This window comes from Nesoenas mayeri, assembly GCF_963082525.1.
Source record: "Nesoenas mayeri genome assembly, chromosome: 3".
NCBI classification, from domain to species: Eukaryota; Metazoa; Chordata; class Aves; order Columbiformes; family Columbidae; genus Nesoenas; species Nesoenas mayeri.
In genome coordinates this window covers 891147-1124894 of record NC_137544.1, presented here as the reverse complement: position 1 = coordinate 1124894, position 233748 = coordinate 891147, and the positions used below count along the sequence as shown (strand labels likewise).

At 57.0% G+C, this 233748-nt stretch overlaps 8 protein-coding genes across 16 annotated transcripts; 5 read left to right on the top strand and 3 right to left on the bottom strand.

Annotated features, from left to right (window-relative positions):
• Positions 1-25211: 25211 nt before the first annotated feature.
• Positions 25212-144121, bottom strand: OTOF (otoferlin; the record flags this gene model as incomplete). Of its 2 annotated transcripts, XM_080342690.1 has the most annotated exons (52): positions 25212-25392; positions 25539-25639; positions 25813-25991; positions 26333-26574; positions 28242-28340; positions 30742-30830; positions 31316-31458; positions 32125-32285; positions 33546-33716; positions 34304-34431; positions 34761-34898; positions 37356-37490; positions 38129-38283; positions 41363-41429; positions 41768-41914; positions 43010-43039; positions 45471-45601; positions 46495-46657; positions 46950-47111; positions 49233-49352; positions 50314-50475; positions 50959-51093; positions 51611-51735; positions 52505-52694; positions 53173-53325; positions 54670-54786; positions 56048-56138; positions 57062-57162; positions 58396-58516; positions 61899-62082; positions 62555-62663; positions 63779-64002; positions 64623-64809; positions 65668-65854; positions 68212-68371; positions 69836-69920; positions 70952-71014; positions 71480-71611; positions 74651-74705; positions 75003-75129; positions 78021-78094; positions 83784-83813; positions 85768-85815; positions 87056-87076; positions 87953-87988; positions 89857-89892; positions 94908-94994; positions 98171-98382; positions 104553-104652; positions 123887-123975; positions 136632-136690; positions 144043-144121. In XM_080342690.1, 52 exons carry the CDS (start codon positions 144119-144121, stop codon positions 25212-25214), a joined length of 6321 nt encoding a protein of 2106 aa, XP_080198816.1. The 2 variants fall into 2 exon arrangements, with proteins under 2 accessions (XP_080198816.1, XP_080198817.1); XM_080342691.1 differs by lacking the exons at positions 83784-83813; positions 89857-89892; positions 94908-94994.
• Positions 144122-156278: 12157 nt separating this feature from the next.
• On the top strand, positions 156279-162037 carry CIMIP2C (ciliary microtubule inner protein 2C; the record flags this gene model as incomplete). Its single annotated transcript, XM_080342873.1, has 3 exons — positions 156279-156383; positions 157860-157972; positions 161893-162037. The coding sequence occupies 3 exons, from the start codon at positions 156279-156281 to the stop codon at positions 162035-162037; spliced, it is 363 nt and encodes a 120-aa protein (XP_080198999.1).
• Positions 162038-179579: 17542 nt separating this feature from the next.
• LOC308039501 (interferon-induced very large GTPase 1-like) lies at positions 179580-186857 on the bottom strand (the record flags this gene model as incomplete). Its single annotated transcript, XM_080342872.1, has 1 exon — positions 179580-186857. The coding sequence occupies one exon, from the start codon at positions 186855-186857 to the stop codon at positions 179580-179582; it is 7278 nt and encodes a 2425-aa protein (XP_080198998.1).
• A 5673-nt stretch (positions 186858-192530) lies between these two features.
• On the top strand, positions 192531-204409 carry GTF3C2 (general transcription factor IIIC subunit 2). Of its 8 annotated transcripts, XM_080340841.1 has the most exons (18): positions 192531-192706; positions 193230-193611; positions 194543-194852; positions 195376-195470; positions 196660-196737; positions 197057-197155; positions 197320-197547; positions 198130-198241; positions 198354-198471; positions 200226-200257; positions 200455-200584; positions 201114-201258; positions 201497-201658; positions 202094-202181; positions 202412-202540; positions 202741-202872; positions 203533-203640; positions 203742-204061. In XM_080340841.1, the coding sequence occupies exons 1-18, from the start codon at positions 192574-192576 to the stop codon at positions 203946-203948; spliced, it is 2688 nt and encodes an 895-aa protein (XP_080196967.1). In that variant the 5' UTR covers positions 192531-192573; the 3' UTR covers positions 203949-204061. The 8 variants fall into 8 exon arrangements, with proteins under 8 accessions (XP_080196967.1, XP_080196961.1, XP_080196962.1 ...); XM_080340835.1 differs by having other exon boundaries at positions 195385-195470; positions 202412-202872; positions 203742-204409; XM_080340836.1 differs by having other exon boundaries at positions 198354-198464; positions 201158-201258; positions 202412-202872; positions 203742-204409.
• Positions 204410-205332: 923 nt separating this feature from the next.
• On the bottom strand, positions 205333-209608 carry SLC30A3 (solute carrier family 30 member 3; the record flags this gene model as incomplete). The annotated part of the gene is made up of 8 exons (XM_080340908.1): positions 205333-205478; positions 205577-205711; positions 206025-206130; positions 206274-206478; positions 207019-207172; positions 207244-207390; positions 207461-207627; positions 209526-209608. The coding sequence occupies 8 exons, from the start codon at positions 209606-209608 to the stop codon at positions 205333-205335; spliced, it is 1143 nt and encodes a 380-aa protein (XP_080197034.1).
• A 2006-nt stretch (positions 209609-211614) lies between these two features.
• LOC308039384 (uridine-cytidine kinase-like 1) lies at positions 211615-221703 on the top strand (the record flags this gene model as incomplete). The annotated part of the gene is made up of 14 exons (XM_080342693.1): positions 211615-211864; positions 212440-212546; positions 212670-212840; positions 213383-213454; positions 213743-213932; positions 214041-214102; positions 214571-214587; positions 215313-215411; positions 220439-220532; positions 220628-220690; positions 220897-221019; positions 221096-221203; positions 221290-221446; positions 221575-221703. 14 exons carry the CDS (start codon positions 211615-211617, stop codon positions 221646-221648), a joined length of 1587 nt encoding a protein of 528 aa, XP_080198819.1. The 3' UTR covers positions 221649-221703.
• Positions 221704-223424: 1721 nt separating this feature from the next.
• On the top strand, positions 223425-225760 carry LOC308039605 (dnaJ homolog subfamily C member 5-like). Its single transcript, XM_080343026.1, has 4 exons — positions 223425-223602; positions 223700-223913; positions 224024-224177; positions 225055-225760. Exons 1-4 carry the CDS (start codon positions 223490-223492, stop codon positions 225129-225131), a joined length of 558 nt encoding a protein of 185 aa, XP_080199152.1. The 5' UTR covers positions 223425-223489; the 3' UTR covers positions 225132-225760.
• A 1968-nt stretch (positions 225761-227728) lies between these two features.
• Positions 227729-232367, top strand: TRIM54 (tripartite motif containing 54; the record flags this gene model as incomplete). Its single annotated transcript, XM_080342871.1, has 10 exons — positions 227729-227896; positions 228243-228415; positions 228849-229020; positions 229104-229199; positions 229305-229538; positions 229851-229873; positions 229987-230111; positions 230404-230505; positions 232130-232168; positions 232357-232367. 10 exons carry the CDS (start codon positions 227729-227731, stop codon positions 232365-232367), a joined length of 1143 nt encoding a protein of 380 aa, XP_080198997.1.
• Between the last annotated feature and the right edge of the window lie 1381 nt (positions 232368-233748).

The window sequence follows — 233748 nt, the reverse complement described above, 5'->3', positions numbered from 1 at the left end:
GGAAAGCAGGGTTGTCTGCAGCATCAGAGCAGAACCGGTGTCAGCACAACCGACTGTTCTCCGCTGGTGCTGTGGAGCTGGGGGTTTGGTTGCTTTGGGCTGTGAGAAATCAAGCGATTTCTGCTCCCAGAATTGGGGGGGGATGGAAAAACTGGATTGAAAGCCCAAATTGTCTTGAGGCATGCTGAGGAACAAACTCTTTGTTAATAAGTAGGGTTTGAAGTCTTAAGAATGAATGTGTTCCTCGCTAGCAGTGCCGGAGGGTGATGGATTACGGTGGCTGCCTTGCTGGTGGGACTCTGTCCTGCAGTGGGACGAGGTTGTGGACAGGCCGGGCAGGATGTGTCCCCTGTCTGTGTGTGAGGCCTGATCTGCTCTGTCTCTTCCTCCAGGGACAGCGTTAATCATATTTCCTTAATTACTGTTGGACCCGCTGAGTTGATAATAAGACTGTCTTACGCTTTCCTAAATCCGTTTTGCACGTTTTATCTCAATACAGAGCGTGACCAGGACAGAACCAGCGTGGGGGCTGCGGCGCTGCAGACCCGCTGGGACGGAGAGGTGACAGCGCTGCCAGCTCCGCGTCCGCTGCCCCTGCTCTGGACCAGGGTTTGGGGCTTTGGGACACCCCAGCGCGTCAGCGTGGGCCGCAGGGGCAGCCGCGCTCGCAGCCTTCACCATCTGGCTCTCGTGGTTCGTGTCACAGCTCCGGCCTCTGTGCCAGCGCAGGGACCCAGCTCAGGGATTCACAAGCGGAGCTGGGGCTGATGATCGAGCGCAGGTTTTGCGACCTCCTGGGGTTTGGGTAAGAGCGGCCGTCACCCTGAAAACGTTTTACAATGTTGGTGAACAATAATTGAAAGGCTGAGGGAGCTGGGGCTCTGGAGCTGGACAAGAGGACACTGAGGGGGGACTCATTGCTGGGGATCAATATGGAAAGGGGCAGTGTCAGGAGGATGGAGCCAGGCTCTGCTGGTGACAACCAGGGACAGGACAAGGGGCAATGGGTGCAAACTGGAACACAAGAGGTTCCACTTGAATATGAGAAGCAACTTGTTGGGGTGAGGGTGTCAGAGCCTGGCCCAGGCTGCCCAGGGGGTTGTGGAGTCTCCTTCTGTGCAGACATTCCAACCCGCCTGGACACCTTCCTGTGTAACCTCATCTGGGTGTTCCTGCTCCATGGGGGGATTGCACTGGGTGAGCTTTCCAGGGCCCTCCAACCCCTGACACTCTGGGGTTCTGTCCAAACACTGCAGCCGACCCGTGGCTGCGCAAACACGGTGCAAACTGTGGTTTTAGCTTCTTCCTTGCCCTGGCGTGTCTGTGCCACCATGAACTCTTCTCTCCCTCGTCCGTCCCCAGCAGCGGGTTCTCCGCTCACAAACATCGGCCACGTGGCGCAGGCGGCTCTGCCGGGGCCAGGGCGCAGCGTGGGGTGAGCGGGAGCTCCTGAGCCTCTGAAACAGATCGTTCAGCTCCTTAAATAGCGCTGGCCTGGCGTTACCTCCCGGCTGCGCCGCGCTCTGCACTTTGTGCTCCCGGAGCCGTTCTGAGCTCAGGTCAGTTCTGGCAAAGCCCCTGGGAGCGTCTGCGCCCGCCCGTGACAGACCTGGCGACTCTGAGAAGCAGCTGCGTGGAAAGCAGCTCAGAACTTTCTCCTTCCATACCCAGATCCAAGGGAGCGGTTGATTTGGTGCAAACACAAGCTGTAGCTGAGCTCTGGTCACCTCCTTTCCCAGCAAAGCTCTGCAGGGGGTTTCTGTGCCCTGAAACCCGCGGGAACCTCCCTGAGGTGGAGGGTTTTTCCCCGTTGTCCCTTTTTGCTTGTGGTGCATCGCTCGCTTGACAAGTGGGAGGCTCAGCAGCCTCCCCATGTGCAACCGTAATCCCCAAACCAGTGCTGTGTGTCGGCCTCGCCTTGGGGGTGTCAGAGCTGGGTCCCCTAAGAGCTCCGTTATTCTGTGCTGAACGCGGATCCGCAGCCCTGGGCTGGCGTTGCCAGCTCGGCCCGTTCTGCTTTTGTCCCCCTCGCTGTGCCGTGTCGCGGTGTCGCGGAGGCTGCTGGCGGTGGGACGCGGTGACGGCGGGCGCTGCGCTGACCTCTGTGCTGCCTAACTCTGTTAGTTCCCAGAAGAGCCTTTGGCGCGGTCAGAGGGCTCCAGGCTGGTCTTGGAGGAGGCAGTTGGGACATCAGTGCCCCCGGAGCGGAGCTTCTCGGTGAAATTCGCCGCTTGCCCTCCAAGGCGCCGTTCAGCTCAGCCAGCGGTGTCTGCCCCGGGCCTTTGGTAGGAGCTGGTGCTGCGCTTCAGGTTTGGAGACCTTGTTAACCAGGATCTCCTCCTTCCCTCCCTCCCGGGACATGACCTGCTCCATCCTCGAGCTTTCAGATGGAGCGGACGCTGGTTTGGGTCAGGGTCCCACTGCCCTGGTTGGGGTTGGGGTCCCACCACCCTGGTTTGGGTCGGGGTCCCGCCGCCCTGGTTTGGGTCGGGGTCCCACCGCCCTGGTTTGGGTCGGGGTCCCTGCCACCCTGGGTGGGATCGGGGTCTGTGCTGCGCTGGTTTGGGCCGGGGTCCCACCACCCTGGTTTGGGCCGGGGTCCCACCACCCTGGTTGGGGTCAGGGTCCCACCACCCTGGTTGGGGTCAGGGTCTGTGCTGCGCTGGTTTGGGTCGGGGTCCCACTGCCCTGGCTGGGATTGGGGTCCCGCTTCCCTGGTTTGGGTCGGGGTCCCGCTGTGCTAGTTTGGGCCGGGGTCCCCCCGCGCTGGTTTGGGCCGGGGTCCCGCCGCCCTGGTTTGGGCCGGGGTCCCGCCGCGCTGGCTCCAGCCCCCCGGGAAGGGAGAAGGGAGGGTGGTGGGTCCCAGCTTGGTTTTGACTCTGGGCTTCTGCCCGAGTCCTGAGTCGCCTGTTCTCCAGCTCTGCCCCAGCCCGTGAGGCAGCAGCACCAACCGCAGACGCGGGGTGAGCCGCAGCATTTCACACCCCGGCCTTGCACCAGGTGGATTTGCAAACAGTCCCTGCGCTCTGGGCTCCTACCACTATTAACGCAAGACGGGGAGATTCTCTGCAACCCTTCGGGGCATCTTCAGCGATCTGTGTCCGTGTGCTGTTCGGTTTTCATGGGGAAGGAGTTGCTGATGCTGCCTCGTCCTTCTAGAGCCGCGTTTTGGGGCACTAAGGGGACTCTGCAGCTCGGTCCCCACCGCCCCCGGCACAGTGGGGCTGCGGAGCCGGCGCTGCCGCTGCCCTCAGCTTCCCGGGGCCGGGAAATGATGCGCTTGCTGCTGTGGTTCAGTTCTGTCCTTCCCGGCGGGGGGACCTGGCTCCGCTGGGGCTGGGGGGCTCTGCTGGGCTCCCCACCGCAGCCACGGTCCCTCTGCACAGGGTTGTCCCCAAAGACACCAGGTGAAGCCGCCCGGCCGTGAGCAGCAGCCCCGGGACCCCCCCGGCTTCCCCAGGGTGCCGGCGCTGGGAGTTTCGGTACTGCAGGGGGTTTGAAATGCTATTACTGAAATATTTATTGTGTTTAAACCAAACAAGAAGTTATTAAAGTTCAGTAAGGAATAAAATTTTCCAAGTCTTTTAATGGTGTTTCTCCTTGTTTCCTGCAGAGCGGGCAGCCCAGCACCAGGGGCAGGGTTGGGCCGTGAGACCTGCCCTGGAACTCCAGCCCCTCTGTGAGCACCTTCTTTCCTTGGCACGGGTGGAGAAGCGCCCTGGGCTGTCCCCGCAGCCATGGGGGTTGTTCGGCCGCTGCCCGGCTGCGGTTGTGCCGTGGGGAGGGGAAGACGTGGCGGGGAATGGGCAGCGCTGGCCCAGGGACCCCTTCTGGGGCTAACGGGACCCTGGCCCGGGGTGCACAGGGGGTGCAGCATCGTCCTTTAGCTGAACCGCCGCCATCCCAACAGCTCTGCTCTCACACGTGGGCTTCTCCCCTTCCCTCTGCCGCTTCTGCAGCCAGCGCTGCCCCCCGGCTCCCTGGAGTCATCCTGCACCCCGGCAGCAGGACTGGGGGGCACATGGAGGGGGAAGGAGGGGGCGGGGGGCAGGTCAGCCGGGGCCGGCGGGCAGAGAGCTGCTCTTGCGCTTGCCAGCTGCTCCTTGGCAGCGAGATGGATGGAGCAGCCGGGAGCACCGAGGGGTCGGGCACAGCTGGAGGGGGCAGCTGTGGGGAAGCAGCAGGACGTGGGTGTGAAAGGTGAAGAGGAGACTGAGGGGGGACTCATTCCTGGGGATCAAGATGGAAAGGGGCAGTGTCAGGAGGATGGAGCCAGGCTCTGCTGGTGACAACCAGGGACAGGACAAGGGGCAATGGGTGCAAACTGGAACACAGGAGGTTCCACTTGATTATGAGAAGCAACTTGGGGTGAGGGTGTCAAAGCCTGGCCCAGGCTGCCCAGGGGGTTGTGGAGTCTCCTTCTGTGCAGACATTCCAACCCGCCTGGACACCTTCCTGTGTAACCTCAGCTGGGTGTTCCTGCTCCATGGGGGGATTGCACTGGGTGAGCTTTCCAGGGCCCTTCAACCCCTGACACTCTGGGATTCTGTGATACAAGGTGGTTGTGACAGGACAAGGGGTGATGGTTTTAAACTAAAGGAGGGAGATTCAGGATGGATATAATGAAATCGTTTGTGCTGAGGGTGGTGAGAGCCTGGCCCAGGTTGGCCAGAGAGGTGGTGGCTGAACCATCCCTGGAGACATCCCAGGCCAGGCTGGACGGGCTCTGAGCAACCTGAGCTGGTGCAGATGTCCCTGTCATGGCAGGGGGCACTGGGGGAGCTTCAACGGTCCCTTCAACCCAAACCACCATGTGGTTCTATAAGGGGGCAGCAGCTCCTGCCCCGTCCCTGCCTGTGCCCGGCTGGGCTCTGGGGAAAGAGGTGACACCTCTGACCTGCCCAGGGCAGGAATTGGGGCTCCTTGGAGGAGACCAGAGTCCCTGTCCCCAACCAGCCTCTTCTCAGGGCTTTGGCTGCTGCTCGGCCCCCCAGACCCTGCAGTGAAGCTGCTCCCTGGGCAGCTCCATCCTCGGGCAGCGGGGCTGGATCCGTCCTTGCTGCGGGTCCTGCTCTGCATCACACGCTGGGGTCAGCCCGAAGCCCCACACGGGGATTAAATTTCTAAAGCACCCTTAGAGTCGGTGCTGTGTTCCCACAGGCAGAGCTGGGGCCGTGGCCACAATGTGCTGAGGATGATCTGCCCCAAAATGTGGGGCTTCAAACACGGAGCGGGCAGCGATGCTGCGTTTCACTGGGTGACGCCGACCCTCTCCTGCATCCGTGAAGCCGGGATCATGTTCTGCTTCAACCGCAGCTCATCTGATGTGATGCTGGGGAAGGTGCCCCAAGAAACGTCACTGGACATGATGTTTCCTGGCGGCAGCGTGGCCGCTCTGACAAGCCCGGACTCGACTCTGCCCCAGCAAATCTGCCCCACATCACAGCAGCTCCCAGCGCTGTCGGCTCGGGCGCTAATCGGGGTGATCCCCGTCTTATCCCCGCGGCCGGGGCTGCGCACGGGGAATAAGCTGCTCTGGGTGGTGCGGGACACCACACGTACCTGATTTAGCCCGGCAGGCTGAGCTCAGGAATTAGGAAGAACAGCCTGGTGAGCCCCAGACTGGATTTTTGCGGAGGGCAAGTGGAGTCCCGGCCCTCCTGGGGCAGCCGGCTCGGTCAGGGCTGCGCGGGGACGGGAGGTGGCTGGGACACGGCCCTTGCAGTGGCGGGTGGCCCAGCCTGGGGGGGAAGGTTTGTGGCCACCAAATTGTGTTACATTTCAGCCAGACACAGGGATGCGCGTCGCTGCTCCGCGTGTGCGGCTCCAGCGCCCGGGGAGGCACACGGGGGTGCAGAGACAGTTTGGTGGCACCCGTGGCCGCCTCCAGGTAGGTGTCCTGGGGCAGAAAGCAATGCTGCCGCTCCAGGAGGTCCTGGGGGTCTTGAAACAGAGAAATACACTTAACAGCAGGGTTGGTTATACTGTTAAGCGGCATTCTTGATGTTATCAACACTGGGGATCGTCCTCCATAAGTGCTGCAAAGTCTGGATGCTCTTGCGTTGCTTATATTCACATCATTGTTACATATGCATTACAATTTCTGAAAATGTTGACATGCATCTATACTAAGAAATAATTGATGGTGTTAGTTATAATGGCTTCGTTTCTTACTTACAATACATATATTAATTATTAGTTAAATATAAGCTAAACACTCTGCTTCTAAATAATGTATCACTTAATCTTCTCTCTCCCTCTTATCACACAGAAGGATCTAAAACTTGAAGGATATCCCCTTGTTTTGCAGGTGGTCAGAAAGCACTGATCACGTCGATTGGTTAATGATGAGGACACCTTTTGTAACTTCATCAGTCTACATTAATGTAGCAGCTTGTTCCGTCTCAGCAGAGCGGCTGAGAGCTGCAGGATTTATGTCCCATGCCCCAATTCCCCCTTTGTGCCCTTTGCTTGGCTGAAGGGAGAACAGGGCTGGCGTGGGGGGGGCTCAGCCCCAGCGTCACTCTCTTGCAGGTCACCCCTGTCCCTGCCCTTCAGACCGATGCCGTCGTGCCTGAGACCTTTGAGCACTGGGCAAGCTCTGCCTCCCTGCACCGGGACACGGGGGCTGCAGTGACCCCCGGTGCCTGCAGTGACCCGTGGTGCCTGCAGTGACCCGCAGTGCCTGCAGTGACCCCCGGTGCCTGCAGTGACCCGCGGTGCCTGCCGGTGACAGCCCACGCGCTGTCATTTCCATGGAAAACACCTAAATGAAGGTGTGCGATGGATGGTGCTGCTGGGGCAGGAACGCGCTTCTCCCAGCTGTGAAACTGTGAGTGTGGAACAGCCCCAGGAGCCGTTTTACCCCAAAGGGAAGGGGTCGCTCTGTGTCCCAGCACCTGGGTTGAGACAACCCTGTGTCCAGGCTGGGGATGCAGGGATGGGGAGCAGCCCCAGGAGAAGGACTTGGGGTGCTGGGGTGGGACATTGGCCATGGCCCGGCCATGTGCGCTGGCAGCCCAGAAACCACCCGTGTCCTGGGCTGCGTCCCCAGCTCCGTGAGCAGCAGGTTTGGGGGGATTCTGCCCCTCTGCTCCGCTCTGGTGAGACCCCCCTGCAGTGCTGGTCCAGCTCTGGGTCCTCAGCACAGGACACACATGGAGCTGCTGGAGAGGGGCCAGAGGAGCCCCAGGAATGACCCGAGGCTGGAACAGCTCTGCTGGGGACAGGTGAGAGAGTTGGGGTGTTCAGCTGGAGGAGAGAAGCTCCGGGGAGACCTTAGTGCGGCCTTTCCAGACTTAAAAGAGGCCGAGAAGAAAGATGGGGACAGACTTTTGAGCAGGGCCTGTTGTGACAGGACAAGGGGTGATGGTTTTAAACTAAAGGAGGGAGATTCAGGCCGGACATGATGCAGAAATTGTTTGTGCTGAGGGTGGTGAGAGCCTGGCCCAGGTTGGCCAGAGAGGTGGTGGCTGAACCATCCCTGGAGACATCCCAGGCCAGGCTGGACGGACTCTGAGCAGCCAGAGCTGGTGCAGATGTCCCTGCTCATGTCCCTTCAAACCACCCTGTGATTCTGTGATCCCCCAGCTCCCTGGGACACAACCATCCCTCCAGCCAGTGGGACATGGCAGCGGTCACGGGCTCTGCCCCACCACACACCTCCCTGAGCTTCTGCAGAGGGTCTGAAACCCTTGGGCTGTGGCACCCCAGCTTTGGGGGACCTCATCTCTGTCCAGGTCAAAGAGCAGCACGGGGGACACAGGGTGACAGCAGGGACAGGGAGCTCAGGGCTCAGCTGTCCTGGGAGCGTGCAGGAGGCTGCAGGCTGGTGGCAAAGCCTTGGGCAGAACCAGAAGCCCTGTGGCCTCGTCCCGGGTGCTGCACTAAAGCCTCGGTGTATTTAAACGATGCCTCGTCCTTTATCAGCGTCTCAACAGCTTCCCCTAAGAGGATTGTTGTGGTAGGTGTAATATACTTAAGGGAGTGTTAATAACAATAGCATTTGGGGAGCACGCCCTGTGCCGGCGCGCGGGCTGCTGCCACACGCCCTTTGCATCTCAGATTGACAGGACAACACCGTCTGTAAATTAAACTTTATTTTATATGCTTATTAGGAAAGAAAAAAAACAAGGGCTCGAGTCCCTTTGTACAGACTGGGCTAAGATTAGAATTCACTTAATTGGAGGGGAAGGTCTGTACCTGCCCCTGGCACCGCAGCCGCCTGCCCACCTGTATTACAGAACCACAGAATCCCAGAGTGTCAGAGGTTGAAGGGCCCTGGAAAGCTCATCCAGTGCAATCCCCCCATGGAGCAGGAACACCCAGATGAGGTTACACAGGAAGGTGTCCAGGCGGGTTGGAATGTCTGCACAGAAGGAGACTCCACAACCCCCTGGGCAGCCTGGGCCAGGCTCTGACACCCTCACCCCAACAAGTTGCTTCTCATAGTCAAGTGGAACCTCCTGTGTTCCAGTTTGCACCCATTGCCCCTTGTCCTGTCCCTGGTTGTCACCAGCAGAGCCTGGCTCCATCCTCCTGACACTGCCCCTTTCCATATTGATCCCCAGGAACGAGTCCCCCCTCAGTGTCCTCTTGTCCAGCTCCAGAGCCCCAGCTCCCTCAGCCTTTCCTCACACGGGAGATGCTCCACTCCCTGCAGCATCTTGGTGGCTGCGCTGGACTCTCTGCAGCAGTTCCCTGTCCTGCTGGAACTGAGGGGCCACAACTGGACATAAGATTCCAGGTGTGGTCTCCCCAGGGCAGAGCAGAGGGGCAGGAGAACCTCTCTTGACCCCGCCATGGTCTCCTCCGGCCCCTGATGCCATGGGGATGGGCACAGCCCTGCCTGGCAGCTGCTCTCACATCCCTCCACTCACTCCCCATCAGTGGGGATCAGCCTCCCAAAACAGGGGGGACACCCTTGCCCCCTGCCCCAAGAGCACCAAAATCTGGTTGGGCTGCCTGTGGCGCATTCACCCACCTTTGGGCTCACGGGTGAGTGTCCAGGACAGCGGGTCCAAGCACTGCGGAGACCTGGGGCTGCAGGAACGTCCCGGGTGGGTGACGGGGGAGGTGGAGTTCGGTCCTGTCCGTGCAGAGACGTTGGCAGCTCTGGGAGAGGCAGAAAGCAAATCCTGCGTCCTCCCGGCACGCTGGTGAGGACAAACCTCTCTGTGATAACAGACTGAAGCACGGGAGGGTCCATCTAAACTTGAGGAGAAAGTCTTTGCTGGGAGGTGCCAGAGCCTGGCCCAGGCTGCCCAGAGCGGGTGCGGAGTCTCCTGCTCTGAGACATTCAAACCCACCTGGACCCACCTGCGTGATCTGCTCTGGTGACCCTGTGTGATCTGCTCTGGTGACCCTGCGTGAGCAGGGCTGGGCTGGGGATCTCCAGAGGTCCCTTCAACCCCAACCAGCCTGGCGTTCTGCAGCTGCTCAATGTTAGTCCATAAAACAGGGTGAAATGCGCAGCCCCCTGCCCTGTCCCTCTGTGGCACGTGGGTGACGTTCAGGTGCTGGAGAGGGACCTGTCTGCAGCCCAGACCCGAATTTGCCCCATTTTGGTTGTTATTCGGTGCGCAGGTGAACCAGGCGCAGGGTCCCACAGGCGGGAGCTGGGTGAGGCTGGGCTGATGTGAACAGCTGTAAAAGTGACCTGGTTGGAAGGGGAAAACACTGATGAGAAGAAATTGCCTGTGGAAGTACGAGGAGATGAAGTACGAGGAAGTACGAGGAAGTACGAGGAAGTCTAAGGAAGTATGAGGAAGTACGAGGAAGTACAAGGAAGTACGAGGAAGCACAAAGTCCCGGGTGCTGCCAGCCTGGAACGGGCCCAGGGGATCCTGGAGAGGTGCAGCCAGGGCCAAGCAAACAGAGATCCTGAGACAGCACCGGTAAGAACAAAACTTAAGGGACTTAAGGCCTGAAAAGGTGAAAAATGGTCTGGAAAAACAGGGAAACATCCTGAGAAAGTAAGAATCAGTAAGTGCGACCGGCTGTTCCAATGGCTGGAATGGGAAAACGGTCTGGATAAATAAAATTGGTCAGAGAGAACAGAAAACATCGTCTATTGGCTGTTGCAGGTGAGAAGTAGAAATGAACAGCGTGTATTAGCTGCTCGGAGCGGTGGTTTCCTGCGCCCTCTCTTGTCACTGTTACAAAAATGACTGAATTCTTACCCAAACGGAGCTGCAGTTCCCGCTGGGCCCCGCGCTGGGGCCGGGTCAGTGTGTTCCGTCCCTTCTGGGACAGGCAGGTCCCCTTCTGGGCTCTAGGGCACCTGATATGGCAAACATACATATATTTATATGCATTTAAGTCACCCATCCTCAGTATATCTACTGCTATACTATTGACAATTTTGCTTCTTCAGTGCTAAGATTGTAGTAATCTTTTGTAATATTGTAATATTATCTATATTTGATTGCTGCTGGGTTTGGCTGCTGCTATTATTCTTGCTATTAATTGATCGTTGCTATAAATAATTGCTGCTACACTATTGATCGCTGACAATACTTGGCAATAGCTTGATGCACATATATTGACTTTCTTAATGACAGGATACTTGCCAGAAGTGATTATTTTTGTGGAATTTGTGGCTACGTGTAAAAAAGCGGCAAAATTTAGAGATGGAGCTTCCGACAGGGCCTCCCAGCCACGATTTCCACACAGCATGGAGGCGTCAGGCTGCCTTGGGTCCGGTGGCAGGACATGGAATCATGGAACTGAAACAAAGGAAGAAAACAAACAGCAGAGTCAGTTCTATTGTTCAGCAGCATTCTTCATTTTATCAGCACTGGGGAATGCTGGAGATCATCCTCTATAAATGCTCCAACGACTCGGTGCTCTTGCATTGCTTATATTCACATCATTATTACATATTCATTACAATTTTTAGAAATTTTTACCATACCTCTATACTAAGAAATAACTGATGAAGTTAGTTATAATTGATCAGTTTTCTTATTTAAAATACATCTATTAATTGTTAAACATAAGCTAAGCACTCTGCTTCTAAACAATGTGTCACAATCTTCTGTCTCTCCCTTGTCATGCAGAAGGATCTAAAACTTGAAAAACATCCCCTCGTTTTGCAGAAAGCATCGATCGTGTCAATTGGTTAACGATGGGTATGTCTTTTATAACTTCATCACAGAGTACATTAATTGAGCAGCTTCTCTTCAGAATCATTTTGGCTGGAAAAGACGTTTAAGATCATTGAGTCTGCCTATGGGCGGCTGGATCGTGTCGCGTGTCTCTCTGGGGACGTGGTCCCGTGCAACAGCTCCTGGGAGCGCGTTGAGATGCGTCCTGGGCGCAGGAGCAGCGAGGGGCTGCGGAGCGGCCCCCGGGCCCCGCCTGGCACCTTGTCCTTCCAAAACTTGTTCCTTGGTTCCGTTTCTCCTGCTCCCACCGGCCACCGAGGCACAGAATGACCTTACAACCCTTGAGGTTATAAGGAAGGTATGTATTTATTTACGATGCCGGACACACGGAGAATCATTTCACCTCATACGTGTGTAAAATTACAGTAGCTGTGAGCTTGGTTAAATGCTGTAAAGTGTTACATATTCATGAAAGCTCTAGGAACGCCTGTACATATTCATAACCTGTCCCCAAGAAGGCGGTTCTTATTACAATGAGTTCAGGAGACCATTTCCATGGTCTCCAACTCTGGCTCCTCCAGGTTGCAGCTGCGCAGTGATCATGACCCCAGGTCCTCTGCTCTGTACACGGTCACCTTTGGTCCAGTGTGATGAGTTGGTTGGGTCTCAGACTGCTGAGTTGGTTAAAACTGGCGTATCTCCTGTCCTGTGCCCAAGTTTTTGTAATCTAGTTCAGCCAAGGATGCACCAAGGATTATTATCCTTGCAAGGCGTCAGTGAAGTCCTGTTTCTCGTACAATAAGTTACACAGAGCTAAGCAAGCAGGGCAATAGTGATGTGGGTTAAAGGGTTGGCTCTCTAAGTGTCTTTAGTGATGTGGGGTAGGGTTAGTTCTTTAAGTGTTAAATTAGTTAATTGTCAATTCCCTGTATCACCACAGTTGCCCAGCCTCGTCCCACGTTGCTGCGTCCACCATGACCCGTGCACATCCATGGGTGACAGGCAGGGACAAAGAGCAAGGCCTGGCTCACGGTGATGGGCACACTTGTTCTGTCCCCTCCAAAATCACGTGGCAGCAGCAGAGGAGGGAGTGGAGGTGCTGGAGACCACCATGGAGTTGGTGTCCTCAGAGCAGCAGGTCTGCAGTGCAAGGTTCTCCTCCTCAGACTGGAATGGCATCTAAGGAACGTTCCTTGAGGATTCGGCAGTCTCGCTGACCTGGGGATCCCTGAGAGTTCTCTCTTTGTACACGTGGGAAAAACGCACATTTGGAACCATCATCCCAGAGTTTTGGGATCACTTGAGTCTCAACCAGCTGTGTAGTAATTAAACTCTCAACCAGTACCTGAATCTGTGTTGTTTAATGTTGTCAGTGTTGAGTTCTTTTGCATAAACCCTGTTTCTATTTGGTTCAGCTGGGGATACAGAGACTCACACCCGCTGGCACCACTGGAGGGGACCGGTCACCCCGGTCAAGGGGCTCTTCCACACCCAGGCCAGGGTAGTGTAGGGAGCGCTGGCCAGAAAAGTCACCCTGACAGCTCCTGTGGATGGACGGGAATTGCCCTGAGGAGCCCTGAGGGGATCTGGCCCAACTCGTCCCCATCCTTCCCCCTCGGGCCTCCCTGCGGCCACAACAGGCTGTCCCAGGGCCTGGCCAGGATCCCTGGGGCAGGAGAGGGGCTGAGAGACCAGCACAGGGTCCCTGGCTGCTCAGAACCCCCTGCCCCTGGGGATGGCTGCTCTGGCTCCCCGTGGGGCTGCTCCCCGCAGGCCCTGGGCTGTGTCCCCCAAACCTGACGCAGGGGCTCTCTGGGGCGGCTGCACCATCCCCTGCGCCAGCGCAGCCCTGGGGCACTGGGGCAGCCCTTGTGTGTCAATGTGATGTCACCGTTGCATCACAAACGTGGCCCTTATTTAAGTGGGTTTCGAGGAGGCTCAGGTGTCACTTTGACTGCACGCGAGCCAGTGAGCAAGCGAGCAAGCGAGATGGGCAAGTGTGTGGAAAACACATCAGAGATGGAGGGAGAAGCAAAGGCACAGGTAGGAGCGGGTGCTTCGGTGTCACCCCAACCTCTCCTCACCCCGGGGATCCGGCCGGGTTTCTCGGCCTCCCCAGCTGATCCTTTGCACATCCCCTTGTTCTGCAGAGACCCCAGAGGAGATTCTGGCACTGCGTCAGGAACATGGGGGAATGGTTGCTGACCTTCATCGTAACCCTGCCTGTCGTGGTCCTCTGCAATATCCTGCTGCCCTGCATCTTGTTTGGCATCCTGGGTGTGGACACCTACAAGGCCCGTTGGGCCAACACCACCAAGGCCAAGGTTGGCGTCTGTCCTGGGCCCCGTTCTGGGAGGGAACAGTGAGCAGTGGCCATTGCCCACCCAGCCGGGCCCCTGCCCTGCAGCCACCGAGCCACCTCCGCTGGGCACCAGGCTTGGGGCTGGGCCACTCCTGTCCCTGGCACTCCAGCCACCCTTCCCAGGGTCCTTGTTTCCTGGCCGAGAGGGGACACCCTGCACTAACCCGGGCTTTGCTTCCTGCGGACAGGGCACCTGTGTGAGGAAGAGCCCGCAGAGCAGCAGTGGGACGGGCCCCATGGGGAAGCAGCCCTGTCCCAGAGCTGCCTGTGCTGACAGCAGCTCCAAGCTCCCCAGCAACCGACGCTCCATCGGCAACACGGAGGAGCTCGCCAGATCCCTGATGCGGTCCCTGGACATGACCGAAGTCTGCCTTAACCTGCTGGAGAAGCTGAAGGGATCTTGGGATGGCGAGTCTCATGTCCCACCTGAAGACAGGATGAGCAAATATCCCGTATGCCTGGAGTGCCGTCGATGTGTCACCAGCCGCTGTCCACACTGCAGCGAGCCTGAGGGACAACAGGGCCTGCCCGTGCTGGTTGTTGTTCTCCAGAAAATGGTCCTGGTGTCTTACATCGGTGGCCTGGAGCCGGAACTGGATGTGACAATAAGGCTGATCTTTGCACTCATCATCACTGGAGAGCCGATCTACACATGGGCGAAAATACAGATGCTCCCAGAAAGAGCCCCCGAGACGAGCTGCAAGGACTGTGACGGGTCTCTGCCCGCGAGCCTTTGGGGCAGCAAGTGCTCGAAGGCCCCACAGTCCATCCTCAGGGCCCAGGGGACACCAGAAGCACAGACAGGACTGGCCGAGGACACAAGAGCTGCTCCAGACCTGCAGCCGGCTGGGCAGGGGGAGCCTCTCCCCAGCGCAGTCTCCATGTATCCCCGGCCCCCATGGGCACAGCCCCCCTCCCCTGCGGCCCTGGAGCGGCTGCACGGAGCTGGGCTGGAGCCGCTGCCCCTGGTGCAGTTCAAGGTCCTGGGGCCGGGGCTCCGTCTGCAGTGCATCCAGCACTCCTGGGGCACTGTGATGAGGAGCGTTGGGGCTGCACTGGGCTGTCAGTGCACCACAGGGAGCTCGGAACCCACCGATGCCGTGGAGCGGGACCAGATAGTGCATCTGGATCTCCAGTGCAGGGCTGACTTGCCCTTGCACACCATGGAGGAGGTGGTGTGAAGAGCTCCAGCAGGACAAGGTGAGACCGCGAGGAGCGTGGGCAGGGGCAGCGCAGCGTGGGAGGCCGGGGCCGGGCTGTCCCGTGCGGCTGTTGGAGCCGGGTTGGTGGGGAGGTGTTTCTGCAGGACGAGGTCCTGTGGAGTGTTGGGACGGCGCTGGCAGACGGGGTGGCCTCTGCTGGTGCTGCTTTGGATGGGGCGGACACAAAGTGCTGACTCCCCGCTGGCTGGGCCCCCTTGGCCCATGGAGACGCTGCAGCAGATGGCAGCTGGTTCCCGTGTGTTCCCATGCTGCTGCTCACACCCCGACTCGTTTGCTCCCTGTGCAGCTGCGGGACCAAGGACAGGAGGAGCCTCCGAGCGCCTGGAGCTCTGCCGGGATGGAGCAAAGATCCGCCTGTCGCCCCTGGAGGCCTCGAGCAGCAGAGCCCCGAGGAGCAGCTGTGAGCGGAGAGCTCAGCGCTGACACCACGCTTCTGTCCGCATAAAACTCCACGATCCTTGAAACAGCCTCGAGAGCTCTTCATTTCTGGACTAAACCGGGGGAACGAGCTCCGGGCTCCGCGGGGCTGGCGGGCGCTGGGCACAGCGGGATCCTGCACAGGCCCCGCGCTGCCTCACAGGCTCTGCTGACCCAGCCAGGATCCGCAGCGCAGAGCACACGGCACCCAGCGAGCTCTCGCAGGGCCCCTGAGGCCGTTTCTCAGCACCAATAACTCCGCCCTGACCCCATTTATCGCCCCTTCCCCTCGGCTCGGGCCCGCGGAGGTTACTCGTCCCCAACGGTCGCTGGAAAGAGGCGGGAAAGCGCCGCGCATGCGCACTGCGACGTTGCCGGGCGGTTGCGGACTGCGATCGCACATGCGCAGTGTTGGCGTTGCTAAGCAACGCGGGGACGCCGCAGCCATCGTGCTCATGCGCAGCAGCCGCCGCTCCGGGCGGGCCGGGGCTCCATGAGCCGGGCAGCGGGCGCGGGTGCGGGATGGCGGGCACCGGGCCCGGCCCCCAGCGACCCCGGGCCCCAGGAGCGCATCGCCGCCCGCCGCCGCCGCATCTCTGTCCGCCTTGATGCCAAGCGCCGGTGAGAAACGGGGCTCATGTTTCCCCCCCCCCGCCTAGACACCCATGGGCCTAACCAGAGCGGGGCCCAGGCCGCTCCCTGCCCCACGCCGGCACCAGGTCCCGCTCCTTCTCCCCAGACTCTGTCTGGTCGCAGGTGATCTCCTCTTCCCCAAACTGTCACTGGAGTTCATGCCCCCACCCCCAAACTCGTCCCCGTTCCCTCACCCCAAAGTGGCACCCAGTGCCGAGCTGCCCCCAGGACCGTCCCAGGCTGGGAGACCGTCCCCAGGGCTCAGAGCAGCCCCGCCCCACACCAGCCCTGGGTCAGGACCCTGCCACAAACTGGCGGGGGGCAGGGAGCCAACGTGGCCTTTCCAGCCTTCCTGGCACCCACGACCTCCCCCCAAACTGGCCTTGGGCCGGGGACCACCCTGGATCCTGAGCCAGGCAGAGACCTCCCCACTCCCTGCTGAACGGCAGCGGGTCAGGGACCACCCCCGCAATCCCAGCTCAGCCCAAAGCCAAGGACATCCCTGTCCTGTCCCCGGCCCAGCGCTGGGGCAGCAATACCCTCTTCCCCAAGATACTGCCCTGCCACGGACCCGCTGCCTCCCGCACAGACTCAGCACCAGGCCAGTGCTCTCCTGGGTCAGGCTGATGTTCTCAAAGCTGGGACTCCCCATCCCCGGGGACACCTTTCTCCAAACCAGGACGGAGCTGGGGTCCTTGCCCAAGCCCTCGCTGTCCCTCCAGGCTGGGTGACGTGGGACCATGAAGTGGCAGCACCTGCCACCCCCTCCTCAGCTGGGGCTGGCTCAGGGTCTTCCCCAGCCTGCGGAAACCCAGGGCAACAACCACCATCTCCTGCCCAAACCGAGAGTGACCCTCAACAAGGTGCCTGTGAACCCCATTACCAACCCATGGAACCAAACCGTCCCTGTGTCACTAATGTCCCCTCCCGCCCAAACAGGCTTGTGTTCTCCTTCCTGACCCCAGAGCTTCCTGACCCCTTTCGCTTAGACTGATCCCAATCCATGAGCGTGGGATCGGTGCCAGCCCTCCAGCAGCTCTAGACAAGCTGGTGTCTTCATGGCCGAGCAAGTGTCCCCCCAGCCACCGAAGGGCTCTGTCCCCTGCCCTCCTCCCCTGGGACGCGCAGAGGGGCTGAGCCCCCCAGCTGTGCCGCACGAGTAACCAGCCCTGGGCTGCACTCCCAGCTCCCCACAGAGAAGCCTGGACCCCGTTTTCCCCCGGAGAGGCCGTCCCAGCCTGTCCTGCTCCTTCCTGCGGCTGTGGGGACGTCCTGGCTGCTGCCGGGGAGTCACTGAGGGCTCTGCTCACTGCAGAACAATGTGCAGATCTGCCTCTGATTCCACGTGGCCCTTTGCTTTGTTCCACTGTAGATGTTGCTTGCGGTCCATGGCCCTGCAGGTGTTTTGTCTGAATCAATCCTTTTCTTCCCAGCAAAGTACAAAATAGGCCCCGCTTTGCACTTGTCTGTGATGTCCCCGAATTAGCCTTGGATTGTTGTTCTTCCCAGTCAGTTCTGTTCTTCCCAGCAAAGTGCAAACTTGACCTTATCTTGCAAGTGTTCAGTGGAGTTTGTAGTTGCTTTTGGTAAATATGAGCAGAACTTTACAGCGGAAAATGTTACCAAATCCAGCTTTCCAAGTAACATGAAGCAGAGAGTATATTAAAAATCATACAACCCTATATATCTAAATAATTCATTATATTTGGTGTGCATCTACTTAAGCTAAATGATTAGTATTAGACTTAAATCAGGCTCATCCACTGAGCTGTGAGCAGTAAAACCATGGCCACCCAGCTCACTTACTGAGCAGGGAGAGCTCACAGTAGCTCATCCAGGCTGTTGTGTTTAGAGAGTAAAGGGGTTGACTCGTAGTCAAATTGCACACGTTAGGAAAAGTCTGCACGGGACTCCCTGAGCCCACAAGTTACTGGGGTTCGATTCCCGCTCTGCTTCCCGTGGGTCTCCTGGCAGTTGTTGGCCTGGCTGCGGCTCGGGCCGCTCCCTCCTCTGGAGCCTGGACCAAACTGCTCTGCTTTGGCTGGGGGTCGAGTGAACCCGCCACACCTGGGACTGAACCCAGCGAGGGGACAGAGAGCGAATTGTGCTGTGCTGGACGTGCCGTCCGGCTGGGATCCCAGATCCAAGGGCATCCCCGAGCGTCAGGGTGCAAATGTTCTGTGTTTTCCCCTTTTCTGCCCAGGGCGGCCCTTGGAGAAGATGCAGAGCCCCAGGCGGTTGAGGAGGAAGAGCAGAGACAGAGCCATAAGGAGATGGAGGAGAGCGGGCAGGTGCGGCAGGAGGACGGGAAGGTCCTCTCGTGTCCCTGACCTCTAGACGTTTGGCTTTACCGTCCATTTAGCCCCATGCGGTGCTCAGTGTCACACAGCAGCGCTTATGGGAGAAGAAGCAGGGACAGAAACTCCTCAGGACTGGGTGGGGGGTGATTCTTGGGCTGGATCCTGGGAGCTGAGTCCCCTGGGACAAACAGCCCTTGGGCTGGAAGGATCTGGGACTGTCGCTGTGCATCCAAACCCCAGCTCAAACCCCGAGCCCCATCTGCACACGCAGGGGAAGCAAAATAAGCAGGTGCTCTCAGCGCATTCCTCTTGGTGCTGCCGCCCTGCAGGGTTTGACAGGACAGGGACGAGCCCGGAGGGCATGGAGGTCCTTGCAGTGCCCATCGAACCCCATCATAGCATGGAAACACGAGGGGTTTGGGTCTGCACAGGCACCTCAGTGTGGGGATACGAATTCACGCAGCTTCTGGAAAAGAACCAGCTCATCAGTGACCTGCAGCAGGTGGAGTGGGGAACAGGCAGAGACAACCTGCAACCGCAGAGTCACAGGATGGTTTGGGTGGGAAGGGGCCGTTAAATCTCCCCCAGTTCCCCCTGCCATGAGCAGGGACATCTGCACCAGCTCAGGCTGCTCAGAGCCCCGTCCAGCCTGGGATGTCTGAGAGAAATTTCTGGACAACTGCCGTAAGTGACAACAGCCTGGGTTGGACTGAGGGTATAAATGGAGCTGCCAGATGGAGACTTTGCTGTGAGTTGGTGACCTTGGAGCGGTGGATTTGTGATGGAAGGTTGTGCTTAGAGCGGGACGGCATCTGGAGAACAGTCCTTGAGGATTCAGCCGTCTCGCTGACCTGGTGAGTGATCTCCTGGGGATCCTTGAGATTCCTCACCTTTAGTAATTAAACTCCCAACCAGTACCCGAATCTGTGTTGTTTAGTGTTGTCAGAGTGTTGAGTACTTTTGCATAAACCCGTTTCTCGTTGGTTCTCCACTAAGCAGTTCTGATCAGAATGAAGTCTGGAGCTTGTTGCAGCCTGGGTAGCTTGTCTGTGTTACTGTGCACAGAGTGCTGGGGAGCGTCGGGGGGCTGGGGACACACAGAGCCCGGTGTCTCCTGGCCCAGGTGACTGTCACACTGGCCCGTCGTGCCCGGGGTGCAGGTGGTGGCCCAGGGGGACCTTCCCTTCGTGTTCCCCGCAGGCCCTGGGACGAGGTGTCACAGTGTTCACATGCAAATAGAAATGAGAACCTAAATGGGACGGGCTGTATCCTGTCCGACTGTGATCTCATTCTGCTGTTAAAGCTCTAGGCAAAGAAAATGGGCTATGCCAAGTGAATAGTGAAGAGCCAACCAGCTAACCAATGGCTATAGGTAAAGAAAATAAAAAGGGGGGACAAGTCCATTTTCAGTGTCTGTTTATTATCTCTTACAGCACCCCATGGAATGGCAAACCAGAAACAACAAGTTGCCGGTCCAGCTCCTCCCAGCCCATGGATGGAGAACTCTGAAGTGGCCGCGGGCTCGAGCTCCAGCTGGGGAGGAATTAGGAATTCCCCCCAATGAGCCAGGTATGAATCTGCCGCTGCACTCATGCACGGAAATGAGATCTACTTAAATAATGAGTGGAGGTGGGCAGTGGGAGACAGACAGGGATTTAATGAGGCTGCTATTGAAGTGCTGGGGTTTGGGGAGGAGCAGGATGCAAAGTTAAAATAGGATGTGGGAGGATCCCTGGATCCATCATGAGAAGGCATTTCGGATAGCTGTCCATAGTTACGTTCCAAACGAACGGGAGGCCGAATGTGAAAACGGTTTTGTCTTTCCAAGTGAGCTGCACCATTGGTGCAGTTTCACTGTAATGAAACCTACGGTTGCAGCTTGTGAAGAGAATCCCAGTGGTAGAGGGTGATGAGAAGAGTCAGAGGTAGAACAGATGTCAGTAAGCTGAGCACAACCATCCCAAGTACAACCACAACGGGAACAACACCTGCTAAGTTTATAAAGGAAAACAAACTGCCTCTAGAAATATTTAAAACTAGATCATATGTGGTCAAAAATACAGGTCAGCAACAACTATTGTTCAATAGCACACAGCCTCTAAAATGAATAGAGCTGTTGATGCAAATCAACACCTCTACAGTCAAAACAGTTACAGTCAGTTTGAGCTTTGGCTTCATGTCCAGGCTTGCTTTTCCTCCCCGGGATTCACCAGACTGGGAGCAGTGGTGACACTGGGAGCTGTGCTGCCATCAGAGACCTGGACAGGCTGGAGAGCTGGGCGGAGAAAATTGAATGAAATAGAACAAGGGCAAGTGCAGAGTCTTGAATCTGGGCAGGAACAGCCCCAGGTTCAGTGTAAGTTGGGGAATGACCTATTAGAGAGCAGTGTAGGGGAAAGGGACCTGGGGGTCCTGGGGACAGCAGGGTGACCATGAGCCAGCACTGGGCCCTTGTGGCCAGGAAGCCAATGGTACCTGGGGTGGGTTAGAAGGGGGTGGTCAGTAGGTCAGAGAGGTTCTCCTGCCCCTCTGCTCTGCCCTGGGGAGACCACACCTGGAATCTTGTGTCCAGCTGTGGCCCCTCAGTTCCAGCAGGACAGGGAACTGCTGCAGAGAGTCCAGCGCAGCCACCAAGATGCTGCAGGGAGTGGAGCATCTCCCGTGTGAGGAAAGGCTGAGGGAGCTGGGGCTCTGGAGCTGGACAAGAGGACACTGAGGGGGGACTCATTGCTGGGGATCAATATGGAAAGGGGCAGTGTCAGGAGGATGGAGCCAGGCTCTGCTGGTGACAACCAGGGACAGGACAAGGGGCAATGGGTGCAAACTGCAACACAGGAGGTTCCACTTGACTATGAGAAGCAACTTGTTGGGGTGAGGGTGTCAGAGCCTGGCCCAGGCTGCCCAGGGGGTTGTGGAGTCTCCTTCTGTGCAGACATTCCAACCCGCCTGGACACCTTCCTGTGTAACCTCATCTGGGTGTTCCTGCTCCATGGGGGGATTGCACTGGATGAGCTTTCCAGGGCCCTTCTAACCCCTGACATTGTGTGATTCTGTGAAACCACTTTCTCCCATCTCAGGTACAACAGATGTCTGGACGCTGTTCTACGGGAAAACAAGAGTGAAATAATCCCCTTCAGAAGCGGATGATGCGAGATGCCCCCTGTGCAAGGTACCTTTGCAGAAGCCTCCGTGCTCTCCTGCGAAACCTGTCCCATTGGCTCGGTTGCTGTTCATCCAGCCTTATCCCGACATATCTGATCACGCGTCTGTCGCAGCCCCAGCAGCGCTGCCTGGGGGGAAACGAGGGATCAGCTCGTTTGTCTCCCAATTGCAGACCAGCTCCCCACCTATGGCCAGCTCAAGCTCCACCTACATTTCCACGTCCAGTTGCTCTTCGTCATCCTCCTCCATGTCCGGGGTGTTGAGGACGACGGCCAGCGCGGGCAGGTCCTGTTGTTCTCGGGCTCGCTGCAGGGCGGACGCTGCTGGGGAGGCATCGACAGCACCGCAGGCAGACGGGATGTTCTCTCCCCGTGGTGTCTCGTGGGGTTTGAGGGTTGACACACTGTGCCCAGCGCCCCCCAGCCCCGCGGAGCCCGGGGCTCGTTCCCCCGGTTTAGTCCAGAGATGAAGAGCTCACGAAGCCTCCAGGCCCATGTCACAGTGGCTCATTGTGCCAGGAGTGGAGGTGGGGGCTCTCTGGGGCGGCTGCACCATCCCCTGCGCCAGCTCAGCGCTGGGTCCCTGGGCAGCCCTTGTGTGTCAATGTGATGTCACCGTTGCATCACAAACGTGGCCCTTATTTAAGTGGGTTTCGGGGAGGCTCAGGTGTCACTTCGACTGCGCGCGAGCCAGTGAGCAAGCGAGCAAGCGAGATGGGCAAGTGTGTGGAAAACACATCAGAGATGGAAGGAGAAGCAAAGGCGCAGGTAGGAGCGGGTGCTTCGGTGTCACCCCAACCTCTCCTCACCCCGGGGATCCGGCCGGGTTTCTCGGCCTCCCCAGCTGATCCTTTGCACATCCCCTCGTCCTGCAGAGACCCCAGAGGAGACTCTGGCACTGCGTCAGGAACATGGGGGAATGGCAGCTGACCCTGCTCACCTTCATCTTATTCCTGACTGTCTGGGTCCTGTGCAACATCCTGCTGCCCCGCACCATCACCTCGTTGGGCAGCATGGGTGTGAGCATCTACATGGTCCGTTGGGCCAACAACACCAAGGTCAGGGTCAGTGTCTGTCCTGGGCCCCGTTCTGGGAGGGAACAGTGAGCAGTGGCCATTGCCCACCCAGCCGGGCCCCTGCCCTGCAGCCACCGAGCCACCTCCGCTGGGCACCAGGCTTGGGGCTAGGCCACTCCTGTCCCTGGCACTCCAGCCACCCTTCCCAGGGTCCTTGTTTCCTGGCCGAGGGGGGACACCCTGCACTAACCCGGGCTTTGCTTCCTGCGGACAGGGCACCTGTGTGAGGAAGAGCCCGCAGAGCAGCCGCGGGACGGACCCCATGGGGGAGCAGCCCTGTCCCAGAGCTGCCCCGGGCTCCGCTGCGGCTCCTGGCCAAGGGAGCCCATGGCAGCCGGAGCCCTGTGAAGGCGAGGAGGGGTCTGCAGAGAGCTCCAGGTCTGGTTACGGAGAGCCCTTCCCTGCAGGGGCAGCCCCTCGGGAGTCCCTGCCTTGGGCTGAAGGTGCCCAGCCCCTCGTTCTGCCCTCGCGCTGCTGAGCTGGGCTTGGCCCATGTCCCCAGGTCCCCAGCTCAGCCAGCAACCCCAGAGCTGGCAGGGCTGGCACCGGGGAGCTGGGAGATCTCCCATGGGACGGGAGAAGGCAGAGAGAGGGTGCTGGGTCTGTCCTGCCCCACAGCAGCCCCTGCAGTCCAGCCGCTATTTCCCCCACAGCCAGTGCATTCCCCAGCAAGGAGAATTGTGGAGAAGCAGCTGCAATGGGGAAGCAGCCTCTGCAACGGAGCTCCCCCAGGACACACAAGACAAGAGGCCAGGTGGACGTTCCTGTGCCAACAGCAGCTCCGAGCTCCCCAGGAACTGGCACTCCATCGGCAACATGGAGGAGCTCAGCAGATCCCTCATGGACTCCCTGGACATCATCTCAATCTGCTATGACCTGATGGAGGAGCTGAAGGAAACATCTCGGAATAGGAGGACTCCAGTCTCGCACAAATCCAAGAGTAGAGAGTATCTGGTCTGCCTGCAGTGCCGTCGATGCCTCACGAGCAGCTGCCCGCACTGCGGTGAACCCGAGGACCTGCCCGTGCTGGTCGTCATCCTCCACAGACTGGACATGATGATGATTGAGGGGAAACTGGTAGAGATGGATTTGGAGCTGAAATTTGAGCTGCTCTTCTGTGGGGAGCTGGTCTACACGTGGGAAAGAATGCAGGTGCTCCCTGAAGCTGCCCCCGAGATGAGCTGCAAGGACTGTGACCGTTCTCTGCCCACGAGCCTTTGGGGCAGCAAGTGCTCGAAGGTCCCACATCCTGTCCTCAGGACACCACAGGGACAGATGGGACCGGCTGGGCAGGACGCAAGGGCTGCTCCTGGGCAGCAGCTTTGGACAAAACGCAGCGATGCCGGCAGCGCGGACCTGCAGCGGGCTGGGCAGGGGCGGTCTCTCCACAGTGCGGTGCCCATGCGGCCCAGGAGCCCTGGGGACGGTGACACCTCGCAGGTGTCGTGTCCCATCCTCAGCACCCAGGGGACACCAGAGGGACAGATAGGACTGGGCAAGAAGGACACAAGGGCTGCTCCAGACCTGCAACCGGCTGCGCAGGGGAAGTCTCTCCCCAGTGGAGTCACCAAATATCCCTGGCCCCCCTGGGCACAGCCCGTCTCCCGTGCAGCCCTGGAGCGGCTGCGCAGGGCTGGGCTGGAGCCGCTGCCCGCGGTGTGGTTCAAGGACCTGGGGCCGGCGCTCAGTGTGCAGCAGCGCATCCAGCACTCCTGGGATGCCGCGGAGTGGGAGCAGATGGTGCGGCTGGATCTCGAGCGCAGGGCTGGCACGCTCGCACACACCACGGAGGCGATGGTGTGAGGACATCGCTGCCCACCTGCCCCCACCTGCATGGGGAACTGGGGAGAGGCAGGAGGAGAACAGACTGGGACTGGGAAGCAGTGGGGCAGAGTGGAGGAGGAAAGGACTTGTCTGGAAAAGCAGGCAGCAGTGAAACATCTCCCCACTAGTGCGAGGCCTCAGCAGAGAACCCGGAAGTGAAAGCCGATTTTTATTGACTCATTAAAACTGTAGTATCTTAAAACCATTCCCGAGACGTCCTCAGTTTTTCTAAGAGGATCTTGCAGACTTGAAGCTGAGAAAGGTGGCTTTTCGACAGCTGTATACTGCAGCGAGCTGAGAAAAGAGCCCTTCTCTCATATACGTGGCAAGGAAGACTCCAGCCACAATATACATCAAACAAAAACAAATAAACCGAGAATCAGAAAGGCCACGGGGAGCTCCTGCTGCCAGAGAACGTGGCTCCCCGTAGGCCCTCTGGCTAACCAGCTGCCACCACGGCTTGGGCAGTGACTTTAGGAAGGTGTTTTAGCTGCTGGACGCTGCTCCACCTGTGCCAGAGTCACAGGAGGGAAGCACAGGGCCTTGGTGGCTGCCAGGACATGATACCTCGTGTCCCTGTAGTGGGATGGGCACCCATACGGGGGGACAGTGACCTCCAGAGCTATTAGTGGAGCAGGGACGGTGCTGGCAGAGGGGACAGGCGTTGCGGGGGCTGGCATGTCCCCAGCTGTCCCAGGTCCCTGCTCCATCCTTGTTTCTGAATGTCCCTCCAAGGAGGAGCCATTCGGGAGCACCCCCACCGCCCCAGCGATGCAGCCCCAGCTCTCGCTCCCCTTCCCCCGGCGCTGGGGGTTGATTTTCCCAGGGGGACGCTGGCCATGGCTCTGGTGGGCAAAGGGCTCCGAGCCTCCCAGGCTGGTTGCCCCGCAGTAGCCAGCTGGGCACCTCCACAAGCCCCAGATCGATACCGTTCTCCAGCCTCGGTTCTCTGGGACTAAAGCCATAAATGGAGCCCACAGAGGAGGAAGAGAAAAGGGGGGGCCCAGCAGCAGGGAGGAGGTGTCCCCCAAAGCTGTGGGGAGGAGAAGGGCACAGAACTGGGGAAGGTGCTGGCGCAGCACTGGGGACACGGGAGGCTCCTGTGCTTCATGCTCCCAGCAGCTTCTTGACCATGTAGCCTGGCATGCTGTAGAGGAAGAGGGCGATCATGATGAGGAGCAAGAGGGCCAGGACAATTTTGATGATGAGCCACTTGTAGCGCGTGCAGATGAGGTATTTGATGGACTTGAGCGGGTTCAGGAACCAGATGAAGGACGTGTCTGGGCGGCTGCAGAGGAAACAAATATCCATTGTTAATGCCAAGGCGATGGTGCCCCCTCCTCACCTCCCCATGCCTTGCTGTCCCCCCAGGGACCACCCCACAGCACGTCCCAGGACCCCGGTGTCCTCTGGGGAGTGGGGTTTCCTACTCACTTGGGTTTCTCCAGTGGGTCAGGCTCGTTGCGAGCCAGCCCGGCAGGGGATTTCTCCGCCTCCTCTGCCGTCAGAAGGTGCAGTTCAGCCTCGACTTTCCCCTGCAAGGAGCAGAGAGTTGTGCTGAGACCCAGGCAGTGCTTCCCGCCTCAGCCCCTCCTGACGTGGTGACAAGAGGGGACCTGAGGGAGCACAGGCAAGTGCAGGGAGTGGGGGTGTCTGCAAAGAGCGCAAGCCCCAGGATGCAAAATCCCTGCTTTTTCCCCATCCTTACAGTGACCTCCAGCTCATCGTTCTCATCTCTGGCCACGAACGGCCACCAGCCCTTCACCCGCTTCTGCTTGAAGATGGAGACCATGGGCAGCTCTGCCTCGTTCGTCACCATCTCCAGGCTGCACTGTTTCGATGTCTTTGCTCCCCGGGGGAAACGGTTCAGGTCCAGCTCAATGGCCCCTGGCAGGAGAAAGAGGAGGACAGATGTTGGCACCCCCAAAATGCTGAGTCCTTGGCTGGAGACAGGCTGGACCAGCATGTCCTGCCCTGGAGCACAACTTTGAGCTAGTTCTGGGAATTAACAAGCTGACATCTTTGCTTCAGGAGCAGCTTTTGAACAGTGGCAGTGGAGACAAGGGCTCTCATCCTACCTGCAGCATCTAAAGGGGTTTGTAGGACATTGTGGACTTGAAGAGCAGAGCTGCCCTTCTGGGTTCTTCTCTCATATAGGCTTTGTCTCATCCCACACTGCTCCCCACTTGTCCAGCCCATTGCCCCAGCTCGCTGGACCCCCCACTCACCGAGGAAATCGTCGGCCGAGAAGTGATCAGCGTCCCAGACCTGCAGGGTGAGGCGGGCTGGGATCTTGTACTCGGTCTCATCCCAGGAGAACATGGACTCCTTCTTGGAGATGACGATCTTCTCCTCCGCCATCAGGTAGTCAAAGGGGAAGATGTAGCGCCAGTTGAAGTTGCCTTCACCAGTGAGTGAGTGGTAATGGACGTCCGTGTCTTGCTTGTCCTCCTGCTGACCCTTCAGCCACCTGCAGAGCCCAGAGGGACGAGAGAGGTGGCACATGTTACAGGAGGGAGGAGAAAGGCACAAAGGCACAGGACCATCCTGCCCGTGCAGCCAGGATGTCTCCAGGATGGACTGCAAGCACCTGAGAGACGTCAGCAACAGGCTGGGGCTGCTCAAATCACTGCAGCAGCATCTCTGAGGGGTGACATGGGGACAGAAGGGACCTAGAGGGAACAGGGCGGGTTGGACAGCAAGAAACGCAAGCGGGTTGTCGGAGGTCTTTCTTTGGACAGGGAGGTGTTAAAGAGGTGGACAGGAGCAAGGAACATGGCTGGGGAGTCTGGAGCGGAGTGTACTGGAAGGATGTCCCCATCCCGCGCCTGCGGAGCCGACAGGCCCAGGGAGGCTGTAGAGACCTCACTCCACCATGGCATGGGTTGGGCTGTCCTGATGGCAGCTCGGTCTGTGCTGGTCACCGCAGGCTCCCTGTGCCAGGGCACGTCTATCCGACCTGTCTCAAGTCTTTAGGACCTGCCAGCTCTGCTCGAGGGGGGGGTTGGCTCTGCTGACCCCGTCTGAAGGGACCGGCAGTGCCCAGCTCAGGCACCGTGTCACTGGATCCCAGCCCTGCCACAGGGGGTGCCATGGGACTTGCCATCATGTGGGCTTGTGCTCCTAATTTTCTGGCTCCAGTAAGCAGGATTCCCAGGGCAAAAGGGACACAGAGAATGGTCCCTAAGAGCAAGTCTGGGCCCCAGGGGAACACAGCTTTGTTTTACAGACTGTGGGTACCGCCAGCCCCTTTCTCTGATGAGCCAAGGCACCTCCGTTCCCCAGGTTTCTGTGTGTCTGTCCTGCAGCCAGCAGGACACGACTCCATGCTCGGGCACCCAATGCAGGGTCATTCTCTCAGCCTCTGATCCTCTGCTCTGCTCCACAAAACACCAAGATCAAGTGATTCCCCCGTCACGCTGATGGGGAAGGGCTGAAGCATTTCAGATTCGGAACCACTGCAGAAAATCTGCTGTGCTGGCAGGACCCAAGGTGCCGAAACAGACCCGGTTTTCTGAGAGGTGCACATGGAGGAGACCTGGCCTGAGCTGGCGCGGCTGCAGAGGAAGCACCGAGCAGTTTAACCACGGCTGGGAAGTCACCACACCAGCCTGAGGTGCTGTTGCATTGATTTGAGGTCCTGTAAAGAACTGGGTGAGTTTTGGAAGGGGTTTCCCCCTAGGGCTGGGTGACAGGGAAGCGGAGATGGGAACTAACCCCTTTGGCTCCAGATGCTGGAATTGGAAGTTGCGGGGCTGAAAAGCCAAGTCAGGACATCAAGACAAACATGACAAGGCAAACAGGCAGACAGGACCCAGCGGCAAGGCCGTGGCCATCACCCCTGACATAGATGTCAGACTTCTCTCCTGCCAGAAAAGCATCATCTTCCAAAAGCACCTCATCAGTGTTCCAGGTTATAACCCACAGCTCAAAGCTGGGCAGCCAGGCGAGAGAGAGACGGAGAGGCACGAAACAGCACAGAAAACAGCAGCGTTGGCGCTATCTGACCCTGCAGCCTGGTCCATGCTGTAACCCCCCTTCCCACCCCAAAACCACCCCGGGGACCCCAGCAAGCACGAGCATCCCCCCAAAAGGAGCAGCGGAGGGGGCGGTGCTGGCACGCCACACTGTACCTACCCCCTGACAAAGATGTCACTGGATTTCTCGCCAGTGAAGTAGTCATCGTCCTCCAGGATGACCTCGTCTGTGTTCCACACTATCACTCTAAGCTCATATCTGGCAGGAGGAAGGGAGACAAGGACGTGAGGCATGGGGGCAGGCGAAGGGACAGGAGGGAATGGGGGTGACGCTGCCAGGAACTGCTCATAGGGACAATATCTGAGGGAACAGGAGCGCAGGAGCAGGGGGGATCTCCACGTGAGCTCAGAGCAGCACAGGGATCTTCACCTCCCTCTGCTGTGCACCTCTGCAAGGCCCAAGCCAAAGGCTTGAGGGCACAGCCCAGGCTTGGCCTTGGGTACATTTCTGGCTAAAATGGGTCTGCAGAACAATCTGAGTCCAACTTTCTTCCTGGTTTACCCCCTGGCAGGGCTGTCCCCTGCTAGGAACGGGCATCACTGTCCTTCTTGGGACTCCAGCACGTTCAGAGACTCAGAGATATTCCCAGCACTGCCTTTTGTGTGCAGCTTGGCTGGGAAACTTGGTGCTGGATTCCTCGCAGGGTGCAGCTGCCATGTGGAAAGGCTGGAGGAGCACGGGGGGACGGTGACGGAGAAAGGCAGCAACACAACACGTGGCTGCGGGTACCAGGGTGTCCTACAGGTGAGGAGAAGGGGATTAACAGCTTCCTCAGCAGGGACATCTGCACCAGCTCAGGCTGCTCAGACCCCGTCCAGCCTGGCCTGGGATGTCTCCAGGGATGGTTCAGCCACCACCTCTCTGGCCAACCTGGGCCAGGCTCTCACCACCCTCAGGGCAACAATTTCTGCATCGTGTCCAGCCTGAATCTCCCTCCTTTAGTTTAAAACCATCACTCCTTGTCCTGTCACAACAGGCCCTGCTCAAAAGTCTGTCCCCATCTTTCTTATGGCCCCTTTTAAGTCCGGAAAGGCTGCACTAAGGTCTCCTCGGAGCTTCTCTTCTCCAGGCTAAAACTTTGATAACCAGGCATAACCTTGCTTGAAACAGGCTATCAACCTGCAAACCCTCTCTTCAGCCCATCAGTAGGAACATCCCGGCTCCGGCTCATGGGTCAGCACTGAGCAGGGCTGTCCCAGGCTGCACTGGTGACAGCCCTCTGCTTTTCCTTGCCCCTGGCCTCAGCTTTCCAGCAGCTGCCCGCGCTGCTGTCCAGACCCCATGTGCAGCACACTGCCATCAAGGGACGTTCTCTTCAGCCACGGCATCGTCTACTGGCCATGGGAGTGCAAGAGATGCATAGAATCACAGAATCATTTCAGTTGGAAGAGATCACAGTATCACAGTATGTTTGGGATGGGAAGGGACCTCAAAAGATCATCTAGTCCAATCCCCCTGCTGGAGCAGGAACACCTGGGTGAGGTCGCACAGGAACATGTCCAGGTGGGTTTTGAATGTCTTCAGGGAAGGAGACTCCACAACCCCCCTGGGCAGCCTGGTCAGTGCTCTGTCACCCTCACTGAGAAGAAGTTTTTTCTCAAATTTAAGTGGAACCTCTTGTGTTCCAGCTTGATCCCATTACCCCTTGTCCTATCATTGTTTGCCACCGAGAAGAGCCTGGCTCCATCCTCGTGGCACTCACCCTTTATATATTTATAAACATTAATAAGGTCACCTCTCAGTCTCCTCTTCTCCAAACTAAAGAGCCCCAGCTCCCTCAGCCTTTCCTCACACGGGAGATGCTCCACTCCCTTCAGCATCTTTGTTGCCCTACGCTGGACCCTCTCCAGCAGTTCCCTGTCCTGCTGGAACTGAGGGGCCACAACTGGACACAATATTCCAGATGATCCTCAGATGATCCATCGAGTCCAACCATCACCTAACCAACTCCAGCACTAACCCGTGGCCCTAAGAACCTCATCTAAACGCCTTTTAAACCCCTCCAGGGCTGGTGACTCCAGCACTGCCCCGGGCAGCCTGTTCCAATGCCCCACAGCCCTTTCCAGGAAACCATTCCCAGCAGGATGCCCAGTGCTGTCGCTGTGTCCCAGCCTTGGGGGTGGGAAAAGGGGCCCATGGACACAGTGGAGCAGGGTAAGGCAGGGCTGGGAGGGATAGTGAGAAATGAAATGTCTTTCTTCTCTCTAAATGAGTCGGGAGAGGGCAGGGTGGGGTGGCAAGAACTCTACTACGCTGCTTGTCCACTCTGTCCCACTTGGGTTGACCACTCTGTCCCAGTAACCTCCCCTGCCCCGAGGTGTCTTGCCATGGGCTGAACTGGAGAACAATTTAAATTCCTAGTTTGCACAGAGAGCTCGGGAGCTGCAGGGGATGGAATGGGCAAGATACCACCCTCCAGGAGCAGCTCTGGAAGGGGAAGGCACCACTCGATGCTTCCAATCTCTGGATGCACCAGTGTGGTTGGGGTACCCAGGCAGAGGGCCGGGCCATGGAGGAGCAGGGCTGGGAGAAGCGGGTCTCCATCGCCCCATCCCGCCTGGACCTTTCCCCGGGGCTGCTGGGCTGGGAGGTTTCTTACTTCTTTGGTTTCCTGGGGGAAATATCAATGGCAGGGCCGGGCGCTGGCATGTCCATGGGGAACATGTCCACCCACATCTCCAGGCGACCCTGCAAGGTTGGAGAGGTGCAGTCAGCTCCCCTTGTCCCTCCCGTCCCCCTACCCACCTGGCAATGTCCCCCTCCCCAGCTCCTCTTGCCCTTCAATATCAGTCTGGCCATGCCAAATGTGGGGCAGGGCCCGCAGCACTGAACCCCGCCAGATGTGTCACGAGTCCTTCCCCACCCCCTGCAGAAGCGTCCCTTTGCACAGTGTGGGGTCGGGGTGCACAGGCTCATCCAGAGGACCAGGGGCCATTGGGGTATGAAACAGATGCAGGCTGGAGCAGGAGAGGCACTGAAAATCCAGCCTGCTGGGGTCACCAGGTGATTCTTAAGCTGGTTGACACCCAAGTGCCACCCTTTGCAGGTTCTGCTGCCCACAACAAGGTGGGTTATGGCCGGCCTGCCCAGCAGATATCTCTGCTCCCAGCTGGGAGGCTCTGGATGGTTTGCAGCGTGAGTTGCCTCCACGTCTGCTCGGGGACTTTGGGGACCTGCTCGATGCCCGGCTTGTCAGGGTTCAGCAGCGGCCGCGTCTCCACGTGCTCGGGGACCAGCTTGCAGCCTGCCCGCGGGATGTCCTCCCAGTGCCGCAGCACCGTCAGGGCCAGGTGCTCGTCCGTCTGCTTCTTCTGACCTGCGTGGGCAAAGGGAGGGCAGAGCTTGGAGAGCGGGGCAGAGAGACACCAGCGACAGCAAACAGCCTGCTAGCTACTGCTCTCCATTTCCTTGTGCACACCTTGTCCTTCAGCCAACACCTCCTGACTGCTCTCATCCTCCTCTCTCCAACCCCAGTCGTTTACAGAAGACCCAGATCTCCCGCCCCTCTGCATGTCCCCAGTCTGAACATGCTCCATATCCATCGACCGTGTTCTCCTCTTCCTTACCCTTCCTGTTCTGCCTTCATCTTTCCTGAGCACAAGCGAGTGTGTTGGGACACAACCATTGATTTGGGATGCAGTTACATGGAGAATGGCTTCTGAAACCCCCCAAGGGCCAAGGGGAGCTCCTTTCCTTGCTCTTGGGCAAACACTTCCAGGAGGAAGTTCTCAAGGCAGCTTTGGTGGCGCTGAGCCACAGACGCCCATGGGTGATTCCGAGAGCGACCCACTGGCCTGGGTGTCTAGAAGACACTGTTTCACTGGTCACATACTGGAAGGTCCATTTCAGGTGACAAACAGAGAGTGCTTGCACTGCTGCTTTATGGTGACGAGGCCACTACATCTGTCTCCAACCCTGCATGACGAGGGGAAACCCCAGACCCCGCTCCCCTCCACAGCTTCCATCCCATGGGGACAGGTACCATTTTCATCCTCAATCTCTGTGGGGCCGGTGAAGACCCTGTTGGCAACTTTGACTCTTCCTCCTGGCCCGAAGTGCGGCCCGTCCACCTTGCCCTCTTTGCACAGCTTGGACAGGATCTGCGACGGCTTCATGGGGTCACGCCAGGTGTTATAACCGTGTCTGTGAACGGGAGGGGCAAGGTCAGTGAAGCAGTAAAACAATTTGGAGGAAAAAGCGATTTCTGCCAGCAAAGTAGATATTGCTGCCATGAAGGACCCAGGATTGGCAGGGAAAGGATCTGAGACAGCAACTGTGAAATATCAGAGCAGACTTGGCCCCTCTGTGCCCCCTCTCTGCACGTTGCTGACGCCCATCCCTTTGCTCTGTGCTCACTCACACCTGAAATTCCCAGTGCACCCCATTTTTTGAATCATTTTGGTTGGAAAAGACCTTTAAGATCATCAGGTCCAACCATATCCCAGCCCTGTCCCTGCCCCATGTCCTGAGAACCTCATGTCCGTCTGTCCAGCCCTCCAGGGCTGGTGACTCCAGCACTGCCCTGGGCAGCCTGTTCCAATGCCCCACAGCCCTTTGGGGAAGAAATTGTTCCCACATCCAACCTCAACCTCCCCTGGGCAACTTGAGGCCGTTTCCTCTGCTCCTGGCGCTTGTTCCTGGGGAGCAGAGCCCGACCCCCCTGGCTCCAAGCTCCTTTCAGGCAGGTCAGAGATCAGAAGGTCTCCCCTCAGCTCCTGTTCTCCAGCTGAACCCCCAGGTCCCTCAGCCGCTCCATCACACTTGTGCTCCAGCCCCTCACCAGCTCCGTTCCCTTCTCTCCACTCGCTCCAGCACCTCAAGGCCTTTCTTGGCGTGAGGGGCCCAGAACTGCCCCAGGGTTGGCGGTTTGTCCTCCCCAGTCCCAGCACAGGGACGGTCACTGCCCTGGGCCTGCTGGCCACACCAGTGCTGGTACCAGCCAGGATGCTGGTGGCCTCTTGGCCACCTGGGCACACGCTGGCTCATGTTCAGCCGCTGTCACCAACACCCCCAGGTCCTTTTCTGCCAGGCACTTCCCAGCCACTCTTCCCTGAGCCTGCAGTGATCATGGGGTTGTTGTACCCCCAGTGCAGGACCCGGCCCTTGGCCTTGGCGAGCCTCACTTGCTCAGCATTGCTCCTTTGGTCCTGCTGTTATAATTCAGCTTCAGCCTCACCCGTCTCCCCAGTCCTATCAGTGCCCCTTAGTCCTTTCCTCCCTGCCCTGGGCTCCTTACAACCCACTCCACTGCTGCCCTGCTGTGCTGCTCATAAAAGCAGTGAGGGTACAGCACCGACCCCCCATTAGCAGGCAATAATTAGCAGGCATCCAGACTTGGGGTGGCAGATGAGACAGGCACAGGGGTCCAGGCAGAAGGCTGGGCAGGGAAATCTTTGCTCGTACATGGAGTAGGTGTGGGACACCCCGCAGGTGGCTCGGTGCTTGCTGTAGTAGCGGTTCTCCAGGTCAATCTTGGTCTCTCCAATGAGGTCGTCAGTCCCCACCAAGTCCCAGTCGTAGATGGCCACTGTCAGCATGGACTCCATGGGGAAGGTGGCCTCGATGTCGAAGGATCTAGGGCAGGGAGAGCAGGGGAGGGGAAAGACAAAAGCTGTTGAAGGGTTTGGCTGCTGCTCAGGACACAAACATGGGTGAGGTGGGTCTGCTCCGTCGGTGGACAGGGTTTAATTTGCATGTCCCACCACAGGACGTTCAAGGGAGGGGTTTTAACTAAACCTCTGCTTGGGCTGTTTCAGATCAGCAGCTCCAGACAGGAGGTGGCACAGAGCAAGTGCTTGACCTGGATGTCAATAACCCTGAAACTAAGTCTGTGTGTCACTGGAGAGCCGGGCCATAATCTCACTCAACTCTAGGCCTAATGGTTGCTAAACTAAGTACTTAATCAGATATGGGCCTCTGTTAAACACTCTTTACAATATTGCCCATGCAGCTGGCAAGGAAGGACAGATGGCTGAAAGGAGGGTGCCCACACTGCTTGCACGGGAAGTTCTGTGTGCTGAGTCTCATCTTTTGAGCCCAAGCAGCAGCTGTGGGACAGGGGGGGTGCAGGTCCAAGGGCTGGCAAGCTTAGCTCAGGCTTAGCTCAGGCTTAGCTCACCCTGGAAAAGGTGCAGACAGGTAACCGGGCTGGGGCAACTCACTTCCCAAAGACAGGGTTCAGCTGCTTGGAGATGTAGTTCTCTTTGTCTTTGATGTCCGTCTTCCCCAGTTTGATGGCAATGTAGGGGTCAGCTTTCCCATTGATGTCAGCTGGGTGAAGGTCTGTGGCCTGCAGAGAACAGACGAGACAGTAGCAAGATTTGGAGGCTGATCTAAACTATTCACTTGAGCTCAGCACTAGGACAGACACGCCTGCCTGTCCTACATGCCAGAAGAAAAGCTTGGATCTGGCTTGCTCCCAGTGTTTGGAGCACATGGCTGTGGGGACACCATTCAAGTCCCCATCAAAGAGCTGCTTCAATCCTCGTGCTGCGTCCTCAGCCCTGATGCACTGATCCCTAAAATCCAACGTCCCCACAGCTTTGGGAGCAGCTCCTGGGTCGAGCCGTGGGAGGGGGCGCAGGATGGCACCTTCCCACACCACGCAGTTCCACTCACCCGCACGATATAGACTCGGACCAGCACGTTGATGGGGTCATTGCTGGGGATCCCCTGGAACATGCCGAAGGTGGGGTCGTATCCTGCCTCCTTGCTGATATCATCAGGGAGCGGCACTTTGTAGACGCACATGGAGCCCTGGGGAGAGGGAGCACAGGGCCCGATGAGCATCCTGCTGCCCAGGGGCTCAACAGACCCATCCCAAACCGCCCTTATGAGCCATAAGGGGTCCATATGCTCATTTCTAGCCACGTGCCAGATCTGGAAAACTTCTCCAGTGCACTGATACAGGGAACTAACTGACTGACACTTAAAGAACTAAGGAACTAACACTTGGAGAGCTAACCCTTAACCCACATAGGATTGCCTAGCTTGGAGTTTTGTGTAACTTATGGTATGAGAAACAGGAGTTTGCTGACGGCTTCACAGGCCTTGCAAAGATAAAAACCCCCTGGCTGCATCCTTGGGTGGGCTAGAGAACAGAATCTTGGGCACAGCATGGGAGATAAGCCAGTTCTAAGCAGCTCAGCACAGCAGGTAACAGTGTACAGCCAAGAAGATCCCGGTTCACAATCACTGCGCAGGCGCAACCAGGAGGGGCGGGAGGTGCAGACTATGGAAATGGTCTCCTGAACTCATTGTAATAAGAACCGCCTTCTTGGGGACAGGTTATGAATATGTACAGGCGTTCCTAGAACTTTCATGAATATGTAACACTTTACAGCATTTAACCAAGCTCACAGCTACAGGAAATCTACACACACCTTAGGCAGAGTTATCCCCGGTGTGTCCAGCGCTGTAAATAAACACACCTCTTTACAGTCTCACAAGTTGTAAAGTAATTGCTGCTCTGCAGTACAAGCGCCTCTTCAGGGCTTGTAACCACGAACAGGGAAACTGGAGATACGGAAGGAGATCTGCAGAGGAATCAACCAGCAGGGTGCTCGTGGACAGGGATTTCCATGAGTAAAACTGGCAGGAGGACAAATCAGAGAGTCCCAGAGTGTCAGGGGTTGAAGGGCCCTGGAAAGCCCATCCAGTGCAATCCCCCCATGGAGCAGGAACACCCAGATGAGGTTACACAGGAAGGTGTCCAGGCGGGTTGGAATGTCTGCACAGAAGGAGACTCCACAACCCCCTGGGCAGCCTGGGCCAGGCTCTGACACCCTCACCCCAACAAGTTGCTTCTCAAATTTAAGCTGAACCTCCTGTGTTCCAGTTTGCACCCATTGCCCCTTGTCCTGTCCCTGGTTGTCACCAGCAGAGCCTGGCTCCATCCTCCTGACACTGCCCCTTTCCATCTTGATCCCCAGCAATGAGTCCCCCCTCAGTGTCCTCTTGTCCAGCTCCAGAGCCCCAGCTCCCTCAGCCTTTCCTCACACGGGAGATGCTCCACTCCCTGCAGCATCTTGGTGGCTGCGCTGGACTCTCTGCAGCAGTTCCCTGTCCTGCTGGAACTGAGGGGCCACAACTGGACACAAGATTCCAGGTGTGGTCTCCCCAGGGCAGAGCAGAGGGGCAGGAGAACCTCTCTGACCTACTGACCACCCCCTTCTAACCCACCCCAGGTCCCATTGGCTTCCTGGCCACAAGGGCCAGTGCTGGCTCATGGTCACCCTGCTGTCCCCAGGACCCCCCAGGTCCCTTTCCCCTGTGCTGCTCTCCAACAGGCCATTCCCAACTTACACTGGAACCTGGGGTTGTTCCTGCCCAGATTCAAGACTCTACACTTGCCCTTGTTCTAGTTCATTAAATTTTTCCCGCCCAGCTCTCCAGCCTGTCCAGGTCTCTGATGGCAGCACAGCTTCCAGTGTCACCACTGCTCCCAGCTTGGTGTCATCAGCAAACTTGCTGACAGTCACTCTATTCCCTTGTCTAAATCATTGATGAGTATATTGAATAATACAGGCCCCAGCACTGCCCCTGAGGCACTGCACTAGATCCAGGCCTCAACTGGACTCTGCCGCATTGACCATTCAATGGGAATAAAAGAGGTGACAAGGGATGGGATGGAAAATCTGGGATCTACCACACGAAATGCTGCTGGTTTCTATGCTCTCTAAGCATTGGATCCCAGCTAAGGTGGGAACTGCCCGCTCAGCTCCTCTGCTTCGCAAACCAAGGGCAAAACTGGCACCAATGTGCTTCAGCTGGCCAGGATCACACCCTCAGAAAGGTCCTTGCCCAAGAATCTTCCAGCTGGTGGATGTGGGGACTGGCAATGTGCAACTGGACCCTCAGCCCAGGTGACTGGTATTGGTAACGAATGGTTCACAGAGATAACCCCGGGCATGATTTATTGCCACAGTGGGCACGAAAGAGGAGCTGCTTATCCCTCGGCATTCTGTAAGAATCATCAAGCATCTCTTTGCCTGCAGATGAGCACCTCTGTGGACATGTTCTTTGAAGCCACCTGATTTCTGGGACTAACCCTGGAGGCTTTTCCTCCTCGCAAGGTGCCTGCGGCTGGGACAACGTAAATTCGTTTCTATTCCATCCATCCCCTTCCTGCTAAACCAGCTTCTGCAGAGAAACCTGTTGGCAAGTTCTCCCCAAGCTGCCTCCGCCCTGACCCGACTCAGCAACCAAACTCACTTTGAACCTCCCCACTATCCGCTCTTCTTCGGTGGCGTTGTCGTCGTTGTCCCCGATCTTCCCGCGGAGCAGGTTGAAGGTGTGCAGCCAGTCCTCAAAGTTATCGAACTCGGTTTCCAGCTCTCTATTGAAGACCTGAGACCACAGAAAGTTGAAGGAGGACAATTAGTTTAAAAAAATAAGTGAGGAAAAGAAATGGTGACCATGTGCGACAACTCAGAGGGACCATGGACACCAGTGCCCAGTTCTCTAGGAAGGGAAAAGATCTCCAGGGTCATTGGGTTGGACCTTGATGCCACAAGCACCTCCCCAAAGTGTTAACACACAAGAGGGAAGCTCAGCTGAATGGGAGAGGTGACTGTTCCCCCAGGTTCAAACCCCCTCTGAGCCCCAGAACCACAGACGACGTTCATCCTCATGAACACCATGGGCCAGTACGTTGACCCAGAGCCCATCCCTGCCCCGGGTCCTGCTGGACCAGCCATGGCCAGGCTGGAAGCCTCTCCCCCCCAGCCAGGGCACGTCCAAGCTGCCCCAAGGATGATCCTACCCCAGGGCAAACCCTTTTCTCTAATGTTTGTTACCTCTGGCTCCTCCAAACTATGGAGAGAAGGTGGCAGCCCAAGGCACATCTCACCCAGGGTGAGACACCCATCAGGTGCCTCGATGGGGTTGATCCATCCTGCTCTGATCTCCAGTTGACCGGGACTGTCGTCCTGCCAGCCCTCCAGCCCACCCGAGCAGGGTCTCCTCCTCCCCGCCAACACATGCACCTTCAGCTCGTCAATCTTCTGCTTGTTCTTCTTCTCGGGAAGCTCAGGGGCCGCCTGTTGCTTCTTTTTCTTATCGTCTTTGGGCGCCTTGGACTTCTCCTTGTTCTTCGCCTGACCCTTGGAGCCTTTCATGGGAAAGTCATCGAGTTTGATTTCTGAGTCCAAGGGGAAGCGGTGGGGAGGGAGGAGATGGAAATGAGGGTGAGGAGGGGTGGAGGACACAGGGAGCGGGGACTGGATCCAAGTCCTTCAAACAGGAGGAGCATGAAAGCTGCCGTGGCGTGCAGCTCCCACCCCAGCCCTCTCCTGTCTTTCACTGACTGGCCATGTTGTCATCACTCAAAAGAATGAATCCTGTCTGCAGTCGCTAACCTATAGATACATAAATCCTTCCAGTTTTAGGTCAGTCTGACAAAGATAAGAGTGACTTGCAAAACACCTGATCACGAACTACAGACAATACTGACCTTGCAGCTTTAGACATTTTGAGGCCACACAAGCAGTTGAGTCACTTTAACACACATCTTGAGACTGTTGGATAAAGTGTCCTTTAGCTGAACGTTGCCCACTATAAGGATTATGTGATGCTATATGCAAATGTTTACCCAATCAGCTCTTCAGGGTTTGAACACAGTGATAAGATTTTGTATATAATGCCTTTTACTTTTCTTGCTGGCGTGCTGGCTTTGTTCCAGCTTCCAGGCTTGCATAACTCTGTCATAAACAATATCTCATCTCTGTGTGCTAAATTTGACTCATTTGTATGCAAAATGAGTAAAGAACCGTGGGTTTGGGACAACAGCCACTGTTGCCCAGGTCATAGCATCTCCAGGAGCCCAGAGGTCTCTGTGCAGGGAACTTCCAGAGATGACCCGAGCAGAAGTCACTTGGAGGACCACAAAACGGACTGAGAGTGCTGGCTCGGGCTGGCTCCAACAGCAGCGATGGTCACACACCCCCAGGCTGGCTGGGGCTGAAGGGACCTCTGGAGACCCTCCAGTCCAACCCAGCTGCTCACGCGGGGTCACAGAGCAGATCACACAGGTGGGTCCAGGCGGTTTGAATGTCTCAGAGCAGGAGACTCCACACCCGCTCTGGGCAGCCTGGGCCAGGCTCTGGCATCTCCCAGCAAACAAGTTTCTGCTCATGTTCACATGGAGCCTCCTGTGTTTCAGTCTGTGCCCGTTGCCCCTCACCCTGGCGTTGGGCACCACTGAACAGAGTCTGGTCCATCCTCTGACACCCACCCTGAGATATTGATCCATTGGTCACATCCCTCTCAGCTTCTCTTCTCCAGCTCAACAGCCCCAGCTCTCTCAGTCTCCTCATCACAAAGATGCTCCAGACCCCTCAGCATCTTTGTGTCCCTCCGCTGGACTCTCTCCAGTAATTCCTTGTCCTTCTTCACCTGGGGAGCCCAGCACTGGACCCACAACTGCAGATGGGGCCTCCCCAGGGCAGAGCAGACAGGGAGGATTCATCTCCCTCGACCTGCTGCTCACACTCCTCCTCATGCACCTGATCCTGCCCACAGCATCTCCTTTTCTTCCTTCTGCTGGAGACTTTTGCTGCTGAATTCAGCCTGGAGAGCAAAACCCCGGCCTAGGTAGCGCAAACAGGACTGTGCTTGATGCTCAGCACCAGAGCACAGGCTGCTGCCCTTGGAGGTGTTGCCCATGACCGGCTGCAATGATGGGTTGTTAAGGTCTCTGTTCAGAGCAACCACCAGCCATGGACATGGACTGCACTGGGAACAGGCTGCCGGGAAAGGCGCGGCCAAAGAAAACTTATAGAATAATAGCATTGCTTTAGCTGGAAAATACCTTTGAGATCATCGAGTCCAACTGTTAACCTCACATTGCCAAGTCCGCCTCTAAACCACATGCCTGAGAACTTCTTCCACCCTTCTACACTCTCTATCCTTGCTGTCCTGCCGGCTTTCATGAGTGCTGGGCAATGCAGATGGGGACAGACAGGGGACAACAGACAAAGACAACATGGAAGAGGAAAGGGGGAAGGAATGGGAGGGCCAAGGGGAAACGGACCTTTCTCAGAAGACAGAAAACAACGAGGGACACAAGACCCCCCCAGCAGCCCTGGGGCAGCAAGCCCAGGGAGAAGCTGCTCAGAGCTGTCTCCAAGCTCAGCAAGACCCAAACTCATCTTTCTTGTCGTATAAAGACCAGTCTTCCCAAAGAAACCACGATCTGTATTGTTCTCAGCTAATGGTGTTTGCATTGCCTGGGCACAAGAGCAACTGGCTGTCATGGGGACATGGGGCACATGGAGAGCATGGGGGCAAGTCCTCAGGGAAACCCCCCCAAAACCCACTGGTGGGACTGGTGAGGACCCTCCAGGCTTCAATCAGACAACAGGTCCCAATTCACCATTGTTCTCGGCCCACATCATTTGTGGTACAGAATTTGTCTCACACAACGTTAGACCTGAGCAACATCCCGCTGAGTACAGACCCTCTGACTTCCTTCAGAGAAAACACATTTAGGGCACAATTCATCTTAGCACAGTATTGAAAATAGCTCAGAAAACTTGTCCTACAAGTGCATGTTTTTCTTTGCTGCCTGTGCTGGAACAGCAGACAAGGAAGCCTGTACATGCACGTTCAAGCAGTCAGATTAGATGAATCCCAGACCTTCTGCCTGGTTTAATCTTCCCTTGCAAAACTGGAGCAAAACGAGGATGGAAAACCCCATGAAGGTGATCTAGAAGTATCTATTACTTGGCGTGCTCAACAGACTTCAAGCACACAGTCCTACAGCTAAAACATCTGCACGGCCAAGGCGACAGGACTTCTAATGACACACTGACTTGTGACTGCACAAAAATGTCCTCGGACATGCTCCCGGTCACTAGTCTGCAGTCATAGCATCGTTGTGGTTGGAAAAGACCTTTAAGATCATCAAGTCCAAGCGTCAACTCAACACTGTCACTATATCTCGTCCCTAAGAACCTCAGCTACGCACTTTAATTGCACACGACCTTCCTCGCAGCGCGGGTGGGTCGGAGGCTGCCACACCACCACGCTCGGATTTGGGTTCACGTGGCATTAGCACGTTAGCCCACCACAGCCTTGCATTCTCAAAAACGGCTCCTACATGGGGAAATGCAACATGCCCTGAGCACCTGGTTTGGCAGAAGAGCCACAATATGCTCCAAAAGGAGTCCTGGCCCCACCTTTCCGTGCCGCGCTCCCTCTCCTGCCCGCAGCGTGCTCACCCTCCATGATCTCCATCTCTTCCTTCTCCTCCGCTTCTGCCGCGGCTGCCTCCTGCTGCCGGAGTTGCTGGGGGAGAAATGAAGCAAACAGGGAGTGGGTGCTCGTGCCAAGGTCCCTGTGCCCCGTGGAAGTGCCTAATTCAGGGTCATGGTTCGCTCTTTCCACCTGACCGAGGTTCTGGCGGTGCTGGACAAATCAAGGTTGCTCAGTGCAGCCTTGAGCACTGATGCTGTTAAATACCTGGGTCTGAGTACAAACATGTCCAGTCAGGAAAGAGGAATCCTGCTCAGCTCTGCCAGGTCAGAAAAAGCCTTTGGATATAGCTGGGAACATGTGAGACCTCACAGGCAGGGAATATTTTCCTCCCTCCCGCTATGTGCACCCCTCCTCTGCTCTGCACCCACCTCCTTCATAGTCTCAATGGAAGCGAAATACTTGGACCACCAGTCCAACATGCTCTCATCTGGCTCCTCCTCTTCTGCGTCCTCCCCTCCTCCTCCTCCTCCTCCTCCTTTCTTCTTCTTTTTCTTTTTCTCCTTCTCTTCTTCAGTCTGCAGGGACCAGGGGAGCAAAGACAGAGAAGAAGAGGGGTCAGATGAAAGCGAAACGGCTCTCGAAGTGCAAAGGTGGTGGGTGAAGCACCTGAGAAGGCAGAACCCTCCAGGCTGGGTGGCCTCGTTAGCGCTTTTCCCCATTGACAGCCGCAGGCACTGAGGCACAGAGCAGCAAAGGAAGATGCCCCAGGGTCCAGAGTCCCGAGACATCCCCTCCTCTCCATCATCCCTTTCATCCACGCATTTTCCAGGCTACAGCACCCGAATCTCACACGGTAGCAGCCTCCCCTCTGCCCGGCAAAGTACCCTGGGCCCTCAGTGCTGCAGTAAAGCCTTTTGCAGCCCATGTGTGGCTGTGGTGGGAAGAACCAGCGTGTCTCCCACAGGCCAGGCTGGACGGGGCTCTGAGCAGCCTGAGCTGGTGCAGATGTCCCTGCTCATGGCAGGGGGACTGGGGGAGATTTAATGGTTCCTTCTCACCCAAACTATTCTGTAAGGTGCTGCCTGCCCTGCTCCTCCTGGCACAGCACTGTTGGCCCAGAAGAGCTTCTCCATCTGCAAGGACCAGGTCACTGTTGTAACTATGGATATAGATATAGGGGAGACCTTATTGTGGCCTTTCTGTACTTAAAAGGAGCTGATAAGAGAGAAGGGGACAGACCTTTCAGCAGGGCCTGTTGCGACATGACAAGGAGTGATGGTTTTAAACTAAAGGAGGGAGATTCAGGCTGGACATGATGCAGAAATAGTTTGTGCTGAGGGTGGTGAGAGCCTGGCCCAGGTTGGCCAGAGAGGTGGTGGCTGAACCATCCCTGGAGACATCCCAGGCCAGACTGGACGGGGCTCTGAGCAGCCGGAGCTGGTGCAGATGTCCCTGCTCATGGGGGAGCTGGGAAGGTCCTTTCCAACCCAAACTGTTCTGTGATTTTATGATTCTATGAGACAAAGCTGCTCTGCCTCGGGACAAACGGATGCTGGTCCTGACCCACCTCAGGGCTGGTGGGGCCGCACGGTGCGTTGAAAGCTGCGCAGAAGAGCAGGACGGGGTGTGGGAGGTTCAGAGCAGGGACACAGAGCAGATCCATCACTTACCACGTCCACCTTGACCACCGCATCGGAGTTCTGCCGCCCGGGGAGAAGGGAACAGGGAGAGCAGGTTAGCGCAGCCCCAGCCCGTACGAATACACGCCAGCACACACACGCATTAGAAGTCACAAGCAGCTCCCAAGGGATGGAGGAACCTAACGCCTTGAATGAAGAGCCCTGCCTGGCACAGCCCTGCATGCAGGGGGGATGTTTCTGTGACACACCAAACCCATCTCCACGTGGGAGATGTCGCTTTGCTAGGGGAGAACCCCAGCCCAGACAGCAAGGGATTGGGTCTGGAAAGACACTTTGGCCTTCAGCGCAGACAGCACCTCTCTGCTCTCTTGGAGCTTCTCTTGTCTATATGTGAAGAAAGCCAACAGGGTGCTGGGCTGCATCAGCGAGGGCATCACCAGCACAGACAGAGAAGTCATTATCCTGCTCTGCTCAGCACTGGTCAGGCCACACCTGCAACACTGTGGTCTGTTCTGGTACCCACTGTACAGAAAAAACCTGTGGACAGGCTGGAGAGGGTCCAGAGAAGGACCCAAAGACAATCCAAGGACTGGGAAAGGCTGAGAGAACTGGGCTTGTTTAGCCTTGAGAAAAGAAGGCTTAGGGGACTTCATCACCATGTTCCAGTATTGAAAGGTTTGGATTCGATAATCCTTGTGGGTCCCTTCCAACTCAGGACATTCTGTGTTTCTGTGAATTAAAAAAGGTGGCTACAAAGCAGATGGAGACTCCCTTTGTACAAGGAGTCGTGTGGAAAAGCCGAGGGGTGATGGGTACAAGTTACTCTGGGGAGATGACAATTGGACACTAGAGGGGTGTTTTTCATGCTGAGAACAATCAGGCGTTGCAATAATCTCTGCAGGGAAGTGATGGATTCCCCAACATTGGACACTTTGAAGATGCAGCTGGATGGGGTGCTGGGCCAGCTTGGCTAGATCAGGCTTTGCCAAGAAAGGTTGGATCAGGTGGTCATTGTGGTCCCTTCCACCCTAGTGTTCTATGATTCTATCTTGGAAGCTACTGTGGTAGAGTCCAAGAAGGGTATGGGTGCTGGGGGGTTCTAGACATACCCACTTACAGCTCCTTTTGCACGATGCAGAGATGAGGTTCTCAGGACACGGCTCAGCGCCAGGGTTGGGGTAACAGTTGGACTCTGTGATCTTGAGGGTCTTTTCCCACCAAAATGATTTAGTGAAGCTGTGCGAGCAGATACAGCTTCTTGTGCACAGAGGAGGAACTCTGCATCCAGGTGCACATGTGAATGCAGCAGGGACCTTGTTGGGGGCTGTGTGGATCTTCACATGTGTGCTTCTGAGGGTCTGTGTGTGCTGCAGCCTTTCTGTAAACGCACGTGTGAGGGGTCGTGTGTATTTGGAGCCCACACGATACCTATAGGCACATGTGAAGGGACTTGAACATAAGACCTATGGGGAGAGGCTGAGGGAGCTGGGCTTGTTTAGTCTGGAGAAGAGGAGGCTCAGAGCTGAGCTCAGCATTCTCTAGAACTACCTGAAGGGCAGTTCTGGCCAGGTGGGGATTGGGCTCTTCTCCAGGCATCAGCAATAGGACAAGGGGCCATGGGCTTCAACTCTGCCAGGGGAAATTGAGGCTGGCTATTAGAAAGCAATTCTGTGCAGAGGGAGTGGTCAGGCATTGGAATGGCTGCCCAGGGAGGTGCTGGACTTGCTGTCCCTGAAGGTTTTTAAACTCAGATTGGACATGGCACTTAGTGCCATGATCTAATCAACGGACTAGAGTTGGACCAAGGGTTGGACTCAATGATCTCTGAGGTCTTTTCCAGCCCAGTCGATTCTGTGATTCTGTGATGTGTGCACATGCACTGCTGCTCTGGGGGTGTGAGCACATGTTGCTGCAAAAGGCCTCCTGCAAAAACAAATCTATTTCTTTGTGTGGAGGAAGCTGTGGAGCAGAAGGGTATGAGGAGGAGCTGAAAGTCCTGTTCTAAGCAAGAAAACGGGCATGGGCACATTTGGCGTTTGAAGAAAGCCCGATGCCTCTGGAACACATCGCCTGTCCAGCACATCCAGTGCCAAATTTTCAGGGTGAGCACAACAGGTGTAAAGAGCTTTGGCTGCTTCAGATTGTGCGTGTGAATCAGCCCTGTGCCACGAGCATGGGCCATGGGCCGCGTGTGGCTCAGACTTGTACAGCGGCCGCCCATCCGGACTGCTGAACGGGCACTTCAAATTGCTGATGTGGCCATCTGAATGTCTCAAAACTGTTGTAAAAAGGAAAAAAGTACCAGCTCATCTCAGCCAGGACAGAGAACAATTTATAGGACTGACGATGACCCACGGTGCTTCATTCCAGGCATCAGCCCAACCTCATGTTCAACAGGACAAGGCAGATCCCGTTCAGGTGGAATCCCTCAGAGACTGGCAGTTCAGTGAGGAAAGAGACACTAAAGTGGTGCTGACACACAGATACTCACAGCTTCCAGCTTCACCATCGTCTCCATCTTCTTGATGGGAACCTCGGGTTCCATATTGACAACGATCTCCCCTGTGGGGCGAGAGCGATGGGCCCCGTTGGCCATTGCCAGACAGCCGTTGAGGTGTTTAGCTGGACAGAGGACAGAGAAGAGAAAGAAGAAGAGAGAAGGACAGTGTAGAGGAGAAACCGAGAGCTCAGGTGAGATGCTACAGGATTCGTGCAGGAGTGATGTGTGACCACCTTGGCCAGAGAAGAGGTGGAAATGAGCACAGACCCTTCCAGCGTGATTAAAACCCCCTTCCCTAGCAAAGGAAAGCAGAGGATGAGAAAGGAGTATTTTTTTCACCAGCACCAGTATCCAGAGGAGAAGAGGCAGAGAAGAGGATTGTCCTGAAATTATCTGCTGGCTTGGACACAACCACAGGTCCAGACCTGTGGCTGGAACCACGGGTGGCCCTTGGCCATCCCCCTAGACCAAGGCTGCCTCCAGTTCCACCAAGGACTGGGAGGAGATGAGCAGCTCCTGTGGTTCCACGAGCCCTTGCCTGTTGTGTTGGGTGCAAGGAAGGTGGGTTTGTGGTGGGTTTTGCTGTGGGTGCTGATCGATGGGGCTGGGATTGGGACTGAGGAGGTGGCCTCAGTCTGTGGCTTTTTAGTCTTTACTCAAATAATAGCAGCAGCAGGCATGGACCACGGCAAATTCACCTCTCGGTCTGGAGGAACATCTGGGGAGCACAGAGCCATGGAGGCGCAGAGGTGTTGAAGGTGAACCAGCCTTTCTTGTCTTACAGGCTTCAGGGGGAGCACACGGATATCACAGTGAGACCCACAGGTCAACAAATCAAAGGGGAATCAGCTTCACAGCCTGTGCCTTCTCAGCCCCTTGATCCAAAACCTGCATCACCGCTTGCTTCACCAACGAGCAGGCAATAACCAATAACCCTTACAACACTCCACCCACCTCTGCATGGGTGATGCCCCATGGATGCCCCACACCAGCCAGGTCCCCGTGGCCCAAGTACCTGTCATATTCCAGTGCTGGGCTTTCTTATCCGGGGGGCGGTAGATGAATTTTCGGAGGGAGCTGACGGTGTGGGACCCCACCAGCGTGTAACGCCCGAAAGCCCGGCAGTCCACCACGCGGATGTTGAGTGGGGGGTGGAGAAGTTCATTCTCCGGCAGGTCCTGCGAAGCAAAGGTGTGCTGGTTATCACGGGTTGGATGTGGGCTGTGGGATGTCTACTGCGGTGGTTGGAAAGGCCAGTAGGGACTAAAAGAGGGATCATGTTGGAGGAAGAGAGCTGGAGCAGCTCCAGCGTGGCTTGGGAGCCCTCAGAGAAAGGCCATTGCCAACTGGGATGGAGCTCATATCTTCCATTGCTGTGGGGAAACTGAGGCAAGGGGCTGGGAGCCATTGTCTGGGCTCCAGAAGATCTGGGTTTCGGTTGAGGGCTCAGGGGGAGGAGGAGACACTCACCACTTCGAACCACTTGACCAAAGTGCTGAAGTTGGGGTTTTTCTTGTAGTTCTGGATGAGGGCTGACTGGACCCCCTTCCCAGCACACTCGATGTCCACGCGGGGCCGGTCCACCTGCGCCAGGTTCACTCTCTTCAGATCCCTCAGCCCCCAAAACAAGATCTAGGGCAGGAGGAGGAGAAGGGAGAACATGAATGTGAGATGGATTGACCTTGGCTGGTTCTCCATATCCCCCAGGGGCAGGGACCTACTGCAGATGTCATCACCCAGGCAGTGGTGGATCTGAGGTACCTCCACCTCCTCCCTCTGGCTCAGAACCTCTCTGACACGCCACATAACCCATCCTACACCTGATCCGCAGCAGCCTGAGGTCTGCAACCTGCTGCCCCCTGACTCCTTTTCTGCCTTTCTCCCTTTCGAGACATTTTCTGCCATGGGAATCCATAGAGAAGGACCAGACAACCTGTGTCCACCCACAGTGGCTCTTGATTCAGTGCTGGCATAATTGTATCAAAATGATACCAGCATCACTGGGGAGACTTGTCTCTCCCTTCTTGGGATAACAGATGGTCACCATGACCAACAGTTCCCCTAATCACAGAGTCACAGACTGGCTGGGGTTGAAGAGACCTCTGGAGATCATCCAGTCCAACCCATCCACTAACGCAGGGTCACCAAAGCAGGTCACGCAGGGTCACCAGAGCAGATCACGCAGGGTCACCAGAGCAGATCACGCAGGGTCACCAGAGCAGATCACACAGGGTCACAGAGCAGATCACACAGGTGGTCCAGGCGGGTTTGAATGTCTCAGAGCAGGAGACTCCACACCCGCTCTGGGCAGCCTGGGCCAGGCTCTGGCACCTCCCAGCAAACAAGTTTCTCCTCAAGTTCAGATGGAGCCTCCTGTGTTTCAGTCTGTGCCCGTTGCCCCTCACCCTGGCATTGGGCACCACAGAAAAAACCCTAAACTGAGATATTTCCACGCTCTGACCCCCGTGGCTGTATTCACCTTGCACATCAGAGAAATATATTTAACCAGCTGCAAAGGTGTGCAAGACCGGGAGCCAGGATGCTTTCAGAGAGCTGGAGATCTGGTCAGGACCATCTCACCTGAGCAGAGATACCTACAGCCATGGGTGAATGGTGCACAGAACGTCACTGCTGTATCGCCTGCATCACCACGAAGGCAACTACGGGAGAGGGACCCTGATCGGATACATCAACCTTTAGATGCCTACAGATAGACGAGAGGGATTCTGCCCTTGATGCCTGAGACCGGTGGGATGCAGCTCACGCGACTGCTGTGGGTGGGGACGTGCGACACATACATCCCTAATGTGCCCTGCGGTGCACCTCAGCCCAAATGCATCAGAACCACAGGGTGGTTTGGGTTGAAGGGACCTTAAAGCTCCCCCAGTTCCCCCTGCCATGAGCAGGGACATCTGCACCAGCTCAGGCTGCTCAGACCCCGTCCAGCCTGGCCTGGGATGTCTCCAGGGATGGTTCAGCCACCACCTCTCTGGCCAACCTGGGCCAGGCTCTCACCACCCTCAGCACAAACTATTTCTTCCTTCTTTAGTTTAAAACCATCATCCCTTGTCCTGTCGCAACAGGCCCTGCTAAAAAAATCTGTCCCATCTTTCTTCTTGGCCCCTTTTAAGTCCCGAAAGGCCACACTAAGGTCTCCCCGGAGCTTCTCTTCTCCAGCTGAACAGCCCAACTCTCTCAGCCTGTCCCTCAGCAGAGCTGTTCCAGCCTCGGATCATTTCTCTGGTCTCTCACATTTAAGAGATCCAGGAGCAACCCAGTTCCCTGTTCCTTTAGAGCTGCTGCAGCCCAGGTCCTCGTGCAACCAGCGCAGACAGATCCTGGCAGTGTAGACATGTGGTCTCAGTGCCCAACCAGTCATCAGAGCCTCAAAGTTCACAGAATCATGGAATCGTTTTGGTGGGAAAAGACCCTAAAGATCACCCAGTCCAACCATAACCCAGCCCTGTCCCTGCCCCGTGTCCTGAGAACCTCATGTCCATCTGTCCAGTCCTCCAGGGCTGGTGACTCCAGCACTGCCCTGGGCAGCCTGTTCCAATGCCCCACAGCCCTTTGGGGAAGAAATTGTTCCCCAGATCCAACCTCATCCTCCCCTGGTGCAACTTGAGGCCATTTCTTCTTATCCTATCACTTCTTACTCAGGGGAAGACCCTCCTGGCCTTCAGACCCCCACGGACAGGCTCTCCTGCCCCACACAATACTGAACAGTAACATTTGGTGCTTCAAGGCAATTACCTCCACTCTATATTTACTCAGCACCGGCCGAATCCCCAGTGGCACCGGCAGGATGGGGCCTCGGTCCACGTCTGTGGGTCCATCGATTGGGGGCAGGTCTGACTTGCCCCCAGGGCCAATCTAGAAGAGACACAGCATGGATTAGGATTCTCTCTTTTGAGCTGGTGCTCAGCTGCTGAGAAGCAGGTTTTTCTTAGTCTTGGCTGTAACTGGCACAGCCTGGCCTTGGGCATTAGGCCTGGGTTGTCTCAGAGGGTGCAGGAGCAACAAGGGTTGCTGAGCATCCAGCTGACTTAACCCTGCAGGTGCTTTGGGAAAAGGCAAATGCGTGAGCAGAAGGTGCTGGGCAGTGCTCTGTGTCCATGCAGGACACAACCAGCACCAAAGAGAAATTCTTAGCCCATCAACCCACCCCAGCCCAGGGTTTTCCCTTTATTCCTGCAAGGAGTTTCATCTCCCTGGGCTGAGTGTGAAGAGATGCAGAAATGGCCCAAGAGCTGAGCCCAGGAGCAGGTTTCAGGTCCTGTTACCAAACCAGGGCATGAAGAATATCAATTATCCCACATAAGCCAGTCCTAGAGAAACCAGCCCACTGCAAGGCAGGTTAGAGAAAAAAAGGGCTTGGATGAGCACCTGCCCTGGCAGGCAGCGGAGATCACAGAATCATGGAGTCATTTTGGTTGGAAGAGACTCTCAAGACGATCAAGTTCAACCATTCCCCCACCCCTGGCACTGCCCCATGTCCTGAGAACCTCATGTCCATCTGTCCAGCCCTCCAGGGCTGGTGACTCCAGCACTGCCCTGGGCAGCCTGTTCCAATGCCCCACAGCCCTTTGGGGAAGAAATTGTTCCTAAATCCAACCTCAACCTCCCCTGGGCAACTTGAGGCCGTTTCCTCTGCTCCTGGCGCTTGTTCCTGGGGAGCAGAGCCCGACCCCCCTGGCTCCAAGCTCCTTTCAGGCAGTTCAGAGATCAGAAGGTCTCCCCTCAGCTCCTGTTCTCCAGCTGAACCACCTTGCAACCCTGCACCCCACGCATCCTCTCCCTCCCTGGGTGTGGGGTGGCTTTGGCCAGCAGGCACCTGGAGCAGCTCGAAGGCAGCCAGCAGGTCCCCGGCGGTGGAGTTGCCCCGGTAGATCTGGTAGTACTCCAGCTGCGGGGGGAAGCGCGGGGGGCAATAGTGCTCATCTGACATCTTCACCACCGGCTTGGCAAAGGTGCGGCCCATGAAGTCAGCTTTGCCCTGGAGAAGCAAAGGGAGCACTTGGGTTTGCTGACCCAACGTGAGGTCTCCTAAGTTCATCCCACAGCTCTCCCCATCATGGTCAGACTGGGACCAGCCCAGTGGACCTGGGACACCAAAGCTCAGTGCCAGCTTTTGCTCCTGGCTTCTTCAAATAAGGTGAAGGAGATGGCCCAGGGCTGGGACAGCAAGGAGGCCAGGGCTGAGCAGCTTTTCTAAAGGGAAAGACTTGGGTAATGTCTCCTTGCCTCAAGCCTCACAAAAGCTCTTGCTTCACTCTCCAAAAATAAGGTATCATTGAGGCTGAGATCTAATGAGCAGCAGAGGCTGCTCATGCCATGGGAGATGTCAGGGGGACCATCTTCCAAGGGTCAGGAGAAAAGCTTCTTCTCACGCCCTCTGCACCATCTGTCTGGACTCCAACTCAGGAGTGGCTGCAGCATCTCAATAACGAACATTTCCCTTTGCTGGCACTCATCTTACCACTGTGTCCTGGTCATAGATCTCAATGACAATGATGGGAGGGTCATCCCGCATCTCATGGGCTTCTCCATACAGCTCCACATTGTCAAAGACCAGCAGCTGGTCCCAGGTCGGGCAAAGGGTCTCATTGAGAACCTGGAAGAATGGGAGAGAGATTTACTGCTTCAGATCAGGTCAAAGGCCTTTGCAAGGGCAGCAGAGCAGGTGTTGGACTCAGCTGCCTGGCACCACTGGTGGGCTGCTGCCTCTCTGCTGCACGGGGTGTCTCCCAAGGACTCTTCTGAGACAAAAACCCAACAGCACAAGGAGATACCAATTATTCCCAACATCCACGAGGCTTGCTAAAGCTTGGCAGCCCTCAGCTCAGAAGGGAAGACACAAAATCCACTTCAACACGCTCATAACCAGGCAGATGAACCACAGTCACAGGGACACAGGACAGCTGTGTGCTGGTGTGGGGGGACATGTCGTGAAGGTGCTCCTGGAGAAGGGGGTCCTGGTCACAGTCGAGCCCCGGTGCCATGACTGTTTTCCCACCCCAGGACACCATGACCAACCTAATCCATGACTCACGAGCAGTCAGGAGACCTTTGGACCTGATGGGACACACAACGCCAGGGCGCAGCCCCGCAGGTGAGGAGATGGTGTTTACCTCGGTGCATTGGCTCTGGGAGATGAAGAAGACTCGTGCAAAGGGGTCCGAAAGGCCGCTGCTGTCGGCTGCAAAGAGACTCCTGGCTTGGTACATGTGGGCTCGTAGCTGGAAAACCTGCTTCTCTGCAGGAGAGAGGAGAGGTGAGGCAGGTTGGTACGAGGTCCCCGGGGCACATTTTTGCTCAGGGCCAGCACTGATGCAGGACACAGGCTCAAAACATGAGTCCTGAATGGATACAGACCTCCTCGGCATCCTGCTGTGCAGAATGACAGCTATGAACAGGGTACGGGGGGGTTCACCATTCCCACACCCCAGCTCCCCATGGGAGCAGTGGGGGACCTCAGACTGGGACAACTGGAATGATTTAGGGCAGCAAGGCTGAGGGGCTGGAGCACAATGTGATGGAGCGGCTGAGGGACCTGGGGGGTTCAGCTGGAGAACAGGAGCTGAGGGGAGACCTTCTGATCTCTGACCTGCCTGAAAGGAGCTTGGAGCCAGGGGGGTCGGGCTCTGCTCCCCAGGAACAAGCGCCAGGAGCAGAGGAAACGGCCTCAAGTTGCCCAGGGGAGGTTGAGGTTGGATGTGGGAACAATTTCTTCCCCAAAGGGCTGTGGGGCATTGGAACAGGCTGCCCAGGGCAGTGCTGGAGTCACCAGCCCTGCAGAGGTTTAAAAGGTGTTTAGATGAGGTTCTCAGGACATGGGGCAGTGCCAGGGCTGGGTAATGGTTGGACTTGATGATCCTGAGGGTCTCTTCCAACCAAATGATTCTATGATTCTGTGATTTTCCCCTTAGCTCCTAGAAGCCCTTGGTCCATGTGGTGTCAGGCCAGGCTCCCCCTGCCCTCTCCATGCCCTGTCCCCAGACCCACAGCAGGCAGGACACTCTTACTGGTGTAAAGGAGGCTGATGGGTGGGAAGGATGGCAGGTTTTGGCCCCTGGCGGTCTTCTTCTCCTCAAAGCCGCAGGGCAGGCCGCTCAGGAAGTCTTTGCGCTGCTTGTTGAGGCCCAGCCACAAGTACATCTCCATCTTGGCCTGAACCGTCCAGCCAGCAGGTCCAAAGCCCCTCTTCCCAGGTAGCTGGGGACAAAGTGACAGAAGAGTTTACATGGACATAGGGAAGGATTTCGAGATGGCCAGACCACCTCTTGCAGCATTCAACTCCTCCTGGTGCATCCCTTGTGCAACTGCCCCTTAAAAGAAGGAACCCAGCCCTCGTTGTTTGGGATGGTGACACTAGTCTGGCTCATATATTATCATCCCACCATGATGGCTTGCTCTTTTCTAAGACAGCATTCTCTTTCGTGGCCAGTTGGATTTAACATCTCCTTCATGGTCAGCTGGATCAAACATCTCTCTTCTTCCAGACATTGCTCACTTACCAGACTGGGTATGACCAGTGGTTCACACTTCCTAGCAGCAGAATTCCACCCCTACCAGCAGAGCATGTTTGGCCTGGTATTCAAGCCCTAGCAAAACTAGACACCCAGCTCTCTCATCTCCACCCTCCACCTCCCTCCTCTTGGCTGCCGGTCCCCCAGAGAAGCCAGACCAGCACCTTGAGGAAGATGGTCTTCACTTTGGCGCAGTCCTTGCCCATCTCCTCGTCCACGATGGAGTAGAGGATGTCCTTGGACGGGACGCGGGCGTAGGCGATGCGCTTGTTGTTGCTCATCATCCAGATGAAGACGTCGGGAATGGTGTGCTGGGGCTGTGGACACCACCAGAGCCCCGTTAGCGCCTCAGTTCTTTCCGACCACTGAGGCACCAGCAGGGCTGGAGACCTGAAGGCAAATCCAGCAGATGCCACAGGAGATGGATGTACCTGTTGCCATATCGGGCCACTGAAATGGTTTTGAGCCTCCCACTGTGGAAGACTTTGTGCCTAAGAAAAGCTGCACAGAGCTAAACTCAGTGGGGTGATGCCTGGCAGGAAAGAAACTGGGATTTACATTGGTCCTAGTTTAGAAAAATAATCATTTTAGATGAGAAGACTAAAGATTTTCCTTTTCATTCAGTGGCCACAGGGAGTGCAGAGCAGGGCCCACACCTTCATTCCTTACTACAGAAGATGCTCCCTGTCTGGACAGGTCCCATCACACCTTATAGTCTGGTTTATGTTCTGCTGTGGTGATTAAAGCCAAGGAAAGCACTGCTGTAACGAGGGATGTGCAGTTGAGGCTGGAGCCTGTGCGGGCAATGAGAACGGGAGGGGCAACTACAGCTCCCACAGGGCCAGTAACCCCCAGCAGTAGGGCCAGTAACCCCCAGCGGCAGGGCCAGGAACCCCCAGCGGCAGGGCCAGGAACCCCCAGCGGCAGGGCCAGGAACCCCCAGCGGCAGGGCCAGGAACCCCCAGCGGCAGGGCCAGGAACCCCCAGCGGCAGGGCCAGGAACCCCCAGCGGCAGGGCCAGGAACCCCCAGCGGCAGGGCCAGGACTCAGAGGTAAAAACACCAGAGTCATGGTTCTAAAGGAAGGAAAAGATAGTTTGCAGAAAAAGGGCATCCCTTTGTAAGCGCTGTGAGCAACTCTAACGTATTGGACTGTTACCTCTTAGCCATGAGCTGGAGTGAAGCAGGAACACGGTGTGTTGATAGAAATTAGATGGTTTGAGTTCTGCAAGAGGCCAGGACTTTGTCCCACAGCCCTCTGAAAACGGCTTTAACAATTCCCCCCCTAGGATCAGGAAGGGCTCCCTGCTGCCGGATTTAACGCTGTGGACACGTGTCACCTTCTGATAACCAATGCCCCAGGGAACCATGTGGCCTTGCCATGGCTGAGGCTGCCAGAGGTGGCTCCAGCTGTGCCGCAGCAGGACCCGGCTCTGTCACCGGCTGCGAAAAGCTCTTTCATTTGCTTTAGTCCTGACTCGTTCCAGCCCAGCCGTGCGTGGGCAAGGCTCGGGGGCACAGGGCGGCGTGCAGGGTTGGATGGCTCCTTGCACACCACGGACACCCACTAACAGGGTCTGCAGAGAGGTCTCCATCCACCCCAGGCTGATGTCGCCATGCTCTGAGCCCAACAACGCCCGCTCTCTGTGCAGAGGGACTCACCTCGTCCGCCAGGAACCGGAGTTTCTGCAGGAAGTTTTGCACCAGCTTCAGCTTGTCTTTCACCGTGTTTTTCTTCACCTGCGACCGCAGGGTCGTGGCTTGCTGGCCCATGTTCTCCTGCGGTTAAAGGGGAGCCCAGGATGCCACGTTAGCAAGAGCAGAAAGGAACACGGAGAAGGGAGCAGCACCAGGGAGGTCCCTGACATTTGGGAAGGGGTGGTGAGGAGGCAGATGCCTTAATCCCACCATGTGCATCCTGGTGATGGTACTTCTGACACCGTTCATCAACCTTGGAAGGATGCAGGGAAGGCCCTGACAGGGCAGAGACGTCTGTCCCAGCGGAAGATACGCAGGACAGAAAGGTGTCATAGAGCCACAGAATCATTTTGGTTGGAAAGCCCCTCAAGATCATCCAGTCCAACCGTTCCTCACCTGTGGCACTGCCCCTTGTCCTGAGAACCTCATGTCCGTCTGTCCAGCCCTCCAGGGCTGGTGACTCCAGCACTGCCCTGGGCAGCCTGTTCCAATGCCCCACAGCTCTTTGGGGAAGAAATTGTTCCTAATATCCAATCTAAAGCTCAGCGTCAGCTGTGCTTAGGACATTTTGGGGTGGCTTCAAGCCTGCTGTTAAGAATTGTCTCTCCCTTTCTGCTGACCCTGCTGTAATTCAGCACCCAACAGTTCAGAAGAGGGGATGTGGAGGCTTCCACATGTTAAATTCATCGCTCTCTAGTACGTAGCTGCAGCTGAAGCCGGTGTCCTTGGCTGTGCCAGCTGGATAAGCCACCTGCTCTTTGTACAATTGTAATTCCTTTGCAAAGAACTGGGCCATCAGTCCCAAACATCTGGTCTCTCTGTACCCCTGTGTTCTGCAGGGTTCCCCCAAATTACTCCTTCCCAGCTCCATCAGCTGTTTGACAGCAATATTCCCCTGCACTCCTGGATCTCCTGCCAAGGCAAAGCAGAGTGTGGTGATGGGGAGGCAGCGGCGTGGACCCAAGTGCCACCTGGAACCTGTGCAAGACGTCTGCATGAAAGGGCTGTGGGGCATTGGAACAGGCTGCCCAGGGCAGTGCTGCAGTCACCAGCCCTGGAGGGTTGACAGATGGACATGAGGTTCTCAGGGACATGGGACAGTGGTGGACTTGGCAGTATGAGGTCAATGGTTGAACAAAATGATCTTCAGGGTCTTTTCCAACCAATTCTATGATTCTAAGACCCAAATGCTCCTGGGCTCCTCATTTCAGAAATAAACCCCAAACCTTCAGTCCACAGAGACTGGAAGTCAGCTCGCCCAAGGGCCAAATTCCCCATTGCAGTGACAAGGTCCAGCCCCCGTCCATGAATCCTCCTCCCTGCCCGGCCAGATCCCACTCACCAGCTCCCTCATGCAGGACTTGAGCCTCTCCCGGTCCAGCCTGGTGCGGGACGAGTGGTGCTGGTCCTTGTCAGCCAACGTCACGAAGCGCCTGGTGGGAAAGGTCAGCAGCATGAATCCCATGGTGGCCCGTGGGCTCTCCCCAAGGAGCCACTGCATCTGCATCTCTGCCATCAGAGGAAATGTCCCTGTTCCCTCCAGTCTACAATGCAATCGTGCCCAAGTGGCCTGTTTGAACCCACAGGTGAGTGTCATGCGTGGGAGTAGCTGCTGATCAGGTACCAGCCTGTGGAGGCCACAAGATCAAGATTTTCACCACTGGGTTGGGGTCTTTGGGGTGCGGATGTGAGCGCCATCTCTCCCATGCTCTGAGCCAGAAAGCCGCTGATGTGACATCCAGCTCTGGGTCCTCAGCACAGGACACACATGGAGCTGCTGGAGAGGGGCCAGAGCAGCCCCAGGAATGACCCGAGGCTGGAACAGCTCTGCTGGGACAGGTGAGAGAGCTGGGGTGTTCAGCTGGAGAAGAGAAGCTCTGGGGAGACCTTAGTGCGGCCTTTCGGTGCTTAAAAGGGGCCGAGAAGAAAGATGGGGACAGACTTTTGAGCAGGGCCTGTTGTGACAGGACAAGAGGTGATGGTTTAAACTAAAGGAGGGAGATTCAGGCTGGACACAATGCAGAAATTGTTTGTGCTGAGGGTGGTGAGAGCCTGGCCCAGGTTGGCCAGAGAGGTGGTGGCTGAACCATCCCTGGAGACATCCCAGGCCAGGCTGGACGGGGTCTGAGCAGCCTGAGCTGGTGCAGATGTCCCTGCTCATGGCAGGGGGGACTGGGGGAGCTTTAAGGTCCCTTCAACACAAACCATTTTTTGAGTCTGTGATTCTATGTTGTGCCAATGTGATGAAATGCTTTCCCATCATCCAGAGGAAACAGCAAGGTGACCTCAAAACCTTGCCCGTAGCCCAAGGGGTGCAGGCTCTGCAGTGTGCCACCTTTGCCCATCTGTTACTTACAAGCACCCACTGCTCAGCTCCTCCAGGACCCCTCGGAGCCGGCGCTCAGGATGCGGCTTTTCTGTCTTGATCATTTCCTGCACATCATTGAGCCCTTCCTCCTGCAACAGCGATGGAGGGGTGCTGGGACAGAGCCCTGCGGGGAGGCAAGGCCCCCTGAGGTCCAGCCCCACAGAGAGCAGCCCTGGGGGGCTGCCAGAGGGAAACATGGGCTGCTTCTCCAGACCTGTCAGCCTCAGGGCTCAGGTCTGGCACACAGGACAAGGTGGCCACCAGCATCCTGGCTGGTCCCAGCACTGGTGTGGCCAGCAGGCCCAGGGCAGCGACCGTCCCTGTGCTGGGACCTGGGGAGGCCAAACCGCCAATCCTGGGGGCAGTTCTGGGCCCCTCACACCAAGAAAGGCCTTGAGGTGCTGGAGCGAGTGCAGAGAAGGGAACGGAGCTGGTGAGGGGCTGGAGCACAAGTGTGATGGAGCGGCTGAGGGACCTGGGGGTTCAGCTGGAGAACAGGAGCTGAGGGGAGACCTTCTGATCTCTGACCTGCCTGAAAGGAGCTTGGAGCCAGGGGGGTCGGGCTCTGCTCCCCAGGAACAAGCGCCAGGAGCAGAGGAAACGGCCTCAAGTTGCGCCAGGGGAGGTTGAGGTTGGATTTAGGAACAATTTCTTCCCCAAAGGGCTGTGGGGCATTGGAACAGGCTGCCCAGGGCAGTGCTGGAGTCACCAGCCCTGGAGGGGTGGACAGACGGACTTGAGGTTCTCAGGACATGAGGCAGTGCCAGGGGTGGGGTAACAGTTGGACCCAATGATCTTGAGAGGCTTTTCCAACCAAAACAATTCCATGTTTCTATATTTGGCTGCGGGGAACCAGCTCGGGGTGATGGAAAACTCTCCACCGCTCCCCATGACACTTGCTGGCCAATGTCCACACTGCCCTGGCTGGACTTGCCAGGCTCTCCCTTTGCTCCTGCTGTGACCCCACCAACGTGGAGCTGTCACAAAAGCTCCTTGGGAATGAGCTGAGACTATAAAGGAGACTCTGCCACACAAGTGGTTCAGTCCCAGGAGTCCAGGGGGACAAAGCGTCCCTGCTCCTGCTCCCTGTGCTGGGGACACCTGGGTCCAACCCCCAGAAAACTCAATGAGCTCTTAGGATTTGGACATTCAAATCATGGACCGTTTAGCACTAGGAAACTTCCCCCATTCTGGCACAACTTTGCTAGTGGGTCCTTGCACCGTTTGTCCCCATTTTGTGACACACTGCAGAGAGGCACAAGGACTCTGGATGTGCCTCATGCCAGCCCCATGCCCCATCCCATCTCCCAGCACGTACTGACCAGCTTGTCCGCAATCTTGTCCATGATGTTGGCGTTATACAATCTGCGGCGCTGGTCCTGCCACCAGCTCTTGATATAGATGCAGGGCTTCTTCTCAAAGTACGGCAGGTGGAAGTAGTTCCTGCAAGAGGAGGCAGAAGACACTCCGTGGTGGTATCGCTCGTGTCCCACACGGCATTCCACACAGGGGAATACAGGAGGCCAGGGGTGGGAGAGAGGGGGCTGATGTAATTGCACCCTGAAGAACAGAGGCCCCTCCCAACCCAGACCCAGAGTGGACGTGTGCGGTGCCCAGGGACTGCAAATTTACCATCTCAGACCTGGTGGTGCGGGGATGAATTAGGGAAGATCTCATGGTCTCACCCATAGCCCAGCAGAGAGGAAACATCCCCAGCGCGAGCAGGGGCACTAGAGAAACCGAAGCCTGGTGGGCATCTCCTGTGTCCCCTGGCAGAGCTCTCTGCCCTTTGCAGAGGTGACAGGTTTTCATGCGCTGGTGGGATGAAGGGGTAACAGTCATGGGACACTTAAAGGGAGGATGAGGCTAAATAACAGGTTCATGCTGCTTGGAACAGGCTGCCCAGGGTGGTGGTGGAGTCACCATCCCCAGAGGGCTGGACAGACGGAGATGAGGTTCTCAGGACATGGGGGCAGTGCCAGAGGGGGTTAATGATTGGACTCCATGATCTTGAGCGGCTTTTCCAACCAAAACGATGCTCTGATTCTATGCTAAGATTCCAAAGCACTGCCCGTGAGCTGGGAACCCCCCCACTGCAGATCCTGCTGCACCCGGGATCACCCTTAGTTAAAAACAGCCTCAGCTCATCCTTCCGAAGCCACGGGGACACTTCCAGCCAGGAGGTGTCAGCAGAACCCCACACTGAGCATGAGGCTCCAGGCACCCAGGGGCTGGAGACATCTGTGTGAACAGCAGGAGAGTCAGAAACACAGTATCACACAGTATCACAGTATGTTTGAGATTGGAAGGGACCTCAAAAGATCATCCAGTCCAATCCCCCCATGGAGCAGGAACGCCCAGGTGAGGTCGCACAGGAACATGTCCAGGCGGGTTGGAATGTCTGCAGAGAAGGAGACTCCACAACCCCCTGGGCAGCCTGGGCCAGTGTCTGTCACGCTTACTGAGAAGAAGTTTTTTCTCAAATTTAAGTGGAACCTCTTGTGCTCCAGCTTGATCCCATTACCCCTTGTCCCATCATTGTTTGCCACCGAGAAGAGCCTGGCTCCATCCTCATGGCACTCATCGTTTAGATATTTATAAGCATTAATAAGGTCACCCCTCAGTCTCCTCTTCTCCAAACTAAAGAGCCCCAGCTCCCTCAGCCTTTCTTCATAAGGGAGATGCTCCACTCCCTTCAGCATCTTTGTTGCCCTACGCTGGACCCTCTCCAGCAGTTCCCTGTCCTGCTGGAGCTGAGGGGCCACAACTGGACACAATATTCCAGATGTGGTCTCACCAGGGCGGAGTAGAGGTGAAGGAGAACCTCTCTCAATCTACTAACCACCCCCCTTGTAATACACCCCAGGTACCATTGGCTTCCTGGCCACAAGGGCCCAGTGCTGGCTCATGGTCATCCTGTTGTCCACCAGGACCCCCAAGTCCCTTTCCCCTACACTGCTCTCTAATATGTCATTTCCCAACCTACACTGGAACCTGGGGTTGTTCCTGCCCAGATGCAGGACTCTACACTTGCCCTTGTTAAATTTAATTCCATTCCATTCCGTGCTTCTCATCTCCACTGACATTCTCTTGAGAAGGAGCTGCTGAACAAGGGAAGGAACCCAGGCACACACTTCTGTCTGGAGCACAAACACCTTCAATTCATTGCCCAGTTGAATTAAGTCAGCCAGTTAACTCTACTAACATCTATCTACTCATATAACGCTTAAAATCCACTTGAAGTGTATCTCATCAGGTTCAATCCAATTAGCTTTCTTTAGTACTAGTCCTTTGTATTCAAATCCCGGCTGTGGTGGCAGCCCAGACATCCCAAGACATGTTGAGCTGATCCTGTTCAGTTTAGGGCTTTCTGATCCAGCTGCCTGGGGGGCAACGCACCCACCAGAAGAGCGAGCAGCTCTCTGGGTCCTGTCTGTGCTTTAGGGTGGGGGGTCCCTGCACGTCAAAGCAATTTGTAAAGAGGATGAAAAAAAGTTCTCAGAATTTTACAGCTGGAGAAATTGAGGCAGAGAAAACAGAAGCAGTTTGTCCACTGACCACCAGCTGTGCACCAATAGATCCGGTGTAAAACCAGTTTCTGCAGTCCTGGCTCTATTCAACACCAGTGCGGCTGTTGGTGACTGTAAGCAATGGGGATGGACAGACTGACCGAAAGAGGGACACTGCAACTTAGGGAGCCTGAAAGGCCTTAAGTCTTGTACCCCAGTCTCCTGCCTAACACTTTCTCAAGACCTTTTTCCAGCAGTTTTTTGCATCCTTTCCTCTCTGGGTGTCTGTGACCTTGTCTGGCTTTAAGATCCAAAGTGACGAAGAAATTGCACCTCGTCTCAGCACAAATTACCTTTCCCGCTGAAAGCTGTTTTATCTCTAGATGGACTTTGCCTCCCTCCACATGGTGCCCATGAGATCTCTATATGTCAAGCAGCTGGAGAAAGCGCAGAGGCAAAGCCCAGACCTCACCTTCCCAATGACAAAGTGGCCTCAAGTTGCGCCAGGGGATGTTAAAGTTGGATTTTGGGAACCATTTCTTCCCCAAAGGGCTGTGGGGCATTGGAACAGGCTGCCCAGGGCAGTGCTGGAGTCACCAGCCCTGGAGGGCTGGACAGACGGACATGAGGTTCTCAGGACATGGGGCAGTGACAGAGGTGAGGAAACGGTTGGACTCAATGATCCTGAGGGTCTCTTCCACCCAAAATGATTGTATGTGCAGGACTGGGTTGTGCCACCAAGGCCGGCAGCGATCCTAAGGACCTGCTTGTAGACTGGTTTCCTAAATGTATCAAACTTGTATGTACAGGAGTGAGACTGTTTTTTATTCAGTGCTCAACAATGATTTTTTTAATCCGCTGATTATCTTCATCCCTGTTTGCCATAGGAGAAGAACACTAAAGGAATCGGATAGCCTTGAGTTTTGGGTGCACACCTGGCCGGGTGGATGAAGGATGATGTCCTTCGTAGGGTGGCCCAGGAGGTGAATTCAGCCCTTGCTGGACATCACAGAACACAGAGGAGTGCTCAGAACTGTAGGGAATGGGGTGGGGGTTCCGGTGGCAGACTGCAGCATCTGAGGTGAGGTATCTACACGTGGTATCTAATCCCCCTTTACAGGGCACAGAGATCTGGTCCCCACTGCTGCTCCCACGTCTGGTTTGGCCAAATGACTCCAGGCCCCGTGACGGCTCCAACTTCTCCTCTGGCTTCACCTCAGCTTGGATACCCAGTGCATGTGAGAACCAGAGCACGTCTGAATGGAGAGCCACGGCTCTGCCCAGTGACACTTCGGTGGCCAGAGGGACACACGTACCTGTCTGTGACCAGGGGCTTCACAGGTTGAGATGAGGAAACGGAGACCAGTTCTTCATCCTCATCACCTTCATCCTCACTTGAGTTCTGGAGCAGCTCAGACTCCTCCTCCTCCCCATCCCCTCCATCTTTCTTCCTCCGCAGGACAGGTTTGCTCATGCCATCGAGCTGGTTCCCATAGTTACCTCAAGGAAAGAGAAGAAGGAATTAAGTCACAGTTATAACTCCAATTGGACTCAACCTCAGCTTTAATTCAGGTTGGGGAGAAGTTTTCTCTGCAGGAACCATGTGGGATAGTTGAGTTCAAATCTCTGCAACCATGCCCAGGAACCATAAATTAGTGATGGGTGTTTGTCCTCTGCTCATGTCCCCACTTGAGCTCGTAGGAACACCCCCTTCATCCCTTGGTGCTCAGCCTCAGGAGGCACAAAGCCAGGGTGGATGAGGGAGCAGCTCCACCGGCCACCGCACGAACACAGTAGATGATTTAGGGCCTCACGTAGCGTGTGCCAGCCAAGTAGCCACCACCTCCTCCCTCAGCTGAGAGCCCTGCATGTGTTAGCATGGGAAATGGGGAAGAAACCCAGGGCTTGGCCTCATACCCTGAATCCCCTGCCAAATATGCTTCCAAACCACCTTCCCCGAAACACAACCAACCTATCGTGACCTCGAAGTTGATGGGTTTGTCACCAATCTTCCTGTCGATCATGGTAGCTTCCAGGAAGGCTCCAAAGAGAAAGAACTCCTCCATCTTCCCGGTGCAGTTCTGCGGGAGGAATCCCGGGGAGCAGGTTGAGGTTGGCCAGAGGGACCGGCACATCACCTGGCACCTCTGAGCACCCTCCTGGGCTTTTTGAAGATGAGAAGTCACTGCTCAAGCTTTCAGGAGGACCATGAGGGTTTTCTCTCCCTGAGCCATCTCTGGGTTCATTGCAAAAAGCATTGAATTAAATATTTTAGCCTAACTTTTAAATGTGTTGAGCTCAGTCATCGCTTGCATGCAAGAGACTGTCCAAGGGACATTCAGGAATATGAGCCTGAGTTCATTCACCAGTTGAACTAATCAAACCAAACCAAACCAAACCATCTGCTTGGATGCTCTTGGGATGGCTTTATTTCTGGGTTGCTTCTGCCCAGGGAAGCGGTGGAGTCACCATCCCTGAAGGTGTTTAAAATACCTATAGATGAGGCTTTTATGGACATGGTTTAATGCTAGAATTAAGTTATGGTTGGACTTGATGATCATAATGGTGTCTTCCAAGCAAAATGACTCTATGAATGAAGGTGATTTACTTCGGAAGGAGAGCTTTCAAACCAAGGGTCCACTGCCAGCAGATTTCTCCATTTCAGCCTCACACCCGTGGCTCATATGGACCGACTTGGGTGGGCAGCCCCAGGTAGGACAAGCCTAGGTGGGCCTGTTGATGGGGAGCACTAGCAACACCCTTATGGGCTCTGCACATCAGGACTAAAGCTGTGGGGCTTCCTCTGCCACGACACAGCCGCTCAGCCCCTCTGGCCACTTCCACCCACCAGGACTGGTTGGGAAATGGATTGGATTCTTGGCTTCTGTTTGAAACCCATCTTCAGGATAGGAAACAGCTGGCATTAGGAGATGGCTCTCTGTCTTTTGTATCTCCCAACTGGAGAAACATCTCAATGTTCAGGGTCCTCCCTCACTTGGATATTCCTTCCTAAGAGAGGTGAGCATTTGAACCATCATAAAACCTGAAATCCTTGCAAAATTTGCTTTCACTGTGCTGAGGAATCCCGAGCACTTAGGACAACACTAAACGAAATCCTCAGTTTGTGAGACCAAAGATAATTAACCAAGAGGCCCGAGACCCAAGACTGAAAGCTGTGAGGTCAGGGGTGACTTACATCAGCGACCGACGTGGCCTGCTCGACTTGCACCTCGGTGGAGCTGTTGATCTCCGGGTTGGTGGTGTCCAAGATCTCCACAGCAAGACTCATCAGAAGCCGGGCCCGGAAGGAGACGCCTTCACCCAGCCCCTCGTTCAGCTCTTGGTGCTCGTCCATCAGGGTGTAGTTGCGAGTGGAGCCGTACATGTTCACCCACGCAGGGCCGAAGGTGGGCAGGAAACCTGCAGGAGATCGGACATGCACGTAGGGAAGGGGATATGCAAGGAGAAAGGCACTTCTTTGCCCCAGGGTACAAACTCACTTATGGGTCGGCATCACTTTCCTGGGCTGTGGAAGGTGATGCAGGTGTGAATGCACACATGTGCATGGAAATACGTGTGCAATCATACATGGAGACCATTTCGCAGAGATGGGGAGGTGCAGTCCGCCAGCCCAAAGCTGGAGGTGAGTCTCCCATTGCGTGAGTCTCCCAATGTGAGAGTCAAGAAAAAAGAACCTCCCGTTAGTCCCTTTTCTAGAACCATCTTTGGTTTCATGTTGGTCCTGTCTATGTTTGCTGGTGTGTTCATGTGCATGTGAACAGGAAAACCTGTCAGATATTAATCCATTCATGGCAACGAACATCTTGAAAGGGTAAATTGTTCTTGGGTGTCTTTGCTTTTGGTATTGGACTGGAGGCTTGTGATGAGGCTTGGTTTGCAAAGAGAGCGTGTCCAGTGACCTCCCTGCAGCTGGGCACCAAGGAGCAGTGATCTCCAGGTGTGGGGAAGGAGCCCGGGCTATTTCGCTAGCTCTGTGCCACAGGGATGGTGGCTCAGCCTGCCTCCTGCCTTTGCTTTACCTTTGTCTCCTTCGTTAGAGATCTTCCGCAAGTCAATGAAATGGGTACCAATGGCCACATCATTGACTTTGTCCGAGTCTCGGATCTGGATCTTGATCCGCTTGCACAACGGGGGGAACATTTCCGTGAAGATGATTTGCTCGTTCCAGAGAGGCTCATAGCTGCTTTTCTGTATGGACGTCTTCCCCTGCGAGTGGGAGGAAAGGGATGTTCAACATGGCTTTGAGCTCCCAAGCCACCCTGCACAACCTGAACTTGCTAATGACCACTGAAGCATGAATTCCATCTTGTGACCCTCCTCTCCCAAATACTAAGCTCCTTTCTTCAACTGGAAGAGTGCTGCAAACCTGTAATTGTCTGCACAAAAGGGTGGACACACAGCAAACAAGGTGGCTTTGCCATGCATCTCAGCATCTACGTGCTGGACAACCGAGGTCATAGAATCACTGGATAGTTTGGATTGGAAGGGACCTTCAAAGGTCATCCAGACTCTTCAGTGGTGCCCAACGCCAGGGTGAGGGGCAACGGGCACAGACTGAAACACAGGAGGCTCCATCTGAACATGAGCAGAAACTTGTTTGCTAGGAGGTGCCAGAGCCTGGCCCAGGCTGCCCAGAGCGGGTGTGGAGTCTCCTGCTCTGAGACATTCAAACCCCCTGGACCCACCTGTGTGATCTGCTCTGGTGACCCCATGTGAGCAGCTGGGTTGGACGGGGTGGTCTCCGGAGGTCCCTTCAACCCCAGCCAGCCTGGGATTCTATGACCTAATCCAACCACCTGCCATGAGCAGGGACATCTGCACCAGCTCAGGCTGCTCAGAGCCCCGTCCAGCCTGGCCTGGGACGTCTCCAGGGATGGTTCATCCACCACCTCTCTGGCCAACCTGGGCCAGGCTCTCACCACCCTCAGTGTCAAAAATTTCTTCTTTAAATCTATTCTGACTCTCTGAATCATATTCTGAATCATCTCTGGCCACCTATACAACAGCTGGTCCCGCTCATGTTACCTCCTAGGGTCACCCTGGTACCGCACACAACTTGCTCACCTTCTGCCCGGCAAAGACCACCTGCACGTAGGGATCTACCAAGTCCTTGTTCTCCCCAATGAGAGCCTTCTTCACGTTGGCCATGATGCTGGTGTTCATACGGGGGAGCCCCTCCGCTCGGTAGATCTTGATGTAGAATCGAGCCCACTGCCTCTCTGGAGGGACCCCGTCCGGGAGGAGGAGGTTCCTGCAATGTCAACAGACAGAGCTGCAAAGAGCTGCTGGGGCTGGTAGGATTGTCAGGAGTGATTTGCCAAAAAGGGAGAAGCTGCCCCACTTTCGGTGGTTCTGTGGACGTAGAAAGATGGTAATTTCTGCAGTTGTATGATTTACTGCTGTTCTGTTTCTGCCCATCCTGTTTTGGGGTGGGGAGAGGTGTTTTCATAAGCAAAGTCTTAGAGGAGTCCCTTGTGATGCCTCTGGGACAAAGCACATCCCACTAAAGGGATATAATTATTATTGTCAGTGGAGTCTGGGGAACAATTAAACTTGGCCTAATTCAGACATCTAAAGCAGGTTAGATGAACAAGATGTTAGAAGAGCCTTTTATCTTTATCAGGGTACAAGGGCAGCTCCACCAAATTGGTTTTCTTGGCATATTTGGCTTTTGTCTTCTGGGGGAAGAAACAAGAGCCACAGGAATTGCCGTGAACAGAACAATTTCTAGAGGAATTGCTGGAGTTGTCAGTGAAAAAGTGGGATAATATCACCACTACAGCGTGGAACACTGACCCAAAATAGCTCAGCTGCTGCCTCGAGCTCACTGGTCCCCAGGAAGAAAAGAAAGCCACACGGGTGTTTTGCTGCTAGTTTGTGTTTGTGACTGTGTGGAGAGAGGCCGGAGGTAGCATGGTTCTACTTAGAGATATTTAATTAGTCTGAAGCCTTTGGAGGCTGGAACTGAGTTTTAAACTTTCCTGATTTTTCCTCCACAGGCTTTGAGATGCTCTGGGGAGCCAAAGAGCCCTGCTCACCCCCACAGCCTGGGGAACCCCATCCTGACAGCCCTGCTCACCCCCACAGCCTGGGGAACCCCATCCTGACAGCCCTGCTCACCCCCACAGCCTGGGGAACCCCATCCTGACAGCCCTGCTCACCCCCACAGCCTGGGGAACCTCATCCTGACAGCCCTGCTCACCCCCACAGCCTGGGGAACCCCATCCTGACAGCCCTGCTCACCCCCACAGCCTGGGGAACCTCATCCTGACAGCCCTGCTCACCCCCACAGCCTGGGGAACCCCATCCTGACAGCCCTGCTCTCCCCCACAGCCTGGGGAACCTCATCCTGACAGCCCTGCTCACCCCCACAGCCTGGGGAACCCCATCCTGACAGCCCTGCTCACCCCCACAGCCTGGGGAACCTCATCCTGACAGCCCTGCTCACCCCCACAGCCTGGGGAACCCCATCCTGACAGCCCTGCTCACCCCCACAGCCTGGGGAACCCCATCCTGACAGCCCTGCTCACCCCCACAGCCTGGGGAACCCCATCCTGACAGCCCTGCTCACCCCCACAGCCTGGGGAACCTCATCCTGACAGCCCTGCTCACCCCCACAGCCTGGGGAACCCCATCCTGACAGCCCTGCTCACCCCCACAGCCTGGGGAACCCCATCCTGACAGCCCTGCTCACCCCCACAGCCTGGGGAACCCCATCCTGACAGCCCTGCTCACCCCCACAGCCTGGGGAACCCCATCCTGACAGCCCTGCTCACCCCCACAGCCTGGGGAACCCCATCCTGACAGCCCTGCTCACCCCCACAGCCTGGGGAACCCCATCCTGACAGCCCTGCTCACCCCCACAGCCTGGGGAACCTCATCCTGACAGCCCTGCTCACCCCCACAGCCTGGGGAACCTCATCCTGACAGCCCTGCTCACCCCCACAGCCTGGGGAACCCCATCCTGACAGCCCTGCTCACCCCCACAGCCTGGGGAACCTCATCCTGACAGCCCTGCTCACCCCCACAGCCTGGGGAACCTCATCCTGACAGCCCTGCTCACCCCCACAGCCTGGGGAACCCCATCCTGACAGCCCTGCTCACCCCCACAGCCTGGGGAACCGCATCCTGACAGCCCTGCTCACCCCCACAGCCTGGGGAACCCCATCCTGACAGCCCTGCTCCATCCTGGCAGCAGGTGATGAGACCTGACTCCATCCCATCCCATCCCATCCCATCCCATCCCATCCCATCCCATCCCATCCCATCCCAATCACCAACAGGAGCAGTAGGTAAACACGGGGGACATCAGGCTGGTTGTCCTCAGGCTGGTGCTGGTATAGAGAGCTCAGCAACCAGCAGATGGTCTGACCTGGTAGAAATGACTGGTCTGTGCTGAGATGACGCAAATTTGCACCAGTGATCTGCTGCCAGTTCAGCAGCCTCTCTAGTCCCTCTGTTTGCATTGCAGATGGTAAGTATGGCTACCAGAAGGGCTACCAGCCCCATCCAGGAGGGATGTTGCCCTCATTGCTCCATTGACAGTGAGGAGACATGGAAAGTCATTCCCAAGCAAGGCTGTGCGAGGTTGCCTCTGCAGACCCTTACCCTTCAATATCATCCTCCTCCGTCTCGTTGGCTTTGTGCGGTGTCTTGATGTTGTCCCCTTTCCCTACCACAGCGATGTCACACTTCAAGTAGCCTTTGAGCCCGGCGGTGAGGTCCTCGGGGTCGGAAAGGATGGCCCATTTGTGGTAGAACTGGTGCTCTGGAAGCCAAGGGACAGGACAATCACTTATCAGAATGAGACACAGCAATTACCATGAGGACTGGAAACGTCCTTCCACTCGAGTGGGGGGACCTGCACATATGTGTAAGAGACACATATTTAGGTGTGAGGAATTTCAGGTGTGAAAAATTCATTAGGAGGATGTGTCTCATGTTGAAGATCAAGAAGCAGTGGGATGAAGTGCCTGAAGGGTGGTGGAGCCTCCATCACTGCAAGTCACCAGCTCTGGAGATATTCACCATCCCTGGAGGTATTTAAAAGATGTATAGACATGGCGCTTAGGGACATGGTTCAGTGGTGGAGTTCTGTGTCCAGCTCTGGGTCCTCAGCACAGGACACACATGGAGCTGCTGGAGAGGGGCCAGAGGAGCCCCAGGAATGACCTGAGGCTGGAACAGCTCTGCTGGGGACAGGTGAGAGAGTTGGGGTGTTCAGCTGGAGGAGAGAAGCTCTGGGGAGATCTCATTGTGGCCTTTCCAGACTTAAAAGGGGCTGAGAAGAAAAATGGGATGGAGTTTTGAGCAGGGCCTGTTGTGATAGGACAAGGGGTGATGGTTTTAAACTAAAGGAGGGAGATTCAGGCCGGACATGATGCAGAAATTGTTTGTGCTGAGGGTGGTGAGAGCCTGGCCCAGGTTGGCCAGAGAGGTGGTGGCTGAACCATCCCTGAGACATCCCAGGCCAGGTTGGATGGGGCTCTGAGCAGCCTGAGCTGGTGCAGATGTCCCTGCTCATGGCAGGGGGAATGGGGGACATTTAACGGTCCCTTCAACCCAAACCATCCTGTGATCCTATGACTTGGTAAAGTGAGGTTATCAGTTGGACTCGGTGATCTTAAAGGTCTTTTCCAATGAAAATGATTCTATGGTTTTAAGTCGTTAAGGCCTTCTGTGCCTTTTGGATGGTGTTAGAAAGGCTTCATCCTCCCGTAGAGCAGAGAACCAGACTAGTCGCTCCCTTAAGTTCCCCCCAGCATCATCTGCTGAGCAGCCCTGAAGGGCAAACTCTGGAGCCTTTATTTACATCTTAGCTCTTGGGGTTATGTATGGCGGCAGAGCACAGCATCGGGTGCGACATGGGGGCAAGGCAAACAAGAATCGCCGTGATTTTGGAGGTGTCTTGTCTGAAGGGGGTTGTGTGTTTGGCTCCAGCATGGTTCCAGCTCTTCTGTTTGTCATCAGCGAGCAACACACCAGCAGCTCCAACCAACCTCACCCTTTGGCTGGACACCTTATTTTAGGATGGGACACACAACCTTCTCCAGAATGCTCTTTCCTGGCTGCAGAGGGTGTAGCCCAGGCGACTGACTTACTAAAGTTACTAAAGCCACTAAAATTATGTTAGATAAGCATCACCCAAGGACCTGCCCGGCTGCCTTGCAAGGACATTCATTCAATGGCGCAGGTGGGCACACAGGACCGGTTGCAAACAGCGTTTACGTACCAGGTTGAGTATAAACAGTTCCAACGTCCATCTTGAAGGAGCCCACCAAAGTCCCGCTGCGCAAGAGGTTTTTTGAGTGGATCACCTGGAAATTGAGAGGGGGAAACAGGTCAGATTTGGGGTTTTTTCCATGCCCTGGAAGCAATTTCCAGGTGTTCGGTGTCAGATGGGAAAGGAGCTGATGCATTTCCCTTGGTCTGTGTAGGACCTTGGTTTGTATAAGGTCACTAAGAGGCACAGTGGGGTTGGCAGCTCTTGCTTAGCAGTATTACAAGCAAGTGCAGGCTTGGACTGAATAGAAAAATAGTACAAACAAATTAATATTTGAAACTTCATTAAGTTTTCCAGCCACTGTGGCAACAGCCATTGGGACATCCCCCTGAAGGAAGGGTCTTTAGGATGCTTGAAATCTACAGTCTAATGCCCTTTGTGGGAGAAATTGTACAGCTGTTCTGTGCATGGGAGAGATATGGATGCTCCTAATTAGTGTGGTTTGGTCAGTTAATCTGCAAATCCTGATCCTCGCCCGCCTCTGTGGCCACAAGGAGGGCTGCAGGCCCTGCTTTGCTCTCCACATCTGCAGGTGCCACCACGGGAGATGCTCTGGCAGGTTTGGGAAGGTCTGGCTTCTGCCCAGCCTAAACACATCCCGAGACAGGCTGAGTTCTGCCTGGCTCTGGAATACCAGAGATCAGCCACCGAGGGAGGTGGGGAATGCAGGAGTAGAGCTGCATGGACCCAGACATGAAGGTCAGCGACAGAAAGAGGGACCGGGGATCTTCATAAGAGGCGATGCCTGTAGGACAGAACATCTGGGCTGCTGTTGGGTCTCACATCAAGGAACTTTAAGCCATGCCCAGTGCATATGCAAAATGGGCTGGTTTCTTCCAAAGCCCCGTGGTAAGTACAGGTGAAACACTGGCCCAGGTTGGCCAGAGGGGTGGTGGCTGAACCATCCCTGGAGACATCCCAGGCCAGGCTGGACGGGCTCTGAGCAGCCTGAGCTGGTGCAGATGTCACTGCTCATGGCAGGGGAACTGGGGGAGATTTAACGGTCCCTTCAACCCAAACCATCCTGTGATTTTACAAGAGGACAACACAACCAGGCTCACTTACCGACAGCTTGATGATCTTGTCGAACATGACATCTGGGGGGACGTGGAAATCGAAGACAAAGTACTGAAAGGGAAAGAACAGTCGTGAAGGCAGGAGAGCCGGGGTGGGCTCCTTTGGGGTTGAAAGGCAACACTGCAGCGCACGCTCCAGCTGGAGGAGCTGTGAGAGCCCAGAGGAGCATCCTGGAGCACACGGCACAGTGGGGACGGATCCGCGTGAGCCCCAGCACCAACAACCTCTGCAGTCCGAGGAGCGAGAAAGCAGCGCTAACTTCTTGGGAAAATGTAGAAGAATTTAGCACAGATCAAGCGAGTGCACTTTTTAGCATTTTGCAAAATAGCAGAGGGCAAAGGCCTCATTTCTCTGCCTGCGTGGTTTGAGATTTCATCGTGTTCCGACAAGAGGCAACAGAAGAAAAACATCATTTAAAAAAAACCCCAAGTGACAAGAAATTACATTTAATTGATCAACGGCAGTGCAGACCCCGCGGAGCGCGTAACCGTGAGCGTCACCGCAGGACAGACCCACCTCATTGTAGTACGGGCAATTGGTCGATTCCTTCATGGACGTGTATTTCTTTTCTTCTCCGACCTCCACGCAGACCACGGGGTCCATGTTGAGCCCAACCAGCTGCCGGGCCTCGATGATGGTGATGCTGACCTGGGGAGAGGGATTCGCACACCTTCACCCCTGAGAGCTGCACCAGGTGCTGCCTCAACCCCTGGCTCCACAGCTCTGGGTGTTTGGGGCTTTTTCAGTGCAATGGTGGCAGCTCCGGGGTCTGCTGGTCACACCAGAGACATCAGGATGCTCGGACAAGCCTGAGCAAGATGCAACGCGGTGTGGAGACCCCGGGCATCCCTGGTGCTTCTGCTAGAAAACACATCATAGGCCCCTTTCAACTAAAATATTGTTCTATTCTATTCTATTCTATTCTATTCTGTTCTATTCTATTCTATTCTATTCTATTCTATTCTATCCCATTCTATTCTATCCCATTCTATTCTATCCCATTCTATCCTATCCCATTCTATCCTATCCCATTCTATCCTATCCCATTCTATCCTATCCCATTCTATCCTATCCCATTCTATCCTATCCCATTCTATCCTATCCTATCCTATCCTATCCCATTCTATTCTATTCTATTCTATTCTATTCTATTCTATTCTATTCTATTCTATTCTATTCTATTCTATTCTATTCTATCCTATCCCATTCTATCCTATCCCATTCTATCCTATCCCATTCTATTCTATTCTATTCTATTCTATTCTATTCTATTCTATTCTATTCTATCCCATTCTATTCTATCCCATTCTATTCCATTCCATTCCATTCTGTGCTATGCCATTCCATTCCATTCCATTCCATTCCATTCCATTCCATTCCATTCCATTCCATTCTTTGCTATTTACAGAGCATTCTCCACCATTTCATGGTTCGAAGCTCCTATTTGCATCCTTACACACATCCCATTTTATTTGAAGGAAGTCCTCCTGTATGTGGCCTATGAAAACTCACCTGCTTTCAACAGAGCATGAGCAATTCATTCAGATGCAACATTTGTATGTATTTATGACACAGAAGCTTGGCATTCACAATTCAATCCACCTTGCAACATTAAATTCATAGTAGGGATTTAGATCATATCTAAACTCCTTCCTTGCAATATTAAATTCCTATTAGGAATTTGCGCTTGGATTACATCAACATTTCTTAATGTAACTAAAAACTACAAGGTGTCATTTCATGTAGATACCAAATCTTTTCAATTCCCAGCAGCCATTTTTCCAGACTCATCTCTTTAAAATCCGCCCTGGGCTGGTGGTGGGACGGGTAACCTGCAGGTTTCAAAGCACAGTGAACTGGGGTATCCTTTCAAACTCTTGTTGTTTCAAATAAGCTGAGCTCTCAGTCCTGGCTGCCTTGAAGCCCAACAGATGACTTAATTTACACACGTCTTCTCCAGCTATCATTAATTATTTTTGTAACTTGAACTCAGCTTTATCTTAAATCACATCATAATGGAAAAGAGAACCCAGCTCAGGCTTATTCCTCACATACAGCACAGAATCACAGAATCCTTTTGGTTGGAAAAGCCCCTCAAGATCATTGAGTTCAACCATAACCCACCCCTCTCCCTGCCCCATGTCCTGAGAACCTCATGTCCGTCTGTCCAACCCTCCAGGGCTGGTGACTCCAGCACTGCCCTGGGCAGCCTGTTCCAATGCCCCACAGCCCTTTGTGGGGAGAAATTTTTGGTAAAGAGCATGGAAACACCCCAAAGAACTTCTGGACACATTTCTCTGCACTGAGACCTCTCCTCTGCACCTCCTCAGCCCCTGGAGATGACTTTGCTGGGCACCACCTTCGTTAACACTTTGTCCCTCCCGTCCCCTCTGCTGCCGCAGAGCCGGGCACTGTCTTGAGGTTTCCCAGGGATGGAAGATCAAGTACTTTCCTCTGATTCTTCCCCAAAGGGCTGTGGGGCATTGGAACAGGCTGCCCAGGGCAGTGCTGGAGTCACCAGCCCTGGAGGGCTGGACAGACAGACATGAGGTTCTCAGGACATGGGGCAGTGCCAGGGGTGGGTTATGGTTGGACTTGATGATCTTGAGGGTCTCTTCAACCAAAACGATTCTATGATTCTCAGATGTCCCCCAAGAGCCAATTGCCAAAGAAAAGCAGATGTATGGAGGTCAGCAAGGCACGTACGTCACTCGTGAACCAGCCTAGCGCTGCAAATCCTGTTATACTCCAGAAATCAGCCATTCCCCATCAACACTGGCCTTGGGATCCTCCTCTTTGCAGTGGCCAAATAACTGGACCTTGTGTTCCTTCTGCCCCTTGGTTGTCATTTGTTCTGCGTCTTCCCCCTTCTCATTATGTTCTTTATGTTCTCCCTCCTGAACCAAGCTGACTCCTTCCCTGTAATCCTCACAATTTGGTCTGTACTGGATATTGTAAATGTTCTGCAATAAATCTCTAACCAAAAAAAAATCATTATTTGCATTGTTCCGAGATATCCCCAGGAACGTTTTGCTGTGCTGAGAGATGAGGATATAAAGCTCAATCTCTGCTGAACCAGCACGACCTGTTGAAAATGAGAAAAGGACCCAATTTATGAAACGCTGGCACCGACTAGTAAGGGAGAAAGGAGCAGCACGGAGTGCCTGAGCCTTGGGAAACTACATGTGCAGTTCTTCTGACTCAATATGAAGGGGCAGGAATGAAGCATCACTCACATTGAAGATGACCTTGCTCGTGGCAGGGGTTGGACTAGATGAGCTTTGAAGGTCCCTTCCAACCCAAACTGTTCTGTGACTCAATGATTGTATGAGCAGCCACGTACCAGCCTGATGAAAGCCAGTGAGCAACCTACTGCCAGCCAGGGCTCACCCGTCTTGAACGCTAAACAGCATCCTTGGGAGGCAAGAGAAATGCCTTGGAGACAGCCTGGTTCAACCGCAGGTCCATTTGTGCCTTCTGGGCTTCCCACCATGGAGAGCAAAACCAGCTCATTACTTAATCTCAAACTTGTTGCTCCATCATTTAAATGCCAGCTCTCGGGAAGTTGAGCTTTGTAAACACAGCGCCTTAAAACTCAGTGTGAACATGTTCCCTGCAAAACGGTCCCCCCACCCCTGGGTTGTGACCCCTGTGAGCTGAAGTTGAGGACACCACGTTGTCACCTACCTGGTAATCCATTGGCCTCCCAGCACTCGGCTCCATTTTGATATCAGGCTTGGACCTTTGGAGGGGCAGAAGAAACCCCAGTCAAACCAGAGATCTGGGACGGAGCATTTGCAAGGTTACCCCCTGAAGCTCCTGCCCTCTTTGAGCCTGAGGAACATAAACCCTGAGGGCTGCAAAATACTGAACATCGGTGCTTTTTGCAGCACGTCAGGTATTTCCAAAAAGGCACCTCTGGCACGGGGCAATGTGATTTCCAACATACCCCATCTTGGGGGACACACGGTTGTGGGGTCAGGGTTAGGAGAAGGTGCCCTCACCTCCTGGCTCGCACAAGGTCACATCTGGAGCTCACCTCTTATTGGAGACATTGGTGGTGACAGCGGTGACGGAGGCCAAGGAGATGGTGTCTGATTCCAGTCTGCCTCCCAGCCTCATGGCTTTTCGGTCCAGGTCTTCTGCTTCCAAAACAGCAGGTTCATCTGCACAAAGGAGACAAAAGAAACGTCTCTTATGGTTTCCACTCGGTGAATAATTAAAGGCGAAGAGAAAGGTAACCAATACATCCTATCAGCCTCACCTGATAATACAAAGAACAATGGTCACCAGGTCAGGTCACAGGCAACCTGGTCTAAAAAGGGATTAAAAGAAGAGCTTTGCTTCATGGGACACATTATTCCTCAGGGCAGCGTGCCTGGATACGGCTTTGTGAAGGCAGAAACAAAATGGAAAATAATACCCCAGACGTCAAGGGGTGAAAGAGCATCTGAGCAAGTGTTGCGGCTCTAACTACCAGAGGAGCAGCTGCAAAGCCAACCAGCCACCTAGGCCTGAGAAAAACAAGACAAAGGGGTCATTTCCCATGATGAAAAATTGCTACAGGAAGGGTCGAGACCTCAGATCCCACCGGCACTGAGACACAACTGAGCTGCCCTTTCATCTGTGTTTCTCCCAGAAGAAGTTGCGGAGATGCTGCCGTTCCCATGTGCACATCACGCAAAGCAGCAATGGTTTGATTCTGTTGGGCCAAATACGCCAGTATAGCTGTTGGGTCACTGGTTTGCTCAGGTGGCACAGCAGGGTAGCAACAAATCCATTCATATGGCACAGATGTGGCACCTGGGAGACACATTCCTCGTCTCTTCACTAAGCTGGGGAAGCTCATGGCGTGCTCCAGGGGACTGATGTGCTCCAGGAGACCAGAAACCAGGTTTTTCACCATAGTCTGGCCTGGTTTTCTAAGAGAACATGGGCTTCAGCTGAAGCGAGGGAGATCTAGGCTGGGTTTTAGGAAAAGCTTTCCACCAGGCTGGAGATAGCCAGGGCTGCAGGCTGGGTGGGGAAAGGGTGTCATTGACTCAACTGGGAGTTCTGGGGATTGAGTTAGAGCCAAACCAGCCGGAAAGGACCCACTCGGCCCCTCCCAGCTTGGGTTTTGGGCATTCAGTGTGTCTGTCTGACCTGGCGGGACCAGCAGCCTGCACGGCGGGGCAGACTAGGGCACAAAAAGATGGTGGCTTGGCCAACAGGCAGAGGGTCAACACATCCACCACATCCCATCACCAGCTGCCAGAACACGGGTAGGAATCATAGAAGGATTTTGATTGGGAAAGACCGTCAAGATCATGGTGTCTGTTACCCCAGCCCTGGCCCTGCCCCATGTCCTGAGAACCTCATGTCCGTCTGTCCAGCCCTCCAGGGCTGGTGACTCCAGCACTGCCCTAGGCAGCCTGTTCCAATGCCCCACAGCCCTTTGGGGAAGAAATTGTTCCCACATCCAACCTCAACCTCCCCTGGTGCAACTTGAGGCCGTTTCCTCTGCTCCTGGCGCTTGTTCCTGGGGAGCAGAGCCCGACCCCCTGGCTCCAAGCTCCTTTCAGGCAGGTCAGAGATCAGAAGGTCTCCCCTCAGCTCCTGTTCTCCAGCTGAACCCCCAGGTCCCTCAGCCGCTCCATCACACTTGTGCTCCAGCCCCTCACCAGCTCCGTTCCCTTCTCTCCACTCGCTCCAGCACCTCAAGGCCTTTCTTGGCGTGAGGGGCCCAGAACTGCCCCAGGGTTGGCGGTTTGGCCTCCCCAGGTCCCAGCACAGGGACGGTCACTGTCAGTGCCTCTACCCACACCAGCGCCCCAAGCCAAATTCCCCTTTTCCCATCCTCAAAGCTGGCTTAAAAGCAGTGGAGATTCGCCCAGAGACACCGCCTAAAGCAACGCTCTGTCCTCATCTGCAAACATCCATTCCCCCATTTCTTTGCCATTGAAACCCAATCTTTTGGTCCGAATGGAAACAACAGCAAATTTCCGATCACTGACCCTTTTGTGCGTTTCCAGAACGGCGTCTGGTTTCAGCGCGGTGCCGGGCGCAGGGACACGCAGCCCCGCCGCAGCGAGTCCTTCCTCCCGCCGAGCTGCTGCACCGCACGCCCCGCGAGGGCAAGCGCCACGTCCCGCTTTGCATCGTCACATTTGCACATCTTCCCTCAAACTAAGCCAGGCGCTGCCTGTGTGACTCCCTGCTTTTGCCACCCTTGCTCAAGGTGGGTGATATCTGGTCCAGCTTTTGGCTTGAGACTCTCCATCTGTTCCTATTGCCCACTTCCCTGTGCAGCCCCAGCTCTCCTGCCCAGCTCCCAGTGCTCCCCGTCTAATCCCCGAGTCACAGCAGCAATAAGAGAAAGGGTGATGGGTTTAAACTAAAGGAGAGAGATTCAGGCCGGACATGATGCAGAAATGTTTGCTCTGAGGGTGGTGAGAGCCTGGCCCAGGTTGGCCAGAGAGGTTTGGACCTGGGATGTGCCGGAGTTTCTGCAGTGCTGGAGAGCCCAGCCGAGGGGTGTTGGGTAGGCAGGACACCTGCAAGTGGAGGAATCCCAGACCTGATTCTTAAGCGCCAAACTGAGATCATCTGCTCTGGATTCTGTCCTGAACAGCTCAGCTAAATCAGGGCACCTGCAGCAGAATTCAGATCTGAGCCCCTTTCTAAAGCTGATAAGAAAGATGGGGACAGACTTTTGAGCAGGGTCTGTTGTGATAGGACAAGGGGTGATGGTTTTAAACCAAAGGAAGGAGATTCAGGCTGGATAGAATGAAATTGTTGGGCTGAGGGTGGTGAGAGCCTGGCCCAGGTTGGCCAGAGAGGTGGTGGCTGAACCATCCCTGGAGACATCCCAGGCCAGGCTGGACGGGCTCTGAGCAGCCTGAGCTGGTGCAGATGTCCCTGCTCATGGCAGGGGGGACTGGGGGAGATTTAATGGTTCCTTCAACCCAAACCATCCTGTGACTCTGTGTATCATTCCTGTGCTTCCCTGTGATGTTCTGGGCAGCCAGAAAGCAGCACCAGGGCAGGGAACGACGTCCCCCCAGGAACATGATACCTTGTTTCCGATGGTCATCCTTTGACGGACGCGTCTTGCCGAGCTTCATGGCTGAAAACACTCCTTTCCCAGCCCTGGAAGAAGAGAAGGAGAAAAAAACCCAACCATTAATCACTGTATTTTTAGTGTTGTTCTCTGGGACTTGGAGTGGGATCAAGAGGAACCTTTTCACAGCTCAAAAGCGAGAGAGGAAATATCAGCGGAAAGACGAAGCCAGGGCTGCTGCAAAGATGCCCCGCGCAGGGCAAGATCGCAGCCGCGGGAGCCCTGGGTCTCGGCTTTATCCTCAGGGAATGCCCCAACTTGGGATAAAACGCAGGGCTGGAGGATAACATTAGCAGCCAACAAACTTCCCCCAGCCTGTGCCTCTGCTGCGAACAGCCACCCCATCTCTCCCGACCCATTTGTGCGATTGCTCCCCAGCTACCTAAAACCATTAACTAAAAATGAAAGCATCCGACCGCTTTCCCCACCACCTTGCTGTGACAAATCAATAAGCTCTTTGGCTAGACCAGCAGCAAGCCTGTGCAGATCCTACGGTCTTTCTGCAGCCCGTTGCAGAAACATCTTTCCCCTTCCAGCACAGTAAAACAACACGATTTTTCCAGTTCCAGTGTGGTAAATACCAGTATCAGGTCAGCTTTAGCTCCCCGCCTGCAATCTAGGCTGGGATCAAATGTACTCAGGGCAGTTTGGGCTTGATCGGCTGATAAAATAAGTTTGCAAATGGCTTGCTGGTTGCTTTCTAAAAATACCCATCATTTCAAGGTGAGTTTAAGCAGTTTAGATTGTAGCTCCAAATGCTGCAGAAATCAGCCCATGCAACCACAAGAGCTTCAACAGTCTGAGCTCCTGAGTTACTTGGTGTTTGTCACATCCATAATATATAGAAGTAAAGCATTCAGTAAGTGAGAGGATTTCTGCACTGCAAACAGGGTTGCTCTCCAATGCAGCTCCAGCAAACGGGCAGAGATTGTTAAAGTCAATGAGAACCCTGAGACTATTCCCTGTGTTTTGGAGGTTACGTCCAAGCTGCAGGAGGCGGGAGGTCTTGTTACCCCAGCAAAAGCTGTGGAGACTGCACATAATGTGGATTTTTAGCCCAAAGACCGAGCTGAAAACCTCAGTAGCAAAAAACCTCCATAGTATGTAAAGCTTCACAGTATCTAAGATTCCATAGCATTTAAAACTCCGTAGCATCTGTAAAACTGAAACCAGCGTGAAGTACAAGCCAGAGCGTGCAATAACTAAAGATAATTAAAGAGCAAACAGCTGGGGAGCAACATGAAGGCAATGCGCTGTGACTGTGCCCAGAGATGGAGCATAAAGGGGGAATTTTTAATGGGAAAATTCCCATGACCTGCAAGTTTTGCTCTTTGCAGAAACACAACTGGGATGTGCTGCCTGTGAGCCAAGCGAAGGCGCCAGGACTTCAGATCCCTCGGCTCTGAGCACATCTGGCTGGGGCCAATGGATTGAGTTGCACCTTTTATCATTATCATTATTATTATTATTATTATTATTATTATTATTATTATATTTTTTTGCAAAGCCAATAAATCCCAGCATCACAGCCAGCCTGATGCTTGTGTTGCCTTGTAACAACTGGGAGTTTGCAGGCTGACAATAGATCCGGAGCAAACGAGAAGAAAATTAAGGAGAATAGGAGGATAATGTGCTCACCAAGGGATGGGGAATTCAATTGGGGCATGAAGCCAGCGTAAGGTATAGAAACTATTTATAGGTGAGGTTTAATTGGGACTAAGTGATGTCTGGGTCTCCAGGTAGCTGTGATTAATTCACGGGATCCTCGGGGAAAGGGCAGTTTCTCAATGGATAGGAGAAGGAAAGACAAGGGCCGGGTTTCCTGCTATGGGGAGAGTAACACTTTTAAGCTATTTGCAAACTCATTTTTGTATGAGTAAATGCTGTAATAACAGCTCAGGCTGTGAAACTCTGCTCTGAGCCCACTGTCCAGCTCTGAGTTTCCTTCTAGGAGCTGTGGGAAACCCAGCAGACACAGTCCCTCCGCACAAAGAAACACAGTTCCATCACATTCCCTTCTTCCCAATTAATTTCTTAAAATTGGAGAAAAATAAATAACAATCCCAGCAGCCCCAGAGTCGGCAATTTACTGACACGTGGTTGGGGATAAAATTGCTGTATCTGTCCCAGGAATTACTGAGGTTCCTTGGGAAGTCGCTGCCGAGCCAGTGGGACTCTGCGGGGAACATACTGGCTGTGCTGGTCCTCAAGCAGGACCCAAAATAACAAGGGTCCTGTTATTATCCTGAGCATGCGTTGGGTCTGGGTTAGCACAGCAAGTGATGCCCCTAGCATAAAACAGCAAAGCTGGTTTGGGGCCATGTTGAACAAGACCGGGATTAAGCGCTTGGTCCAAGCAACGCGCACAGAGACCCATCCCAGCAGCACCGGTCCCACCCAGCTCCTTCCAGAGGGTGCGCGCGGGAGCTGTGTCACCCCTGTCCCTTCCCAGAGCTCAGCCTTGGTCAACGTGCTATGGGGGCATGGGCTGCATGAGCCTCTTGCGTGTCCCCAAAGGCAGATTTACTGCAGAAGAGGCCCCAGCAATGGGAGGCAGCCCAACAGCCTCCAGCACATCCCTGAGACGAGCTGCAGTTTGGAGAGCAGAGTCTCTCGGTCACATAAAACCCCCGGTGATGTCCCCATGCCACATGTCCCTGATGCTCTTCCCAGCCCCAGTTTCAACACCTGGTACCCCCTCCTTCCTTTAGTGCTGCCCTTACTGGTGTTACTGCAGAGGGAGGCAAAGACCCAGGAAACAATGGAGTGGAGAGGTCACTGAGAAAAAATAAATAAAAATAAAAATAAAAAATAAAAAAGCAGATTTTGGCAGCATACTTGGTAAATGCTGAAAAGAAGGGAAGAAGCAAACGCAGGCTGAGGAACGAGCAGCTGCAGATGCTTCAGAGACAGATGCCCAGTGACCCACCCTCACCCCCCAGCCCCTTCCCAAGCCCCACAGTCACGTTTTCCAAGCCAGGTGAGCACCAACACACCCCGTACAACCCCCCTTCCCATCCTCGGGGTGGTACCTTCACCCGCCGGCCATCCAGGACCCGGCTTCCCCAGGAGCAGATGCTGGAAGAGCTGAGCCGAGGCAGGAGAGCGGCCAGTGGCGGGTCTAGGATGGGGGGACCATCCTGGTGGGGACCGAGCAGGGACGGGGACCCCGGCCAAACCTCCTCTCCGAGCACAGTGGGGTCTTTGCAGCATTAAGCAAAGGTGGTGCCGACCCCTGCGCTGCTCCCGCCAGGCACCCCACAGCGCGGATGGGGAGACAGAGCCAGTGGAGAGATGACACCGGCCCCACATGAATTTTACATGAGGACCTGCGAACCTGAGATGCTGACACAGGCTGTGGCAGCACCGAGAGCCCCCCCTTTGCCAAAGCCTGGTTTCCTAAAGAACTGAGGTGATGGTCAAGAGAGGTTCTCCTGCCCCTCTGCTCTGCCCTGGGGAGACCACACCTGGAATCTTGTGTCCAGTTGTGGCCCCTCAGTTCCAGCAGGACAGGGAACTGCTGCAGAGAGTCCAGCGCAGCCACCAAGATGCTGCAGGGAGTGGAGCATCTCCCGTGTGAGGAAAGGCTGAGGGAGCTGGGGCTCTGGAGCTGGACAAGAGGACACTGAGGGGGGACTCATTGCTGGGGATCAATACGGAAAGGGGCAGTGTCAGGAGGATGGAGCCAGGCTCTGCTGGTGACAACCAGGGACAGGACAAGGGGCAATGGGTGCAAACTGGAACACAGGAGGTTCCACTTAAATTTGAGAAGCAACTTGTTGGGGTGAGGGTGGCAGAGCCTGGCCCAGGCTGCCCAGGGGGTTGTGGAGTCTCCTTCTGTGCAGACATTCCAACCCCCTGGACACCTTCCTGTGTAACCTCATCTGGGTGTTCCTGCTCCATGGGGGGATTGCACTGGATGAGCTTTCCAGGGCCCTTCAACCCCTGACACTCTGTGATCTGCTCCCCTCCAAACACTGCAAGGTGCTGGCCCACCGCAAACCAGTTTGGCAGCAGGGGGCTGAAGACGTCACCTGTGTTCCCAAAATAGGGACAGGCCACCAAGCAAGCTCAAATCTGTCTTAGACAACAGAGCATCCACCCAGCCTCCCATAGTGCTCCCCACTTGGACTTTCTGGTGTCTAAGGTGGGATTAAGCAGATTAATTATCTGCGGTTGATGGTGAAGCACATCTCTGCTTAGTTCACTGCTCCCAGAAGGACTTGGCTTTGTCCTTTAGGGTTCCCCCATGCGGTTCTCCAGGAGGGGAGCACGGACAGACAGACAGGTTTGAGACCTGGGCTGGGAGGTGGAAGCAGTCTCTCTCCTGGCCAGCTCCTAGTTAAAGATACGGTTGCAGGTTATTGGTTAATTATTCATGGCTAAAGAGAACATTTTAATCATTGCTGTTTACTGGGGAGCGGGGAACAGGTTTCCATGGCTCATTTCTTCACAGGAATTATTCCCATCAGGTGGGTGCTGCCTCTGTCACCCCTGTGCTAATGACACTTCCAGTTCTGCCACCCGTACTGGGGACAGACCCCACGGGTCACCCTGCACACAAACCCGCAGAGCAGTCTGGCTCTTCCCCTTCCCACACAGCCACACTGGGGAGGGAACCAGCAAGGACCAGGCTGAAGAGTGCAGGGACATCTCTCCCCATCTGGATGCTGCTCTCTCCTCACTGATGGCTTGAAGACATTTAGAATCATAAAATCACAGAACAGTTGAGGTTAGAGGGACCTTCCCAGCTCCCCCAGTCCCCTGCCATGAGCAGGGACATCTGCACCAGCTCAGGCTGCTCAGACCCCGTCCAGCCTGGCCTGGGATGTCTCCAGGGATGGTTCAGCCACCACCTCTCTGGCCAACCTGGGCCAGGCTCTCACCACCCTCAGCACAAACAATTTCTGCATCATGTCCGGCCTGAATCTCCCTCCTTTAGTTCAAACCATCACCCCTTGTCCTGTCACAACAGGCCCTGCTCAAAAAATCTGTCCCCATTTTTCTCCTTTCCCCACTTCATCATTTCCTCCTCGCTTTACACCATTAATTAGGAGTGTCTATCAGTCAGATACCGCCATAAACTGGTCCTTCGGCTGCAATGCAATAAATACGAGGCAGAAAAAACCTCACGGATTGGGAATTGTCCCCTGGGCAGTGGGGCATTAGCCTGTGCTCGCAGGAGGCTCGAGCTTAACTTTGAGCAGCTTTGTTAAGCCAGAGGGCCGGAGGATGCTGCTGTTGGGAGAGAGCTCAGACACAGCCTGGGCTGGTACTAATGCAAGCAGCTGGGGATAAAAGGAAGGCAGGAGCTGAAGAAACTGGTCTACATGGATGATGTGGCAGCAGGAGCTGTAAAGCTGGTGCTAAGTCCCATTTGCTCGGCCCTGAGCTGAGATCTGCACCCAGAGCTGCTCCTGCTCTGCAACCCACCCTGCCAGCAGCCAGGCTTCTCTCAGGACCTCATTGCTCCTTCCCACTTGTACCGAGGACTAGCCCAAGCCCCTCTTTAACATTTGGCTTTTGCTGTAAATAAATATTCTCTGCAGGCTCCGAGGTCTCAGGCCACACATCCGAGAGAGCCGAGCTCCTCCAGGGCTGATAGGCTCAGCTTTAGAGAAAGGGAGGGCACACCAGGTACCGGATCAGATGCGACACAAGCACGGAAAGCTGGAAATAAGGCAGAGGAAGGAGAAGCAGCAAGGAGAGCAAACCTACTTGTGCTCCTTCGTCTTCTCTTTGCCTTTGCTGGAGCCGGTGGCCACGCGTCAAGGGAACAAAAGGCAAAGAAGCTTCAGTGCACACCGAGTGTTTCAAATCAGACCATCAAATCCAAAGCTGCTCTTCCCTTTGCAGCTCCCTGCTCCTCCCCAGAGCTCCAAGTGCCCCATCCCCAGGCTGTGCTCACGGCATCTCCCCTCAGCGGGGCTGGTCCCAAACAGCCCTGTCCTGCCCACAGCTGTGATTTGGGTGGGTGACATCTCTGTGGGACCCTCTGGAGGTGATGGGTGACCCCTGGGTGCAGGTCTGGGGCCAGGAAAGCAGCTGCACAGGCACACGAGTGAGTGGACACAGATCAGAGATGCTCCTGGTGCAGGAGACAAGGCTTCTTCTTAACAGAGGTGAGCAGTCTTGTCCTCCCACAAAGATGCATTCACATCTTCTCTCCCAAAAGGGCTCAGCTGGAGGTGGGTTGGGGCTGGGGCTCCTCCTGCCCTGACACCACCCAGGAGGCACCAGCTCCTCACCTCCTTGTTTTGCTTTGCAGACTTCTGCTCTGTCTCTGGCATTTCAAACCCATTTTCCTTCTCTCATGGCTCCTAAACCTCTCCACTTGGCTCATGCCTCCCTGTTTTCCTCCCCAGTCACTCCTTTTTTTTTTTCCTGGCTAATCTCCCCCATTGTGCATCAGCAAAGTGGGGAGGAGAAAGCAATTAACCACCTCTAGAAAGTAATTAGGAGGTGTGGTTTTTAATTGTGGCTGTTACTCCACCCCACGGCCGTGCCTGTGCTGGGGACGTGAGGCTGCAGAGCGTGGACCCCGGTGGGAAAACCACCCAGAAAATAAAAAGTGTAATGTATTGCTGGATGGGTTTTTGGGGAGGTGAAGCCCAGAAAAGCAGCTCCAGCAGAAGACAGAGACAGGAACCAGCACGGGCGGGAGTCTGGGAAGAGCTGGTTTTAGCCCAGCACGGGCAGCGATCAGCTCAGAGCCTGGGCTGGAAAACCCATCCAGAAGCTGCTTTGAAAGCAGCAGCCCTGCTCTCTCCCTGCACCCACACTTGCTCTGAAAGCAAAGCAGGAGGAATGATCCCCTTGCCAGCTGAGCTTGGCAGGGGAGAGCAAACACCGAGGCTCAGCTGGTTCATCTGCATTGTAAAAGTTGCCCTAGTGCCCCTGCCCAGCGCAGGGAGAGGATTTAAATCACTCCCCGCTGTCTCCTGCAGCTGGTGAACATGGCCAGAGCTCCCCGCAAAGCTGCAGCTCATCACCTCGCAATGTGGCTGGTTCACCTCTCTGGACACGCAAGCCCTTTGCATCCCTGGGGGGTTGAGCAGCTGCATCTCCCCAACTGTGTTGCTGGTGCAAGACCCTTCCCTGCCACAGCTGGGAAATTCTCCCGTCCACACCAAACTGTGCAAAACCAAACTGCTCTGAGGATGCTGGAGTGTCTGGTTCCCCCCATGGCAGGATGGGGAGCAGCATCCCCAGGGGGTGGGACGGGGCAGTGCCTGAGCCTGCATCCCCCTGCACATCTGCCCAGGGTCCATGGGGCTGGGGGAGGGATGCAGGGATGCATCTGCAGCTGCCCCCTTGCTCTGAGCATCCCCCTCCTCCTGCGACTCCGCTCTGCTGCGTGCAGCAACACATGGTGCTGCTGGTCCTGGGCACTGGGATCTAACACCAGATGACTCTTTCTCCCTCCCCTCCTTTATCCCTGGCCCCTTCCACTCCAACCCTCCCTGCAAAAGGTGCCTCTGTGACTGCAAACAGCTGCGGGCTGGGCTCTGGGTGCCCGAAAAGGGCACAGATTCCCCACACCCCCAGAGAATTCTCATTTTATGCCTTCAAGCAACATGGGTTTAGACACCCCGCCTGGCACAGAGGAACGTGTGGTCCTGCAGCAGTGCCAGGGGGATGCAGCAAAGCAGGGATGGAGGCTGGGGCTGGGAAGTGAGCCCAGGGATGGGGGCCAGGGTACCTGAACGGTAACGCCAGGTGTCTTTTCTCTTTCCCCTTGGCCTTAGCTCTGTAATCACAAAGAGCAATTCGTTCAGACAGGATTCATGCGGCTGTGGTGACAAAGACCATTTTTGCCCACCTTCTCTCCCCCAAGCCCCCATCACCAACATGCATCAAGCAGCCACCCAAACCCAACTCGCAAACATGCCCGAGTGAGATCTTGCTGCAACACGACTTGCTAACCCACCAGCACCCAGGGAACTGGGCACAGAGACAGCGGCAGTACTGGTGGTGCTGGGATGAGCAGGGAGAAGAGAAGGTGCGTGAACAAGATACAACAGACAGGAAAAGAGAATTGCTTTGGGATGGGTGGATGGATGGATGGATGGATGGATGGATGGATGGATGGATGGATAAATGGTAGGGCATTAGGCTGGCTGGTGTTAGGGATGGGCGGATGGACAGAGAGTATCACAGCAGGATGGATGGATGGATGGATGGATGGATGGATGGATGGATGGAATATCACTGGGTTGAACAGACAGTGAGATAGATCTGTACTGCAATGCATGGATGGATGGATGGTGAGAATGGCAGTGATGGATGGATGGATGGACGGACGGATGGATGGATGGATGGATGGAAGGAATAGCACTGAGTTGAACAGACAGTGAGATAGATCTGTACTGCAATGCATGGATGGATGGATGGTGAGAATGGCAGTGATGGATGGATGGATGGATGGATGGATGGATGGATGGAAACGCAGTGAGATGGGTGGATGCATAGAATTGTATTGAGATGGACTGATGGACAGACGGACAGATTAGTGGATGGTGAGAACTGCATTGGGATGAATGGATGGGTGGGTGGATAGCGAGAATGGGAGTGATAGATAGGTGGATGGAAATGCAATGAGATGGGTGGATGCACAGGATTGTATTGAGATGGACTGATGGACAGACAGATTGGTGGATAGTGAGAACTGCACTGGGATGAATGGGTGGATGGGTGGGTAGCTAAGCAGGCAAACAAATATTATCCTCAAAACTCCTTTGGTAGACCTCTGAGTAGAAGGAAATGTGTCTTGCTGAGCACAGGGGAGAACAGACTGAATTCAAGGAAGCCCTGCTCTTTGGGGACAAGGGGAACAAAGGAAAGCTCTACCCCCCAACAAGAAGAGGACAGGAAGCTGTTAGGACCTTCTCCTGGGTCCAAATGCCATGCAGGGCTCGGTACCCAATGCCACACGCATGCACACACCATGCCCAAAGGGCTGAGCCAAGCGGGGACACCATGCCCAGTACCTGAGATCTTCAGGATCTTCGCTGTTTGGAAGAGACACGGCCAGGAGGATGAATGTGAGGAAGAAACAAACCCACCCAGACATACCCCCCAAAATGGCACATGGGGACCAGCCAGGATGGGGAAGGGGCTCACAGCTGCCACCACCCCCTGGGAGGATCCTCCTGGGCTGGTGCTGAGAAGGTTCATTCAGTGCAATGCACATCAGAGCCTTGGCCAACACTGCGTGGCCAGGTACTGAGGGGACATTGTCCCACAGCTCTGCCACCACCCAGGTCCCACAGTGCTCTTCTGGGGGTTTCTGCTCCATCCCCTCCACCTCCCCTCAAATACTGGGCAGCAGCAACGAAAATCAGACTTACTGGGACGGGTTGGGACTGGCACCATTGTCCTGGACTCACCCATGCCAGATAAATGTATTTATACAGATGTATTCTTAATCATGGTGCCCTTGGGAGTCCACTAGCCCTATAGACAGCGTGATCATCACCCTGGTTTGTGGGATTTGGCTGTAGAGGATGCACAGGACCTGCCTCCCCTTTGCGACGTGACCCGCAGGAGGTTTGCACATGTGGATGGTCCCACAGAAGGCTCCCGGAGACCAGGGCTCATGTGCTCACGTCTGTTGTCCTGCACCTGCAGGGATGCTGGTGCGTGAAGCGTTGGCTTCATCCAGCTCTGGACCACACACCCTGCTCTCCTGCCTTAAGAACTGGGAATTAATTTGAATTAAGGAAGATTTGGAGCGTAAATCAGACTGGCCTGTATCCCAAATCCTGAGCTGGTTTATGCCTGGACAGTCACGTATTCACAGGACATGGGTGACGGGGATGGGCTGGGATGAGAGCAACCCCCACCTCCAAAAAAACCGAGATCCCACCAGTGATGACATTTAGTACCTTGCTACTGACTTGTATCCATCGTTAAACTTAATCCTGAGAGAGGCACCGGAGAGAGAAAAGAAATAACGTAAAATACCATAGTGTCAGGCTACTCACAGCAGCAAGGGACACAGGGACCCGGTGGGTGCAGGGACATCCCTGCCAAGGAGGGGTGGTGGTACCAGGGTGCTGTGACAGATGAGGGTGGTGACTTCAGCCGTGTGCACCCAGCAATTGAATGGTACATTGAAAGGGTTGCAAGAAGGATGGGAGAAAATTGACAGGGGCTGGTTGTCTTCAGGAGATAATTTCACTTTGCTCAGGATGAAAAGGACCCCAGACTTGCCCAGTTGTGCTGATGGAGGCACTGGTCCGGTGTGGGACATCCCTAAGATGTGTGCCCAAATGCCACACTTGAGGTAGCAATTTCAGACCCTCCTTATCTACTTGGCCATGGAGGTTCTGAACCTGTCTACACCGGTCTCCCGTGCCAGCCAAGGATGGAGACACACAGTCCTGTGTGGGTAACCATCCCTTGGGAGATCCCTCTTTCCTTTGACTATAGAGACAACCTGGGAACATCAGGATCATCACGAGAGCCTTGCTGAGCTTCCCAGGGCCGTGGAGGATGGTGCTGGGATGCACCTCACTCATTCTTATAGACACAGCAGCTCTGGAAAGCCACTGTGAGCAGCAATAGTGTCAAGCAAACATGTTTGCGCCATTGACCAGCCCAGTTGACCAGCCAAGAGCCCAGGACTGACAGAAGAAGGGAGTTCTGCCGCTCCCAGCCTCCTGTCAGGGGTATTTCCATCACCACGTTCAAATCCAGTGCTTGGCAACGACCCCATCGGGAGCCAGTGACCCGTGGGGATCCTCAGTGGCAGGCGGAGGGTTGAACCCAGTCAGATACATTTTGGATCCACCGGGTCCCCACAAGAAAAGACGCCATCAATAATTCACCGTGACCAGATTGCTTTCGGCTGCGGAGCTCTGTCCTGCCCATGAATATTTCACGGTCAACAGCTATCGGGTGATGCTTCCCAGGATCTCGGTTTCGCGTTGGTCAGGAGCCATGACATGCACAGCCATGTCCCACACAAATTGTGGCCATCCCATGGGGTCCCCGTTCTCTATATTGGCCATAGAGGGGATGTAAAGAGACATCTATGTTGGTAAATAAATGGACCAAGGCCCATTCTCTGGCCATAACAAGCCTTGTGTCCCCCAGGTGAAGTCCCTTCTCCCAACAAACTGCATCCAGGCAACTTGTTGGGGGTGGTCCCTGCTCTATCGTAGAATCGTTTTGGTTGGAAGAGATGCTGAAGATCATCGAGTCCAACCATAACCTACATCTAGCACTACCCCATGTCCTGAGAACCTCATGTCCATCTGTCCAGCCCTCCAGGGCTGGTGACTCCAGCACTGCCCTGGGCAGCCTGTTCCAATGCCCCACAGCCCTTTGGGGAAGAAATTGTTCCCACATCCAACCTCAACCTCCCCTGGGCAACTTGAGGCCGTTTCCTCTGCTCCTGTCACCTGTTCCTTGGGAGAAAAGACCAACACCCTCCATGCTATGACCTTCTCTCAGGTAGTTGTAGACATCATCATAGTCCCTGGTCTATCATAAACCATCCCAGGCATCTATTGAGCCAAAGCCTCATCAGGGACCATGCTAACGAGCCAACAGATGGGAAGGTGCCACCCCGTGTCCAGGCTTCCTTCCTCACATGGATGCTCCACAGGGTGAGCAGGTTCTTACACCAGCCCCAGTGAAATGCATAAACCTAGACCTGACAGATCTGGGCCTCCAAGTGTTGACATTTAAGCCTGGCTTTGAGGAAGCGCCCTCTGGAGAGCAAGGCTTGGAAGGTGTCTCAGCACTGCAGGAACAGGACTTCAGGGCTGAGGTGGGTATTTACCTAACGTGCTGATCTTCTTCTGCATCGTCTCCAAGGCTGGGGCGTTTACAGAGAGAGAGGAAAAAAACCTCTGTGATATAAAAATAAAGGGCTCTTCTACTGTGTCAGTATTTAAACACACCAGGATGATTTGCTTCAGTATGGGGAGAACATCAGAACACACCAGCACAGCAAAGCACTCCATGCACATCTGCAAACCCACCACCACCCCACACGGGCCTGATCCTGCTCCGCCACCCCCCGCTGTGCCTGCAGGCTCCACCATGGCCCAGCCTGGTTTGCTGTGGTTATCTGGGTGCCTGGGGACCAATCTACTATGGAAGGGACTGGTCCCCTTCGCCCCAACCTCCCGACTCTCCTCCTGCCTTCTGCTGGGGGTGAGTTTGCTCAGAAAGCAGTTTAGGCTGGAAAGGCTCACAGGGTGGGTGCTGTACCCTGTGCCAGGCTGCCTGGAAGGACATAAGACAAATTATCAGCTCTTTTTCCCTCAGAACGTCCTGCCCTCACCCCATCCTGGCTGATTTTATATGAAAAACAAGTATTTTTTTCTGAATTAAGAGGACAGTTCACATCAAAGTGCTCTTCAGTTCTTTCCAAAAACCTGAATATGAAACATCATCTCTTTTTTTTCCCTTTTTCCCCATTTGATTCATGTTAAACTGCAGCACAGGTTTGCTGCAGCCCAAGCCAGGCTCAGCTTTGCTCAATTCCTCCGACATTTCTCGGGCATCGTGTCCTCCTGTGCAAAACCCTCCTGGCACCAGGGGAGCTCAGCTGAAACGCAGACAGTGCTAAAATGCCATTAATGCCTCCAGAGCTGCTGCAATCCGGCTGGGGATTGATTCCAGAGAAGATATGGTGGGGGGGTTTGGCCCTGGGAGGTGTTGCGCCAATATCTTCTGCATCTTCCCCTTCCTGCGCAAGCTCGTGTGGATGGATCCAGCCCCATCATCCCTGAAAAATCCGCCTCAACTGCTGCAATCTCCCTCTCTCTAACCTTTTCTTCACATCCTCACTAGTTGTCCAGCCAGACCAAGCAGGGGTGGCCCTGCCCAGGCGTCCTGGAGCAGGTCATGAAGGTCCAGCTCTCATCCTGCTCTGCAGACAGAGCCCTTGGTCCCAGGCAGGCAAAGGCAGAATGGAATCATGGAATCATAGAATCATTTTGGTTGGAAGAGCCCCTCAAGATCATCGAGTCCAACCATAACCCAGCCCTGTCCCTGCCCCATGTCCTGAGAACCTCATGTCCGTCTGTCCAGCCCTCCAGGGCTGGTGACTCCAGCACTGCCCTGGGCAGCCTGTTCCAATGCCCCACAGCCCTTTGGGGAAGAAATTGTTCCCACATCCAACCTCAACCTCCCCTGGGCAACTTGAGGCCGTTTCCTCTGCTCCTGGCGCTTGTTCCTGGGGAGCAGAGCCCGACCCCCCCAGCTCCAAGCTCCTTTCAAGCAGCTGTAGAATAGAACAGAATGGAATGGAAAGCAATATAACAGAATATAGAATATTTCAGTTGGGAGGGACCTAAAACAATCAACTATTACAACCATCTGACCACTTCAGGGCTGACCAAAAGCTGAATCGTTGTTAAGGGCATCATGCAAACGCGTCTTAAGCACTGACAGCCATGGAGCATCAACCACTTCTACGGGAGCCTGTTCAAGGGTTCGACCACCCTCTCAAGTGAAGAGATGCTTCCTAATGTCCTTCCTAACCTCCCTTGGTGCAGCTTTGAGTCATTCCCACATGTCACAGACTGGTTGGAGATCACCCCGTCCAACCCTCCTTCTCACGCAGGGTCACCAGAGCAGATCACGCAGGGTCACCAGAGCAGATCACACAGGGTCACCAGAGCAGATCACACAGGGTCACAGAGCAGATCACACAGGTGGGTCCAGGTGGGTTTGAATGTCTCAGAGCAGGAGACTCCACACCACTCTGGGCAGCCCAATCCAGTATGGCTGCTTTAGGAAGAGTATTCCCAGCGAGGCAGCAGCCTCCACCGCGCTGCCTCCCGCAGCTCTGTCGACTGCAGCCTTATTTCTCAACGTGCTCTTTCTCTCTGCCTCAGCCATTAGCAAGGAGGGACACTTTTCCTTGTCATGGAGGAAAAAATAGCAAAAGGAGCTTCGCATCTGCACTTTCTTGCCAGGAATCCTGCATGGGGAGTGAATTACCATCCCTTAGGGATCTGTTCCTGCTGCCGAGTGCAGGCTGAGCTCAGGGCTTGTTGGTCTCACTTTGCTAAGGGAGATAAAGCCCAGAGTGACAAAGAGAAGGGAAATGAAGTATCCCTTGCCCACAGCTCAGTGCTGTGACATCCCAAATACCTTCTACAAGAAAGGCCTTGAGGTGCTGGAGCGAGTGGAGAGAAGGGAACGGAGCTGGTGAGGGGCTGGAGCACAAGTGTGATGGAGCGGCTGAGGGACCTGGGGGGTTCAGCTGGAGAACAGGAGCTGAGGGGAGACCTTCTGATCTCTGACCTGCCTGAAAGGAGCTTGGAGCCAGGGGGGTCGGGCTCTGCTCCCCAGGAACAAGCGCCAGGAGCAGAGGAAACGGCCTCAAGTTGCCCAGGGGAGGTAGGAGGTTGGATCTTGGAACACGGGGACTCATCCTGGCTGCAAATAATTCTGCTATAACCCCGCTGCCAGCACAGGTTTCCAACACACGTCTCGCCAGCATCACCGGCATCTCGATCAGGCTGCAAGCGAATGGCTGAGAAGGGCTTGGCAAGCCCAGCGCTCTTTATATATTATTCCTTGTCGTTGCTGCTGCTTTTCCCATTTCAAGGTCTGTTTGTTTCTCCCTCCCCTTTTCCATCCCCTCAGGAAAGGGAATAACACAATAACATCCCTAATGAGCCAGGGGAGGGGGTAAACAGCTTTGTGATGGAGAGGACAATGACAGAGAGCCTGTGGAAATCCGGGGGTGACCTTTCTACTACCTTCATTCAGACTCAAAGCCCCCACAGGGGGACACAGGGGATGGGAACAAACACACAGGATTACAGGCAAAGGAGCTGCCAAGAAGATTTCAAGTCCAATTTCTCTCCCAAGGGGAATCAGCTCACCCCAAGCCCTTCCTCAGATATGTATCCAGCTTGTATGTAAGCATTTCCAGGGCTGGGACCTGAACCCCCTCCCAGTCTGACCTGGGGTTTCTCTCCCCTTGTCCTTACAGCTCATCTCACTGTCCCTCACAGACACTGGCTTTGTGGCTGTCCTGTGCCAAAATGATGAGCAGTTCATTCCCAACTTGACCCAAACCTTGAAGGCGAGGCCGGAGCTAGACTTGGCTTTGAACTGGGCTTGCACAGCATGGCCAGGCCCAAAGGCTGGTGTGGCACAGCAGGGCCGTCCCATCTCAGTCCCCAAACTGAGCAGTGGTACCACGGGGAGCTGAAGGCATTGCGCAGCAATCATAGAATCACAGAATCACAGATGGTTTGGGTTGAAGGGACTGTTAAAGCCCATCCAGTCCCCCCCAGCCATGAGCAGGGACATCTGCACCAGCTCAGGTTGCTCAGAGCCCGTCCAGCCTGGCCTGGGATGTCTCCAGGGATGGTTCAGCCACCACCTCTCTGGCCAACCTGGGCCAGGCTCTCACCACCCTCAGCACAAACAATTTCTGCATCATGTCCGGCCTGAATCTCCCTCCTTTAGTTTAAAACCATCACCCCCTGTCCTTTCACCACAGGATCAGAGGGGCAGGATCCCCCCCAAACCTGCTGCTCACGCTACTGGGGATGCAGCCCAGGACATGGGTGGTTTTTTGGCCAGGTCATAGCCAATCTCTCGCCCCCAGCACCCCAAGTCCTTCTCCTGGGCGCTGCTCTCTCAATGCCCCATCCAACGCATGGTGTGTCATCTCCCACATCTGGGCTTGGCCCAAGTGGCATCTGAGCATTTGGGGACCCCCAGGCATCCAGCAGCCTTGTCAGGACTCTTTGACTGTCCCTCCATCTCCAGGCACCCAGACACCCCAGATGCAGCTACCGCCTGGGGCATGTGCAGGAACAGCCGTTGTTCTGGGGTGTCCTGCTCACGGGGTGTGTGCTACAGCCTCCTGTGCGCTATGAAATTACAATTTCAGTGCCACACACCCTGCCTTTGAAGCCAAACTGCCTGGCATGCATCACACCCATTGCTAATGCTTCCAACCCAAAGAAAGGGTTTGGATGGGCAACCCCTAATGTGCTCTTTGGGACTGTTGTACCCCCCAACCCCGAGCGGGGATCATTTGGGTCAGGGACAGGCAGTCAAAACCTTCTCAGAGACTGTCCTAATAATTTACTAATGTTGTGGGCACTTCAGGTGCTTGGCCTGGCACTGTCTGATTAATGAGACTCAACAGAGGTGTTCACCAGTACAGATGTGGCCATCAATTCCCATGACACAGAGTCAATATCTTCATGCTAGTGAAGCTTGAGGCACCCGGCAACAGGCTTTGTGGGGAGATGCTGTGAGAAATGAGCTTCCCAGAAGAGTCGTGTGTAGGAAAAACCATCCTCATGAGCTTCCTGCCATCACTGGACCCACACGAGTTGAGAATCCCCTCCAAAAATGCTCCTTCCTTTGGCTGAGCTGCTCCTAACTCATCGGGTTGGTCCCTGGGTTTTGCCTGAACTCTTTTGTGCAGCTGCTCCCAAACTCTTCCTGGCACAGGGTGGGAAGGACTCGCAGCCCCACACCGCAAGATCAGCCACCGCAAACAGCACCGGGATCCCCAGCACATTGACAGGAGCTGGACACGGCCGAGCTGGCGCTGGGACAACTGTGCCTGGTGTGTGGTGGGACCTGGAGAAGCTTGGGGACCTCAAAGGTGAGGTGGCAGCCCAGCTCCTCCTCCATCCTGGATCCCAGCACCCCTCCTGAGCATCCTTTCCAAGGATGCTTTGCCAGCCGCTCCATTTCTTCTCCCCACCAGCTCTCCTGCGGCAGAGAAATGGAAATCCAGGAGTGACGCTTGTGGGACATCCAAAGGGACAGGGCAGGAGCAACACAGCACTGCAAACCCCGCAGGCACAGCACGAGTGGGTGCTGACGACTTCCTACCTTGTGTTGAGGGATCCCTGGCTAAGGGTGTCCCCCTCTCCCAAAAGTTCGTCTTCACTGTGGTAATACATCTCGTCCTCTTCCATCCTGCCAGGGCGGTGACACAGAAAACATCAGCCCTTTCCATCAGTGTTTGGAACAGACGCGGTGGTGACATTAATGAGCAGGTCCCTTGGGGCTGGCAGGGCAGCAAGATCCAGCCAAGCCCGACAGCCCCTGAGCTCAAATGACCTCCGGGGGGACAAGGCTCCAAACCAGAGGACCTGGGGAAGCTCCTTGGGACAAAAGCAGCAGGTGAAACCTGTTTTAGTGCAGTTCACAGAATCACGGGGTCATTTTGGTTGGAAAAGACCTTTAAGGTCACCAAATCCAACTGTTAACCTCACACCAGCAAGTTCACCACTGCCCCATGTCCTGAGAACCTCATGTCCGTCTGTCCAACCCTCCAGGGCTGGTGACTCCAGCACTGCCCTGGGCAGCCTGTTCCAATGCCCCACAGCCCTTTGGGGAAGAAATTGTTCCCCAGACCCAACCTCAACCACTCCTGGTGCAACTTGAGGCCATTGTCCACATGCAAACTTAAGCTTGGGACAGTAGGACTTGCATGCCTGTTTTTTTGGCTAAAAATCTCCTCCTCCTTTGAAACAGTGGTGGAAAAGTCCTGTGTACAAAGGGATTTTATTTTTTAAAGCATCACGGATCTGAAGGAGAAACTGAAGGCAAATATCAAGGGACTTTCACCCAACTGTGACCAGCAGGAACCACTCACCCACCTGCCAAGAGCTGCTGACCTGTGGAAAAATGCAAGGATCACAGTAACATGCAGACACCACAGTGGTATTGAACCTCCCCACGGCCCCACTGCCTGCTTATAAACTGTTGCATTATTCCAGGTCTCCAACAGGAAGGATTTTTCACCAATGATGTACAAACTAACTCAAACAGACCTTCTGCTCCAGCACAGCTCAGCAGCCACAACACGCACCCGGGCAGGAGAGCTCAGCAAACTGCACACCCAGCTGAGATCTTCCAGGCTAAACACGTCTGTGCTCAACCTCCAGCTGAGCTGAGCTTTATAGATTTACTTTACATCGCTGCAAACCTCATTTGGAGCCTCCATTCATCCGCCCGCCTGCTGCAAGCGCTGCATCAGCCACGCGCCGTTAACGGCATCGCCAGCGACGGCAAAGCCACGTGCACATCGTGCTGCCCGCGTCTCCAAACGATTTCCCAGCATATGGGGTGGGCAGACAGACTGACAGCCACTCTGCAAGCCGGGCTGTGCTGGGCTCTGCTCCTCCTTAAATCCTTCAGCATCTTCCCTGCTCAGCAGCATCACGGTCCGCTGAGCCAGGAAACCAAACTGCACTTGCAACTGGAAAATTCACAGGTTTCAGCCCAATTCACACAGTTAATGGACTGCCTAAGAGCAATGCGAGGGGCTGGAAATATCTTCCCTCAATTCCACACCACGGGGAAAGAGAAATTTTGCCCTTATATGGCCACAATGAAGTGCTAGACCCAGGCAGAGAGCAAACGCTGCTGAAGAACACAGTTGCATAACCCCGTGGTGGGATGTACGGCTGCGGCAGTGCCTGCCCTGTAAATGCTGCGTGAAAAGCAGCTGGTTCCGAGAAGCGTGTTTGGATTCACAGCTCCGGGTGGGCTCCCCTGTGGATTTGGGGACACCTTTGGGACCGTAGCCCTTGAACAAGGGCTGTGCTCACCCCAGGAGAGCGGGGGTGACCTGGGGACTCTGCCTGTCCCACTCACAGTCACTCTCCTCCACCAGTTTATCTCTTTCCACGAGACTTTTAGCAACTTCAGGACTTTGACGTTTCCACTCTGCCAACTGAAAGAGGCCAATGAGTTGAAGAACTGCTGGAGTGGAAACAAAAAAAGTCACTATTGTGGACAACACAACTGCATAAACTATGTAAACCTGCTTGAAAATCTGGCTTAGCAGCCCAGGAGCCCAATATATTTACAGACGAGTGGTTTTACACTTGCAAAACTCTATTGTCTGGTGAGCTGGGTGGGGATTTGAGCACGGGGTTGAGAGTATCCATGATGGGCTGGGCTGGATCTGGCCCAGCATCACTCAGTGCCCATGCACACCTTGGCCTCATGGTTATATATGAGGTGGTGAAGGGGTCATTCCTCCCACCGAGGACTCGAAAGCCACAGCTTGTGTCAGAACTGGTCCCAGCTTGCATGCCATCCCATGGACAGCCAACTGCAGCATCCCCAGTTCTGAGCCCTCTCCACCCATCCCAGTCACCAGGAGGGTTTGCAACTGGTTACAGCAGCTCTGGGGCAGAGAACAGCAGGATACGGTCCCTGAGCTTGTTTTCATCCAGTGTCAGGTCCCGTGAGCTTAGGAAGACACAAAGGTGATGCTAAGGACTGTTAAATGAATATAAAGCTGGTAGCAGCATCCCTGAGAAGAACTGGAGGTGTCCCCACCTGCCACCACAGGGTGACAGGTCCCTCAGATAACCCAAACAGGGCTCTGGCCCAGGCGCTGCCTTCGGGGTGGGATTTCAGTCAAGACTGGTGAGGTGCAGAGGTCCTGACATGCTGCCATGGAAATATCTCAGAGAAGCCTCGTGCTTGTCTGTCTGAGGGTTAATGCTGCAAGGGAGGAGCAAGGGTTCGTCCCCTCCTCCTGCCATGGCGTCCCTGCCTTCTCCTCCTGCCTCTGCCATGTCAACATGAGATGTGCGCACTCGTAATGTCCCCAGCACAGGGACACAGGTCAGTGGCACTGTCCCCTTCCACCCCAGAAGCACCACACTGGTGTGGTTCTTTGGCCAACATGCACTCGCCCCTCAGCACGTCTGCAGCTCAGTGCTGGGGTCACCACAAGCTCCATCTAGATGCAAGACCCCACACGTGGCTCTACACCCCACACATGGCTCTACTCCCCATGTGGCTCCAATCCCATCCAGTATGAGTCCTGACCAAAAACCAGACCCTTAATCCTCTCCGAATCTATAGTTAATTACATTTGCATCATGCTACAAACCTCAGCGCTTGCTGGGAGGTCCAGCTGAGTGCTGGGCAGGTGTGGAGGACCTGCTGGCACCGGGGTTGGACATTGACAGCCCAGCCTCACCTCCAGCTGTGGTAACAGCTCTTCTGACAGCCAGATGTGACGCACCTCAGAAGAGCCCTGGGGCAATGATGTCCTTTTGTGACAAGCCAAGCCCTCCCCAAGCCCGCTGCCCTCACACATCTCCAAATGCTCAGCCCCACATTACCTTCTGAAGCTCCTCTCCGTGGCCTGCTGGTTGGATTTACCCGGAGAGATGTCCGAGCCTTGTCGGTGGCCAGAGAGGAGGCTGTCTGTCTCTAAGGGGTACCTGCCGTTCCCCTCCGAGTGGACGCTGGGGGTCTCCAGGAACTCCTTGTCATTCCACGCGCCCACGGTCCCGTCCAGAGCCTGGTACCTGATCTCTATGGAGATGCTGGTCTGCAACACACAAGGAAGACACAATCAGCCCCCAAAGGAGGAAGGAAGGTCCTGCAAAATCTGGAAGGCAGGAAGAGCTGGTTGATCTCTGAGCTTTACTGACCCCAAAGTCTCTTCTTTCCTTATGCAAGAGACAGTTGGAGAGCAGGTCTTTGGCTTCAGGAGGTGCCCAACGCCAGGGTGAGGGACAACGGGCACAGACTGAAACACAGGAGGCTCCATCTGAATATGAGCAGAAACTCGTTTGCTGGGAGGTGCCAGAGCCTGGCCCAGGCTGCCCAGAGCGGGTGTGGAGTCTCCTGCTCTGAGACATTCAAACCCCCTGGACCCACCTGTGTGATCTATTCTGTGACCCTGCGTGATCTGCTCTGTGGCCCTGTGTGAGCAGGTGGGTTGGATTGGGGGATCTCCAGAGGTCCCTTCAACCCCAGCCAGGCTGGGATTCTGTGATTGTGTCTGACCTGGCACGGTGCTGCAGCCTTTCTCCTGCTCAGGGATTCACTTGGAGTTGCTGGTGCATCCCAGACCAGCTACATCACACACGACAATCCCAGAGTGCCAGGGTTGAAGGGCCCTGGAAAGCTCATCCAGTGCAATCCCCCCATGGAGCAGGAACACCCAGATGAGGTTACACAGGAAGGTGTCCAGGCGGGTTGGAATGTCTGCACAGAAGGAGACTCCACAACCCCCTGGGCAGCCTGGGCCAGGCTCTGACACCCTCACCCCAACAAGTTGCTTCTTCTTTTTCAGTGGAACCTCCCGTGTTCCAGTTTGCACCCATTGCCCCTTGTCCTGTCCCTGGTTGTCACCAGCAGAGCCTGGCTCCATCCTCCTGACACTGCCCCTTTCCATATTGATCCCCAGGAATGAGTCCCCCCTCAGTGTCCTCTTGTCCAGCTCCAGAGCCCCAGCTCCCTCAGCCTTTCCTCACACGGGAGATGCTCCACTCCCTGCAGCATCTTGGTGGCTGCGCTGGACTCTCTGCAGCAGTTCCCTGTCCTGCTGGAACTGAGGGGCCACAGCTGGACACAAGATTCCAGGTGTGGTCTCCCCAGGGCAGAGCAGAGGGGCAGGAGAACCTCTCTGACCTACAGACACCAAAAAGAGACACCAAAAGCCTCAACCAGCAGACAAACCCTTCAAGCAGCTGAAGGCACCATGAGGAGATGAAGCCGCATCATGTTGGTGGGTTTTTCTCTGCAGTGCATCACCTTGTGAAGAATTTGTGCCCTGCTGTGAAGTGCTGGGCTGCTAAACCCCACTGATGGATGAGGTTCTTAGGGATGGGGTTCAGAGGTGGACTCAGCAATGTGGGGTTAACAATCAGATTCAATGATCTTAAAGGTCTTTTCCAATCAAAATGATTCTACGGCCTCAAGTTGTGCCAGGGGAGGTTGAGGTTGTATGTGGGAACAATTTCTTCCCCAAAGGGCTGTGGGGCATTGGAACAGGCTGCCCAGGGCAGTGCTGGAGTCACCATCCCTGGAGGACTGGACAGACGGACATGAGGTTCTCAGGACATGGGGCAGTGCTGGGGTTGGGGTAACGGTTCAACTCAATGATCTTGAGGGTCTTTTCCAACCAAAATGATTCTGTGATTCTATACTTGGTGCCTTGCTCCTACCTGGCCCAACCCCAGGCAGGGTTTGCCCAGCAATGGGCGTCCCTGGGGAGGTTGGGGTAGACCCTGGTTTGGGGAGGGGTGTCCCTGCCTGGCCATGACCAGCCTGGCTGGGTCATGGGGACAGGAGGGACCTGCCACTGGGTCTGGCCAAGCTTCATCTCAAGCCTCTTCTGGACGAACCAAGAGAAGGTCCTCTCACTCTTCTATCTGGTCGTGCTCCACTTACCCACCCAAGATTGTACCAGGGTACTGCATCAAATTCCCTGAAAAATCATTCTCTGTATCTAATTAGAAATTAAAGCTGTGAGTTCATCTTGCTGCAAAAAGCCACTGGCCCTACCTCAGCCCTGAAGTCCAAAGCCCTTCTAAAACCACCGCTTTGGGCAAAACAGCCAGAAAAATACCTCTGCTAAGAAACTATTTTGAAAGGCAAACAGCTGCTACAAAGATCAAAGCAGAACCAAAAACCAGATCAAAGCAAAACAGAAACAGCCTCCACTTGGCTTCCACTGAGAAATTATAAGTTATTTAATATGCAAAGGCAATTGTTTCTGGACACGAGGACAGAACAAAAAGGTTGTCAAAGAGTGAGTGGGGAGGTTTATCACCAAATCTTCCTTTTGTTCACATATATGTGTAGAGGGGAGCAGCATCCTGACCTGCTCCAACCGCAGCTTGTCAGCGGGACCACATGAGGCTGGAAAACACAAGACGTGGCCTGGAAAGGTGCTGTTTACGTAGCAAATACCAGCCACGGGCTGACTCAAACCCAGCGCTTTGTGGAAGGTTTAGACTGTTTCTTCTCTTTGTGCAGCAACATACAAATTGGAGTCAATCAGAACGATTTGCCACGCTGTGCTGACCCCACCAAGCTGGTTCGGGTCGTTTAAAAAGGCAAACGCAGAGGACAGACAGAGGTCCGTGGTGAAACAGCAAGTTTTCACATTTTTCTCAAACCGCCCCAACTCTGTCGTGAAACATTTGATCTTGAAATCTCACCTTTAAACTATATTTAAAGGTTTAAATATCCTTCAAAATAAATGAAGCATTATGGCTGTAATGAACTGAAAGAGTTCGTTTTGGGCTGAATAAAATCACGACTTGTGCGAAGGGAAATTAGTAGGTGTGAGCTGAAACCAAGAGAAATTCACTCTGGAAACAAACCCCTTGTTTTTCAAAGCAAAGCAAATGAAGGGGTGGAATGGTTCAACGCAGGGCTGGCGGATTGTGCCGTCAAAATCATTTAACTGGGTTTTTTGCTGGTGGGGGTGTTGGGGGTATTTTTGTTTGTTTGTTTTTTCACAAACAACAAATTCTGAGATGTCCCAGCCCCTTTCTTGTAGGAGCCCAGTGACATGATTGCAATGTCCCTCCTGGCTTTACAATTCCTGGCTCTTTTAATCCTTTTGCTGAGGCAGGTCAAGAGATCAGGGCTGGCTGGAGCTGCTGGTGATGTTCTACAGCCAGCCCAGAAAACCATTTCCAACCCTTCCTTTGTGTTTGATTACAGAAAGATCAAATTATGCTTGGAAACGTTCATTGACCACAGCTGAACATGAGGCAGCGTGTGCCCAGGTGGCCAAGAGGCCACCAGCATCCTGGCTGGTGCCAGCACTGGTGTGGCCAGCAGGCCCAGGGCAGCGACCGTCCCTGTGCTGGGACTGGGGAGGACAAACCGCCAACCCTGGGGCAGTTCTGGGCCCCTCACGCCAAGAAAGGCCTTGAGGTGCTGGAGCGAGTGCAGAGAAGGGAACGGAGCTGGTGAGGGGCTGGAGCACAAGTGTGATGGAGACTGAGGGACCTGGGGGTTCAGCTGGAGAACAGGAGCTGAGGGGAGACCTTCTGATCTCTGACCTGCCTGAAAGGAGCTTGGAGCCAGGGGGGTCGGGCTCTGCTCCCCAGGAACAAGCGCCAGGAGCAGAGGAAACGGCCTCAAGTTGCCCAGGGGAGGTTGAGGTTGGATGTGGGGAACAATTTCTTCCCCAAAGGGCTGTGGGGCATCGGAACAGGCTGCCCAGGGCAGTGCTGGAGTCACCAGCCCTGCAGGGTTGGACAGACAGACATGAGGTTCTCAGGACATGGGGCAGGGACAGGGCTGGGGGAACGGTTCAACTCAATGATCTTGAGGGTCTTTTCCAGCCAAAATGAATTGATGATTCTAAGCACAACCTTTTTCTTTGCAGCTCAAAGGACGAGCAGTGCAGTTGGCCGGTTGTCCCACCTTATCTGCTGGGCAGTGGTTTCCCTGCCCGCCCACCTCTGCCTCCTCCACATGTTTGATCATTTTTCAGCCTCTTTCTCCTCCTCACTGGCCATGGCCCGCTCCTGTGCCCACTAAACAATCAGCATCTTTCGAGTCCAGGAGAAAGCGGGTCACATCTCCAGGAGGGTTGAGGCTGCTGCCCATCAGGAGATAGCCCACAATTATATTTCCACTAACATTGCTCCATGCAAAATGTCCCAGATGTCACCATCTGGATTCTCTTTTCTCAAGGCTCCTTCGGTCCAAATTTATCCTCGTGCTGGAGCAAAGGCAGCGAGTGAGTGGTTTGGAGATAGAATTTATGAAGTAGAGTTGTCGCTGTGCCCGTGAAGTTGCGGTGGATGGTGCATGGGGGAAGGGATACGAAACCTTTCTGAAAGCCCAAAATGCAAACACGTACCCTCACCTTCCAGCTCCGCTTTGAACATGGGTGACCTGGGGCTAAGATGATGCCCCAGAAATGCGGAGAAATTGAGGGATTTGGCATTTCTGCCCACAGCAAGCACTAGAAATGCAGGATTTGTGCATGTGATCCATATGGCTCACAGCGTGCAGAACACAGAGGGATTTATGGTCTTATGGGAGATCCAAACCCCTGTAACACCTGCCTTGCCCAGGCTGCCCCAACAGACAGCGCTCAGTAATTCTGTTTGCCAGAGCACTCTGTGGATACCAACTAAAGCAACTCCAGCAGAGCTGCCGTGACACAGAGGAGACGGGGACATGAGGTCCTCAGGGGGACGGTGATGAGCACAGCTTGTCCACCACGTTGGACATGGGCTGGGGAAGGTCATTTCTCCTCCAGGTTCCTCCAGATAGGAACAAATGGCTTATAAAGAGATGACAGGTAGCAAAACATTTGCCTGGACTTACTACATGGCTACTGCGAGCTCCCGGGCAGGCTGCAAGGCGCCAGGCAGGGCAGGTACCTCCTCAGTCCTGCGTTAGGTCCTTCTAAAAATTTCATCATTCTCACCATCAAGAAGTTGCATGTATTTCATTTCCATCCATTGATTTTCCTGTCCCACCTTGTGACACTGAAGGGTCTTAATAATAGGGGATCTTCCTCCTTTGGAGGGTCCCAGGGACTTTAATCAGGCACCTTCTCAGTCCGATAACCCAAGAGAACAGCAAGAGCTATTTTCCCCAACCCTGATAATATTGTTGCACCCCAGGTCTGCATCCCCTCCATCTCTTTTCTCCCTCCTCAGGACTGTATTCCTTGTGCTTTTACTGCTTTCATTCCCTCACAGAAGTCCCCTCCTGTCTCCTCCTAATGAAACCACTCGTCTTTTCACTGCTAATTGCTCCTTGTCAGCACAGAGGGTCACACACAATTGCATTTTTCCTTTATGCTGAGTGCAGGAAGCCGTTTACAAAGGAATAAATAGCAGCGGCAGGGGAGAGCCTGAGTTTTTGTTTTTTCAGTGAAAACACCAGTGTTTTGACAGCCGGAAGGATCAGAAGGAGATGTATGTCCACGTGCGTTACAAACTCAGTCTCCACGGACGCGGCTCCCTGGGGTGCGTTAAGCAGATGGAAACGCAGTGGGTTGCACAGCAGCTGCTCCGCGGACAACGAGCCTCTTCCTCAGCATCAGGGGCTCTGTTTGGGGGTGCAGACCCCCACCCGCTGCCAGTTGTTATCCTGATTTACCCAGAGCGGTATGAAGAGCAGGACGCTGGGCGAGCTGCTGCACCAGGTATTGTTGTGTGCTCCAGGGCTCAGATAAAAGCAGCGTTGAGATCAAATGCTGTAAATGTCGAGCATTTCAAACACCCAGCACTACCGGTGCAGATTAAATCCAACACACCAATGGTGGGGAGGAGCCAGCATAGGGTTGCTCAGGTGCAGGAGAGCACTGGGAGCACTGGGAGCCAAGCCCAGCATGGGACTGTGGTCCAAGCAGCTGCTCAGCATCCTTGCCAGGAGCTGAGGACCACGCTGGGCTCTGAGCTGCCACAGGACATTCTCAGGCTATTTCTGAGCTGTGCACGAGCGTTTGCACCCTGTCCGTGTGCGGATTAAACCTGATCCCTCCCTGCTCTGCCCCATCCCACGCTGGTCACAGTGTGGGGAACAACCGGCCTTTGCTCTGCGCCGTCAGGACAACCCTTGTCCTTCAGAGCAAGATGGATGGGCCAAGGGATGAAGGAAAGGTTGAGGATTTGGGGATTCAGGTATGTAACAGGGAATTCTGTGTTCCCACAGCAGCAGCAGAAATACGGATGGATGGACCAGCGACCAAAGGGCAGCAGCAGCTGCTTGTTCCTTGTGACCCACCTGAATGGCTGAATTGTTGTCGTCTATGAGCGTGTCCGTCACCTCTACCTGCCCTTCCTCCACCACCTTCTGCAGGACCATCCGGAAAGTGCCAATGAGCCTACAGAGCAAAGAGAAGAAACATCAGGCGAGCTGTGCTGAGCGCCCATCACCGCTCACTTTTAACGGGAAAGGGCTTTCTTTGCTGGCCAAGTCACCAGAGCTTGGGTTTGCTTTCCATTTGCCACAGGAGGAGACGACAGACATGAGATGCAGGATCAGAGCGTGGCCAGGAGCTCCACTAGTTGAGATGGTGGGCAAAGGAGAAGCCAGGAGAGAAGCCACTTCAAGGTAACGCTGCTGGGACAAGGAGGGAAAGAGACTTTGGGACGGCACCCTTGAATTACTGCGATGCAACTAACGGACCCCAGACTGGTCTTCTCCACCATGAATGTCTGCAGTTCCGTCTGCACTAGTAAATCCAACAAGGCACGAACCAGGGGAATGTCCCTCACCCACCTGCACCAGGACATGGTCACGGCCATGGATGGGGAGGTCCTGCTGTCATCAGCACTGAAAAGAATGGATCCTTTCAGCGGGGCCTGTTGTGATAGGACAAGGGGTGATGGTTTTAAACTAAAGGAGGGAGATTCAGGCCGGACATGATGCAGAAATTGTTTGTGCTGAGGGTGGTGAGAGCCTGGCCCAGGTTGGCCAGAGAGGTGGTGGCTGAACCATCCCTGAGACATCCCAGGCCAGGCTGGATGGGGCTCTGAGCAGCCTGAGCTGGTGCAGATGTCCCTGCTCGTGATCTTGAGGGTCTCTTCCAACTCAAATGATTCTATGATTCTATGATCTAACTGGTTTTAGTGGCTCTTGCCTGAGCTCTCTGCAGCCTGCTGCTCTCCCAGCCAGAGAGTGCAGCCCCGCGTGCACTAAAATCAGCCACGTTTGTTAAATTACAGGTCCAAATAGTTACCACAGATTGTGCAGAAGCCTGGCGCTCTCTAATAAAAGTCATTACTTATTTGCCAGCCTGTCAAGGAGCTGTGGCTTTATGTTCTTCATGTTCTGCTGTTGCTCCAGAGGGACCTTCCCAGCCTGAGAACAGCCTGAGCAAAAGCCCTGAAACAGTGAATGCAGAGCTGCCTTACAACATCTGCCTTGGATGTCACCTCTAGCGCTGTGACCCCAGGTGACAGAGAAGACATTACACGGCACTCCAGGACCACGTCAGCACTGCTCTGCCAGCTGGGCCAGCGAAAAGCTGCTGCTGATCAAACTCGTTCCGCGCAAACATTAAGGCATCGCTTACTGTGATGCTGATTTATAGAGACATGATTTCAGAGAGGGAGACAAGAACTCCCCGTGCTGTGAGGTGGGATATTGGAATGCGAGAATCATTTTGGTTGGAAAAACCCCTTGAGATCTTCAAGTCCAACCATAACCCAGCCCAGCACTACCTCATGTCCTGAGAACCTCATGTTCGTCGGTCCAGCCCTCCAGGGCTGGTGACTCCAGCACTGCCCTGGGCAGCCTGTTCCAATGCCCCACAGCCCTTTGGGGAAGAAATTGTTCCCCACATCCAACCTCAACCTCCCCTGGCGCAACTTGAGGCCGTTTCCTCTGCTCCTGGCGCTTGTTCCTGGGGAGCAGAGCCCGACCCCCCTGGCTCCAAGCTCCTTTCAGGCAGGTCAGAGATCAGAAGGTCTCCCCTCAGCTCCTGTTCTCCAGCTGAACCCCCCAGCACCAGCACCTCAAGACCTTTCTTGGTGTGAGGGGCCCAGAACTGCCCCAGGATTCGAGGTGCTTCAAGATGGACTCAGGGACCTTTGGCTCACCAGATTGCCCCAGAGTGACCTCAGGAAGGCACAGAAAGTTTCCTGCATGCACACAGCGATGGCAGATGTGTCTGTAGGTGGAAACACCTCTTAGACATAAAGCGAGTCCCCACTGCTGTGATGGGAAATGCAAACTGAGCTGGAACCAGCTGGATCTCCAGAGAACTTGCCCCGGGCTCAGGCTCCCTGCCAGCAACTCTGGTTTCCAGAGTGACCCTCAGGAAGAGCCATGGTTGCCAGGCCAGGCACATTGCTGAAGGACACGGTGTGACATCTGTGGGACCCAGGAACAGCCAGGTTTTCACCTGGCTTTGCGGTGGGCTATGAGTATACAGAGAGTCTTCAAAGCTCAGCCCCTATAAACCAAGCTTGTGTCTGACACCAGGAGTGTGTGCACCAGGTTCACACGGATAACTGGACTTTACTGACCAATTTAATGCTCTAGAAAACCTGATTTACATGAGACTTCAGCCCTCCTTCCACTTCAGTACCTCAGGCTGATGGAGGATGAGCTTTGAAGGTCCCTTCCAACCCAACATGTTCTATGATTCTCCCTGAGAGCATCTGGATCTGGTCCTGTCACAGCAAATAGCAAAAAGAGTGGGGAAAAACAAACGAACAAACAAACAAACAAACAAAAACCAAACAGGAATGAGAGTGCAAACATCTCCAAGAGGCATTTCACGCACAGCCCTCCTGTGCTTGCTCTGGAGCGGGGCCGTGGGATGGGGGAGCTGGGGCTGATGGAGAACCCCCCGAGTCAGGCGACATCTCCGCATGAGATGGGATGTCCCAGGCAGAGGGACCCGTCAGGAGAGCACGTGTCCCAGCTGCAGCAGAGCCGGGAGCCCCTCCTGACCCCCTAAAAGGACTTGCCGGACACCTCCTGCTCCTGTGACCTGCTGTGGTGCTGCCTCTGTCCGGGACAGGGCCACCCGAGAGAAGCCCAGAGCTTGGAGCAGCATCACGTCCATGTCCAGCACGGTGATGCTCTCCCCAGCTGAGCTCCAGTCGAAAGCCCACGCTGCCCGTGAGGGCTCGCAATCGCAGGCTGTTGCTCCATGGGAACAGACAGAAGCTGGGATGTCAGAGCCAGTCCCACCCTGTGGCAGATTTCCCCAGCTGCAGTATCTGGAAGGTGACAGGCGAAGAGCAGATGTTCCTGCCTCCTGGAGATGGTGAGATGGAGGTCCTTTCACCATCCTCTTAGCACATCTTTGCAACACTTTCAGCCTGATTTGGGTGCTTGTGCAGAATCTCAGTCTGGCTGGGGTTTCAGGGACCTTGGTAGATCCCCCAGCCCTGCTAACACAGGGTCACAGAGCAGATCACACAGGGTCACAGAGCAGATCACACAGGTGGGTCCAGGGGGTTTGAATGTCTCAGAGCAGGAGACTCCACACCCGCTCTGGGCAGCCTGGGCCAGGCTCTGGCACCTCCCAGCAAACAAGTTTCTGCTCATGTTCACATGGAGCCTCCTGTGTTTCAGTCTGTGCCCGTTGCCCCTCACCCTGGCGTTGGGCACCACTGAACAGAGTCTGGTCCATCCTCTGACACCCACCCTGAGCTATTGATCCATTGATCCCATCCCTCTAAGCTTCTCTTCTCCAGCCCAACAGCCCCAGCTCTCTCAGTCTCCTCAGCACAAAGATGCTCCAGACCCCCAGTCCCCTCAGCTCTGCTCACAGACCTCAGCCCAGCTCATCTGCAAGAGTGTGGATTTTTTGGGAAGATGGATCAGTGTTGGGCTTGGATCACCCGCTCTTTACTCAGACCCATTGAACACACTTGCCCTGGCAGGCAAGAGCCAAGCAAGAGGGAATGAAATATTCAGCACTTGTCTACACGGCCTTTCATTTCCAAGTGTTCCATAATTCATCGAGCACCCTGCTCTCCTCCCCGGCATTTCTGCTGATGGAAAGAGCGGGACTTTTTCTGGGTCACTCGTAATTTTATCAGACTGTAGGAATATCTCTTATTTCCAGCCCAGCCTGGCTGGTTCGGTGCTTAGAGCTTGTTGAAAGCCTCGGATCAGGGCAGACTGGAGCTGCCACCCCACCGTGACATGCCACGCTTTGCTCTTTGCTCGTGTGGCACGTGCCATTTTTCAATCGATCCGTGTCCCTGGTGCGGTTCAGGAGGGACGGTGGCCATGGGGACAGTGACCCCCCAGGCACGGCCAGCACTGAAGTGCCTGTTCCCTCTGAGCAAGGGTTCCGCGGACAAGATGTGCATCTGCCTTTGCTAAGAGCATCCTCCAGCCCATGGAGTCCCGTCCCCTCTTCTCTGCTTAGTGTCCCTACTGTAGCCAGGGAGAGCCTATGGTGTGGGGGTGGCATCTCCATCCATCCATCCATCCATCCATCCATCCATCCATCCGTCCATCTGTCATCAGATCCAGGGAAGTAACAAAAGGCAAATTGTGGCATCTCTGGTCGCCACCTCCAGCAACCCCTCACAAGGTAGGTGGGAAAGCAGAAGGGACGCCACTGCTTTTAACTCATCGCCACTGCTTTTAACCCACTGCCAGGCCTGCAAGAGCCCAGGAGATTGGAATGAAGGCTCAGATGCTCAAGGAAAGATCCAACTTGCACTTAAAGACCCCGTAGAATCATTTCAGTTGGAAGAGACCCTCAGGATCATTGAGTCCAACCATAACCCAAGCCCAGCACTAACCCCTGTGCCTGAGAACCTCGTCTAAATGCCTTTTAAACCCCCTCAAGGGCTGGTGACTCCAGCACTGCCTGGGCAGCCTGTTCCAATGCCCCACAGCCCTTTCCATGAAGAATTTTTTCCTAATAGCCAATCTAAACCTCCCCTTGTGCAACTCAAGACCTTTCCCTCTTGCCCTATGACTTGCTCCTTGGGAGAAGAGACCCACACTCTCCATGCTCCAACCTCCTTCCAAGCAGTGGTAGACAGCAAGGAGAGCCAGGCTCCTGCTCCTCAGCCCCCTGGAGTTGTTGGCTCCATTTAAATCACTGAATTAAGTGCTGCCTGGGCACCGTCCCTCACCCATCCACAGCGGGGCGCTGCCTGCCAGGGCTGGCCAAGCCAATGCCCAGGGGGGTGTGGAGTCTCCTTCTGTGCAGACATTCCAACCCGCCTGGACACCTTCCTGTGTAACCTCAGCTGGGTGTTCCTGCTCCATGGGGGGATTGCACTGGATGAGCTTTCCAGGGCCCTTCAACCCCTGACATTCTGGGTTCTGTGATTCTGTGACTACCAGGGACGGTCCCTCAGCCGCTCCATCACACTTGTGCTCCAGCCCCTCACCAGCTCCGTTCCCTTCTCTGCACTCGCTCCAGCACCTCAAGGCCTTTCTTGGCTTGAGGGGCCCAGAACTGCCCCAGGGTTGGCAGTTGGGCCTCCCCAGGTCCCAGCATAGGGACGGTCGCTGCCCTGGGCTTGCTGGCCACACCAGTGCTGGCACCAGCCAGGATGCTGGTGGCCTCTTGGCCACCTGGGCACAGGCTGGTGGGCTCTGAAACTGGTCCTCATAGGACTCCACCAGCATCCACAGTCACAAACCCCTCCCTGAGCGCTGCTCACGTGTGTAACACCTTCAGCACTCATCATGTCAAATATCCGCAGAACTTTCATTTCTGAATCAAAATATTGCGTGACACCGGTTCAAACACCGCGCAAATGTCTACCCCAATTACCACTTTAGCAACCAGATCTGTAATTTCATCCCAAATTAGTTACCTGACAGGATATATTTCAATACACCAGGGCTGACTGGCACTCATTATGCTATTCCACTTGTCTTCCAGGGTGAAAAGAAAATCCATTTACATTTAATGAGAATTTTTGCAAGAGTTTGCTGGAAAAAAGAAAGTCAATCCATTGAAGCAACTTTTAATATCTAGAGGCTGCTGAGCTGGCTCCGCTGTTGTGTCCTACATTACACCATCTTATCCACACAGTAACAAAACAATAATAGCTATGTAGGCTTGCAGCGTAAGGCTTGACTTGCCTACCGCACAGGATCGGTGCTAAGGGGGTAATTAGGAGGGAAGAGATTTAGGAAGCTTTCACTTAAAGACTCAGATGATTACAGACGAAGCTGCGATTTGTCTAAGCAGTGAAAAAGGCTCTTGGTTTTTGTTGGAGCTCCAGGGCACCCATCAGGAGCCGCGAGAGGAAGCGCTTTGTGTTTATTAGTATTGCCCAAATGCTGCTTCGTACATAAACACAAGTGCTGCAGCTTCCAAACACACCATCAGAAACCAACGAACCAACAGCAACCAGCAGAACACGCATCCTCACGTTCTGGGAGACAGAGGAATGACAACGCTAAAAAGTGCCACATTGATTAGAAAAATAAAGCGTTCTTTTCAACTTTTCAGCTCACTTTTGGTGATGGAGGGCTTGGGGCTTCGGTTGCATCCATCTAGAATCATGGAATCATTTTGCTTGGAAGAGACCCAAGAGATCACAGAACGACAGAATGGACTGGGTTGGAAAAGCCCTCAGAGCTCATCACGTCCAACCCTTGGTCCAGCTCCAGTCCATTGACTAGATCATGGCGCTAAGTGCCATGTCCAGTCTCAGTTTAAAAACCTCCAGGGCCGGTGAGTCCAGCACCTCCCTGGGCAGCCATTCCAATGCCTGACCACTCTCTCTGCACAGAATTGCTTTCTCATCTCCAGCCTCAATTTCCCCTGGCAGAGTTGAAGCCCATGGCCCCTTGTCCTATTGCTGATGCCTGGGAGAAGAGCCCAATCCCCCCCTGGCTAGAACTGCCCTTCTAGAACCAACTTCTAGAGAGTGCTGAGCTCAGCTCTAAGCCTCCTCTTCTAAACAAGCCCAGCTCCCTCAGCCTCTCCCCATAGGGCTTGTGTTCAAGTCCCTTCCCCAGTCTCGCTGCTCTTCTCTGGATCATCAAGTCCAACTGTAACCCAAATCCAGCACTAACCCATGTCCCTAAGAGCCTCATCTACATGTCTTTTAAACACCTAGAAGCTCTATGGAAATGACTGCAACCTGTGAAGGGCCATTTTACCAACCCAGCTCTGAAGAAGCAGGGAAGGATTTGAGGCACAACACCCATCACACGTGAACTGTGCACGGTGAGAGGGTTGGGACGTGACAGGAACCGCAGAGCCACCTCCAAGTGACCAACCACACCGCCCTCGGGCTGGGACCAGGGCTGGACCACTTGGTGTGGCTCTGCTGCACAAGCCTTCTCCATGGAGATCCCACCAACACGTCATTTTAAAGCTACCCTAGATGCAAAAAAAAAAGGTGTCAGGTCAGGTATATTTGTGTCTTTGCATAAAGAATAACAGGAATGTTCTCTTCCTTTTTTATTTTTCCTTTTGCAGACACCCAGGTTGTTCAGAGGTGTAAGATCTGGTCCTTGATGTGGTTTGGGGAAGCCCACCAATGCTCTGCCTGCTTTTAAAACTTCAATATAAAGCTGATGGATCTTCAGATACTCCTTTTCTCCAAAATAGAATTCGCTCAACAACCAAAAACCTGTTAAACGAAACCTCAAAAAGCAAAAATCCCTGACTCAGCTCAAAATCATCAGGGTTTAAAATGCACAGGGTTTTTTTTGCTCATTTTCCCCTCTCCCCAGGGAAGGGTCCATCCCACCCACTGCTACATGTCCTGCAGGTCACCGTCAGTCCCCGAGCTCAGACACAGCTTCTGTCCCAGCCCAAGAGAAACCAGCCCCAGATGCCTGAGATGGATCCACGCTGGGGAGAAAATGCTCATGGAAGGTTCTGGTCTTTCTCTGCTGACCCAAAGCCAATGCCCTGGTTAGAGGCGGGCAAAGCTGGGCAGGGGGATTGTCCTGTTGCTGCCAGAGATCTCCATGAAATGGGTTTTTCTGGTGATGCAAAATGAGTTTGGTGGGGACCGGTGTGAAGAAAGAAGCTCTGCTCCTGAAAGCACCAAATACAAACCCCTCCAGACCTGCAGGCAGAGGATCTGAACTTTCAGCAGCACAAAAGCAAGCAGATTGCAAGCCAGCAAAGGATTTTATCATTTCCCTTAGGGCCTAAACATCCAGCCTGCCTCAGGAGGTCATAAATTAAAGAAAAGGGTCAGACCTGCTCCTCCACACCACACAAGCCCCGTCATTGCTTGTTGGCCGTGCCCAACGTGAGTTGAGCCGCCCAGCCCAGCTGCTTTCTCCCCTCCTTGCTTTGCTCTGGTCATCGAATCATTGAATCATTTTGGTTGGAAGAGACCGTCAAGATCATCGTGGCCAAGCACTAACCCAACCGGATGATTTACAGCGCCTGCTGCACTCTGCTCGCCTGTCTCTGCGTCCTCCCTCCTCCACGGGGCTCAGCGTTTCAGCTCCTTTTTCACGTGCCGGCCTTGCCCGCACAACCGGACAAGTTGTACGACACGGTATCACTCTCGGAAAGGCTGAGCTGATACCTCTGTAGACTTCTCGGCTGATTAGCTTGCATCTCCGACATGGTATGGAAACTTCTACCTTTCCAGGTTCCTGCCCCTGGTGACATCAGGCCCCTCAGGTCAGAACCACGCACGCCGTGTCCATCTCTCTTTCACCTTCCACAGAAGCTGATGTTGGAAATTCTTAATGAGATTTCAGACTAGCTTGGTGCAGCCATCCCATTGCAAGGGGCTTTGTGGAGGAGAAAGGTTTCAGGTAGATGACACATCTCAGACACCTCGTGTGAATTTTGGGGTTGTCCTGTGCAGGGACAGGAGCTGGACTTGATGATCCTTGTGGGTCCCTTCCAACTCAGGGCATTCTATGATCTGCCTGTGCACCAGCAGCTGTATGTGTAACCACAGACACCAGTCATGAATCATCTAATAGTTTGGGTCAGAAAGGACCTTCCCAGCTCCCCCAGCCCCCTGTCATGAGCAGGGACATCTGCACCAGCTCAGGGTGCTCAGAGCCCCGTCCAGCCTGGCCTGGGATGTCTCAGGGATGGTTCAGCCACCACCTCTCTGGCCAACCTGGGCCAGGCTCTCACCACCCTCAGCACAAACAATTTCTGCATCATGTCCGGCCTGAATCTCCCTCCTTTAGTTTAAAACCATCACCCCTTGTCCTATCACAACAGACCCTGCTCAAAAGTCTGTCCCCATCTTTCTTCTCAACCCCTTTTAAGTCTGGAAAGGCCACAATGAGGTCTCCCCGGAGCTTCTCTTCTCCAGCTGAACACCCCAACTCTCTCAGCCTGTCCCTAGAACCGGGAAGCTAAGCTGGGCTTTATGAACCTCAAGCTCTGGAGGACCTGCCACAAACCCTACTCTGTGGAGAGGTATGTGAGAGGAGATGCTGCCTGCTGGACTGATCCCCACCATACCCAGTCTGTATCAACTGGAAAATAAACTGGACTAGGAACTTCTTCTGAGGTGGATAATCCCAGAGCTCAAGAAGTGCAATGGACACTGGAGAGGAAAAGAAGGGTTGCTTTAAGAAAAAACATGAAGAGTGCAGCCCATGATCAAGAGGACTGTCTTTGTTTTCATGTCCTCCAGGTCTTCCTACTGAAATAGATGATGAGTAACTGCTTCCTCCCCACTCTAACCTTGTGACTATTGATCATGAATTGAAGAGGACTAATTTAATTTATAGTTCCTCATATAAAAGTTGTTCCAGTGTTTTCGTCTCTTCTATTGGATCCTTTTTGCTCCTGCACAGTTAACAACACAAAACCAAAGGACCCTTATGAGCAATAGCGTGTTGCACAGCCAGCCTACAACACCACCAAAAAGCAGCTTTCTGTCTTCTCACCGCTGAAAGGATCAGTGGAAAAACTTGTTTTAATGCTGTTTGGATAACCAGGGTTACTGGATTGCTCCCAGCTACTAAGGTGTAAAATACCCTCCAGGAGATCTGCCCAGGCTGGATTTCATCTAATAAAGTTTGGGGACTCAAATCACACAAGAAAATGACAAACTTAAACCTTAAATTGTGCAGAAGGCCCCCAAATCCTGCTAAAATATTCTCATATTATTTTTTTGCTTACGGTTGAAATTAGAAAGGGACTTTAAAAAATTGGTTTGGACCGAGACAGAAGCGATCCAAGCATGAGGCTGGCATGGCACAATCTTTCATAAGTGTTTTGTCTGAGTTACAGGCATATTCCATTTCTTTCAAAGATATTTTATTGCTTTCTGCCTTCTCCCAGTTCTCTAGGCTAAAAGGCCATCTTTACGCATGCACAAGAGGCATCACTCATGCAGTGGCCTGGTGAGAGGGACACAGAGCCCTGGGTACCACCGCGGGGTATCCCTGGGATCTTCCACACAGGGAGGGGAGAAACTGGGGAGAACTGAACCTCCTGCATCCCCGATGATGCTCCAGGGAACTGAACCTCCTGCATCCCTGGTGATGCTCCAGGGAACTGAACCTCCTGCATCCCTGATGATGCTCCAGGGAACTGAACCTCCTGCATCCCTGATGATGCTCCAGGGAACTGAACCTCCTGCACACCTGATGATGCTCCAAGGAACTGAACCTCCTGCATCCCTGATGGTGCTCCAGGGAACTGAACCTCCTGCATCCCTGGTGATGCTCCAAGGAACTGAACCTCCTGCATCCCTGATGATGCTCTAGGGAACTGAATCTCCTGCATCCCTGATGATGCTCTAGGGAACTGAACCTCCTGCATCCCTGATGATGCTCCAAGGAACTGAACCTCCTGCATCCCTGGTGATGCTCCAAGGAACTGAACCTCCTGCATCCCTGGTGATGCTCTAGGGAACTGAACCTCCTGCATCCCCGATGATGCTCCAGGGAACAGAATCTCCTGCATCCCTGATGGTGCTCCAGGGAACTGAACCTCTGGGCTTGCCCCACTGTGATCCAAGCACCATCGCAAGGAAACCCAGGCACCTTCTGGTTTGTAAAATGCAGCTCTTGCAACATCCTACCTACCCAGAATCTTCTCTGCTTGGGGAGGGCACTCAGACAAGAGAGGAAACCTACTGCGCCCAAGTCAATAATTTTTCCATTATACTCTTTCCACAGCAGTTCTGCAGCGGATTATTTTCTGTGGATGAAATGCTGAGCACCCTGGTCCCTGCAGGTTGGAGGCACTTTCATACAAAAGACATGAATTCTGCCAAGATCTTAATTGCTGGAGAAGCCGGGGTACAAAGGACAAAACAAAGCTCTATTTTTATCCCGGAGAGCACAGTGCGGTATGAGAAGCCTTTAGTATTGGTCTCTTTGTCTGTGTCAGGTAAGAGGAGCCAGCTCCTGCCTCCTCCCCGTGGGGATCGGTTTTCGGGGGGGATGTTATCTGTGCCCCCACCCCTGCATCGCCCATCAGGCCAGCGGGGAGACGACGGGTTTGGAACGTGACTTTTGGCCTCTGGCCAGATCCAGTTACTGCTGCTCACCCTGGAGAGGAAAACAGTGACACGGAGGAAAACAAACCACCCTGAAGTAAAAGCTCTCGGGTTTTTGTGCAGCCTTCCTCATCCTCCAGCGATGTGGCCACTGGCTGGTGGTGACCTTGTTTTATGCACAGGGAAAACATGGCCCAGAAGAGGCTTCTCCAGGCTGTCCCAGCAGAATGGGAGCAGCAGAAGGATCAGAGCTCCTGCCTCAGGGATGATGCTGGACCACACAACCATCCTCACTGGTGTCCCACCAGCATGTCGTGCTGCCCTGGCGGCTGCCTCCACCCGTTTCTTGTATCTCCATCCCACATCTCTCATACATGTCCCACAGTGTCTTCTCCTGCTCAGACACACTCAAATCTGCATTTGGGACCTCACAAAGAATCACAGAATGGTTGAGATTGGAAGGGACAAAGTGGATATCTCGACCTCTTGGACTAAGACCAATCCAACCCCTGCCATGAGCAGGGACATCTGCACCAGCTCAGGCTGCTCAGAGCCCGTCCAGCCTGGCCTGGGATGTCTCCAGGGATGGTTCAGCCACCACCTCTCTGGGTACCTGGGCCAGGCTCTCACCACCCTCTGTGTAAATCGCCACGCACCCAAATCCTGCTCATGTCTTGTCCCAGGGCCCTTCACTGTGGAACCACATGCTACGACTTTTCACCCATCTTGAAGGTATTTTGTAGGTCTCCTCAGGGGATCAGAAGAGAAAGGACAGAGATGAACTGAGTTCCAGTAGAAACTCCGTCTTTCCACTCAGGTCATCCCACCATGCAGCAGTTAATTGGCTTCACCACCTGCTTTCCAGGATGGGATATGTAGCATTAGATGAAGCATCTCACATCTGCAGGATGGGTGCACAAGACCCATCATTATTGGTCCTTCTCGTGTGTGGAGCATTTTCAGTCTGCATCTACACCAGTAAATGAGCCATGGGCTGGATGTTCATGTGTCACTGCCCCTCGTCCACCCACACCAGGACAGGGCAGCCCTGGGGTGGTTTGGATGGGTCTTGTCTGGCGGGGAGACTTTCCCAGCCTGGGCACGTCTGCTCAGGGGCTGGAGAAGAGTTTCTGGGCTGGAGGAACCACTGGTCTGGCCCATTGGAGTTGTTCTCATGAACTATCTCCCCACCTCCATGCTCCACTCCTTTCTTTAGGCACTCAGACATGCAGAGCCTCACGGAACAGCCACCGACCCAAAGCCAAGACCTATGGAACCCCAGAATCACAGAATGCCAGCCTGGCTGGGGCTGAAGGGACCTCTGGAGATCACCCAGTCCAGCCCCCCTGCTAACACAAGGTCACCAAAGCAGATCACACAGGATCGCATCCCGGTGGGTTTTGAATGTGAATTTCTAACATAAATAAGATCTCTCTCAGCTTCTCTTCTCCAATTCAACAGCCCCAGCTCTCTCAGTCTCCTCATCACAAAGATGCTCCAGACCCCTCAGCATCCTCGACCCACCAGAGCCCCCAGCTCAGAGGAGGAGCCAACACCCACCCGGCTGCTGTAAGGAGGCTGAGACACCTGGCTGGGCCACAAAAGGATTATCTTACCTGCTAATTAGCTGCACGCTGATGGCCACTGAGGCAGGAAACAAAAGCAAGTCAACGAGCCACAGAACCACCTTCCTGCACCAGCCCCTCCATTATTCAGGGTGGACCTGCATCAGGTGTCCTGCCTTTATCTGGGGCTTTGATAAACAGCACTAATCAGCTGCACGTCAATTATTCACAGAGCCTGTGGCTCAGCTTTCCAACCCCAGACCAGGGCTCTGCTGCTCCTCACTCCTCTCCGAGGTTTCTGTCTGTCTGTCCATCCTCCTCTTCCAACTCATTTCTGTACAAGAGGGATGAGCTGTATTTACAGCTGTATTTACAGCACTGCCTTGTAACCCTGGCCTTTGATTTTATTTACTTTTTACCACGGATCCCCCGCTTTCCCTCGAGGGAGGATCAGCTGCGGGGGTGGGATGTGGCCATTGCCGGTGTCTTGGCACTGATACTCCGGTGTGCACATTTCTCATCCAGCAGGAGAAATGCCATGAGTCCAAACAGAAATCCCTGGATAATCCCTTTATATTTATGACTTGGAGCGGTCTATTCTGCAGGCTGACTCCTGCCATCGATGATCTGAAATGTACTCTTTCCTCCATCCATAGGCAGCTTATAGGGTTGACCTAAGGCTCTCCTGTTGTTGCCTCCTTTGGGTTCCTGGTTCTCTTTTGCTTCAGGGAACTTCATCCTCTCCAGCCCATCCTCAGCCACAGCCAGTTCTCAGATCCTTGTGCCCAAAACCCACTGCCCTGGGCCAGGTCACATTTGGGTGTTGCCAGCTCCCCCAGACCCCTCTCCAGCACTGGGGGCTCATTTCCATCACCTAAACACGAGAACCTGCTGCTGCACAGACGTCACAGAATCCCAGAGTGTCAGGGTTGAAGGGCCCTGGAAAGCTCATCCAGTGCAATCCCCCCATGGAGCAGGAACACCCAGATGAGGTTACACAGGAAGGTGTCCAGGCGGGTTGGAATGTCTGCACAGAAGGAGACTCCACAACCCCCTGGGCAGCCTGGGCCAGGCTCTGACACCCTCACCCCAACAAGTTGCTTCTCCTCTTTCACTGGAACCTCCTGTGTTCCAGTTTGCACCCATTGCCCCTTGTCCTGTCACTGGTTGTCAATGGGATGTCTGAGACAAACACAGGGCTGGAAGATACACCTTGGGATGTACAGGAGACATGGATCCTTCCAGAAGCTGGACACTCAAATGGCTGGAAGATCGGGGGAAGCTGGTCCCTGGACAGAAGTAAAGGGACAGAACTGCCTCGAACAGAAGAATGTTTTGGCTGTTGCTTAGAACCGATTTTCTTCAGCTGCAGGTGCAAAATAGCAGCTGAAGGTCATGACTTTGATTGACAGCCCAGCTGATGAAAATGAAGAGATACAATGAAGAATGGGGGGACCCCAGACTCTAATTTTGCAGTTGGCCTGAAGGGATGCCCAGGGGTGGCGGCTGAAGTTGGAGTGTGGGGGTACAATTGTCCAAGTGTTGTTGCACTGAGGGTCCCTCTTCAGGAGGCACCAGCTTAAGGCTGTACCTTGCACATAAATGATTTATTTCAAAGGATTTCTGGAACCCAGGCCTGGGTCCCCGCTGCAGGAAACCCAGGGAAAAGGAACTTCCCACCAAGAGCACTGTGCCGGGTCTCTTATTTGCCGAGGGCCAGGCTGGATGTGCACTGCCAGGGACACGTTCCACCACTGCCTGGAAATGCCAGCGGGAGGAAATCGTTTCTAACCTGAAGGGCTGTTTAATTTAGCAGAGAGAGGTGGAACAGGTAATTAAACTGTGGGAAGCCTCTGCAGGGAGCTGCCGGAGGCTCCAGCGCTGATGCTGCTCGGAAGTGCGGCTGGTCCAGCTGTGTCCCGCATCTGGGCGAGAGGATCCCAGACCAGGGTCTGGCTGCTGGGCAGGATGAGCTCTGCAATCAGTGCTTAAAAGGGGCCCGTCAGAAAGATGGGGACAGACTTTTGAGCAGCGCCTGTTGTGACAGGACAAGGGGTGATGGTTTTAAACTAAAGGAGGGAGATTCAGGCTGGACATGATGCAGAAATAGTTTGTGCTGAGGGTGGTGAGAGCCTGGCCCAGGTTGGCCAGAGAGGTGGTGGCTGAACCATCCCTGGAGACATCCCAGGCCAGGCTGGATGGGGTCTGAGCAGCCTGAGCTGGTGCAGATGTCCCTGCTCATGGCAGGGGGCTGGACAAGATTTAACTGTCTCTTCCAACTCAAACCATTCTCTGATTAGATTATTCTACGATTTCAGGGCAAACGCACCCCAGCAAGAGGAGCAGCAGCTCCTGTTCCAGCCCGTAACGATGCAAACAACATACTGGATAAATGTTTCTGTTGGTAGTTTGTGGGTAATCATTGAAAGTGAACCAGCAGCCTCTGGGCCACTAATATCAATATTTAACGAAGCTGGAATAACAGAGAAACCCCAGCACACCCCCGGGTTCATCCAGGTGAGCAGAGGGAGCCAGGCTGACCCGGCGGGAGCTTGGGGAAATAGCACAGGAGATTGTACAGGATTCAATGAATGAGCAATTAAAACAGGTGTGTAATCAATGACATCCCAGGCGGGTTTATGAGGAGGTAAAGCCTGTCAAAAGAAACTCAGTTTGCTTCTTTGGAGTCAGTTTGTTTGGCGACTGCACAAAAGGAGCGGGTTTGCCGCAGTGTTTGGCTGAGCGCTGCCTGCTGCCAGCTCGGCACGCTAACGAGCGCACGTTAATGGAGAAACTCTGAAAACAGGTCATCGGCTGGGAATCAGCTCTGAATGACACGGTGCAGCTCTCCTGTTAAGCCCATGACTGCTACATGAGTGACTGGGACGTAAAAATAACTTACGACCAGTTTTAAATTGATGTTAAAGCTGACAGAGCTGTCAAGGGGGGGAGTCGGCTACGGAGAGCGGGGCCCTTGGGATGCGAATGGGGCAAACAGAAAGGGCGCTCAGGGGCCAAAAACAATGCCAAAAAGCAGCATCCACACCTCGGGTTGGGAGAACGTGGAGCAGATTCCAATGGACACAAGAGCTCCAGAGCGTTCGGTGCGCTGGCCACCCAGCCCGGTGAATAAACAACCAGATAATTCATAACTGGAGGAAAGGAGGAGGTTGGGGAGAAGGGAGATGTGTTTCACCCTCAGTGTGAAGAGAAGCTGCTAAATTAATGTGTACTGTGATTAACTTACAAAAGACAACCCCATCATTAACTAATTGATGTGATCTGTGCTTTCTGACCACCTGCAAAACAAGGGGATATTTTTCAAGCTTTAGATCCTTCTGCATGACAAGAGGAGACAGAAGATTGAGTGAGACATGTTTAGGAGTAGAGTGCTTAGCTTATATTTAACTAATAATTAATAGATATATTGTAAGTAAGAAACTAAATAATTATAACGAACATCATCAATTAGTTCTTAATATAGATATATGCCAAAATTTTCAAAATGTATAATGCATATGTAATAATGATGTGAATATAAGCAATGCAAGAGCATCCAGTGGTTGGAGCACTTATGGAGGATGATCCCCAGTGTTCCCAGCGCTGATAAAATAAATGCCACTTAAGAGTAGAATTGACTCTGCCGTTAGGTTTATTTCTCTGTTTCAAGCGTGCAGACCTGGGGAGATGTGGGGTGGAAAGTTGAATATTAGGGGGATAAAGATCTGCAAAGGCAATTTGAGATGCTAAAAACCACTGTGCAATGAGAGGCGCCAAGAACGGCCTTCTCAGAAACAAGACTGGGAGGTGCTGTGACTACAGATGTGCAAGAGCTCTGGAGGGCAGAGAACAGCTGGGCAGGGATGCTCTGGGGTTCGTGTGCTGTGGACACCACGGTGGGGGAGCCCAACTGGCCCAGCTCGGGCTCCTGAGCCCCTGGGACAAAACCTCAACATGTGGGGGTTTCTTTGTGCCAAGGGGGAAATAAATTGGTGGAAGAAGCCAGTTCTCATGGGGAGCTGGAACTAGAGTCCTGCTCACTGCAGGTCATTGATTCATGGGATGGTTTGGGTTGAAGGGACCGTTAAAGCCCATCCAGTCCCCCTGCCATGACAGGGACATCTGCACCAGCTCAGGCTGCTCAGAGCCCCGTCCAGCCTGGCCTGGGATGTCTCCAGGGATGGTTCAGCCACCACCTCTCTGGCCAACCTGGGCCAGGCTCTCACCACCCTCAGCACAAACAATTTCTGCATCATGTCCGGCCCGAATCTCCCTCCTTTAGTTTAAAACCATCACCCCTTGTCCTATCACAACAGGCGCTGCTCAAAAGTCTGTCCCCATCCTTCTTATTGACCCTTTTTATTATGTATATAAACACATATTGCTATATATATATATAAACTTTGATTTGCTGGTTTTTTTGCTTCCCAAGGCAAGTCTACAAGGCAAAACCACCTGAGCTGCCTTCAGCAATTCAGCACAATTTTGTGTTGGGTATTTGGAAATTTCTAAGAGACTCTGGTCACCTGGAAAGTGAGAAGAACTACCCAAGCGACCCCTTCTGAGCCTCGAACCGCAGCCTGCTGCTCTGTCCTGGCCTTTCCAGTTCCCAGTGCAAACAGTGACGGTTCTTCATTTCCAGACACAGAAACACCACTTTCTGCACTTCATTGCATCTTTCAAGTGGATTTTTTTCAGATTTTAAGACAGAGAGAGACGTGATTGTTTCTTTGCATGCAGAGCATGTGGGATTGCTGTCCAGGAGGTAAATTGGTATGTCGTGATGCACTGTTTCTAGAGCAAAATCTTCTGATTTGGCTGGCACGTTTGTGTTCCCTTCTGCTGGGTAATGCAGACCTGGAGCTCTGAGCCGTGGTGGATGGAGGGACGGTCTGTCCCTTCACGTTGTCTGTCTGACAGGTGCATTCAGCCTGTGCACACGGCGGGCAGCTCCGGGGCAGCACAACATGAAGGGGAGCGTGGAAGGGGCGTCCAGACAAGGAGAACCACCGCTGCCATGGATGCAGCAGGAGGATGGAAGGTTCAGATCTTCAGATTGCATATGAGGAAAAATTAGGAAGAATTTCTTCCCCAAAGGGCTGTGGGGCATTGGGACAGGCTGCCCAGGGCAGTGCTGGAGTCACCAGCCCTGGAGGGTTGGACAGACAGACATGAGGTTCTCAGGACATGGGGCAGTGCCAGGGGTGGGGGAAATGGTTCAACTCAATGATCTTGAGGGGCTTTTCCAACCAACACGATTATATGATTCTAAGAGGAGATTTCAAGGGTGGGATCTGGCGCTGGCAGGGGATGGTGCTGCATCTCCAGGTCTCCATCTGTCCATCTCGGGCTCCCATCGCCCATCTGCTGCCCGCAGCCCCCAGGGGCCCCTTCTCACACAGACCCTGGGACACTTCAGGGATGCAGAAACTATTCAGATCTCCTACTCCATGGGCACATCACTCGTGAACTTATTGACCACCACAACCGCACCATCTCAACGCAGGTGCCCGTAGGAGGTGTCTGAACACAACCCAAGTGGCTTGTACGACGTACGGACCCCGCGGCAGAGCTGAGATGTCCCCATGAGCCCCGGACCTCTCCTGCCTGGACCTGCCACCCCTTCCCACCCAACACACCCACCCAGGCCGGGACCCTCGTGGGGCTCCTGGCCTTTCTCCTCCCAAACAACAACCAAATCAAGCAGCTTTTTTCACCTCTCCTCTACTCAAGCTCCTACTTCAAAGCAAGACAAAGGTCAGGATTGCTTTTTCCTCAGTTTGTTTTGGGTTTTTTGTTTGTGATTTGGGTTTTGTTGGTTGTTTTATTTTCTCCAACGTGTGTATTTAGCATGCCTGTCCCGCGTGCCCTCTGTCGCCTCATTTTTGGGGTTCTGAAGCAAGTTTTTCCACCAACACGTGCCTGGGAGATGCTCAGGAGACCCTGCTGAGCTCCAGAGTCTGGATTTCTGGAGAAAACGTCAGTGCGAAGTCCAACCTCAAGCAATAGCCCTTTCTTGGCTCTTTTTCTCCTTTCCCCTCTTTAGTGTCAGTATAAATGTTCTATAGGACAAGTCACATATGTCACTCAAGTCTTTCGTGAAGTGCTCCCATGTTTTTGCAAGTACAGCGTGGAGAAATGATGGAAGGGACAGACACATTTTCCTTCTTTCATGTTCATTATTAATGTGGGGGCAGAAGTTAGACTGTAGTAAGCCTCTAAATATGTTCATAACAACGTACATAATTCCTGGCAACCACCACAGTATCTATGTGAGAAAAAACTCCAAGAATAAGAAATAAACACTTGCAGAACGTGCAGAAGCTGTGGACTACATTTAGGGATCAAATTCCACCTTGATAATTAGCCAAAATATTTCAGTTTCTCTGAGTCACGCGCAAATGGTGTTGAACCAAGGAAAAGCACGGTGTGGACATGGTGCTGAGCACCATCCCACTGCTGAGCTGAGCTGAGCTGTCCCATTGCACCCCAGCTTCTCCACCTTTCCCAGGAGACACCACCAACCTCCTCCTCACCCCCCACTCTCCAAACCCAACCAACACGTGGATCCTGCACAAGCAGGAGCTCCTGCTTCCCATGGGACAGGACCTGAGGGTCGGTGGGAGGGAAGGACAGACCACGGGCTCACCTGTTGGTGAAGACTTTGCTGTAGTTGAAGACCTGGATCTCCAGGATCTCATTGCCATCGATGTTGCTCGCCACCGGCCAGCGGAAAGTCTGCGGAGGAAGGATGGGAGGGAGAGGTCAGGCTGGGTCAGGGAGCTGCTGCAGAGGTGGTGAGGATGGAGCTGAGATCACCATAGAAAAAAGGCTAATTATGCCTCTTCCCCAGGAAAATGGTGGGCAGGACCGTTTTACAGGGGTCTCACTAAGATTCTGACTCAGTGCCAAATATTTTCTAGATAGTTAGATAGTATACATCATAGAATAGTTTGGGTTGAAGGGACCTTCCCAGCTCCCCCAGTCCCCCCTGCCATGAGCAGGGACATCTGCACCAGCTCAGGCTGCTCAGAGCCCGTCCAGCCTGGCCTGGGATGTCTCCAGGGATGGTTCAGCCACCACCTCTCTGGCCAACCTGGGCCAGGCTCTCACCACCCTCAGCACAAACAATTTCTGCATCATGTCTGGCCTGAATCTCCCTCCTTTAGTGTAAAACCATCACCCCTTGATTTGTCACTACAGACCCTGCTCAAAACTCTGTCCCATCTTTCTTATCAGCCCCTTTCAAGTCCGGAAAGGCCGCACTAAGGTCTCCCCGGAGCTTCTCTTCTGCAGCTGAACACCCCAACTCTCTCACCTGTCCCCAGCAGAGCTGTTCCAGCCTCGGGTCATTCCTGGGGCTCCTCTGGCCCCTCTCCAGCAGCTCCATGTGTGTCCTGTGCTGAGGACCCAGAGCTGGATGCAGAACTCCACCACTAAACCCTATCACAACAGGCTCTGCTCAAAAGTTTGTCCCCATCTTTCTTCTCAGCCCCTTTTAGTGTATGTATAAACACATTATATACATAAAAACCTCCGTTTGTGTTTATTTTTCTTCCCAAGGTAAGGAATCAGTCCACCGGGCTAAACCACCTGAGCTGCCTCCAGTTTCCCAAGCCGCGGGTCACCGCTTGTGCCCCGAAGCCAAGCGCAGCCCTGGCGGCGCTGCGCCGGTGCACAGCGCCGGGCCGGGTGCCCCAGCTGCGGAGCAGGGCCGAGCCCACGGCGCTGCCCGGAGACGCAGGACCGCGTGCAAGCTCTGGAAAGGAAAGCGCTTATCAAGCACCTTCACAGGAAGAAATTAGTGACTCTTCAGAAAGATGCCAACGCTCATTTTTAAGCTATTTTTTCCCACTTTGAAGTTTTCTGCAGTGAGTCAAGGAAGCAAATGACTAAAATCCCGAAATATAGAAGAAAATTAGAAATGGCTCCGTGGTCGTGGCAGCATTTTGCTTATGGTCCAGCCTCACTCCCCGTGCTGCAGCTGCATTTATTTGGTTACATCCCCACCATGGAAAGCCCACAGTGTAAGCAATTTCTTCCTCATGTCCGGCCTGAATCTCCCTCCTTTAGTTTAAAACCATCACCCCTCATCCTGTCACAACAGGCCCTGCTCAAAAGTCTGTCCCCATCTTTCTTATAATCCCCCTTTCATCCCTGTTCAAGCACTGAAAGGATCCTCCTGGTCCCTCCTGATCCCTGGTGTCTCTGCACCTCAGCACCCAGCTCAGCTCCAGCTTTGACCCCTCCGGCCACAGGCTTGGCCAGCACCAAACCAACACAAACCCCTCCCCTACCCCCATAGAAACCTAAACCACGGTCCAGGTCCAGGCTCTTTTCTGCTCACACACATCAGACATGGACCAACAAGTTCCAACAAGTCTGCAGCACCTCCTGGAACCCCAGCAGAGCTCATCTCTGGACACAGCCAGGGCCTGGCTTGGTTTGTTTCTTTCTCCCTTCCTCAGAAATACCATTCTCCATTTGTGCACACACCGAATTTGGGGGAGAAACTGGAATGAGCGGTCAGAAAGGCATTGGGGGGAGTCCCTGTTGCCCACCCTGGGGCTGTGGGTGGAGGGCAGAGGCCACCTCTTGCTCTCCAGGTACACACCGAGCACTGGGACGTCCTGCCCTACGATTCCATCCTCTCCAAAGGGCAGATCCCAATGGTCAGGTGTGGCTAGCAAGATAAGGTATAGAAATGACAATGTGTAGCGCCCCCACCTTGGTTAAAGCTTTGTCAGGAAGCAACATAACAGACAAACACCTGGAGGTGTTTAAAAGATGTATAGATGAGGATCTTAGGGACACGGTTTAGTGTTGGATTTAGGTTATGGTTGGACTTGATGATCTTAAGGGTCTCTGCCAACTAAAATGATTCTATCACAGTATCACAGTATGTTTGGGATTGGAAGGGACCTCAAAAGATCATCCAGTCCAATCCCCCTGCTGGAGCAAATATTCTATAAAGTCATTTGGAAAGTGTGCTGGCCTAGAAAGGCTCCCAGGACCCCCTGAACAGCCTTGCTGACAGATTTCTGCACCGAGAAGCTCGCCTGGGGATGTTGACACCGCAGCCCATCCGCTGCAGCCGCAGCAAACCCCGGGGGCCGAGACGGGATGAAGGGTGGAGGAGCACGGCCCCATCTGCTGTGCTCTGTGCCCACCCTCATCCCCCAGCATCCCCACACACCTGTTCATACACCCCCAGTGCCACAGGGACCCTCCTGGCGAGAGCCACTAATGCGATTTGCTTAAAGCACTTGGAGTTTTGCCTAAAATTCTGGGGAATGAAACACAGGGAGACATTTTCACCTTTGTGGTGTAGTCCTGGTTTCTCAGGGCTGGGCTTATAGCATCATAGGATGGTTTGGGATGAAGGGACCTTCCCAGCCCCCCAGTTCCCCTGCCATGACAGGGACATCTGCACAGCTCAGGCTGCTCAGACCCCGTCCAGCCTGGCCTGGGATGTCTCAGGGATGGTTCAGCCACCACCTCTCTGGCCAACCTGGGCCAGGCTCTCACCACCCTCAGCACAAACAATTTCTGCATCATGTCCACCCTGAACCTCCCTCCTTTAGTTTAAAACCATCACCCCTTGTCCTGTCACAACAGACCCTGCTCAAAAGTCTGTCCCCATCTTTCTTATCAGCTTCAGAAAGGGGCTCAGATCTGAATTCTGCTGCAGGTGCCCTGATTTAGCTGAGCTGTTCAGGACAGAATCCAGAGCAGATGATCTCAGTTTGGCGCTTAAGAATCAGGGCTGGGATTCCTCCACTTGCAGGTGTCCTGCCTACCCAACACCCCTCGGCTGGGCTCTCCAGCACTGCAGAAACTCCGGCACGTCCCGGATCCAAAATAAGCCATGGCTCATGTTTGGAGGGGGTCACACTCTGCCCTTGTGGCACCCAGCTGTGAGTTTTACTAACTTATTTTTCCCTCTTTTCATTTTACAAACATGCTGTCCCATGCACTAGTGAATCCCTGGGCATTGCTCCTCTGAGTGCCACATGATTCTGAGTATTTTGGAGAGGCAGGTGGTGGATCCAGAGCACCCAGAGCACCCTGAGCACCCTGCATGTGCAGGTCTGACTGTGGCAGGCCAGCCCAGCTGCAAAAGGAAAACACGTGTTTCTGTGTTTCTCTCTCTGAGTTGCAGCCACCTCAGCCTCAGCAAAAAATAAACAGCTCAAAGGAACCAGGTGATACCAGGTGATAAGGGGGGTGCTCAGTAGGTCAGAGAGGTTCTCCTGCCCCTCTGCTCTGCCCTGGGGAGACCACACCTGGAATCTTGTGTCCAGCTGTGGCCCCTCAGTTCCAGCAGGACAGGGAACTGCTGCAGAGAGTCCAGCGCAGCCACCAAGATGCTGCAGGGAGTGGAGCATCTCCCGTGTGAGGAAAGGCTGAGGGAGCTGGGGCTCTGGAGCTGGACAAGAGGACACTGAGGGGGGACTCATTGCTGGGGATCAATATGGAAAGGGGCAGTGTCAGGAGGATGGAGCCAGGCTCTGCTGGTGACAACCAGGGACAGGACAAGGGGCAATGGGTGCAAACTGGAACACAGGAGGTTCCAGTGAAAGAGGAGAAGCAACTTGTTGGGGTGAGGGTGTCAGAGCCTGGCCCAGGCTGCCCAGGGGGTTGTGGAGTCTCCTTCTGTGCAGACATTCCAACCCGCCTGGACACCTTCCTGTGTAACCTCATCTGGGTGTTCCTGCTCCATGGGGGGATTGCACTGGATGGGCTTTCCAGGGCCCTTCAACCCCTGACACTCTGGGATTCTGTGATACCATTTCTCTCCGAATACAGATTTTTTTATCAGTAGTCTTATTTTTTAAGCCCAGGAAGGTTTATCACAGTTGCTCAGCCTGACTTCTTAAACAACCCAGTCCATGGATTTTTGCATTTCGCTCAAAGGCTCCTAAATTAAACACAGATGTGTGTTGCAGCTCAGTCAGAATATATTTTTAACAGGGCAAAAGGAAAAAAAGACCTTCCAGAATTCAAGCAACAACATTTAACAACACTCTCAGAGAAGTGCCTTCCACGGCTGACTGCCCTGAGCGATAAACATTTGCACTCTATTTCTGCTTTGCATTTATGGCCTTCAGCTCCCTGCCCTCTGCCTTGGGTTCTCCCACCAAGCTCAGGCGCTCTCTGAATTGTTTTATTTGCTTTTTTAGAGGTTGTTCCTTGCTGCCGGTGGAGATGCACCGAGGGAACTGCCCTTTGCAACACAGAGGGCAAAGCAACGTCCCAGCCTGAGCTGTGAACCTCCCGAAAGGTGGTGAGAGACCCCGATGGAATCTCCGCCAGGGCATCTTCTCTCTGCAGGTTCCCGCCCGGCACCAAAGCCACAGGTACCCGGGAGCTGCTTTGCGTTGGCAATTCTGTGCGGGCAGGTTCTCCTTCCCTTGGCAACCTCGCAGGGACCGGTGCTGCATGGAAAAAGGGGTTTGCAGCTCAAGTTTGCTTGGTTAATTTATAACTGGCCCTGAGGGACTACTGGTTGTTACCAATGCAGAGTGCTGGGCTGAAGGGCAATACCGTGTGGTACGGAATCATGGAATCAAGAGATTTGGTTGGAAAAGACCTTTGAGAACATGGAATCCAACTGTTAAACTCTGTCCCTGCCCCATGTCCTGAGAACCTCATGTCCGTCTGTCCAGCCCTCCAGGGCTGGTGACTCCAGCACTGCCCTGGGCAGCCTGTTCCAATGCCCCACAGCCCTTTGGGGAAGAAACTGTTCCCACATCCAACCTCAACCTCCCCTAGGCAACTTGAGGCCGTTTCCTCTGCTCCTGGCGCTTGTTCCTGGGGAGCAGAGCCCGACCCCCCTGGCTCCAAGCTCCTTTCAGGTAGGTCAGAGATCAGAAGGTCTCCCCTCAGCTCCTGTTCTCCAGCTGAACCCCCAGGTCCCTCAGCCGCTCCATCACACTTGTGCTCCAGTGTGGAGCTGGGAAGCCAACACAAATGTGCCACGGAGTAATTCAGTGCCTGCAGGGACTCCCACACTGCTTTCCACCCAAGCACTATAACCAGCAGCATCAGGGGCAGGGGTGCACCCCCGGCCCTAAAGTGCTCCCAGATGTGACACACACAGAGGTGACCCCTTCATCCTTGCAGGCTCGCCTTGGAGAATCCCACCTTGGGGCTGCACTTCACCATCTTCCTCCATGACCGTGACCATGGCAGAGGGCTCCTGCAGCTGGAGGTGGCTGCTAAAATGTGGCTTGTGTCCACAGAAAAGCTTGTGATGGCCACTCAGCTTCAGCACGAGCACCCGAGTTGGATTGCAGGGCGAAAGCCACAGACTTTGCATTGACCCGATGCCATGACGCGGTCCGATGGCCCAGGGTGTGGAAGAAGCCGAGGGAGTGAGGCTGGAAGGTCTCTGAGAGGACATCTGAGAGCACGATTCTGTGATCCATCTGTCCCTCCTCCCCTGGCAGCAGCTCCACTCAACCTTTCAGCCCATTTTTACAGAGAGATCAACATCCAAGCACTTTGCAAACCATCCCTGCAATGTCACAGCGGGTGCCAGCTGAGAAACAAGGCAAATAATGGTAAACCCTGACTACACATCTACCCAGGGATGCATTCAAGGGATGCTGCGTGGGGACAGTGGTTTATCCCCAGTGTGCCACCTGTGAGGTTTTCCATCTCCTTCCAAGTCAGATGGTCACTCATGCAGCACTGTGGTGGACAAGGACCCTCACGTTTTCCCACCCTCCCGGCTCTCCACAGCTGATCCCATGGGATTCATGATCTTACATCCATCGGGAAATCCTCCAGCTGTGCACAATCCCAGTCCTACATCACTATTAAAGTGACAGTATGAGCCACAAGCCCATCTTATTCACAGAATCCCGGAGTGCCAGGGGTTGAAGGGCCCTGGAAAGCTCATCCAGTGCAATCCCCCCATGGAGCAGGAACACCCAGATGAGGTTACACAGGAAGGTGTCCAGGCGGGTTGGAATGTCTGCACAGAAGGAGACTCCACAACCCCCTGGGCAGCCTGGGCCAGGCTCTGCCACCCTCACCCCAACAAGTTGCTTCTCAAATTTCCGTGGAACCTCTTGTGTTCCAAGTTGAACCCATTACTCCTTGTCCTACTGTTGGTTGTCACCGAGAAGAGTCTGGCTTCATCCTCCTGACACTCACCCTTTATATATTTGTTCCTTCTCTACGAACTGCTTAGAAACTTGGGGACAGACTTTTCAATAGGATCCATAGCGACAGATCAAGGCGTGATGGTGTTAAACTAAAGGAGGGAGATTCTGGCCGGACATGATGCAGAAATTGTTTGTGCTGAGGGTGGTGAGAGCCTGGCCCAGGTTGGCCAGAGAGGTGGTGGCTGAACCATCCCTGAGACATCCCAGGCCAGGCTGGACGGGCTCTGAGCAGCCTGAGCTGGTGCAGATGTCCCTGCTCATGGCAGGGGGGGACTGGGGGAGATTTAACGGTCCCTTCAACCCAAACCATCTGTGATTCTGTAACTCTATGAAATCGTGGTTCTCATTTTTGTAGAGAAAGGTATGGGCAACATGGTTGTGAGAGAAAAAACAAGCATGAAACACCAAACAAAGAGGTGAAAACAGGCAACCAGATGACATTGAAGGCTGAAGGAAACAACAGGAACATAAGAACAAAATCCTGAGCTACCATCCACTGGTGTGAAGGGGGTTTGTGTTCCAGTGGGAGGGCTGGAGGAGCCCCTGCCACCCCCTCCTGCCCCGGGACACACCAGGAGAAAACCAGCCCTGGGGGACAACTTCTCTGCTCCCATCACCCTCCTCATCCTCTGGCTGATTGTCTGTTTATTCTCCTTACTGCTTTTATTCTTAAAAACCATTTAAAAGCCCCGTGCAGAGCTAAGCAAGTGATAGCTGCTGGGTCAATTGGATCTGTTTTTACTAATAGAGGGGAAAAAAGAAAATATAGAGGCAGAGAAAAGGCTCAGCAGAATGTGAAAGGCAGATGATCCCAGTGAGACTGCTTTGTGGGACCTGGGAAAGGGCAGCTTTGCAAGCTATGTCACCCCTTTTTAAGCCATGTCATCCCTCTTTCATAGAATCATAGAATAGTTTGGGATGGAAGGGATGATTAAAACTTGTCTGGTTCAACCCCTGCCATGAGCAGGGACATCTGCACCAGCTCAGGCTGCTCAGAGCCCCGTCCAGCCTGGCCTGGGATGTCTCCAGGGATGGTTCAGCCACCACCTCTCTGCCCAACCTGGGCCAATGTCCGTGTCACCCCTTTTTAAGCCATGTCACCCCGTTTTAAGCCACATTACCGCTTTTCCCGCAGCGCCTGGCAGCCTTGGCTGGATGCTCATCCTGCCTCTCATCTCCAAGCCTGAGGGATCAGGGGCATTTCCAGATGTTTGGGTCAAGGCTGCAGCTCTGGGTCTCCGCTCTCTTGACAGCAGCATTTCAGCCTGTCCTGGTCCCTTTGGGAGGGACTAAATGCGGGCAAGGAAGATCACACAGGAGCCACCCACAGCTCTTTGTGCCCAGCACCATCACAGGAGAGCCGCAGGACAAGGCCCCCCAAGAAGAAACCCTTCGGGGTGCAGGCAGGACACCATCCAGCCCTTGCTGGCTAAATAAAACCCAGCCGCAGAGCTGCACCGCCCCTCCGGAATAGCCAGCAGCTCTTCCCCAGGCTCAGGAGAAGCAGAGCTTTTGCATAATTCATTAAGCAATGAATAAAAATAATTGCAAATGAAATAGAGTGCAACCAAACAAATGGAAATCACTGGGGCAGCTCAAATTCGGGTCTGCGTGCATGTTAAGCTGTGGTGGGGAAGGCTGATGTCCTCCTTAGCGCTGTCAGAAAACCCCACCGTTTGGCTTTCTGTGAAGCTAACATGAATGTTCTGCTTGTCCCCAGCTCTGAGATGAGGCAGGGAGCATCCTCAGCATCCTCAGCACCCTCAGCACCCTCAGCCCGTTTCATCTCCTCTCATAGAGATGAGAGATCAGCCTCAAAAACCTGCCCCACATGGGGGATGAGACCACTATTTTACCCCATTTTGAGGGGAAAGTAGAGTGAAATGGGGTCATTTCTGAAGCTTCTGCTCTGTAAATGATTGGTGCAAGCAGCCAGCTGAGCAGCAGGAGGGTGCCCAGGTAACCAGACAGTAACATGAAATAAACCCCCACCTCTCCCAGCTGGTGATAAATTCATCACAAAATGCAAGGAGAGCAAGGAAGCTGGAGAGGGAATAAAGCTGCCTCAGATGGACTCACTGGAGGGCAGACAGAGCCTCCTGCTCCTCTCCAACCATCCCAAACGCAGTGTCCCCAGGGAGACCTTCATCTGGAAGACACTTGAATGTTGTGCCTGACAAGCATTACAGAGCACACGCACCCCTCGGAGCTCCCCCGGGACAGCCCCGTGCGGCGGAACAGCTGGGGAAGAGTTCGACGATGCATTAGGACAATTTTATTCAATAAAACGCATCGGCAGGGCTCGTCATCAATGGCAGGATGACTTGCCTTGTATCACAGTATCACAGTATGTTTGGGATTGGAAGGAACCTCAAAAAAAATCATCCAGTGCAATCCCCCTGCTGGAGCAGGAACGCCCAGGTGAGGTCACACAGGAACATGTCCAGGTGGGTTTTGAATGTCTGCAGAGAAGGAGACTCCACAACCCCCCTGGGCAGCCTGGGCCAGGCTCTGACACCCTCACTGAGAAGAAGTTTCTTCTCAAATTTAAGTGGAACCTCTTGTGTTCCAGCTTGATCCCATTACCCCTTGTCCTATCATTGTTTGCCACCGAGAAGAGCCTGGCTCCATCCTCGTGGCACTCACCCTTTATATATTTATAAACATTAATAAGGTCACCCCTCAGTCTCCTCTTCTCCAAACTAAAGAGCCCCAGCTCCCTCAGCCTTTCCTCACACGGGAGATGCTCCACTCCCTGCAGCATCTTGGTGGCTGCGCTGGACTCTCTGCAGCAGTTCCCTGTCCTGCTGGAACTGAGGGGCCACAGCTGGACACAATATTCCAGGTGTGGTCTCACCAGGGCGGAGTAGAGGGGCAGGAGAACCTCTCTGGATCTACTAACCACCCGCCTTGTAATCCACCCCAGGTACCATTGGCTTCCTGGCCACAAGGGCCCAGTGCTGGCTCATGGTTCGTGCGTGCGCTCAAAGGGAAACGTCTGCTTTCCTGGACAGACTCATCAGCTGGTGAGTCCAGGCAGCACCAGCCACGTTCTCTAGCTCAGCACAGGTGTCCTGTCTGTGACCATTGCATCAGGGAGCCCTTCAGCAACGTGAGACAACGAGATTGGATAAGGGAAGAGCAAACAGGACAGCACCTTTGCCACCTCTTGCTGTGGCTCGTCCCCTGCCCAGCGAGTCCACAGCAGAGCTGGAAAGCTGAACCCAAAATTCTCGCTTTGCCTACATGTTTTCTGCATTGTTCATTACCCCCAGAACACATCAGACTACCATGTTTTGGACCAGTTGGGACAGTATCACGTCACGGATGCCACAGCAGGAGCCGTGTCTGTCACGTCCAGGTAACCAAACGCCTCGTGCAGCGGCTGCGCACACCTGGGCTCAGCTCTTAGATGCTCTGAAGACCTTGCATGACCCAGAAGATATAAACCTGGCTGATGAGGCATCGCTCACAGTACAAACACTTTCCTACCGGCACAGGAAAGACTTAGGAATGTGCTTAACTTACAGCCCACTGGGGTTACTCGTTTTGGGCAGGTCTCAAGCCCCGGAGCAGCCGGCATTGCACACTCTCATGTCATCTCTGCCAGGGCTCCGTGCCAAAGGAACCTCCGATTCGCACTGGGGTTTCCTCTGGCTGGAACCAAGTGGTTGATGAGAAAAATCAGAGTATTTGCGGTGCGGGGGAGCAGGGCCCATCACCCAGCAGCACCCATCGCCCAGCACGAGGAGATGAGCAGAGCCCACAGCTTGGTCCAGGCATGCCAGGTTCCTCCAAATCACCTTGCCTCACTCTGCTGCAATTCGCTGTGTAGATCCTACCAGGCTGATTTTAAACCAGGTTTATATGAGGTTTTCACAGCAGGTACTGTAATAAACGTGGTCTAAACAGAGAGACGAGGATGGCCAGCGGCTCAGCCCCACAGATGCAGTAAGAGGCACTAGAAGGAGCTATGATGCTCACCAGTATACACCTGTGGCTCAAGGCTCTCCTCTACCTGCTGCCTTTGAAGCTCTATAGTCCTTGTCCTGACATGCACTAGTGCTCCTCCTCTCCTGCACGCTGCCTGCGACTGCAGGGGGCTCAGAGCTCGGCTGGGATGCTCAGAGCTCCATTGGGATGCTTAGAGCTCAGTTGCTATGCTCGGAGCTCTGTTGGGATGCCCAGAGCTCACCTGGGATGCTCAGAGTTCAGTTGGGACACTGAGAGGTCAGCTGGGATGCTCAGAGCTTGGTTGAGATGCTCAGAGCTCTGTTGGGATGCTCAGAGCTCACCTGGGATGCCCAGAGCTCAGTTGGGACACTGAGAGGTCAGCTGGGATGCTCAGAGCTCGGCTGGAGCGCTCAGAGCTCTGTTGGGATGCCCAGAGCTCACCTGGGATGCCTAGAGTTCAGTTGGGACACTGAGAGGTCAGCTGGGATGCTCAGAGCTCAGTTGGGATGCCCAGAGCTCACCTGGGACGCCCAGAGCTCACCTGGGATGCTCAGAGCTTGGTTGGGATGCCCAGAGCTCACATGGGATGCCCAGAGCTCACCTGGGATGCTCAGAGTTCAGTTGGGACACTGAGAGGTCAGCTGGGATGCTCAGAGCTTGGTTGGGATGCCCAGAGTTCAGCTGGGATGCCCAGAGCTCGGTTGGGATGCCCAGAGTTCAGCTGGGATGCCCAGAGCTTGGTTGGGATGCCCAAAGCTCAGTTGGGATGCCCAGAGCTCAGCTGGGATGCCCAGAGCTCAGCTGGGATGCCCAGAGATCACATGGGATGCCCAAAGCTTGGTTAAGATGCTCAGAGCTCAGCTGGGATGCTCAGAGCTTGGTTGGTATGCCCAGAGCTCACCTGGGATGCTCCAAGATCTCCGTGCAGCACCAAGCACCCAGAGCAACTGGCACCTGATACCCACCAAGGCTGAGGCAGCGAGCGGAGCCCCCAGCCCCCAGCCCCGGCAGGAAAGGATCTCACCCTTGATATCACAGAGGTTTGAGACGCAGGCAGCTCCAGCAGCGCACACCTCCGCCGTTGTCATTCAAATCAGAGATCAGACTAACAAATTGCTGTGGGCAGATCTATAGAGACCTGCATCCCACTAACAGCAGCAGCTTCCCCTGCTGCCTCCTGCTTGGAGCCACATCTCGAACAACCGGCTCGGTGTCCTCACTGACCCAGGCAGCCCTGGGGTACCGGTGGCAGATCCCTCCCTGCCCACGCCAGGGGGTCCCCTGCCCCTTACACTTATTTAGGGGAGCCTGAGACTAAGTTTTTCCTCTAAAACTTGGAGCAAGAACAAAGCCACGTAAGGGACACAGAGGAGCCAGGTGAGCAGGAACACCACGCGATTTATCACCCCACAAACACATCCCATCCCACAACCTTATTTTCTAAAGGTAGAAAAAGCTTTAGAAAGCAATAAACAATTCAAAGATCTTAATATTCCTCCTAGCTTCTTTTATTCTCCAGCCCATGGGAATGGTTTATCTTTTAGGAGGAACAGAAAGCAACCAGAGGAAACATCCGTTCCCTTCTGAACGCGTATTTCCATTTCTAATGTGACTTCTTAGCAGCACCTCTGTTCCCTGCTTGTGTGGGTGACCTTATTTCAATCATCTCAGCATATTTTCTTGGTAACTGCTTAAGAAAAGGCTGTATTTTAAAACCACACAGAGCCTGGGTTTTGTTTCCTTCTCTCTCCCTTTCCAACCCAAAGCTGAGCGCTAAAGGCCGATACACCATCCGATCGGCACCCAAAGCAGATCAATCGCCTTGGTACCCGCCAGGAGCCAAGGGATGCAGAAGGATGGAGCAGCATCACCTGAAGCACCAGGGATGTGAAACACAGAGCTTTTCCCCCTGGCGTGAGGAAAAGGAAAGCCAAGAGCCCAGTGGGGTTTCCCCAGGGGAGATGAGCAATTTCTCCTGAAATTTCAGTGCAAACAACATGGATTTTTAATTTTTTTGTAATTAATTACCCCACGGGGAAATGCTGTTGGGCTGCTCCCGTGGCACAGCACACTCCGTGTCCTCAGCCCCAGCCAGACCGTGGCCAAGAGACACATTTGGTACCTGCCGGGAGAAACCCTGGAGCAGACACTGAAGATGCCGACACACTTAAATTGGGGAAGGGGGATATTCATGCCGACAGGGAGTCGCAGCAAAACAAACGCGATGTGGGGGACAGACCAGGAGGAAAACACGTCGTCTCTTACCTCGTCAAACCTGGCTTCGTCCTCGCAGTTCTCAAGCACTCGAGTGTAGAAGGAGAGACCTGGAGAGGGGAGAGGAGAAACGGGTTGGTTGGAGCAAGGGGCAGCTGGGGAGGGGGACACAGGGCGGCTGCACAGCCCCGCTGGCTGCGACACCTGGGGTTGGGCTCTGCAAGGGGTGGCTGGGTGTGCAAAGGGGGTGCCGGGGGAACACAGCCCAGGCGAGAGGGTGAACCCAGTTTCAGCTCTGCTAAACTCCACATTAACCTGCCTGAAGAGCTAATTAAGAGGGTTTTTCCAAATGCATTTAATTGGAGCATTTAAATAGTGTTCCATCATTTCACGTCCAACGATGGACAATGGAGCTGGTGAGGGGCTGGAGCACAAGTGTGATGGAGTGGCTGAGGGACCTGGGGGTTCAGCTGGAGAACAGGAGCTGAGGGGAGACCTTCTGATCTCTGACCTGCCTGAAAGGAGCTTGGAGCCAGGGGGGTCGGGCTCTGCTCCCCAGGAACAAGCGCCAGGAGCAGAGGAAACGGCCTCAAGTTGCCCAGGGGAGGTTGAGGTTGGATTTACGAACAATTTCTTCCCCAAAGGGCTGTGGGGCATTGGAACAGGCTGCCCAGGGCAGTGCTGGAGTCACCAGCCCTGGAGGGCTGGACAGACGGACATGAGGTTCTCAGGACATGGGGCAGTGCCGGGGCTGCGGAACAGTTGGACTCAATGGTCTTAAAGGTCTTTTCCAACCAAAACAATTCTGTGATTCTCTTGCAAAGCAGGTGAAACAGAGCAAGGGGATGGGAATCACAGCTGTTTCCTTTACATTGGCTGTAGAGAGGATCGTCCAGTTTCAGATTATTGGATTGCAGGTCTCCACACCCCAGGAGCGTGTCTGAACCCCAGGGATGAGATTTAGGACCAGCTACCCCAAGAAAACCACCCCAGAAAGCAGAGGATCACAGAGTCATTTTGGCTGGAAAAGCCCCTCAAGCTCATCGAGTCCAACCGTTCCCCAGCCCTGTCCCTGCCCCATGTCCTGAGAACCTCATGTCCGTCTGTCCAGCCCTCCAGGGCTGGTGACTCCAGCACTGCCCTGGGCAGCCTGTTCCAATGCCCCACAGCCCTTTGGGGCAGAAGTTGTTCCCAGCTGGAGGAGGATGAGGAGCCCAGGGTGCTCAGCGGGGAGCAGGATGGGGTAACAGGAGGAGCTGCCGTGCAGGGGAAGCCCAGGGAGAGCAGCCAAGCACGTGCACTAGTTATTGAAACAATCAGGTTTTCCGAGGAGCCCCAGGCTGCTCTCGGCAGGGTAACCTTCCCCACCCACGCCCGCCGAATCAATATTTCTAGTTAATATCCACTTCATAACGCTGAAGGAAGAAACCTTATAAAAATGCTAATATTTAATCACTGAATCACAGTGAGACTTGCCCTTCCAGAAAGGAAAACTGTCTCCTGGGTAATTAAAAACATCTCCGTGTGTGACGCTCCCAGCACCGCACAGGCAAGCTGTGGTGGGGAACGGGGATGCCAGGGGCACCCCTTACTGCTGCGGGGTCAGCTTTTACTCCATTTTACCAAACACTGAGATATCTCAATGACACAGCTCTTGCAAGTGAATGCCACATCCCTTTCTAATTTAACTATTACACCAGGAGAGCCAGAAAATCATTTTGCCGGACTTTCTGCTGTCTGCAGCATCCGACCTGGGTAAAGGAAGCGCAGAAGGTGAGCCCTGTGTCCCCAGCCACCCTTCTGGTTCCCTGCCATGAATCACTTCACCAATGGGGACACAAATTTCTTGGGGATATGTGTAAGTAACTGTACTTATCTCACACCAGGTGACCCCCAAACCTCACTGGCTGCCTCCCAGTGCAACTGCTGGTTCCCTCCTTGCTTTAAATAGGGTGGATGGGAGCTGGCCCAGGTTGGCCAGAGAGGTGGTGGCTGAACCATCCCTGGAGACATCCCAGGCCAGGCTGGACGGGCTCTGAGCAGCCTGAGCTGGTGCAGATGTCCCTGCTCATGGCAGGGGGGACTGGGGCAGATTTAATGGTCCGTTCCCACCCAAACCATTCCATGATTCGATGATTCCAGGACCCCCAGCCCCTGAGGTGACGGGACAGACCCCATGTGCCAGAGGCACAACCAGCATCTCAGCCTGGCTGTGGCTCAAGGGACACGGCAGAGCATCCTCACGTAGATATGGGACCAAACTAACAAGGAGATGTGCACAGGTCAGGGGGTGAATCAGCTCTAACCAAACATATGTAGGAAGCAATATCTGGAGAAGACACTCCAAGGAGGACAATCTGCCACCCAAAATATTTCACAGAATCACAGAATCAACTGGGTTGGAAAAGACCTCAGAGATCATCAAGTCCAACCCTTGGTCCAACTCCAGTCTGTTTACTAGATCATGGCACTAAGTGCCGTGTCCAACCTCACTTTAAAAACCTCCAGGGACGGCGAGTCCAGCACCGCCCTGGGCAGCCATTCCAATGCCTGACCACTCTCTCTGTAAAGAATTTCTTCCTAATATCCAGTCTAAATTTCCCCTGGCAGAGTTGAAGCCCATGGCCCCTTGTCCTATTGCTGATGCCTGGGAGAAGAGCCCAATCCCCACCTGGCTATAACTTCCCTTCAGGTAGTTCTAGAGAGTGATGAGGTCACCTCTGAGCCTCCTCTTCTCCAGACTAAACAAGCCCAGCTCCCTCAGCCTCTCCCCATAGGGCTTGTGTTCAGGTCCCTTCACCAGTCTTGTTGCTCTTCTCTGGACCCTCCAGCACTTCAATCTCTTTCCTGAACTGAGGGGCCCAGAACTGAACACAATACTCCAGGTGTGGCCTCACCAATGCAGAGCACAGGGGAAGGGTCACTGCCCTTGTCCTGCTGACCATGCTATTTTTGATACAGGACAGGACACCACTGGCCTTCTTGGCCACCTTGGCACACTGTTGGCTCATGTTGAGCTTCCTGTCAATTAGTACCCCCAGGTCCCTTTCTGCCTGGCTGCTCTCCAGCCACTCTGTGCCCAGCCTGGAGCTGCAGGGGGTTGTTGTGACCGAAGTGCAGCACCCGGCACTTGGCCTTATTGAACTTCATCCCATTGGAATCAGCCCACTTTTCCAGTCTATCCAGATCCCTCTGCAGAGCCCTCCTGCCTTTCTAAGAGTATGACTTAAGACAAGCCAACCTGGTGGGCCCCCCTGCTCCGTCCTCTCCCAGCCCAGCGAGCATCACAGCAATGTTTCATTCCAGCGGTACCATTATCCCCCGGTGCCTAGAGATGCTCCAGGAGGCATCTGTGAATGATCTCCCTCATTTACACACACTAATCCAGAGAGGGAGCCTCGCCAACAAGCTCTTTCTAACTCCATCTGTGATCAATTAGCTGACAAGCTCTCTAATTGCACTGGGACACAAGTCACCTCCTTCCCAAACACAGTTCAGCTGGGCTAAGGGTGGAAAGTCTGCTATGGGCAAGTGATGCTGTGGGAGCTCAGACCCTGCTGGGGGACAGGAGGGGGCACCCCCGGAATGGGCAGCCTGACCAAAATTCACCACTTTTGTGCTCTTCCCCTGCAGCCAACCTGAAGAGCAAGAGCTTGCAGAAAATCCCAAATGCACCCATAGCTGAGTTTCACCTGCAAAGAGCTGGAGAGTTGCAATGTGGGGCTTTGGAGCCCATTGAGCCAGGCTGGAGCAGGCACAGGGTGGTGCTGGGGACTAAGGGGTGCCTGGCAAGTCGCTGAAGTTCGAAACCAGCCCCAAAGCTCCTGTGAACAACTGGGAGGCTCATACAGGCAAAGGATCTTGTTGCTGAACCCCCACTCCCAACCCATCAGGGTAGGAGCATCCCCTGGGACTTTGGTGAGTCAAATCCAGCACCGCGGTGGGAAACACGTCGCTGATGCTCGGGGGTGGGAGTGGATTTTTGGCCACCCTGCTGGGTGGAACCCACCTCTCCCCCTTCGCTTCTAGACCAGGAGCCGGATAACCCAGCTGTCCCATGGGACACAAAGCCAGAGCTCCTCCCCGTGCCTCAGTTTCTCCTGTTTGCAAAGCACAAATAGTGTGGCTACGGCTCACGGGGGCTGCCAGGAGTGCGGGATCCCGGGGAGAAGGGGAGCAGCGTTATTCCGTAGCCATCCCACGCCTGTCAGTCTCAGCCCTTTCTCAGGAACGCTTTTATCCCCGTTGTGATTTATTCGTCTCCCACCTGAGCTGAAGCCACGTTTGAGAGCGCTGCCCACCTGCAGGAGCGCACGCGGCAGCCTGTCACACTGCAGTCAAGCTCGCTCTTTAATTCCTTTGGGTGCAATAATAGATGTTTTTGGCTGAATGAGCAAACACCCACTTGGGGAGCTCTGCCTGAACCCCCAGGCTGTGCTGCCAGCGGGAGAGGAGAGGGAGGAAGAGGCTGGATGGTTTGACTAGCGAAGAGCACCCTCCCTGCAACGCTCGAACTCCTGGAGAACCAGAGAACTGGGGAGTATCAGCACAACACTCAACCCGAGTCGCTGTGAGGAGCATGGAGGGAGTGGAGGTCACCTCCTCCATGCTAACGGCATCTAAAGCTCCCTCTAGAGTCACTGGAGAAAAACTCTGCCCCCTGGAGACCTTGGCACCAAAACCCAATGACCCGCACTGGGATGTTCCCCTGGGTCTGGCACTGGGGATCCAGGACAATGTGTCTGGCTCCATCCCACCCCATCCCATCCCACCCCAGGGGCAGTTCGGTTGAGCCTTGCTTGGAGGAGGCCCTGGCCAGCCTGGATGGGGATCAGGGCTGCGATGGCACAGCACCATTTTAATTAAACAGCAAAAATACAGCCAGAGACTTAATGAGTGGGTCGGATAGGATGAGGCAGCCAGCGGGACAAATAACGCAGGTTCGCCACAGCATTGAACTTGCCATGGCACAACTCTGCTGCCCGTGATTCCCGAATTCTCAAGGGACAAGGGGACAGCAAAGCGTTGCCTGAGCCACAGAGACACTGAACACCGGAGAAGCTCTGCCCCATCTGTGTGCCCGGTGCTGGAAAGCTTCACGGCCACCCCCAGCATGGACCCGATGGGGACCAGACCCTGTCCCCAGCTCCAGGGTGTCCTTACACACCCCTTAGTGCAACAGCACCATGACCTGACCCTCACACATCAAGAAAAGACTGAGACCATGTGAGAGCTCCTACTTTACTGCTACTACAGCTATTGAACTCCACGGTGGGTCACCTTTCCATGAAGATTGTGCTCCTCACAGAGTGATAATTCTGGTCCCCTCATTCAGAACAAGGTCCTGGTCCCTCATGCCAGGTCCTGCCCTGGATTGATGTCTCATGTTGGTGGGGACCCCAGGCTCAGTGTGTCCCATGGCCCAACACGATGTCCAAGGCTCTGTCCCTGGACGTCCCCATGTGCGGGGCAGACATGGAGCTGCCTCCGCTTGTTCCTCTTTTGGGACAAGGAATTTGGGTAACATGTAGACAGGCTTTGGAGCTGAACGTTAACATACGGCGTTAAACTGCAGGCTTGTGGTGGCTTTGGGGACACACACAGAGTGGCGTGAATGGGACATAAAACCAAACCCCTCTCCACCCACCATTGCACCTGAGGGATGGGTCAGTTCTAACCCACCCACCTGCTGCCTTCACCAACCCAACCAACATGACATCACCCTCTAATCCACCTTCACCACCCTTTTAGTGACAGGATTTTTCCAGCCAGGACCTCAGGACCCAGCCTTGCTGGGTCTGGTCAGTGGGGCCTCTCTAGGACTGAGCCTGGAGAAGGTGGTGGCACTGGGTGTCCTCATCACCAGCTCCACAGCTGCCCTGGACCAGCAGGGGAGAGACATCCCTGCCTGCGATACAGCAGCGAGACTAAACAGTAGCGAGACTAAACATTCACAGCGTGAGATCAAACCTCCTCCTTGCACAGAAATCGACTGCAGCAAACCACCAGGAAACAAATTTCCAAACCCTCTCCTTAGACATGAGACCAAATTTCTTCCTTGGGAAAGAAACGTCTGTGAGGAGCTCAGCTCTTCGCAGCTCGGCTCCAGGGATGGAAACACAGCTGTGAAGTTTAGTATCGTCCTCCCTGCAACAGCAACGACAACCCCGCTCACACCTGGCAGGACGATGGGAACAGGACCAAGGGGGGAATGGGAAACACCCTGGTGCCCCGCGGGGGCTCTGGGAAGGGGACAGGCAGGAGCACAGCGGGCGCAGCGCTGACCCCAGAGCATCCCAAAGTGGGTGTCCTCCCCATCAGCTGGACCGTGGGGTCCCACAGTGGCTCTTGTGCAAAGATCTCGAGGCAGGGACAGATCCTGCCCATCCAACAAGCACCGTGTGTCGGGCTCGGGGCCAGGAACGCTCAAGACTGGAGACGTGGGTCCTCACCAGGAAAACCCGTGGTGGCTTTTGGGCCTTCTGCAGATCCCCTGTCCCCACTGCCAGAGGAAGGGGGCGTTGCTTGGGGGTGGCTTTGGGACGGGACCACTCCAGGCTTCACTGTCAGCCAGGGAAATGACCTGCTCCTGCACAGGTTATTTAACTGCCCCTGCGTTGCTGCCGAGACAGAGGGACAGGGAAATAAGGAGGTAATGACACCCTTTTAATGACACTCTGGTCATTAGGGCAGCACAGGGAAGGCTGTTTGAGACTGCGCGGGCTGGCCTGGCTGGGGGTGGTGACCCCCCCGCTCCCCTGCTCTCCCGCAGCGCGTTCGCCCGGAGAAGGGGTCGCAGTTCCTGTCTCCCGGCGCTGCCAAACCGTCCCGCACCGCCTGTGCCTGCACAGGGACTGCGATCGGGGACGCAGCCGGCGCCGAGCCCCCGCGGGGCTCAGAAAAGCTCTGGCCGCTGCTGAGGGTGCGAACCCCTGAGAGCTCCTGCTCCTTTTGCAGCTCCCCTCGGAAAGCTTTGCAGCGGGCGCAGACCCGAGCAGAAAACCCAGAGCTGCAGCATCCTCAGAAACAATCCAGGCGCTCGCAGCGGGTCCCGGGACACGGCAAGTTCTGCGGCTGGCCCCTCCAGTGACACTTCGCTGGTGGCACCGCTCGGTGACCAAGCCCCTGAGCCTGCAGCAGGAGCTGAGCTCCCCGCAGCTGGGGCACAGCTGGCGCAAATTTGCCACCCTGCGACTTCACCTACTTTCCCCTGGACGAATCTCCCTCCGCAGGGGCTGCCCGTGGGGGAGGGAACGTGGGGGCTGCGGTGTCCGGGTGCGGGGGGGCCAGAAGAGCTGCTTTGTGGGGGGGTGGTCATGCCCCAGACGGGGAGGGGTGGGCAGCCCTTAGAGCCGGCACACTCGCATCCCCCCGCCCAACCCAAGCGCGGCCGCTGTGGGGAAACTGAGGCACGGGGCGGAACAACCCGTCCCGGGACCCCCCGCCGCCCCCTCCCCGCTACCTCGGAACGCCGCCTTGGCGATGCGATCGGCTCTGCCGCGGAGGCCGGAGACGGTGCGGAGCTGCAGCACCAGAGCCATGGTGCGCGGAGTGGAGCGGAGCGGGCCGGGCGGGGCCGCGGTGCGGAGCGCGGGGCGATGTGAGGTGCGCAGTGCGATGCGCGGTGCGCTGCGCGCTGTGCGGTGCGGAGCACGGAGCGGTGCGCGGTGCCGCCCTCCCAACTGCGCTCCGAAGCGCGGTGCGATGCGCGGTGTGCGCTGTGATGCGCGGAGAGGTGCGCACCCCACACCCCCCGCCCCGCCTAAACACTGAATAATTCAGCAGCGGCACCGCCCGCCCCCCCTCCGCTCCCCGGGGAGGGCGGGTGTTTGGGGGGGGGCGCGGGCTGCGCGGAGCTTTCCTCTCCGGTTGCAGGGGGTTGTGGGTGGGGAAACTGAGGCACGGCCTTCCCCCCCCACACCCCGGCTGGAGCCTGTGGGACAAGAGGGTGTAACCCCCCTGCAAACATGTGACGGGGAGGGGAGTTGGGGTGTGTCCAGAAAGATTCAAACTCACCCCCTCACTGCCCGGGACCACCAAGGGGATCCCACGCTGTTACAGCATCTCTTGAGGTCAGGTGCAGGAGGTGGGGGGGCTCTTGGCTGTTATCTATGTGTCTCCCCCCACCTGATGCCAGCTGGGGGGTGGGAGGCAGAACCGAGACCACCCTGCATGGTGACGGCAGTTGGACCACTAGGTCACAACCCTGCTGGACCATCAACAAATTGGGGCTGGAGGACGGTGTGGGAAGGTCCTGGCAGTGTCGGTGCAACCGCGGGGCTGCAGCATCCCAGCCTAGAAGGGCCAGAACACTGGCAACGCAGCGCGGTGCTGCACGCTTGTCCGAGCTGCAGCCTGCCCCGTGCTCCGCTCTGTGCCGTGTTTGGGCTGAATCTCAACAGGCTCAAGTGGTATTTCCAGGTTTAAATAATAGCTTTAGAATCTGGACTTGTGGGCTCGGTTTTGAGCAGGTCTTGCCCGTAGGGTTCCATGTGAATGCATTTCCTGAGGTCTTAAACATGCCTTATGTTTCCAGGAAGATGATTAACGAGTGCATTTGGGACGGAGAAGGGTCTGCGGACACTGCACGTCTTCCTTTCCTGCTTGGGCACTTCCAGGAAAAATCCATCTATGGTGAAGCTTGAGCCCGGGAGAGCTGCATCAGAGAGAGAAAAACAAAGGTGAAACCTTCACAAATGTATTCTAAAACACTGGAAATAAGGCATTGTTTTCCATCTAGCACGTCGGGTTCTGTCAGAGAGGCTGGATTGCTGTCCCCCTGCCAGCGGAAAAGATCATTATGCTCATTCATAAGTGCATGAGAGGGAAGAAACTTGTGGGATTAACAGCGTGTGCTGTTTCTCATTAGGTTCATAATTAGCTCCTGGCAGCACAGCCCAGAGGTGAGGACGCTCCAGCATGAGGGAGGAGGTGGCCATAGGCAGCAGCACCTTCTACATTCCGTAGTTAATTGTAAACCTCTTACTCAGTATCAGAAAGTGGATAATGAAGTAAACCAATCCAGCATAAGGGTGCTGACTGAAGATACTCACTGCCAGAGGCAGTAGGACGGCTGACTTAGAGCTGCAACGTGTGCTAGGGGAGTGATGCTGCGTGGCCACATCAAAACATCAGCCTGAAGGACCTGATGAGGATTGTGGCTTCTTTGCTCCTGAGTTGATTCTATAGGAAATCCCAGCCATGATTTAACTGTTCTTCCTGTAGTACAAAAGCACAGGTGGGGAGTGGGAACCCATAGTTTTACTCCTAGATGTAAATAGAGAGGCACAGCAAAGCAAGAAAGGAGAAATTAAGGCAGAAGATGATGTACACATGGGTCTTTAATACGGTGCATTAAATCTGGCTGCGATGTGGTGACTGTAATCACCGAAACCAGTGCAAGGACCTGCTGCCCTTTGCTGCTGGACAGAAGCGTCCTCTTAGGATGCCACGACCCAGCAAAGTTTCAATCCTATGATTCTATAAAGTTTGTCTGTGCATAACTGAAGAGACCTACAGAGCTCAATGCTCTGCACTTGCACCCCTGGTGATTTATCCACCCATTATACCCATAAATTGGATAATGAGGATGAGCAGGAGCAGCATCGGAACCCAATGGCACCGAAGTCACCAAAGCACAAGGACTGTCAAAGTACGATGGCTGAAAAACGTTCTCTCCAGCTCGAGAGCTAAAGAGACCTGCCTGCGATTAACAGAAGATGAGAAAACGCCCTTGATAAACATTCATTTCGGTTTTGCACAGTTTCTGCAATTTTTGCATCGCCGCATGTGAATAAAATTACACGCCCACCTCTGAATCACTGCTGATTGCTCTTATTTACTACGGGTTTACACCAAAGGCACTGCTGGCCGCGGCAGAATCAGGCCCAACCCGCCCCCCCATACGCCGCCCACCAGGGTCCCATTAAAATAAGCCCAATTGCCCATGCTGGAGCAATAGTCTTGTGATGATGCTGCAGAGCGTGAAGTCCAAAATTAATGACATTTTCTCTTCTTAATTCTTTTTTCTCTATTTTCTTCCCCCAGCTCTTCTCTCCCCACGCTTGGCAATATCGTAACGTCGCATCAGCAAACCGCTAAAATCCTTTATAATCATTGCAGAGAGCTGCTGTGATTTTGTCTTTCTGTGTTGCCTGAAGAGCCAAAGGCATCGCCCCCCAGAGCACATCCTCACCCTCTTCATCAACCGGAACCTCTGGGACAGGCTCCGAGTGCTGTTTAGATGCTGATGGGGGTGACAACACGCTGTGGGGGTGCGTGTGGGTGTATACGGAGCTGTATATTGTCCCACGCTATGTTTTCCTTCTCGTGCCACCCAGGCTGCTGCGGAAGATGCGCAGGATCCCGGCAGCTGGGCTGCGGTGACACGGGCTGGGGAGGCAGTTCTGCTTCAGTGACAAACCCAAACCCGCCAGCAATGTGACAAATCATCTGCTCCAAATTTTACTCCAGTTGACAGAAAACCTGAACAGGCGCCAGAACCACCCCCTGTCCCCGCATCAGCGCGGGATGCGCCTTGAGTCCCTCCGAGCAGGACTTTGGTGTTTGGATGGAATCACTGGGGCTCCTCGTGCCGGGTGGGGACAGGGAGGTGGCTCTCGGGTGGGGGCTGTCCCAGCGGATCCCGTGTCACCGCAACATCCACTCCGATCACTCCCGGGACAGCGTAACAGAGGGACAGTGTGATGTGGGGACAACATGCCTTGGGGACAGCAGGCTTTGGGGACACTGTGCTCTGGTGACAGCAGGCTTTGGGGACAGTGTCCTCGGGGACAGCATGATTTGGGGATAATTAACTTAGGGAACTGTGTGCTTTGGGAACAGCATTCTATGGGGACAATTATCTTAGGGGACAGCAGGCTTTGGGGACACTGTGCTCTGGTGACAGCAGGCTTTGGAGACAGTGTCCTTGGGGACAGCATGATTTGGACATGATTAGCTTAGGGAACTGTGTGCTTTGGGGACAGTGTGCTTTGGGGACAATAAGTTTTGGGGACAGTGAGCTTTAGGGACTGTGCTTTGGGGACAGCATGATTTGGGGATAATTAGCTTAGGGGACAGTGTGCTTTGGGGACAGTGAGCTTTGGGGACAGCGAGCTTTAGGGCACAGTGTCCCTGGGCACAGCATGATTTGGGGACAGCATATTTTGGGGATAGCATGCTTTGGGGACATCATGCTTTGGGTACAATGTGCTTTGGGGACAGTGTGCTTTGGGTACAATGTGCTTTGGGTACAATATGCTTTGGGGACAGTATACTTTGAGTACAGTGTGCTTTGGGTACAATGTGCTTTGGGTACAGTGTGCTTTGAGTACAATGTGCTTTGGGGACAGCAGGCTTTGGGTACAATGTGCTTTGAGTACAATGTGCTTTAGGTACAATGTGCTTTGGGTACAGTGAGCTTTGGGGACAGTGTGCTTTGAGTACAATGTGCTTTGGGTACAATGTGCTTTGGGTACAGTGTGCTTTGGGTACAGTGTGCTTTGGGGACAGCAGACTTTGGGTACAATGTGCTTTGGGTACAGTGTGCTTTGGGTACAATGTGCTTTGGGGACTCAGTGCCAGGGCCCAGTTTCATTCTCCATCTTCACTAAGAGCGCCAGCACCTGCCCTTTCCTCCCACCGCTCTAGTTACCCTGCAGCGCTCAGCTCGACAGGTTCCCGTCCTGCCTGCTGAGGTCACTGGCGGCCACCGTGCTCCTCTCTCCATCGGCAGCTCATGTCCCCAGTCCTGCAGAACAGGAGCAGGGACCGAACCAGCACTCCCGTCAGCATCCGCCCTGGCTGAGCAGCAAAGGGGCTACCGCTGGAGACACGACAAAAAGGAGCAGAAAAGCCTTTTCTCCTGCGATGCAGATGTTCCTCAGCCCAAGCGCAGGGCTCGTGCTCACTGGCGCGTTCTTCATTTCCCATCGGAATCACTATTTTTTGGCCCTTCTCTTCCCCGTGCAGCCCCTTTGCCCCAACAGCGAGCACGGAGCCAGACCCTTGGAGGGCGAGCAGCAAGGACACCCTCTTGGAGGGCAAATACCCAACCCAAAGCACCTCCCTGGAGCTTCTCCAGCCCTTTTCCTGGGGGGCGGGCAGGTGCTTTACAAATACCACTTGAACCACAGCTCCTACAGAGCGGTCACACTAATTTAGCCCCACACAGAGGGACCTGGAGCCCCTGTTGAACTGCCCTGTGGAGCACGGGGTGTGTATTTTAGGTGCATGGAGAGCACCCAAGAGACTGACTGGTGAGACCACACCTGGAACCTTGTGTCCAGCTGTGGCCCCTCAGTTCCAGCAGGACAGGGAACTGCTGCAGAGAGTCCAGCGCAGCCACCAAGATGCTGCAGGGAGTGGAGCATCTCCCGTGTGAGGAAAGGCTGAGGGAGCTGGGGCTCTGGAGCTGGACAAGAGGACACTGAGGGGGGACTCATTGCTGGGGATCAAGATGGAAAGGGGCAGTGTCAGGAGGATGGAGCCAGGCTCTGCTGGTGACAACCAGTGACAGGACAAGGGGCAATGGGTGCAAACTGGAACACAGGAGGTTCCACTGAAAGAGGAGAAGCAACTTGTTGGGGTGAGGGTGGCAGAGCCTGGCCCAGGCTGCCCAGGGGGTTGTGGAGTCTCCTTCTGTGCAGACATTCCAACCCGCCTGGACACCTTCCTGTGTAACCTCATCTGGGTGTTCCTGCTCCATGGGGGGATTGCACTGGGTGAGCTTTCCAGGGCCTTTCAACCCCTGACACTCTGGGATTCTGGGATTCTGTGACAGCTGAAATTAGGGCCAAGGAATGAGCAGCAAAAGGGCTGGGAGCAGCTCTTGTCCCCTGTCAGCTTTCATCACTCGGCTCACAGATCCCGTCGTTCAGATCCCAGCTCTCCCCGACCTTCACTTTGCCGCTGCAGGTCTCCTCCATCTGCCACCGTCCCCCTGCAGCCGAGTCTCTTCCATGTTAGAGAATGTCGGGTGGTGACTGCCGTGAGTGAGGCTCTGTGGGCCAAAGCTGCCCCGTAGCGTCATCTCTAATTCAGAGTTGTGCGGTGGGCAGCTCCGCACGTGTGTATCGGTCTTGGGGAAGAAAGGAGAGGCAGATTCTGCAGATAAGCAGAGGCATGAGCTTGCGGAGAAAGGGAGGATGCCCAGGCTGAGGCAAACCAGGAACATTTCCCCTGTAGATCAGTGCTTGCACGGTGTCCTCACGAGAACTTCTGGACTTTGTCTTACCCTGGTGCAGGGGATAAGTGTGAGCTCTGCACCCTCAGCAACCGCAGGTCCTAGAATCACAGAATCATTTGGGTTGGAAAAGACCCTCAAGAACATCGAGTCCAACCGTTCCCCAGCCCTGACCCTGCCCCATGTCCTGAGAACCTCATGTCCGTCTGTCCAACCCTCCAGGGCTGGTGACTCCAGCACTGCCCTGGGCAGCCTGTTCCAATGCCCCACAGCCCTTTGGGGAAGAAATTGTTCCCACATCCAACCTCAACCTCCCCTGGGCAACTTGAGGCCGTGTCCTGGGGTGATGTCTTTCCCCTGGAGGGATGACGAGACTCTCATTCATTTCCAGAGAAGCTGAAACTTCTGCCTGGGGTTTCCTGGCTTGGCTGAGCTGGTCTGTGCACGGAGAGTCCCAGACCTTGATATGATCCGCAGATCTGCAAAGGAGACACTTGCACTAAGCCCACCCAAAAGCATCATTTCCAGGCAGATGAAGAAGATGCTGGGGAAACCAAACCCTCAGTAGGTCTGAGACAGCAGCTCCAAGCACCTTGGTGCAATGTGTCTCCCAAAATCCAGCTCCAGTTAAATGTCTGCAGAGTTTCAGCCTCTGTGACTGCTGTGGCAAAGCCATTGCTGAGCCAGCCGGGTCTCGTGGCCGGGAGCCAGGTGCTGGGGACACCTTATTGTGGCCTTTTTGGACTCAAAAGGGGTCAATAAGAAAGATGGGGACCGATTTTTGAGCAGGGCCTGTTGTGATAGGACAAGGGGTGATGGTTTTAAACTAAAGGAGGGAGATTCAGGCCGGACATGAAGAAGGAATTGTTGTCCCTGAGGGTGGTGAGAGCCTGGCCCAGGTTGGCCAGAGAGGGGGTGGCTGAACCATCCCTGAGACATCCCAGGCCAGGCTGGACGGGGCTCTGAGCAGCCTGAGCTGGTGCAGATGTCCCTGTCATGGCAGGGGAACTGGGGGAGATTTAATGGTCTGTTCCCACAACACATATTTTATTATTTTATTCTTATTTTATTATCATTTTACATTCTGATATGAAACCCCCTGCATTTCTATTTTCTTTCCTTTTCCTTATATTCTTTTTTTTTTCATTCTTATTTGCAATATCTCAGAGCTTAGATGCAAACAGACAAAGCAGCCCCTCCAATTCCCGCAGCTCCCCACGCTCCTCACAAGGATTATTTTACAAGGATTATTTAAATCGAACACGCAGATCTCTGTGTGCTTTTGTTGTCTCTTACATTAGTTCTCTATAGGCAACTGACCCTTCCCAAAGCGCTTCCAGAGCAGGTTCCGCTCCCCGCCGGGGCAGGAGCACAGCCCACTATTCCGCTTACATGGGGACATGGGAAAGAGAAGCAAAAAGCCTAAAAAATGCAAACTTTGGGATATTTCTGGATCTCCTACAGCAGGAGTGGGGAGGGCAGGGGGTGGAGTTTTTTTGGGGGGTGCAGGGGATGTTCAAGAGTGGGTTCCGGGGGGTGCGGTGGGGGTTCCGGGCTCCCCCGTTGCCGGGTGATGGTGTTTGTGACCCGGCTGGGCCGGGCAGAAGCAAAGGGGACAGGACCGGGGGCGGCTGCAGCGCAGGGACCGGACCATCCAGAGCCCAGACATGGCTGGGAACGGGTAAGGGCTGGGCAGGGACAGACCTGCACCCCAAACACCCTGCACCCCAAACACCCTGCACCCAAACACCCTGCACCCCAAACACTCTTTACCCCAAACACCCTGCACCCCAAACACCCTGCACCCCAAAAACTCTGCACCCCAAAAACTCTGCACCCTTCCTGAGTCCTGTGCCCACCCCAAAACCCTGCACCCTTCATAGATCCTTCACCCCACCCCAAAACCCTGCACCCTTCATGGATCCTTCACCCCACCCCAAAACCCTGCACCCTTCATGGATCCTGCACCCCACCCCAAAACCCTGCACCCTTCATAGATCCTTCACCCCACCCCAAAACCCTGCACCCTTCATAGATCCTGCACCCCACCCCAAAACCCTGCACCCTTCATGGATCCTTCACCCCACCCCAAAAACCCTGTGCCCTTCATGGATCCTACACCCACCCCAAAAACCCTGCGCCCTTCATGGGTCCTGCACCCACGCAAAAACCTTGCACCCTGCATGGGTCCTGCACCCACCCCAAAAACCCTGCGCCCTGTATGGGTCCTGCACCCACCCCAACAATCCTGCACCCTGCATGGATCCTGCACCCACCCAAAAAACCCTGCGCCCTTCATGGGTCCTGCACCCACCCCAAAAATCCTGCACCCTGCACAGGTCCTGCACCCACCCCAAAAACCCTGCACCCTTCATAGATCCTTCACCCCACCCCAAAAACCCTGCACCTTTCATGGGTCCCGCACCCACCCAAAAACCCTGCACCCTGCATGGATCCTGCACCCACCCCAAAAACCCTGCACCCTGCATGGGCCCTGTACCCACTCCAAAAACCCTGCACCCTTCATGGATCCTGTACCCACTCCAAAAACCCTGCACCCTGCATGGGCCCTGTACCCACTCCAAAAACCCTGCACCCTGCATGGATCCTGCACCCACCCCAAAAACCCTGCACCCTGCATGGATCCTGCACCCACCCCAAAAACCCTGCGCCCTGCATGGGTTCTGCACCCACCCCAAAAACCCTGCACCCTGCATGGATCCTGCACCCACCTCAAAACCCTGCACCCTTCATGGGTCCTGCACCCACCCAAAAACCCTGCACCCTGCACAGGTCCTGCACCCCACCCCAAAAACCCTGCACCCTGCATGGGTCCTGCACCCACCCCAAAAACCCTGCACCCTTCCTCTCCCTGGTCGAACGGGGCTGCAGGAACCAGCTCTGCACACCTCATGTCCCCACTGCTCTTGCCAAGCGAGTGTCACCCAATGTCAGCTCACCCTTGCCCTGCCCTCTCAGCCGAGGCACCTTCCCCAGCCCCTTCCAGCACCACAGATTTTCCCCCCTTTCTCTTGTTTTCTTTCACGTCTCCTTTTGTTTCGTGTGAGCAAAGGTTTTGTGAGGAAGCCCAAAGCGCTGGGGCTGCCCTTGCCCCGGGCAGCCCTTGCCCTGGCTGGGCAGTGCCCGTCCCTGCAGCTTTCCCCGGGTACAAAGCCAGCCTGGGCGACAAGGCTGCGTGTCCCCTGCACCCAGGGGTGCACCCGCACCCAGGGGCTCCTTGCTGGGGGGGTTACGTGTGTGTCTGGCATCCATCGCTCTCACTGCTGCTCCCCGAGCTGCTGGAGCCCATTTCTCCCTTGCAAGCAGAGCTGTATTTGTAGGAGATATATATATATATTTATTTTTACATATTTTTTATATATATATTATATAGATATAGATATAGATATAGATATAGATATAGATATAGATATAGATATAGATATATAAAATTGTTCATCTGGTCTTTTGAGAGCATCCTTTCCAGCCCCTTGTTGACAGCCTGCTTGTCGTGGTTGAGACAGACAAACGACATAGACCAAGTTCTTTCAGGATGAAAGTAGTAGATGCCATTTATTGCCACAAGTGCATTTTTATACAGTTTTACCAATTCATGTGTCTCTTCACTATTGGTTACAAGTTACAGCAGTAACATCTGGTTGGCTGTTTTTGCTATCATCGATGTTACTCTTCTACTCCCTTCTCTCTCACGGGTACATCCTGAACATCTCCGGATACTCTGTTACTCCCATCTTTCTCACGGGTAGGCTTTCATATCTTCAAGGCTTATTTCTGTTCCCATGCCCTCCGTCAGGGAATCCACGGACCCACCGTAGTCCTCCACACCCGCTCCTGGTTGGCATCTCCCCGCTTTAACCCCAAAGTGGGTTTGCTGCCAAATCTCTCACCTTTCCTGCTCTTCCGCTGCTCTGGCAAACAGCAAATTGCAGCCTCACTGCAGAGAAAAACACCCCGAGCTGCAGGGCTCGGTGCACGGGTGCTGGGCTCTGGCGCCTGGGTGCTGGGCTCTGGGGCCTGGGTGCTGGGCTCTGGGGCCTACCTGACTCCATGGGTGCTTGCACGCTCAGATCCTGCCTTTTTGGCCCCTGTTCCTGTTCACATGGCTATTCCCAGTACAGTGGAGAGTGGGAAGCAATGGGATACTTATAAAATCTCTTGATTTACTGCTTTGCTTTGGATTTGGTGGCCCCCTGGTAGCAGTAAAGGTGAAGGTGTTGCAGGGTGGTGTCACCATCATCCCCTTTGTGTCTCTGGAGGCTCAGACAAGAGAGATGCCCATTGTTTGGTGGCTGGACCAAAGGTGAGAGGAGGGAATGGGCCAGCACAGCTCCCTCATCCCATGCGTTGCTGAACAAGGGTGTTTCCAGTATTTAAACTGGGATGTGGGGAAGCCACCTGCAACCTGTTGGTGCTGGATCTGACCTGGTGTCCTTATTGTACCCGTGGCCACGGAAAATAGAATCCATTCAACAGGGAGGTCCGGATTAACAACCTTCTCTTGTGCAAAATCATCTGTCCTTAAATGAACAAAACCCTGGTACCCAATCTTGCTCAAATGCAAAATTTGTCGTGTGCAAACCGTCATTCCCCATTCAAACCGTGCTGTGGGAACTGCACGGGGCCAGGCAGAAAATCTCACCTACATTGGACTTGCTCAGAAAGCTGCTTTGCTGTTTGTTGGGGGAGGTTTGCTCTGTGTTTGTCCCAGAACGCTAATGGGGATTTTGCTGTCTGGCAGACAAATGGACTTGTGCTCATAGCCGGGTCCTGTGGGTTTTAGTGCTGTCCCCGTAGCAGGACCCGGCTCAGCACAAGGAGCTGCTGGGGCCACCAAGCCCAGTCTGGTGGGGACAGACAGCAGGACAGCGGTTTCACGCACACGGACTCAAAACTCAACGGCTGCAGCATCCCTGGGGAGGGGACACGAGGCACAGGGCTCAGCAAACCCCAGGGGCTCATTGAGCAGGGGATGTGCTAAGTACATTGCCATTGATTTTTGCCTCTAGTTATCTCCTTTCTTTGGCATCTCTGTTTTCTCTGCCCTGGCAGCAAGAGGAAAGGAATAGATTTCTGTCTTTTTCCTTCAGATCTTCCTTTCCTTCTCCTGGCTTTTGCAGAATAACACAGCCCTGTGCCCGGAGCCGAGCTCTCCCGCACCGGCTGAACCGCTGGGTTTGGGTTACAGGCAGAGCATCTCAGACTGCAGCAAAATGAACCCCAATACGCCTTGGGTGAGCTTGCTTGGCGAAAAGAAGCTGTTTCCACCAGCTCCTGTGTGTCGGCATCTTGGCAGCTGAGGCTTTGCAGGAAAGTCGATTGCTCACAGCCATTGCGAGAAGCTGGAGGGAGAACACTTATGTATTTCCATGGTCTGGGAACACGCAGGGAATCAAACAAGCTCACCAGGGTGGCTGAAGGAGTGAAGGCAGTTTGGTATTTTACCAGTCATTATCAGTAATAGCTGGATTTTCAGCCCTGAGAGTGCACAGAGATAAAAGAACTCCCAAATAACGTCTTTGTGGAGCAGGTGAAGTGGTGGGAACGAGTCTGTGCAGCCCCCTCCTGCTTCGGAGCCAGTCGGTGCCATGTCACCGTGATTTGGAAGGACAGAGGAAGAAATAGTTTGTGCTGAGGGTGGTGAGAGTCTGGCCCAGGTTGGCCAGAGAGGTGGTGGCTGAACCATCCCTGGAGACATCCCAGGCCAGGCTGGATGGGGCTCTGAGCAGCCTGAGCTGGTGCAGATGTCCCTGTCATGGCAGGGGGCACTGGGGGAGCTTTGGAGGACCCTCCAACCCAAACCATCCTGTGATTCCATGATTCTCTGATCTCTCATACAACCCCTGAGCCCTCTGCCCGGTAGGAATGAGTTGAGTTTGGTATCACGTCCTCAGCTGGAAACCCCACGGGCCACCAGCGAACAGCCGCCCAAAGTGCACGCTGACCTTCCTGGGTGCTCGCAATGGGGGGGCCCATTTCTTCTCCCTTTTTCCTGCTGGTTTTCTGCCAGGAGAGGGACCAGCTGCTTCCCTTCCCCATTCCCGGGGTGCATGGCCAGTTTCAGCACAGCCAGGCATGGGGTGAACCCTGCTCTGCCGGCAGCTGGGGCACCCCGAAAATGCAAGGAAGGGTGCTTAGAGGAGGAAATGAAAGCGGAACATGTCCTGAGTCATGAAGGGCATGAAGCCACCGTTCCCGCCAGCACCGGGATCCTGTGAGCAGCGGTTTATCCTCAGGTGCAATTCTGTGCATCAAACGTGAGGGTTTTTCCCAAACTGTGGTTATTTAAACCCAGAGGGTTGGACACTGGCTCTCACAGGCATTTTGTGGAGCCAGAGAGGAGAAAAGAGCTCCCTCTTGACAGGAAGCCCCAGCATGGCCCTTACTGACCACGTTTCCCATGCAGGTACTGAAGGCACAGCCCCAAAACAGCGTTTTCTTTCAGAACCCCCCGTGGGAACAGCACCATGAGATACCCCCTGAGCCCCCACACCATGACAACACGGCAAGAGAGCCAGGACCTGTGTCCCTGCATCCCGCAGCACACCCGCTTCAACCTGGATGGCGGCCGATCCCAGGAGCTGGGCAGGTTTTACGGGGTGAGGACACGGGGGACCCTGGAGGGGAACTGGGGTGGCCACAGGCTCCTGCTGGCCACGGGGGCTGGGGACAGGTGAGCCCTCCTCTGCTGCCTGCACAGAACGGGAGATTCCTTTTGGTTGGAAAAGCCCCTCAAGATCACCGAGTCCAACCATAACCCCCCCCAGCACTGCCCCATGTCCTGAGAACCTCATGTCCGTCTGTCCAGCCCTCCAGGGCTGGTGACTCCAGCACTGCCCTGGGCAGCCTGTTCCAATGCCCCACAGCCCTTTGGGGAAGAAATTGTTCCCCAGATCAATTTTAAACGTGGTGAGCCCCACTGCGCAAAATCCCTGCACAGGCAGCAGCAGAGATGTCACCCCAGCAGCCAAATGTGATTCCAGGCAGCTGGAGTGTTCGTGTGCTCACAAAACTGAAACGAGCCTCAGAGAGGGGTTAATTCCAGGCATCACTCATGCATGAGCAGGGGGGTGCACTGTGCATGTTTAATGCATGTGGGCAACCAGGGCTATTGCTCTGGGGGGCTGAGCACAAGGTGGGGGACTTGAATGGTGCAGAAACTCTCTGTGGAGCGGCAGGCAAAGACTTGCCCGCACCGACACCTGAGGTAAGGACAAGGGGTGATGGTTTTAAACTAAATGAGGGGAGATTCAGAATCCCAGAATCTCAGAGTGTCAGGGGTTGAAGGGCCCTGGAAAGCTCATCCAGTGCAATCCCCCCATGGAGCAGGAACACCCAGATGAGGTTACACAGGAAGGTGTCCAGGCGGGTTGGAATGTCTGCACAGAAGGAGACTCCACAACCCCCTGGGCAGCCTGGGCCAGGCTCTGACACCCTCACCCCAACAAGTTGCTTCTCATAATCAAGTGGAACCTCCTGTGTTCCAGTTTGCACCCATTGCCCCTTGTCCTGTCCCTGGTTGTCACCAGCAGAGCCTGGCTCCATCCTCCTGACACTGCCCCTTTCCATATTGATCCCCAGCAATGAGTCCCCCCTCAGTGTCCTCTTGTCCAGCTCCAGAGCCCCAGCTCCCTCAGCCTTTCCTCACACGGGAGATGCTCCACTCCCTGCAGCATCTTGGTGGCTGCGCTGGACTCTCTCCAGCAGTTCCCTGTCCTGCTGGAACTGAGAGGCCCATGATGCAGAAATTGTTTGTGCTGAGGGTGGTGAGAGCCTGTCCCAGGTTGGCCAGAGAGGTGGTGGCTGAACCATCCCTGGAGACATCCCAGGCCAGGCTGGACGGGCTCTGAGCAGCCTGAGCTGGTGCAGATGTCCCTGCTCATGGCAGGGCTGGTACTGAGTGAGATTTAACAGTCCCTTCCCACCCAAACTGTGCTGTGATTCCTCATTCCGTTATGTGTGTGCACACATACACCTGTGCATATGTGTATGCACATGTGTGCATATGCTTGTGTGTGCACATACGTGTTCCTGGGCATTTGTGTGTGCATCTGGACATTTGCCTTTATCTGCAGCTGGTCCAGCAGCACCGTGAGTTTTGTCAGGACAAGACCGGGACGCTGTACCCTGTTCCCTACTTTGTGCTGCCCATGAAGGAAAAGGAGAGATGCCCTCATCCACTTGACCTGTGAGTACCAATGTCCCCGGGACATGGTGGCACCCAGTGCCCAGGGCTGGTGGGATGAAACCAGAGAGATCTGGGGGAGAGCCAGTGCCGCACCTGATCGTCTTTCTCTTCTTCGCCCAAACCTTCTGTCCTCAGAAAAATGAGAGCAGAAGAAACCAGATTAACCTGAAAGGGGAGAAATAGGTGAACAACGTGCCAGGATTTGAGTCTTTTTCCTAATTTAGAAATCCCTGGCTTGGTTGGTTGGTTGACTGGTTGGTTGGTTGGCTGGCTGACTGGTTGGTTGGTTGATCGGTTGGTTGATTGGTTGGTTGGCTGGTTGAGTGGTTGGTTGGTTTGGCTGGCTGGTTGGTTGGCTGGCTGGTTAGTTGGTTGATTGGTTGATTGGTTGGTTGGTTGACTGACTGATTGGTTGGCTGGTTGGTTGGTTGATTGGTTGGTTGGTTGGCTGGTTGGTTGGTTGGTTGGTTGGTTGGTTGGTTGATTGGTTGGTTGGTTGGTTGGTTGGTTTTTAAAGCAAGTATCCTCCTGGCTGCATGTTTGCAATCCTGGATGTTTCTAAATTTCAAAGCCCTCATAAAAACTGGAGCAGCATCCCATGGGCTCCGTGTCCCACCTTCTCCTCTCTTTGTACCTGTGGGACACACCACAGGCTCTGCTGCTCCCTGGGACCTTTCCCACCATTGGTGTGGCCAAGGAGAGCTGAGGGCTGCAACAGGAATATGGCTGCTGAAAAGACTTGACTTTAGCAATCAGACATGTGAGCTGGCCAAAGGTCCAGCTGCCACCCCAGGGTGCCCACCGGCCACCCAAACCATCTCAGATAGATGAGGTCTCCAATCACCATGGCCATGAATTGATGGGGGAAGCACCAATTCCATCCCACAGCTGCCTCCTGCCTCCACACAGCCAGGCTGGGCATGGGCAGTGCTGGGGCTCCTCTCCTCTGAGCCGGTGGGTCCAGTCTTCTGCTGACCCGGTACCTGCAAAATGTGAGGTTTGGAGAGGGCAGGAGGTCATCAAAACCAAAAGGAAAAATGTGCCCTTTTGTTAGTGTTCAAGTAGCCATTTATGGAAAACAGACATCAGAGAGTGACGCTCCTGGGTACTTCTGGAGTCATCTCACCCAGCCGCTCGTGCACCTCACGCGTGGGTTTCGGCTGCTCTACCCTGGCTGTGCTCAGCACACCCAATGGCAGAGCTTCCCAGCTTCCGTCCTAACGCCTGCGGCAGGGCCGCTGAGACCTCAGAGATGTCCTCCCTAAGCCACCAGTGTCAGGACAGCTCATCCTCACAGATGTCTCACCAGAACATCTGTTATCGCCCAAAATGAAACCCTTCTGTTGCACCCCCTGCTGCAAACCAGGACAGAGCAAAGCTGTGGCCGTGGTAGATAGGAACCATCGCTCTTTGCTTCTCCTGCTCCGGTCTTGGCTACCGATCTGCCCATGGCAAAGGGAATGTGTCCACTCAACCACCACAGAGCCCTGTGCACGCAGCCTGGGCTGCGGGTCATGAAGTGATGTCGAAAGGACCCGTTTAATCTCCCCCAGCATCACCCAATGTGCATGTGGGCTGACGAACCCCAAAACCTCCTGGGAACGTCAGGGCAGATGCTGCAGACGTTGGAGCGTGTGAAGGAGCTCAGCAGCATCTCTGGGGCACAAAGGTGGGCAGAGGAGACACAGCCCTGCTGAAACATGGATTGAGTGGCTGGATATTTCTCTCCAGCACTGACGCCACCATGGGTATGTTGGGGATGGAAAGATAGTGATAAATACTTTTAAGCAAGAAAGAAATGAAAGTAAAACTCAGTGGGGGCATAGAGTAGCAATTGCCTCTTGCTTCAAGCTCTGAGCATGACACTGACCTGGGATCACAGAATCGCAGAATCATTTTGGTTGCAAAAGCCCCTCAAGATCATCTAGTCCAACCGTTTCCCAGTCCTGTCCCTGCCCCATGTCCTGAGAACCTCATGTCCGTGTGTCCAGCCCTCCAGGGCTGGTGACTCCAGCACTGCCCTGGGCAGCCTGTTCCAATGCCCGACAAATGAGGAGGATGGTGACACGGGCTGTGAGATGGGCTGAGAAAGGCCGGGGGCTGAGCTGCCGGGGGAGCAGCCGGAGCCGGCGCCAGCAGAAATACGTGGGTGCCCTCTAGTGTGATGTGGCCGAGGCTCCACACGGTGTCAAATCCAGGAGGAAGGAAAACCCAAACAGACCTCCAGTCATCCTCAGAGGGCTTCAGATAAAATACCTTAATATATTTTCCTTATATCTGGCTGGATCTGCCCATGTTCTAACCTGTGCCCATAGCTGCTCCTGTCACCAGGCACCTCAGAATTCAAGGTGCATCCTCCAGCTTCTCACATCTCGACATCCTCTCGATCGTCTCTTCTCTGCTACCTCCCCTTAGGTAGCTGTAGACTATGAGAAGATTCCCCTTTGCCTTTTCCTCTTGAGCGTGAATAACACAGCTCTCTGCCTCTCCTTGCACATCAAATCACAGAATCACGGATGGTTTGGGTTGAAGGGACCGTTAAAGCTCCCCCAGCCCCCCCTGCCATGACAGGGACACCTGCACCAGCTCAGGCTGCTCAGAGTCCGTCCAGCCTGGCCTGGGATGTCTCCAGGGATGGTTCAGTCACCACCTCTCTGGCCAACCTGGGCCAGGCTCTCACCACCCTCAGCACAAACTATTTCTGCATCATGTCCAGCCTGAATCTCCCTCCTTTAGTTTAAAACCATCACCCCTTGTCCTATCACAACAGGCCCTGCTGAGAAGTCTGTCCCCATCTTTCTTATCCAACCCTTTTAAGCACTGAAAGGCCGCACTAAGATCTCCTCGGAGCTTCTCTTCTCCAGCTGAACACCCCAACTCTCTCAGCCTGTTCCAGCCTCGGATCATTTCTGGGGCTCCTCTGGCCCCTCTCCAGCAGCTCCATGTTTTTGACTTGACATTTGGCTGTCACCAACCCCTGGAGGGACAGGCAATGTGTCCTCGAAGGGGCAGAAGCGGTGGTGGCCTTGAAAGTCATCTTTATTTTCCCTCTATCCCTTCAAACTCTTCCCCATCCCCAGGTTCCTTCCTCGTGCAGACGTGTGACTGAACCCACCTGGGTAATACCAAAGTGCAGAGCTACTTCTGCATTAATATTTGTGTCCTGGAGGTCGTGGGTGTTTGCAAACTGGGGAGCACGGGCTGGTCTTGCAGCATCAGCTCTGAACACGGCACAGACAACATCTCCCCATTCTGCCTGTGTTCTCCTTGCAATACCCGCGCAATCCGTGACAGCAGGACTTGGGGTGCACGTGTGGGGTGCTGGCGCAGGCAGAGCCAGCGGGGACTCAGAATTTGGGAGCCCTGGGGTTGTATCAGACCCATGAAGACTCAAATTGGACAAATCCTTTTGCGGGGACAACCCTGCAACCTCAACCTGCTTCTGCAGCTCTGCTGGGTGAAAGTGCTGGGCTTGTGGGTGCCCCAGTGCCCTCAGAGCACATCTCGATGGCTGAGCCCTGCCTGCACCCCTGGAGCCCCTGCCTGCACCCCTGGAGCCCCTGCCTGCAGCCCTGGAACCCCTGCCTGCAGCCCTGAAACCCCTGCCTGCACCCCTATGACCCCTGCCTGCACCCAGTAACCTCTGCCTGCACCCCTGGAACCCCTGCCTGCAGCCCTGGAATCCCTGCCTGCACCCGGTAACACCTGCCTGCACCTCTGTACCTGCTGCCTGCACCTCTGTAACCCCTGCCTGCACCCCTGTAATTCCTGCCTGCACCTCCATACCTGCTGCCTTGCACCCCTGGAACCCCTGCCTGCACCCCAGTAACTCCTGCCTGCACCTCCGTAACCCCTGCCTGCACCTCCGTACCCGCTGCCTGCACCCCGCTAACCATCCTTCACATTCTTCTGCTCCCCAGCCCACCACTCAGTGCCAAGACCCGCTGGCATTTGCTGCGATTGTCATCACTGGACGTACGGACCTGCCAGACCTTCCCCTCGGGGAAGAGGGTCCCCTCCCAGGAGAGGCAGAACCGAGACGTCTATTTTGCGTGCCGAGCCTAAGCGACGGCACCCACCCTGCCCTCGGTGGAAACCTGCTTTGTCCAGCTGTAGGAGGAGCAATGGGAAAATAAAGGAGACGGAGCTGCTTGCTGTCTGGGGCTCTGTGTGCGACAGGGACCTGCCACGTGGGTCAGGGATGCTCTTTGTCCCTGTTTTTCAAGGAGAGGGTGCAGCTACACACCCCGCAGCTCCTCCTGCCATTGGGGATGAGCCACGAGCTGAAGAGACATTGAGGACAGGTGGGAAATCAGCTGGCTTGATGGTGTGACCGTCCGGCAGGTGAAATGTCCCCACTCTGTCCTGCCCGCACAGGCTGGTGCCTCCGCTCAGGTGGGACGGCGGCTCTGCCCCGCTCCAGGCTCTGCTCACGGTGCTGGGGGGTCACCCAGGACCCTCTCGCCTGGGCCGGGACAGCTGCTGAAGCGTTGCAGTGGTGGGGAAGAGCATGGGGACTTCAGCGTAGCCATCAGTGACCTCAAACCATTCTGTGCCTGGCAGTCTCCTCCTGGACAAGGCGTCCAGCACACAGCTGGGTAAACACGCAATGCAGCTGGTGAGCAACTGCCTGACGGGCCGGGCTTAAAGGGTTCTAGTCAATGGGGTCATGTCGGGCTCAGTCACTAGCGGGTTCCACAGGGATCATCTTAGGGTTGGCACTATTCAATGTCTTTATAAATAGCTTAGATTCAGGACTTGAGGGGTTAATTAGTAAGTTTGCCAATGACACATAATTGGGAGGAGCTATTGAGACTCTGGAGGGCAGAGAGGCCCTGCAGAGGGATCTGGACAAACTGGAGAACTGGGCAATTGCCAACTGCATGAAGTTCAGCAAGAGCAAGTGCCGGATTTTGCACCTGGGACACGGCAACCCCGGCTGTACAGACAGACGGGGGGACGAGATGCTGGAGAGCAGCTCTGCAGAGAGGGACCTGGGGGTTCTGGTCTGTGGCCAGTTGAACATGAGCCACCAGTGTCCCTGGAGCCAAGAGGGCCCCGTGTCCTGGTGCACCCAGCACAGCACGGCCAGCCGGGCAGGGGGGATTGTCCCGCTCTGCTCTGCGCTGGGGCGGCCTCACCTGCAGCATTCACTGTGTGCAGGGCTGGGACACAGGAGAAAAGGAGACAAAGCTGCTGGACAGTGTCCAGAAGAGGCTGCAAAGTTGGTGCAGGGTCTGGAGGGGAAGCCGTGTGAGCAGCGGCTGCAGTCCCTGGGTTTGCTCAGCTGGAGCAGAGCAGCCTGAGGGCAGAGCTCATGGGCTGCAGGTTCCTCAGCAGGAGCAGGAGGGGCAGGCTGAGCTCTGCTCTGTGACAGTGACAGAGCCCAGGGAGCGGCAGCAGATGTGCCAGGGAGGGGCAGTGGGACATGAGGAAAAGGTTCTTCCCCTAGAGGTGCTGGACACTGAACAGGCTCCCAGGGAGGTGTCACGGCCCAACCTGACAGTGTTCAACAAGAGACTGGACACCGTCCTCAGACACGCGGGGTGACCTGTGGGGTGTCCTGTGCAGGGACAGCAGTTGGACTCCATGATCCTGTGGGTCCCTCCAGCTCAGGAGACTCTATGACCATCCACCCACCTGACACCTCCGCCTGCACTTGAGACCCCCAACTCACCTGCTGGTCCAGCTGGAAGTTTGCTGGTAGGTTCCACACTCGCCTCACGCAGCCCCGGTTTGGGGACACAGACACTCTCTCCCCCAGCAGCCGGGACCAGCACGTGGGCTGTGACCCACGGTCCTGCCCCAGCTGCCGCTGCTCAGCCCGGCACCCGCCTCCCTCAGCGCTGCCCAGGGAGCTCATGGCAGGAGAACATCCCCACCCGGGGGAGAAGACCCCACTCGCTCTGCTGGGACCCCAGTCACAATCTCCAGTAGCTGCACTGGGACCCCAATCACTGCAGTGGCTGCACTGGGACCCCCCTCACTGCAGTAGCTGCACTGGGACCCCCTTCACTGCAGTAGCTGCACTGGGACCCCCCTCACTGCAGTAGCTGCACTGGGACCCCCCTCACTGCAGTGGCTGCACTGGGACCCCCCTCACTGCAGTAGCTGCACTGGGACCCCCCTCACTGCAGTAGCTGCACTGGGACCCCCTCACTGCAGTAGCTCACACCACAGGCCAGGGCCACCCAGAGCCCCAGTCTGACTCCAGTAGCTGCCCCAAATCCACTCACACCCCACAGGCCTCACCAGTCACTGGCCCCCAGCCCCTGCAGCTCACACTCCCAACACGAGCTTTGTTTCCTGCCGGTGTCTCCATGGAGGCTTTGCCGGGATATTGGGGGCTGCTTCCCCTTTTTTCCCTCCGTTTCCCAGCTGAGCAGCTCCCCGCTCAGATAACCTCGCTGGAATAAACCTTCTCAGCCTCCCAGCCACCATCAGCGGGACTGACCAGGCTGGGTTCCCACCACCGCCTCCCTTCTCATTTGCGGGGCACATCTGTCTAACTCCCTGTTCTGCTCTGTGCCTTCCTCCCCTTCTTATTATCCCTTGAGACGCTCAAGAGGGTCCTTGAGCAGACACCCTGAAAGGAGCAGACACTCCTTCCACACACCTTTCCACAGACCATGGCCCAGCTGCCACCCGCCTGTCTGCACAGCCCAGACGCTGCAGTCACGCACAACTGGGGCTCACCTGAAAATAAAGGATACAGAGACCAGCCCTGTCCAGCTCGACTACTTTATTAGCAAAGACACCGGGGGATTGTACTGACCCACGGCTTTGGGCAGCTCTCCAGGAGGGCTCGGGCCTTGGGTTTCCAGCGGCGTTGCAGGAACTGTGCAGCAAAAGCCTCCGACCAGCCCACGGGTGCAGGCCCAGCTGGTTACACGTTCTCAGACCACGGCTCCGTTGCCACCAGCCTGTCCTGGCCGCACAAACACTAACGTCACACACGGCCGATGGTTGATGCAGAAACAGCCGACTGGATGCTCTCATAGCAGTGAGTAAGGGAGTCATCTAAGAACCTCTCCAGCCTCCTGTTCTCGTCTAAGCAGTAGCTCTCAACACGTGTCTTGATGTACCTCTGGAAAAAGTCTCTTGGGAAATAAAGGTACTCCTTGAAATTCTCAAACTTTTCTTCTTCTGCCAGGTACCTCAGTATGCAGACTTCCAGAGAGGATCTATTGCCATTGAAGTCTGGGATTTTGCCCTTCATGTCTCGAGCTATGGCCAGAGCTGTCCTCTCATAGACCGCCTGGCGAAGAGCTGGGCCGATCTTTTCACACAGGAAAAGTGCAAATGATGTGACACAAGTGGCTCCTTGGCAGGAAATCTGGAAACATGTGAAGAAATCTTCTTTCTTGCTGAAAAAGGTTATTAGGAAGGTGCTGGAGAGGGACCCGAACTCTCGTGGGTTACTCTGAGCAGTATTTATTGTAGAAGATTCGCAGGAACAGCAGGGTTGGATCACCTCCTCAGAGAGTGACAATCATACAGCAATACAGCTAGTCATTATATAGGGTTCTAACAGGTATTATGCAACTAAGCAAATTTTATCACTGTCTATCACTATCAATGTCTTCAGGTTCCTTCCGTCCCAGTGGTCTGCAGGTTTCACTTCTTCCTTCATGTTACACTTCAGCAAGTACCAAATGAAAAGTCCTCGGGTTGCAGGGCTAGCTTTGAAGTTCTACCTGTCTCATTTGTTATCCATAGTTCATCAGTCTAGTACAGAAATCAGCAAACCTAAGAATAGCATTTATCAATGTCTAAGGGTACAAAGCAAGCGTAAGGTAACCACGCTCATGGTTCTGGGCAAGGGCTATACAGGAGACAAGCTGAGACTTGCAGCCTTAGCAGCACAGCTTATAACACTGTTTTAGGCCTAAAATCCTAATTCCCTATTTTCCTACAACACTTGCTTTACATGTACAAGATTGGAACATTTGCTCTTTGGAACGCTTCATGCATGGCTTTAAACCTTCCTGCTGCCATTCGGCACAGATACAGTGATAAATCTATTCTGTAATCTTTATTAAAACTGTATTTTGCATTGTCAGGGACAGAATTCATACCTTTCTCTACTTCATTTAGAATTTCATGAATAAAGCTTGGACTGTAATCCCTTTTCTCCTTTTCCTTCTTATCAATGTTTGCCCACACATTGGCTATGATGTTGTCTGTAATGCGGCGTATGCTGTCCTCATCAGCATTATCCAAACTCACAGTCGTGAATCCTAGCCATTTCTTTTTCTTAGTGACATGTTTCTCCAAGTCAACAGAAAACTGTGGGTGTTTGGGAAATTTCCTGATTCGTTTACGTAAGTGAGGCTCCTTAAAGAGATCTAGAAGGACATTTTCTATTTGCACATTGATATTAACCTGTTCTGGAGGGGGAGCAGCAGTAATCTGCTTTGCCCATAGAGCCATGAAGTTGTCTCTCAGCTCCCTCTCGCTCAGGCTCTGGCCTTCCGGATGCAGAGCCAAAGCCCTGCTCCTTGCCAGGAGCTCGTTTTCGTATTCTGACCTCCTTTGCTCCAGTTTACACTGGTTCACACCTTGCTTTATAGTTTCAAGAAGAGATTGGCTTATTTCTTCCAGCTTCTGTACAGCACTGTAAAACTCATCAAGGCCCCCTCTGATGACTTGATGGTAGCTGTTCAAAGAAGTTGTCATCACCAGTATAATAATGAGTTCTGAGATGCATTTTAGGAACAAGATCCTCTGACTACGTAGTAAAAAGTGATCAGAGGAATTTGAGTGTTCACGCTCCAGCTCTGAACGTTTTGGTACAAAACTGAGTCCTGGGTGGCTCTCATCATGGACATCTTCTGTCTCCATTATTCTTGGATAGTGACACTCAGGTCGGTGGCACTGGAGTAAACGGCGGAACCTGCGGCTTCCAATGGCTAGATTTGCTTTGGATTCACTGCCATCTGATTTGGATTTAGACTGACTGGAAGGCTCTATACTCTGAAAAACGTCTTCCGTATCTTCGATCCATTGCATAATGAGGGAAGACCTGGGGAAGACCTCAACAGAACAGCTGTGAGGATCCAGGAGGCACCTCAACAGGGACTTGATGTAGATGGTGTTTTCTGGAGGTGACTTCTGGTAAAACCGAACAGTATTCAGCAGGAACTCCTGCAGCGCTTTGTCTGACAGGCACACGTTGATCCAGACTTTGTGGCTTTTGGTTTTCTCATTCAGACTCTGTTTGAAATGAACCAGCGTGAGCAGTTTGCTTCCATCCCCCGGCACTTCCCAGGCCTTCACGTGCTCCATGAAAGCTCTGGCCTCTTCCACCGCACTGGCCAGTTCCTCCCCGAACATGGTGCTGACACGGAGGTGCGTTAGCGCTTCGTACGCGGCCCTGAGGCTGCTGCTCACTTGATAGCTGGACTTAAAATCACTGCTGTGATTGGACAGGATTATATCCCACACTGGGAGGAGCTGAAAGCCTCGGTCAATAACAGACCAGGTTCTGTTGCTACTTACAAGCCCGGCTTTCCACTGAGGAAGAGAATCCACCTCTGATGGGCCCCCCGTGTTGGTCACAGAGAGATGAACATCCGTGTGGACATTTTTTCTGTTTGTTCCCTGAAAAGAAGCCTGTGAGCTGGGTTTTGAAAAGTCGACGCTGCCACCGGAGTTGCCGTAACTGGCCCCAATGTAGGCGTCCAGTGCTTTAGATACTTGTCGCTTCATCTCTTTCCAATGCTCAGCTCTGAATCCTTCCGTAGATGCTTTCCACCAGAATATTCCCCCAAAGTGGAGGGGACCCTGGACTACGTGGGACCCAAACCTCTCAAAGAAGCTCCCACACCAGCTCTTCAGCATGTCGGGTCTGTCTGCTTCCTCCGTGATGCTCAAAAGATGCTCGATGTGTTGCAGCTCCCGCAGGGCTGCATCCGAGAGGTGAAGCTGACGCTTTTGGAAGCAGCAGGAGGCCAGAGGGATGTACCGGTACTTGGTGGTGCAAATGTAGCTCTGCTCAGAGAAGGACCGACAGGTGTCCGCTGACTGCAAGGACTTGCTGTAATCTGTACCCGTTTCAACATTAAACCCCCAGAATCTGGCTTTGGCAGAAACGCTGATGCTGAACCCCAGCTGCTCCATGGACTTGGTGAAAGTGGCTTCTGCTGCAGAGGAGGAGAACTCCTTCCTATCAAACCGCGACCCTTGCACCGGACCTGCCAGCTTGAACCCACTGGGAACCCTGATGAGCTGCTCTCGCTTTGCCAGCACATCTGCAGTTCTGCTGGTTAGGTAAATGCCCTGCAGGGCCAGTCCCCCCGACGCTCGCATCAGGACCTCCGCATCTGAGACGTTCTCAGCCCTGCCCACTGACGACTCCTGCTGCTCCAGCTGCTTATGGATGTTCCCCAGCACCTCCACCATTGAGTTCTCTGGTAGGGCCCAGGACTCTTTGGGAATCCCCATGGCTTTCCACAGAGCCTCCTCTTTCTGTCTTACAGCGTCCTTGCTGTGGCTGCGGCTGTCATGCATTTCCTTCAGCTCCTTCAGGAGCAGCTTGGCCGCTTCGTGTCTCTCCTTTGCCATCTTCTCAGAAGCTTCTTTTTTGTCTGTTAGTTCCAGGAGTTTTTGGAGCGCCTTTTTTTCCCATGGTTGCCGTACTGCGCACTCCAGCTTCAGGTAGTCTTCATATTGCAGATGTTTCAGGGCTTCTCTGGAGTTCACTCCCAGTAGCTCCGACAGTTTGGGCAGCCAGTATCCAGCATCCAGTCCTTCCTTCTCACATGCTTCTGCCAGCAGTGTTTTAGCAAGACGTGCCTTTTCCTCATCTTTTTGTGTGTCCTCCTGTGAAGCCATGGCTGTGGAAGAGGAAAACAGTCTGTCTTTAAGGTATGTTACAGAGGCCATGGCCTCTTACAAGAGGGCTCTCCAGCAGCTGCAGGCCCAGGGGATTCCTGCTTCCCAGCTGCTGGGGCCCAGTCGGGGGCAGCCCAAGACCTGGGGGTCCCCATCCCAGGCAATGGACCTTCCTGCTGCTTTCCCCTTTGCACGTTCAACCCATAATGGAGCTGATTGTGTATCCCAGAGACAACACACGCACACACAGACTTGGCCACACAATGAGCCATGGTCAAGGTGCTGCCTTCAAAAGCTCCCACATGTCCCCAGCAGGACTCATGGATACATGGGTCCAGACAGCCGGAGCTTCCCTGGAGCCCTCGAGCACCAGCACAGCCCCTCTGTGCACCAGCACAGCCCCTCTGTGCACCCCTGGCCCTGCATCCCGCACCCTCTCACCAGCCCCACGGGTCTCCTCCTGGCTGGCTGGCCCAGCTTGCTGCTCGCCAGCAGAGCCACACGCTCACACACCCGTCCCACGGGCACCCCTCGCTCGCAGGACACACTGCTCCGAACACCCGGCTCCGGGCACACGGGCTGTGCCCTGCGGTCCCGTTCCCGCTGCCGGCGCGGAGCCCCTCACTCACCTCACTCACGCCCATTCCCCAGGAGCAGGCTCTCAGGACACACATCGTTCTCACCCCGGTGGCTGGGAAAAATCCAACTTGTCCCTGTCCAGAGCTGTGTCTGGAGCATCCTGTTGGCCCCTCATCAGTGACGGGAGACTTTGGATCTTTGGCCTTGTGTGCGGGACCCCCGTCTATCCCCTTTGTGTCCCTCTCTGGATTTGTTTCTTGTCTCCCCTTCACTTCTTTTCCCATATGCACTGGGACATTCTTTGTCTGGTAACTTGAATGCTGCTGACACTCTGATTGTACATGTGCTTTTACTCCTGCTAATTGTTTCTGTCTCAAATCAGTGGTACATTAAAGGGATTCCTTCAGTGCACAAAACCTTTGTCCTGGTTTTGTTAAAAACAAGACCAGTTTCTCTTTTAGTGAATTTTCCTTTCAGTTAAGTTCTTCTAAGTAACTGCACTTGTCTGAATTTTTGCCTGCATATTTTTAGGGCACTGTGCTCTGAAGACTGATAAGATGACCAATGGAATGCTGAAGAAGCTCGTGTTTAGATTTATGCTATGAGAACCAAGAATTCTGATAACATCCCATAATTGAGAGGGGTATGTTTGAGGAGGGGCGGACAGAACAGGTGAACAAAACTGACCGACTGAGTATTCCATCCCATAAGCGTCATACACCCTATATAACAGAGAGAGATCACGAGGGTTTCGCTCTCTTTGACCACAGCTGGCATCTAGAGAGGACCCTGTCTGTCTGCCTGCGACCCTAGGCCTGAGGACCTGCATCCCTGAATTCAGTTTCTGGTTTGCTGTGAAGTCCCGTCCAGGACTTCTGGGTGCCTGCCCTGCAGCTGCTGGAGCCACGCCAGCTCTGCCCATCCACCTCTGCTGGAGTGACGCCAATTCCACACAGGAGGGATTAAGCGCTGCTCTACGTGGGATATTCAAGATTAGGTTTTGTATATTTTGTATATATTCTCTATTTATTAGCAGCATTAGTAAAGCCTTTAAAAACTTTCCAACTTAAAAGACTTATTTAAGTCACTTATTTAGTCACTGCTGAGCAGGGCTCACACAGAGTCAAGGCCTTTCCTGCTCCTCACATCACCCCACCAGCAAACAGGTACACAAGAAGCTGGGAGGGGACACGGCTGGGACAGCTGACCCCAGCTGACCCCAACTGACCCAAGGGATATTCCACACCATGTGACGTCAGGCTCAGCATGTAAACCAGGAGAAAGTTGGTGGGGTCATTTCTTGGGGAAGGTTTGGACATCAGTCAGTAGGTGGGGTGCGATTGCATTGTGCATCACTTGTTCTGTACATTCTATATTATTATCATCATCATTATTTTCTTCTCCTTTCTATCCTATTATACTCTCTTTATCTCAATCCACGAGGTTTACCCTTTTGTCCCAAATTCTCTCCCCCACCCCATGCAGGAAGGAGAGCAAGGGAACAGCCGTGTGCTGTTGAGCTGCCTGTGGGGTTAAACTGCAACATCCTGAACCCACATACTCATTGTGTACCTTAGAAGAGGGGCAGGTGCAAAGTACGAATCTGCTGCACACAGCAAAAGGTGCCCAGGAGTGACTCCGGACAGGGCTGAACGCTTGTGCACCACAGAGCATCACGGGGAGGAAGAGCAAAGCTGGGCATGAAGACAAAGCTCAAACTGACTGGAATTTAAAAAGGATTCCCCAGTACAGGGATCCTCTCCCAGTGCCCTCCTACCTGCTGACCTCTGGAATACTGGTCCTGCTGCCACCACCAGAAGCCACCAGCAAGGGAGGGAGCAGGGCCCACATCGGCTTTCTCAAGGGGAGAATCACAGAATCCATTTGATTGGAAAAGAACCTCAAGATCTCTGAATCCAACAATTAACCTCATGCCGTCAAATCAACCACTAATCCATGTCCCTAAGAAACTTATCTCCATATCTGTCCAACCCTCCAGGGATGGTGACTCCAGCACTGCCCCGGGCAGCCTGTTCCAATGCCCCACAGCCCTTTGGGGAAGAAGTTGTTCCCCAGATCCAACCTCAACCTCTCCTGGCGCAAGTTGAGGCCATTTCCTCTGGTCCTGGCGCTTGTTCCTGGGGAGCAGAGCCCGACCCCCCTGGCTCCAAGCTCCTTTCAGGCAGGTCAGAGATCAGGTCGTCTCCCCTCAGCTCCTGTTCTCCAGCTGAAGCCCCCAGGATCATCAGCCACTCCATCACACTTGTGCTCCAGCCCCTCACCAGCTCCGTTCCCTTTTCTCAACTTGTGTGTTGTTTGCTCCCCACTGCCCATGGTCGGGCAGGCGTCCAGCCGCTCCCTGGGAAGCAGAGCCCCAGTGCGCGGGACGGCTGCTTGGGAAGGAAACGCCGCAGCCACCAGCATCTCCCCGTCCTCCTCCTCCAGCACAGTGCTGCTCGTTACCCCAGCGCTGCCACGCTCTCTAACGAGCGGCACAGCAGACAGAGACACCACCCAAGCTGCCCGCGCTGCCAGCCCCAGGACGGCTCCCCAGCACCCATGGCTTCTGCACCCCGTAACGCTGACAGAGCACGCCACGGAAGAGGTTTTTACCCACGATGTTCCCCCAATTATCCGTTCAGCTCCCGAGGCCACAGGCTGCCATCCCACCTGCCCTTGGCCCTGAGTCTCGCTCGCACACGGCCCAGCCCCATCCCTGTCTCCAGAGCGGGGAAGCAAATGGCATCAGGGTGCAGAGCGTGCACGGCTCCCGGCCCCCGGCACGGCTGGGCTTCAGGCCAGCGCACCCTCTCAGCTCAGCCCTGGCACACACTGGTGCCCACAGCTCTGCAAACGGGCTGGCGAGCAAAGGCTGCTTCCTCCAGACACACTCACAGCACAGACCACCCGCCTCCTGCCCAAAACCCCCTTTTTTCCTTCCCTGGCATCTCTCCATCTACAGGAAAACATGTGAAATACAGAGCAGAAGACAAACGAGATCCCTGCTCTGTGCTGATCCCCGGCTCCCCCTCCCACAGCTCATCCCCAAGGTCTTACCGTCTCCCTCGGGTGCTCGGCAGCTCCCAGGCTGATATCAGCCCGACCCTCTTTTATAGCCCCCGGTCTCTTGGGTGGGTCATGGTTTCCCGTCACCAGACACAGCAAGGAGAGCTCCAGCCTTCCTGGGATTCACACCATTGGTCAGAACAGTGTGTGAGTATCAATAGCTATGAATTTATGGTTATATGATTGTATGAAAGTGAAAATTGAAAGTTGCTGGAGCTTAGCCAGACAGGTCAGAAGGCAGAAGCACCTCCAGACACCCCATGCCAGACTCCCAAATGCTGCCCTGGACTCCGCATAGGGGTGCCCAGTGCACCCGTCCAGCACTGGCAGGGTGCTGGCAAAGCTGCTGCCTCTGGCTGGGGAGAAATGTGGCAGGGACTGGGCAGCACTTGGGGGTCTCAGCTGGGCATGTCCCCAGCCTGCTGCTCATACCCCCAAATCAGTGAGTCATAGGATGGTTTGGGTTGAAGGGACCATTAAAGCCCATTCCCCCTGCCATGAGCAGGGATATCTGCACCAGCTCAGGTTGCTCAGAGCCCCGTCCAGCCTGGCCTGGGATGTCTCCAGGGATGGTTCAGCCACCACCTCTCTGGCCAACCTGGGCCAGGCTCTCACCACCCTCAGCACAAACAATTTCTGCATCATGTCCGGCCCGAATCTCCCTCCTTTAGTTTAAAACCTTCAACCCTTGTCCTGTCACTACAGGAGCAGAGGGGCAGAATTCCCCCAAACCTGCTGCTCACAGGGCTGGGGACGCAGCCCAGGACACGGGTGGTTTCTGGGCTGCCAGCGCACATGGCCGGGTCATGTCCAGTCTCTCACCCAGCACCCCAAGTCCTTCTCCTGGGGCTGCTCTCTACCCCTCCAGTGTACCAGTCCATGGGGCTGCATCCTCCTGCTGCCCCACAAGAGATGCTCCAGACCTGCAGGAACCGGTCCTAGGGGCTCTGGGAGCACTGGGAACCCCCGCCTGGCTGATTCCTGCAGGGTTCCTGCCAAAGAGGCACCTCTCAGCACCCTCTGTCCTCAGGAAGGGTTTGGAGGATAAACTCTTCACCCGAGATGAGAGAAATGAGGGGTTTTGCCTAAGAGAACATGAGCCTTTCATGGAGGAGCATGTCTCGTCCTCCCACCCTGGGGTCTTGATGGGGCTGCCCTTGTGCAATTCAGTCAAGTAAGGAGGAGCAGTTTCAGTTTCGTGGGCTGCCTGAGCCCTCTCCAAGAAGGGCTGTGATTTCTGGGAAACACAGTGACAGCTGAGCCAAGCACCAGCCAGGAGAGAAAATCACCGTGATCTTTGAACCTGCCCAGAGTCTGTGCAAGGAGCAGCAGCCCGGGAGAGCAGAGGACAAACTGCTGTTTGTCTGTCCCCAAGGTTACGGTTGTAGAGCCACGGCCTTCCCCGTCCACAATTAACGGAGTTGTAGCTGGGCTTGCATCAGTGGGGCAGCACTCTAGAACTGATGAAGACTGGGAGGCCTCCCACACCCCTGGGTGAAGTCGGTGTGCTCGGCTCGCTCTCTGAAATGCCTGCACACCTATGTGTGCAGCATGGGGAATAAGCAGGAGGAGTTAGAAACCTGTGTTAGGGCAGGAGGTTATGACCTGGTGGCAATTACAGAGACATGGTGGGACAGCTCACATGACTGGAATGTGGTCATGGATGGCTGTGTCCTTCTCAGGAAGGACAGGCCAGCCAGGCGTGGTGGTGGAGTTGCTCTTTATGTGAGAGAGAAAAGTGAGTATTGTCCAGGCATGGATGAGGAGCAAGTTGAGAGTCTATGGGTGAATATGGGCAGGCTGGCAAGGGTGATACTATTGTGGGTGTCTATTACAGGCCACCAGGCCAGGGTGAGGAAGTCAATGAGGCCCCTACAGACGGCTGAGAGCAGCCGTGCAGTCACAGGCCCTGGTTGTGATGGGGATTTGAACTTCCCTGATGTTTGTTGGAAGGACTGCTCGGCCGGCGCCACGGCCCAGGAGGTTCCTCTAGTGCCTTGACCAGAACTTTCTGATGCCAAGGGCGGAGGAGCCGACTAGGAGAGGTGCACTGCTGCACCTCATCCTCACTAACGAGGAGGGTCTGGTTGAAGCGGTAAAGGTTGAGGGCTGCCTTGGCTGCAGCGGCCATGAGATGGTGGAGTTCAGGATCTCATGTGGCAGGAGCTAGATAGCAAGCAGAATTGCAACCCTAGATTTCAGCAAGGCAAACTTTGGCCTTTTCAGGCAATTGCTGGGGCAAATCCCACGGGCAAGGCTGCTTGAAGGGAAAGGGGCCCAAGATAGTTGGTCAGTGTTCAGGGACTGTTTCTATTGGGCACAAGATCAGAGCATCCCGACACGTAGGAAGTCAAGGAAGGCAGCCAGGAGACCTGCGTGGTTAAACAGGGAACTGCTGGGTAAGCTCAAGTGGAAGAGGAGAGTTTCTAGATCATGGAAGGAGGGGCTGGCCACCTGCGGAGAATATAAGGCTGTTGTCAGAGGGTGTAGGGAGGCAACTGGGAAAGCTGAGGCCTCCTTAGAATTAAACCTGGCAAGAGGGGTCAAAGACAACAGAAAGAGCTTTTTCCAATATGTGGCACGTAAAACTAACACCAGAGGCAATGTAGTCCCATTGATGAACGAGGTGGGTGCCCTGGTGACAGAAGATACAGAGAAGGCAGAGTTACTGAATGTTCTTTGTCTCTGTCTGCTCTGCCGGGGGCTGTCCTGAGGATCCCGCACCGCTGAGGCCCCAGAGGCAGGCAGGACAATGGAGGAGTCTGCCTGGGTTGATGAGGGCTGGGGTAGGGAGCAGTTGGGCAATCTGGACACCCATAAATCCCTGGGTCCGGACGGGATGCACCCGCGGGTGCTGAGGGAGCTGGCTGAGGTCATTGCTGGACCGCTCTCCATCATCTTTGCCAAGTCTTGGGAAATGGGAGAGGTGCCTGAGGACTGGAGGAAAGCAAATGTCACTCCAGTCTTCAAAAAGGGCAAGAAGGAGGATTCAGGTAACTATAGACTGGTCAGCCTCACCTCCATCCCTGGGAAAGTGATTGGAACAACTTATCCTGGGTACCATCTCAAGGCATATCGAGGATAAGAGGGTCATTAGGGGCAGTCAACATGGCTTCACCAAGGGGAAGTCGTGCTTCACCAACCTCATCGCCTTTTATGAGGATATAATCAGGTGGATAGATGATGGCAGAGCGGTGGAGGTGACCTACCTTGACTTGAGTAAGGCATTTGACACAGTCTCCCACGGCATCCTTGCTGCTAAACTGAGGGAGTGCGGTCTGGACAGTCAGGTAGTGGGGTGGACTGTGAACTGGCTGAACGGAAGAAGCCAGAGAGTTGTGGTCAATAAGGCAGAGTCCAGTTGAGGCCTGAATCCAGGGCAGTGCCTCAGGGGGCAGTGCTGGGGCCGGTATTATTCAATATATTCATCAATGATTTGAACAAGGGAATAGAGTGACTGTCAGCAATTTTACTGGTGACACCAAGCTGGGAGGAGTGGTGACACTGGAAGCTGTGCTGCCATCAGAGACCTGGACAGGCTGGAGAGCTGGGCGGGAAAAATTTAATGAAATAGAACAAGGGCAAGTGTAGAGTCTTGAATCCAGGTAGGAACAACCCCAGGTTCCAGTGTAAGTTGGGGAATGACCTATTAGAGAGCAGCGTAGGGGAAAGGGACCTGGGGGTCCTGGGGACAGCAGGGTGACCATGAGCAGCACTGGGCCCTTGTGGCCAGGAAGCCAATGGGACCTGGGGTGGGTTAGAAGGGGGTGGTCTGTAGGTCAGAGAGGTTCTCCTGCCCCTCTGCTCTGCCTTGGGGAGACCACACCTGGAATCTTGTGTCCAGTCGTGGCCCCTCAGTTCCAGCAGGACAGGGAACTGCTGCAGAGAGTCCAGCGCAGCCACCAAGATGCTGCAGGGAGTGGAGCATCTCCCGTGTGAGGAAAGGCTGAGGGAGCTGGGGCTCTGGAGCTGGACAAGAGGACACTGAGGGGGGACTCATTGCTGGGGATCAAGATGGAAAGGGGCAGTGTCAGGAGGATGGAGCCAGGCTCTGCTGGTGACAACCAGGGACAGGACAAGGGGCAATGGGTGCAAACTGGAACACAGGAGGTTCCACTGGAAGAGGAGAAGCAACTTGTTGGGGGTGAGGGTGTCAGAGCCTGGCCCAGGCTGCCCAGGGGGTTGTGGAGTCTCCTTCTGTGCAGACATTCCAACCCGCCTGGACACCTTCCTGTGTAACCTCATCTGGGTGTTCCTGCTCCATGGAGGGATTGCACTGGGTGAGCTTTCCAGGGCCCTTCAACCCCTGACACTGTGTGATTCTGTGAGATGAAGGCACTGCAGTTAATGGGGATGGGGTGTCATTAACATCATGATGGGGCTCTGGAAGCCTTCCTGCAACTGTGTGTCGCCCTTTTCTCTGGCTCAGGGGAGGTCGGCCAGGTCCCTGTTGTTTGGTGGAATTGCACAAAGGGAAACCTATCAATACTCAGAGGTGGGAGAAGGAACAAGGGGAACCAGTTGCCGGAAAGCAGCTCTGCAGAGAGGGACCTGGGGGTTCTGGTCGATGGCCAGTTGAATATGAGCCACCAGTGTCCCTGGAGCCAAGAGGGCCCCGTGTCCTGGTGCACCCAGCACAGCACGGCCAGCCGGGCAGGGGGGATTGTCCCGCTCTGCTCTGCGCTGGGGCGGCCTCACCTGCAGCATTCACTGTGTGCAGGGCTGGGACACAGGAGAAAAGGAGACAAAGCTGCTGGACAGTGTCCAGAAGAGGCTGCGAAGTTGGTGCAGGGTTTGGAGGGGAAGCCGTGTGAGCAGCGGCTGCAGTCCCTGGGTTTGCTCAGCTGGAGCAGAGCAGCCTGAGGGCAGAGCTCATGGGCTGCAGGTTCCTCAGCAGGAGCAGGAGGGGCAGGCTGAGCTCTGCTCTGTGACAGTGACAGAGCCCAGGGAACGGCAGCAGATGTGCCAGGGGGGACAGTGGGACATGAGGAAAAGGTTCTTCCCCTAGAGGTGCTGGACACTGAACAGGCTCCCCAGGGAGGTGTCACGGCCCCAACCTGACAGTGTTCAACAAGAGACTGGACACCGTCCTCAGACACAGGGGGTGACCTGTGGGGTGTCCTGTGCAGGGACAGCAGTTGGACTCCATGATCCTGTGGGTCCTTCCAGCTCAGGAGACTCTATGACCCTCCCCCCACCTGACACCTCCGCCTGCACTTGAGACCCCCAGCTCACCTGCTGGTCCAGCTGGAAGTTTGCTGGTGGGTTCCACACTCGCCCCACGCAGCCCCGGTTTGGGGACACAGACACTCTCTCCCCCAGCAGCCGGGACCAGCACGTGGGCTGTGACCTACGGTCCTGCCCCAGCTGCCGCTGCTCAGCCCGGCACCCGCCTCCCTCAGCGCTGCCCAGGGAGCTCATGGCAGGAGAACATCCCCACCCGGGGGAAAAGACCCCACTCGCTCTGCTGGGACCCCAGTCACTCTCTGCAGTAGCTGCACTGGGACCCCAATCACTGCAGTAGCTGCACTGGGACCTCCCTCACTGCAGTAGCTGCACTGGGACCCCCCTCACTGCAGTAGCTGCACTGGGACCCCCCTCACTGCAGTGGCTGCACTGGGACCCCCCTCACTGCAGTGGCTGCACTGGGACCCCCTCACTGCAGTAGCTGCACTGGGACCCCCCTCACTGCAGTGGCTGCACTGGGACCCCCTCACTGCAGTAGCTCACACCACAGGCCAGGGCCACCCAGCGCCCCAGTCTGACTCCAGTAGCTGCCCCAAATCCACTCACACTCCACAGGCCTCACCAGTCACTGGCCCCCAGCCCCTGCAGCTCACACTCCCAACACGAGCTTTGTTTCCTGCCGGTGTCTCCATGGAGGCTTTGCCGGGATATTGGGGGCTGCTTCCCCTTTTTTCCCTCCGTTTCCCAGCTGACCAGCTCCCCGCTCAGATAACCTCGCTGGAATAAACCTTCTCAGCCTCCCAGCCACCATCAGCGGGACTGACCAGGCTGGGTTCCCACCACCGCCTCCCTTCTCATTTGCGGGGCACATCTGTCTAACTCCCTGTTCTGCTCTGTGCCTTCCTCCCCTTCTTATTATCCCTTGAGACGCTCAAGAGGGTCCTTGAGCAGACACCCTGAAAGGAGCAGACACTCCTTCCACACACCTTTCCACAGACCATGGCCCAGCTGCCACCCGCCTGTCTGCACAGCCCAGACGCTGCAGTCACGCACAACTGGGGCTCACCTGAAAATAAAGGATACAGAGACCAGCCCTGTCCAGCTCGACTACTTTATTAGCAAAGACACCGGGGGATTGTACTGACCCACGGCTTTGGGCAGCTCTCCAGGAGGGCTCGGGCCTTGGGTTTCCAGCGGCGTTGCAGGAACTGTGCAGCAAAAGCCTCCGACCAGCCCACGGGTGCAGGCCCAGCTGGTTACACGTTCTCAGACCACGGCTCCGTTGCCACCAGCCTGTCCTGGCCGCACAAACACTAACGTCACACACGGCCGACGGCTGCCGGGGAACATGCGGAGGAACGTAATTCTCCACCTTGGTCATACAAAGGCTTTTGCTCAACAGCGAAGCACCGGCAGGAGCAGTTGCTGTCCCGGCCGAGAGCTGGAGGAAAGCTCCCCATGTCCAGGCACCTGCGTGGGAACGGCTCAGCTCAGGGATTCTGCCCCACAGCCCTTTCTTTAAGTGTGACAAGTACTCACTGCAGGAAAACTATTGCTTTGCCGTGTCACTTGTTGTCTCGCAGCCGCTGATAAAACCGGTACTTTCTAATGCTGCCTTTGCTCTTCACCTGGCTCTGGTCTTAATCTTGGCCGTAGGACCGCTCGCTGCAGGAAGGCTTTTCTCTTTTGCTCTAAGGCACAGCGGAGGTAAATGCTCATGGCAAGAAGGGAAGCGGATTCTGAACTTATTTTGAAGCAAGGGAGCTTCTGAGCAATGGCAGGAGTAGCACACCTCATTTCATCCATCTTTGTGAGCCGCTAGATAGAGTTTTCTTAATGTGGCTTGAGATCATAGTCATTATAACAATATTTTGTGGACAGACTTTTACTATGGTCATCTAAAACGCAAAGCAGTTGCGGTTCTTCATGTCGACTTGACTTAAAGCTTCTCCAGTTCCTCAAGCACTTCCTGCTTTGTAATTCTGTGCCACGACTCAGGGATTTCTCCTTTGCCATGAAATTTCATATTGTGTCGTTCTTCTATCTGTGTCCTGAAACGACACACAAACCATTTCCAGTACGCCAGCATGGATGGATCGGGAGGAATGCTCCAAGAGGAATAAGGACGTCCTGCATCCCGGTATCTCTTGTAGGGGGTCCATGTGTCTTTACCAGTCCTGAAACTACGGTCACTTGCAACACTACTAGAACAAATATCAATAACCAGATTGTCTGTATTAGTCCGGTGCCATCCCGTCAAACCTTGTGTACGATGGTAGACAACGCGATGGTCTCCATCGTGATTCGGCATGGTGTTTGTGCAAACCGCCCCACAGAAGGGACACTGCTCCCAGCACCCTGAAAACTGCTCAGCCAGGATCGTGTGGGGCGGCCTTTCAAACCGGCTCATATCAGCTCCAGCAAACTCTTCCCTGAGCTGATCTTTCAGAGGAGCCAGTGCTTGGGCCATGGCATTGTTCAGGAACTCCATGTCTGTTACCTCCTGATGCTCAATGCCCTTCAGGTCACTTCTGGGCAAGCTCAGCACCTCTCCAAGTGCCCCGCAAAATTCATCCAGCCAGAGAGAGATTTGGTCTTTTCTGTCTTTTCTGTCTTTGACAACGTTGGTTGATGCAGAAACAGCCAACTGGATGCTCTCATAGCAGTGAGTAAGGGAGTCATCTAAGAACCTCTCCAGCCTCCTGTTCTCGTCTAAGCAGTAGCTCTCAACACGTGTCTTGATGTACCTCTGGAAAAAGTCTCTTGGGAAATAAAGGTACTCCTTGAAATTCTCAAACTTTTCTTCTTCTGCCAGGTACCTCAGTATGCAGACTTCCAGAGAGGATCTATTGCCATTGAAGTCTGGGATTTTGCCCTTCATGTCTCGAGCTATGGCCAGAGCTGTCCTCTCATAGACCGCCTGGCGAAGAGCTGGGCCGATCTTTTCACACAGGAAAAGTGCAAATGATGTGACACAAGTGGCTCCTTGGCAGGAAATCTGGAAACATGTGAAGAAATCTTCTTTCTTGCTCTCCAGGTAGACGACTGGATCATTTGCTCTTTGGAACGCTTCACGCATGGCTTTAAACCTTCCTGCTGCCATTCGGCACAGATACAGTGATAAATCTATTCTGTAATCTGTATTAAAACCGTATTTTGCATTGTCAGGGACAGAATTCATACCTTTCTCTACTTCATTTAGAATTTCATGAATAAAGCTTGGACTGTAATCCCTTTTCTCCTTTTCCTTCTTATCAATGTTTGCCCACACACTGGCTATGATGTTGTCTGTAATGCGATGTATGCTGTCCTCATCAGCATTATCCAAACTCACAGTCTTGACTCCTAGCCATTTCTTTTTCTTAGCGACATGTTTCTCCAAGTCAACAGAAAACTTTGAATATCTGGGAAATGTCCTGATTCGTTCATGTAAGCGAGACTCGTTAAAGTGATCTAGGAAGACAGTTTCTATTTGCGCATCAATATCAACCTGCTCTGGAGTGGGAGCAGCAGAGGAGACGTCAGCAATCCACTCTGCCCATGGAGTCATGAAGTGGTCTCTCAGCTCCTTCTCGCTCAGGCTCTGGCCTTTCAGACGCAGAGCCAAAGCCCTGCTCTTTGCCAGGAGCTTGTTTTCGTATTCTGACCTCCTTTGCTCCAGTTTACACTGGTTCTTCTTTAGTTCTATAAGGTTCTCACACTTCTTTCTAGTCTCAAGAAGAAGAGATTCTTTTAGGTCTTTCAGCTTCAGTTCCGTGTTGCCTTTCCACTGGACCAGCATCTCACAATCTGTGTCTTCCCCGAAAAACCTTTCCATGTCTTCACTAATGGCCTCACTCGTCTCTTGCACTTGATTTTGAAGGTGTTCTCTGCTGACCTCCTGCAAGGACCCGTTCCGAATTTTATTGTCCAGTTTCATTTGCAGGTCTAAGAAGTGGTTCCTCAGCTGCCAGGACCACTGACTGAATGCGGTTTCCAGTTTCCTGTAGGCAGCAATCTCCACTGAATTCTTGAAGCTGAAAACAAAGTTTTCATTCAGCAAAGCATTCCAGAGGTCACTGATTCGAACTTTCAAGCCCGAGAGCCTCAAAATGCTGCCGTGTGCCTCCTTCTTGGCTGCTTGGAGGAGTTTGCTCTTTAATTCCTGGACGTTCTGGCTGTAGGTGGGATTGGGACGTGCCATTGGGGGGTTTCCTTCCCACAGGTGAGCAAAGTAATGGATGTGGGTGTTCACGTCAAAGCGGATGACATCGCTGAAGGAGGAGACATCACAGAATTCCTGCTGGGCAGCTATCTGGGTCATCTCATCCAGCTTTTCCTGCAGACGTCTTTGTCCTTCCATGTTCTGCTCCCTGGCAGTCGTTTCTGCAACATTCTGGTGCACAAACACGCAGCCTGGAGAAAGTTTTACTTGCTTCATCCTCAGAAAAGCCTGCACAGCAATCTGAAGGACATCTTGCATTTCATAAGGATTTTCTCCAAAGATATTGATCAGAGTCATGTTGCCGATGCCAATGACAAAGGTGGCCAGCTCGTTGTCGTGATTGATGGAGTGTTTATTGGCCACCTCCATGGCGCGGAGTCCCTCTGTGTCAACAACCAGCATGTAATCAAAGCCCAGATCCGGTTGCGCCTTCTTGTCCACTTTAATTAGCTGCATAAACGCTCCCCGGGTGCATCTCCCTGCACTGACGTTGAACTGAAGACCAAACATGGCATTCAACAGGGTTGACTTCCCTGTGCTCTGGATGCCAAGCACTGACAGAACAAATACTCGTTTGTCCCCCAGCTTCTCAATCAATCTGTCAAAGATTGCTCCGACCCATCGTAATGGTACGTAAGAAGCATCACCATCCATCAGCTCAATGGGATACCCGGAAACCATCAGATCAGCTGCAATTTCAGGTAGTTTGACAACATATTCTTCCTTTGAGTTTGTTGATTCCAGAGCTTCATAAATCTGCCCGACCTCTCTCAAAATATGCTCAAGGCCAATTGATGAATCGTCCATTTTATTGGAGAGGGCCTCTAAATCTCTCTGCAACTGTTGTTTCAGATCATTTTTTTCATTGCTCTTCTTTATCGCCAGGACTTCAGACCATAACTGGTGGTATTGTCTCTTCAGGTCACCAAGGCTATCAGAGGACAGGTCATCCATAAAGACCTTCATCCACTGCAGGAAGTATTTCTTGGTATCTGCTGGCTGCGAGTGGAGAAAGACAAGGACTGATTTCATCAGAGGATTGAGGGGGAATGCTTTCTCTAGTTGCTCTCTTCTTATCGCCCGCTTCTTTGATTGGATTTCACTCCGATGATGCTCTATGCTCTTGTTCCGCTTTTCCTGCAAGCGAGTGAGTTCTTTGTCACTTTTGCACCACTGGTACCACAGTTTTCCTTGAAGAGGCAGTAGCCGGGACTTGATCTCAGACAACGGTTCTTTCTTCAGAAGCTTCAGCAGCGCCGTTGCCTCTTCTTTGGCTGCCACACACGCCTCTGTATCTTCATCGACTAAGAACCCGAGCTTGCGAGCTTTGTCCAGGCAGGCGTCGAGGCTGAAAAGCGTCTTAGACCCTGCCAGGAGACCCCTGATTGTTTTTCTCAGCTCGCCCATTAATTCTGCTTCGTTTTTGTCCTTGAGACCTATTCCTATCTTTTGGCTGGATCGGCCAGCTGCAACGCCCTCCATTTCGGTGTAAAGAGAAACCAAAGGCCTTTGCGACTGCCACAGCTCCCGTAAAATTTTCATCCCTTTCTTGTCACTCTGAGCACTCTCGGATACGAGAGCCACGGTCACAGCGGATATCTCCTGTAAAAACTGCAGCTGTTGTTCGTGATCCCTTGCGTCTCCGTGCAGGTTACAGAAAGCAACACAGCAGTCAAAGATGTCATCGTCACTGCCCCGGGGACAGTACCAGGAGATCTCCACAACACCTTTCATCAGCAAACACTCTCTGGTGCTGCCTTTGCAATCTCGGTTGAAAAAAGGGTTAAGTTTTTGTTCGGTCAGTAACAAACTCAGGATCTTGGACTTGGAAGAGGGACAACTGCCGATCCGCAGGAAGGACACGATGGGGGTCTCGGCCTGATACATGAGTTTGTTATTGTAACTGTTACTTCGGACCTGCTTTCCTGACTTCTTGACTTCTTTCCAGCTCCTTTTGACTTGGCTGAGGGACCAGAGGGGGAACTCTATGTGTGAAGTGCAGGGGTGTGGGACCAGGAGGGGCAGTGCAAACTGGCAGAAGGCAAGCTTTGTTGCAATGTACTGTCTCATGAAATCATCAGCGCAATGGAAAATTGCCATCTGGAGGTCCATGGGGTGCACGTGACTCTCCCTGCTAGCACATTTAGGGGCTTTTCTCTTCCAATTCACGTAAAAGTCATCAAAGGAATCCGAGGGTTCATGCTCTTGCTCTGTGGGTTCTGGCACAGATGTGAGTCCTGGGTCGCTCTCGTCCTTGCAAGTCAGGTACCTCACCCGATAATCCACGGTTAATAGCTTTTGTAAGAAGTAAAAGGGTAGTTCACTGTCCTCGCTGGGCTGGCTGTCATGTAAAGATGTCTTGTATATGACGTGGAAATCTTCTGTCCCCATTTTTCTTGGATACCGACTTTCTAGTCCCAGGCGCTTAAGTAAGTGGAGGAATTCTTGGTTTGCAATGGCTTGATTTGCTTTGGATTTGCTGCTGTCTGATTTGGATTTGGACTGCCGGGAAGGCTCTACTCTTTGAAAAGTGTCTTCCATGTCTTTGGTTATATTGTGTTTCTTGAGATCGTCACATGTGTCTTCCACGCGCCCGTCGATGAAGGAACGCAAGTCCCGTTCCAGCACCTCCCAGTCTGTCAATGAACTGTGCTTTTCAAGGAGAGTTTTTATCTCTGTGCTCCATAAGGTTTTCATGTGATCTTCCATGAAAGCTAGACGCTCAGTCTTCTCCTCAGGGGACAGCCCTTTGTAGTTGGGTGTTACAGTCAGGCCCGTCAGCAGCAGGAAGGCCTGAGTTCTGTACACATCTCGCTCCTTCAGACTCAGATACTCTTTCTGTCCCTTTTCCATTTCATTTATCATGAAGTTCAGTTCTGGATATCCAAGGAGGCGCTGAAAAGTGCCCCTTTCCACCTGGTATCCTGTGCTGGTTGTAATGACGTGCACCAACAGTTCCATGTCTTTCTGTGCCCTGTCCTGGAGAAACTGGAGTAAGGAACGAACAGCCTGGCTTGCAGTCACGGTGGCTTTTATCTTTGCTTCATGAATAGCAGATGCAGAGGTTTCTGACGCGTAGGTGACTTCCTGGATGTAGTCCTTCATTTGCAGCAGTGTCTTGGTGAGATCTTCAGGCTCAGACACACGGGCAGTTTCAGAAAGCGGGTGCTCAGTATGGAAGATCCATTGCATAATGAGGGAAGAGTTGGAGAAGTCCTCGACAGAATAGCTGTGAGGATCCAGGAGGGACCTCAACAGAGACTTGATGTAGATGGTGTTTTCTGGAGGTGACTTCTGGTAAAACCGAACAGTATTCAGCAGGAACTCCTGCAGCGCTTTGTCCGACAGGCACACGTTGATCCAGACACTGTGGCTTTTGGTTTTCTCATTCAGACTCTGTTTGAAACGAACCAGCGTGAGCAGTTTGCTTTCATCCCCCGGCACCTCCCAGGCCTCCACATGCTCCATGAAAGCTCTGGCCTCTTCCACCGCACTGGCCAGTTCCTCCCCAAACATGGTGCCAACACGGAGGTTCGTTAGCGCTTCGTACGTGGCCCTGAGGCTGCTGCTCACTTGATAGCTGGACTTAAAATCACTGCTGTGATTGGACAGGATTATATCCCACACTGGGAGGAGCTGAAAGCCTCGGTCGATAACAGACCAGGTTCTGTTACTTTCAAGCCCCACGTTCCACTGACGAAGAGAATCCATCTCTGATGGGCCCCCTGTGTTGGTCACAGAGAGATGAACATTCGTGTGGACATTTTTTCTTTCTGTTCCCTGGAAAGAAGCCTGTGAGCTGGATTTTGAAACGTCAACGCTGCCACCAAAGAGGCCGTAACTGGCCCCAACGTAGGAGTCCAGCGCTTCAGATACGTGTTGCTTCATCTCTTCCCGATGCTCAGCTCTGAATCCTTCCGTAGATGCTTTCCACCAGAATATCCCCCCAAAGTGGAGGGGGCCCTGGTTTACGTGGGACCCAAACCTCTCAAAGAAGCTCCCACACTTGCTCCTCAGCATGTTGGGCCTGTCCGCTTCCTCCGTGATGCTCAAAAGATGCTCGATGTGTTGCAGCTCCCGCAGGGCCGCATCTGAGAGGTGAAGCTGACGCTTTTGGAAGCAGCAGGAGGCCAGAGGGATGTACAGGTACTTGGTGGTGCAAATGTAGCTCTGCTCAGAGCAGGACCGACGGGTGTCCTCTGACTGCAAGGACTTGCTGTAATCTCTACCCGTTTCAACATTAAACCCCCAGAATCCGGCTTTGGCAGAAACGCTGATGCTGAACCCCAGCTGCTCCATGGACTTGGTGAAAGTGGCTTCTGCTGCAGAGGAGGAGAACTCCTTCCTATCGAATCGCAACCCTTGCACCGGACCTGCCAGCTTGAACCCACTGGGAACCCTGATGAGCTGCTCTCGCTTTGCCAGCACATCTGCAGTTCTGCTGGTTTTGTAAATGCCCTGCAGGGCCAGTCCCCCCGACGCCCGCATCAGGACCTCCGCGTCCGAGACGTTCTCAGCCCTGCCCACTGACGACTCCTGCTGCTCCAGCTGCTTATGGATGTTCCCCAGCACCTCCATCATTGAGTTCTCTGGTAGGGCCCAGGACTCTTTGGGAATCCCCATGGCTTTCCACAGAGCCTCCTCTTTCTGTCTTACAGCGTCCTTGCTGTGGCTGCGGCTGTCGTGCGTTTCCTTCAGCTCCTTCAGGAGCAGCTTGGCCGCTTCGTGTCTCTCCTTTGCCATCTTCTCAGAGGCTGCTTTCTTCTCTGTTAGTTCCAGGAGTTTTTGGAGCGCCTTTTTTTCCCATGGTTGCCGTACTGCGCACTCCAGCTTCAGGTAGTCTTCATATTGCAGATGTTTCAGGGCTTCTCTGGAGTTCACTCCCAGTAGCTCCGACAGTTCGGGCAGCCAGTATCCAGCATCCAGTCCTTCCTTCTCACATGCTTCTGCCAGCAGTTTTTTAGCAAGACGTGCCTTTTCCTCATCTTTTTGTGTGTCCTCCTGTGAAGCCATGGCTGTGGAAGAGGAAAACAGTCTGTCTTCAAGGTACGTTACAGAGGCCATGGCCTCTTACAAGAGGGCTCTCCAGCAGCTGCAGGCCCAGGGGATTCCTGCTTCCCAGCTGCTGGGGCCCAGCCGGGGGCAGCCCAAGACCTGGGGGTCCCCATCTCAGGCCATGGACTCTCCTGCTGCTTTCCCCTTTGCACCTTCAAGCCATAATGGAGCTGATTGTGTATCCCAGAGACAACACACGCACACATAGACTTGGCCACACAATGAGCCATGGTCAAGGTGCTGCCTTCAAAAGCTCCCACATGTCCCCAGCAGGACTCATGGATACATGGGTCCAGACAGCCGGAGCTTCCCTGGAGCCCTCGAGCACCAGCACAGCCCCTCTGTGCACCCCTGGCCCTGCATCCCGCACCCTCTCACCAGCCCCACGGGTCTCCTCCTGGCTGGCTGGCCCAGCTTGCTGCTCGCCAGCAGAGCCACACGCTCACACACCCGTCCCACGGGCACCCCTCGCTCGCAGGACACACTGCCCCGAACACCCGGCTCCGGGCACACGGGCTGTGCCCTGCGGTCCCGTTCCCGCTGCCGGTGCGGAGCCCCTCACTCACCTTACTCACGCCCGTTCCCCAGGAGCGGGCTCTCAGGACACACATCGTTCTCACCCCGGCGGCTGGGAAAAATCCAACTTGTCCCTGTCCAGAGCTGTGTCTGGAGCATCCTGTTGGCCCCTCATCAGTGACGGGAGACTTTGGATCTTTGGCCTTGTGTGCGGGACCCCCATCTATCCCCTTTGTGTCCCTCTCTGGATTTGTTTCTTGTCTCCCCTTCACTTATTTTCCCATATGCACTCAAAAGGTTGTTTCCTGGTACTTCAATGCAGCTGACGCTCTCACTGTACATGTATCTTTACACCTGTTTTTTTGCATTATAATACAAAGCTGCTAATTTTCTCTGCCTCAATTCAGTTGGATACTGAAGAGATTCCTTCTGTGCACAAAACCTTTCAATGCATTCAGCTCTTGTCCCACCAACAACACGAGACTCTTACTAAGCCCTTCCAACACTGGTATTGATCCAGGGGGCTTGGGACCCTTTCAGAGGGAGCCTTTAGTGCCAGCGTTTCCTTAAAAGCCATTGAAGGCTTAGGCAATAACTCAAGGGATGTGGGTCTGACTCACCTCACCTCCCAGCAGACACTCCGTTCAGTCAGACACTTGACTTTCCAGCGGACACAGGCAGCCAAGGTCCCCCGCTCAGCTGGGACAGTGCACCGTCACCTGGCCGGCCTGGGGGACAAGGCTGGGGTCTTCAGAAGAAGATGGGGACCACCTCAACAGCTCAGGAAGAAAAACAGCAAGAAGGAAAGGTCCAAAATCCTAAAGAAGAAGACCAGACAGTCAGAAAGTGGCTGTTGCAGGACAAGGTTGACCAAAACAACTCCTAAATTGTATTTGATTCTTTTAGCTCTGTTCTGTTGTTTGAATAATGTCTTTTAGCACGAGTACACAAACTGAACATAATTGGCCAGGCTTGCTGGAATTCCAGGCCGCATATCATGAACCTGTCATGATTTGGTCACTCGGTGATGGGACTGTGAAGGCCAGGACCTGCAGATAGAGAGGAAACCAGTCCAGATTGTTTCTTTGCTGTACTGTTCCATTTATTTTTTATTTTATCATCTTTTGATTAAATTACTTTTTTAAGAACAGGCAACTGAGACTCTGCTATGGGAAACCTGAGGTCAAGAGCATTTCTTTAGCAATGGCAACCCACCCACGGGGAGGATTCACTCCAGGGAGCAGTGGAGGTCACCCCCTCTCCACCAGTGATGATTCTCAGCCAACAAACACTCATCAGAGCCTTCTTGGGGTGCTCTCCAGATGAGGGTTTCACCTGGGACCTTGTGCTGGTTTTTGCTAGGACAGAGTTAATTTTTGTCCTAGCAGCTGGTGCAGTGCTGTGGTTTGGATTTAGGATGACAATAATCTTGATAACATCGGGATGTGCTGGAACACAAGAGGTTCCACTTAAATTTGAGAAAAAACTTCTTCTCAGTGAGGGTGTCAGAGCCTGGAATAGGCTGCCCAGGGGGGTTGTGGAGTCTCCTTCTCTGGAGACATTCCAATCCGCCTGGACATGTTCCTGTGCGACCTCACCTGGGCGTTCCTGCTCCAACAGGGGGATTGGACTGGATGATCTTTTGAGGTCCCTTCCAATGCCAAACATACTGTGATACTGTGATGTTTTAGTCTCTGCTGAGCAGGACTTACACAGAGTCAAGGCCTTTCCTGCTTCTCACATCACCCCACCAGCAAACAGGTACACAAGAAGCTGGGAGGGGACACGGCTGGGACAGCTGACCCCAGCTGACCCCAACTGACCCAAGGGATATTCCACACCATGTGACGTCAGGCTCAGCATGTAACCTAGGAGAAAGCTGGTGGGGTCATTTCTCAGGGACAGGCTGGGCATCACTCAGTGGGTGGTGAGCGATTACATTGTGCATCACTTGTTCTGTACATTCTATATTATTATTATTATCTTCATCATTACTTTCTTCTCCTTTCTGTCCTATTAAACTGTCTTTATCTAAATCCATGAGGTTTACCCTTTTGTCCCCAGTTCTCTCCCCCACCTCACACAGAAGGAGAGCAAGGGAACAGCCATGTGGTGTTGAGCTGCCTGTGGGCTTAAACCGCAACATCCTAAACCCACATATCCATTGTGTACATCAGCACAGGGACAGAGGCACAGTACAAAACTGCTGATGCAGAGTCTCTTCTGCACACAGCAAAAGGTGCCCAGGAGTTACTCAGGAATAGGACCGAACACTTGTGCACCACCGAGCAGCCACTTTGGCTTTCTCAAGGGGAAAAACACAGAATCCTTTTGGTTGGAAAAGACCCTCAAGATCATCAAGTCCAACCATTAACCTCACACTGCCAAGTCAACCACTAACCCATGCCCCTAAGAAACTTATCTCCACGTGTGTTCAACCCCTCCAGGGCTGGTGACTCCAGCACTGCCCTGGGCAGCCTGTTCCAATGCCCCACAGCCCTTTGGGGAAGAAATTGTTCCCACATCCAACCTCAACCTCCCCTGGGCAACTTGAGGCCGTTTCCTCTGCTCCTGGCGCTTGTTCCTGGGGAGCAGAGCCCGACCCCCCTGGCTCCAAGCTCCTTTCAGGCAGGTCAGAGATCAGAAGGTCTCCCCTCAGCTCCTGTTCTCCAGCTGAACCCCCCAGGTCCCTCAGTCGCTCCATCACACTTGTGCTCCAGCCCCTCACCAGCTCCGTTCCCTTCTCTCAACTTGCTCCAGCACCTCAAGGCCTTTCTTGGCGTGAGGGGCCCAGAACTGCCCACCAGATTCACGGTTTGGCCTCCCCAGGTCCCAGCACAGGGACGGTCACTGCACTGGGCCTGCTGGCCACACCAGTGCTGACACAAAGAAGGAGGTGTGGAAGGATGCAGAGCAGGCTGAAGGATGCCGAGCTGGCTGATCTGTGATTGCAGAGCTGGACACCAGCTCCAGGCAGGAGGACTCAGGCTGCCCAGTTAATGTCTGTGCTGTCCACTCAGGCTCAGGTTGCCCAGGAAACTTCTGGGGGAACAGCACTGACAATATGGCAGCACGTGCCCCCTCCCACCACTGGCCAGATCCTGCATCTGCTGCTGTGGGGGAAGCTCCAGCCCCCCAAAGAGAGGGGCAGAAACCCCATGGTGGGTTGTTCCCCACCAGTGACTAAGGTCCCACAAGCAGCTCGTGCACTCCTGACAGTGGGACAGGGGAGAGAAGTGGAAAAGCAAAAGCAAGAACCACTCCTGGTCACAACCAGGAGAGCTGAGGAAGCGGCAAAGGCTGCGCTCGCTCGCAAAGCCAAGGAGGGTGTTTGCTCCCCACTGCCCATGGTCGGGCAGGCGTCCAGCCGCTCCCTGGGAAGCAGAGCCCCAGTGCGCGGGACGGCTGCTTGGGAAGGAAACGCCGCAGCCACCAGCATCTCCCCGTCCTCCTCCTCCAGCACAGTGCTGCTCGTTACCCCAGCGCTGCCACGGTCTCTAAGAGCGGCACAGCAGACAGAGACACCACCCAAGCTGCCCGCGCTGCCAGCCCCAGGACGGCTCCCCAGCACCCATGGCTTCTGCACCCCGTAACGCTGACAGAGAGCACGCCACCGAAGAGGTTTTTACCCACGATGTTCCCCCAATTATCCGTTCAGCTCCCGAGGCCACGGGCTGCCGTCCCACCTGCCCTTGGCCCTGAGTCTCGCTCGCACACGGCCCAGCCCCGTCCCTGTCTCCAGAGCGGGGAAGCAAATGGCATCAGGGTGCAGAGCGTGCACGGCTCCCGGCCCCCGGCACGGCTGGGCTTCAGGCCAGCACACCCTCCCAGCTCAGCCCCGGCACACACTGGTGCCCACAGCTCTGCAAACGGGCTGGCGAGCAAAGGCTGCTTCCTCCAGACACACTCACAGCACAGACCACCCGCCTCCTGCCCAAAACCCCCTTTTTTCCTTCCCTGGCATCTCTCCATCTACAGGAAAACATGTGAAATACAGAGCAGAAGACAAATGAGATCCCTGCTCTGTGCTGATCCCCGGCTCCCCCTCCCACAGCTCATCCCCGAGGTCCTACCGTCTCCCTCGGGTGCTCGGCAGCTCCCAGGCTGATCCCAGCCCTCCCCAAACTCTCTCTTCTATAGTCCCCGCTCCCCAGAACGGGCTGTGGTTTCCTGTTTATCGAGACAGCACAGGGAGCTCCAGCTTTCCTGGAAATCACACCATTGCCTGTAGTGGAGTATGAAAGTGAAACCTGGCAAAGCTGCTGCTTCGGACTGGGGTGAAAGGCAGCAGGGGCTGGTGAGCACTTGGGGATGTTGGCTGGGAACATCCCCAACCTGCTCCTTGTACCCCAAAATCAGTGACTCACAGGATGGTTTGGGTTGAAGGGACCGTTAAATCTCCCCCAGTTCCCCTGCCATGAGCAGGGACATCTTCACCAGCTCAGGTTGCTCAGAGCCCCGTCCAGCCTGGCCTGGGATGTCTCCAGGGATGGTTCAGCCACCACCTCTCTGGCCAACCTGGGCCAGGCTCTCACCACCCTCAGCACAAACAATTTCTGCATCATGTCCGGCCTGAATCTCCCTCCTTTAGTTTAAAACCATCACCCTTGTCCTGTCACTACAGGAGCAGAGGGGCAGAATCCCCCAAACCTGCTGCTCCCGGGGCTGGGGACGCAGCCCAGGACACGGGTGGGTTCTGGGCTGCCAGCGCACATGGCCGGGCCATGGCCAGTCTCTCACCCAGCACCCCAAGTCCTTCTCGTGGGGCTGCTCCCCACCCCTGCATCCCCAGCCTGGACCGACACCGGGGTTGCCCCGACCCAAGTCCCGGTTCGTCCCTTCTCACCGCGTGTCCCCTCGCTCTGGGGGTCCCTCCCTCGGGGGTTCACCCGCACTGTCCTGCCCACACCCCTCATGTCCCCGCGCGGACGTGCCCGGTTTTGCCGGGACGGTTCCGTCCCTCCGAATCCCGCCCCCTACGGGACGCGGAGCCGCGCGCGCTCACGGGCCGCTAGGGGGCGGTAGAGCATGGAAACCAGAACCTCACCGGCGCTTCGTCATCTCCCCGCGCCGCCGCTTCCGTATCCGCCTCGCTCCTTGCGGCGCGGCCCCGCAGCGGGGAGGCGGCGGCACCGGCAGCCCGGCTGGAGCCACCCGGATGGCGTCCAGCTCCTCCCGCGGGCCGCGCTGCCGGGAGCGGAGCCGCCGGGGCCGCGCGGGACGGGGCTCGGTGCCCAGGGGCCGCAGCCGGAGCCGCAGCCCGGTGCGGGACGGGGAATCCCGAGCGTTCCGTACGTACCGAGGAGCGGGCGGGGACCGGGACCACTGCGGGAGGGGGTCGCTCACCGGGGCAGGATGCGGTGCCGCAGGCGGGATTCGAACCGCGGTACCTTATCGTGCCGAGAGGGGACAGCGGGATTCGAACCCCGGGACCTTATCGTGCCAAGGGGGGACAGCGGGATTCGAACCCCGGGACCTTATCGTGCCAAGGGGGGACAGCGGGATTCGAACCCCAGGACCTTATCGTGCTCAGGGGGGACAGCGGGATTCGAACTCCCGTCACAGCATCGTATCCCGGGGGGAGGACGGGATTCGAACCGCTGGCACCGCATTGTGTCCCGGGAGGACAGGGGGATTCGAACCCCCGGCACTGCATTGTGTCCCAGGGGGACCGGCAGGCGCTAAGGCGCCCGAGCGATATTGGGTAGGAGGTTCAAATCCCATCAGAGGCACCACATTGTGCCCCAGTGGGACTCATGGGTGCTGAGGGGCCCTGGAGAGTTTTTATTGATTGCTGGGTTTTATTTTGGGCAGGGGAGCTGTCTCCACTGAGAGAGCCAGACGGTTTGGATCATTCTGAAGACGGAGGGGAAAGTACCAAATCTCAGCTGAAAACCACCCAAAAACCCAAAGACCAAAATGATCCTTGTGGTGCCAATGGCCAAGCCCCTGTGGGGACCGAGGCGCAGGGTGAGCCCTCGGTGACATCGGAGAATGGGTCCGTGCCGCCCCGCAAGGCGCCCGGGAAGCGCGGTCGCAAGCCAAAGGCGGAGATGCTGCTGCTGAAGCTGTCGCAGGACCTGGAGTGCCCGGCGCCACAGCCCCTCTGCCTGCAGAAGGTCCTGGGGAGCAACGAGGCAGAGGATGGGCCCGAGACACCCCCCGGCGGGCGCCCCAAGAGACGGGCAGCCAAAGTGTGAGCAGGGGCAGGGGGGCCTGGGGTCACAGGAGAGGTTGGGCAGAGGGGCAGATGCTGCTCTTGGAGGGATTCCTTGAGACCTCAGCCTTGCCTGAGGGGGCTTGGTGTCCTTGAAGGACTTGGTTGCACGTTGGTGAGACAAACTGGTTCCTCACGAAATGACCTTTTCTTGCTTTGGGAGAAGGCGTTTGGGTCCAGGACGAGGGGGTGGGGGGACAGCAGGGGCCATGGATGGGCACGCAGGGGATGCGGATGAGCTCACAGGGGTTGGGATGGGCTCGCAAGGGATGCGCATGGGCTCGCGGGGCCGCGATGGGCTCGCAGGGGCCGCGATGGGCTCACGGGGGCCGCGATGGGCTCACAGGTAGTGCTGTCTGGCCGCAGTGGGCTGCCTGCGGTGGGGAAGAGGTTTCCCTGGTTGCTGGCAAAGCCAGGAGGAGGCTTATCCAGTGGCGAGCAGGACACACTGTGCAAGCCCCGTGCTGCTGGAAGGGCAGAGCTGGGGGGTTGTGCTATGGGGGCTCTGGTTGCAGCTCGGGCAGTGCTGGTGCTCTCCGAGGGCCTGTGCGAGCCCCGTTTTGCAGGGGCAGGGCTGTTGGGGCTGCAGTGCCCTGGTCCCCTCGTGCTGCTGCACAGAGGGAGATGCAGCGCCGGCAGCGGGTGCCTGGAGCTCCCTTTGCTGAGGGCGCTCGCAGGAAGATCTCTGGTTTTCTTGCATTCTGGCTGGCAGACGGCCACAGCTGCTCTGCCCGCTGGGTGTGTTCACTGGGGAGGGCCGGGGACGCTGGCTGACCCCATGGCGGGCCTGGAGGCGGGCAGTGCATCCAGGTGGGCTCTGCCGCAGCCCAGCAAACTGCTTGCCCAGACCTGGCGCTGGTCCCTGCACGGTCCCTCTGTTCACCTCCGGGCGATGCCTTCGGTGTCCCAGGGCTCTGCTGTACCTGCAGCAGCTGGCGGAGGAGCTGTCGTCTGTGTGCCAACCTCCAGCTCCCACCGAGGGTGCCCAGGAGCCGGCTCCAGAGCTTGAGCGTGTCCAGAAGAAGCGCCGGGGCCGGAGGAAGAAGGAGAAGGAGGAAACAGATAGCGATGATCCTGCAGGAGATGCTGACTTCGTGCCTTCAAAGGAGGTGTTGCTGCAGGCAGAGGAGGAGGAGGGGAGCGATGCGCCGCTCAGTGAGGTGTCGGAGCCGGAGCTGGAGGTGCTGCGAGGACAGGGAGGGAAGACGTCACCCACAGGGGTAAGGGCAAGGTCTCTGCTGTGGCCGCTTCCTCCCTTTGGCCTGGCAGGAACAACACAAAGTGTCTGAGCTGTCGTGTGGTGTCCCCACCCCTGGCTGTTGGGGGCAGGACAGCCCTGAAGCAGGACCTGGGGACAGCACAGCCCCCGTCAGCCATGGTCCAGGCATGAGCTCTCTGGGCTGAACTGCAGGCAGAGGTGGGATGGGGATGGACATGGGTGCTCCTGGGAGAGAGATGCGGGGGTCTTGGGCTCTGCTGGAGCCCGTGGGAGGTGAAGGCCGGATCCTGGGTGCTGTCCTGTATGTTGTGCAAGTCCCCAGAGTGGGACTTTGTGTCGTTAGCCCAGTGTGACATGGTCTTGGCGAGGGCTGTGGCTGGGGAGAGCTCTGTGCCGGTGGGCCGCGTCAGTGCCGTTTAGGACAGGCGGGTCCCCGAGGGGCTCGTGGGAACGTCTGGGCAGGCAGAGGCAGCTGGGCCGGGCCCTGGCGCCACGTCCTGCTCTCAGTCTGCTCTTATGCCCAGAGATCCAAGCCCCTCTGCCGCGGCCTCGCTCCCAACGGCTTCCACAACTCCATCATGGCCCCGGTGGAGAAGTGCTCCAGCCTCACCTGCAGCCTGTGAGTGGGGGTCGGGGGCTGGGCTGGGCTGTGGGGAGCAGCGGCTGCTGTTGCCCTGGATGCCGTCACTGTCACAGTGTCCCCCTGCCATCGGGAATGTCGGCATTCCACCAGCAGCTGCTGCGGATGGTGCCCTGTCACCTGCAGAAGCACCATGGGTGGCGGAGCGGGGAGGGTGCGGGGGCTGCCTGTGCCATGGGCAGGGTGCGGGGGCTGCCTGTGCCATGTCGAGGTGCAGGGGCTGCCTGTGCCATGGGCAGGGTGCAGGGGCTGCCTGTGCCATGGGCAGGGTGCGGTGGCTGCCTGTGCCATGTCGGGGTGCAGGGGCTGCCTGTGCCATGGGCAGGGTGCAGGGGCTGCCTGTGCCATGGGCAGGGTGCGGGGGCTGCCTGTGCCATGTTGGGGTGGGGGGCTGCCTGTGCCATGTCGGAGTGCAGGGGCTGCCTGTGCCATGGGCAGGGTGCAGGGGCTGCCTGTGCCATGTCGGGGTGCGGGGGGGGCTGCCTGTGCCATGTCGGGGTGCAGGGGCTGCCTGTGTCATGTCGGGGTGCAGGGGCTGCCTGTGCCATGGGCAGGGTGCAGGGGCTGCCTGTGCCATGTCGGGGTGCAGGGGCTGCCTGTGCCATGTCGGGGTGCGGGGGGGGGCTGCCTGTGCCATGTCAGGGTGCGGAGGCTGCCTGTGCCATGTTGGGGTGCAGGGGCTGCCTGTGCCATGTCAGGGTGCGGGGGCTGCCTGTGCCATGTCGGGGTGCAGGGGCTGCCTGTGCCACGTCAGGGTGCGGGGGCTGCCTGTGCCATGTCGGGGTGCAGGGGCTGCCTGTGCCATGTCGGGGTGCAGGGGCTGCCTGTGCCATGGGCAGGGTGCAGGGGCTGCCTGTGCCATGGGCAGGGTGCAGGGGCTGCCTGTGCCATGTCGGGGTGCAGGGGCTGCCTGTGCCATGGGCAGGGTGCAGGGGCTGCCTGTGCCATGTCGGGGTGCAGGGGCTGCCTGTGCCATGTCGGGGTGCGGGGGGGGCTGCCTGTGCCATGTCGGGGTGCAAGGGGGGCTGCCTGTGCCATGTCGGGGTGCAGGGGCTGCCTGTGCCATGTCGAGGTGCGGGGGCTCCCTGTGCCATGTCGGGGTGCGGGGGCTGCCTGTGCGCGGGCAGACGTGGAGCGGGGCCGTGGCTGAGGTTTGACACGGCTGCAGGCGGGACCAGCAGCACTCGCAGTGGGAGTTTCCCGACTGGATCCCGCTGGCGCACAAGTGGACGTGTCTCTCTGACAGGTACCCGGGGAGGGGCTGAGGGACACGGGGCACAGGCGCTGCCTGCACGCGGGCTGCGGGATGGGGCAGGACCCGGCCATGCTGGGGGGAACGAGGGCACGGTGGGTGCTGAACCCCCTGTCCCACTGATGGGATTGGGCCCCAGCGTGGCGCCTTCTTGTCGTGGGCTTCGGGAGTCTCGTGGATTTGGCCATGGAGTTTCAGCAGCCCTGAGGGTGGGCAGCGGGGGCAGCCGGGCTGTGTGGGGCTGGGACGGGTGCTGGGACGTGGGGCTATTCTGGGGGGTGGGGAGGTGTCCCCTCACCTGCTGCCCCCCCAGCGAAGCTGCCCCGTACCTGCCAGCAGAGGAGAAGTCTCCCCTCTTCTCCATCCAGCGGGAGGGCATTGAAGACAATGGTGTCCTGTACCGGGTGAACAGGTCAGTGGCGGGTGCGCGGGGACTGCGGGGCAGTGACCATCGTGCTGGGACAGGCTGTGGCCCCAGGGCTGCGGGGCCAAGGGCCGGGGGGCCTGAGCAGCCACCCTGCAGCCTGCCTGGGGGCCTCCACCTGCCCCACGCTGCTCTCACCCACCCCCCGGCAGGTTCAACTCGCTGCAGCCCCACGCCGAGCGCCTGGACGTCTCCTTCTTCGTGGGCGGCCCCGTGTGGGCCATGGAGTGGTGCCCGTCCCCGGAGGGCTCGGCGGCGGCGCAGTACGTGGCCATCTACTGCCACGGGAGCATGGAGGAGACGCACAGCGTGGCTGGGCTGCACGGCGGCCCCATGCTCCTGCAGCTCTGGGGCCTGGGCGCGCTGCAGCAGGAGCAGGGGTGAGTGGCCTGGCTGGGGACGGGCTCCCGGGGACGGGCTCCCGGGGACGGGACAGGGTCCTGCCTCTTCTTCCTCCATGGCCAAGCGGGTTCATCCTCTGCCAGCGCCACCAACCACGGCCTGAGCCCTGTGGAGGTTGTGCTGGTGGCCAGCTTCGCTTCTGGTGTATACTGGGGCTTCTGGTGTATACTGGGGCTGCTGGTGTATACTGGAGCTGCTGGTGTATACTGGGGCTGCTGGTGTATACTGGAGCTGCTGGTGTATACTGGGGCTGCTGGTGTATACTGGGGCTGCTGGTGTACACTGAGGCTGCTGGTGTATACTGGGGCTGCTGGTGTATACTGGGGCTGCTGGTGTACACTGGGGCTGCTGGTGTACACTGGGGCTGCTGGTGTATACTGGGGCTGCTGGTGTACACTGGAGCTGCTGGTGTACACTGGGGCTGCTGGTGTACACTGGGGCTGCTGGTGTACACTGGAGCTGCTGGTGTATACTGGGGCTGCTGGTGTATACTGGGGCTGCTGGTGTATACTGGGGCTGCTGGGCTCCCACGTTCATCACGGCTCAACCCATGCCTGCAGCTCTACCGACAAAGCCGCGCTGGCCTACGCCATCGCCACTGACCACGGCTGCGTCTGGGACATGAAGTTCTGCCCCAGCGGCGCCTGGGAGCCGCCCGACGCTGCCAGGCAGGTGGGTGGGCTGCAGCGGGACCCCCAGCCGTGGGGGGTCTGCCCTTGGTTTCCCCCGGGGTTTCCGCGCGTCCTCGCTGAAGCCTGGCCTGAGCCCCCGTGTCATCCCGCAGCACCCGCAGATGAGCCGGCTGGGCCTGCTGGCCGTGGCCTTCTCGGACGGGAAGGTGGTGCTGTACGCGCTGCCGCACCCCGGAGCCCTGCACCGCGCCAAGAGAGCCCAGGTAAAAGGTAGGAAGAGCCGCGGCGCCGGGCAGGGCTGTCCCAGCCCCCTCCCACCGTGCTGGGGGGCGGCGGGCGAGCCCGGGGCCAGGGCCCCCTACCCGTGCTGGGGAGAGCCGGTTGTGCCGGGGCCGAGCTGGGGCACGGCCATGGGGCACGGCTCAGGGGCACCCCAAATCACCCGGTGCAGCTGGGACCAGTCGCTGCTGCCCTCTGGCAGAGGCACGGCAGGGGGAGCGGGGCTGCGTTTTGATGTCAAAGGACGTCAAAGCGCTGCTGACACGGAGGCGAGCTCGGTCTCCGGGGGACAGTGCCACAGCCCGGCTGGGGACAGCTCTGGGGACAGCCCTGGTGAGGCCGGGCCCTGCGCTGGGGGGCACTCTGGGCAGGCTTGCTGTGATGCAGCGGGTCTCAGCGCGAGGCGTTGCTGCCGTGGCGTGTTCCGCAGCCTTTCCGCACCGCCCCGCTTGCCGCTGGGAGCACGTCTTCTCACGGCAGAGCTGCTCCTACCAGCCCGGCTCGAGCTGTTTGTCGTGGTGGGGACCTGGGGCTCGGCGCGCTCGGCTGCTCGGACTAATGGCGCTTGTAATGGTCTCATCTGCTGGGCGCCGGGCGAGATTGATGGCCTGTGCGTGCTGCCCGTGGTCAGTCAGCCGCGGCCAACGGCCCACGCGTCCACGGCTGACAATGGAAATGGGTTCTCTGCACCGAGCGCGGCTGCCGACCCCCGTCGCCGCGTCGTGCCGCTCTCGGCGCAGCTCTGGATGGTTCGTGCCGGCTGCCGCAGGCCCCACGTGGGCAGCTTGCGGCAGGCGCGGATCCTTCCCAGCCCACACGGCTCCTGCAGCCGGGCTGGGTCTGGTCACGTCACGTCTCCCGGCTGTGGCTGCACATCCCATCCCTGTCACCATGTCTCACCACTGCGCTGGGCTATGGGTTTGCAGGATCGGTGCCAGGCTGCGGCGCTGGGTCCTGTGGGAGCTCCCAGCTCGGCTGTGCCGGCATCACCGGGGCTCCCCGTACCGCAGCGGGGGACTGTGCCTGGCAGCGCCGGGGCTGCTCTCCGTGCTGAGCCCCGGCTGCGGTGGAGATGCCGGGAAGATGCACGGCTGCTGTCTCGGTGTGATGCCGCCTCCGCCGCGGCTGCCGTGCTGCGGGTGCGGCCGCGCTGCGCTGGTGCTGGCTGTGCCTGAGCACAGCCCCGCGCAGGGGACGGGGTCTGACCCAGAGGTGTCTCCGGCAGACAAAGCTGGTGCCTGTGGTCCTGCAGGAACCTCGTCCTGGGCGTGGGGGTCTCAGCACAGTGTGTCACCCCGGGAGTCGCTGCCCGGGCTGCTCCAGCCTGTCACCGCTGCCCTGGCCGCCTTCAGCACATCCATCCATCCCACACGGCTGCTCCTTCGCTCCCCGGGCAGCCGCGGTCCGGTCTGGCCTTGTGTGCCAGCGGGTCGCGTCGAGATCGGTGAAGGGTCTTCCATCGAGGCAGCCGGGAGTGGTGGGGGAAGATCTCTGGGGTGGGGAGAACGTCAGCCCTGCCCCATCGCTGCCCCGGGCACCTTTCGGGGTGTCGCTGCCTCTGGCGCCGGCAGCTCTGGCTGCGGGAGCTCCTGCTGCCTGCTCTCGGGTTTCCTGCTCCCTGCTTGTGGTGGGGACACTGCTTGGACGGGGGGCAGCACAGGGCCGAGGAGCGCTGAGCCAGGCCCCTGCCACAGAGCTCCTGGGAGAGCTGGCCCCTGTCCTGACCGTCCTCTGCTCTCTTCTAGATGGGCCCTTCCACAAGCACGTTATCTGCAAGGTCAGTGTCCCCACCAGCGCAGTCCCCCCAGTGCCCAGCGAGTCTCCAGCTGGGGCGGCGTGAGGCTGCAGAGCCCGCTGGCCCCGGGCTGTTTGGGGCGGCAGAGCAGAGCCGTGCCCCACACCTGAGTGTCCCTGGCTCTTGGGACGCGGTGGCACCAGCGTGGGCTGCAGGTGATGCGTGTCCCTCGGCCGCAGGTGCAGTGCATCGCCACGCTCCAGGTGGGCTCCATCCAGGCCGGGAACGTGTCCGAGTGCGGGCAGTGCTTCAGCCTCTCCTGGATGCCATCCAAGCCCCATCATCACCTCGCAGCGGGTTTTTATGACGGTGAGTCGTGCGCGAGAGGGACTGCGTCCCACGGCAGAGCCGCTGGGGATTGACCCTCACCCTGCGGGCGGCAGAGACCGAGCGGAGCTTTGTGCTCCTTCAGCCTCTCCTGGGGGAACAAGGGGAAGGAGGATGAGGAGGTGGGAAGCATCAGGGTGAGCGGCAGCCAGGGCCAGGCACCACACAGGAACCTCTGCCTGCTCCTGGGACAGGAGAAATGCTTATCATGGGCTGCCCATGGGCAACCTCATGTACCTGTCGGCTCCAGGATGCGACTCTGGCTTGAGCCCCATCTGTCTGATTTGTTTGTGTCTGGCTTGGGGTGATTTGCAGCTCCCTTCAGGACCTGCTGTACCCGAGCCAGCCTGTCCTGCTCCAAACCCCGGCCCTGGCTCAGCCGCTGCCTCGCAGCTCCTGCAGCCCCTGCCCGTCCCGCTGCCCCGGGTCCCGCAGCACCGGGCATCCCCCACAGTGCAGCACCGGCACAGCCGCGGGGCAGCTCCTGACGGCCGCGGGTCTTGTCCCGCAGGCACCGTGGCCATCTGGAACCTGCTCACCAAGTCCCTGCTGCAGTGCATGCGCCAGCCTGACGGCTCCCTCAAGCTCTACCCGTTCCGGTGCTTCCCGGCCCACGACCATGCGGTGCGGAGCATCGAGTGGTGCAAGGCCGACAGGTGCGCGTGCTGCCTGGGGGCTGGGGCTCCGTTGCTGGGGTGGGCTCCAAGCACTCGGTGCTGGCGGCACGGGACCCTCTGAGGCACCGAAGAGGTTGGGTTGGGTTTTGTGAGGTGAGGAGGGTTGAGCCTGTGGAGCAGCGCGGTGCTGCGGGACCGTGGCCACCGTGTCCCTGCGGCGGGGACGGGGCACGGCTCTGCGCTGGGGTCTCAGCGCTGCTTTTCTCCTGGTTCTCAGCAACGTCCTGGTCACGGCAGGGAGTGACCGCAAGATCAAGTTCTGGGACCTGCGGCGGCTCTATGAGCCCATCAACAGCATCAAGCGGTTCCTCAGCACCGAGGTGGCCTGGCTGCTGCCCTACAACGGCGTCACGGTGGCCCAGGACAACTGCTGTGCCTCGTGAGTTCCGGGGCCACCGCGGTGCCTGCTCTGTGCCCGGGGCCAGGGCTGCAGCTGGGGGCTGCTCGTGCCTCGTCCCACGTGTTGCCAGTGTCCTCGGGGCTCCCTGTGGTCTGTCCCTCCTCAGGAGCGTTGGGCTGTGCCGAGGGCGCTGCCCACGCTGGGTCACGGCACGTGTCGGTGTGGCCAGGGGGACGCTGTCCTGGGGCTCCTGGGTGGCCCCGCGCTGACACGGGTTGGCAGATGGGTTCTGGGGTCTTGGTGTGTTCTCAGCCTCTGGGAGCTGCCCTGAGCTGCCTCGTAATGCTGTGACATGGTGCTAGAGTGAGGGGGCCCCCCAAAACACCCAGGGTCTCTGGGGAGGGGGGCTGCTGCCTGGCTCCTGCTGTCTTGGGGCAGCAGCATGGAGCTCCGTCCTCATCCTTTCTGCTGCAGCTACGGACTCTGCGGGATCCACTACATCGACGCCGGGTACTTGGGCTTCAAGGCATATTTTGTGGCCCCTCGCAAGGGGACCGTGTGGGTAAGAGGCTGCTGCAGCGCGGTTCTGCCCCAGGGGCTGCGCTGGAGGGGTTGGTGCCTGCTCCAAACCCAGCTCGCTAGGGGCGAGGCCCTTGGGGTCACCCTCTGCCCCCCGACAGGGGACCCTGGCAGCCGGGTGAGGTGGTGACTGCACCCCTGGGCCCGTCCCTGCCCGGGGTTGGTGTTCATGGTGCGGGGGGACCCTGCCGCCTAAACCCTGCGTTCCCGCAGAGCATTTCTGGCTCGGACTGGCTGAACACGGTGGCTGCAGGGGACATCACCGGCGAGCTGGTGGCTGCGGTGCTGCCCGACCTGGCCGTCAACCCCCGCAACGTCAAGCGCTCCTCGGACCGCAGATTTGTAAGGGGAGGTCGTGTCAGTGACACGCGTGGTGCCCCGTTTGTCCCCTGCCCCTACGGCAGCACCTCCTGCCTCTCCCCCACCCCAACCTCGCCATGCTGTGGGGCAGGACAGGCTCCTGGGCCCCCAGCCCCGCTCAGCCCCCTCTGCGGGGAGCAGCGGGACCCCCCACCCTGCCCTGAGCCCCATCTCCCCCACAGCCGGTCTACAAAGCCGACCTGCTGCCCTGCAGCCCCGCGGGGCCGGAGGGCGCTGAGCAGGCGCTGCCCAAGACCAGGCGCTACAGCGAGATGGTCACCAAGAGCTACATCAAGTTTCGGGACACAGACCTGGTAGGAGGGCAGGGACTGGGGGTCCTGAACAGGGGCAGGACCGTGGGAGCAGCGCTGGGTGCTGTGGGGTGGGGGTGGGGGCTGTGGGATGGTCACAGAGTGTTGGGAGAGCAGCCTGGGGACTGTGGGGCTGTGGCGGGGAGGGTGGGAGCAACAGGGGCAGGGGACACCACTCAGGTACTGGAGCAGCCCCCCACTCTGGTGGAGCTCAGGCTGGCAGCCCTGAGCGCAGGGGATGGGCTGCGCTGCCACGCGGCCTCTGCGGAGACCCTCACCAGTCCGGGGTCCCCACGGGCAGGCAGCCCCACTCATGGGGCAGGGGGGGTCACTGCTGTGGGATGGAGCTGGGGGGTCTCAGCTCCCCCTGGGCCAGACCAGGCTGTGCCCAAGGCCCCAGGAGGGGGGTCCCGAGACTGGGTCTGAGCTGCTTGGGGCCACAGGGAGATGGGTTGGGCTCTGCCATGCTGCAACCGCACTGCCCAGGGCCTGGCCCTGCTGCCCTTTGCCGTGGGTGACCCCGAGGGCGACACGTGTCCCTCGGGCGAGCAGCACCCACCAGTGCCGTGGTGCCGGTGCCATGGTGCCGGCGCTGCCAGGGCCGCTGTGCGAGCAGCGCTCCTGCCCCGCGCACGCAGCCATGGCGGTGCCGCCGCTCCACAGCGCAGCTTCAGGAACCTGCCCAGCCGGGAGCCCACGCGCAGGATGCACCGGCAGGAGGGGACGGCGGAGCTCAACCTCGACCGCCTGCAGCTGGAGTCCCTGCACAAGGTGAGGGCGGCGTGTCCCCGCGTCCCCGCGGTCCGGGCTGACCGTGGTGCGCGGTCCCGGCACCACAACCCGCTCCGTCCCACCCCCCTCTCCCCCGGCAGGTGCGCTTCAGCCCCAACCTGGACTCGCAGGGCTGGCTGGTGTCGGGGGGGCAGGCGGGCATCGTGCGGGTGCACTGCCTGGCGGGACTGTCCTCCGGCGTGGGCCGCGAGCTGCTCCTGGAGCGCCGGGCCCGCTTCAGCGCCCTGCGCGGGGCCGAGCCCGGCAGCCCCCGGCCCGCCGAGCGCTCCCCGCTGCCGGCAGAGTAGCGCCGCGGGTCCCTCTGCCGCCACGCGCACCCTGAGCAGGAGCTCGGGGCCGGCTGTGCTGCCCGGGGGGCTGTGCACCCCCTCTCGGTGCTTCTCACCCTCTGGGCCCCGCCTCGGGGAGGGACGGCTGCTCCCAGCCGTCACCTGGAATGCTCAGGACACTCGTGCTCTGGGCCCAGAAAGTTCCTTTTGCGCTGTTTGGTCTGAGCTGGTTGCAGGGAGGGCGGTGGGACCGGTGCGTGTCCCTGGGTTGAGCTGCGGGTCGTGGGGCCCGGTGCCGGGGAAGCCCCCGTGGGCCCCCCCGTGGGGCTGTGCTTGCTCTTGCCCCCGTGCCCCCTGAGCCCCGTGCGGGTGCAGGCAGGGGCCGGGCCAGCCCTGTCCTGGGCAGGGTGCCGGGAGCTCGGGAGTTGCTCACATTGAGCCTGTGTTCAGCTGTGCAGTAAACGTGGTTTGTTTTCTAAGGGCCGGTTGTGGTGCTTGCGCGGGGCGGCCGCGGCTGCGGCACTCGTGGGGGTCCGGGGCCGTCCCCCCTCCCCAGCCCCTCCTGGCTGCCTGCGCCACTGCTGCTGCTCTCCAAAAAGTTTATTGGCGCCACGGGCTCTGCCACCGCCCGCTGGGCTCCTTGCACAAAGAGACGGACAGACAGACAGACAGACAGACACTCCACGGGGGCAACAGACACAGACTCACAGCGCTGGGGATGGGTCAGGCCAAGGTGGGGGAGCGGGACCGGGACGGGGGCAGCCACGCTCGGGTCGAGCCCCATGTCCCTGCACCCCCCTGGGGCAGCACCCCTGGCCCACAGCCCATGGCCATGGGGCAGCCCCGCCCCCCATGGGGCACAGGAGCAGCTGGGGCCACAGCTGAGGCGGGGATCCCCCCCAGGGGATGTCCCCTCGCTTCCTTGGGCCCTTCGGCAGTGGCTCCCTCCTGTCCCCTCTCCTGCAGGGGACAGCAGGGCTCTGCGGGGGGACGTGTGGTGAGGCAGGACCCCCCCTCCTTTGGGGCTGGTCCCCCCCTCTTTTGGGGCTGGTCCCCCCCTCCTTTGGGGCAGGACCCCCCTCCTTTGGGGCTGGTACCCCCTCCTTTGGGGCAGGACCCCCCCCCTTTGGGGCTGGTCCCCTCCCGGCACAGCTGGGGGTGCAGATTCCCAGGGGAGCCCCTGTGCTGCAGGGGCCAGGCTGTGTGTCCCTGTGCCCCGTCCCCTGCGCCCTCGGGGGCACTGTCCCCTCCCGGGGCTCCGCAGCAGCAGGTGGGTGCAGCGCAGGGACACCCTGTGGCCGTCCCCACTCCCGCGCTGCACCCCCTGCTCCAGGGCCAGTTCTGCTCGCCCGTGGGATGGGGACCGGGCCAGGCCCGACCCGGCTGTGCGGCGGGTGGGGGCTCAGGCGCGGGGGTCCTGGCAGTGCCGGCAGGCTGCCATCTCCTCCCGGTACCGCTCCACCTGCACCGTGCACGCGGCAAAGCCGAACTTGCTCTGCAGCTGGCTGGTGGCTTCCCGCAGCACCGTCTCGGGGTCGGCGCTGGCGTCTGGGGACAGCGGGGCAGCGCGGCTCAGCCCCCGCTGTGTGGGCGGCCAGTGGGTCCCCCCGCCGCGCCCGGGGCTGTGGGTGCTGGGGGGCACTCACCCACAGCCACGTGCACCGACACGGCATGGTGGCTCAGCGTCAGCGCCCAGACGTGCAGGTCGTGGGTGCCCTTCACCCCGCGCACCCCCAGCAGCGCTTCCTTCACCGCGTCGAACTCGATGCCCCGTGGCGTCCCTGCGGCAGCACCCGGTCACAGAGGGGCAGACCCGGCCCCAGCCCCCAGCGGGGTCACCGGGGTGGGGGCTCCCCCAGGCTGGGGACGGTGGCTGCAGGGTGAGGCAGCTTCTCACCACAGGGCCGTTTGCCTGTGCTGGGGGGTCTCAAGGGGCCGGGAAGGACAGAGCGGGGCACTGGGTGGTGAGGGGCTGTAGCAGCTGCAGCCCTGAGGAGCTCCTGTGGCCTCCCCGCACCCCCCTAGCCCATTGCACCCTCCCAGCCCCTTGCACCCTGCACCCGTGGCCCCACACCCTCCTTGTCCACCATTCACCTTCCATGAGGACTCTGAAGACATCCCTGAGGATGGTGAAGGTGGAGCCGAGGACGAAGACCGAGAAGAAGAGGGTGCTGATGGGGTCTGCGATCTTGCACTGGGGCTGCAGGGAACACGGGCTGTGTGAGGCTGGCCACAGTGTGGGGTCAGGGGGCAGAGGCTTGGGGTGCCAGTGCCCCCCAGCACCCCGCATGGGGCTGGGGGAGTTGTTCCAACAGGCAGTGCAGGGGAGTCCAGCCCGGGCACCTTGAAGTAGATGATGGTGGCAGCCACAAGGACACCGAGGCTCTGCAGCAGGTCCCCCACCACGTGGACAAAAGCCGCACGGACGCTGGTGCTGCCGGGCGGGGGGGCACGGCCGGGCACGCAGCCCCCAGCGCTCTCCAGCTGCTCGTAGCCCCCTGCGCTGTGGCCGTGGCCGGCGGGGGACTGGTGCAGGATGTGGGCCATGCTGGGGGGAGCAGGGCTGGCTCAGCGCCGCGGTGCTGGCCCTGCCCGCACCCACACGCAGGCAGCAGTGCCCGCACAGCACAGGCAGAGGGGACACGGGCAGGGACACCCACGCCCCAGGTGGGTGGAGAGGGCTGAGTCCCACCATGGGGCAGGGCTGGAGAGTCAGCCGGGATGGGGCAGCCACAGCACCCAAGGGAGATGCGTGGGGCCAGGACAGGAATTTGGACCTGGAGCATGTGCCAGGGCTCCGGCTGGGCATGGCGCAGGGTGGGGGTGCTGCTTTTGGGTGTCCAGAGGACGTGTGGCTGGAGTATGTACGGACACAGGCTGGAAGCCGGCAACGTATGGTGGACAGGGAATAGGGGGAGACAGTGCTTGGAGACACAAGGCACAGGGACAGAAGGTGACCTGAGAGCCAGGGCTGGGGGTCTTGAGGTACCAGGGGCACAGGTGGGGCAGGGCTGTGGGAGGGGAGGCCAGGGCCAAGGCCAGGAGCGCGCGGGGGGCGGGTGTGCGCACAGCCCTGTGTGGGACGTACACCAGGTTGACGCCGACAGCGCAGGCGGACGTAGCCAGCATGGCTCGCGCCTCAATCTCGTAGTCGTTGCTGACGATGCGAGCGGCTGCCAGGTAGACAAGGGCCCCGGTCACGACCCAGATGGAGAGGACAGAGGCCAGCGCGCCCAGCGTCTCTGAGGGATGGGAGCCGTCAGCATCCACCCCAGCAGTGGGGGTCCCACAGAGCCGTGCCCCCCCGACTCACCCGAGCGGTGCCAGCCGAAGCTCATGGTCTTGGTGGGCGGGCGGGTGGAGACCCAGAGGGAGAAGAGGCTGACGGACATGCTGCCCACGTCCGTCAGCAGGTGGGCCGCGTCCGTCATGATGGCCAGGCTGTGGGCCAGGTACCCGCCTGCGGGTGCAGAGCAGCTGGCACCCTGTGCCCTGGCAGCCCCCCATACCTGTCCCTGTCCCACCGTTACCTATCACCTCCCCGACCATGAAGACACAGCAGAGGACGCAGGCAATGCTCAGCTGCCGGCGGGCCTGGAGCCTCCCCTGGCCGGGGCTGGGGGCGAGGGGGCTGCACCAGCAGTGGGGAGCTGGGGGGCGCGGTGGTGCCAGGGTCTCTGGAGAGCCTGCAAAGAGACTGGAGGCGAGGGTCACAGCTGCCCGCACCGGCTCCCGGTGCCCCTCCCGGGCACCCCCGGGACTCCCGGTAGCCACAGTCTGGCCCGGGGCTCCCGCTGGCCGGGCCGCTGCCGACTCCGGGCACACGGCGCCGCCTCTCTCGGTACCCCGGCCCGGCCCGTGCGACCCCGGCGGGGTTGTCCCGGTGCCCGGGCCGGTCCCAGGGGGCCGCGCCGTGTGCCCGCCCCAGCCTCGCCGCAGCCGGCAACAACGGCAGCGGCTGCGGTCCCCGCGAGCTGCGCCCCCGCCCCGGCCCACCGGCGGGTCCCGCTGCCGCACCGGGCTCTGCGGCCGGGCCGCCGGCGGGGCACCGGGAACTACGGAGGAGCCGGGCCCGCGCCGGCCGAGCGCCCCGTCGGGACGGGCAGCCACGGGGCCGCCGGTGGCGGAGGAGAGTCGCCGCGGGGCTCCCGGGGTTCGGGGCGGTGCTCGGGGGACGGTCCGGCCCCGGCTCCCCGTAGCCGGAGCTGCCCGCCTCAGCCAGGCTGTGCGGCGGTTCCGCGGGGAGCCCGGACGGGACGGGGGATGGCGGGGCCGGGGTCGGTAGCGCTGCGGGAGCGAGTGCCTGCGGCGGAGGTGCCGGTGGGACCGGGATGTCTGGGGCCGGGCTGCTGGACGCGGCGGCGGTGCGGGGATGTGAGGCGTGGGAAGCGGGGGGCGAGCGGGGGCCGGGGCTCAGGGCGCTGATGGACTGTGTGCCCGTGTGGGGAGGCGATGAATGGAAGGTACCGGTGCGGGGAGGTGATGGATGGACGGTACCGGTGCGGGGAGGTGATGGATGGACGGTACCGGTGCGGGTGGGTGACGTTTGGGTGCCGGTACCAGCCGGCCGGACAGCCGAGGGGGGCTCACGGGGGGATGCTGGTTCCGCTAGGATGGAGTTACCGGTACCGGGAAAGGGGTGGGTGCCGGTGCAGGGGGTGCGGGTGCCGCTGTGGGCTGGAAGAAGGTGCCGGTGCACGGACGGTCAGAGCTGGCTCAGGGTCTGCGGAGGTGCGGGTGTCCGTGACAGATGGATGAGGGTGCGGGGGCTGGCGGGGACGGACGTGCTGGGGGTGCCAGTGTCGGAGGGTGGGAGGCGTGGGAGCCGGGTAGTGCTGGACGTGCCGGGGGCTTGCGGGTCCCGAGGGGTGGGAGCTGGCGCTGCCGGGGGTGCGGGGACCGAGGAGACAGGGAGAATGGGGGAACCGAGGTGAAGGGAGAGCCGGTGCCGGCAGTGCGGGTGCGGGGATATCGAGGGTAACAGATGCAGGGGATGATGGAGGTGGCAGTGCCAGGGGTTGTGGGGGCACTGGGGGGTGGTGGCGCTAGCAGGGGGTGATGGGGTGCCGGGGGTGGCAGTGCCGGGCTGGTAGGGGTGGTGGTGCGGGGGTCATGGAGGTGCAGTGATGGAGGTGCTGCGGGTGGTGGGACGATGGTAGTGCCGGGGGTGATGGTGCTGAGGGTGCTGGGGGTGCCGGGGTCTATGGGGGTGCTGGACGTGCGGTGCCAGGGCTCACGGAGGTGCTGGCAATGGGGTGCCGGGGGTGATGTGGGTGCCTGTGATGGGGGTGCCGGGGGTGATGTGGGTGCCTGTGATGGAGGTGCCGGGGTGATGGGTGCCATGGGTGATAGAGGTGCCGGGGCGATGGATGCCGGTGCCGGGGGTGATGGGGGTGCTGGAAGTGCTGGCGACGGAGGTGCCGGTGCCGGGGATGATGGAGGTGCCAGGGGTGATGGAGGTGCTAGTGAAGGAGGTGCCGGGGCGATAGGGTGCCGGGGGTGATGGAGGTGCCGGGGGTGATGGAGGTGCCGGGGGTGATGGAGGTGCCAGGGGTGATGGAGGTGCTGGGGCGATGGTGCCGGTGCCGGCGGTACCTCTTGAGGCGCAGGCTGCCGTCGGCGCGGTCGCCCCGCGGGCTGACCAGGCGGGCGCTCTCGGTGCCGGTCGGTGGCTCCATGCCGGGAGCGAGCAGCACCGCGGGCACCCGTCGCGGGGACGGCCGAGGCCCCGCCCCCTGCCGCGGCCCCGCCCCCCGCTGCAGCACCGGCCACACAGACCCGCAGGGCAGAGGGAGAGAGGAGCCGGGGGTGGGGCCACACCCCTGGCCACGCCCCCACGACCACGCCCCTCCTCGGGGGAGGGAGAAGCCGGCACCGCCGGGCTCCCCGGGGCGGAGGGTCCCACTCGGCCGCGCCGCCGCCCCGGGCACCAGGATGGGGTGGCGGAGAGGGCCCAGCCCGTGGTCCCACAGACACACCAGCCGAGGGCACGGGGGGGCGTGGGGGGTGCCCTCGCGGACGCCGCACCGGGCGGCAGCAGCAGCCCTGCCGGGGGTGCCGGCGGCCAGGGCGGTGCGGGGGCTCTTCTTGACTTGTACCGGGGAGCTGGTGGGCTTGGGGGCTGCTCGGGTGTGGGAGAGCTGCCTGGACACGCGGGAAGTGTTTGTTTAGGGGGAGCTGCTTTCATGTGAGGGCTGTTTGGGTACAAGGGGACTGCTCAGATGTGGGGGGACAGTTTAGGTACAGAGGAGTCCCCCCGCCTCCATCCATGGGAAGCAGGTGATGGAACAACTAATCTCAGGAACCATTTCTAAGCACAAGAAAGTCATCAGGAGAAGCCAGGCTGGCTTCGGCAGCGGGAGGTCAGGCCTGGCCAACCCGAGCACCTTCCGTGATGAAACAGCAGGGCTGGCAGACGTGGGGAGCACGGTGGGCATTGTCTATCTGGACTTCGGGAAGGATTTTGACACTGTCCCATGAGATCCTCCTGCAGAAGCCACGGCCGTGGGGCTGGATGAGTGAGGTCACTGAGAACTGGCTGCACAGCCAGGCACAGAGCCCAGGAATCAGCAGCACTAAGTCCAGTTGGAGACCAGGAACAGCCAGTGTACCCCGGGGTCAGTACTGGGTCCAGTATCATTTAACATTTCCATTAATGATCTGGAGGACGGGGCAGGGTGTACCGGCAGCAAGTTTGGAGGTGACGTGGAGCTGGGACAGGGGGTCGTGCTGCTCAGCAGTGCAGAGGGGTACAGAGAGGCTGGAGAAGTGGGGGGGCAGGAACCTCGCAAGCCTCGGTGAGGGGAGGCACACAGTCCTGTCCCTGGGGAGGAACAACCCCAGGGCACCAGTGTGTGCTGGGGCTGCCCAGTTGGAAAGCTGCTCAGCCAAAAAGGCCCCGGGGCTGCTGGTGGACACCAAGTTGACTGTGAACCAGAAACGTGCCCTTGTTGTGACGGTGGCAAATGGTGTCCTGGGCTGCACGAGAAGGGTTATCAGGAGGGGGAGAGAGGGAATGGTCCTTCCCTCTGCTCAGCACGGGGCCCAGCGCTGGGCTCCCCTGTACAGGAGGGATGAGAGAGCACAGCAAGGGGCCACCGAGGGGCTGGAGCTACTCAGCCTGGAGATGGGATGGGATGGGATGGAGTGGGGTGAGTTGGGACGGGGTGGGATGGGATGGGGTGGGATGGATGGAGTGGGATGGGATGGACAGGGTCAGGTGGAATGGGATGGGGATGGGATGGGATAGGATCCAGGTGTGGAAACACCTGCCAGAGGGCAGGCAGAGGGAGCCGGGCTCTGCCAGGGATGCCCAGAGATGGGACCAGAAGCCACGGGCACAAACTGCACCCCGGGCGGGTCCCTGTGAGCACGGGGACACGCTCCTCGGTGCGGCGTGACACGGGCACAGGGAGGCGCTGGGGTCTCTGTCCCGGAGCCCCATGTCGTGGTCCCGGGCAGCGGCCGGTGCGGGGGCTGGCCGGGGGGCCCCAGCGGGGCTCGGCTGCACCGGCCCGCGGGTGTGGGGCGCGGGGCCCTCGGGGTCCCGGTGCCCTCGGGGTCCCGGTGCCGCTCCGGCCGCTCCGGCCCCGGGCGGGGCGGGGCCGCGGGGGCCGCCGGGAGCCTCGTGCGGCCGCGTCCCGTCCCGGCAGCCCCCGCGAGCCGGCCCGCCCGGCGCGGGGAGATGGCGGCGGGCGCGGAGGAGCGGCGCGGAGCCTGGGGCGCGGCGGGCGCCGAGCGGGGCCCCGGCCCCGGCCCGCTGGGCTCGCTGCTCAGCCGGCTGCCCCTGGGCCCGGCCCCGCGGCGCCGAACCGCCAGCCAGTGCCAGCCCGAGCCGCCGCTGCTGCGCACCAGCAAGCGGACCATCTACACCGCCGGGCGGCCGCCCTGGTACAGCGAGACCGGCGCGCCCGTGGACGAGGCCTTCGTCATCGGTGAGCGGCGGCGCCGGCAGCGACGGAGCCGGCCAGGGAGGGACGGAGCCGGCCAGGGAGGGACGGAGCCGGCCAGGGAGGGACGGAGCCGGGCAGGGAGGGATGGAGCCGGGCGGGGAGGGACGGAGCCGGCCAGGGAGGGACGGAGCCGGCCAGGGAGGGACGGAGCCGGCCAGGGAGGGATGGAGCCGGGCAGGGATGGAGCCGGGCAGGGAGGGACGGAGCCGGGCAGGGAGGGACGGAGCCGGGCAGGGATGGAGCCGGGCAGGGACGGAGCCGGGCAGGGAGGGATGGAGCCGGGCAGGGAGGGATGGAGCCGGGCAGGGATGGAGCCGGGCAGGGATGGAGCCGGGGCCGGGCAGGGATGGAGCCGGGGCCGGGAAGCGATGGAGCCGGGCAGGGATGGATGGAGCCGGGGCTTGGGAGGGATGGAGCTGGGGGCGGAGGGATGGAACCCGAACAGTGGAAAGCATGGGGCCGGGGCTGAGGAGGGATGGAGCCGGGGCCAAGATGGGGACATGACGAAGCCGAAGCTGGACCATGGCCACTGCGGTGCCACCACCCGCTCCCCCCAGGCCTGTGCGGCGGCAGCGCCTCTGGCAAGACAACCGTGGCGACACGGATCATCGAGGCGCTGGACGTGCCCTGGGTCGTGCTGCTCTCCATGGACTCCTTCTACAAGGTGAGGATGGGGGGGGCAGCGTGGTGCTGGGGGCCATGCGCTGGGGGGCTGGCACGGTGCTGAGCAGTGATGGTGCTGTGGGTTGGGGTCCAGTGTGGTGCTGAGCGGTGCCGGTGCCCGCAGGTGCTGGACGAGGGGCAGCAGGCGCTGGCCGCCCGCAGCGACTACAACTTTGACCACCCCGACGCCTTCGACTTCGAGCTGCTCGTCAGCGTCCTCCGCAAGCTCAAGAAGGGCAAGAGCGTGAAGGTGCCGGTGTACGACTTCACCACGCACAGCCGCCGCCGCGAGTGGGTGCGTGCCGCAGGGGCGCTGGATGCCGCAGGGGAGCCGGGCCAGGCGCCGGGGGGGCTGGATGCTGCGGGGGAGCACCTGGGAAGGGATAGGGGGGACACACTTGTGGGGCAGGAGCAGAGAAGGTGGGCACTGTGGGGCCTAGTGGGGTAGAGGGAGGGAGGGGCTGAGGGCCATTGGGTATGGGGGTAACTCTGGGGGAACTGGGGGTGTGGGGATGGGGAGGGAGCACGGGGACATGGAAGCAGGGGTCAGCGCGGGGTTTGGGGACAGGCTGCAGTGTGGAGGAGGAGCACAGGGAGGCGGGGGCTGGGGGAGGGCGCTGGGCAGAGGTTTGGGGTTCTGGAGCAAAGCTCGGGGTTCTGGGTTGGTGCCGGGCTGGGGTATCGAGTGCAGGGTGAGGGTTAAGGGCCCTTAAAGGTTGGATGAGGTGGGACGGTTATGGGGAGTCCCAGCCACGGGGGGCTGTGTGTGCCAAGCGTTGGCGTTGCTGCAGTGTATGCGAGTGGGGCAGGACGAGCTCTGCTCTTATCTGCCCGCAGAAAACGGTGTATGGAGCCAACGTCATCGTGTTTGAAGGGATACTGGCTTTTGCAAACAAGGAGTTGCTGAAGGTATCGCTGCCTGATGCGGCCGGTGGCCCATCTCGGTGTATGGCGTGGGAGGAGGCGCACGGAGCTGCGCTGCGGGTGGCGGGGATGCTGTCCTGGCCCAGCCCTCACCACCGCTGGGGGCTGCAGAGGGGGGGTCACCTGCTGCTTGCTGGCAGAGCACCTCGGTGTCAGAGGATTTGGGGGTCAGCGCTGGGTGCCATTGCTGCGGGGGTCATTGCTGGCCGGGCCGTGGGCGCAGCGAGCGAGACGGGGCTGCCGAGGGGGTGCTCACCCCTCCCAGTTTTCCAGCTCCTGGACATGAAAGTGTTTGTGGACACGGACTCCGACATCCGGCTGGTGCGGCGGCTGCAACGCGACATCATGGAGCGTGGGCGCGACATCGTGGGCGTCATCAAGCAGTACCAGAAGTTCGTGAAGCCGGCCTTCGAGCAGTACATCGAGCCCACCGTGCAGGTGGCCGACATCGTGGTGCCGCGGGGTGAGGCCGCGCCGGCTTTGCCGGGCCTGACTTGAGCGTCGGGAGCGGGTGCCCTGTGCCGAGCTCGGCTCGGCGCTGCCTGATCCCACTTCTCCGCTGTCCCGTCAGGTGGGGAGAACTCAGTGGCCCTGGACCTCATCGTGCAGCACGTGCACAGCCAGCTGGAGAAGGTGAGGGTCTGCCTGCTGCTGCTGGCCGGGCGAGGAAGAGGAGGGCTCTGTGTGCAGAGGGGAGGGTGCAGCTGCTCACAGCCCCGTGCTCTTGGGCACCTCGAGGGGCTCATTGTCACCGCTCTCTTTACAAAAGTGCAGCTCTCGGGGCAGGCAGAGCCGTGAAACGGGCTGTGGGGAAGCGGCGCTGGGTCTGGGCGCAGTGCCTGCCCCTGGAGCGATGCCTGGCCTTGTTCACGTGCTGTCTCCTCGGTCCCAGTCAGCTCTCCCCATCCCCGCTGTCCCCACCCCGCTCACTGCTGGCTGCCCCCCAGCAGCCCACCCTTGCTGCGCCCGGCCGTGGTTTAGCCCAGGAGATGGGCTGGGAGCTGGCCCGGGGCTGCCGGTGGCTGTGCCAGGCCGGTGCGGTGACTGCGTGTCCTCTCTTTCCCCTTGTGCCACTCGGGACGACTCTGCTCTGCCACCCAGCGTGAGATCACCGTCAGGTACGTGGGAATGTGATGGCACAGAGGGGCTGGTGCTGGACTGGGGGGCTGCCAGCACCCACTCCTGCCCGAGTCCTGCTTGGAGGGACACCTCGGCATAGTTTCTCCTCCTCGGCTGCCGCGGTGGCTGCTGCGGTGGCTGCCCCCCGTGCAGCTCCTTGGGGGTTGTCTCACTGTGGCCCATCCCACCGCAGCTCGTGTGACTGGCTCCCTGCGCTGCTCCTGTCCCTTTCTAAGCTCAGTTCGTGTCCTGAATGCGGAGTGCATCCACCACAAGTCCCCCAGGCTGCTCCTTTCTGTGGGAGCGGTGCCCTGGACAGCCCCCCCCGTTCTTGGGGACACCACACAGGCAGCCGCGCTGGGACGGTCCTCGTGCCCCAGTGTGACCCAGTGTGTCCCAGGGCACGTAGCCAGATGTTGCCCATGCAGAGCTGCTGCTCCCAGTTCTGGCAGCACCCGGTGTGCGCGGGGGCTGCTGCGGTTTGTGGTCGGGGGAGGTTTGCCCCAGTTTCATGGGATGCTGCTGCTTTGGGATCTCGTACCTGGTATCAGATGTGGGGCTTTCCTGGGGATTGGGGTGGGGAGGCCGAGCTCTTTCTGGTGCTCAGCCCATGCAGCGGGCTCTGCGGGAGGAGGTCAGGGGACACATCCTGCTCCAGGGGCTCCAGCGCGGCGGCTCCGTGTGCGTGTGCCGTGCTGCTCTGACCGCTGCTTCCTCGTTGCAGGGCGGCTCTGGCCTCTGCCCACCAAGGGCAGCCGCTGCCGAAGACGCTGAGCGTGCTGGAGAACACGCCGCAGGTGCGGGGCATGCACACCATCATCAGGTGGGTCCCGGCCTCCTGCGGGGTTTCCTCCGTGTCCCTCACAGAGGGGTTGGTCTGTAGGATCATACTGCAAATCCCAGTGCTGGTTTTCCCTCCTCTGCCTTTAGGGCTTCAGACGCAGGTGTTTCCTCAGAGCAGAACTGCTCTGGCCTACAGATGCTTTTTTGGTGGCAAGACCTTGGCACATGTGCCCGGGGTGACTTTTGAGCCACAGGAAGGCTTTTCTCACCGTGAGAGGAGCTGCTTATCGCTCTCTGAGCTGGAGCACAGCCCAGGAGCTGGCGGCACGGGCTGAGGTGGCCTTGCTGTCCCTGTCCCGAGGCACTTGGCTTTACAGCCAGCTGGCAGAGGGGATCAAGGCTGCTGTGTCCTGGCTTTGCCACTCGATTTGTCTTTTCAGTCCCTGGCAGCGCTCCCTTTTTCCCTGGTGACAGCAGCGTTAGCGTAGAGTCAACTTTGGAGGAGATATGACAATGTCCCTCCAGTATCTTCTTGCTTTAGTGCTTTGGCAGCAGCTTCTTCACAGCCTGAGCGGATTTCTTGAGCTGATCCGCTGTTGGTGCTCTCTGGTCGATGGGGGAACAGCCCTTCAGAGGCTGAATGTTGTTTGCTCAAAAAGGAGCAGTTTTACCTTATCGGGGTCACTCAGGGAGAGAAGAATGCGAGTCTTTGTGTGCAGCCCGAGCTGTCCTGTTACCTGCGGCTGCTCCCGCTCCCTCGGCAGAGCCAGCGCCGTGACGCCGCCGTGCGCTGCTCTTGGGGAACGAGGACTGGATCCATCTTCCTCCTTGAAGTCTGCATCCCTTTGCTGGCCAGGAATAGCCCGTTGTGCCTTCGTCTTCATGCCACAAGCGTCTAATAACCTTAATCTGCTTAGACTTAGGAGTTTGTTCCGGGGCGGGAGGGGATGACCCCGGCAGGCTGTGCCGGGGCCGGCGGTGCCGCGGAGCTTGGTCGCTGTAAGGACGCGAGCGGCAGGGCTGGGGGGGGCGGACTTTGCCTCTTCCAGATGGTAAATGAAAAATACCACGTTTATGAAGGGGCGTTGACTTGGCCTGTCAGCCACCCCCTCAAATCCTGCCACAGCCCGGGAATGCACGGGGACTGCGGCAGCGCTGTCGCCGACGTCCCCGAGCCGAGCAGCTCTCCCGGCAGAAAGTTTCTGTGTTTGGTGACAGCAAGGCAGCTGGTGTTGCTGGTGCCTGTAGGTGATATTTGGCAGCGCCCGTGACTTCGCTGCGGTGTGGAATTGTTGATGCTCCTCATGTGTGACCCTCTGGGCTTCCCCTGCTCCAGAAATGCTGGAGCTGCCTGGGGGGATAAAACGCGCACCCTTCGCCAAGCTTCCCGCAGCCCTGTGCCTGACGTTACTGTGTCCTGGCAAATCTGGTCTCTCATCGTCATCCCTTGCGGGGAGCCGTGTTTCCCCGGCGCTGCCTTTCCGGTGCCCTGGCACACCAAACCCTGTGGCTGTGCCAGAGCCGTGAGCCAGCGTTTCCCCTCCGCATCCCTCTGTCCGTCCTGCCGTCCGCAGCCGCTGCCAGCCAACGGCATTTCACTGCTGCTCAGCACCGGAGGCTCCTCGAGCTCCAGCCGTCTGTCTGCGAGGGCCCTGCTGGAACGTGGCGCTGTGGCAGCAGATGAGCGTCTCGCTGAGTACAGCTGTACACATCCAGGCTTGGCATCTCGGGAGAAGTGGTTTCCAGAGGGATTTTCTGTTATTGCGGAGAGGCAGAAACTGAAAAATAGTCTGGCTGAATTATTTTATTCATCATGGGCAGGGTAATAAGGGTATGAATCGTATCTTCCAACTTACAAGATGCTTTGGTATCAGGTATAGATCTCCAAAGTCAGTGGCAGCAGATGTGCCAGTGGGACATGAGGAAAAGGTTCTTCCCCAGAGGTGCTGGACACTGAACAGGCTCCCAGGGAGGTGTCACGGCCCCAACCTGACAGTGTTCAACAAGAGACTGGACACCGTCCCCAGACACATGGAGTGACCTGTGGGGTGTCCTGTGCAGGAGTTGGACTCCATGATCCTGTGGGTCCTTCTGGCTCAGGACATTCTGTGATTCCGTGCCACACATCAGGACGCTGCAGCACCCAAGCAGCCCTTCCTGCCCCAACATCCCCGAGGCACCTTGGGCTCCCTTTGCCGCAGGGGCAGCGGTTCCTTTCCACCGCTGCCACCGGGTACCACCCACTGGGGAAGGTCGTGGGCCGTCCCCTGGGCCACCCGCCTCTCCTGGCGAGTCTGCTCTGGCTGAGCCCTTGGACTTTGTGCTCTGGCAGGACACGTCGTCCTGCGCTGCAGCGTGTGGCTGTTGGTGCATCAGCAACGGGCAGAGCGACGTGTTCACAGAGTCACACAGAATCACACAATGTCGGGGTTGGAGGGCCCTGTAAAGCTCATCCAGTGCAATCCCCCCATGGAGCAGGAACACCCAGATGAGGTTACACAGGAAGGTGTCCAGGCGGGTTGGAATGTCTGCACAGAAGGAGACTCCACAACCCCCTGGGCAGCCTGGGCCAGTGTTCAGCACCATGGGGAGGGTCCTCAGCCGCTGTGGGGGGGTGAGGGCTGCCCTTCCAAGCAGCCCCCCCTTCCCTTCGCATCTCTTGCTTGTCCCCTGGGTGAGAAGTTTCTCGGTGTCTTCACCCATGCACAAAAAGGGAGGCGCGCTGGGGCTTTGGTGCAGGGACTGACGGTGTTCCTCCATCCCCAGGACGGCTACAGGGAAACCTGCCCCTGCGGCAGCACCCATGGGCCTGTCCCCCCTGGGACAGGGGGTGAACAATGGGCTGTCCATGGCAGAGCAGCGCCGGGGCTGATGGCCGGTGCACGGCTTGTCACCAGTGTCACTGCGAGAGGCCGCTCGTGGTGCCGGGCTGCACGCCTGGAGCTTGGCCCGACTTCCCCGAGCTGGGGGACCATGGGGGGAATCCCATCTTGGGGGGAATCCCACCCGTGGGCAAGCGTGGGGGTGAATCGCACCCATGGGCAAGTGTGGGAGTGAATCACACCCATGGGGGAGCTTGTTGGTGAATCCCACCCATGGGGGACCATGGGGGTGAATCCCACCTGTGGAGGAGTCCCACCCGTGGGCAAGTGTGGGGGTGAATCACACCCATGGGCAAGTGTGGGGATGAATCCCACCCTTTGCAGTGTGTGGGTGAATCCCACCCATGGGGTGAGTCCCACCCCTGGCAGTTTGGGGGTGAATCCCACCCATGGGGGTGAGTCCCACCCTTTGCAGTGTGTGGGTGAATCCCACCCGTGGGGTGAGTCCCACCTCTGGCAGTGCAGGGGTGAATCCCACCCCTGGGGGTGAGTCCCACCCCTGGCAGTGTGGGGGTGAATCCCACCCGTGGGGGTGAGTCCCACCCCTGACAGTGTGTGGGTGAGTCCCACCCGTGGGGGTGAGTCCCACCCGTGGCAGCGCGGGGCTGAATGCCGCCGTGGGTGAGTGTGCATGCTGACAGCCCGCGCTGCAGAGCTCGTTGGCCGGGCACCTGGTTCTTGCAGCCCAGACCTGATGTTCTGACTCCTCGGGGGGTCCCCGCTGTCCCCAGGCTCGCTGGAGCTGTCCCCGTTGGCCGAGTGTTCCGCTCACCGCAGAGCTCTGGGGCACGAGCCGCCCAGCTCTGGCTGCACAAGCATCTCGGGATATTATTGACTGTTTATCCGTCTCCCCGCGCTGTTGGCGGGGCTGTCTGTCATCGTGGCGTGATGTGAGAAGTGGCAGATGATGTCCTAAAATACAGAGTAAAAATATTCGGTATCCTTCTGCCTCTTCTGGACTCTTGCCAGTCCCACCTCTTCCATCTGGCAACTGGCACATGTCTGCAGGGTTCCTTTGTTCCTTACGTTCTCCAGAAAACACCGGGGCTATGTGCAGGCTGCACGGCCTCAGACACCGCTCACCGCCAAGAAAACAGATTCCTGCCCCGTCTCGTTACGCACAGTCCTTCGGTGTCCGGCTGCCTCCTGGTTATTGCTCTGCCGGGCGGCCAGAAGCTCGGTCTTGATGGTTGTCCAGTAAAATGGCACTTACATTACAATGTGCTGCTTGTTCTTTTGCCAACGCCACCACAGACCGCGAGGAGTATAGCGAGACGTTGGTGATAACACCAGGTATTTCAGGCTCTGCCTGGCTCCTGGCAGGAGTTTGTCTCTACCTCGGTACAGAAATGGAGAGGAGATGGGAACATGTGAGATGTTTTCCATTATGGGCTGAGATGTTTTCCATGATGGGTGTCGGGTCGCCCAGCTGCTCTTGGCCGTGGTGCAGTCTGGTCTCTTCCACCTTGCGGTGCTGCCAGAGCCAGCGGTCTGTCCCACCGGGGTCTGTGCCGCCGTGTCAGGGTCTGTCCGGCCGTGCTGGGGTCTGTCCTGGGCATGCTCGCATTCCTCCCCATGCTCCGCTGATGGGGCCCGTGCACAACACTTGCTGCTCCCTCCCGAGCTGCTGTTGCCCCAAGCGCCGCTGGTGCTGCGTGACGTTGTGCCGCTCCCCCCGTTGTGCTCCGGGCTCTTTCCGTGCAGTCAGCAGTTACACCCTAAACCTCCAGCCCTGCAAATCTTCGCGCAGGGGCTCAGCGGTGATTAGCGCTGGTGCTCAGCGCGGGGACCGCGGTGCCTCCGCGCTCACTTCTCTCTGCTCATGGTCAGGCTGTGGATGTTTTGCTCACCCCTCCATTTGCAGCTGGTTTATTCACTTTGCCAGCCTGCAGGGGCAGCTCTGAACTGTCCCTGTGTCCCCAGGAGGATGGAGCAGGCTCACATGGCATCCTTTCACTGTCCCGTCCCAGTGACCTGCGACGGGCTTCATGTCCCCCTTGCAGGGGAATCCACCACATTTCTTGACCGTGTGGTCTTTTCTAGGCAGCGCCCCAGCCCTGGGTTACACTAACAATCAGTAATTGTCCGCACAGGCTGCTGTGTCCGTGCCGGCCGGTCTCTGGAGCCCCGTTTGCAGGTGGCACGGGGGCTCTGCTCTCGTCTCACACGTGTCCTCCCTCAACAGGAACAAGGACACGACCAGGGACGAATTCATCTTCTACTCCAAGCGCCTGATGAGGCTGTTGATTGAACATGCCCTCTCCTTCCTGCCGCTGAAGGTGAGCGACCGCCCCGCGGTACGGCCCCGTCCCCCCTCCTGGCCCCAAACAGGCAGGGCCTGCTCCATCCGCCCCCTTCGCCCCCCTTTCTGCAGTCGGTCACTGTGGAGACGCCGCAGGGGACAACGTACGAAGGGAAGCGGTTCCACAGGCAGAGGGTGAGATGTCGTGCTGGTCCCTTTCTCCCCACGAGCACGTGGCTGCCCCACCTCGGGCCGGTGGCTCCCGGGGTCTCTGCCTGTGCAAACGAGCTGCTCGGTGGGGCTTGTTCCCCCTCCCGCAGCACAAGGGCAAGCACCGTGAGGCCTTGCCGGAGCCTGGGGAGCTCCCCAGAGAGGCAAACGTGTCCCCGTCCCTTCCGCAGATCACAGGCGTGTCCATCCTGCGCGCAGGGGAGACCATGGAGCAGGCGCTCACGGCCGTGTGCAAGGACATCCGCCTGGGCAAGATCCTCATCCAGACCAACCTGGACACGGGCGAGCCCGAGGTCAGCGGCCCGTCCTGCCCCGGCACGGAGCTGCTGGCACCGCAGGATGGTCCATCAGCTCTCCTTCCCTCCACAGCTCCACTACCTGCGCCTGCCCAAGGAAATCAGCGAGGACTACGTCATCCTCATGGACAGCACCGTGTCCACCGGGGCCGCGGCCATGATGGCCGTGCGCGTGCTGCTGGTGAGGGCGGGGGGCTGCGGGCGCCGGGGCGGGGGTGCGCGGCTCTGCCGGCGCCGGCCAGGCTCTGACGGCTCAGCGTCCTGCAGGACCACGACGTGCAGGAGGACAGGATCTTCCTGCTGTCGCTGCTGATGGCGGAGATGGGGGTGCATTCCGTGGCCTATGCCTTTCCCCGCGTCCGCATCATCACCACCGCCGTGGACAAGAGGATCAACGAAGAGTTCCACATCATCCCGGGCATCGGTGAGGGCGGACAAGGGCACCGGCCGGGCCCCCAGCCCCTCACCCTGGGGTGCCCCACGGCCACGCTGGGAGGGAACTGCAGTGGGGCTGGCGCTGCCATCGCCTCACTCTGTCCCCTCATCCTACAGGTAACTTTGGGGACAGATACTTTGGCACTGACGGCCCTTCTGCCTGGTGTGAGAGCGACGGCATGGACTGCTGAGCTGGCTGGCCACGGAGCCACCGGCCGGGCTGGCCCTGGAGCCGGCCCCTGCCCCCAGGAGGGGATCCCCGTGCCCACCCCCCGGCATGGTCCTGCCCGCAGGACGAGCCCCTCGCTGCCACCCTCTGCCTCGCAGGAACAGCCGCCGGGGGGCCCATTGTCCCCCCCGAGGAGGGGTGGCAGCCCGCCGGAGTGGGGAGTGTTCTCCCCAAGGCGTGACCCCGAGGGGCCGGTCACCCTCGTCCCTGGGGAGGAGGGGACGGGGTGCGGTGCCCTCGACGCTCCCTCCGGGCCCTGGCTGGGGGGCCGGGCAGGCGCCCTTGCTGGAATCTGTATTTATTCGTATTTATTTTGAGCAGCTGCCCACCTGGCTCTCCCGCGGGGCAGCCCAGCTACTTGAAAAACATCAGGGATTGGGGATCTCCTCAAGGAACCACCTTGTCCCCACCGATCTGACACTCCATCCCCTCCCTGTCCCCACGGGGGCCCGAGGGGGCTCCGGGCTGGCGCAGGGAGGGCAGGGGCTGCCTTAGCTCCCCGCCCCGTGCTGCCAGGAGGGTTTGATATTCAAACGTTGTCCCGGTGCTGTCCCAGCTCTGCGGGGCCATCCCCAGTGCCCAGCATCTCTGGGGGGGTGAGGGGGCCGGGGCTGCCCCCCCACTGCTGCCCTTGTCGCTCAGGTTCTTTGAAGGGGCAGCAGCAGCTTTGCCTCCCGCTCGGGGAACGGGAGCAGCAGCGGCTCCGGAGCGGGGTGGGGGTCCGGGGCCTGGCCCGTGCCCCCCCGTGCCGGCTGCAGAGGATCCGCTGCCCCCTCCCCGCTGCCCCCGCTGCCTTGTTTTGTACCCAATAAAGGAGCAGCGTGACCCCCGGCTGCTGCCTCTGGGTGGGGACATGGACGGGTGGGGGACGCTGCACAGCTATGGGGGTGTCACTGTGTGTGGGTGGGAGTGGTAAGGATGACACTTCATACTGGGGGGGGGTGTGCTGGGGATGTCACCGTGCATGTGGGATGGGGGTGTCACCATGTATGTGAGGGTGTGTGCTGCGGTGTCACTGTCTGCAGAGCTGTGTGCTGGGGGTGTCACCGTGCATGTGGGGGTGTCACTGTCTGCAGGGCTGTGTGCTGGGGGTGTCACCGTGCATGTGGGGGTGTGTGCTGGGGTGTCGCTGTCTGCAGGGCTGTGTGCTGGGGGTGTCACTGTGCATGTGGGGTGTGTGCTGGGGTGTCACTGTCTGCAGGGCTGTGTGCTGGGGGTGTCACCATGCATGTGGGGTGTGTGCTGGGGTGTCACTGTCTGCAGGGCTGTGTGCTGGAGTGTCACTGTCTGCAGGGCTGTGTGCTGGAGGTGTCACCATGCATGTGGGGGTGTGTGCTGGGGGTGTCACTGTGCATGTGGGGGTGTGTGCTGGGGTGTCGCTGTCTGCAGGGCTGTGTGCTGGGGGTGTCACCACGTATATAGGGGTGTGTGCTGGGGTGTCACTGTGGGGGGGGTTGTGTGATAAGGATGTCACCATGTGCATGTGGGAGGGGTAAGGGTGACGCTTCCTGCTGGGGGTGCCACCGTGTACCGGGGGTTCAGGGTGCGTGGTTGGGGTGTCGCCATGGGGGGGCCGGTCACTGTGCTGGGGCTGTCCCCGTGCGGGCTGTCCCCGTGCGGGACTGTGACACGGCTGCCACCCGTCCGGTGCGGCGGGGGGGCCGTTCGTGCCGGCGCGTGCGCAGAGCGGCGGGCAGGGCCGGGCTGTGCCGGGCTGTGCCGGGCCGGGCCGGGGCGGTCGGGGCGGTCGGTGCCGCAGGGTCGGGGCGGTCGGGGCGGTCGGTGCCGCCGTCCCGGGGCGCCATGGCGGAGGCCGGGCGGCCGCAGCGGAAGCTGTCCCGGGTCGGGGAGAGCCTGTACCGCGTCCTGGGGCTGCAGAAGGGCAGCTCCCCCGAGGAGATCAAGAAGGCCTATCGGTGCGGAGGGGCGCAGGGCGGGGCGGGGGGGGCAGGCGGCGCGGGGGCGGTGCGGGGTGGGCGCGGGGCGGCCCGTCCCACGGCCCGTGTCCCGCAGGAAGCTGGCGCTCAAGTACCACCCGGACAAGAACCCCGATGACCCGGAGGCCGCCGAGCGCTTCAAGGAGATCAACAGCGCCCACGCCACGCTGAGCGACCAGGAGAAGCGCCGGCTGTACGACCAGTACGGCTCGCTGGGGCTCTACGTGGCCGAGCAGTTCGGGGACGATGCCGTCAAGCACTATTTCCTCCTGTCCAAGTGGTGGTTCCGGGTGAGCTGAGCGCTGCCCGGGCGGCGCGGGGCGTTGCGGGGGCCGCGGGACGGGGGTCCGGCCGGGCGGGGCTCGGGTGGGCTCACCGGGGCCGTCCCGCCCCCCCGCAGGCCCTGGCTCTGTGCTGCGGTGCGCTCACCTGCTGCTGCTGCTGCTGCTGCTGCTGCTTCTGCTGCGGGGCGTGCGGCCCGCCCAGGGAGGACGAGTCCTACAAGTACGTCGACCCCAAGGACCTGGAGGCGCAGATGCGCGCGGAGGACAGCGGTGAGTCGGGCTGAGGCCACCTGGCTTTGTGGGGGCTCCGGGGGGTGGGGGGTGTCCCTTGGGGGCCGCGGGTGTCCCTGGGGTCAGAGTTGTCCCTGGGGTCAGAGTTGTCCCTGGGGTCAGGGGTGTCCCTGGGGTCAGGAGTGTCCCTGGGGTCTGCGGTGTCCCTGGGGTCTGCGGTGTCCCTCGGTCAGGGGTGTCCCTGGGGTCCATGGTGTCCCTGGGGTCAGGGGTGTCCCTGGGGTCAGAGGTGTCCTTGGGGTCCCTGGGGTCAGGGGTGTCCCTGGGGTCATGGGGTCCCTGGGGTCTGTGGTGTCTCTGGGACCAGGGGTGTCCCTGGAGGCTGGGGGTGTCCGTGGGATCCAGACCCACCAGTGGGCAGTGCTGCCCGACCCCCGCAGGCCCCCTGTCTCGTCTTGCCTGGGGGTTGAAGCTCTGGCTTGGGGCTCAGACCTGACTTAGCTGCATCTGTTGCTCAACAGCCAGCGCTCGGTGTTTCCCATCCCGACTGGGGCTGGTGGAGGGAACCACCGCACAGACCATGGGGGCACCTTCTCCTTCCTCATTTTCCCTGAGGCCCCTGCAAGAGTCTGTGACTGAGAGACACTTGGGCCCATGCTCTCTGGGACACCAGCAGCGTGCGCCAGGCTGGCTTCGTTCCCTGGGTGCTGGGCACACTGGTCCCTGTGGGGGCTGCCACTGGGTCACTTTTGCAGGTTTCCGTGGGGTGGGGGACACGGCTGCATGGCTGTGTGCTGGCGAGAGGTTGGGAGCTTTGGTCCGGGGAGCCTTTGTGGGGCGTTGGGACGTGCCAGATCCCACTCGCCGGCACCGTGGGACGGGCCTGAGCCGCTCACCTGCAGCTCTTCTTTTCCAGATCCACCCATTGTGGCGCAGCCCCCGCCAGCCGCTGCGGAGCCCTTGCCGTCTGTCAGCGCCAGGACCGATGCCTGAGGCTGACTTCGGTCCCTGCGGCTCCCTCAGGTCGCCGCGCAGGGATCCTCCTTTGGGACTGTCACTTTCCGGGACCCCCGTCGTGCCGCCCGTGTTGGCTCTCCAGCCTCAGGGTGGCTAGAATCTCAGGTTAATTTGGCCAGCATCACTGCAGAGGCTGTTCCGCCCCTGCTCGAGCAGCTCCAGGGCGATGCCCTTGTCTCCCAGCACTGGTGGTGGGGGTGGCCCGAACCCCCCGCTGCTGCGCCCCGTCCCCGGTGCCTGGCCCACCGCGGTGCCCCCATGTGGCACCGGCAGCCGGCCCGAGCGGGGACCTCTCCGGGCCAAGCTCCGCATCTCCCAAGAGGGAGCCGAGCGTTTCCAAGACCGCTAGCACTGTAACCTCCGGGGCTGGGCTGAGCCCGCTGCCCGCCCTCGCGGGGATCCTCCTGATGGGTGCTGGGTGCCAAACACTGCTCGTGGGATGGGGGTGACACCTGCTGTGCCCCATCCCTCTCTGCCCTGCCATGGCCCTGGGGCACTGGCTGCACCCCACGCTCACTGCTGGCAGGTTCCCTGCAGGGCTGGGCCCAGGACAGGCGCTTTCCTTGGGTTTGTACAGGTTTTATGGGCACCATTAAAGGATGAGAGGAGGGGAGCGCGTTTCCGTGTGGTGTCTGTCTCAGCAGGGGCTGCCGAACGCTCCGCAGCGAGACGGGCCTGTGCCTGGTGCTGCCTGTGCTGGGGGGCCGGGGGTCCCGTGGCGTGGGCCGGGTGGAGTGTGGAGTAGAGGTTCACAGAATTATTTGAGTTGGAAGAGACCTTCAGGATCATCCTGTCCAGCCATAACCCAACCAACTCTAGAACCAAACCATGTCCCTCGAACCTTGTCTAAACACCTTTTAAACACCCCTGGGGACGGTGACTCCAGCACTGCCCTGGGCAGCCTGTTCCAATGCCCCACAGCCCTTTGGGGAAGAAATTGTTCCCACATCCAACCTCAACCTCCCCTGGGCAACTCGAGGCCGTTTCCTCTGCTCCTGGCGCTTGTTCCTGGGGAGCAGAGCCCGACCCCCCTGGCTCCAAGCTCCTTTCAGGCAGGTCAGAGATCAGAAGGTCTCCCCTCAGCTCCTGTTCTCCAGCTGAACCCCCAGGTCCCTCAGCCACTTCTCATAAGACCTGTGCTGCAGTGGGGCCTCACTCACAGCCCCCACCAGTGGGTTGTGGCTGGTCAGGGGTTGCTTCCTCGCAGAGGTGAACATCACTGTGTCTCCTGTCACCTTCCTGGGACAGGGCTGGCTCCCATGGGCTGTGCTTCCCCATCACTGCTACGCTGTGCGGGGCAGCAGCAGCCTGGCTGAGCACCCTGGTCCTGCTGGGGTGGCCGCAGGGCCTGTCCCCACTCCTGCTGCTGACGTGCTGCGCAGCCCCGTCCTTGTCGCTGTGCTGCGTGCAGTGCACCCCTGGGGAGCAGTTCACTTGGCCCTGGGGCGCTTCCCGCCCGGTGTTCTGGCTGATGGCTCAGTGTGACGGTCCTGCTGTGACGTGCTGCCCCTGAGCCCTGCTCCCAGCCAGCCACACTGCCCGGCTCCTGCCCTGCTCTCTCGGGAGATGTGGCAGGGCTGGACGGTGCCACCGCATCACAGGGAGCAGAGGGACAAAGGGGACGCAGTGATCCTTTGGCCCTTCCTTCCCACTGCCCAGGCAGCAGCCTCTGTTTGCAGCTGCACAGGCTCTGTCTCACTCCCTAAATATAGCCAGAGTGTCGAGGTGAGCAGCAGGATGGGGATGTTCCTGGCACTGTCCCTCCCGGGCACCCTTCCACGCTGTTGTTTGGGGGGCTGGCGCTGGACGGGGTCCGTGGGGCCTGGGTGACCCTGGCCTGTGCCCACTGCCTGCGAGAGAGCCCAGCAGCACTGCCCTGCCAGGCCCTGCTCCATCCCGGCTCTGCAGACTCCGCACCCACCTGCCCCGGCCACCCAGGCTCTGGTGGGATGGGGTCCCAGCCCCTCGTCCTCCCCAGGCAGCAGGTGGTGGGGGAGCCCTGTGGAGCCCCTGGAGCAGCGCTGCTCATCCCGGGGGAACGGGGCTCTGACCAGGTCGAGGGCTCAGGGGTGGTTTGGGATGGGATGGGATGGGATGGGATGGGCATGGGGGGAGGTCCCCCCGGGGGGGTGGTGTGAGCCTCAGCCCCTGCTGCCCCGGCCACCTGCCCAAGCCCACTTGGGCTGCTGGTCCCGGGGGTCAGCCAGTCCCCAGGGGTCCACTGGTTCCAGGGGGTCAGCCAGTCCTGCGGGGTCATCCAGGCTCCGGGGGTCAGCCGGTCCCTAGGGGTCAGCCGGTCCCGGGGGTCAGCGGGTCCCGGGGGTCAGCGTGGCCGGGTCGTGGGGCCGGGGGCGCCGGTGGGGCCCCGCTGAGCGCGGCGCCGTGACTCAGTGTCACCCGACGCCGCCGACAGCTGCGGCGGCCCCGGCGGGGCGGGGGCGGCTAAAATTAGCGCGGCGCTCAGCGGGGCCGAGGCCGGGGCCGGGGCAGAGCGGGCACCGGGCGGCCGGGGCCGGAGCCGGAGCGGGGCCGTGCTGGGCAGAGCCGGGCCGGGCCGGGCCGGGACCGCGGCGATGAACTTCGCGGTGGGGCTGAAGCCGCTGCTGGCGGAGGCGCGGAGCATGGAGAGCCTGGAGAAGCAGCTCATCTGCCCCATCTGCCTGGAGATGTTCACCAAGCCCGTGGTCATCCTGCCCTGCCAGCACAACCTCTGCCGCAAGTGCGCCAACGACGTCTTCCAGGTGCGCCCGCACCGGCCCGCGGCCGCCGCGGGGGCGGGAGCCAGTCCTGGCCCCGGGACGAGCCGCCGGGACCCCGGGACGAGCCGCTCCCGGCGCGGTGGGGGCTGCCCGCTCGCGTCGAGTGGGGGAGTCGTGTCTGTGCCCGTGTCCGTGTCTGTGCCCGAGTCCGTGTCCGTGTCCGTGTCCATGTCCGTGTCCGTGCCCGTTTCCATGCCCGTGCCCGCGCGGGGGATTCGGGGCACACGGCCGGGGGGGGAGGGCCCCGCGGGATCCCGGCGGCGGAGCCGTGGAGGGGGCTCCTGGGGGGCTGCGGGGGTTCCGCGGCCGTGACCCGCCGCCCCCCCAGGCCTCCAACCCGCTGTGGCAGTCGCGGGGCTCCAGCGCGGTCCCGTCGGGCGGCCGGTTCCGCTGCCCGTCGTGCCGCCACGAGGTGGTGCTGGACCGGCACGGCGTGTACGGGCTGCAGCGGAACCTGCTGGTGGAGAACATCATCGACATCTACAAGCAGGAGTCGGCCAGGTGCGGACACCCCACGGCGGCAGCGGGGACTCCACGGGGGAGCGAGCCTCGGGGGTGACGGGGATCCCACGACGGGGTGGGGGGGCTGCAAGCGCAGAGCTGGGGGCGGGAGCCCATCTGGACCGTGGGGGTAACAGGGACCACGAGGGGCTGGCGGTGTCCCTGGAGGGCCAGGGGTGTCTCTGGGGTGGGGGTGTCCCTGGGGGTTGGAGGTTTCTCTGGGGGTCGGAGGTTCCCCTGGGGCCGGGGGTGTCCCTTGGGGGCCGCGGGTGTCCCTGGGGTCATAGTTGTCCCTGGGGAGGGCTGGAGTGTCCCTGGGGTCAGGGATGTCCCTGGGGTCCGTGGTGTCTCTGGGACCAGGGGTGTCCCTGGAGACCGGGGGTGTCCGTGGGATCCAGACCCACCAGTGGGCAGCGCTGCCCGACCCCCGCAGGCCCCTGCACGCCAAGGCCGAGCAGCACCTCATGTGCGAGGAGCACGAGGACGAGCGGATCAACATCTACTGCCTGCGCTGCGAGGCGCCCACCTGCTCCCTCTGCAAGGTCTTTGGGGCGCACAAGGACTGCGAGGTCGCACCGCTGCCCACCGTCTACCAGCGTCAGAAGGTGGGTGCCCTTGGAGGGGGGGTCGCAGGGGCTGGCGGGCTGCCCACCCAACCGGCCCTCACACTCATCCCACTCCCTCCCAGAGCGAGCTCAGTGATGGCATCGCCATGCTGGTGGCGGGGAACGACCGCATCCAGGCCATCATCACGCAGATGGAGGAGATCTGCCACACCATCGAGGTGGGGGCCAGGGCGGCCTAGGGACTGCACAGAGCCCTGAGGCCACGTGCCCGTGGTGGGGACACGGCAGGACCGTGGCAGCCCCTGAGCCCGGTGCTCCTGCAGGAGAACGGCCGGCGGCAGAAGCAGCACCTGGGGCTGCGCTTCGACTCGCTGTACAGCATCCTGGAGGAGCGGAAGAAGGAGCTGCTGCAGAGCATCGCGCGGGAGCAGGAGGAGAAGGTGCAGCACGTGCGGGGCCTCATCCGCCAGTACGGAGACCACCTGGAGGCCTCCTCCAAGCTGGTGGAGTCGGCCATCCAGGCCATGGAGGAGCCGCAGATGGCCGTGTACCTGCAGGTCTGTGCTGGTGGGGCCACGGGGGTGCAAGGGGTCAGGACCCTCTGGGGAAATGGGGCTGTCCCCAGGCTGTCCTGGGGCACTGTGAGGGGCGACAGGTCCCTCCAGGGGTCTAGGACTGCCCCAGGGCTGTGTGGTGGGGCCATGGGTCCCTCGGGGGGCTGGGGCTGCCCCTCAGGGCAGGGGGAGGGGACTGTGGTCACTTTGAAGGAGGTGGGACTGCCCCCGGCTTGTGCTGTGATGGGGGTGATGTCTGGTTGATGAGGTCTCAGGTCCCATTGCTCCATTGACCCCCCCTGCTTTCCTCCACAGCACTCCAAGGAGCTACTGAAGAAGTGAGTGGGGCCGGGGGGCAGAGGGCTGGGCATGGGGGGCAGAGGGCTGGGGGCACAGGAGCCGCGTGGGTGCCGGACCCTGGCATCTCCCGGGGGGGTCTGCCTGCCCGCAGGATCATGGACATGTCCAAGGTGTCGATGAGCAGCCGCCCAGAGCCCGGCTACGAGAACATGGACCACTTCTCCATCAACGTGGACTATGTGGCTGAGATGCTGAGGACCATCGAGTTCCAGACAGGTGCGGCGCTGGGACAAGCGCTGTCGTGCCCTAGGGGGTCCCCAGGCCTGCCCGGGGTGCCCAGCCCTCACACAGGCAGAGCCCCACCACCACCTCATGCCCTGCGTGGGTGTGCATCCCCTTTGCACAGGAATGGGACGTGTGGCCCCGCGTCCGCTGCCCAGGGACCCTGTGGGGGCAGCGCTGCCCCATGTCCCCCCTGGCTCACGTCCCGCTGTGTCACGTGTCCCCCCCCGCGGGGTGTCCCCAGGCTGAGGAGAGCGAGCCCTGGCTGACCTGTCCCCATCCGCAGAGCCGCTGGGTGATGATGACGGGGACGGGCCCGGGGACGGCAGCGAGGCCGCGGGGGACGAGGAGCGGCTGGACAGCCTGGAGGCGCCCGAACCCGTGGAAGGTGAGACCCCGCCGTGCCGTGCTGTGCCACGCTGTGCCATGCTGTGCCATGCTGTGCTATGCTGTGCCATGCTGTGCCATGCTGTGCCACGCTGTGCCACGCTGTGCCATGCTGTGCCATGCTGTGCCGTGCTGTGCCGTGCTCTGCCATGCCGTGCCGTGCTGTGCCATGCTCTGCCATGCTGTGCCATGCTCTGCCATGCTGTGCTATGCTCTGCCATGCTGTGCCATGCTGTGCTATGCTGTGCTGTGCCCTACCATGCCATCCTATGCTATGCTGTGCCCTACCATGCTGTGCCATGTCATGCTGTGCTGTGCCATGCTGTGCCATGCTGTGCCATGCTGTGCCCTACCACGCTATGCCATGCTGTGCCGTGCTGTGCCTTGCTATGCCATGCTGTACCATGCTGTGCCATGCCTCTGCCATGCTGTGCCGTGCTGTGCCTCGCTATGCCATGCTGTGCTATGCTGTGCCCTACCACGCTGTGCCATGCCATGCTGTGCCCTACCATGCTGTGCCATGCTCTGCCGTGGTGTGCCATGCTGTGCCATCCTCTGCCGTGCTGTGCCATGCTGTGCCATGCCTCTGCCATGCCTCTGCCATGCTGTGCCATGCTCTGCCGTGCTCTGCCATGCTGTGCCGTGCTCTGCCATGCTGTGCCGTGCTGTGCCATGCTCTGCCATGCTGTGCCATGCTGTGCCATGCTATGCCATGCTCTGCCATGCTCTACCGTGCTGTGCCGTGCTGTGCCATGCTGTGCCATGCTCTGCCATGCTGTGCTGTGCCCTACCATGCCATCCTGTGCTATGCTGTGCCCTACCATGCTGTGCCATGTCATGCTGTGCTGTGCCATGCTGTGCCATGCTGTGCCATGCTGTGCCCTACCACGCTATGCCATGCTGTGCCGTGCTGTGCCTTGCTATGCCATGCTGTACCATGCTGTGCCATGCCTCTGCCATGCTGTGCCGTGCTGTGCCTCGCTATGCCATGCTGTGCTATGCTGTGCCCTACCACGCTGTGCCATGCTCTGCCGTGCTGTGCCATGCTGTGATGTGCTCTGCCATGCTGTGCCATGCTGTGCCATCCTCTGCCATGCTGTGCCATGCTGTGCCATGCCTCTGCCATGCCTCTGCCATGCTGTGCCGTGCTGTGCCATGCTGTGCCATGCTCTACTGTGCTCTGCCATGCTGTGCCGTACTGTGTCATGCTGTGCCATCCTCTGCCGTGCTGTGCCATGCTGTGCCATGCCTCTGCCATGCTGTGCCATGCTGTGCCGTGCTGTGCCATGCTGTGCCGTGCTGTGCCATGCTGTGCCATGCTGTGCTGTGCTGTGCCATGCTGTGCCATGCTGTGCCGTGCTTTGCCATGCTGTGCCATGCTGTGCCATGCTGTGCTGTGCTGTGCTATGCTGTGCCATGCTGTGCCGTGCTATGTCTGGCTGCTGCGCTTGTCCCCAGGGCTCCAATTGCAGCGCAGGGCGCTGGGGCTGCTGTGCCCACGGGGGCGGCCGTGCCGTGACCAGCCCTGTGCATGTGGCTGCGCTGTGGTCGCGCTGGGGCTGCGCGGGTCCTGCAGCATGCCGGGGTGTCCCTGGCTCCAGCTTGTCACTTGCTTTCCCCTGCAGATGTGGGGCCGAGGCAGAAGCCAGCGAGCTCCCCCCATGGTGAGACCCTCAGCGGGATGGGGACGGGCCAGACCAGGGGGCAGAGGAGGCACCTCTGGGGACAGAATGGGGAGTGGATGGCATGTTTGGGGGGTCACACCTCGGGGCACCCAGGCCCTCCCGGTGTCCCAGCCTGCAGGGGCTGGGGGGGCTGCGCCACACGGTGCTGAGCCCGCTTTCCCACACAGGTCAGCACTGAGCCGGCGCCGTGGGCAGCTCTGGACCCCTGCCTGTCGCTGTCCCGGCACCCCCGGCGAGCCCCTGCGCCTGTGATTCCCCAAACGCCGGAGCTGCTCCCATTGGACATTAAACTCGTGTGAGATGGTGTCTCCAGTGTGGTGTGTGGGCTGGGGTGGGCCTGAGGGCTGCCCCCCACAGCTCTGTGCCGGTTCCACGGGGTCCAGCCGGGGTGCAGGCCCAGCCCCCCCACCCCAGCAGTGTCCCGGACCCCCCGTGAGTCGTGGGTCCCAGGGAGCCCCGGTGCAGCTCAGCTCCACAGCCAGGGCAGCAGCTCTGCCCCCTGCCCACATCCCTGCCCACATCCCTGCCTGTATCCCTGCCCACATCCCTGCCCTCATCCCTGCCCACATCCCTGCCCTCATCCCTGCCCACATCCCTGCCCGCATCCCTGCCTGCATCCCTGCCCACATCCCTGCCCTCATTCCTGCCCTCATTCCTGCCCTCATCCCTGCCTATATTCCTGCCCGCATCCCTGCCCGCATCCCTGCCCTCATCCCTGCCCGTATCCCTGCCCTCATCCCTACCCTCATCCCTGCCCACATCCCTGCCTGTATCCCTGCCCACATCCCTGCCCTCATCCCTGCCCACATCCCTGCCCTCATCCCTGCCTGTATCCCTGCCCGTATCCCTGCCCACATCCCTGCCTGCATCCCTGCCCACATCTCTGCCCACATCCCTGCCTGCACCTGCCCCCCAGCCCCACCAGCCCCCCCGCTGTGCCGGACACGGTCTGGGCAGCACCGTCCCCCGGGCGCACCGAGCAAACAGTGCTGGATGAGCTGGCTGAGTACACAGCCGGGAGCCGCCAGCAGCGCCGTCTCGGGGCCCGCGCCCCCCGCCCCGCTGGCTGAGCCCCCCGGGAGCGCCGGCTGCGTCACCCGCCTCGTCCCGCGCCACCGTGGCGTCAGGGCTGATGCGGCAGATGATGCACATGGCGAGGGGCTCCTCGTGGGGCTGAGGCTGGGGGTGGGCAGGTCTGCTGGCGCTGGGGCACTGCGGGGTGTCTCCAGCTGCCACCTCTGCTGTCCCTGCCGAGGGGCAGCAAGGGCCCCCAGTACCCAGCAGACCTGAGCACCCCACACCGAGCTGGCCACGGTCCAGGGTGCAGGACGGGTACCCAGGGGCACCAGCGTCTGGCAGGTCCTGGTGACCCCAGCACTGGGCCAGCAGCTGGGCCCCAGTGGGGTGTCCAGAAGGCTGGGGGTTCCCCGGCAGTCAAGGAGACCCCCATGTCTGGGCCGTGCCAGCAGGACCCTCCCCCTGCTGCCGCTGGTTCCTGGCCCAGGCTGGGTCCCCTGGAGCAGACAGGAAGGGACACTTGGCCAGGCAAGGGACACAGT

What these genes read in the sequence shown, in the direction of transcription:
- GTF3C2 (XM_080340834.1), top strand. Translation starts at nt 192,574, where the DNA reads ATGGCGTCCAGCTCCTCCCGCGGGCCGCGCTGCCGGGAGCGGAGCCGC. An exon ending in GCGCTGCAGCAGGAGCAGGG is followed by an intron (nt 197,548 to 198,129) that starts GTGAGTGGCCTG and finishes CCATGCCTGCAG; the next exon opens with CTCTACCGACAAAGCCGCGC. An exon ending in AGTTTCGGGACACAGACCTG is followed by an intron (nt 202,873 to 203,532) that starts GTAGGAGGGCAG and finishes GCCGCTCCACAG; the next exon opens with CGCAGCTTCAGGAACCTGCC.
- LOC308039605 (XM_080343026.1), top strand. Translation starts at nt 223,490, where the DNA reads ATGGCGGAGGCCGGGCGGCCGCAGCGGAAGCTGTCCCGGGTCGGGGAG. An exon ending in GAGATCAAGAAGGCCTATCG is followed by an intron (nt 223,603 to 223,699) that starts GTGCGGAGGGGC and finishes CGTGTCCCGCAG; the next exon opens with GAAGCTGGCGCTCAAGTACC. An exon ending in TGTCCAAGTGGTGGTTCCGG is followed by an intron (nt 223,914 to 224,023) that starts GTGAGCTGAGCG and finishes GCCCCCCCGCAG; the next exon opens with GCCCTGGCTCTGTGCTGCGG.